The sequence below is a fragment of the Desmodus rotundus genome, chromosome 9 (genome assembly GCF_022682495.2).
Source record: "Desmodus rotundus isolate HL8 chromosome 9, HLdesRot8A.1, whole genome shotgun sequence".
NCBI lineage: Eukaryota > Metazoa > Chordata > Mammalia > Chiroptera > Phyllostomidae > Desmodus > Desmodus rotundus.
In genome coordinates this window covers 31,860,499-32,148,856 of record NC_071395.1, presented here as the reverse complement: position 1 = coordinate 32,148,856, position 288,358 = coordinate 31,860,499, and the positions used below count along the sequence as shown (strand labels likewise).

Sequence of the window (288,358 nt, the reverse complement as noted above, 5' to 3'; positions counted from 1 at the left end):
TTCAGTCACAGGAACGGTTTCTCCAAAGCCCCACATTTTAAGTTGCCCTTTGCTTTCACATCTTCTTCTGAACACCAGACGGGATTGCAGACTTGCAGTCCAGGACTTACTATTTCCACAGAGCATGTATGCGAAATCACAATTACTTCCTCATCTGCATGCGGAATGATTTCCTCCCGGCTTGGAAGAAAATGGGGCTAGTGTGGATGGAATTTGCTCGCAACCAGAATGTGGATGAGGAGTTCACATAAATCCTGTGGGATATATTTTCTTATGCCATTTGTGCTCTAAACTTTATATTTTACTACAAAGTGGCAAAGATCAGATTTACAGTACCTCTTAGGGCCCCTCTAATAACATTCATAACACCTCCCATATATGCGTCGCACTGCCTCCTGTGAGGTCTTTCCCTGCGCATTATCTTTTACTCCCTTCAGTTGGAGTAAGTATTTCAGTTTGACAGACCAGGATACCTAGCAAAGTATTTAATTCTCCCTTATCAATGAAAATCCTTCCAGACCAGCTGAATATCTTCCAGGTAACATGGAGATCTAGTTATTAATTATTTGGAGAAAATGAAAATTCCCAACGCCAGTAATCTTGGATATTAAGATTTTTCTTACATGTTGTATACCTTAAACTTACACAATATTATATGTCAGTTATATGTCAATTTTTTTAAGTTTTTTTTTTCTTAGAGGAATTAGATGAACCAATATCTTACTCTTCTTCATCAGTTTTAGGTTCAGTAACATCAAAAACCTTGTAAATCTAAACATTGCTGGAGGCAAATTACAAGGGAGGGAAAGAGAGAGGGGAGAAGGAGGAGAGGAGGGACAGAGGAGAGGGCACACAGAGGGGGGAGGGAGAGGCAAAAATGGGGAGTGGAGAAGATATGCAGGCACCAAGCAAGTCTCAGTTTTCTCCACTGACTTAAATGTCACTTAATCATAACTAAACTAAAGGAATCATAGGCAATCAGCCCCTCCCCATGCCCACCTCCACAGAACTGCTCTGGCTGGGGAAGAGGTGGAAAGAGGAGGAAAGAGAGCTTACTCATTAGTATCCTGCCCCCAACCCAAAATCCAAACAAGAAAACGCTCAGGAGAAAGAAAACCTCTTAAGAGCCAAGGGAAGCTTTCCTTGCCCTTCATTTCTGAAACAGACACAAAAGCCCAATCGAACTTGATTCTGCTTTGTGGATGTGCACTGTGAGCAGCACCTCATTTCCGGAGCCGCTGCCACTCGCCACATCTGTGGACAACTATTTCCAAGAGGAAATACAAGGAATTGAGGGCCTACAAAACGTCAGTTAGAGAGATCCCTGCCGCCACGCCACTCAGGCAATATGCCGCCTTCTAGATGTCCTAGGGGTTCTGAAACTAAGCGGTGAGCGTGTGAAAATGACTCAGCACCACCCTGGTACAAGCAGGAAAGCAGAACTATCCAGATGTCACAGGAAGCACTGTCCTTGGAGCAGGTGGGGCTGGGGTTACATCTTCAAGAACATATTGCTTCTTCTGCCACCTTCTGGGTTTGATGAGTTTCTGGGGTTTTTATCACACCTGGGGATCACTCACAGATAAATAGGGGAATGCTCAGTTTCCTCTACGTTGGTTGGGAAAATAAGGTAAAACAAGATTTGAAAAACGACAAAGGGAATTGAGCCATAATTCCCGTAAACATAAAATGTGTGTTTATGGCCCTTTGGCCTGGTTCCTTTTGGGTCCAGTTTATTTTGAGTTCTCATGAGCAAAACACAAGATACTAACTGCCCTTGCCTTTGGAATAATAAATAGCTCAATAAGATCTGTATTTCCCCTGAAAACAGACTGAAGTTTAAAAAAAAATAGTTTAAACCAGATTGATTTTTAAAGTAGTATCTCACAAGATGAAAATGTTTGCAAGAGAGTGCTCAGCCTCTCTTATGCTCTTTGAATCTTTTCCAGGGGAAGGGGTGGGAGTGAAGGGAAAGGGACAGAGACATGGGCACAAAAGAAATGTTTGAACCCGGTTCTGTCTGTTTAGTTGGAGGCAGATGGAAGGCTCAGCACAGTGAGTAAGTACACCATCAGCTAGGATCCGGAAGACTGGGACAGAGAATCACAAACACTCTCTCAAACTAAGGTGGCCCCCCTGGGACGTGGTCTCCAGACAGACCAGGGTAAAACAAGTTGCAGCCCCTGGTCTCGGAAAAGGAGAGGGAGGATGTCTTCACCGGGATTCCTCCCATGGGCACCCACACCAGGACTGCCACCAGCCAGCCTCATCTCAGCAGCTGGGCCCTCTGAGTACTTGGAAAATGTGCCCTTTGGGGACAGCATACCAGAAGCCACACTAGTACGCCCTGGGGTGGGGTCACTGGGCTGACATCTAAACCTGGAACTACATCCTGCTTCCATTGCCCTCTCTGCTTTCCCCCTCATCGCCACCACGACCATCGCTTCCTCACTACCGCTTCTCAAGAAGGCACAGGCCACCTAAATTGAAGGAAAATTTGAGGTACCATCTTTGCCTCACAGCTTTCCAAAGCAGAAAGCTAACCCAGTATCCCAATAGACCTGGAGAAAATGTGGCAAGGAGAACATTAAGTGGGGAAAGTGGCCACATTTGGTTGAGAATTCAGAGTGGAGCTCAGCTAGTCTGGCCTCAGAGTCAGTAAATACAGTTGAAGACAGCAGAGTTCACTGATATGTCCCTGCCTCCAAGCCGCCTTTCTAAGGCCATACCCTCTGCATTTGGCTTTTTGAGATAAATGAAGCCCTACACCCTTGGACCACATTAATTAACTGATAATGACACTGTCAGTGAGGACTGATGCTCAGATTAGCATCTTTTACGACTTTTTTCTCTCCCATGTCCATCTCTTTTATCACTGGCCATGCTATCTGGGACCATGAAGGGACTCGCTCATTTTGTTGTTGTTGTTTCAATTAAAAGATCATGAGAAAGGCAAGTTCTAAAGCCTTCGCCGTTGAGGCCACTTGCCTCTCATGGACACAGCATCCTATTCTCCAACTCACCCCTCTCCCGGGCCTCTTCTTCCTCTGTTTAATTCTCAAAACTCCCTGTGGATCTGAAAGCAGACTACCAACTACTCTGAGAATTTTTATCTGTTCCCATCCAGGATGCAACCATCTTACTTTGTCTACCTGCTCCCAGGGCCTAGATGTGTTTTTATAAACAGATCCTTTTTTTTTTAATGTATCAAATGTCAGGGGATTGAACTACCAGTATTTACACATTCAGGGTTTGCCTCTGGGTGAAAATGTAAACAGAACCCCGACCACACTACTTATAGTCTTTCGTAGAAGAACAAGGTCTTAAAAAGACTCTCCTTGTGTTCAAAACTGCAGACCCACCCAAGTTGCAGGTCTGAAACTCTAGATCCCTATTTTGTTCAGAGCCCATATGTAAGCTCCTGGCATTTCCCAACGAATTTGTCTTAAGCTACTCTCCATCCCCTGCTCTCTGCCTTAAGATGTTCTGCTGAGGGCATCCAGTGAAACTGACATCCAGTAGGACAGAATGTGCCTCATATGGACACCCAGCCTATGTTTCTGCGCCCCTGAGTGCCTTCCCCTGTCCTACTGCCCTGAGGCAGCAAACCTAAAAGATATTTCTCAGTACTGTTGTGCAGGGCTCCAGCGGCAGTGGCTGTCGGCTGCGGCCTGGAATCCCTGGCAGCGCTGGTGTTGGATACCCGCTCACCCTGCCCTTCACTCGCTGGACCTTGCCTTCCATCCCCGAATTACGTACCCCACGGGGAAGCACCCAGAAAGCAAGGACAGGGCTGCCTCCCAAAGACCATGACCAAGGTGGCATCATCGGTGGACCCTGGCCAGGCCCAGCAGTGTGTCCCAGGCTGCCCAGGCCTGCAATGACTTCTGCACACTCTTCCCTCCCGTCCCTCTTATTTTCAGCCCAAGGGCTTCTGTGGACACCCTTTCCCACACAGAAATCTATCGAGTGGAATCCTCATCTACCACCCTCATCTATACACAACAGCTTCCCCTCCAGGCTCCGGCCAAGCCCAGGGGGTAACTTCAGCTCCTGCCACTGTCCATTCCCACCACCCCTCACCCGACGAGTCCCCTGCGATCCTTCCCTAGCTGCTCACGCGGCAGGGCCGCTGGGCCGGGCCCGGTGACTTACAAGTGGAGATCCATTTTCCATCATAATGCGTTCAAGATCACCAAGGCCAGCAGTCTAAACATCCACGAGCCGTCCTCCTGGCCTGCCTCTTAAACTGGTGTTTAATGGTTCCCCTCCGATAACTAAACCTGCTTTCCACAGATGCCCGCTTTTATGGGAGAGGCAGGAATGCGGAGATATATTTATATGTTTGTTCATAAAAACTGGAAAATAAGCTCTGAACACGCTGTAAAAAATATTCAGTTACTTACCAAACAGGCTAGTTAAACCAGGGGAACACCAATACCGGCCACATCACAAATTCGAGGAATCGAGGTGCCTGCGCTTTGAAATCGCCCAAGGTCTTCCTGAGGACTGGTGTCCCTGAAAAATATGGAAATAAAAGGATTTTCAATCAGCTCGACCGTTTCTCCGGGAGTCTCAACCGTGATCTCCAAAAACAGCCACAATAACATGAGCCACACCAAATGCCCGGGCCCGGATTATGGTGGTGGGTAAGTGAAGAGGCACAGAGCCGGGAGTTTCCAGCCTGTGCCCAGGTCCAAGCAGCAGCCTTCCCTGCCGCGCCCTGAGCCCCTCTCGGCTCAGCCGCCCCTTTGTGGGGGCCCTACCGCCTCTGCCCTCGGCCCCACACAAAACTGCACCCGTATGCCAGCTGAATTTCTTGCCTCGGTTACCTATCAAACTTCGAAAAACAATATCTACATTCCTTTTATTTAACCAGGAAAAAAAAAAAAACGGAGCGGTACTGTACCTGGTTTGAGATTCTTCCATATTTGAGAGGTGGGAAAAAAATTTTTAATAATGAAGCATCTGTTAAACACTTGCATTAACCTCTGGCTGATAAAAAAGTTTTTTTAACCCTGCCCCCCCTCGTTTTAATTATCTTATGGTTATGAAGAGGCAGCCAATCCTAGAAGAGGACCTCGGCAATTAGCAAAAAGAACATCAAAAAGTTTTATTGCGGAGAGAGCGAGGCGCCGCCCCCGCCGCCCCGGGATTGGCGTGAGGAGCCTCTGACGACATATATTAACCCGAGCGGCCCTAAAGATGTAGCTGTACATGGAGATCTTGCTGGGAAAATTCGCTTGGTCCCCTCGCGGCGTCCAGCCCAGAACCGCCGCCGCCACCGCCACCCGGGAGCTCCCTTGGCCACCGCGCAGACCCCTCTGACAGCCAGAGCCGAAGGCCTTCGCGCTCCAACGCGACCGCAAGGCCCCAAATCCTTCCCCCGAAAGGAGAGGATCTGAGAAAATGGATGCACTGAGACCTCTCTGAAAACCCTCCGAGGGAGCCCTAGAGGAGCGAGGACACGTTACTCGCAGCTAAAATCACATTCAAGGACCAAAACAACCACCACCAAAAATTTCATTAAAACAATAAGCGCCCAAGAACCCAGATCGGGCTGGTGGGGGGAGGGGAAGGGGCGGGAAGGGGAGGGTCGCACGAAGGTAGCTTCACAGTGAGCAGTCGACCCCGCCGCCTCCCTGCAGAGCCGGGCCGGCTCCTCCAACGGCGGCTCGGACTCGTCCCGGGACTCGGTGCCAGGAGCGCGGCCGGGGCGTGGAGCCCTGCGACTCCGCGAAGCAGCCTCGCGGGAGCCGGGCAGTTTTGCATGAGCACCCGAAGATTCGGCGTCCCCTCAGCACCCCGGGAAGCAGCAGCCGGCGCGCGGGCCGTGGAGCAGCAAGGCGGGAGCCGGCGGCGGCGGCCAAGGGCGCACGGTGCCGGGACCAGCTCGCCGCGCCCCATGGGGAGTCGGCGGCCGCAGCGCTGCTGAGGCGGGCCCGGCCGGCCAGGCGGGGGGCCGGGGCCCGGGCTGCAGCAGCCCGCTCTGCGGCTGCCGGGCCGGCCCGGGCGCCCCGGGGCTGGGGGGTGGGGGGTGGGGGAGGCCTCCGAGCGCCGAAGCAGGGGCCCGGGCCGAGGGGGCGGCGGGGCTGCGCGCACGCTGGGGCGCGTGGAGGGGCGCGGAGGGCGAGATGAGTCTGGTCGGGGGCTTCCCCCACCACCCGGTGGTGCACCATGAGGGCTACCCGTTCGCCGCTGCCGCCGCCGCAGCCGCCGCCGCCGCCGCCAGCCGCTGCAGCCACGAGGAGAACCCCTACTTCCATGGCTGGCTCATCGGCCACCCCGAGATGTCGCCCCCCGACTACAGCATGGCCCTGTCCTACAGCCCCGATTATGCCAGCGGCGCCGCCGGCCTGGACCACTCCCATTACGGGGGGGTGCCGCCGGGCGCCGGGCCCCCGGGCCTGGGGGGGCCGCGCCCCGTGAAGCGCCGGGGCACTGCCAACCGCAAGGAGCGGCGCAGGACTCAGAGCATCAACAGCGCCTTCGCCGAACTGCGCGAATGCATCCCCAACGTGCCCGCCGACACCAAACTCTCCAAGATCAAGACACTGCGCCTGGCCACCAGCTACATCGCCTACCTCATGGACCTGCTGGCCAAGGACGACCAGAACGGCGAGGCGGAGGCCTTCAAGGCGGAAATCAAGAAGACAGATGTGAAAGAAGAGAAAAGGAAGAAAGAGCTGGTTAGTACCAGGGGGCAGCGGGCAGTGGGAGTGCGGGGTTCGAGTGGCCGGTGCTCCCCGCCTCTTTCCACATGGGCTGAGCAATGGCATCCTGCTTTCTTTGGCTGCCTCCTGAGCCTACGTTGTTTGCACCAGCTCGCGGTAGGGATGGTTTCCCGAAAAGGCAGAGGAGATGCGGGAGGGTGTCAGAAGGAGAAGGAGGTTAGGAGGGGTGCTCCGCGCTGGTGATCTTCCCTCCGGGTTATCGCTGATCTCCCAGGCACTTAGGGAGGACTTCGCAGTCTCAGGGGCGCGACTGATCTTCCGATAGCACTGGCCCAGACCCCTCATTCTGTGACCTTTGGAACCGCATTGGGCCTCCAATCCAATGCTTTGAGATATTCCAAAACTAAGTCTTCCCATAAACTCTCCATTCCAATTATGTTACTGTTGATTCCATTTCCACCTTTTGAGAACGAGGCCGCCACCGATTCTAAGAGAGTTTTATGTTTGTTCTTACTGTGCCCTGAAGACATAAAGGTAAACATAAAATAAGCACTGTTAACTTCAAAACAGCTCCAGTTTCTCTTTGGCCATGAGGTTAAAATGCAACTTATCAGATGAGTACATTTCATGGGTATTTCTTCTTTTATTTGCATTGACTGGCACATTTTAAGACAAAGAGTAAATATTACTATGATCATTGTTAACAATAAGTCGAAATTACAACTGAAAATTGGTTTTCTCAAGTCCTACCAAGTTCGCTTAGGGCGATGGTGCTCAGAGCAGGGCTGTTGCCAAAAGGGACCTAAAAAATAATCCCATTTGCCGAGTGTTTCTTCTTTGGGGCCTGTGGCGCTTTAGGCGCCGCCTAAACGAGTGACCGACAGAATAACCAGGGATTCCAGAGGCCTTGGAGGAGACGCACTGCTAAGCTGGTGGCGGAGAGCCGCCGGCCCACAGGCCCACAGGCCCAAGCCAGGGCGAGGGAACTTCTCCCTTTCTTCTTGAGAGCGTGGATCTGGGATTGCGATTGAAACCGGGGAAACCACATTTAGCGCCGACCCTGCTAAGGGCCCCCAGCTCCTCCATAAACGACCTGAAAACGGGTGGTTACTTATAAACGTGCCGATCTGATATTTGAGGGTTGCAGGCGCTTGGAGGCCTGGGCTGTAGCTAAGACAGCGCTAGTCTTCGTAGCTTTTCTGCAGGAGCTAGGAATGAAAGCCATCCCACCTCCCACCCCTTCCTCCCTGTCTCACTGTCCTCTTGAACCCGGGGAGCGCGGGGGTGCCGTGGAACCAGGTTTCCTCTCTGAATTTCTCTTTCCACTTTTCTCCCCCTCGCCTCCCTTCTGCCCAGAACGAAATCTTGAAAAGCACAGTGAGCAGCAACGACAAGAAAAGCAAAGGCCGGACGGGCTGGCCGCAGCACGTCTGGGCCCTGGAGCTCAAGCAGTGAGGAGGAGGAGGAGGAGGAGGAGGAGGAGAGCGCTAGTGAGCTGGGGCCCAGGAGCCGGATGTAGACCCAGGACTCCGGGCAAGCTCTACGCGCTCCGATCCGAGGACTACTTGCATTTGGAGTCATCCGGTTTATTTATGTGCAATTGCCTCCCCTCTCTTTCCCCCCCTTTGAGGCATCCGCTCCCCACCTCCCCCTCCAAAAATAGTGGATATTTGAAGAAAAGCATTCCATATTTTAATATGAAAAGGACACTCCCGCGTGCTAAGGGATCCCGTCGTCTCGTAGATTCTCTGTGTTTGAATGTTCCCCCTGGCTGTGTAGACACCAGCGTGGCCCCCTGCCCACCTGCCCTTCCAGATAACAGACAGCGGACATTGGTGTGTATGTGAAGTATATCTTTAATAATTGGCCGTTGGATATAAATATTCCTGGGGATTATAAAGCTTTATTTCAAAAGGGAAAACGGGGCCGCTAACATTTCCGTTGGGGTCGGTATCTAGTGCTGTCGTTTCATCTGTGGTTGTTCTCTCTTTGAAGATGTTTCCAACAGCTACTTGTTTTGTGCACTTCCGTCCTCTAAAACTAAGTGGAATTTAATTAATATTGAAGGTGTAAACGTTGTAAGTATTCAATAAACCACTGTGTGTTTTTTTTTACAAAACCCCAATCTTTTAATAGTTGATACCTCAAAAGAGTTTTGAAAACAAAACTGTTATATTTGTTTTCATAATATTTAAAATATTCAGAAGTAAACTAAATTATCATGATTGCCTCTAACTTTATTTAAAAGAGTCAGTGATTTCGACCAATCAGCTTGAGCAGTCGTCCTCCCAGGGCGTGGGGGTCCCGTAAAGAGAAGGATCCTCGATGAAAATCTTGCCACAGCGCCTGGGCTCCTCCCTCCTGCACCCCCCCCCCAGGGGAACCCTGAATGGTCTGTAGGAAGAGGGTCTGGGCTGGAGAAAGGCCTCAGTTCCCCTAGAAGGTGGAAAGGTGTCCCCGTTTTCCTGAAATCAACCAGAAGCCGTGTGGCGGGGACCTAGGTTTCTGTTGGGGAGCGCGTTTTCAGTTAAGGGGATTTGGAGAGGACCCCAGGTATTGGAGCCTTTAATTCAAAATACAGGGTTTTCATCTAAGAAAGGAGAGGGGGAAAGGCAAGGGAAAAAAAGAAGGTTATGCGTGGTCTCAACGGCGTGGGGCGGGGCGGAGTGAAGTGGATTCTCCTCTGAGCAGGCTGGTGGGGGGGAGAGGGAGGGCCTTCGGAGAAGTCTCAGATTAGGTAACTAGGAACTTAGGTAATATCAAGTAAGAAATCTCGAATGCAACCAAGGATTTAAAGGGAGTGGGTGGTGGGAGCCAGATTTACCAGGAGCTACAGGGAACTGCTTATTAACTGTGCGGTGTCTGAAGTCTTCCCGGCCGCATGCCAGCCAAGCAAGCGACTCCCTCCCCGACTACCAGCCTCCCGGGACTTCACCCCGCCCGCGGTTTGGTCTCTCCGAGGCCCAGCACGACCCGGAAGGAAGTCCCCGAGGCCTCCTGCGCCCGCGGTCTTGGCTGGAGCCTAAATCTCTGCGCTAGGAACCAGGGGAACTGGTGTGCCTTAAAGGACTGGGCAGGCCGGGGAGGAGGGAAAAGGGGGAGGGATTGGGGAGGGGGGAGGGAAGAAAGGTGAAACGTATTAAAAAGCGGTTTGTTTCATGAAACGCCACGTATATAAATCTGGTGTTAGGGAGGCTTGCCAGAGGCTTTCCATCTTGGAACCCATCCTCGGGGTGATGTTCGCACCTCGGCTTCGGGCACAGACCCTCCCCTCAGATCCCAACGGTTCCCACGCCTGGCCCGTGCCCACTCTGAGCGCGCCGCCTGCAACAGGGGAATTCGCAAGTGCCGGGGGAGAGACAGCGAGAGGCTCTGCGGGTGTCTTCTGCGGGCAGCTGACAACGCGAGGGCGAGGGGTTAGAACAACTCGGCCAAAACGATCTGAACTTTCTCCCCTCGGGTCAGCCGGCGCTGGGCCGACGTGGTGGGCGCGGGGCTGTGTTTACAGACACTTGCCTTTGTTTATAGCACTGGGGGGCGGAGGAAGGCGCGCCCTGATTTTTCTGTTACTCTCGGGATCTCTGTCGGTTTGACCGAGTGGCTCCCTCCCTCTCCTTCCTCCTGCCACTTTTGGCGTCTTTGCTTTAATCCGTCGAAGAGAAAGACACCAACCAGATCCTAAGGGTCGACGGAAAGCGTCTACCGAAGTAGTGGAGTGAATGGTGGGGAGGCGGGGAGGTTTTCAGAACAGGAGCCAGAAAGCAGTTATCTTCATCTTGCGTGTGTGCTAGCGCTGGACTTGGGTAGCTGGTTTACTTCGCCATCTGGGCCTTAGTGCATTTCTGCTAGTTTAACACTTTTTCTGGTTTATTAAACACCAACAGAGGGGAACCAGAAAACTCTGGCAGCACCGTCGCGAAAGGGCAGCTCGCTACTACAGAAGCTTGTAAACCCGCTCTCAAGAAATCCGTCGTCTTTGTCTGGCCTGGGCCGGGGCTCCCCTCTCCTCTCCTCTCTTGCCTGCCCCGCTGCTTCCTCCCGCCCAGCAGCGGCAGACCCCACACTTCAAACCACCTCGACATTCCTCTCTGCCAGGAACCGAAAGCCAGACCTGCAGCAGAACCGGCAACCCAGGAGCCCAAACCGCCTAACCAGAGGCACACCCTAAAAGACCCCACACTCCCACCAGCAAAACACCCAGGTTATGAGTCACTCCAGCCTCCCAACATCCCTGCCCCAAGTTGTCATGTCCCAGGAAAGTGAGCAAGTGAGTGGTGTGCTGGGCAGGCGTTTCCTGTGCGCATGGGGCTTCTATGCTTTTCTCCTCTACACATTTATATCTCTTTTAACTCCCTTTCTTTCTCCTTAAAAAAAAGTTTTCAAGTTCCTGCCTTGCGGGACAGCTAAAAGGTCTCTGTTTTAATTGCTCGGGTAATGTGGTTGCTGCCATTTTGTTAAAAGCAATCACTCCTGCAGCGAAATCACAAGCTCTCTAGACAGGCCGGAGCCGACAAAAATGCAGGATTTGACGTTAAAAGCTAAATGGGAAGCTGGGGCGGCGGAAGGTAAATTGATGGTAGATCTGGCTGTCAGGGTTCGGCCCCAGACCGCCGCGCAGGCCGAGCGGCTGATAACCCTGGAGCACAAGCAGGGGTAGGGCTCGCTGCTGCGTGTGTGTGTGTTGGGCCCTACAAACCCATTCTCAATTTTCTTGGGAAGTGATTTGGAAAACTCAACAGAGGGGGGCCTAAGCACATTCCCTGCTCCCAGTCTCGGTTTTCCAGGACATTCGCCTCCCAGCCAAGGACACTGATGGCAGCTTTAAGAGCTTTTTCAGGTCAAGACGCCAAGAAGATCACAGCAAGATCAACTGATATTCTTCTTGCCCTCTAAATTCCGGAGGTCCCCCCTTTGGGGGATCTATGGGAAGTACCAGCTTCCGAGCGGAATAGCCAGTAGGTAGGGCACCTGGGAAGGGTGGGTCTCCAGCCTAGGCTACCCTCCTCAAGCGTGGCAGGGCCATGCAGCCTGTTGGTCTCCACGGTAAGGTGAGTGCAGGAGTGGCGCCAGTGACGGCAGGACCCACTCCCCATCGCCATGATGGCAGAGCTGGTATCTTACCCAGCTGTTAAGGTAACAGGAGGGTGAATATGTTGCGTGTACACGTATTTTGCAGGATAGAGTGTGGAAGGTAAGAAAGAGTGAGCTCAAGTGCAAAGCCACAGGGGTTGGAAGGAGGCCTTCGGGCTGCTTTGCAGAGAGAGCCGTTCCACTTGAGAGGGCTTGAGGTGTGCGTGTGCAGGGGACAGTGAACTGGGCAAAGCATACCACAATAGCCTGGACAGTGTTTGCACTGCGGGTCTGCACAGAGCGGGAACCATCTCAGTCATCCCCGTGCCTGTAAGGAAACGCTGTGTCTAACGCCGCGCGCGCGGCTGGCGATTTTCTCTTCCACAGTTGCCGTGCGTCCTCCCTGCCCGCCAGTCCCGCCCACGTGCCTGGACTTGGAAAAGAGACTGGTGGTAGATGCCAAAAGAGGATCTGGACAGGAGACTTGTGGCGTATGCCCTGTAGAGAGCTGAATCTGAGCGCTGCCCGGCTCTTCTCGATCTTTTGGCCTGAGGGAACCCAACCACCAGACCCAACTCTTGCGGTTCGGATCCCAGTGTGAGGAACGGACGCTACAGGGTCTTAGGGGCCAACAGGACTCCTGGCCTGTCGGAGCCCAGGATCGCCTGGAGAGAACGCCCCTGGAGCCGCCCCCAGGCTGGGGCCCAGGACCGGGGCTTGAGCTCGGCCATGCTGGAGAGTTTACGTCCACCGACAGCAAGGGGGACAAAATGTTTTTTAACTGTTTATAAGGGGAGGAGGAGAGGGGAGCGAACCCCCGGAGACGAAAAGAATCCCACATTTCCGCGGGCCAAACAGCTGTGAGCGCGCCTCCCGACCAAGCACCCGCTGCGCAACGTGCACTGGGCTCCCGGCCACCGCCCGCCGGGGTCTCGCCGGCTGACCACAGGCGAGCGGCCACGGCCAGACGGGCTCGGGCTCGTGGAAGTTAGAGTGCACTGCGGGTCTGACTGGCGTGCGCTCCGCAGTCAGGCTCCGTGCCCGCTGTCGCGTCCCACGCGGCCGAGTCAGTCCCCTTCGAGGAGAGCGCCCCCCCCCAGCACGCCCCCCCCTGCCCTACACACACATTCTCTTCAAATTCTCCCGGCCTTTGGGCCGCTTTGATGATCAGATGGTGGAGCCCTGATTACTAATTTATTCCCGGCCGCTGCGTCCGTCTTTATCTCCGCTATTGGGGACATCTGGGAGTGATTAGCGCCGCGCCCGGCCGCGCTGCCTATCTCGCCGCCGCGGGCCCCGGAGCCGCGCTGACGTCAGGGCAGACGGCTCGGAGCCATCCCGGCCGAGCTGGGTGTAAGCGGCGGCCGCTCGGCCAAGTCTTCCCCGGGCCAGGCCGGCAGCTGGAACTCGCCGCTCGCCTGTGCATTGGGACTTTCTAAATTTATATTTTTAGCCCAGAAGACGTTTTTGTTTTCCTTGTTTAAGGTGAGGCAGAGGCGGTTAACTTTTCTACTGTCCCTCCTCCCCACTTCAAATTCTCCAACTCTCAGGTCTGGTGCATTCCGCCTGGAAAACCTCCCACATCCGGCCTGACCGCCGGCTAGGGTGCTGTTCTCCCACACTAACGGCTGAGGCCGGTGCTGCGGTGCCCTGGCCGGCCAGGGGAGGGGAAGGGGGGGCCCGGGGGTCTGGGCCACCCTTAGGGGTGCCCTCCCTGCACTGGCACCCTCTTGGCCCCTACAGTCTTTGGGGCTAAAATAGTGGGAGTCTTTGCCTGGTGGGGTGGAGGGCTAACTACAGACCAGGACTTCGCTCCAAGCCTTCGTCTTTGCACCTGCTATGAACACCTGATGGATCTAAGGAGCAGATGCTCTAGACCCTCTTCCGCCTTCCTGCCCCTACCACTCCGGAGTTGTCCTTGGCGCAAAACACTGACACCTCGCAGGGGCACGCATGACTGGTAGGAGCCTTGTCCCCTACTATGTCTCAAAGATCAGCGCAGCGACTGGATGTATTTGTGTAATTCCTGGACAGAGGACCACACCGCAGGCCGCCTGCGCTGGCACCTGGGGCACTGTCCTGGGGGCTGGGATGTTCCAGCTCCAGAACCCTTCACACTGGAGCTTCCCACACCTAACTAGTTACCTGAAATCCTCAAAGACCTTGAAAAGATGGTACTTATTTCAACTCCTCCTTCAGCAGAAATTCTGATGTAGCAGGTCAGGGAGGAGATCCAAAGTCTGCCGTTTTCAAAAGCTCCCCCCAGGCATTTGGGAACTGCAGCCTGAGGCCACACACACCACTGCAGCCGGTCTCTCGCCCGTGGCACGCTCTCATCCCCCCAGTGTGAAACACTGGACAGTTGGGGTGGCTTTTTCAAGCATGGGGTAGGGAGAGGGCAAGGCCTGTAATATTTAGAGTCTCTGCAGGGAGAGAATTGGCCACATCATGGATCAGTCCTGTACCTCCATTTAAATGGTCAATGCAAGGACTCAAAGCAAATCCAGAAGATGCTTTTCATTTGCACACAGGCTGCAAAGACTAAGCTGAGTGTTTACTCAGAGGCTACAGTGAGTTTAGTTAGAAAATAAGTTAGAGCCCATGTTTTGAGTGTAGTAACAAGAAGGTCTATTTGGAGGGCCAAGGTTATCAAATATAAACAGGAAATCCAATGGAGAAAATTTCCCAAATGTTCACCCCTCCTCAATTCTTTAGGACACTCAATACACCAAACTCCAAAGTGTCTTCATGTAATCTGGAACAGAAGAGAATCATTTCCTCATAACTCAGTGAAAACGTCACATTTGAGAGAGCTTGGCTCCCCCTTCCACCCAGACTTATCCCCAGCAGAGGGGGGAGGAAATATTGAGCTGGGGGGGGTCTTTGGGGGCTAGGGATAGAGTGAGGCTTTTAGTTTTTAAGTATATTTTATTGATTATGCTATTACAGTTGTCCCATTTATTTTCTCCCCTTTATTCCTCTCCACCCAGCACCACCCCTCCCACCAGCATCTGCTCCCCTTAGTCCATGTCCATAGATTGTACATATAAGTTCTTTGGCTTCTCCATTTCCTATACTATTCTTAAGGCCATACCACCCTGAATGCGCCAGATCTTGTCTGATCTGGGAAGCTAAGCAAGGTCGGGTCTGGTTAGTACTTGGATGGGAGAGTGAGGCTTGTAGACAGCTGAATACTTACTGATGGGAGTAGGAGGAACCTATCTGTGCTTCTAGAGGGGGGAAGGGCACACAATGGCTGCACAAAGGAGTTTCCCACAATGCAGGCAAGTGGCTTCTCCAGGATCCGTGTTAATGATAGTCTGCTCAGGCAAATTGTCAGTCTGAATCATTCAGACCACTCAAAAACACACACACACACAAACACACAAAACTAACAACAACAAAAGCTCCGCATTGCTTGTGCCCCTAATACTTTGTTGCATGTAGCATAAATTAACTTTTACTTGAATTACAATAGGTGGAATGAATCAGCATGGGCTACAGGTCCAGAGAATCCCATTTTATATTTCCAAGTGAAGGAGACAGGCTTGCAGGCAGCTAGACCATTAATATAAAGGATCACAGGGTACTCACCTTCTCCCTCTCCAACTAACAACCCAGTTTTCTCAGGTAGTATATATAATACACTGATTGTGAAGCAACAGACCCAACCCGATGCTTCCCTGTGACCAGATAGTTTCAAAATAGCATTTTTTGTTGTAGAACCATTTTGAAATCCATTGGTGAACAAAAACTACAGAGTTAGGGAGACCTGCAGATTCTTCTGTAAGAGGTAGGGTCGTGGAGCTGAAAGGATTTAGAACAAACAGTGGACTTAGGAGCAGAAGAAATTTTCAACCATCAAGCACAGCGCCAAGAAGATATCAAAACACATCATTCTAAATTGAGATGGCAGCAAATCCTTCCTTGGTGAAAAGATAGAGGCCAGTGGCCACTGAGGCCAGGGCACGGTTGCCTTCTCTTTAAAGTGGATTGCTGTTGTACCTTAAGCTGACATTTTTCTCTTTAGAGTCAGGCATAAACTCTGGGGTGGGGTGGGTGGGGGGGGTGTTTGTTGCTTTTACTTTTAAAGAAGAAAATGTGGAACTTGGCACTGAAGGAAAGCTGGTGCGGTTTTAATGGGAAAGTGGCCGCCTGGCCGCCTGACCATCGCCTTTGCTTTGCAAATCTGGTTTTCATATTCTCGCTCAGTAATCACCCAAAGCCATAACTGTCTCTGAAATTATTCATTAAAGTCATTTTCAGGGATTCTCACAGGATGCCTCTTTTACGTTTATGATCTTCTGAGAGGAATGACATCAGCCTTGGTCTTTTTTCCGCTTTTAATTAATGTGCTGGGAAGACGAGAGGGGCCATGGCTGTGTCCGTGGGGAGGGGGCGGGCCAGGGCTGGAATTCGCCGGCGCGTTCCGCTGAGATCGGGCGCGCAGACATCCTTTGATTAAGGAGGGTATTTCGGGGAGTGCAGGCTGTGCAGAAGATCACGGCTGTGCCCTGTGGTGCTGTCAGCAGTGACAGATCCCAGATGGGGCCGCTACTGTATGGCAGATTGAGTTTCTCAGCAGAAAACTCACCCTCCCTCCTAAACGTCTTCAAAAACCTTCTCCAGATACTCCAGGTCGCTTCGTGTGAAATTGAAAAGGTCCAACCCCAAAGTTGGTTTTGCGTGCGTGTGTGTATGTTAGTTTTTTTCCCCTTCCTCTTCTTTTTTTCTCTGCACTTCCTCCTCCTCTGAGCATCTTCGATCCGCAGCACTACCCCGCTGCTAAAAGCGCAGACCTGGTGAGCCTGGTGGTTCCTGTTCGCCCGCCAGGCAACAGCGCCGCGCCGTCGACGCAGCACCGAGGGGCCCTGAAGGCAATCCGGTGGGTAGGGGCGCGGCGTCCGGGCGTGGGGGAAACTTGGAGACCCCTGGGCAGCTGGGATGAACCGCACGGCCCAAGTCTTGTAGGGAGAGCTGGGGTGCGAGGGAGGAGGATGCGGGGAAAACTGAGTCAAAGACCGAAGCAGAGAGTACCCGGGCCTGGCTCCCGCTTCGCTTCCTCTTTTCGCCAGTGGAGCGCTGTCCCGCCAGCCTGGGCAACTCCAGGGGTTGCGCGGAGCCCAAGGAGGAGGGGAGGGGTTGAAGACTGTCTGGTAGGCTCGCTTCGCCCGCAAGGATCCAGTCTGATCCAGGAGGGCGGCCAGGGGGGCAACGGAGGACCCGGCTGTGGCCCAAGCTGGGAAGCTTGACTGGGGCATCTCCAAGGTGAGAGGGGTGCAGCAAATCCCAATTTTCTATAGGATAAACCTTCTCTAGTTGGGTCCCAAGTTTTGCATTCCTGGACACACATCAGGTTGCAAACCTCTTTGCAGAAACTCTTGGACTTATTTTAAGCCTTTATTTAAAAAAAATAAACAAATGTCTTGGTCCCTGAGTCATCGAGAGGCTACTGAGATTCCTGCCTCCTTCCTTCACTTCCCAGGGTGACTGGGCCAGCTCCCGGGGAGCAGCAGCGGCCAGGAGAGGGGATGAAGGGCAGAAAAGAAGGTGCACTTCACCCTGATTCTGCTGCGATTTCTAGACCCCACCCATCCCTACCCCCCACGGTCCTCTTTACTGTGAAACTTGGCGTGTTTCCACCGGCCTGGGCCGGGGAGGGGGGCGGAGGCAAAAGAGAGCGAGTTTTGTTTTGTTGTAACTTAAAGATAAGCAAATTTTCCTTCAAAATATCGGTGCAGCTGCCTCTACCTACTTCCATACACCCGCTGCGAGAGAAGGCAGCTTGGAGAGCTTCCTTTCGCTTAAAAAAAGAGCCTCTAGGGGACACACACAGGCGCTAAAAATGTTGCAGATGGGAGGCCCAAAGTCCAGCAGGACCAAGCCGCATTCCCAGCCCCGGCCACGACCCCGGCCCTGCGCTGGAGGATGCCGCGGCGTGGTCCACCTCAAGGACCAGGCCAGCTGTCCGGTCCCTTCCTTGGATACAGGGCCTGAGACTAGGTAGGCTTAGCTGGACGCCCACATTGCAGCTCTGGGCGAATTTCGCCTCGTGTTTGCGACCTGTCCCGAGTCTTTTGTACCCATGCCAGTTGCTTTTACAGAAGCCTTCTGGTACAAACTCCGGTAAAGTCAGATACCACGCTTTTGACGCTTTCCCTTCTGCCCTCTCCGCAGACTCCGTTAAAAAAAAAAAAAAAAAAGTGGTGGGACCACTAGATCCTATGTTATGTCAACAATAACCCGGTTACACCAGTATTCTCCCTCTGTCTGTATAATGATCTATACGGACGGAAGCAGTTGCCTGCAGGCCTAGGACACAAGCTGGCTTGGGACAAACCCGAGTACCCCTCTTGACAGCCCTCTTCCGGAAAAAAGAAATCTAGCAGTTATTTCCCCGACAATTTCCCCCTATGTTATCAGGTAAAACCACAAAACTATATAAAAGCAAAACACACAGTGAATTTCAAAACTCCCGTTCGCCCCCTCTAAAAGGCAGCTTTTATTTTCACGGCCCACGCTGGATGAAAGTGGCTTATTTTGATTTTTTTTTCCTTGTACCCATATGCCTTGTAAAAGGTTCCTGTGCACGGGCCCGACCCCCTCTGATGACCGCAGGGCCTTGCTTCCAGACTGCGGTCCCCGCCACTTGGTTTTTAAGTCCTTGCCTGGAGCCGAGGTGTAATTGTGACCCCGCCCGAGTTCGAGCCTCCCGGGGGGACGTTTGGCCAGGCCTGGGTTGGCCGGGACCTCCCAAGTGGCGGACCTGGGAGCCCGGAGCCGCGCGGTCCTCTCCCCCCCTGCCTCCCCCCTCTCTCCCTCCCCTTCGGCCTTTGCGCGTTTTCCTGCACAGTCCTCCAGCTTGTCCGCACAAAGGCGCACAGCATTTCTCTTTCCTTCCACCTTTTTTTGGTTTTACTTTTCTCTTGCTCTTTCCCTCTCTAGCACTATTTCTTTTCTTTTAAACCGCCCTCTCCGCTGGCTTCACGTTGAATAGCAGGCCCTAGAGAAGCAAAGACGGGCTTTGCAGGAATCAGAGGAAATTTAACTGGGAGCCTCCGGCCCCCTCGGCGCCGCGGCGGAGTAGCAGTCGGGCGCGCTTCTGCGTAACGTCAGCGCGCGGGGTAATTTACCTTCCCCCGGCGTCTGTCAATATGACTAATTTCCAGAGAGGTCAAAAAGCCTTTCTCCGGCAGTCCATCTTGGAGCGCTCTTTCACACAGCAGGCCGGGTTAGTTGTTTTGTTTCCAAAAGCCCTGGAAATAAATACTCCTGGGGGCGTCCCTGCCTGGGCAGCCCGAGAGGAGAGGAGGAATATACACGGCGTCAATTAAAGGCAGTTTTCCTTGAACTACGAACTGTGATTGGGTTTAAACGACAGCGACCTGCTTGCCTTTTAGCTCGCATTACCTAACTCGTCCTTGATACCAATGCTTTCTGTAGGAACAGGAAATCTAAAGAGAGGGAAATAATTATTGCTCTAGTTTTGCTCTGTCGCGTGTAATCCCCACTGAGATATTTTCTCCGGATTTCAGGGTGTGATTTAAACATGGAGTATCCGCGCGTGTCTTGTTAATCTGGCCTAGACAGACGATAGATCACGCGGGGGGTGTTTCACAGTAATTTCAAAACTGCTACTGGCTTCTACGTGGGAAATCAGTGCTGTGGATTGGAACAATCTCCGGGACTCGGCTCAGGCGGCTAATTGAGGCTGGTTGCATAACTCCGACTCACTTTGAAAAATGCACTAAAAGAAGCCGATGGGGCTGGAAGTGGCAGGACGAATCTGTCTGCAAAGTTTTCTCCTGCCTGGAAGAGAGCACCGACTCATACTTCTTGGGTGTTGGGGGAGGCAAGCCGCTCCAATCTGGGAACTGAGGCCCAGCCGGAAATGGAAGGCACCAGACAACCCATTTTCCTCCTTCCTAGGCTCAGGCACTGAGGCCCCCACTAATATAAACCTCTCCATTTAAATTTTCAACACACTCTCTTGAGAACAATACATTTCTCCTATCCCACCCTCCTTCTACTTATGGCCTTTAGGCAAGTAAATGCTTGGACTTTGGGCAGTTAGGAGCTTTGATGGATTCACGGAAAACGTATGACGTAAATAAACAAAGTAGAGGCCATAGGAAGCCTAACAGAGGGAGGCCTCATCTCACCAGTCCCTGACGTCTGCCCGCCTGGCCGGGTGGCACAGACCTCGGTGCCTGGACAATCCTCTTACCACTCACCCCCCCCCCCCCCCCCCGCCGTCACAGCCCAACCCGAGTATCTGCGCCCCATGTCCAGGCGCACCAGTGTGCGCACGTGCGCACACACCTCTCTTTCCCTCTCTCCCATGTGTTGGTGCATTTATGACCTAATGAAAGCATATCCTTTAGGGAAAAGACTGTCTATAAAACGTGAAATATGAAGAACCCGTTTGGATATTCCCACTCCAGGCCAGGCCCGATCTTGAAGTTTCTAGCACAAACACCTTGACCCCTTCTGTTCACTTCTATGATCACTCTGTTATTTTTACTAAAAGATGAGAATTGATTCTAAGTGACTACGCTCATTCCCTGTGGAAGGAAAAAAGGTTTCTAGCCTGAAAGTATATCTTTACTAAGGGAGAAGACATGACTTGGGAAAAACAATTTTACTTTCCATCCCTTGTCATTTTTGGAAAGCGCTGGCACCAAATGTTCCAACTTCAGCAAACAGCTGAGGAAACCAAGGGTTTTTCACCTCCCTTCCCTTCCCTTCGTACCCCATGTTTCTTCCAAATCCACTTCTTTGAGTCTCACAAATATTGGCCTGTTCTTTCTCCTGGTTCCTCTTCTGAAATCTCTTCCAATTTCCAGTAGAACCCAGTCCCTCCTTGGAAATCTCACAGTTAACCACCTGTTTTCATGGGGAAAGATGGCCTGATTTTTTGTTCTGGGGAGAATTTGTTTATTAAAACTAGTGGGTAGAGCAGAGATTATTCCCCACGTGGTTTTCTATACACCATACCTTTAAAGGAGAGTTTTTAAAGCTCCCTTTTATTTTGCAACTTGACCTTTGCCATGAGAGTGGTTTAAGTTGTTTACCAGCAGGGACTAGCAACAGGAAAGGCTGCAGGAGACAGAAACTAGCGTGAGCTGAGGAGTGGCGTCCCCTGGTGGGGTGGAGTTGTTTGTTGTGTATTTTTTTTAAAGGGCACTGCAGTTCTAACTGAAGGTCTTTTTTGGCATCCGGGGGCCATTTAATAACCTGGGGTGGAGTGAGTCTATTGTTCAACTCTCTGCTTAGTAGATCTCCTTTGTTTCTGTGTTAACATAATTTTTAATCTCCTTTTTTTAAAAAAATGGCCTTACAGCATTACATTTCCCGACTGGAATTCGCCTAACAAAAACTTTTGCACCTGGTTAAAGCCTGGGGAAAGGGGCAGGCATCGTAGGGCAGAGCGTGCAGCCCACCCTGAGCGGGTGAGATCGCATGGGAGGGGGCGGGCCGAGAGGCAGCTATTTCTGCGGGAGGGTCTTGTCCTCCTTGTACAAGAAATTGTCCATTTTCAAACATCTATTAGAAAATGTCAATCCTTCTTTTTCGCTTGTGGTCCAGCTTAGACTTTCCCCTGAGGACTGAGGGCTTGGCCAGTCTCGCAAGTGTGTTCCCGCTGACCTGGTGTGTCTGCAGAGAAAATGGCTTTAAACTGACAGATAACCCCATGTGGGAACAGGAGAAGAGTATCTGAGGAGTGCATTTTGCCTCACCTATAGTTTTATTCTTCTGCACAAACATATTCTTCTCTAGTCAGATTTCCAATGTATGGCCCACTGAAAAAAACAGAAAGTTTATTATATATTTTCAACCCCATAGTTTCAGTAGATGTCCTCTAGATCCTCCTGGATATGTGATATTATATCCAAACTATTAGCATCTAGCAGATCTAATATAGATCTTGATTAATGTCTAATAAACAAGCAATACATTTTCATGGTTCAAAATATACAAAATCGTCTGCTTTTCAGTGTCTGTCCATTTGCTTCTCCCATTGTTATTAATTTCTTGCACATTTGCCCAGAGCTTCCTAATGCATGCAAAAGCAAATAGGAATATAATCTCTATGGATTTAGAATGATGCACGTTAGTCCATTTGAATCTATTTTGCTGATCAGGAGAGACTGGGTGAGGGGGCGGCTGGGAGCTTTGAAGAACTTAAAGAGGCTCTTAAAGAGAACTTAAACGCCAAATACAATCTAGTCAAGGTGTGAGATGCCTCCTGATTATAATTTAAAATATCTGGAAAGAAGAGGATGAGACACATGTAGAGCAAAGGATCCCTAAGACTCCAAACTGGATGTGTTTCTCTGTGACTGAGTTTAAAGAATAAAGAACAAGGGAAGAAGGGAAGGAAGAAAAGCAAGCAGAAAAAGGGAGGTTATAAAATTCTAGATTTGTAGAAATGTGGCTCCTCATTTTTTGGTGTGTCCCCCCACCAACTCAAATGTAAAAGGATTAAATTATTATGCACCAAATAAGTAACAAATAAATTTCCTCCTATTATAAGAGAGGTGTTGCCATGTTTTAGCCAGTAGCTATTTTGTATGAGTTATGAAAGGAGGCAGCAGAGATTGCAAAATGCACATGCATTTAAAACAACTGAAGTAAATTGTGCAGTGCATTAAGTAAGTGTACGTAAACTTAACAGGCCTCAGGCATTTTGTCCTTTATAATTCAACAAGAAACAAGATAAAGCCAGAGTTGATTGCTCCCTATACAGAGCAGGTGGGATCTTCAATTTATCAGTGCAGCCCCCAGAATGGCTAAGGAGTCTCATTGCCTGACATTGACTGACCCTGACTGTCCTGTATCTAGGGGTCAGATGGGGATGGGGAGGAGAACTTTAGCCTTGTAGGAAAAGTGCCATGTACAGGGCCCCCTGCCAGGGATGGGGCCAAGCCTGCTATCTGGGGTGTTCTGTGACTTCCTGGTACCTGGCCAGAATTGTGGTTGCCAAACTGGCTCAAGCCCACAGTCCTCCCAGCATGCCTTCCCTTGTCCTTGTAAATAGGATTGGAAGCATTTTCAGCTTCTTGATTAACTATATAGCCTTTACAGTGTGTGTGTGAGTGTATATGTGTATTCGTGGAGAGGGTTGCTCAGTATTTATGCCTTTTGTTAATATCAAACATTTCTCTTCTTTTTCTTAGGGCATCCCTATGCCCCTCTCTCATAGTAATACTGGATGCAACAATAACAACAAAAGCTCATTGCTCATTCCCTTTTCCTCCTTTGAACAGATTCTTGCCTGCTCCTCTTAGGGACCTACTGCCAGGTTTTAGCAGTAGTTACTGTGATTAGGCTGCTCTCCAAGGGGTGAGGGGTGGGGGTTAGCTTGCAGATCACCCACTGTGTTCAACTGATGCCTTGGTATAGCCAAAGAGCATTCGTAGGCGAAAAGGACCCCAAACCCTCTGCCTCCTGCTGCCCTGGGGCGGTTCATCAGACTGGAAGCCAAAGGCCCACATAACTCTAATTAATTCATGCATATGTTGGCCAGCCTCTTGGCCGGTTTTATGAGGTTTCACTGGTGGTGCCTGAATCAGCAGGGTCAGATGAGGATTAAGAGTCCTAATGAATCATGTAACCATAAGCGGACTTGGATGGTGGCTGAGTTCAGGAGACCTATCCGGTGCTCTCCACCCTGAGGGGCTCTTTCCATGCCCAGGGAGGACCCAGCCAGAGGTGGCACTATCAGAAGTTTAAAATGTCCTCCTCATCTGCATCTGGACACAGGACATTACTGAACTATATACACATATATCTATAAAATAGATATTCCACCTGTATACATGTCTTCAATTATTCAAATATACAGAAAACTTTTGTCTTAAAGTATTAAATTTAAGAGAGGAGATGGGTCTTCCAAGTGTATGTGTTCTAACCACTTCTTCACCGAGAAGACTCAGACTCAAAGATGCTCCTGGTACTTGGCCAGCACATGACACTAACTAATGAAATTGGCCAGGGCTCCTCTCTCAGGTAGTTCTTTCCAGGGATCCTTTGTTTAAGAAAGATAAGAGCATAAATTAAAAAAAAAAAAAAAAAAAAAGGAAAGTGGGTAGAAAATTTTCCAAGGGAAAAATGACGTAGACGGCCAGCGGGAGAAGTAGCCCCAGAAATGACAGTCTAGGAGCCAGTTAGTGGGGCAGGCCTATCTCCATTTCCTGAAAGTCTTTACTGGACTCGAAAGCTATGAGAGGCTAATGTTCTCACACCACAGAAATTGTGCCGTGTGTGTGTTTAAGCCAATGTGGGAGAAGAGATTCATTTCTCTTGGGGAGGGGAAATGTGTTTCCAAAAGGGAAGCAGCTCTCATCAAAAGCACTAGTGAATCTGGTGACAACACAGACACGCGCTTCGGTTAGAGCCTGGAAATTGTCAGATGTTGGAACTGGAATGGAGGATAACTGGAACTTTGGTTCCCAAGGTGAGCAAGTCAGGTGGGCAAAGTCTCTGGGCCAGACAGATTCACATGAAACCGCAGAGGGAGGAAGACTGGTAATGGGGAGTGACGCAATGGAGAAGAAGAGAGGAGAGAGACTGCCAGGTCACCAAACCCGGCTTCTGGATTTCTACAGGAAAACAGAGTCCGACCGCAGGGCAGCCAGCCGGTCTGCTGCTGAGGCTGAAGATACCGCTTGGGCTGGATGTGCCTTTTTGTTTGGTGGGGACCCACCAAAGTGGCTGTAGGTTTTGCATAAATTTACACTCCAAATTAACAAGAAAAAAAATTGAGGGGGGACGTGGGTCTTGGTGGGGTCTAAGGTCCTAGGTGCCCCGTCCGGGGAGCCGCAGCTGTCTTTCCTTACTCCTTTGAAACAGAGCCCGACAAAATTAAAGATCAGCCGTGGAAATGAAACAACAGCCCCCAGAAACCACCCTTCCATAACTGGGGAGCACTGTTCTGGCCTCAGCGCTCGAAATTCGAATAAACGGAGCCAGTTCTTGGATTACACCCCGGGGACAGCATTTTAATGTAAATGTAAAATATGCTTGTAATAATCACTTGTGGGCCCTGAAGCACCACTACAACCTCTGTTTAATTACGGGGGCATGAGAGGAGCATTACCAGCTAATTAAATCCAATCCGATTTGTAATTCTCCCTCTGCTGCTGCCGACTTTAAAATGCGAGATTGCTTTTTAAACGTGCCCACATATGAATTTTTAAAACACATGTGAAAACTAGAGGAGAAACAAGGGAACAAGGGGCGGGGAGGAAAGAAGAAAGGAAGGAGAGAGACGCGGGCTGCTGGGCCCGAGTGAAGAGGCCGTCGGGATGAAGCGCCGGGCTGGGCCTCCGGCTCCCTGCACTCCAGCCCCGTGCTGAGTTGAGCCACAAGCGAAGTTATTTCCTTTCTTTCCAAAGGTTTCGACTTCCCTCTTCTCCCTGCGGAATCTCAGCTCCCGGACATCGCCCTAAAAAGAGTCCGGGGTTGCGGAAAGGCCCAGAGCCCCGCGTCGCGTGCGCTCCGTGTCCCTCGCTGGCGAAGGGCGGGATCCCGCGGACGCACGGGAGGGCGTGGGGGCGTAGGGCAGTGAGCTTGCTGCGGAGAGCTGGCTGGGAAGGCGATTAGGCCCGGCGGCTCGTGGATCCCAGGGAGGTGCCGGGAGCCCAGGGAGCGCCGCCAGCCGCATTGGAGGAAGCTAGGCCTAGGGGACTGGTGCCGGGCTGCGGCAAGTGCGTACTCCAACCGGTGCAGCGCAGTCCCTCGCGCTCGCAGGGAGGAGGAGCACGGGGCGTGACTATGAGGTTCAGGCCTGGAGGCCAGAAGCTGCAGACTCACGAGGGCTTTATTCCGGCGGGGGCGGCCCCCTCGTCCCCATCCTTCCCCGCCCTTCCGCCTTGGTGGTAGCCTTTGCTTCCTCCCCTCCTGCGCACCTACCACACCACACACACACACACAGGCACACACGTGCACCCCCTTCTCTTTCGTCAGAGCCCGTCGCAAAAGCAGACTCTAAAACTTTGATTTATGATTAGAATGTTGAGTTATTTTGCATGAGAAAACCAGGGTGACCGCACCCACCCATTCTTCAATACCCCTTAGTACTTGTGAATTAGAATACGTAATATGCTGTGTGTGTTGGGGGGGGGGTCTGTTTCCAAAGCTAACACTATCTGCAACCCACTTCACCATCCCCCCGCTGCGCCGACCAAGTCTGGTGTAGGGAAATGTTCTAAAGAGTAGGCCAGCTCTCTGGCCTTGGACGAGGCCCCGAGAGCAGAGAAATGTGAGAGTGTGGGTACAAACGTTTCCAAACTGACAACACGCCGCACAGATGCAGTGGCACCTATCCCAAAGCAAGGCATTCGCACCTCGGCCTCCTGGGCCTCGAGTGCTATTCCAACCAGTCCCGCCCTGCGTGCGGAGCCGGCAGTTGGCGGTCGCAACGCTCATTCGCATCTGAGAGAGCTGGAGACCACCCAAAACTCGGCTCCGGGCTGGGTGGGACGGGGGTTGAAGGGGAGTTCTACGCTACACGGAGGAGACTCCAGCCCAGACCGTTTCTAGTGCCTTTCTGGAGGGCTCCGACCTCCGTGGAGCAGTCCCCTGGGCACCGACCCAGCGCGAAGGCGCCGCCTGTGGTCGGGCTCCCCCTGTTGCCGGCCTGAGGTTTGGCAATTCGGGATTGCGGAGCCGAGGTGGAAAAATACGAATCTCTGTTGTGTCAGGTATGGGGATGGTTGTCGTACCGAGGGGAGGGGCCCTTGTCTGCACAACACAATGTCAGCATTCTTGCCGGGTTTGTGCGCTCTCGATCTAGCATCTTTGGAGACATTTCACCTCCTCTTGTCATCTCACCTCCACTTCCATGTCCTGCAGAAAACCCGTATACCTCCTGTCATCCGGATTGATAAACTGTTCATAAAATTAGCAAAATCTTGTTTTCCGTCTAACCTATGATCGTCATCTATTTTTTAACTCATGTTTCTCTGTGTACATTTGGGAGGGGGGGTTGAAGTTCTGCGAGGCTGTCTGGTGTCAATCTTGGCACTCGGGAGTGGGAGCCAACAGGACCTTACTTGGTGTGTGCTACCACCTGAATTCCCATCTCCCGCTCCTGTCATCTCTGTGCGCATCGCCCCCCACCCCACACTCTGCTCCCTGGTGCCCGCCCCCCACATTCCTTCTGGTTCCAGGCCACTAGCAGCGCCTCCTGGAGCCACTCAGGGGGCAGCAGAGACTCTGGGCCTTCCAGGCCAAGCAGCTGAGGGGCCTCGATGCCTGTTTTGGAAACTCTCCATTTTCCCACAGTATTTCACATTCGTATTACTTTTCACACCCTGTTAAGGCAGTAATAGCATGCTACCTGCTAAATACTTCCATGCGCCAAGCCAGCCCTTTTGTGACCGGCTGACTGCCCCAGATCTTCTGCCTTCTCCGGGTGATAGAGATGAGGACTACTCCTCTTGGTGTGGGGCTGCTGGCCTCCTTCTCTCCTCTCCCGGGATCCACTTCCAGACCCTAGTGAGGAGGGCTGGTCATGGCTGCTGGGAGTGGAAGCTCAGGTATGGAGGAGATCTTAGCCCTGGCCCTCAAGAGGGTGGAGGGGGCAGTTGTAGGGGAAAAAAGGACTTGGGGACTGTTTGACTTTTAGTAATTGTGAGGCTAGATTCACAATTTTTTTTAAAAAAAAAACAAGGTCTTGCTCCAGGCCTTGAGCAAGCAGTCAGGCCTGACCTACACAATAAACACTACCTCTGACCTTCCCTTCAGGAGCAACAGACCCAACAGGTTGCCCTTGGGCACTACAGGGTTCTGAGCAGCAGAGCACAACCCCCCCACTCCATACACACACCTCTTCTCGCCTACATGCAGCAGCTCTGAGAACCTAGGGCTTCTCTGTAAACCTGGGGATGAGTGCGAGTGAGAGCCATGCAACAAGGAAGGCATGATTAATGCTTCAAAGCAGGGACAAAAGTGCCAAGGCTGGCCCAGGGAAGCCCCCTCTCCCTGAACCAAGAGTCCCTTGTTCTTTGGCTGTCAAGTGGAGTCACCTATTGCAGGCAGGACCTAAGAGTGGACTCTCAGAGTCCAGGTACAGTGGACTGGGCTGGATTGGTGCACTAGATACCAGGGTCCTGGCCCTCACTTAGGCCTGTGTTGGGGGTCCCAGAGGGCACTGCGGGGATAGAGAGCCCTGAGCCACATCAACAGGACTAAGGCTGGTGGCCCTGGGGAGTCAGTCTGAGAAGCCAGGGAAAGTTAAAGGTGGTCCTCTGCAGCTTCCTCAGGACCCCACCTCAGTTCTTCATCAAGAAAAGAGGAATAATAAAATCTGCCTGCCCCCTACCTCCAGGACATGGAGGAAGGAACTAACTTTTAATGAGAGCCTATTAAGTGTCAAGCATTTTACAGGCTGCATATTGTTTAATCTTCACACACTGTAAGGAGAGCACTTCTAAACCCTGTGAGCCTGCAATGAAACTGAGGTGCAGGGAGGAAGAACCCGGCCAGACATACAACCTTCAAGCCTCCTCACTGCCATTTTGTGTTTCTAGCAACCATCCTGGGAGTTGGTGGCATGCAAAGGAGCCCTTCAGTCCGGGCCAGGTCTCTTGGTGAACTTGAAGGAGAGATGAGCTGTCTTTCATGAACCTCTAATGTATCCTCCTAGAGGGTGATTTAAGTGATGGGATTTCAGATCCTAAGAACTTGCAGCTTTAGGTACCCTTCTGAGCTGTAAAGCCTTTGTACTCATTCCTCCAAAATATCTACGAGAGAGTCAAAGTTACAGGGACTCTCTTAACCAAAAGAGCCCATAGTATACCACCCATGTCCTTCAGCATCATTTTTCTTTCCCCAGCACACCAGGGTTGAGAACATTTAAACTCAGATTCACTGGACTTGAGTTTCTGTTCGAATCACTAACATATAAATGGAGCCCAAAGCTCCCCCTCTTAAGCCTAAAGCTTAGAAACTTGAAGGCCTACAAGGGGATTAACTTGGTCCCTAATTTCCAAGAGACACTTCAGCCATTTCTCTGCTTGTCAGGGCCAGAGTTTGTCCCATGAACAAAAAAGAACCACCCACCCATAATCTGGGGAGGACAAAGTGTGGGGCTCTTAAAATCCCTGTGTCCCCTTTTGGAATGAAACCCCATGAACTCCACCTCCCACACATTGTTACTTTCACACCCACCTCTCTGTCCTTCAGTAGTTGCTTCTTGGTGTCATGGACTTCCTTCTCATCCATAGAGAGGCTGTGTGGTGACTGCTTGCTTACACTCTCAAGAAAATGCTTTAGATTCTGGATTTGGGGTATTTGCCAAATGTAGGAGGGGTGAGACAGAAGAGGCAAAGCCAGAAATGAAGCCAGGAGAGTGTGCAGCCTGTGGGGAAGGCCACTGTGGTTTGCTAATTGCTTGGGGAAACTTTTTTTTCTGTTTTCTCTCCTACAAAGGTACACTCCCAGCACAGAACCTATCTATTGTCTGTCCCCTCTCCCTTCCCCTTTTCTTCATCCTGCTGCTGAGCCTGAGCAAGAAGAAGAGTTAGGGGGAGGATGTCCTGGCTGGTGTGGCTCAGTGGGTTGAGTGCTGGCCTGCAGACCCAAAGGTTGCTGATTTGATTCCCAGTCAGGACACATGCCTGGGTTGAGGGTCAGGTCCCCAGTTGGGGGTGTGAGAGAGGCAACTGATCACTGTTTCTTTCCCTCTCTTTGTCCCTCCTTTCTCCTCTCTCTAAAAATAAGTAAATAAAATCTTCTTTAAAAAAAAAGTGTTAGGGAGAAGGACCACACATCTTTCTCTTTGGGGATAGTCAGCTGTGTAGGGCACCCACTCCAGGGGGGCATTAAGCACAAATTGTGTTAAATAGGCCCTGAAACCAGTCAGCCCTCCTGAGCCCTGTCTTTCCCTTTGGTGGTGGAGGGGATTTCTGGGAATATAAGGTGCATTTCCTGAAGTCCTGATTAATGTAAGTCCTCTCTACCCTAATTGCCCCTGAAGCATTATTCCAAACCTGGAGGTAGCTAAATGAGTGGTCATTTAATAGGATTTTAAACGTTACCAGGGTATATTAATTTATTTTACAGCCGTTGTAGTGGGAGAGAATAAGGCTATGGTGATTTCATAAAAGCCAACTAGTAAGCCCCTATGCACCCCCCCAATGTTTTTACAGTTATTTGTTATCTCACTGAGTAGTGACAATGCTGACAGACAACTAAGAACCAAGTTAAGGAAGCAGCAATGTGTTCACATATTTCTCCTCTATCATACTCTGCTCTCATTCCCACACCCCTCCCCCCACCTATGGCTGGTGAGAACACACTCGCTTAAGACACCACCAAGTGAAAGAGGCTGACCATGGCAATGGGATTAGGTTGCCAATTTGAATTGTGCTTGGTCTTACTCTGGTCAGGTTGGTGGTAACCTAGAGCGATGAGTCCTCTTTTCTCAGGGACTCTGGTGGTCTGAAAACTCTAAAAGAAATTCAAAAGGGAAATTAAAAGAACAAGAAAGTGTAGGAAGGAAGGGAAATGTGTATGAAATTCAAAAGGCATTAAGATTTCTGCCTGCGTTTTCAAGAACTGAGCTAAAGTGTGTTTGTCTCCACTTTGATGGGTTTTTTCACGTGGTTTCTAGAGCCCAGTTCCCTCCTTCAGTATTTCTAGAGTTCTTTGTTTGGGAAGGGCACATTTGAAAAACAAGTGGGTCTGGTCCCCTGAGAGCTCTCCCCACTAGCAGCTGGTGGGGAAAGCTGGCCACCAGGACAGGTAGTGGGGGTGGGAAAAGCCCTGGGAGTTACAGGCAAGTCTGGCCGAGGCCCTTCCCTACCCGCCGGGTGTGCCTCGCCTGCCATCCCAGGGGAGCCTCTGGGCTTCTCGCCATTTCGGGCGACTTGGGCCACAGTGAACTTATTACAGTTATTAATGACCAGAATAACTCCTTAAGCCACGACCAAAGGAAACGGATCCAAATGAGAAAACCAGTGCAGTTTGGGCTCCGAGATGGCTTCGATCGCTTGACAATATCTGCAACTGCTGCTCTGGCATCCACTCCGCAGGGGAAGTGGTGCTTGCAGGTGGACTCTGAGCCCCGGAATTGGCAGTTACCTGAAACAATTGGAGTCGGCAGCGTAAAATAGAAGACATTCCTGGCTACTTAAGAAGACATACAACCTCCTTCCCCACTTGCCCAGCCGCAGGTTTAAGGCAAGTGTCTCCTTTGCTAAGGATGATTCAAACGCCAGAAGGATGTTGGACAGATCAGCGGCTCTTGTAGAATTAGGTAAGTCATGGAGATTCCGCTTGTTTTGCTTGTCAGAGACAGTGACGAGTGCTTACTGCATTTCGGAGCCAACCTCGGGTCCTGGCTTCTGGACTTACTGTGATCTCGAGCCAGCATCTTTGTTTCATTGAGGTTGTTTTCGCGATTGCACAACGAGAACGTGTGCCCAAGGAGAGATTTGAAAGTGCCTTCCCTAGCGCTGGTGATTCTCATCTCCGTGCGTTTACTCGTCTTCGGGAAATTCACTGCATTTCCTTCCTAGAAATGCGGGAAATGTGACGGGCCTGCCATCGCTCCTTCCCGTGGCGGCGAGGTGTGGCCGCCCTCCTCCCAGCGATCCCGGCTGAGAACTCCAACCGTCGCATCCTCAAACTCGCCCACGTTTACATTCTCCCACCCTGGCGACCGAGCTCTGATCCTGCGTTTCTGCGTTTGCTCCTGAGCGGCTTCTGTTACGCTCCTGCGGCACATTCAACCCTCCGAGAGGAGGGTCCCTCGAATCGAGCAGGAGCCGGTACAAAACCCCGCACAGCCTCGTCCCGCAGAAGTGAGCAGTGCGCCGACCCGCATGTGCGTGACTAGGGGCCTGGGAGTGGGAAGGACGCCAGGACCAGCTGGCCACGGAACCGAGAGGCAGCGCCGGCACTGCCGCGGGACCGGGCCGGGCGCGAACCCAGGGGTTGGAGCGGTTGGAGAGCCCCGTGGGCCTGGGCTCCACCGCCCCTCCCCCAGGAGGAGAAGGGTCCAAGGTCGGCGGGAGCTGGGCCCCGCTTCAACGCAGTCTGCTTCCCTGGGAGCCCCGCAGGGACTCCTTTTAAATTTTTTTCACAAAGAAAAGCAAACATCTTGCATATATTTCCATAGTGGTCAGGCCCTAATTATGGAAGACTGCGTTCCAGAAACGCGGCTGTTGCCGCAGCACGGAGCCGGAGTCGCGGAAGACGCTTGGAGCCTTACACAGAAGGACTGCGGGTGGGGAGTGCGGAGCAGATTCTAGCTGGTAAGGGGGGCTCCTGGATTCCCATTCCGGAAACGCGGCCTCTCTGTCACCTCGCAGGTGAGAGCCGGGGAGACAACGGGTCAGTGAGGTCAGGCCTGCCCTGTCCCGCACCAGCGGTTCCCTGTCGCCGGGGCTCCTCGCAGGGCCCGGGTTTGGTCAGCGCCACCATTCCGTTGGGACCCTTTACAGTCTCTTACACTTGCAGACTCGGAGAGAGCGAGAGCCAGGACCAGAGGGAGAGAGAGAGAGAGCGCGAGGGCCAGAGAGAGGGGGAGAGCGCGCGCGCGCCAGGCCGCGGAATTGCGGAAACATCCCCTCGGTCACGTGACCTTCACTGCCGACCAGGAAGTTACTCTCACAGCTGCCAACAGTCTTCTGAGTCCAGGGCTCCCAATGCCGACTGTTTCTCACACCTCACCACCCGCAGGAGTCTGCTGCCTTGAGGGCTGATAGATTTCCTCCTCCCTTTCAGCTTCGATCTACTCCCACCTGCCTGGTTGCATTTGGAGACGATTTCCTTTTTTCCATTCCTGAGACCATGTGGCTGCCATACTTACCTGGGCTGGCCGTTTCCCCACCCGCCCTCCTCCCCAAGGGGGATTACAAATCTCCCGGGGGCGGGGGAAGCCAGGTTGAGGAAGGGTCAGAAAAAGGAAGCAGAGCCCCAACGTCCAGGCTATAACATGATATTCTTCCCTGGGTGCCTTTGATTCTTGGAAGGAAAAAAAAAAGTAGCGCAAGAAGTCATTTTAATGGGCGCCCTCCCTTTCTTCCACTACCGCACTGATACCTGGTCCTGAAGCAGGTTCAGCAGCAGGAACCTCGTGCTCTGGCCTCGCACCCCCGAAAGGACGTGCTAAGGTTCCGAGCACACAGCAGGTGCTGGCACGGCAGACCCTGGCCGACAGAGCAAGTGCTCCGAGGGAAAGGGGCAATTCCCCGAGGGCGGTTTTAAGTCGAGGCGCGCGAGTGTGTCTACGGTGCCAGCTCAGGCTCACGGACGAGGGTGCTTCAGGGAAACCCGGCCCCACTTTCGACCCAGTGCCCACTCCTCCTGGAAGGCCCGCACCTCGGCGTTCAGGGAGCCCGCCCCAGCTGACCCCGCGTAACACGGTCGCGGTGACACAGTGGGCTCTGCTCCCTGGTGCTCCTTCCCCGACCCTAGAGGGTCAGGGCGAGGGGAGTCCGGGCGAGTGAGTCTAATCTCACGCCAGACGACCAAGAACGGAGACGCCGCAGGAAGCCGGCGGGGAGAAAGGCCGTATCGAGCGTACCCGGGCATTTACTCTGGGTGGAGGGGCAGCGCCCCGGCTCCGCGGACCCCCGGGGCACTCCTGGCTCCTGCAGGAACCCTCCTTCCCTGAGCACTGACTTGCCCTCTAGGAGCCCCGGTGTCGCCCACCCTGACGTGATTGTCCGCCGCGGACGTCACTGCTCTCTTAGCGCAAATCTCCCGCCCAGCTCTTCGTACTTAACCAGGGCGCCCACAGGGGCCGCGCGGCGCGCACCCCGGAAGCGCTTGCCGAGACCCGGAAGCAGCGGGAGCTCGGACGCCGCGGTCTCGGGGTCTGCCCGCGCGGCCCAGTCTTGAGGGCCCCCCACTTTGCAAACCTCGTGTCGCACGAGAGCCGTCCCACGTGCGCGCCACCCCTGCCCGGCCGTGGGGCGTTTCCCGCCTCTGAGGGCTTCACTTCCCGCGGGCCAGGGCCTGGCTGTCCTCCAGCGGGGCCCCCGAGGGGAAGGAGGCCCCTCGTTAAGGTCGCCATTGGGTCGGCCGCGGGTAGAGGGAGACAAAGAGGAGGAGGAATTTACAAGCGGCAGGGGCGAGCATGTCATAAACTCCCCAAGGATTACAGTGTAAATTTACTAGGGGTCGTCAGTTGCGATTCATAAATTCCACACGTAACAGAAGCACACCCCAGCCGCGTTTGCGTCCCGCTTCGCTGGCTTCTCCCCCGCGAGCCCGGGTGGGCGCGAACCCGGGGAGCGCGGGAGGCCCCCGGCGCACCCCGCAGCTCGCCCGGGAGCCGGGCTCGCGGGCGCCGGGCGGGCCTCGTGACCCGCTGTCCTGTGAGTGCTGCAGATGCAACCTGGGCTCGTTTCGGTGAAGCAGGAAACATCTGGGGGGACTTTTCTCGCCGGGCGTTCGGGAAAGTATTTACTTCCGAACTTGGCGCTACAGGCGTTCCACCATCCAGACAAACCCGGGCCTGGCAAGGGGGATGGGGCCCGGAGGGAGGGCCGCCCCGCCAGCCGCCGAGGTGCCTGCCTACCGGGGAGCCAACCAGTGGCCGGCGCTCGGGTGAAGGACGAATTAAACGCCTTAGAGCCGAGTCCGCGCGTTCTGGCCTCATTGTTTGAATGTCTGTAGTACTTAGGCGCAGTTTGAGAAAGAATGTCTTTCGTTTCAGAGAAAACATCAAAGACCAGGGGCTGCTCAATATGGAGCACATATGGTAGTCTCCGCAGGCCTTGCCTGCCAAAATATGTTTCTCAGTATTTTTCTCTCCTCCCCCCCCAATCCCTGCCCACCCCTCCTTTTTTCTCCCAAATGGGAGGGAGCTGCAGGGTCGGGTTACCTAGGGCGTCCTGCGTTCGCGGGAGGGAGTCGGCGGCTGTGCGGAGGCGCTCAGGGAGGGCTTGCGGAGCAACGCGCGGCCGGGGAGGGACTTTGACGACGGGCAGCCTGCGGGCCGGGCCTGGGAGCGCCGGGACGCGCCGGGACCCACGGCAGCTGCGGCACAGTCGAGGCTTTTTCCCTTGCAGAGACTCTGCGCTGCCTTTGGCATTATACCTGCAAAAGCACATTTTCCGGTTTTGAAGTGGTTCATGTGGTCGAGATACCCTGGCTGTATCCCCCGGCCTTAGCTTATTGCTCAGTATACAGGAGGCACTTCGATTTTTACTGAATGAACATTGAACAAACTAAGTGAAGGCAGTAGTAGCCTGCAAAGCATTTGCTTTCTTCCGTCTCGGCAAGATTCAGTTGCAAAGTTCCTCCTCCTCGTTAACTGCTGCTTTCATTATGATTATGATTATTATTTAGGTCACTGTCCCAGTTTTTAATATTACCCAGCAGAGGGATTCAGGGGCAGTTGACTAAACGTTCAGGCAGGTTGCCTTAGGAATTTCTCAAAATTAAATCTTGGATATTTGGAGTCATTAAAGTGATCTAGTTAAATTTCTGAACTTCCCTGAAGGTGAGCTAAGATCCCAAAAGCTGAAGTTACTCTCCCAGGGCACACAGCTCGGGGGGACCTGGGTGAAGCTGGGCAAGTGCCCTCTGTCCTGCGCCCACTGCCCAGTCGGCTCGCTACCCCACACTGCCCTCAGTGGAAGGACGAGCTGGATAATTTCCTCTCTTCTAGCTTCTGCCATTATATGGATTCCTTTCATCACCTCTGAAAAATGATCTCGGGATGGTCTCCTCCTGCAAATTTACATGTAGGATTAGTATTAAAGGCAGTGGTAAATTCTTGGGGCTCCCATTTAAAAGAAGATTCATGCTGTCTCCAGAACCTGCAGCTTTTTCTAATGCAGCATGGATGATGGTTGGGGGAAGGAAGCACACCACAGATGGAGCTGATTAAACACCAATCTTATCAAATCTTCCAGGGTTCTGGTGACTTCTATGATTTATACACAGAGACCGGTGGGCAAATTACCTGACAAGTAGTTAGAAAATCTGGACTTTAGACCTGGCTTTGCCATTAACCAACTGCATCTCTTGATCAGTCAAGATCCATTTCTCTCTCTCTCTCTCAGTCTCTCGCTCTCTCCATACGTATGTATCATCTAGATCACTATCCCATATCTAGATCAATATATACATTAATATATAATAATAATAATAAATGTAAATCCAGATCATCTGTTGGTCCATAAATCCAATTTCTGTTCTCATATTTTCTGATGTTGTCGTATGTATCAACATACAATGAGGCCCTTACTTATACCAGATGGAGAAGCAGCAGAGCCAGCACCAGAACTCTGCTTATTCTTGTATTAAATACTCGAGAATGGTGACCTTGCAAAACGTTTTGGAGCTGCCTCAGCCCCTTCATCCTACATGAGCACACTGGGGCACAAAGGGCTGATTTCCTGGGGTCACACGGCTGGAGAGCCCAGCTGGGCTGCCTGGTCAGTGCCACACTCTTCTAAGAAAGTTCTTGCAAAGATGGGACCCACCAGTCTCTGTGGCAGGTTTAAGTGAACATGGGTCGTGTCTTTAGGGTACCTTCTTCTACCACTCCAACTATTCTATTTTCTCATTTATACCAGGAATATCTGGCCCAGAATATAATTAATGGTCTTGGAGTAGGTATTTAAAGCAAAACACAGTCAGTACCATTTCACTTGGGCCGTGCTTTTGTGAACATACGAGCTCTATTGTACGAGACCCTCAAGGATCACTGGGACATGAAGATGGTTTTTCTAATGAGAAATACAGCAGCAAGTCTCATCTGTTTTTAGAGTCTTGAATTCAATGTAAGAGAGACAAAAATCTCTGATCACGCTTAATAAAGAGGGAAAATAATAATTTAAAAGGTAAAGCCAATGTTTAGAATAGTATTCAACCGATCTTTTCCCCTCATACAACAAACTCCCGAATTATCAATTTTGGGGGCAGGTGGAGGAGCTACCTAAGGAAATGGCCACCATTTCAAATAGGATAGTGAAGCTGCTCTTGCTTTGGGGGAGCACCTTTTTGGTGTGAGGAAATGACTTACGGCACTGGCACCATGTTGAAAATTAAGTCTAGCGCGCTTTCTGCCTCCTGCCTGCCTGGCCCTGGTACATGCCGTGTGGCTGGACTCTAAAGTATTTCAGAAGAACAATCACTATATGTTTTCCCTGGGTGTATAGTGGAACAAGCAGTTCCACTGGCCATAAGCAGTCTGTCTCTATCACCTTCAGGCTGGGGGACCTTGATTACTTGGTGGCTAAAAAAAACCCCACATAGCACCAGCTCTGAGAGAGTGTCCCTCAGCAGGGACCTTAGGCATATAGGAATGGGCTATGCAGCCCAGATAGCCCCTCTAGGATGTTTTCCTAGGCAGGAATGGAGGAAGAATGGAGCTGAGAATTCAAACAACTGGAGGTAGGCATGTTGCCTTTTGTGTGTAAGGCTATATGATTATGTAAACTGCTCTTTGCAACTATAGCCTGCACTATAGTAAAAAGAGCTCTCCTGCTCTTCCTTTTAATTCTAAGGGTCCTATTTTGGACCTTTCTTATATGAACCACTCCGGCCCCCCCCCCCCCGCCCCGGGCAATTCTTAATCACAATACTGTACTTCCTGAGGTTGTCAGAATTAAGTGAGATTATCTACTAAAAGTGACTTGCACAGTGCTGGAGACATAGTAAGTACCTGATGCTTGAAATAGTATTAACCATTCTGTGGTTTCAGTTGATGTTGATGACATATTTCTTTACAATTCAGTGTTTCTTGGAATACTAGACCTGAATAGCCAGCTCCCTACTTGGAGGACATGTCCCTGCCGATGTACTTAGATTTTTAATATTCACCTTGCTCAAAGCAGGATTTATTTCTAGTTTCTGCTTCACAGTCTGTTCTCCTAGTCTCTGTGAATGGTACCACCAACCATCAGCCTCTCAGGCTAGTAACCTTGGAAACTGTCACCAGGTCCTCCTAAATATCTTTCAGATCCACCTTCTCTTTTCTCCTCCCCACCTCTTACCTTAACAATGAAGGAAATGGAGTTTGGCCTGCAACATGCCCTCATCTCTCCCACGGCCAGTGTACTACTCTCTAGTCTGTCCTCACAGCCGATGGAGTGATCTTTGTGCAATTCAATTTGATCATGCCACTTCTCTACTATGAAACTTTCATTCACTCCCCATAGACCAGGAAAACCACAATACTGGGCATGTAATGCTCTCAATAGTCTCCCTTCTTGCCACTCCCTGCATACATGCTAATCCCTGTCTTCTGAGCTAAATTTAGCCTCTTTGGCCTCTTGTCTTTGCATGTGTTGTCTTCTGCCTGGTACACCCTTCTCTCTATCCCATCAGACTTCCTTCTTCTTGTCCTGCAAGATTCAGCCTGTCTTCTTCTTGGAAGCCTCCACGAAGCCCCAGACTGATTGTGGAGTATATATCCTATAGGATTGTAATTTCTGTCTCTTTCCCATTAGGTTGTGAGTTCTTGAGGGCAGTGGAATAAGTCTTTAATATTTGTGACCACAATGTTTTCATGCCTGGGACACAGTAAGTGCCCCTCATATGCTTGCTGAAGATGAAAATGGTCCAGAATTAGAATAAATGGCTTTGGTTCTATAGCTTCTTATCATCAAGATTTGGGGCCAGTTATTTTTTTCTGACCCTCAATTTTTCATCTGTAAAACGGGGAGTAACAATGCCTCCTAATGTTGTGAGGATTAAGGGGAAAGTCAGTGCAAAAGCGTTGTGCAAACTCTGTAGCATTGTACATGAGTCATTACTGTAGTCAGTGCAAACCCACATTGTCCGTGCACGTACACATTTTAATACATGCACTTAATGCGTTCGTATTCTATGCATGCAAGTGTCTGCTTGTGCACCTTCACGGTTACCTGGAAAAGCAGTTTTCAAACATACTTTCTCTAGATCCCAGCCTTTAAAAGGCATGCTGAGATAGGTGGATAAATAATTACTTTTGATAACTCGCCCAGGATCTAGATAAAGCAGTTTGTAGGTGTCCTCCAATTAGCAGTCATTCTTTCAATTCATTACATCCATACACATAAATACACACTCTGTGGAAATTTATAGAGCACTGAGCAGGTAATTACAGGCCATTACCATTTTTACTAGTAAAACGGTAACGTTGAAAGCACTTTCCCACCACCACCAGGCTTTCATTTTATTTTCACATCGGTCACTTGCAGCAGCCAAGAAGGCAATGTTTTCCCCATTTTGCATATGAACAAATCGGGGGGTGGGGGTTCGTTTTACAACTTGCCTTGTTTGTAATGTTGCAAGCAAGTGGAGGTCAGAACCTTAGGATGCCCTTTCTCCTGTTTTCTTTCTTTTCCCCCTGGTTGGTGTAGGAAATTTGCGCAGGTGGGGTGATCGATGCGAAGCAGCCAGAGATGACCGATGCGTACCTTGACCTGAGCTTATTTACTTATGCTACTTTGGGTTGCCACAGTTATTTGTGTACTTTGGACCTGCTTTAAATGGGGAATCAGCTATTCTACCATTAGTAGCTGGGGAGGTTCCTGGTGTTTTCGATTCCCCAGAGGGTAATTGCCTCTCCTCCTCTGGCAGCGCTGTGTTGCCAGCTGCTCCATTGACCGGTTGCCCGGCTGCCCCGGGGGCTTTGAAGTGGAAAGCACATCCCAGTTTCTTCCCCCTCGCTGTTGCCTGTAGTGGAAAAAAAAAAAAAAAATGAGAGAGCACCGGCCCTCTTCAACCTCATCTACCTTCAGCCTTTGGTTCTTCTTTAAGAAGCCAGGTGGCGCCAACTCTCAAGCCCTGCTCGAGCGGGGGGAGCTCCCTGGCGGTGCAAAGCGGAGGTGGAAGACCCAGCACAGCCCCCGACTTGGCGTTCTGCGAAAAGAAGCTTGGCTTTTTTCTTCTTCCGCACCCCTCGCAGGAAGAAGGCCAGCCCTAAAGGGAAATGAGGTGTCCTGTGTGCCACATGGAGCTTGGGAAGCTGAAGTAATTAAAGCCATGAGGTTTCCTGGCTCTTCGCGGTGCTTACGTAGGGTTTTGATTTGGAGAAGGAGAGCGAGAAAAGGTGAAGGCCGTTCCAGTCTGCCAGGATCCTGTATCTGTCTGTGCTGCAGATAACATTCCGGGCCGGGAGGGCAGGCGCGCCTGGGTGTGAGCACCGCTACGGGTACGAATCAGGTCTCTGGGTGTCGTGTGTAGTGACCTACCTGTTCCTAAGTGACAGAGTAGGTTCACAGTTAAAGGAGGCAGAAATCCTCCCAGCTCTGAAAGACGGGCTTTCCTCCTGTGACAGCTGAGGGTCTGAATCTATTAGGGAGGCACACGGTTCAGTTTTCAAGCCTCATTTTTTTAAATCCTTGAAATGTTAACAGTCTTTGAACTACTGTTATTTCACGGGGAGAAGGGAAAGACGCCATTATGCAATTTTATTGATTGTATTGATTTGCTTGATTGAAACCAAACTTCACTGAACAAAAATGTTTGTTGAAACTTAGAAAGTAGCTGCTAATCTGGTAATAAAAATTCAGCCATCCACATGTTCTCTGTTGCAAATCATCACCAAACTTGAAGTTAAGATGAATTCAATAAGTAATTTTTAAAAAGTCCACTGGAATACTAAGAGAATAAAGTGCAATTTGAAGATTTTAATTGAAATGACATTAACAAACAAACACATAGAGCACTTAGCAACATTAGTATTGATGACGGTGCGCTATTAATGCTGCTTTTGTTAGTGGTTCCAGTGCGTGTTTATTGCAGTGTGCATTTCAGAGCAGTGTTTTTCATACTGCAGCTTATCAGCCGTTAGTAACTCATGAAATCAAGAATATGGGATTTCACTAGCACTTTTGAAATGAAGTAGGAAAGAACAAGGTGTCAGAAGAATAATAAGGATATTCTTCCACAAAGCTCTTTTCATGCACACACAGACACATACGTGTGTATTGGGTCACAATGTAAAATGTATTTTTTATCATGGATTACATTTAAGAGAAGTTTGAAAGCCGTGGTGTTAGAAAAATTCATGTTTCTCTAATAAGGTATCCCTTTGGGTTTGGGGTGCAAGGCCGAGGCCCCTGCTGCCCCCAGATGTACTACACTGAGCTACAATGAGTATTGCAGACTTCACACCGAAAACAACCCTCGATGAAAATGAGTTGGGAGATGGGTATTCAGTTGTTAAAATCTCAGGAGAGTGGGTTCTTTCCTGGTTATGACAGTATCATAATACTGGATAAGAGATCACGCCAGGCTTAAGGCCCCAGGGAGATGGCTGGCAATAACGAAATAGAGCCCCAGGCCTCAGAGAAGACTGGCGGCAGGCAGTAGGTGGATTAGAATAAGAACTCTGCAGCAGAGACCAAAGCAGAAGTCTTCTTATTCAAGATGGGAATAGGGGGTGGGAGGAGGTTGGCTGGAGTCACAAATTTTGGGACAGGGGGACTCATTATCTTAACAGGGGAAAGTAGAATAATCTTGAACCCTGGGAAGCAATTTAGGAGCTCAGTGATTGATGTTGGGGGCTAGGAATGCTTGTGTTTGTCCTCTTCCTCTCATCTAAGAAGAGCAGACACTACTTTTACTGTTCAAGTTTCAGGAAACTGGTTAAACCATATTTACTGGAGGGCAGGTCATTTTGCATTAAAAGGTGATAGCTCCCTTTGGCTCTTTCTCCTATTTCCCGGTAAGTGAGCCTGCTAGAGCCCACCCCCAGGAATGTCAACCTTCTCCTCTTTCCACTCCAGACATTAGGACCGGTTGGCTGAGCCAAGACCCAGCTTGGGTGTGACCTTCCTTCTCTTCACCTGGCATGGCTTTGGGTTCCTGTACCATGTGGTCATCTAGAGAGAAGGGAGATAGAGATTTAGACTTTGGGGGAGATGGATCAAGGCGCAGGCTCCGTCTTAACATGAGTAGAGCTCTGCCCTGAGGTTTATTCTGTTTTCGCCCCTAGTAATCAGGTAGGCATTATTGCCCATTTTCTATTGTTCCAGAAATATCTATTTCCTGCAGTTGTTCTGGAACTTTAGAGGGCAGCAAAATCACCTGGAGGGCTTGATTAAGTGCAGACTGTTGGGCTCCGCCTCTCCTTTGGACTCACCAGTTCTGGGGTGTGGCTTGAAAATTTGTATTTCTAACAGGTTCCCCAGTGATGCAGATGCTGCTGGCCCAGGACCAGACTTTGAGACCATCGCTTGTAAAATCTTGAGAAGGTTGTGGAGTGGGAAGGTGACTGGCAGGGCAAGATGAAAATGCTCCTGAGTTGTTGGCCTTAATACCACCTAATTCCACAAACCCCACTCCTGCTAAACTAATCTCCTCACAGTCAACACTTCCCAGGTACCAGATCTGGAGGAAGGTGACTGGGTCATAACACCAGTTCTCAGTGGTTATTTTGTGTCTCTCCATCTTGAGAGAATATGGGTTCTAGGGCATCTTATTCTTGGACAGACCACTCAGGAGAGTGACTCACAGTCAAGTCCCTGTAGGAGAAGTGTGCTAGTTATTGTCTATAGACCTTAGCATGCCTAGGTTTCCCCACCATCTTGTACTGTGGGGCCAAGAAGTATAAAACTACCATTCCGAGAGAACCAAGATGGCGGCGTAGGTAGACACACTGCGCCTCCTTGCACAACCAGAACTGACAGAGAATTGAACAGCAAGGGGGTCCGACACCAAGGAAATAGAAAATAAACATTCATCTAGACCAGTAGGAGGGGCGGATATGGGCACCAGGGTGGAGAGGACTCGTGTAGCTGTGGTGGGACCGAGACTGGCGGAGTGTGGGACGACCGGGGAAGGCAGTCCGAGCACTAGCAGACCCTGCGGCCCTACATTTGCGCAGATAAACCGAGAGGGCTGGACTCGAAGTGGTGGAGAGCGGGGCAGGCAGAGTGCGCGTAGCACACCGCAGCCCCACCTTTGAACTTAGATGAACCGGATGAACGGTGGGGAGCGAAGCAGACCACGCAACCCAGGGCTACAGCTCAGGGAAATAAAGCCTCAAACCTTTGATTGAAAACGCCCATGGGGGTTGGGGCGACAGCAGGAGAGACTCCCAGCCTCACAGGAGAGGTCGTTGGGGAGACCCACAGGGGCCTAGAGTGTGCACAAGCCCACCCACTCGGGAACCAGCACCAGAGGGGCCCAGTTTGATTGTGGGTATCAGAGTGAAAGATTGAAATCTGGAGGAGAGTGAGGCGGGCGCCATTGCTCCCTCTGGGCCCCTCCCCCACGTACAGCATCACAGCACAGCAACCAGCGTTACCCCACCCCGGTGAACACCTAAGGCTCCGCCCCTTAAAGTAACAGACCCACCAAGACAAACAAACCAAAAAAAATGGCCCAAATGACAGAACACTTCAAAGCTCCAGAAAAAATACAACTAAGCGAGGAAGAGATAGCTAACCTATCAGATGCACAGTTCAAAGCACTGGTTATCAATATGCTCACAGAATTGGTTGAATCTGTTGGAAAAGTAGATGAACAAATGAAGCCTATGCTAAGAGAAACAAAGGAAAATGCACAGGGAACCAATAGTGATGCGAAGGAAACTGGGACTCAAATCAATGGTGAGGACCAGAAGGAAGAAACAAACATCCAACCAGAAAAGAATGAAGAAACAAGAATTCGGAAAAATGAGGAGAGGCTTAGGAACCTCCAGGACATCTTGAAACGTTCCAACATCCGAATTATAGGGGTGCCAGGAGAAGAGGAAGAACAAAAAATTGAAAACTTATTTGAACAAATAATGAAGGAGAACTTCCCTAATCTGGCAAAGGAAACAGACTTCCAGGAAGTCCAGGAAGCTCAGAGAGTCCCAAAGAAGCTAGACCCAAGGAGGAACACACCAAGGCACATCATAATTACATTACCCAAGATTAAATGCAAGGACCTACATCCAAGATTACTGTATCCAGCAAAGCTATCAATTAGAATGGAAGGGAAGATAAAGTGCTTCTCAGATAAGGTCAAGTTAAAGAAGTTCATCATCACCAAGCCCTTATTATATGAAATGTTAAAGGGAGTTACCTAAGAAAAAGAAGATAAAAAATAGGAACAGTAAAAATGACAGCAAACTCACAGTCATTAACAACCACACCTGAAACCAAAACAAAAGAAAACTAAGCAAACAACTAGAACAGAAACAGAACCACAGAAATGGAGATCACATGGAGGGTTGTCAATAGGGGAGTGGGAGGGGGAGAGGGGGGAAAGGTACAGAGAATAAGTAGCATAAATGGTAGGTAGAAAATAGACAGGGGGAGGGTGAGAATAGTGTAGGAAATGTAGAAGCCAAAGAACTTATATACATGACCCATGGACATGAACTATAGGGGGGGAATGTGGGAGGGAGGGGGTGGGCGGGATGGAGTGGAGTTGGGGGGGGGGAATGGGACAACTGTAATAGCATAATCAATAAATATATTTTTTTTAAAAAAAAGAAAAAAAAACCCTACCATTCCCAGTCACCTCTACAGCAGGAGTACGGAAGGAAGTTTACATTCTCATAATGAAGTGTAGTCAGTCACATGGCATTTGAAAGGCGGAAAAGAGGACATTCTTTCTTTAGCTGTGTAGGTGCACAATAGGGCTCTGGAAGGCATGAGTATGGGCGATGGCCGCATTCCATGGTCCACTGACTGGTCACCAGTCTTGTGGGTGTAGGGGGCTCTGATGGCTGCCCCTGATTCCACTCCCCCAGCTCTTTCACTTGATAACTTGTACTAAATCGGTCTGAACTTGAAAGATCTAGAGTTCTGTTTTCTGTATGGAACCCTGGCCGGTACAGGGAATGAGGTGTGAGAGCTCTGTGTCTGAAGTCTGGACTAGGGTAGGCACAGAGCTGTGTGGACCCTGCAGGTGGTGAGATGACTGTCCTCAGCTGGGAGAAATTTGGGGTTGGTGAGCCCCCAGGAGAGCTTGCTCGCTATCCACACACCACAGGCTGAAAGGATGAGCGTGCTGGGTCACTCTCCTCTCCTATCTCTCACCACAAAGCCTTACTTCCACTGGCTACACCTTTGGATTTTTGCAGCAAAGCAGGAGAAAAAGCAATTTTTGGAGAGTTCTGGCCAAAATTTTTGCTAGGGCTCCATGTCTTTTTGCCCATTTTGATAGTTGATTGTATATTGTCCTGTATGTGCTCTAACTTCTAGACATTCACTCCCCAGTGAGAATACAAGCTACTTAAGGGAAGACAGTGAGTTTTTGTTTTCTAGCCTGAGGGTGAACAGCAAGTTACTTGGGTATGTTTGCCTTGCTCAGTGCGAGTCCAGAGCTGGATGGGCATTGCAAATCTATGTGGCTGCAGAAAATAGGGCCCCTTCTACTGTCTGCCTCCCTGCCTAAACCCCCTGGCTCTCCCCCTTAATGCCCCAAACTGCAGATATTATTTAGGTGCTGATCCTTTGGCCCAGTAATTCTTCCTGAGCAGAGACAAGACTGAGTATATGTCACTGAACTAATTTTTATCAGAAGGAACTGATGGCTCTAGTAACTATGTCACTGCTTACAAATGCATGGCACCCCTTTCTGCAGGAGGAGTAGACATCCGCACTCTGGTGCTCCTCCTGACCAATGAAGTGTGAGTGGGAATGGCTGCCCTTGGTCTTGAGTCCTAATCACGTATCAGCAATGATGCAGATAGAGGCTGCTCACCAGCTTGGGCCCAAAGTGGAAAATGTGGAGCAGGGTTGCAGGAATCCAGGATGGAAATGTGGCTAAAACGTTTTTAAAAATACTAATTTTGTATTAGCTAAGTTATTTCTGTGAAGTGGTTGAGTTTCTAGAGGCCTAATAAATGACACTCTCATCCTGGATGTCGTTGGTTCTGAAAGGCGGATGGGGCATGCGCAGTTTCTTCCTCCCAACACCGATGGGAGCGCTGCTCTTCCCTGGGTGAGGAGGGAAGGTGTGCAAAGAATTACTCCCAAGGAGGTCCTACCCACTGAAAACTGCGGGCGAGGGAAATAGAGGTTTCCGGGGGGATTTCATTACTGTAGAATTTTATCAGTCTGTGTCAGCTAGTCAACCACTGTGTTGCAAGAATTTTTAAAACTATTTAGCCAAGGGCAGTGACCTCTTTTCCCTTAGATTATCAAATAAAAAAAATGACAACAGCCAATACAACAATAGCCATCTGGTATAAATGAATCTAAATTATACCTATTTTTTGTCAAATTGGCAAAAAATATGCTGTTTTTTTGGTGTGCTGCAGAATTTTAGTAGTTTATATGTGCTCTGAGATGAAAAAGGTTGAAAATTGCTGCTTTATGTATCTTAAATAATTTGCCAGAAATCAACATGTTAGGAGAGGCCATACAAATGTTAATTTTAATTTTTGCCTCATTTTTATTCTTGCAAATTTAAAAGCCTAGGGGAAAGTAACAGATCAAGGCATGGAAATAAAAGTTTAAGCAATGGTAATCCTAACCATTATCATGAAATAAAAGTAATTTATCACAGTGCTGCAATAGGGTGGTAACTCCATAGTAAATGGGAATTGAAGCCTGAATATTAATATGATTGACTTTCTGCCAAGATGAGCCTGGCTTATTGTTAACTGATGGCCTGTAGCTCCCAGCTCCACTCTGGCTGCTCCGCCTGAGGGAAATAGGGTTGCTTTGAAACCCAGGGTTCTTAATGAAGCAGTTCCTGACCTTGAAATGTGTGAGAAAATAATCTAAAAGTGTGACGGAAAACTGGTCTATTGAAAAGTTAGTAATCCTTCCAGGGCTGATTTTAAAATAATAGATTTGTTTTATTTTGGCAAATGATATAATAAAACATAACAACATCAAAGAAATTATCCAATTTGTTCCATGTCCTGCAGCCTTGAATATCTAAACTGTATGCTTGCAAATGAGCATCATTATTAGTGAAATTTTATTGCAAAATTTGGCATGGAGTATTTTGGTGTGTCAGACTTTTAGGCACTATCACAGAATTGGCAAGATTCAAGGAATTGTTACTGATTTAATACCATTCTTCTTTATTGTCCCCATAATCACCTGCTTTATAAGCTGTGGCTAGAGCTGATGTGGCAACTGGTAATTTCTTAGAACCCAAATGCATTTACATGTTTCCATCTTTTGATTTCCATCATTTCTGGGAATTGCTAGTCAGTGGAATAAAAAGAAAATACATTGTAAACAATTCAAAACACCAAAAACAAAATTCCTTGGACCTTTTACAGACACCACACATGCAAATAAATGTGACTTTACATTCCAGAGGCATTCAAGCGCGGATTACATTTTCCTCATTAACCTCTTTTTTACCCAAACAGTATTGGTTTTCGAGCCCATCTTGTCAAAATCAAGTTTGACATTTTAAATTACTTCACACTGACTGTGTTCAAGTGAAGAGGTACAATGTCTTCTTTTGATCCCTAGTCATTATGCAATCCTGGTTGAGTTGGACCAGGGGAAGAATGCCTGCCTACTGGTTTAGGATGAAGGTGGGAGAGTGTATTGTACGTAAAATCAACACATTATTGTACTCTCGGTTTTTCTCCTGCACTACTAAAGGAAGAGGTGGACAAAGCAATCTGTGATGTGCATCTGAGATCTGAACATGCTTGTTTTCCTATGGAAAACCAGTTACAAAATGAATGTACTCACTTCTAATCGAAGAAACACCCAATCTGTTTTTAATCAGTCATAACTACTGATTGCTCTAATGTGTGGACCTTAATTTGAAGCAGTGGGATTCTTCTCCTTTCTCTAGGAGGGTCAGTAAAGTTGTTTAGAAAGACTATGATTTTGGTAAGGAGCAGAAATGTGACTTGATTTTTTTTTGGTTACTGCATGAATCTGTCATTTTTGCCCCGATACAGAACAAAACTATACGTTGTTTTCAGTGTTGATCCTTGGCAGTGGATGATGAAACGTTTCTGTGTATTTAGGTACATCCATCTGAATAAAATGAAAGAGTTGTTCAAATCAGTCTCAGTCTGGACTGGGAGTTAAACTACCAGTTTTAGGAAACCCTGGATCAGTTGTCTTCACTCTGCTGTGGACTGTCTTGTTTTGTCAGCTGTTCTTTTTCATTCCCCGCTCTTCTCATGCACTGCTCGCCAGCTCCTGCAATCCCAGCTCAAGATGGCATGACTTCGAGCTGGAGAGAGAACCAACGCTGGTTTTCATAGTGTCCATAGCTTCAAAACACACCCTTTAATGTTATTTGACACATTTTTCTACATGTGCTTTCTTTAGACAGTGGAAAAATACATTATCGAAAGTTTGTCAGCTAAAACCAAATTGCAAAACATTTGCAAAACTGAATTATTGACAAAAATGCATGTGATTCCAAAAGGGCTTGAGCGATTGAAAGCAGTTGCAATATTTCAACAAGAGAATGTTGCTTATCCTCTCCGTTGCCTGATTTTAGATTCCTACGGAGCATACCTCTGGACTTTCACTGCCCCCAGATAGCAGTTTCTATAAGGCGAACGCGGAACAGATTAGAGCTAGAGCTTTAGAACACTGTATGGCATTTATCCCTCGAGTCAGCATTCAGGAAAATGCATCCTCCAGTTCCCCCACAGTCATCTCTAGTTCATAGGAGGCTGAATTCCCCCCTGCGTGCCTGTAGTGTCTAACAGTGCTACCAAATTCCATACCACATTTGTTTCTTCCCTGCGTATGCTGTGATGGCCAAGGAGAAGCCAGGCCCTTGTAGGTCATTTGAAGAGACCTGTTCAGCCCAAGTCACACAGCTTCAGGGTTGATATTGCCACTTACTTTTAAATGTCCTGGTTTGGCTGACACTTAGTTTACCCCTGAGGATGACACCAAAATCAGCTCTACTGCTAAGTAAAAACAAGGCCATTTCGACTGGGAAAAGGAAACAATACTTCATGGAAAATTGCATTTGCATACTTAATGATAATAATTACCAATTAGAATTGAAAATGTTCAAAAACTCTCATGTGTGGTATGTGCTATGTCTGGTGAGAAAGAGTTCTCAATTGCCTTTTGACTCCCACAGAATTACTATCCTGAAAACTGACCAAAGGAAGTAAAAAAAAAAAAAAGTGTTTTTGGGTTTTTTTCACTTTAAATGCACTTCCTTCGTCAGATTACTCTCTTTACTAATAAGAAAAACCACCAAGAGCAATGTAATTTATCTTTATTTGGAATCACAGAAAAGCAAATGTCCCAAACTGTCTTCTGAACTTCTCAGTGGCCTTTGGCTGTCTAGCTTCATTTTGTTTAAAGATGTTAGAGCTGTGTTGAGGTCAACATCAACAATCAGAAAGGAATATCATGGTTCTGATTATCGTTATACTGTTTAGACGTGCTAGACCTAGATTGCCTGTGTAGAAACTTAATGGACTAGGGAAGAGAAGTATTCAAAAGCTTCATGATGGGGGCTTGGACTATCTAGGCATTGGCCAGTTGTTTTATTTCTAAACTCAGAACATCTGATGAAGCCATGATTTGCCTCAATTAGAGTTCTCAGGGCCAATATCTCAGCCCTGGCTGTATATTAAAATAACCCCAGAATTAAAAAAACAAAAAAAGATAGGCAGCCTCCACTTATTCTAATTAAAGTAGAATCTCTCAGGGTAGAGCCCCAGGCATTTTTAATGGGCACCCAAGTTGGGAATCCTAACCCACATGATAATTTCATCTTTCAGAAGGGAGAGGAAGTGATGAAGAGGATTAACACCCTGCTTCTAATTCTGGCCAAGTCCCAGGCCCCGAATGGAAAATCAGAAGTGACAGGAATCCTGGAAGAGGGCCACCTGGCCATCAGAAAATTCCATAGGGATATGGTCATTGCCAGATGCACACTTGGTTAGTTTGAGCTTTAAAATATCTTGGGAATTTATGAAAGCCTGACTTTGACCTCCCAGTCTAAGAGCTCAAAAAGAAGCAGTGGAGGTTCCTCAAAATAAAATTCCAATGCTACTATTGTACATGGTCCAAAGCAGGGGTTCAGGTGGGAGAAGAAGAAGAAAATAAAATGGAAAAAGGTATCCAAAAAAATTTAGTGTCTTCATGCAGGAAGCTGTCTGCTGATATCAGATATATTTATAAATGGTGTGTATAAAATGTGAAAGATGATCTAGAAAAACTAGTATAGATACAAAAAATTCTGTCAATAATATGTGAGAAAAGAGTCAGAAAGACTAAATCCAGAAGGATTTGGATGGTAAAGAGGATTGTTTGAGACAAAAGCAACTATAACGTCTATGCAGGACTGTGTCAGCCTTTTGTCAGTATCAGGTCGATGGAGGAGAAGTTACAGGTGGCCACACCCTCAGACTCATTTTACTCTTTAGATTAGAAAGCATGGGGCAAAGTTTGGTAAGAAGGAATTGAAGAGTAAAGTTACTTAAGAGCTAATGCTAGCTGTCCTAAAGAAGTTCAAACAACTTATATCAAACCAGAATATTAATAGAATTTCCAGAAGAAATTGCTTTAATCTTCAAAAAATATGGAGAATGAAAGAGGTGCCTGAACACTATCCCCATTTTTGTTCAGAAAGAAAGTGGAAAAAGTCTTTGAACTACAGACTCAAAGGCCTGCTGATTCTTCTGTTTAAAAATTCTAGAATTGACTTTAAAATGCAGTTTGAATGCAAAGTTTGCCAAGTTAAATCACACCTATGACATGCATAGCTTAGGAAAAGAGTAGAGACATACAAACATAAAAATTTAAACAATCTAATTCAAATCCAGTAATGAATTATCTTTGAGAATTAGACAAAAGCTAAATACCCTCTTAAAATATTTAGATATTACAGTAGAACAAACCATCCCAAAACTTAATGGCTTAAAAGAGCTCTCATTAATTTGCCCACAATTCTGCAATTTGTGCTAGGCCCAGATGGCTGATTGGTCAGCTGATTTCATCTGGGATCACGCGGGCTGCATTCATCATCTGATAGCTTAACTGAGGCTAGATGGTGAGAGGCAGCCTCAGTCACTTGTTTGGTGGTGGTTGCTGGCTGTCAGCTGAGCCACTTCTCTCCAGCAAGAAAGCCTGTGCTGATCTACATGGTGGGCACAGCATTTCAAGAGAATGAGAGCAAAAGCTTCAAGGCCAACCCGTGGAAGTCACATAATGTCGCTTTTTCTTCATTCCATCGGTCAGAGCAACTCACAAGGCCAGCCCAGATCAAGGGATGGGGAACCAGTCAATACCTTTAGAAAGAAGTTGCTACAACTTCTGTAACTAATCTACCACACCAGAAAAGTGCTTCCTCGCTAACGCACGTAACTGCAGCCATGCACTACACAACGATGTTTCAGTCACTGATGGACTGCATATGTGATGGTGGTCATACTATAACGCAGATGAAAAATTCCTATCGCCTAGTGACATTGCTGTATCCCTGGGTTTCATGTCCATGGACTCAATCAACCACAGATCAAAACAGTATTTTCCCAAGTTTGGAAATCTGTGGATGCCGAGGGCCGACTTCATGCATTCACTGTTCTATGCCATTTTTTAAAAAGAAACTTAACCATCTGTGGATTTTGGTATCTACGAGGGGCCCTAGAATCAGTCCCCCACAGATACCAAGAGACAACTGAGGAGTCCAAAGTTATACATGGATTTTCAATTGCACAGGGATTGGAGCCTCATATTGTTCAAGGGTCAACTGTATGATGTCTTCAGTCTCTTTTAATCTAGAATAGCACCGGTGCATGCACACACACACTTCCTTTCCCAGGCTATTGACTTTCTGAAGAGGCCAGGTCGGTTCCTTATAGAATGCCCCGTTGTCCACTTTTGGATCCTTTTTTCATGGTGCTCTAACTTACTCTTCCATCTTTTGTCTATTCTTTGGATCTAAAGACTTCATGAGACTCAGATTACACATTTTGAAGAATACTCCATAAGTGAGACTATCACTTCATAGTGAGGGGCCCCAGCAGCACAATAAGCCTGGAGGCCCACTGTTGGTGATGCCGAGTTTGATCCCTGCATGGAGTGATGGCCACCACCACTCTCTTCACCAGTAAGGGGCATTTTCCCTTCGGTCAATTAGCAGGTCATCTGCGGGGTGATAATTTGATGCCATGAAAATATCCAGTTCTCTAAAGTAAGTTTTTTTAAAAGACATAACTGGTTGTGCTTTTGATTTTCATAAAAAATTACTCACTTTTTCTTTTTTAAAAAAAGATCTTATGTATTTATTTTTAGAGGGAGGGAAAGGGAGGGAGAAATAGAGGGAGAGAAACATTGATGCAAGAGATAAACATCAGTTGGTTGCCTCCTGTAAGCACCCCAGCCCGGGACCTAACTAGAAAGCCAGACATACATCCTGTCCGGGAATTGAACCGGCAAGCTTTTGCTTTGCAGAACAACACCCAACCAAGTGACTGACCTACACCGGTTAAGGCTATTCTCACTTTTTCAAAGCTTTCATCAAGCTGTGTATATTCAGCCTAAAATTATGAAAACAAATCAATGTCTGCATTAGGCCGTTAGGTAATTATTCATTCTCTGCCCACATCTTTGTCGTTTGGGGTGCCATTTAGGTTTACGGTAGTCACGCATACCTGGGCTAGTAGTACATTGGGCATTAGGGCATTCCCAGAGCTGTGTGTTGTGGTTCTCTCATTCATCCATCTAATTTTACGACTCTCACATGCCAAGTTCAGAAATGGAGCAATGGAGAATGCTGTGAAAGTGAATGTTATACTGTCATGAGTAATGCAACGAGACCCGGGCAGCACACAGTGTACAAGAAGCCAGGTATCACTGTAGGTGGGGGCTACTAGGCTCGTACCATGAACTAGTTATGCCACATATTGCAACTGAAATGTGGGTGCCTTGAAGTGACTTCTTTGTTTCCTTTTCTAAGAAGGTCAAAAAATGTGAGTGAAAACACACCAGTAACTAAACATGGTAGTATCAAGCCTAATTAGGAATAGAAAATCATTTCTAAAATCGGCATCTGTTCATTTTCTTTATTTCATTTGTTTTTGTTTCACCTTCATCTGTGACTCATTTGCCTTTCGTCATCTTCCACATGGCTTCTGCAAGAATATCAGTCTTGAAATGTACAACATGGCTCGTACCCACTTCAAACATTGTTGGAAATCTCATTTGTTATTTTGGACTGTGGTCTCACTTAAAAGCCAGTGTTACTGAGACTGTGGAGCACATACCTTTAATTCCCAGGGTGAAAGGGGAAAGAGAGAACACAAGAGCCAGCAAGAGGGAGAGCTACAACTGTGAGATGCTCCCCACCAGACATGTGAGGAAAACTACAATATTCAGAAGTTTTACAGGCAGCTGGGGTCTCTAGACACAGGAACACTGGAGACTGCCCAAGCCTGGACTCGGTAGAGTATAGAAATGTGATGAAGACCAGGACTGGTTATTTTTTTTTCCAACAAGAGGCGAGTTACTTAAGGACCACATTCCCAGGATTACAAGGATTTGCCTGCGGAGCCCAGGGAACACTTATCTGCAGTAGAATTAGTGACATGAAGAGATTGGGATTCTATGCGAGCCACCTACTCCACGAGACTACACTGGGAACTTGAAATGAACACTGGGAAAAATCATGTGAAATTGATATTAGCAGATAAAAGCTTCATTAAGTACAAGTTATGTTTTTCTAATTAGCTTAAATTATCACGTGTTTGGGGAAGCCAAAAACAGTCACTAGAGTTTAGAATCATTCCCTTAAAGAAAAACAAAAACAAGGCCATGTGCAGAACATCTCAGGCCGGGAGTGGAATCACATTCATGCCACTCACCTTCCTTTTTTCATGCCCAAACAGAAAATAGCCACCTGCCATCGAACGCTGCTTCTGTGTGGGCTCTGCTGCTTTGGACGGGGAGACCGTCTCAGCTTTCCATGGGCAGACGTTTCACTGATGCGCCTTGTGCAAACATTTTGTGACTGACACGGGAGAAGTGTTTACCTAATAGGGAAGGGAAGCTGGGAAGAAAACATTGCTGTGAATATTTTTTCCCTTTTACTAAGAAGGCTATAAGCCACATCTTTATGAAGAGCTCAACGTTTGGACCACACATGTTTCAGGCAATTATTTACTCGGTGGCTCCTGGCAGCAGGGTGCCCTCTGTCTGGAAGGTCCAAGTTGGGGACATAAGGAGAGAGGAACTGGCAGAGAACTACACTTCTCATTCCCCTTGCTGAAGGGAGCTTGGCTGGAAGGGCCATGGGAGGTGGTGTCCTGAGCTTTCACCTTTTGTCGCTTGTTCATTGGAATAAACTTACACGCAGTGCTGCCATTTGCAACATCAGATTCTTGGAGATTGGACAGCCAGTTTCTTCCCTCTGTTCCAGGTAAAATAAAGAATCAACAGATAAGGCATCACCCAGTGATGCTAATCGAAGTCAGTAATGATGGAAATTCTCGTACGAGTATAAAATTAGCATGGGATTTTTTTATGAAGGCCCCAAGTGACTAGAAGGATTGTACGTATGGCTTTTGATATCAGGCTGGAGATTCAGAGTGCAAGAACTATAACTTTATGATGCAGCTAGAGCTGCTTCAAGCCTTCATTGAGTCAATTCAGGAACTTTGTCCCTGCTGTCACATCACCCAGTGCACTGGGCAGGCTCAGCTGGTTGTCATGTTGTCTGTCCACACAGGGGACACTGAGTTGCCTGCCCATCAACCTGGGTTGTCCTCAGTGTAAGTTCAGTGCTTGAGAAGTCCCTTCAGATCCATCTGTCTGCCCTTCAGTTGCCTCTTTCTGCCACTTCCCCATCACTCCTGGGAACGCAGCAATTACCCTGCAGCTCTCATACCCATGGGGGCCTGGGGATTTTGTGAGACCTGGATGGCCAAGACATAGCAAATAGCCATAGTTTTTCCTCCTCAGAATTCTTGACATTCTCGCCATTCTCTGGCTTTACCCAGGAAGCAAGGTGCAAGTTCCCCCTGTCTGAGACCTGTGAAGGGTTTTTCCCATTCCCCAAGAGGAGGGTTCACGACCCTTTCTCAGGAACCTATCATTGTCTGCCTCTCTCTCATTCTTGCCTCCCTGTTTCTGTTCCTCCCAGCCTGAGGAATCCTTTCTTGGAACTAAAGGCAGAAAAGACATGCTTTCAACGTCAGACTGCCTTCACCACTGAGCAAGTTTTATTTTTTTTAATTGCAGTAAATATATACCACATAAAACTTACCATTTTAACCATCCTTCATTGTCATTTTTCACTGGCCTTAAGCACATTCTTACTGCTGTGTAACTATCGCTACCTAGCCATCTCCAGAATAGTTTTGTCTTCCCGAACCAAAGTTCTGTCCCCATTAAACACTAACTCTCCATTCCTCCCTTCCCCCAGCCCCTGGCAGCCACCATTCCACTTCTGTCACTATGAATGTCACCACTCTAGGCACCTCATACAAGGGAAATGGTACAATATTTGTCCTTTTGTGACTGGTCCTTAGCATGATGTCTTCAAGGTTTATCCACGCTGGAGCATGTGTCAGAGTTTCCTTCATTTTTAAGACTTTCCTTATTTCATCCTAACTTGTACCCTTTGATCTTTGGAGAAAAATGCGTTTAAAGTTTATTGCTCACAGAGGATTTTTAAAAACGTCTTTACTAGGAACCATTGACATTTCATGAGATTTGTTCATTTTAGTCACCTTTTTGTACTAAACTATGAACATATCTAACTTTTAAAAACTATTAAATAAAACATTCCATTGCTATTAGTTAGGATGATTGTGTTTCTAAAAATTCCCACAATGTTAAAAAATAACAAATCAGACACTGAATCCTGATATTTCATTGAACTGTGTTAAAAAGACATAAAGGAAAGGGTCCTATGCCTTCTTTAATGTCACATAAAACAAAAACTTAATGAGCAAACGTTCAGGCGAAGTACACTGAACACAGAATGATCCAATTTGGGTTTTTATTGTTCAGTGCTTTGGTAGAACACTGATTTTTGTTGTTGTTGTTGCTTGTTTCAGTTCACAGTGTTTATGACCACGTGCTCAGCAAAAAAAAAAAAAAAAAAAAAGACAAATCAGTATGACTGAAATGCCCAGCCACCTGGGGGCTGGTCTCAGTCATTTAGACTGAGGGAGGGGAGCAATTAGGCCTCACTCTTCCAGCATCTCCCTCATGACCTGCATGGCACATTGCATAGAAGGAATGCCCACTACGGTTTCTGCACCAGTTAAAAGTCTTACTACCTTCCGTTCTTATAATAACTGATACTGCCTGGCAAATATATATGGAGGTGCCTACCTCCACAAGGTAAAGTGGGAAAAAACAGAAGAGGAAAAAAATGATAAAAGATACTGTTAGGTTTCCAGCTCTGTCTGAGTTCCCTACCTGAGCTGGGTCAGATGCTCAGCCTCCCAGCAGAAGAAAAGACACCCTGGAAATGCTCTCATTTATTTACTGGAGAGACGTGCACACACAGAGAGCCTGTGGAATGCGACAGTATGCGCCCCTAATAGTGGACTCTTCCCCTGTGAGGACAACAAAGCCAGCAGTGAGAAGGCTCTCTGATGGGGCCATAAACCCTGAAGGAGCTGGAGAAGAATCCTTCCCTTCAGGGTCTAACGCCTTTGAAGGGGAGAATCCATGCTTGGGCAGATGATTTCTTTCTCCTCCCTGTGGGCTGTTCTGTTGGTGTCTTATGCTAACAGAAGAATTTAACATATAAAAATTAATTATTTTCTCTTATTTATGCAGCATTTCCCCTCCAGTTATAAGAAAACTGTTGCTCACATACAAAAACATCGAATTCCAATATGGAGTTTATAGAATTTGCTTCTCACTAAAGCAAGGTCCTGAATACATGAAACCTGAGTACTTGCCAATTTAATGGGTCCCTAATAATTTTTAAATAGCATGTATTATTTTAATGCTTTACACAGTTAGAAAGTTATTGAGGAATAAATTGGCAGAGCCTTTATTTTCTTTTGAAAAAACCAAATTCATAAAAATAAAATATTCAACATTTATTTTATGTTATTATTTTGGCAGTTTTATTTTTATGACCAGGTTCTGAGTTGATTATATTATCTGAATTCTAAAAAGATTCAACTGAGTACAGAAAAAATTTATTTAAAAGTTTGCTTCACCATTTTTTTCCTCTGGATAATTCCGGAGGTTTTTTTATACTTACAACTTAAAGGACCTAATTTATTTTTTATGGCCCATTACCAATATCCAAGATAGGATCTAATTTCTTAATTCTGTACTCTGCCTTGAGAGACTTCCAAACTAAATGAAATAAAAATACCCCAGGCAGACCTTGTTTACACACAGTGGCAAAATGAACTTTCAGTTACACGGATCACTGCACTGGGGACACTTCTCAGCCTCTACTGTGTACGTCCCTGTGCAGATGCTTTCTCCTCATTTCATCTTAGGTAAAACAAGATTTTTAAAAAGACTTTATTTATTTACTTCTAGAGAGAGGGGAAAGGAGGGGGAGAGAGAGGGAGAGAAACATCAATGCGCTGTTGTGTCTCGCTCACTCCCCAACTAGGGACCTGGCCCACAACCCAGGCCTGTGCCTGAACGGGCTATCTCTCAGTTGCCAGGCAGGTGCTCCATCCAGTGAGCCACACCAGGCAGGGCAGATAAAACAAGGGTTTTAAAACACCTACCCTGAGCAACACACGATGCTGAAAATACAAAGTTGGACCAGGCTCGGTCTCTGATTTTATGGTCCTTGTTGAAATAAGTTCTTGAACTATGATGTCACTGTGTCTTCAGAGGCAAAAAATTTGTTTTTGGAAGTGGGTTGCAAAACAGAGATGCGTTTACTTACAGGCCATGCATCATGTCATCAGTCTGCATGACTACCCACTGTCGAGATTTCTTTCTGATGCCTGTCAATGCGATCAGGGCAGATCAATGAAACACTTCCCTGGCCATTCAGAACCACAGTCTTCTCCTTTTGGATTGTGGGAAAATGTTAGTGGTAGAGAGACTAGATGGCAACAGGTGGCCGTCCATGTCTGGTTGGGCCATCTCCAAGAATGGCACTCTGAGAAGGGCCCCAGGGTACTTCTTTATTTCCCTGACCTATCAAGTGCTGTTCAATATCCAGCCATGTGCTTGGCACGCAGTAAACATGAAGCAAGGGTTTTCATCAGTAAATGGGTAAATGGGTGGATTTTGTGGGTCTATTTAGGCTACGACATGTAAGGAGTCACTGTTTGACTTAATATTTAGACATCATTCTACCAGTATTTTTAAATAATTCAATTTTTGCAGAGCCTCATTTCCATGTGGGTCCAATTACTTGGGAGAAATCTCCTCACTCTCCACCCTCTTATAATTAAAAAGCATGTTCTTTTTAGATTATTTCAGAATGTTCTCCTCCACCAACTCCCAGAGCTTTCTGGCTTGACTGACTCGATGTGACTCAACATCATTAAAATAGAAGAACACATGTAGCTTTTAGATTCAGGTGAGATGGAATTGGGAGCAGACTCAGCCTAAAGATATGAAACCTCAGAGGGCCAGTTTAACATGAGTGTTTTAATGCTAATAGTTAGCTCCAGCCTGGAGGGTTATAAGAACTATAGGCAAATATCCAAGTTATCATCTTTCCTAAATTGCTGGCAAAGTTCTCCCAAAACAATCCAAGGCAAAAAAATCTGGTCTTTGGTGACTAGCAATTTTTGTCAACAAATTCAGTCTTTTCTAACCTCCTCCCATTCACATGAACCCAAAGGCCACAGTTAGTGGGTCAAGGATCAAGCTCTCTGGGCCTGTGCTTGCTTGTCTCCTGGGTGGATTCATTCGCTTCTCACGTAGTGCACTAAGTAGTCACTTAGGTTAAATTCTAATGATTCTATTTGCATAATGTAAGAGATGGCTAGATTCTAGACCAACGCCAAAAAACTAGATGATGTGATTCTTTAGTACAATAGGAAAATACCTTTTGTCAATAGACTCCTCACATCCAAACAAGGAAGAATAGAGGAAATTAACTTGATAAATTACAGTTACAAAAAATACATTTTCTTTAAAAAATATTGCTTCAATTCATTGTATAGTCCATGAGAATTTTTTTTTGTCTATGGAGATGAATCAGAAAACTTCCAGTTTCCTACTTTTCATATATAGATTCATATGCCCCCTGTTATACTAATATTAGGCCCAAATTTGCAAGACATGAGAGAATAATTCATAGCTGATGTTCAGAAACTAGAGAAACTAGTTTATAGCCAAGTTCATTTTTGTTATTGTTGTGGATATTCATGGGTAAGGTGGTTATGTCAAGTTCGATTAGTCAGATAGAGTATTGGCATGTTTCACTTCAAATGAAGTAAATGAATATAATAACATTTCAGAATTATAAAAGTTTACACTTGAAATCTATTGTAGTCTTCCAACTGATATCCAGTTGTTTTTTTGTTTTTTAAATTTTTTTTTGTTATTCAATTACAGTTTTGTGCCTTTTCTCCCCATCCCTCCACCCCACCCCAGCTGAACCCCCCTCCCTCCCCCACCTCCACCCTCCCCCTCCTCCACCCTTCCCCTTGATTTGGTCCATGTGTCCTTTATAGTAGTTCCTATAATCCCCTCTCCTCACTGTCCCCTCCCCACTCCCCCCTGCCTATTGTTAGATCCAGTTTTACTACACTTTTGCACTTTGGGGTATTAATTCCATTATTTTGTCAAATATTACTTGGCTGAATGCTAAAATTTCATTATTACACCATCCATTTATTTCAGGTACTTGGGACACAGACTGAGTTAAGCATTTGGACCTCTTAAGTTTGTGTCAAATATTTATCAGATCTGACTTATTATTTTTCCATTCTGCCTAAGTGAATACCTTGTACCAAACCCAGCATTGCCTTCTGATTGAAATCTTGGTCTCCCCTAATTCCAACACTGTGTTGGTTCCAAAACTCTGTTTAAGGTTCCAATCCTTATTTTCCCATTTGACTATATCTCCCCAATTGGAAGATCGTGGAAAAATGTTGTAAACAGCAAATAAAAGGACTTAGAGGTTTTCAAACTCTGTAGACGGAACAATTGTTTTTTGGGAATCGTTCACTTGGATTCCCTTACTAGCATGGAATGTAACATATTCCAGCTGACGCTACTCAAGGCAAGGAAATAGATCATGATTAAGTTGACAAATGACTTCAAACCTAGCACGCCTGCTTGGGAATTTTCCCTTTGAGTGCATTGCTTAGGGCAAGTTTATATACCAAATAAAAAAGAAACTTGTTCCATTTAATTTTAAGTATAAGCATTCTAAAGTTTCATAAGATTTTTCTCCTGTTCCCCTCCTCTTTCTTCCTCCTCCTCCTTCCCCCCCTTTTTTAACCTGCCTCTACTCCCCCCGCCTTCCCCCCCATCAGATTGGGCATTTCATCCATTAATGTTCCTTAAATCAGGGGGAAATGGGGCCTGGCTCTCAGCTAATGCCAAGTGTCCCCTATTGCTGATTTTCCTCTCTGTTCAAAGGAAGGTTTGAAGAACAAAAGTGACACTCTTTTCACACCTATGAAGATGGACCCCTTGCCTCATGAACAAAACAAGTAAGGTCAAGGCATGGTGTGTCCTATCTTTGCACACACATACATACATAGAAATTGTGGTAAAATATGTGTTACATAGCATTTACCATTTTCACTGCTTTTGATGTATAGTTCAGTGGCAGTAGGCCCATTCACATTGCTGTATAACGATGACCACTGTTCATTCCAGAACTTTTTCGCCTACTACAACTTAAAGTCTGTTCCCATTAAATAATAACTCCCCACTTGCCTCTCCTTCCAGCCTCTGGTTACTGCTATGAATTTGATTATTCTAGGTACTTTGTATACATGGAGTCATATAATATCGGTCTTTTGTGTCTGGCATATTTCACTTAGCATAATGTTTTCAAGGTTCAAGCATCTTGTAGCATGAACGTGAACTTCATTCCTTTTAAGGGCTGAATAATATTCCATTTTATGTATATAGCACATTTAAAAAAATATTTCATTTATTTTTAGAGAGAGAGGGGAAGGGAGGAAGAAATAGAGGAAAAGAAACATTGATGCAAAAGGGGAACACTGATTGGTTGCCTCTCTCCACACCCCAACAAGGGACTGAACCCACAGCCTAGGCATGTGCCCTGACCAGGAATCAAATCCGTGACATTTTGCTTTGGGGAATGATGCCTAGCGGGTCAGGCCTACAGCACATTCTGTTAAGTCATTTATCTGCTGATGGACACCAGCGGTTTCCACCTTTTGGTTATTGTGATCACTGCTGCTGCAGAATTTGGTGGACAGGTATCTGCTTGGGTCCCTGCTTTCAATTCTTTTATACCTAAGAGTGGAATTGCTGGATCATATGGTAATTCTACGTTTAACTTTTTGAGAAACCCCCAAATTGCTTTTCACAGCAGCTGTACCATTTTATTTTCCTACCAGCAATTCATGAGATTTCCAATTTCTCCATATCTTTGCCAACATTTTATATTTTCTTTTTCTTTGATAAGAGCCATCTTAAAGGATGTGTGGCCATTCATACATTTTTAAGATTTTAAAAGTGATAGTTTGACAAAAGAAAAGTACTATTCTGGTAGTGTTCATTTACAGCCACAAGGTTTGGTTGGTTTGGTGGTCATTTTGTTCATTGAGAGACTGTACTCTGGGAATGCGGGTTTGTAGCACCTCTCACGACCCAGCAAGGGTCCTCCACTCCATCTCTCTACCTCAGAGCTAATACTGTGTCTTCCTCAGTGCAGAGTGTGGAACCTATCAAGGCAAAGGGCGAGTCCAGCCTTGACAAAAATTCCAACCGCTTGAAAAGTATTTATTCAATATTCTGTTTTATTTTTTCATATTGCTTTTTACAAGCAGCAATTAGTATATATTCTTATTTTTCACTAACTTATTATCCCTGTCAGGCACCAGGGTATAAACTCCTAGAGAAGTAGGGACCTCGTTCATAATGGTCAGGGATGCCATATCCAAAGTATCTGAAACAGTGTTGGTTGAATGAAAAAAAAATTAATAGAATATGTACAGACTCCAGGACAACAGTTAGTAAATCATTAAAAATAACTTTGTTGAGGAGATACGGTCACGGAATGGGCAGATTGAGGCACTGATTAAACATTCTGTGTCAAACAGTGGCCACTAGCTTCTATAGTAGTTAAGCACTTGGAATATGGTTGGTAGAAATGGAGATGTTCTCTAAATGTAAGATACACGGCACATTTTGAAGATCTAGCATCAATCTGTAAAATATCTTGTGAATAATTTTATATTGGTTACATATTGAAATGATACTATTTTAGCTACATTAGATTAAAAGGGAAAGCAGGCCTACCTCTAAGCTAGTGCCATTTTAATTAACATTAAAATTAATTTTACTCTTTTCTTTTCACTGTTTTAGATGTGGCTACTGAAACATTTAAAGTTACATGTGGGACTTGCATTATTTTCAATATTTCTATAGGACAACTGTAGGACTGAACACTCAGTTATTATGTGGCTTTTTGTTTTCACCGACTGACTCAAATGCCCCTGAAACAGCATCAGGATGGCTAGATGCCCCCGATATGCCCGATGCCCCAGGCTCCTCATGGCCTCACTAGGTGCATGTTCAGCCCCTGGGTTCAGGTCATCTCAGTCAGTCCTGGCCATCCCAAGGGCAGTTAGGGATCTTGAGATTCCCACTCCCATTCAGGGAACCAGAGGGCATTGCATTCACAGCCCAGCAAAGGTCTGTCCTGAGTGTCCTCGGGCCCTGCTAGAATCCAGGGCCACTCACAGTCCCCCACCCTGGGTTTAGAAACATAGACAGACCTTATACAAACGAAATGCTTTCACTCAGGGAACAAGGGCGACAGGGAGAGGATGTTGCGGGTGAAGCAGGGTTGGGGGAACGGAACAAGAGGGAGAACGGGACACAAACACAGGATGAGCAGAACCTATGAATCGAATTATCCAGGTGTAGTGTACAAATGACTTTCACACACTCCTTATCTACTACAAGACTGTGATTACTTTTTTAGAATGTATGTATCCCCAAAATACTACAAATGGCAAGGTCTCGTGGGTAAAACCTGAATTAAAAGTGGACTAACAAAAGAATACCGAGTTGCGGGTTTCCAGGAGATCTCGCAGTGCTGAGTGCCAGCCTCGTTAGCCTGGATCTGGAAGGACAGATGCCTCACTGTGCGGTGGGTGGGAGGACTGTCTGCAGGCGGGGCCCGTGGATCAATTATGCTTTTAATGACAAGGATGATTACCCGATGTTTTGACTCTCTGTGCAAAACAGAGACAAACTCCAGTCAAAATCGAAAAGTACGTTTTTCTTTTCTCTTAACAACAAAGAAATACAAGGAATTGGCTTCACTTTCTGAGTCTTCCGAAATGTGGGAAAACTCTTTCTCTTTGTTGTCCCATCATCAGCTTTATCAACATCCAAACAAAACACCATTTGTGTGTGCTTCTGCCTTCAGAATCTGCTGCATTTTTCTACAAGGGTTCTCGTTTTCATTGCTCTGTAGTCACAAGAGCCATGGCCTGGGCTTCGTGGTGAACCCTCTCTGAACTGCTAGCCCATCCTTGGCAGGAGGCTTTTCTAAGCAACATGGGGAATGGCTGAGTGCAGGCTGCCCTCGCCTTTGGCACATTCAGGGGCTAGTTTTGGTAAAAAGGACACAAAGGCATTGGCTCCTAATGCTCCTCTACGCTTCTCTGGCCTTGGGTATCGAGAGGGAGAAAAGGGACCCCCTGAGCCCCTTTCACAGCCCCTCTGATATGTGGGATCAAGGGTGGGCTGTAAAGCAAGCAGGGTCCCGACACCAGTGAAGCCCCCCACCTCTGCCCTGATGATGCACAAGGGAAAGAAGTTATTTGTTCGGACACCAAACAAAAACCTCCCACTTCTCTTTATAGCAGTACAACTTTCCTACTCTTGCTGCTTTTTCCTAAACCCTTACAGGTATATTCTCGAAGCCCTACCTAATTTTGTACGTAGTCTTAGCTGTTCCACATACACACCTATTATCTTGTCAATGCTGGAAATGCAGCGTTTCCTCCTGCACCCTGTGTAATTTTCAATAAGAGAAGCTTACAAATGAGTGGATGTTATATAATACACAAGTTTGTTTTTTAATGTAATAAAGCAAGTCAAAATGTTGACGATAGCCCTATCCGTACACGTGCACACATGTATGCACGTTCTAGGTGTCGGCAGACAGCCAAATGAAAAGCTGCTGCTGGAAAAGGGAACTTCCCAGGAAGAAGCTCAGAGCCTGGTATAATCTTTTTGGAGATCCAACCAGAACTTCAGATTCAAGTTCCCTGCGCACAGACTCTCAGAACGCTGGGGTTGAAAATGACTTAAAGTCACTTCCCTCCGTGACCAGAGGCCGGACTGCTGCAATACTCTTCCAGTAGTGTCGCACAGCCATGGCTTCAGTGTCCCAAACGACTGCGGACTCACTTTCCCCCAAGCTGCCCATCCATTTTTGAAAAGTTCTCTCTTCAGAAGGGCTCCCTACTCACCCCCCTTTTCAGCTTAAATCTGGTTTTTGTAGCCTCCCCAACTTTGACACTGGTTTCTGCCTCCCCTGCCCCTGGAGAAACTTCCTCTCAACAACCTTCCGAGGATTTGAGGACAGCGCCCTGTTTCTTGGTCCGTTCCCAGTATGCCATGGCTTTGTGTCCCCTTACCAATCTGGTTGAATCCTATCTCCTTTGAATGCACCCTAGTTTTGGGTTGATATTCCCCCTGAAGTGTGGTATCTATCAGACAGTCTATTGGGTAATTTTCCATCAATAATTTAGCATTTGGATGGTTTCCTTCCCGTACGACAGATTGCTCTTCTCTGCCCTTGGCCTTCGTTCCAGTTCTCCCTGAGAGCTGACACTGGTCACCGGCTGTGAAAACTTTCAGGCTCACTTTCAGTGAACAGTTTCACGATGGGTCTGAGTAAGGCCCAGGGGTATCGTTCTTTTGCCAAGCGCAGTGGTTTCCAATCAGCGGCTTTATTCCCAGAGGTGGCCAATGGTGAGGAGACTTCCCATTAAAAGATTGCCAACCATGGCTCTGCCTCAGTGCTGGAAACGTGGTGCACTTGACATCTGCAAAATAGCATCAGCATCCTCCTTCGGGGAGGGTTATTTATCCCCGCCTGGAACTCCTGCTACAGGTATGTGTTCTGTGACAAGTGTAATGTGTTTATGAGCATGTACATAATAAATTATTGGAAATAGCTGTGTGTTTAATGTGTTTAATTCTCCTTTAATATATAAAGTTTGACTCCTGCCAGCCGTGGGCTCTGTTAAAAATATTTCAAAGTTTCCTCACACGGTGGTCTGCCAAAGCCTTCAGTGATGATCTAGAGGCCTCACTATGGAACTAAGGACCCCGGGGTTGTGGGAGGACCTTGGAGGGTGACGGGAGCTGGGGTCGTGTATGGTGGCACCTCATCCATTTGTGGAGAGGCAGGTGTGAGACTCGTTCGTGTTTCTCACAAGCTCCAGAGGCCAAGACTACTACGTAAGAATAATAGGACACCACCACAGGACATTTCAATCTACAATTTTAGGCTTAAAGACACGGATGGTTAGCACTTACTTTATCAAGGGACTCCCTCTGTAAGCAATTTGCTTGTTAATACCCTGTAGTACCCTGTTAATACCTTGTAATACAAGGGTTTTTTTTTGGGGGGGGGTATGTATTTTGCACTAGTTTTCTCACTTCGAGAGTTGAAATTGCAACTGGCTGCCCATGTACAACAGGTGTCACTTCTATCAGTCTGTCCCCACACCCAACCGCTCCCTTTTCTGGCCAGGAAGGCTCCCCTCTCTGAGGTCCTTTAGACCTGACCCCTTACACCCCCAGGGAATGGCCTGATCCCAAAGTGCATGAGGGAATGCAGCTCTGCACACCCTTGGGTGACACCCTCTTGAACAAGCAAGTCTATGAAAGTGCCACTTGAGGTAATAGATTTATTCATGATGTTATGAATCAATCCTTACACACACAAAGTTATCCAGAGAGCTTGCCGTCGTGCCCTACAGTAAAGAAGACTGCACTGGAAAATGCGGGGATGTTTTCCTGCCGTGTGTGAAATTCGAGTATTCCGTACCTCAGATCATTGCAATAGCCTCCCGGTGGGCCCTTCGCCTTGCCTCTAATCCCTGCCCTGTCCTCCCTCATTACTGTAGGAAAGCTGCTTAGGCATTGCAGGCCCTCCAGAGACCAGTCCGAACCCCCCTACGGCTTTTCTAAATAAACTTTCCCTTCAGCCAAATTTGTCTGTTGTAGGTTTGCAAATGTGTCATCACATTCCCGTCCCCACACCCGCCCACAGAAGTAGACGCTCCCTCCTCTCGGTCCACGTTCTCTTTTCCCTTCAAAGTCCGGCTGTTTTCCAACACTGCTCAGCCTCCAGCGCTCCCTTCTTATCTCTAAGGGGAATGGCTGTGATATTTAGTGTTCTGGTACTGGTGTAGCATTTGTCATGCCCTGCCACATGTCAGCTGGGAGACAATTCTCCACGGGTCTCTCATGTGTCTGCACATCTTGCAGGCAGAGATATTGACCGCCTTTATTCTAAATTTTTATTTAGTGAATAACCCTGAAATACAGGTGGCCCCTGAACAACACAAGGGTTAGTGGCACTGACACCCTGCACAGTCAAAGATCTATGTATGACTTCTGCTTCCCCAAACAGTTAACTACTAATAGCTTACTGTTGACTGGAAAACTTCACCAATAATACAATCAATTAACACATATTTTCTATGTTATATGTATAATATACTACATTCTTACAATGAAGTAAGCTAGAGAAAAATCGGTATTAAGAAAATCATAAGAAAAGAAAATACATTTATAGTACTGTATGCATTTATTGATGCAGTAAGTTTATGTCACCTGTTTATAAGAAAAATTGCCTGTCAGTAGCTACATCAGTATGCTCTTGTATGATACAAAACACCATAGATGTTATATGTTACCAACACTAGACACCAAAAATGAAAAGATAACATGAACAGAGAGTCATTTATTTATAGGTATAACAATTCATGCACTATGATTGCTTTATGGTATTCTAATGTAATTCATACAATTACTTCACAGGAGCAACTAAATCTCAAAAAAAAATTCCAATATGTTTATTTAAAAAATCCATCTGTAAGTGTACTCACAGATTTCAAACCATGTTGTTCGAGGGCCCACTGTTCTGAGACAGAAGTGATATTTAGTGAGCTAATTTGTGGACGTGCTTACCCTGGCAGATGAGTCTCAGTTTAGGTCCCTGCCTTGCTCAGTTTTCTCATCTATAAAACCGGAATAAGAAGATGGGAATACTACTTACTTGCTTATTCTCAATCTCGTTCTTCTTAGTTCCCCTGAAAAATAGGATAACCAGAAGATCAGAGACTATTGCTACCTAAGTGGAGTCTTGAGGAATCAGTGCCTCACTTCTAGCAATTCTGGAGGAACAAGAACAGTTTAAAGCTGATTCAGAGACATTTCTTGGAGAAACAACTTTAAAAATTTTGTTGGATGGGACTATTTTGTTGGATGATTTCAAAATCAAATAGAGGCAAAATTGTGAAGTAGGCAAAGTATGTTTATAGTTTCTTCTGTCTCCTAATTTCAAGCCCCTTGTCTCTCCTGATAAGATGTCCTTTCTCGGACACCGGTATCCTTTTGCTGGCCATGGATGCTCTGGCTGAAGCCTTTCCCTTCTGGGAAAGCCCTGTGATCAGGGCTGAGTCTGAGCTCTCATCGTCTTATCTCTCAACCACCTTCATCGAAACTTCCTTAGCCCTGGCTGGTGTGGCTCAGTTGGTTGGAGCATTGTCCCATAAACCAAAAGGTCATGGCTTCTACTGCTGGTCAGGGCACATGCCTGGATTGCGGATTTGATCCCCAGTCAGGGTACGTCCAAGAAGGCAACCAATCAATGTTTCTGTCTCGCATCAATGTTTTTTCGCTCTCCTCTCTCCCTTCCTTTCTCTCTAAAAGCAATGAAAAAAATATGTCCTTGGGCAAGGATACAAAAAAAAAAACCCTTCCTTATGCATGAAGCTACCCTCAGTTCGGACTCTTCTCAAAGATCCAATAAGAGGATTTACTCAGAGCTTAAATAGCTAGTTATATTCTTGTGTTACCCTATCCAAGACAATTTGTAGTACCTAACATGGGAGACTTTAAGGCTAAGGCACCATCAAGAAGCCCTTTTACTATCCTTTGCCAAGTTTTCACATCTAATTGCTGCCCAAAGTTGGTTGCCTGAGCAGCCAGCATAGAAGGCTTTCTGAGATATTTACAATGACTTTTGAACACCCGTGAGGCTTCAGAGGTGACGCCTTGGTAATTTCTAGTCTTAAAATTGTTTTTTGAGTACAGGCTGGTACGGAATCATTTCTGTATAGTTATACTCACACTCACACACACACACACACACACACACACATACATATCTCCACCTAGTCCACTTGCAGGGCTTGCTTTGTCCTGGGAGACAGTAAGCAGATCAAGTAGGAGATATAATCATCACAAGACCCCATAGCAAAGACATTCAAGCAATGGAGACATATGTGGGATGTTGAAGCCAAGAGGCTGTGAGCAGAGCAGCTGGATCTGCTGTGGGCAGAGACACAATGACTTTTTGGCAAGGAAAGCTATGTGCTGAGAAGCACAAACCAAAAAAAGGTTCTCCATGTACACTCTGCAGAAAGGCCTTATCGTCTGTCACACTCGAGTATTTTCAGCCACACTTGCCTACAGGGATAACCACAGTGTCAACAGTATCCTCCTTGACTACACAGGACAACAGTGACAAATCTCAGGGCCCTTTAAACTTGAAGATAGCATTGGTAATGACTGAATGTCATATTTTCTATTGTCAACAGAGCTTCTCAAGTTATTTATGATACAATGACTTGTATTAGATCACCCCCCTCTTTTAGCTGCTTCCCTGTGGCATGTCGTAAAGAAAGGGAGACTCTTGTCAGCAGAAACTTGTCCTACACTGCCTGAACGACAACTGGAACTGGAGTTCCCAGACGTAAGCTCGAGACCTCTCACTCTGTTAACCTCTCCACTTTAGCCTGTCTCTCTGATTCCTCTGAAACCTTATCAGTGGCACAAAATGATATCTCATTCTACATTCTGGGAACTTTGAAAAACTTCCAAAAGAATAAATTACTCTATGACAGTGATTTTCAACTGCTGTGCCTCAGCACGCTGGGGTGTCACAAGAATTTTTGTTTTTATTTTTTTTTAATTTAATTTATTTTTTAGAGAGAGGGGAAAGGAGGGAGAAAGAGAGGAAGAGAAACACTGATGTGTGAAACAGCAACCAGATGCCTCTCATGCAAGCCCTCAACCGGGGAAGTGGCCTGCAATCCAGGCATGTGTCCTGACTGGGAATCGAACTGTCAGCCTTTCAGTTCACAGGCTGGTGCTCAGCCCACTGAGTCACACCAGCCAGGGTTGCAAGAAGTTTTAAGACATGGTGCCCTCGTTGGTGTGGCTCAGTGGATTCAGCACCAGCCTGAAAACCAAAGGGTTGCCGGTTCAATTCCCAGTCAGGGCACATGCCTGGGTTGTAGGCCAGGTCCCCAGGAGGGGGCATGTGAGAGGCAATGACACATTGATATTTTTTTCCCTCTCTCCCTCCCTTCCCCTCTGTCTAAAAATAAATAAATAAATTCTTTAAAAATAAAAAATAAAACATGCAATACCTGCCCTGGCTGAAAGTTGCCGGTTTGATTCCCAGTTAGGACACGTGCCTGAGTTGTCCGCCAGTCCCCAGTCAGGGGCACACAAGAGGTAACCAATTGATGTTTCTCTCGCACATCAGTGTTTCTCTCTCTCTCTTTCTCCCTCCCTCACCCTCTCTCTAAAAATAAGTAAATGAAACCTTTAAAAAAAGAAAAAGAAAAATAAAGCATGTAATACCTGGCTATTTAGTCAGGGGCACTGACCTCTTTTCCCTTAAACTGTCAAATAAAAAATGACAACAGTCAACACAACAATACCATCCAGTGTGAATGAATGAAAATCATACCTATTTTTTTCAGACTGGCAAAAAATACATACTTTTTGGTGTGCCACAGCATTTTAGTAATTAGTTTATGTGTGGCATGAGATGAAAAAGGTTGAAAATCGCTGCTCTATGAGCCTTCTTAAATACCTTGCCCAAACCAGGCCTGCAAGGAGTTTTGAAGAACCTGCACAAGGAGGGTATTGTATGTGTATACAAATAAATGACACAATTCCATGGCTTGATACTATCTGCCAAGTTAAACTACTGCAGAGCAGCTGCGCACAAGCGGAGATCCATAAATCAGCAGCAGCGTACTTTCATCCAATTAAGAGAGTTAAAGAAGAAAAAATCCGCCAATTAAGATGTGTCCAGGACATGGATGACATCGTCATTCCTCTTGGAATACAAAAATAAATTTAAAAAAAAATAAGTCTTCATTTCGCTGATGTGAAGACTGGGGTTTCTTTTCTAGGGGGACACGTTTTCCAGCAGGCCAAATCCTGGCATAAAACTTCGTTCTTAGGAGGGTCATTTTAGGCTTGTCGGTTTGTCTTTCTATAAATAGTAGGGCAAAACAGAAGAGATGACTCAACCTGAAAAAGTAGTTCTTTAAAAGGAGTGGATGGGTAAGCCAGGATCCCAAGGCTTTCCTGGGAAAATTATAACCGTATTATAATTTTGGGCCCCTGTCTCTGTGCACTTATAGTTCCTTTGTTTTCTATCTTGTTCATCTGCAAGACAAAGACATAGAGCATTGGTCTATCCAGCTTCGGTAGGCCTGGGCTGATAGGCTTGGCTAGAGAAGCCAGGTAAAACTAAAACAAACAGAAGTTGCATTATTATAAAGTTTGGTCACCGCTGGATAGAATGACCAACCATCCCAGTTTGTCTGGGTCTTAGAGGGTTCCCGGAATGCATGAATTTTAGGGCTAAAACCAGAAAAATCCTGGGCAAACTAGAACAAGTGGTGGCCCTAGTTGAAGCCCAAGTTTTAGTCTATTTAGGAAACCTGAATTATCCATTAATCTAAAGAAGCTGATCATTCTCAGCCTCTCTTCAGCTGAATGATAACTCAATATTAACAATCTAGGCCCCAACAGGCACTATGTACAGTGTTGTAGATGCCTGATTAGTATTTATTGAGGCTTTGCTTTGCGTTCAGCATTGTGTAATGTACAGAGTAGGGATAAAAAGGAAAATGCAATGAACTTTTCACTTTCTTATAATTCCACTTTATAGAGAACAGCCAAGCAAACCTCTGTTCGCTACAACAGGATCTTGCAATCCACAAAAAGACTTGCTTTTATTTGGAGTCTGGGGTGCTCTTGTGGGTTCTGCCTCTGCGAGTGGCCCCATGGCCATCCCGAAAAACTCACAAATTCAGTAACAATGACCCCCAAAATGATTAGCTTAAGTTGGCAGAGGACGGAGGGAGAGAGACTGCTGTATCTTCATAAGATACAAGATTAATTTATTTTGTGGCCTACTCTCTCCGTAGACAATTCTTCAAGAAGCATTCAAAAAACATCATTTGAATAAGCATATTCAAAGGAACTACTAAAAAGAAATACACTCCTTTGATTTTGGGTCATTTTCTATTTAAGAACTTTATTTTCTTATAGTCAGACATTGAATTCTTATATGTGACTAATAAAAGAAAAACAATGTTTTTGAAGGCTGCCACTATGCATGATGTGTGGTTAAAACTGAAATGTTATTCTTCCTCATGATAAAAGCAAAACCTTTTATAAACATAAATATTTTAAGGCAAAAAATACTTTTATTGCAGAGAACTCAGAAAATCCATGAAAATAAAATAAAATTTGAATTAGCTAAATTATTGTTATTTTATAAAGTTTCATCCTATTTCTTTACTGAGCATATATATTTCTTACATACTTGGAATCACTGTATATTCATTTTAGTATTCTGCTTTTTACCCTTTGACATTTGTGTTTCCGGTATTTTCATGTGTCGTTAAGAATTCTTCCAAATCAGTGTTTGGTTCTGGACCCTGATGCAGTCTTAAAAATTATCGAGTACCCCAAAGAGCCTTTGTTTCTGTTACACTTGTTGATAGGGACCATATTAGCAATCAAATGGAGAAACTTAAAATATATATTTACTATTCATTTTATGTTAACAATATTCTTTATGAATATTGTTTTTTATATATTTGAAATATATATTTGAATATATTTTCAAAAAATCAGGGAGGAGCATGGCATTGTTTTAACACTTTGCAAATTTTCTTAGTCTGAATTAACAGAAGACAGCTATAGTCTCCTATCTTCTTTTGCAATCAGTCTGTTATGCTGTTTTGGTTTAAATATATGAATAAAATCCTTCCTCAAAGAGATATATAGTTGGAAAAGGGACGAGTATTATAATAGCCTTTTCAGGTGATTGTAGCTATTCTTCTTTGACACTGCACCACAACTGGACAAGTGGCAGTTTCTTTAAGGTTACTTAACAGCGTGATATTTGAAACCGTATCAATGCACTGGGCTGTCCTGTGTCACTAAGATCAATCGGTCTCTCTTGTGCTTTGAACAGATCTCTTACCCATGCATGATTTTATAAAATTAATTAGTAACACCACTGGTCTCATCAGAAATATCTGCGAGCATTGAGAAGCTATCAATCTCACAGCAGCAGAATGAATTTTCCAAAATAAAATCTTTTACTTAAAGGCTCGAATTTTATCGTTGTCAATATTCCTTGAAGTGACTGATGTACTTGACTCATTTTACAGAAACTATTGGCCACAATTCAACCTGAGTAACCACAGTCCATCTGTTGGCCATTCTTTTGAGTAAAACTGGCATTCTATGAAAAAAGAGGCAAGATAAGCTCACCACACAAATAAGGACACGAGGGCCTATCTTCCAGACAACTGTTGGGCTTTGGTGTGCAGCAGAAGTGCTTTATATACGTGTCCAATTTTGTTTCACAGAATATTGAAACATGTACACTCAGGGTTGAGAGTTGATCTAAGTAATCATTTTACTGATTCTTCAAATAACATTTTTCTTTTAAAAAATTTTTATTGGTGTTCAATTACAGTTGTCCCCATTTTTACCCCATTGCTCTCCCCTGTCCTGCCCACCCCCACCTCCCACATTCAGTTCTCCCCTACCCCATCGTCCTTGTCCATGGGTCCTTTATATGCATGTTCCTTGACTTGACCCTTCCCCTTCTTTCCCCCATTACCTGCCTCCCCCACTCCCTTCTGGTCACTGTCAGTTTGTTCTTTATTTCCATGTCTCTGGTTCTAGTTTGCTCACTTGTTTGTTTTGTTAATTAAGTTCTGCTTGTAGGTGAGATCATATGGTCTTTGTCTTTTACCTCCTGGCTTATTCCACTTAGCATAATACTTTCTAGTTCCATCCATTCTGTCACAAAGGGTAGGCGTTCCTTCTTTCTTTCTGCTGCATGGTATTCCATTGTGCAAATGTGCCACAGTTTTTTGATCCACTCATTTGCTGATGGGCACTTAGGTTACTTCCAGCACTTGGCTATTGTAAATAACACTGCTATGAACATTGGGGTGCATAGGTTCTTTTGAATTGGTGTTTCAGGACTCTTAGGGTATAATCCCAGCAGTGGAATTGCTGGTTCAAAGCATTTTCTATTTTCAAAGTATGTGAATTCTCCCCCCAAATGTTTCATGAGACACTTAGACAGAATACTGGTGTGAGTGGACCATTGTTGTATCCTTCCTTGTGGCTTGGTAGTCACTCTTGAAAGGCGGGTGAGCAGCATGTTGAGGGGCTGCTCCAGCATTTTCCACTCATGGACACTAGTATTACAGGCCCTGTAAAGGAGATCCCCTAGGCTTCCTTATGTCTTCCTTAGCCTTAATCATTACATAAAACCACGGCTAATTCTGAAAACAAAGGTAGCATTTTACCATTGTCCAACCTCATTGGTACAAGTCCTATATTGTCTCTCTCCTATTCTGTGGTACTTCTCTCTCTCTCTCTCTCCCTCTTTCTTTATTGTATTTATTGGGGTGGCATTGGTTCACAAAACCATACAGGTTTCAAGTGTACAACTCAACAAAACATCATCTGCACACAGCATCGTGCTCCCATCACCCAAAGTAAAGTCTCTTTCCATCCCCATTTATCTCCCCTTTGCCCAGTTCCACCCCGCCAACTACCCTTTCCCTCTGACTAGCTCCACACGTCTATGTGCTATGTACATATATGGTTTTTAAATCCCTTCACTCTCTTGTTCACACCTATTACTCACCTATCAGAATGTCTTCTAAGGGCTCTGAAAGTATGGATATTAAGAGGTAAAACTAGAAGGCTCATTCCACTCGGAAGGATTTACATTGAAAAAGATTATAAAAATCCTTGTGCTAAACTGGAAAGAAATCTGTGACTACTTCTCATTATCCTCAAAATCAGCACTTTTAGGTACTTTGCTAAGCTTCTACTTCCAATGTGCACTATTATACAACAAGCATTGTGTTAAAAGATAAATATTAAAAGGATACAAGAACATGGAGAAATATTTTTCACATTCCTATCCCATCTGTCCTACAGGACTCCTCAGTTTGAAGTTTCGGTGACGACTTCCAATTTGTCATGAGTTTCACGAGGTGAAAACTAGATGGGAAGCAGTCACGGCAGTTTGAAGAGTTGTCATGGACGGATTTGCCCCAGCAGTGACTCCCAGCCATTAGCGGGGAGCCCTGAGAAACACATCTGAGAAATGGTTGCCTCCAGGAAGTTGCACGAAACAGGGCGAGAGGCACAACGGAAACAAGCCAAGGTGGCAGGGAGCCCAGCAGGGTTAAGTACTGAATTTCAAAGCTGATATGATTCAAAGACCTGAGGAATTAAGTACGTTTTAAAGATTCAGGCAGGCAAGGCCCAGAGTCCAGCTCTCAGGAGTTTAAGACCGGAAATAATATCATTTAAGCCTCCTTATTCAATTTGGCAAGCATTTCTTGAATAATTATTGTGTGCCAGAAATTATACATATCACTTAGGTTTTCTTTCTCCTCCTAGATGATTGACTTTTTGCGGACAGGACATATATTGTATTTATCTTTGTAATCTTCTCCACACCTAGCACAGTGGTTTGCACACAATTCATACACAAAAAAGTTTGTGAAAGGAATGAATGTGTGAATAAATGAAGGAATGAAGTTAGTTCTGTTTCTGATGCAGTCATCTTTCGTATTTCCTTAAGAATGAGGATAGCCTTAGACCCAAAATCAGCAAAAAATGAGAGGCCTACAAGTGTTCCTAGTTCACAGTTAGAATAAGGTCAAAGGGGCTGGGATTACAGAGAGATTCCTGCACCAGGAAGTGTTAACGTGATAAATATTTTACACACAGCCTCTAAACATTTCACAGCTGAGAATAAAGTCAGATTGCCTGGATTAGAGCAGTGAAGGAGGCACTGCTATGGGAAAAGTAAAGCAAATGCTTGAGGCTAAATCTCATCTTAATCAAAATAGTCACACAATGAAATTTGCTGTGTAAGAAGGTAGTTTTAAATCTATTTTATATGGTGTCATGCATGTTTAGGTGATCAACCATCTATTTCTAGTTTAACTTTCATTCACCCTTCAAGATGCAGCTCAACTATCATCTCCTTCAGGAAACATCCTTTGATCATCTTTCTGACTTTCTGTGTCCTTCTCTGGGTTAGAAACCTGTGCTAGGTTGTCCTCTCATAATTCCTGTCCACCTGAAACCTGTGAAGGTGACCTTATTTGGAAATGTCTTTCAGACACAATTGAGTTAAGATGAGATCATACTGGTTTAGGGTGGGTCTTCAATCCAACATGATTGGTGTCCTTCTAAGGAGAAGAAAACTTGAGCCAAGGCCAGGGGAGAAGACGGAGGTAGAGATTGGAGTGATGCATCTGCAAGCCAAAGGATGTTAAGTGTTGTCAGCAAACAGCAAAAGCTAGAAGAAGCAACAAAGGATTCTACCTGAGAATCTCCGGAGGGAATGTGGTTGTGCCCACACCTTGATTTTGGACTTCTAATGTAAATGTCTGTTGTTTTAAGGCGCACAGTTTGTGCTAATTTGTTATAGCAGCCCTGGGAACCTAATACGGAGCTCTTTTCCTTTTATATCTATTTTACATACAACCCTGCCACACCATTTTGGGTGTCTTTTCACCTATATGTCTCCCCTTCCAGATTATTATTTCTTGGAGATAAAAGCAGGTCTTACTCATTTCTGTGTCTTTGTACCTAGCACAATATCTGGAAAAATAAACGTTATTATAGGAAACCGACTGGGACAAGACTGATAATTCTAAATGTCCACCAAAATCTGAATTTCCCAGGCCTGCCAAAATTTGAATCTCCATGTCCATTCCCTTAGAGATGGTCCCACCCTACTCTGCCACTACTCCAGAGTGAGAAGTAGGAGAGAAGTAAGAAAACCTGGAAAAGAAGGTTTATTGCCACTTAATAACAGCCTTTAGTGGACTGAAAAATCTTCCAATCTACACAGAATTCAGTGGTGGGCAAAAGCTAGAAAAGGAATTCTCTACAATAAACATTCTGAAAACCACTGGCCCAAGCCATGGAGTATTAGCAAACAAAAACAAAACCTATAGGCTTTACTAGTCGTCAGTCAGCAAAAATAGGGAGAAAGTAAGAAGTTTGTTTAGGCACACCTTAAAACCTAAATCTCCCGATTGTGACAGAAATATCACAATATGTTCAGAAGCCGCTTTCTGAAATTTCACCTAGAGATGTTCACGGGTTGGTTAGTTGAATCAATAGGCATAAAGGAGGTTACATATCCATATTAGAACCTAAGAGAAAAACCAGTTCTCTGGAGGAAATGTCACATATCCTTCTTCAAAACAAAGAAGCAAGAATAAGCAAGCACGTCATGTCCTGTCAAAGGCTCTGGCAGGAGCATCTCATGGTTGGGTGAGGGCCACATGTCCATGCTCTTCCTGCCAGGGAGAAGGGACAAGAATTATCTATCCATCTTTAGCTACAGTGGCAGGTAAAGGTCTGTCTCCACATATCTGTCCCAAATAAGGCTTTTGTATGCTGTAGTGCTTTCTGTGTTTTATATATACATGTATACCCCAAAATCTTTAACACACACAAAAAGCTTATTCCTTGATTACATGGACATTCCTGACCAAAGGGAAGTGTTCTTTCAAGTTGTAATTTTGGGGGTCCAGTTTCCTTCTGTGACTCTGCCACTTTCGGAATATGGTTTCTAAAGGCCCTGCGTGTCTTTGCATTTTATCTGGCAGAAGAGGAAAAGAAGAGCATGGAGAAGCTATCGTGGGATGCTCTTAGGGGAATAGGCCCAGAAGGGTCCACATCACTCTGCACACATCCATTGACTCAGTACTCAGTCCCACGTCCACATCTAATTGGAATGGGGGCCTTGGGAACCATGCATGTGACAGGGAGAAGAGGAAACTGGTTCAGTGATAATTGTCCACTCCAACATCTCAAACATTTTAAGAAGTCCTAAATCAAAAGAAGCAAGATGTTATGATCAAGCCTTGCAAGAGTTAGATAATTCTACTAATCCCAAAAGCAATAATTGAAAGAAAAAGTGGATCAAAAATAAAAGATTCATTGAAAAAAACAGGGTCTCACACAAACAGGGCCTGTGATATTTAGAGTCTACCAATCAAACGTCTGGATAATGTTTATCTGACTTTTCTTCCAGATGTATTATTAAAAAGCTTGTCATTAATATGTTAGACATTGATTAATCAATACATTTCTCAGATTGCATTATTTTATCAAAAAAGTCTCCTTGTCACAACCTCCAAAGTTTGGAATTTAAAACAATGTAAAGATAACACATGATGGCTATGTTAACATGGAATTTAGTGGTAACCTGCAGACTTCCTTAGAAAAAGCTTAGTTGTCCCCTTCTGGTTAACTGTGTATGCCCTTAGAACAGCTAGGTCTACACAACCACGATTTTGATCAAACCAATTGCACTTTCTGATAACATCCCTTCCAAATCCCACAGAGCCTTGGTGTTACTTGGAAGAATGTGGTGTGGCAGGCCTATGGCTCAACAGAAGGAAAGTTAAGTTCAGCACAATATTTGGAACTGCTCTTTCCTTACATATGTTGGCACAGCCTGTGGGGTTTTTTTCTGGGGGTGGAGGTTGGGGAGTGTTGTTGTCATTTAATCATCTGTGTTTCACATTGTCTTTTTCTGCAATTAAGATTGTGGTAGCCAGGCAGGAACTATGTCTAAGTCATTTATCTTTAATATGTAAAAGGACAGATTGTCATCAACCTACTTTAAAGATATCAGATCCTAATTCAAACAAGATAAGTTTTTGGTAATTCCTAGCTCCTGCCATAGCTTTCTTTCCCCCTCTTTTCTTCCCAGCTAATGTATGACCCAACAAATTACCACTCTAATTGGCTATTATTCAGTCAATTCAAAAATAGAGTTAATAAGGAAGACAAATGAGTTAATAAAGCCCTTTTGTTTTTCTTAACAAGTTTCTCACAATCTAAATTTTAAATTACAGACCATTATTACAAATTTTCCCTTGCTTGATGACATCTGTGTCTAAATGTTTAGGCCTTTTGGAGGGTTTAAGTTATTGCATTAAATACTGCCAGACAAAATAAGTTGGTATTATTAAATGTGCTATTGAGCAAATGAGGTTTAAAATCTGTGGATGTGTGTGTGTGCTGTTTTATTCTGGGTGTCCTACATAGGAAATCATTCTAAGATTACTCAATAACAGGACTGCATGCTCTGGGAAGCTGGGGTAATGTCTGCTTTTCTAAAGTCAGTGGGCAGAGAGCGTACAGTAGAAAGACAATGAGAGCAGGAGCTGATGGTAACAAAGACATAAAGACTGCCTTTTATGTCTTCCTGAACTCCATAGAGAGGAACCCCAACCTCATTACTGGGCAATGACCGCTTCCGGGTAATTTGGGTGTGTGGGCAAAAAAGGGGGAGAAGGGAAAGCCAACAGCAGGCTCGGGCTGCTAATGAATCTATTATAATAGTCTTTGGAGATGCTTAAATGAGTGAAGCAATTAAAATCAACATGCCTGGGAAGCTGGGAAGAAAACTAAAGAAGAGTAATTAATGAAAATCCAAGCATATAAGTAGTGGCAATATCTATATAAAGCCTATGAAGGCAGTGGTCCAGACAGGAATTAAAGTGTCTTTTAAGCCCTAGCATAATGCCAGATGCTCATATAAACTGAAAAACAGACAAACACGCCTGCACATAATTTGTGTACAGCTGCGTATGCAGCATCGAGTTTACCCATCACACATACACAAATAGTTAGTGCATTTTTATGGGCAGTATACATGTTGGCATAAAAAAAGAATGCGGAGAATGATTGTTTTGCTTCAGTGTGGAGGTGAACTTTGATGGAACTTAGAGCATTTATTACCATGATGAATGGCTCTCTGGGGAGTCATTTCCCTGCCCTCCCAGCCGGAGTATAGAGCTGCAGTGGCAGCGCTGGGTAAGAAAGGGGCGGAACAATAGGTTCTGTGAGTTCGGGAAGCTGAGGTTGCCCTCCCTGACTGGGTGGTATGAGCATCAGTCCTGAGCAGCACATAATTCAGAGGAGTGATGGATTCTTGTGGAATGTGGAAATAACAAAGGGGGGAAAATGAGAGCAAATTATGAAAGTGCACTTGAATCACCCAATGTGCTGAGGATTTTTCGTGTCAACAGATTCTACTCTTGAAAAGCCACATGCCTGGTGAATTTCCTGATCAAATCCAGGACCCACTATGCCACATGAAGCAGCCCAATGACAGTACTCAAACTGGACGCCATACAGTGATTGGCCAATTAGATCAACTAGAAAACAAGTAGCTTTATCATCCCTTGAATTTTTTTTTAATTTATATGTTTATTTGTTCGAATATTTAAAATTTTAATACAGTTCAACCAGGGTGCCTGGTTCATTTCAGGCCCTTCCCAGCACACCCAGGGGCAGGGACTGCCTCTGCTTCTCTGCTTTGTCTGTGGAAGCCAAGGGTAGACATCTGCTGCCCTGAAACTTCCACTTCAAATTACCCTTATTTTTCTCGATCTTAACAGATTTGGCATCCTTTCCCTGGGCTGTGAGCAAAAGCTCTTGATTTCCTCAATTTTGCAGATGTGATGTGAGAGGCACACAGGGAGAGAGGACTTGTACAGCCCAAGAGTCGTCCTTTTCACCCGAGTTTTAAAAAAAAAAAAAAATACTGAGGCTCTCCCTGGCTCTGTATTTCATTTCAAAGACACGAAGCAAGCAAACAGATCCTGGCTAAAGCTAAATGAGACTCTTCCTCACTGCTGATCTTGGCTATATTCTTTCATCTATTTCGTTTCCATTTTCTTGATAAGTTCCTGGCAGTAGCTGTGGACATATGTGGCTGTTTCTTTAAGTCAGATGCCTGGTCCCTCTATCTTAGAGTCCCACGAAGGTAGCCACCGGGGAATAGCTCAATACTGCTTGCGAAAGGCCCACTTTATGAATTAAATTCCAGCCTCCTGGCAGCAGGCACCCGGACAGAGACGGTGTCACTGCACGAGGGGAAGCAGCAGGGCTGCTGCGCTCTGAGGGCTGATGATTGGCTTTGACACTGGGTGGAGAGGATCAAAAGCCCTTCGAACACCAGCCTCCTTGGATAACTCTGCTGTCTCTTTTCTCTTCCTGCCCTGTGTTTCCCCACTGCCTCCCGCCAGGAGAGACTGTCAACACCACAGTGCTCCCAGCTCAGAACTCTTGTGGGGAAAAACAAAACACTGAATTCTGAATCTAAGTTCTAAAAAAAAATTGAAAAGTTTTTATTCTATATAATAATGGATCCTAAACCTGTTATTCATCAGAATCCCTTAATCACATGAGGTTTTCTAAAAACACCAGTTCCAGGGTCCCAACCCAGGCAAGTCTGGCTCCCTGGTCCTGGGGTCAAATGCAGCAATTTATCATTTTAATGCTCCCCCAGATGATGCGAATGATCAGCCACATTTTGAGAACCAGAGACTTAGTTTCGTTACTTTTTTAAACCAAATATTTTTAAATGCATCTTTGGAGGTTCCATTTGGAACATATTGTTTGCATTTTACTCCCAACTCCAATACTTTACCAACTCACACTACCTCCTTCCACTGTCTCTGAGTGGCCACAGTGTGGTTTATTCATGTAGCCAATATGGTCCTGCAGGGTCCATCTGCTTCAATTTTAATAAATTGCTGAGTAATGTAAGTCAGTGGGTGGGAAAGAACTTCATAATTCTATTTTTATAACACCCCACAATACCTCCTATTATCTCGAGGGATGCTATAAAATTTTCAAGTTGAAATTCCTTTGAGTTCTCTTTAATTTCTGAAGTTTGAAAAACTTGCTTTAGGCTCAAGGAAAGAATTCAAGGCTTTTCCTCCCCTACCTCTTCTACTCACTCACCCATCCTATCTCCATCTCTAAAGCCTGTGGCGGAGAATCTCTCACTGGCATTCTCTTTCCGTCGAAGCCTAGTAAGGAACACAGACACCAGGCTAGGTATTTTAACAGAGCGAGTCTGATATGGAAAGTTGTTGCAGATGTTGGAGGGCTATGAAAAGAAAATGGAAGACTTTTCCACTCTTAGAGAAGCAGCTTCCACTCTTAGGGAAGAGGTTAGAGGTACCAGAAGTGGGAGTTGGGTCGGGGCCACATAGAGCTGGGACCTAGGTCTCAGGGTGGGACACTGCTTGTATCTCAGGTGCTTGGAGGAGAGGCCTCTTGGATCTGGAGCCCTGACCCGGGAGAGGGGCACCACCGACAGGTGGCAGTGAGGTTCTGGGAGCACGGGGAGAGCTGAAGGCAGCACCTAACCATTGTTGCCCAGGATGGGCCATCCATAGGGTGACACCCAGAGACAGCAGACAAAAAGGAAGAAGGAAAATTGCTCTCCCTTCCTCCTGCTGTCCGGTCCCCCTCAGGGACCCCCCAGTTGGAAGGCAGCTGACCCAATAAAATGGCCAAGAGTCTTGGCCCCTACATCACATAGCAGAGTAGAGAAGGGAATGTTCGGAGCTGGGAGACGGGATCGAAATCGAGCACAGCATCAGACAGTCCTTCGGGTCGAGAGAGCAGTGAAACTTGCATTGGCAGGAACAAAGTTAAAAGCTTTGTTTCCACCACTATGCTTTTTTTTACAACTATGCTTTTTTGATGGTCAAATAAGTTTTGAGAAACTGTAATTATAATGTCATTAGCATATTAAAGTATCTGAAAAGTCCTGCAATAAAGGAACCTGTTTGATTTGGTTTAATTAACTATTTCTAGCATGTATTTAGTGTGAATTCCTTATTTTTAAATATTTAATATTCCTCAGAACGTGCAAACTGTGTTATAAAAGCTGTTCTAAAAAAGGGTACTATTTATATTTTAGTCTAAGCTTAACCTGTTAGCTTCTAAAGCTAGGAAGAAAGAACAAATCAAAGTGAAATAGAAAGAAAAATAGAATTTTATCTACAAATTATTACATGTAACTATTTCTCTTTCATGTTTTCTGGCAACGGCAAAAGGGACACCCTGCTCTGCCCCCAAAGAATTCCTCACTCAGTCCCTAGAAGACACACTAACCACGGCCTATCACAAGCTTCACCAGTGCCACAAAATCTGGGAGAAACAGGGGAAGTGTTGTATGAAACGGGATGACTCATCCTGCGAGCCCAGGGGTGCCCAGCTGTCCTTAAACACAGAGGGGAGCTTGGAAATTATCCCATGGGGCACAGGGTGGCTCTATTTTTATTCAAGGAGGTAAAAAGTAACCCTAGTCTATACTTCTAGAACTTTTAGGACTGTGATTATGTCTTCCCTCTCCAGCCTCAGGCCGGAAAGGCATCCGACTGTAACAACTGATACCTACTCAAACACAGAGCGCAGCACAGTCAGACTTTGGGAGTGGGGCTGAGGCCATCAGGGGCAGCTGCAGGGGAGTGGGCAAAACGCGACGTCTGTAAAGGCAGACACCGAGAGAAAAAGGAACAGCCAGAATGGAGAGAGAGAGAGGAGAGGGAGAGGAAGGGGGTGTGGAAAGGGAGGAAGTAGAGGAGGGGGAGGAAAAGGGGAAGGGAGGGAGGGAGGGAGGAAGGAAAAAAATAACTGCCTAATGATTTTTCAGCTCCTTCGGGGTCGGGCTGTATTTTATTCCTATTTAACATTTCATTTTATAACACCACAATGCCCAACCAATGAAATGTTCCCATCATGTTATGCTAATTTGAATTACCTTTGAATTGGATTTCATTCATAAAAACAGTTGATTCCTATTTGGAAATCAGGAAATTTCTTAAGCAAAAAGAGTTTGAATTGATTTTATTTGTTTCTCTATTCCATTCCTAATCCTAAAAACTAGTACGAAAATGTTCCAAGCAATTGAATGTAGGTGAAAGTAACCATCGCCTGACTTCAGCATGCTTCCTTTCATCATGACGCGCCACCTGCAGGCCTCACAGGGTACTGCGTTGTTATTACAACACAAAGGCCCAGTCGGTTCCGAGGACGTTTTCTGTCCCATTGATTTGGGAGTGGATAAGTATAGACCGAAGACTCTGGTAGTTTAGTATCCAACACCCACACGACAAAGGAGAGAAGTTTCTGGAGCAAAGACAGGTGTAACCAAGTCCAGTTAAATATGTATAGTTCCAGAGATTAAAATCTTCAAATTAATATCCTAGCAGACATAGTCTCTTTCTGAAATTAGATTTCTTTCACGGGATCTGGCTTCATTTCACAGTTAAAACAACACTTCTGAATGTTGCCCAGGCCAGCTGCCAACCGCAGCCTCCTTTGAAGGTGACCTATAAAGGTTGCTTCCATTTGCACTGTTTTACCTTAAGGAACCCACATCCTCCACCTTCTAAATTCACTGGCTTGGTCTCGCTTCTCTCTCATTTGGGTCTCCCTCTTCCCACCCCTTTGAAGTTAATCAGTCTGCTTTCCAAGCTTGTCTTCAGCTGATTCCAACTTCCCTTTGCTGGTGGCCCACAACTGAAGGCCAGCAGTTTTGCTCTCTGAACCCCAGGTCTGTGCAGGAGGGGGTGGTCTGAATATAGCATGGGTGCCCTCTTGCCCATGAGCAGAGCTCTGGCCCTGAGTTACTTCATAGGTAAAATGACACAAAGTAACCCCTTCAGGGACCTGAAAAATTACTCTTAGTAAATATTTCAGCAGTATTTGCTTTTTCTCTTTAACAATTTTGAATATACTTATTTTATAATCTATTTCTGGAGATCTTAGGGTCTAATAATATTGGTTGTCTTTGCTGATGATTCTGGATTGTTTCTTCATGTAGTAATTTGTAATTTAGAATTGTGAGTTCATGTTTGGTGGGACTTTATATATAGAAATCCTATGCAGGGTTGAAAATATGTCTTTCTAGAGAAGGCTTTTAATTACTTTTATTGAGAGCACCAGTATTGTTATGCTCCGGAGACCATTTCCATGCCATTTTGCTGAATAATCTAGGCCCTCCAAAGAGTGTAAATTCAAACCCTAAACTTGAGTGAGGGTAGCTTGAAGGGCTCAGTTTTTTTCAGATTCTAGGAGTTTTTCTTTCCTTCCCCCTTCCCCAGACTAACAAAAAGAGTTTGTTAAGCCTCCCTTTGGGAGGGGATAAACATTTTCAGTCCTCCCCTTTCAAAGATGTATTCAATGGTTCTTTCTTCGAGGGTCTTACATCCAAATTTCTGCCCTTTGTGGGCCCCCAAATTTGTCACCTGTATCTTCACACCATTCAAACCCAAACCCATGGTTCACTAGACTGGCAAAAAATAAATCCAGAACAGTTTATAGATCAATTTCTGCAGTATTTCCTTTACCTTCTTATTAGCACTTAAAAGCACACTTGTTATATTTTTATTCCGTACATCTAAGTAATCTTTAGTAAGAGAGTTTACAGATTATCTAGTCAGCAACATTGCTAGAAATGAAAGTCCTGTGTTGTTATTTTTCATGTCTTTGTACTTCTAACATATTTGCTCCTGTTATCGGCCACGATTCCTTTGTGTATAAAATTACTTCTGAAAATAGATTTGCTCGATGACCACTTTCGATCCATTATAGATGTTCATTGAACATATCTCCTCAGGCAAAGTGACAAGAGGGTCTGCGCACGTGTCTGCTGCCTCCACCAAAGGAAATAATCAGTGTGGAGAGTGCAGTGCCTCCTTTTGTTCACCTTTCACAACCCCAGTTGAAAAGAGTTTTGGTACTCTCCAAAACAAAACAGAGTATGCATGCTTCCTTATGGGAAAGGTTGTTTGGAATGAGAGAGAGAGAGACAGAAAGAGAGAGAGTGGGAGGGAGGGAGGAGGGAAGGAAAGAAGAAAGGAAGGGAGGGGAGAAAGAACCTCATTCTCAAAGAAATCTAGGCTCTTCCTGGGAAAATCAGGGTTTAGTCCTTACATCTAACATTTAAAACTCTCTCCATTTCTTTAGCTTGACTTTAATGGAAATCTTTGAGTGGGAAAATGATAAGGCCATGCATTTATAATATCAAAATTAATTTTCAATTTGATCAATTTAATCAAACTTAACCATCCAGTTTTAAAAATATATTATTTTATTGAATTGATAATAGTAATAAGGATTATTTAGAAATGATAGTGATATTAGAAAATTGGATAGAGTAATACAAATCTCATATGCTGGATAGAATATTCACAAGGCCTTATGATTTTTGAAAGCTATTAACAATGCAATTTTTATCATAATTTTATAGATCTTCTTAAGAATTGCATTACTTAGCCCCTCTTAGGTATCTATTTTACTGATTACCAGTACAGAGAGTATTTGGATCTAGCCTAAATTCTTCCTTCTGCAAATCAAACATATTTCCTCTTGTTGTATTCCTAATGGAGACCAGATTCTTACATAATAACCTTTCATCTTCCTGAAGACCCACCCACTCAGTGATGCATTCCATTGTATTGTCTTAGTTACCCAGCCACCATTGCGGATATCCTGAAGGGAAAAGTTCAAGATCAAACAAGATGTCTCTCTCTTCATGAACTAACAAATATAATTTCTTCCTTTTGAGTTTTATTAACAATGAGAATGTCTCTTCAAGTAACACACTGAAACCAAAGTTCCACAGAAAATGCATCACTTGTAAATCTCAGAGAGGCTTGAAAGTGTTACTCTACTCAACATTTTCCGAGTAACGCTGTTTGTGCAATAATTACAGTCTGAGTTTTTCTGTCATCAGAATCAAGTGGTTGGTTCTCTAATGACCCTTTTTGCTTTAAGCACACAATGGTCCTGACTGTTTCTGGCACAAATGCTCTTGTTTATGGGGAGACTTTGATTCCATCTCTATCACTCCTTGACGCTGCTTTCAAATGAAGTAACATGGAGTGTTAATTAATTCAAAATTGGTCAATCTGGGTAATTAAATTTCATCACCTCCATTCATTTACCCTGTTTCTCTGCTCTTTCCCTCCCCTCTACCCCAAACACATAAAGCTTTTTATTCTCACTAATTGATTCTTATGTCTGACTTCTCTTATGTCAGATATTTACACATTTCCCCCACATAGACCCTCTTTCTATATATGTCCGTTAATCCCAGAGAGTAGCCATGTGTTGATAAGATTACAGAAGACAAAATTAATAATAAATAGAAGTTATTATTTATTGAGCACTTATTTCCCAGGGTTTCTAATGGGTGCTTTACATGCATTATGTATTTAATACGTTAGCAACTTGTTATGAGCTCCTCACGAAACGATATGTTGCGGTCCTAACTCTCAGTACCCCAAAGTGTGACTTTATTGGAGAGAGGGTCTTTACAAGGCTAAGTAGGTTAAAGTAAGGTTGTTAGGGTAGGCTCTAATGCAGTAGGACTGGTGTCCTTATAAAAAGGGGAAATTCAGGTAGAAAGACACGTATACAGGGAGAACCCCATGTGAATGTAAAGGCAGCCATCTACCATCCGAGGAGAGAGACCTCATAGCCCTCAGAAGGAACCGGAAGGAACCAACTCTGTTAACACCTTGATTTCAAACTTAGCCTCCCGAACTGTGAGGTGATAAGTTTTCACTGTTTATGCCTCCCAGTTTGTGGTGCTTTGTTATGCAGTCCTAGAAAATATCAATGTACAACTCTACAATTTAAGTCTTACTCTCTTTTTATGAACAAGGAAACTGAGGCACTGAAAACCTTAACCAGAGACATAGGGGTGGTAAGTGGTAAGACTGTAATTAAACACAGACCTGTTTTGCTCTACAGCCTGTGTTCTTCCCACCGTATCATGCTGCCTCCAAATTTAAGTCGTCATTTTTACCTGTGTGTCTAAGAAAGCACACATTGCACTTGGACTTACAGAGCACACCTAGAATTGTACAAGCAGGGTATTTTTATCTGGTTTCTCTGTCTTGGGAGTGAGTTATCACAGGAAGTTCAAGAGTTGGGTAGATCCATTGGCCTGGTCTGGGAAAGCAAGGTTATTTATTCACTGGTGCCAAGGGCAATAGTTACTTTGTCCTGGACATCAGTACAGAATTGGAAAACTGAAGCCTGACGTGTGGGAGGGGCTTGAGAAGTTGAAAACTTTGTGCTTGTCTGCCTGACTGAGGTTGCACATGGGGAATGGAAGGATATTTTTCTGGGAGAGTATCCCAGCTTAAGTTGGGAGGGAGGCAACAAGGTACCCAGAGGGCAGGCGGTAACAAACAAACAAAAAACAACAACAAATAAAAACAAATACCTAGGAAGAAAGAAAGATTTCCCAGCTTTTAATAAAACTCAAATTCAAGGGCCAGCAAAAGGAGCCATTACCTACTGTTCATTCACTCCCCAAAGGTGCCGACCAGGGTGGGGAACGGGGCCTGAAGTTCAGCCTGCCTTCCCTCTACCAAGCTGTGTGCCATGGAGCTGTGCTGTGCCTGGTCAGCAAGAGGTGCATTTTTTCCTAATTTACACAAAGGTGGCCCATAAGCTACCTGTGGCCCTGGCCAAGAAATCATTATCTCAGAGTTGGGGCGTTTGTATCAGCCCCTCAGATCATTCCCTTGTTCCGTGGACTAAAGAGAGACCGTTTGTTATTGTACGATCAGAAAGCAATACTTCATGGACATGATGGTTTTATGCTTTTGAGATTTTTTATTTCCCTTGAAGTTTTTATTTACTTTCTGTTCCTATTGCTTCGAAGTCCTTTTTGCTGAACTAACAAAGAAGTTCAATTTGTGTTTTTGCTTTTTTCAGATTGGGACCAAAGTTTGAAGAGAAGCAACTCTCGGGGAGGGAGATGTGAGCTGCCAGACAGAAGACGGGCAGAAATCAGCAGTAATGAAGTGCTGAGATCTGCACGAGGCCCAGCTCACAGTGCAGAGCAGGCAAGCAAACTCCCTAAGTCTGGTTTGCCTCACTGTGAAATGGGAGCTTGTTCATTCATCTAACAAGTATTTACTAGGTGGCTACTATGTGCCTGGTATTATTTCTAGGGCAAGGTCCATGTTCTCATGGAGATTAAATTCTGGATTGGAGTAGGGGGAAAGGGAAAAGACAGACGATAAGCTAAAATATATGTAGAATTTAATGGATGAACTCTCTCCCCCCACAAAACAGCAATAGGCATTTCTCTTTTGCATTCCTTGGTACCCTTCTCAGCCAGAGCCATCTATCTGCCAAGGGATGGGGAAGGGGGTGCAGTAATGCAGTAGGAATGCAAAATGATTTAAAGATATAATATTTAGTTGCTGACATCCAAATAGGATTTCCAAGTCAATAGTAAGATAGTAATCCTTGAAATCCAGGTTTTTTGAACAAACCCTATGAAGAGGACTGAAGATTTCAATGATTTTTTTCTTTATAATTAGTTTTATTATGTTTACATTTGATATATGAATGTATGTCAAAATAGTTAATTTATAAAGATTTAATTATAAACATTCCTTGTAACAAGTGCAACTTATAATAAGTGATAATTAACCAATGTAGAATTTTAGTTTCTGTATCTCCACTATGAAACTGAAAAAAGCAGATATTCAATTGTCTTCACATTTGACCAAACGTTTATGTGACTGACTGGTGTATGCTAATTATTCTTTATTACTCATGGTTCCAGTAGTGTGAGAAACTTTAATGATTTTACTTATGCTAGCAATTTAAATGGGTAAAATTACAGATCACAGACTTTTGAGCTTACCTGGAACAGAGAGTAGGAGGATATGAAATGCAAGAAGGTAAAAGTCCAAGAAATAGGGGAAGAAAGGAGAAGAGGAAGTCAGACTCTAGTCTTTTTGTTCTCTGCCCCATTTCCTGGGGCCCGACCTCAAACATCTGGGTGGGTGTGGATTCCCCACATTGGACACTGGGCTTTAGGCTCACTTCCTTGGACAGCACAGGAAGGCTCCCAGCTGGGGTCATCAGACAAACTACAGAAAGCCCAACTAAGTTTGTATTTCAGGTAAACAACAAATACTTTTTAAAATACAGGTACCTCCCATGCAATATTTGGGATACACTTACACTAAATTTTTACTGTTGTTTATTTGGAATTCAAATTTAACTGAGCTTCCTGTATTTTTTATTTGCTAAATCTGGCAACTCTATTCCAGGGGAACTTTTAACTTGGGGCCCCAGCCCCCAGTGGCCTGGGAATGATGACACAGAGGTGTCAGCAGGATTGTCGACAGCTAGAACTAAGGGAGGAAGCTTGTTCTTGGATGTTACCTATATCAATAAATATTACCTATTATAATCATTATAGCTATTGCGGAATACCCTCTTAGGTCCCTGGAGAAGATGCAGGGGTTGGGGAATGCAGCAGGCAAGAAGAGAAGTAAAAGAGATAATATTATTCCAGGGGTGTATTGACACCAGGAAGGCTTATGTAAGATAAAGTTGGTGAGGCATGCTGGCTTAAGGAATGAATGTTCTGAATCCGGCCCTCTTGTGAGTCTCAATGGGCTTTGAGCCAATGGAATAAAAGAATACAGGGCTCTAACAGCACCAACAACTGTATAGACCAGGACATACAGTAGCCCACTGTACTTCTTAGGGGAAGCAAGAAGAGATCCAATAAATGTGTGAGAGACACAGAAAGGGATGTCTTTTAAATTAAGTGGAGGGAAATAGTATTACTGCATTGGAAAACTACTGGGAAACCAGCTACCAGTTAAAACAACCAGAAAATTCCTTGCTGTTGAATGAAACTCAAGAAAAGCAATCTTTGAACAGCTTTGCCTTTGAGTTTATGGCTAAACTTTCCTAACTAGTAATGAGAAATCTTTTGGAAAATGGAAAAAAATGTCCTAAGACCAAACGAAGGAAGTCAAAATGGTGGTCATGAGATTGGCCACTTACTGATAACTCTGCTTTTTTCTCCCCTTTAAAATATACTCTTACTTCTGGGTTTACTCAGCCTTAAAATTTGCAAATGATGTTACAGAACCATGAAAGTATTCCCACAGCAGTAAATTCTTGTCAGTTGAGAAGTTGTAATGTGTATATGTAATTTTCTTTCTCGTTATTGGGATAGGAACTTGGATAATTGGCAGAAACAGATGACGACTGATAATTTCTACATAGCATCTTGTCTGCTTTTGTTTGTAAACTCACTCAGAATGATGAGCTTAAGGTCTTAGGCTCTGTGTACGTAGAAAGTGGCCTTGCGTGTTGAAGATCCAGAAGGTTAGTCCTGTCTCAGTTGCTTTTCAGAGCACTGCTTTGTGCCAATGAGATGCATCCTGACCTGACATGTCTAAAGTTTCCATTATTTGCTTTAGTGAGGCTACTGTAAGTCAGTAGAAGCAGCAGCTAATATTTTTTTAGTGGCATGTTGACACAATATGGAGATATCTCTTTGTAGCAGACTGAATTGTTACTGTAAACTCCTTACATCACTGTTTTAACTTTTAGAGAAAAAAGTGCAATTTTTATTTTGTTAAGAAATAAGACATAAAACCAAATAGCTAACTACGAACAGTATGAACATGATAAAACACAGCTGAGCAAATCATTTATTCTGTGCTCAGATAGCTAAAGTTTTTGTGGTCTGCTCAAGTTCTTCCCTAAGGACCTCCCTCAGTATAAACTGATCGCATGTTAAGTTTTTATCAGAGGGATTATATGCACAGCAAAATACTATAAGGAAAATGTTATTAAAAGAGAAATAAAGAGAATCACACTATGCGAAAATATTTATTCACATTAAAGGAGAATGCAAATACAAGGTTTTCTTGTTAATAATCTGAACAAATTTTCAAATTTAGAATAATTTCCCCAGACTGCCTAAAATTTAACTTTCTTTAGCAAACACTTTTTCATCAACTATAAAAGTTAATGTGCTATGCTGATTAGGGAAGACTGGTCAAAGTACTGAAAGGGTTAATTAACTCTTCTTGGGAACACTTTTATTTCAATGAAAAAAAGTGATGGGTCCAGTTAGGTTACTGACTTCTAGGAGAACAATGATGACTTGGATTTCCAATTCTTGGATCAAGTTTTATCTTTGCCTTAAAAACATCAGCAAAAGACTTTTACTAGACAACAATGAGGTTAGTATAAGAAGCCTCTGAGACAACTTCAAGCATTCCAACATTCGCATCATAGGGGTGCCAGAAGGAGAAGAGAAAAAGCAAAAAATTAGAAATCTATTTGAAAAAAAATAATGAAAGAAAACTTCCCTAATTTGGTGAAGGAAATAGACATGCAAGTCCAGGAAGCACAGGGAGTGCCAGCCAAACAAGATGGACACAAAGAGGCCCACTCTAAGATACATCATAATTAAAAAGGTTAAAGATAAAGAGAGAATCAAAAGCAGCAAGAGAAAAGTAGATAATTACCTAAAAAAGAGTTCCCATAAGACTGTCAGCTAATTTCTCAAAAGAAACTTTGCAGGCTGGAAGGGACTGGCAAGAAATATTCAGAGTCATGAAAAGCAGGAACCTGCAGCCAAGATTGCTCTACCAGCAAAGATATCATTTAGAATCAAAAGGCAGGTAAAGAGCTTCCCAGACAAGCAAATACTAAAGGAGTTCATCATCACCAAACCATTATTATATGAAATATAAACGGGACTTATTCAAGAAAAGATCAAAACTATGAATAATAAAATGGCAATAAATACATACATGTCAACAATTGAATCTAAAAACAAACAAAGCAAACAAGAAGAGCAGAGACAGAATCATGGATATGGAGAACATTTTGATGGTTGCCAGATGGGGTAGGGGAATGGGTGAAGAAAGAGGTGAGGGGATTAAGAAATACAAATAGGTAGTTACGGAATAGCCAGGGGGGTGTGGAGTAGAGTATAGGAAATGGAGTAGTCAAAGAACTTACATGCATGACCGATGGACATGAACAATGGTGTGGGGATTGCCTGAGGAAGTGGGGGATGCTGGGTGGAGGGGGGCAAAGAGGGAAAAATCAGGACAACTGTAATAGCATGATCAATAAAATAGAATAAAAAACACCTGCAAAGGACTTTTACTAGGCAACAATGTTGGTAATTAAATCAAATGTGTTGTTAAAAATATTTGAAATTAATAAAATCACTTTTTAAAAATAAATTCACAATTAGTACTTTAATAATTCAGGTTATTCCCCAACTCGTCTAACATCATGAGGTTCATGGTAGTTTCTCCTCTTTTCGTGTGTGAAGTAAACCAAGATTATTCAGGTCTTCTTGCAGGGGGCTCCAAAGGAGAAACAGGATCCTCTGAATTGGTTCTGTATAAAACAGTAAATTCTGGCTCTATGCAGATAATCTAGACCTTAGATAATCTCTGACAGGCAATTTTTAATTGATTGTACAGAGTTGTAATTATGGTGAGTGGATTTGATTTAAAATATAAAATACAAATCCAAGATATTGATAATGATTGTGTCACATATGGTTTATTTATGACTTATGATAAAACTTCAAGTCACTAGATAAAGCAAAATGTCAATCTTTCACTTTTCAAATGGTTTTTGATATCAGATAGTTGGAAACATATATAGAATCCTACCCTATAGAGGTCAATTACTTAACAATTTAGGATCACCATTTTTCATTGTCCCTATGACAATTCTTCCCCCTTTTGACCTTTTCATTTCTAAAGATGCGTCCTCCAGTGGTGATCAGTGGAAAAAGTATGGATGTGGAGGGGTGTGAGTTTATTGTGCACAATAGTACCAAGTGTATGACTCTGAACTCTTAGTGAAGAGTTCATTAAATTCTTAATGAAGTAGGGGCTTGATCAATTTTTGCCTCCTGATCATTATCCCATCTAATCCAAAGTTGATGATAACCATAACACCATCCAAAACTACCAGTGATCATAAGTTATATTTTAAAAATTAATGGGAGAATTAATGCTGACTCTAAATGCACATGTGCTTTATTATTCAGCCTCACAAAGCATTTGAAAACCACAGCTGTTGATAATGCTTTTGATTTGCCAGATCTTGTAACAGTCCACTTATTTTGCCTTGAACGTGGCATTTGTACCACATTAAGGTTTGGCAAGCTTAATATTTGCTAACCACTGGCAAATGTGAACATGCTATAAAATATAAAAATATATTTCAGCCAAAGCCATTATCAGGTATATATTTATTTGGATTTGACTAAGAACCTCTAATTTGTTCATGCACACTTGGCATCTTTACATTCTGTGTGGTGACTTTGCTCGCAGTGAGTATATGACATGCCTAATGGTTGACTAAAGCTCTAAGTGCAGGAGACGAGAAAGAGAGAGGAAGAAAGAAGTCCTATTTAACTTTCGCTGTAGTGAAAATGAATCTCGATAAACTCATCGAGGGAGCTCTTCCACTGTCTGCTCTACTACTCCCCATCCCCCCACCCAACATGCTCCACACTAAAAATGTTTTTGAGTAGTTTGCATATTCTCTTTCATATCATCACGTAAGAGAATCTACCCTTGCATTTATCTGGCTATAAGCCTCATAATATTGTAGAATGAAACTATGTTATCTAGCTATTCAGGGACACAGAGAGTATATGATACTGAGATTATTGTTCAGTTTTGTTCATCCACACATTTAGACAGAGACAGCTAGAGCAAAATGTGTAACAGGATGGAGTTTGTGGCTCAGTCACACTCCCTCCCCAAAGGGGCATCATAGAAAAAGAATTTATTAACGGCCCCCCATTGTTGCCTAACTTCCCTATTTAATTGCTCCAAAACTTTTCAAATATGGCATCCCATATTTATTTCATGACATGTTGTAAAGATGAAAAGGTAAGAATTATGAAATTATCATTTTCATTGCACAGAATCTGAAGGAAAGGCCAATTTCATAGCAGGACCAGAATTCACATCTGTCCATCTTAGCCCTTCATCCGTGCCTACCTTCCAGTGTCTGGTGACCTAAACCATATATTTTTAAAGACTTTATTATTTATTTTTAGAGAGAAAGGAAAGGAGGGGGGAAGAGAGGAAAAGATACATTGATGAAAGAGAGAAACATCAATCCGTTGCCTCTCATACGTGCCCTGACTGGGGGCCAAACCCGCAACCCAGGCACCTGCACTGACCACAATAGAACCGGCCATCCCTTGCTTTAGGGACAATGCCCAACCAACTGAGCCACACTGGTCAGGGCTGGAACTATCTCTATGCATACTCTTCAGTGCCCAGTGAATGGACACATGAAATATATAATGAACACTGAACATATATATACCCACATTTCAGTTTTAAATTGAATTTAATTCCATCAAGGAAATAAAATTGTTACAGAACAGATGGGGGGGCTGAACGATATAAAAGACCCCCCTCTTTTCTCTGGGGGTTCCTCCCCCATACTGGGTTCACTGTGCCTGCCACCAGAGGAAAGACATCTCTCAATGCCAGCGATTGGTAAAAAGGAAAGGAATTATTATTTATTTAAAAGTTATACAGACTAAAGTTCTTTACAACACCCACAAACGCACACAGTCCTTCCTTCTCCCTCTGGCCAGTCTGGGGTACCGAATCTCAAGAAAGAGGTAGAAGTCCGGGTGATTCAGGCTCCCAGCACCATCCACGTAGCAAAAAGGGAGCACTTCCAAAGCCACGTGGTCCTGACTCCGCCAAAGCTGTGTGGTCCCAAAAAGAGATGCCAAATGGCTGCCGTGCCTGGGTTTAAATCCCAGCGCCAGTCTTCCTCTACAGCCCCATTTCCGGCTCCCCCTACAATTGGCCACAGCTGCCAGCATTCGGGCAGGTGTGGCCCTGTGGTGTGGAGCCAATTATCTCCAAGCTCTTCTTGGACCCCATTACAAATCCCTGTTTGAGCCCCACCTCTTGGTGGAACCCTGTTGTAAATTCAACCCTCTCAAACAAACCAGAACAAAATAACGATACAGATCCTTTTCATGATCATTATTTACTCACTCACTCATTCATTTATTCAGTGATTATTGAGCTTCTACCACATTCTAAATGTTTTCTTTGATATTGTTCACTTCAGGGAAAGAGATAATATGTAAAAGTACTTATCACAGTGCCTGATGTGTGGGAGGCAATCAATAAAATTAAATCTATTTTCTCCTCAAGTGTTTATGCTTGAACTAATTAATCAGTCTAAATGAATATTCAATCAAAAAAATTATTCGCTTCCAATCCAGTGTCAGCATTCCTCTATATCCTCTATGTAGCTGTACACTAAGACACTTGGTCATGAACTGTTGAGCCAGCGCGAATATACCACACTCAGGCAGAATCGCGGCTTGGGATTCTTGGCTTGTCTTTTTTTGTTGTAAAAGACGAGAGCAAAAGGTCAGTAAAGAGTCCTAATGGTAATAGATTGCAGCTGTAAACACACACACACACACACACTTTTGGGAGGTTGTGTTGGTGATCCAGGCAAAGAGCTTTGCAATTAAAAACCAGTACTCACTATCTTTTCTGTTTGTTTGAATTTAACTTTTATTTATAAGCAATTTATACATTTACAGAAGTACATACAACATTAAAGCCAATAATTTCTGGCTCATCTTGCCTCCTCTTTTCTATTTCGATTTGCTTTTTTTCTGGTTTAGCTCCCAAGACTAGTGCATATATGGAGTAGAAGCCAATCTGAGCCATCATCAATTTTTACCTTTCAGCAGTTCTCCTGATCGATGCCAACTGCCACCACCAAACGAATCCCTGAGACATCCACCCAGGGCAAGCAGATCTTTGTATACACACATAGAAGTAGTTACAGTTCCAAGATATTTGAAGAACTCATCTATGACCTCTACTGGTCGTGTTATTAAAATACAATAGCTACCATTTTTTTCAGAAGTGTTTTCATATTTTCATTCATTTCATTTAACAAAAAATTTTAGCACCTACTATGTGCCAGGCATTGTTTAAGGGATGAAAGTAAACAGACAAAAACCTTGCTTTTTAAAATTCAGCTGGGGAGACATTTAAACTATACGTGTGCATTACAAATAAGTTAACTGTATATTGGAAGATAATAAGTGCTTTTGAAAAGAAAAAAAAGTAAATCAAGGTAAAAGCAATCAAAAGTACTGAGGAGGCAAAGCCGGAGAATCTGGCTGCATAACTAAAGTGGATGCTCAAGATAAGTGTTACTGAGAGAGTTGAATTAAGCAAAGACTTGAAGGAAGTGAGGCAGTCAGCAACTTAAGACCTAACACATAGGTTCCCCCATGAGTTACACTAGACATCATCCTGGGAGCAAGGTTCTTTTTCACAGCAAGGTTCCAGGGAGATCTAGGAGTCAGATCTTCTGTTCAAAACCTGTATTGGTCAACTTTTGCTAGAGCAAGACACAACCCAAATTCTCAATGGTTTAAAAAACTACTCATTTTTACTTACATTTCATGAGGGCAGCAGGTGAACTGTGGGTCAGGTGTGACTCTGATGGGCTCAGCTTAGCTGGCTTCAGCTAAAATCCGTGTGTGATCTCATCTCAGGAGCCAGGATTGAAAGACCAACCCCTCTCTAAGGCATGTTGTTCTTGCGGAGGGGGTTAGGGGGACGGGTGCCTAATCAAACCATGAAATTCAAAGCTTTGCCCACATGTGGCACCTATCAGGTCCACCCACAGTTCATTGACCAAAGAAAGCCAATTTGGCCAAGCCCAAACTCCGGGAGTATATTTCTGGCCCATACACAGAAGGACGGCGAAGAAAAGGAGGGAATAAATAACTGTAAACAGATAATACACTATAACTTTAATGAGTTACCCAATCTGTCTGAATCTTACTTGTTGATTTGTGAAACAGAAATAAGAACAAACTACCGTGAGGAATAAGTGAGATGTTTGTAAATGTATTTGGCATAATAGTTGGCTTATAATAAGAGATCATAAATGTATCTTTTGTTTTTTCCCCCCCAATGGTGATATCATCACTCTAGCCCAATTCTTTGGGAGGCTTACTAAAGAGGCTATAGGGATGTGTTGGGAAATGGAGGGGCTTAGGATTCAAGAAATCTAGATACAGTTCTTCCTCTAAACCCTGAGTAAATTACCAATCTGTGAAGTGAGGCAGCTGTCTAAATGTTCTCTAACGTTCCTTTCTAGGGCTAAAGATCCTTAATTTGGGGATAAAACATTTACTGTAGGTTCTTGCTTTTCCTGTAGAGCTGCTGTTTAGTTTTAACACCAGGTGGCGCAAGAAAACAACTTAAAGGAAAAGAAAAAGGTTTTTGTGAGTGTGTGTGTTTTTGTTTGTTTGTTTGTTTTTGGTGTGGAAAACAGGAGGGTTCTAGACTATTATCATTTTCTTTTTATAGACTGTCATAAAACAGAACACTTGCATAGGACAGTGCCTCGGAAAGCACGACTTTGATGAAATGGCATCCAAACACATTAAATAAGCACTGGAGTCCTAGAACCTCATACTTGGAGACAGCCCCTCAGGAACCCCAGACAATTTCTAGGGTTTGACTTTGGAAGCTTCCCTATTTTTGAGCAGAGGTCCGAGATAATTGAAGCTGCGCTTTAGGATGACACATGTAGTAACCATGTGATGGGAGCAAGGAGTGTCCGGCAAGGGGGAGAGTTGTTCAGGAGGATGTTAACAGACCAGAGTCCACATACAAGGGTGAAATCGAGTAGCGGGAGTGAGCGCAGAAACGATAAGATGTTGCAGCAACAGGACCTCTAGAATTTGGCAGCTATTTACATAAAGAGACTTTGAGTAGGATAAGTCATTATGAAAAGTGACTCCTGGATAACTAGGAAAACATGAGGGCCACTGATAGAAAGTGGCAAAATGACTTTGGAATGGCAGGATGGCTATTATTCCTGCATTTCTCATATACACAGAGAAGAAACCATGAGAATTTCTGCCCTCTTAGGTACTGAGACCACCCCCTGGTATACAAATGCTCATCCTAAAAGGGCCAGACTTGCCTGTTGAACTTGCCTGCTCTGCAGAGCATTGAAATGGTCCAATGACATTTGGTCTTTTCTCAAAAAATGTTTTCTTGCACGTGATTTTACTAATGGTAGTTTAAAATCCCTGAGGCATTTTTCTGTTGAAAATGGGGGAGGCTATGCATGTATGGGGGTAGGAGTATATGGAGAATCTTTGTACTGTTCATTTAATTTTGCGATGAACCTGAAACTGCTATAAAATAAAATTTATATAAAAAATCCTGGAGGATGGTTGAGCAGGGAGCACTAAGAATCTGTCTGTCTCCCCTTGTAGACAACAACTACATTGGCAGAATCTGTCTGATATAATTATTTTGGAACCCTGGACAGTTTATTGAAGGTTTGCAACTTCTACGGGAAGACCTGGACACTTAATGTGGGTCAGTTTCAGCTCTTAGCCTGTAGCAGCAACCCACTTCCCACCCCTAGCCATGAGGCAGGCAGCTGTACATATGTTCCCGGAGCAGCTTTTACAGCTTGCAGGAGCTGGGCTGGGCTAAAAGCACCCTGTCCTCCAAATATCAAGGATTTCTGCTCTGATCACTGATGGCTGCTTCTGATCACAGAAGTGAAGACAATGAGGCAGGCAGCCATTATTGTTGCACCTCCCTCCACTAATGCAAGTCCTGCCCTATCTGGCTGAGGTGAAATCCAGATTTAAAGGCGTCTGATCTTTTTATTTTTACCCCTTTCGTTTTTCTTTTCTCATTGTTGATAGTTAGACATTAAAGACTAGAATGTTAAGAAAAAAACTGCTTATATGGGGAATATTAGAAAGTGACTGGGCATGCCTGAGAAAGGCTCAGAAAAGACCCAAGAAGACCTATACACACACACACACACACACAGAGCAAACCCTGGAAAGGAGGAGAATCTGATTTCCAGAGTTACCACATTTTTAAATTCAAATGTTCAGTTTTCAACAACAACAACAACAAAATCACAAAGTATAGAAAGAAACAGGCAAGTTTGGCATATTAAAAAAAATCATTAAAAACTGTCCCTAAAAATGATCTGATAGCAGAAATATTAGACAAAGACCTTAAAGAACGAAAGGAAGATGTGGGGGGGGGGGAAGCAAGAAAAGAATGTACGAACAAAATGGAAATATCAATAAAGACATAGAAAACCTAAAGAGAAATCAAAGAGAAATTCTAGAGGTGAAAAGCACAATAATTGAAGTAAAAAACTCACTAGAGGGATTCAAAGGCAGATGTGCGCAGGCAAAAGAAAAATGTTAGCAAGCCTGAAGAAGGACAATGGAAATTATTGAGTCTGAGAAACAAAAAGAAAAAAGATTGAAGTGCACAGAGCCGTAGAGACTTGTGGGATACCATCAAGTAGACCAACACACACATTATTAGAGTCCCACAAAGAGAAGAAAGAAAGGAGCAGAGAGATTGGAAGAAATAATAGCTGTAAACCTCTCAAACTTAATGAAAGATATTAATACAAACATCCAAGAGACATGACAGACTCTGAATAAGATAAACTCAGATATCCACAGAAAGACACATTATAATCAAACTTTCAAAAGCCCCAAACAGTGAAAATCTTAAAAGCAGCAAGACAGAAGCAAATAATCACATACGAGGATACTCAGTAAGACTATCAGCAGATTTCTCACCGGAAGGCAGTAGACCGATACTGTCAAAGTGCTAAAAGAAAAAGCTTGTCAACCAGGAATCCTATACTGGGCAAAGTCGTCCCTTTAAAAGTGAGGAGGAAATTAAGCCATCCCATAATAAACCAAAGTCTAGGGCGTTTGTTATCCCTGGACTTGCCCTGCAAGACGTGCTCAAGGGCGTCCTGTAGGGTGAAAGGAAAGGGTGCCCAAAGCTGTAACGGCAATCGAATATGTGACAAAATAAAGATTTCAATACAGGTAAATACATGGAAAATCATAAAAACTAATATATTGTAACAATGGCTTATAAATATATTTTTTTGTTTTCTACATGATACAAGGACTAATACATTTTAAAAAATAAGAGTCTAAAAGCTACTATTACTGTGATTTGGGTTTGTAACTGCAAATCCTGCTTTCTACATTGAGACTAATGTGTTTAAGAGAATTCGTAGTTTATGTTTGGGAGCACACTGTGTACAAAGATGTAATTTTATGACATCAGCTGCTGAAAGGGGTGGAGATGGAAATGTAAAGGAGCAGAGTTTTTGTATGTTATTGAAGTTAGACTAATATAAATCAAATTATAGTGTTATAACTTTAGGGAATTAAATGTAATTCCCATTGTAACCATAAAGAAAAGGAAATAGACACAAAAGAAAATGAGAAAGGAATTTAAACATTTCACTATAAAAAATCAACTAAACACAAAAGAAGGCAGTAATGCAGGAAATGAGGGATAAAAAAGCTACAAGGCATTTAGAAAACAAAAAGCAAAATGATAGAAAGAAATCTCACCATATCAGTAATTATTTTAAATATAAATGGATTGAACTCTCCAATCAAAAGACAGTAGGAAAAAAGATAAAAACATATGATGCAACTATAAGTTATCTACAAGAGACTCACTTTAGATCCAAAGATACAAATAGACTGAAAACGAATGGATAGAAAAAGGTATTTCATGCAATAGCAGCCAAAAGGCAGCTTGGGTGGATATACTATTGGACAAAGTAGACTTTAATTTGAAAAAGTTCATGAGTCAAAGAATGACATTATATATTTTTAAAAGCCTTGATACAGCAAGCAGATGTAACAATTATAAACATTTGAGTACCTGTGAGAGGCCATCAAAATATATGAAGTAAGAACTGATGCAATTGAAGGGATAAATGAGACAGTTCTACAGTAATAGATGGAGACTTCAATATCTATAATTATAATAATGTACAGGACAGAAGAAACAGATCCTAATGTAATAGACAACCAGATATAACAGACATACACAGAACACTGTACCCAACAGCAGCACGCACGCTATTCTCAAGTGTACATGAGATATTTCCCAGGATAACCCTATGTGAGGCCACAAACTAAATCTCAATAGATTTTTATAAGACAGAAGTCATATAAAGTATCTTCTCAGACCACAATGGGTAGAAGTTGGAAGTCAATAACTGAAGAAAAACTGAAAATTTTACAAAAAAACTGTTGAAATTAAACAACACACTTTAAAAAAACCAATGGATCAAAGAAAAATCACAAGGGAAATGAGAAAATACTTAGAGACTAATGAAAACCCAAATACAGCATGCCAAAATTTATGGGATGCTGTGGAAGGGCTGCTAGTGGGGAAATTTACAGTAAACACACTAAAAACAAGAGAAACGGAGGGGCATGTGAGATCTTGCTCCCTTGCATATGCCATTGGTTTGACTCAAATACAGACTTATAAAAAGAAATAAAAAAGATCTCAAACCAACAAACTAACTTTATAACTTAAAAGAATGAGAAAAAGTAAAATAAACTAAAGTCGAAGCTAGCAGAAGGAATAATGAAGATTACAGCAGAGATAAGCAAATCAATTAAAAAATAGAGAAAATCGATGAAAACCAAAATTGGCTCTTGAGAAAGATGAACAAAATTGACAAATCTTTAGCTACACAGAGTAAACAAAAGATAAAAGAATCCAGTTACTAAAATCAGAAATAAAAATGAGGACATTACTATTGATTCTACAGAAATAAAAAGGATGTAAGAGGGTATTATGAACAATTGTATGGAAACACTTCTTAATTTATTTGATGAGGCCAGCATTATCCTCATACCAAAGCCAGACAAAGAAACTAAAAGAAAAGAGAACTATAGAGCAATATCCCTTACAAATATTGATGCAAAAATCCACAGCATATTAAAATGGTTATGCACCATGACCAAGTGAGATTGATTCCTTGAATGCAAGGATGGCTCAACATACAAAAATCAATTAAGGTAATATACCAAAGTAAAGGGAAAAAACACAGGATTATCTCAATTGATGCACTAAAAAGCTCTTGACAAAATTAAACACTCTTTCATGGTAAAAACATTATATAAAATAGGAATGGATAGAAACTACCTCAACACAATAAAAACTATATATATTTAAACAAAAAACACAGCAAACATCATACTCAATGGTGAAAGACTGAAAGATTTTCTTCTAATATCAAAAACAAGACAAGAATGCCCACTGCCATCACTTTTACTCTACCCAGTACTGGATTCTAGCCAGAGCAATTAGGCATGAGAAAGAAGGTATCCAAATTGAAAAAGAAGTAAAATTATCTCTACTTGTAGATGACATGATCTTATATGTAGAAAACCCTATAGATTTCACACAGAAAAAACTGTTAGAACTAATAAATGAGTTCAGCAAAGTAGCAGGATACAAAGACAACTTGCAAAGATTAGTTACAATCTGAAAAGAAAAATCACAGAAACAATTCCATTTATAATAGCATGAAAGAAATAAGGTACTTAAGAAAAAACTTAACCAGGAAGGTGAAAGACTTGTATAATTGTATGATCTAACAATTCCACTGTTAAGTGTATACCCAAAAGAATTGAAAGCAGGGTCTCAAAGAGATATTTGTGTACCTGCATTCATAGCAGCATTATTCACAATAGATTAAAATGTGGAAGCAATTGACAAATGAATGGATAAGCAAAACTCGGTACATACATACATGTAATATTATTCAACCTTAAAAATGAAGAAAATTGACAGTATACCACAGCATGCATGGGCCTTGAAGACCTTAGGGTAAAATAAGGTAGTTACAAAAACACAAACACTGTAGACTCCATTTGCATGAGGTACCGAGAGCGGTCAAATTCATAGAGACAGAAAGTAGAATGGCGGATGCCAGGGACTGGGAATGGGGAGGAATGAGCTGTTATTGTTTAATAAGAATAGAGTTTCAGTTTTTCAAGTTGAAAGAAGTTATGGACATGGTCAGTGGTGACAGTTGTACAACATTATAAATGTATTTAAAACCACTGAACCCTTAAAAATGGTTAAGGTACTAAATTGTATGTTATGTGTTTTTTACCACAACTTTAAAAAGTTGAACAAAATACACAGAAACAAATCTAAAAAAGGGAAAAAAAAGAAAGAAAAACTTCCATGAAACTTCTCTAGTCTCTTGTAAGTTAGCGTGGCAATGTTGTCACCTGGTACAGCAGAAGGAGCAGTGGCTTTAGGATGCGATAGGCTGAAGTTTAAATCCTAAAATCCAGCCCTACGGGGTTATCACCTCACTTCTCCTATATAAACCCGGCCAGAAGACAGCAGGTTTGTTTTCGGCTTCTAAAGGACTCTATTGCCTTGAGCAAGTCACTTAATGTCTCTGAGTCTCAATCCCATTCATAACCTTGGGCAAATTGCATCAATCTCACAGATTTGCCATGAGAAATAAAGTTAGTGTAGCTGTAGGGTAATTAATCAGTAAATGTCAATTCTCCTTCCCATCAAAGAAAAGTCTATTAGGATGGCCTTATGTGATTCTGTCAGGCAAACTCAACATCAGCACAGTGACAGATATAATGGCCTTGGTTAACTATGGCCACTTTTTGCAAGAAATGCTGAGCTTTTATGATGTGAGATACTAAAAACTAAATTTATTAAGCTGGCCTATTGCTTGAGACATGACACTCACTGGGCCACAGTAAATAAAGGGGAAGAAGGAGTTACACAATGCATCTCTGTCCTCGTTACTCAATCTCTACCCAACTGAAACCTTGCTTCGTAAGACATCAGCCACAGCCCCTGAGAGCAATAAACATACTGAGTTGCACACCCCACTTCGCCATCTCCCTGAGCTTTTGTAAATCTCAGTTGCAGGGGATGTATCTCTTATTTATGGAATGACTATTTTGAGAGAATTTTTATAATAGTCATCATCAGTAGTCCTTTGGCCAACTTTCCAAATTGAGGGAAGAAGAAATTTATGTGCAATATTAATTTTTCTATTTTTCATTTAAAGGGAAGATAGTTTGCTCTTTTCAAGGGGTATAAAGCAATTTCTGGGATGTAAGACCAGAAGATAATTTCCCCAGTTGGGTCACTGCTGCTTCCATCTCATTCTGGAGGTAGGAAAAACTATGAGTCACCAAAAGACCAATGGACAAATATCCTACAGCGAACAAGTATGCAGTATCCACCAAGGGATGTCAACTATTTACTCCCTAGGAAGGAAACAACTAAGCAAGAGTAACAGATGATGCTCCAGCTTTATAACATTCAGGGATGGGAACACCAGAGCAAGTCACAGAAGCACATATTCACTCTGACGGGGGGAAATGGTCAAAGCTCTATGCCCTCCCATAGCTACTGTGAGCACAGCTGACAGAAAGGAGCACCACTCTAGTTCTGTTCAGGTGGATGAGAACATTCCACCCTTTCTTCACTGAACTCAGATCACTCCCCCTTTCACGCTACTTGATCAAGGGCCACAAACTGTGTTTCATGGTATAACCCTCCCTTTCCCACCACGTGCTGAAGGACCCTTGGTACATCATCATCTGGCTTCTCCATGGCCCACCCTTTCCTGGAAAAGAGGACAGCAAGGACCACAAGAAGCTCTTTGTTACTTGGTGACACTATATGGTCACAGTGTGATTACAGATAATGCAGAATGTTTCCTAAGGGTCAGGGCTATGAGACACTAGAATGCATTATAGAGAAGATATTTTAGAATTACCCTGGGCTGATTTTTCAAAAGCAAGTGGGGAGATGATTTGGGGAGATGGTTAGTGTTGAACTTAAAGAGAGGCACAGATGTCAGGGACGTAGGCTCAGGGCTGCTTGGGTGGAGCCTCACAGAATGGCAATACAAAGAAGCAGTCACCGTGTCCTGGGGTCTGGCACTCAGCTGTGCAGGTATAATGGGGTTTGTCGGTAACTGCTGGGCAATTAGTTTGTAGGCTAACCTACGCTAACCAAATTCTCAACAGACTAACATATCAAACAGAATACAAGTGTATTTATTTGTAACAGGTATATAATAACTTTCCAGTGACCTCAATCCTGCCCATTATCAGGGTAGCTGAGAGACCAGGTTCGTGATCAGGATGCTACTTGTTGAAGAAGGATTTGGAACAAAAGACCTGGATAAACTGAAGGGGTGTTTCATCCAGGTATTGGAAAGCCTTCTGAGTGGAATGTATTTTTTAGGTGACCCAAATGCCAGTGACCCCCAGGAAAAGTGTCTCTATCCTGTGGAAAGTGTTAGGTAATCAGCAACAAATTCTCTGTGCCTTGTCTCCCTTTTTCTAAACAAATTCAGATTACCTATCTACTATACACCTCCAAACATGTTAATCCCAGTTTTCTTTAGATGAGACACAGTACAATTCTCACTGCTTTGTTTTATATTCAGTCATTTTCCTGAACATAAGCTCATCCTAGTATCCCAGTCATCTCAGTCCCTCAGTATGAGCTCTCAGAGAGGGTTACTGATGGTTGATCTCTTTAATTATGTGTTAGTTCTTATTACTTGCTCTGATGAAATGATTTTCAAGTTCTGGGGGCATTTTAATATACATGTGATAACTTCCCACAAGCTGCCTAGAGGCAGAAACATGCCCCCTGTAGCCCTGCTCAACACCAATTATTCTGTTCATCTGTGGAATGCATTTGTAATGTGTTTTATTTATTTTGCCTCCAAACACTCCCACCTTCCTAGAGGAAGAGGTGAATAAACCACCCTACTGCTCCCCCTAAGAAAGCAATTTTTCACCTTAGGTGGGCCATCTGTTTCTCCTAACACAGCTCTGCTTTGACTTGAATTGAATACATCTTGTCCCAGGCATTTTGCCAGCTGTAGGCTCCAGGAAATGGAGCAAAAAAAGTGGTTTCCTTGTGATGTCAGATCTTTTTTTTTTTTTTTAAATGCAACTTACAGAATTAACCTAAAGGAAATTGTGCATCACTGTTCACAGGAATGGTTCAGAATGGAAAGGGTCCCAGAGTAACAACCAAATTGTATACAAATTTCCTAAGAAATCCCATCGAGGCATGTCGGTAGATCCAGCAGTGGGCCCGATTAATGCAGGGGAAAACTGAGTACTTGCTTTGGACCCAAAACAGGCCCCTAAGCTAACGGTTCTCAACCCTGGATGCAGATCCAACGTACTTATGGAGTTTTCACTCTTCATGCCTTGGTCCCACTTACCTGGCTGCTTCTAATGCCCCGCATGTTGAGAACAATTTCCCTTAAACCATTGGGGATCAGAGACCTCTTCTCAAGTTTCAAAGCTATTGGGGGAAAAATTACCCAGGGCAGAAAGAGTGTCAAAATGTATAGGCTGCAAGGCAAAAGAAATGATCAACAAAATGGAAAGACAACCAACAGAAGGGGAAAAATATTTGCAAATCATATATATGATAAGGGGTTAATATCGAAAATCTATAAAGAAATCATACAACTCAGTAGCAAAAAATCCCCAAGTAAGCCCATTAAAAATGGGCAATATGATTAAGCAATTCCACTTCTGAGCATATATCTGAAGGAAACGAAAACACTATGTTGGAGAGCTATCAAGCAGCACTAAGTTACAATAGCCACGACATGAAAACAACCTAAGTGTCCACCAGTGCAGGAAGGGAAGAAGAAGCTGTGGCATATTAACACACTGGAGTATTCATCCATAACAAAGAAGGCAACCCTGCCATTTCTGACAACATGGATGAAGGCCTTATGCTAGGTAAAATAATCAGACAACTACTGTACAATCTCATTTATATGTTGAATCTTAAAAATAAATTAATTCATAGGAAAAGAAATCGTATTTGTGGTTACCAGAGGTGGTGGCGGGTGGAGGTAGGGGTGGGGGAATTGGATAAATGTAGTCAAAAGGTACAAATAAAGAAGATAAATAAGTACTGGGGGTGTAGTGTACAACATGATAACTATAGTTAATACTGCCATGTGGTCTATTTGAAAGTTATTTAAAAGAGTAGATCCTAAGAGCTCTCATCACAAGAGGAAAAACTTTTTTTCCTATGTCTAAATGAGATAATAAATGCATGTTAGCTAAATTTATTGTGCCGGTTATTTCACCATATATGTAAGTCAAGTAATTATGTCGTGTACCTTAAACTTATACAGTGCTGTATGTCAATTATATGTCAAAAACCTGGAAAAATATGTCCAGGCTTCATCCAGAGGATGATGAACTGTGGAAGCAACAGTAAACTGAGGGTGGTACAGTGCCCAGGTTGTTTTCCGATATGAGTATCCAGAGACTCAGGTTTTGTAGTGAGTTAGAAAGAGAATAAAGAGCCTTAGTTTGGCAACTGCAAGCCATTTAGGCCAATAGAGGGGATTTTATCCCACTTTAGAGATAGAGCATCAGCAAGAGCAACACTACTCGAATGACTTTAAGAGACAAAGCAAAATCAGTAGCTGCTTCCAGGAATCAACATCTAAATATGGGAGCCATTTCATGGAGCTGAAAGACAGAAAAAGAAATGGTAGACAGCATGAGATAGAAGAGCGTCCATACTTTATTCTAACATATGTGGGAGGAGACTTGGAGGCTTCCTGGACTACTCAGAAGGGATCGGACCATGGCTGATATTCTGCTAATATACACTGGCACGGAGCTACTACAGGTTAAATATAGAAATACTGCCCTGATGGTTGGCAAATAGCTTGTTAGAGCACGTCATAGAATGACAATGTCCAATAGCCACTGTATAGGTGGTAATGGGACTTGGGGCCGGTGCATCTGGACGTGGGGGCATAAGCTGAGCAGACCGCGGTGCTGCTCAGGAGGGGTCCAGGACTGGCAGGAGTGATGGGGCAGGCCTGGCTGGTGGCAGTGTTGAAGGTGGGTGTGGAAGCAAAGGCCCTCTGGGTACAGGCTGTGTGAGAAGCACTGGCATCCAGAGCATGAGGGACAACCCACCTGGTCATCCTCCTGCGGCAGCTTGTACCTGGCCCCAGATCCAATGGCCACTGATTCGATGGAGAAGTCTTTGGAAGAGTTTCATGCAATTTCCCACACAAAACTGTAGCTTAGAGACAAGTTGCTTTTAGTTTTATGAGACCTTATCATATATAAGATCACACCAGTAACTTTTAAAATTAAATAATGATTTAGAAATTATTAGAGTGATTTGATTACCATTTTACCTTGTATCATATGGTAAACTGTTTCATGGCATATAGTTCAGAGAATAGAAAGTATTTTAAGTTTTTATTGATATACTGATTATTTATCTACTGATTACATTTATTTATAAAACTTAAATTGCCATACACGTTGTTGAACGTCATGCTGAGAGTGGGCAGTGTGGAACTGGGGGGCAGTGATTCAGCTGGTGGGGTTTGAAATGGCTTCACTGTATCCCTGTCCTCCATCCCAGGCTGGTCTGACTTGGGCAAATTTGGGCCTGCATTTGATTAACAAGTGAGATGTCTTTACTGTTCTGATATTTCCTGTATTTTCAGAAGGCTCTGTTCTGCAGCTGCAAGGGACAAACTATGCAAAAGAAATGGCAGTGCTGCCCTGGCCAGGTGCCTCAGTTGGCTGGAGTGTCGTCCTGTACAACAGAAGGTTGTGGGTTTGATTCTTTATGAGGGCACGTGCCTGAGTTTCAGGTTCAGTCCCCAGTTGGGGCGCATATGGAGGCAACCGATTGATGTTTCTCTTTCACCCTTCCTTTCGCTCTAAAATCAATAAACATATACTCAGCTGAGTATTAAAAAAAGAAAGGAAAAATAAATAAAATCAATGTTAGGCTTTTAATAACTTTTCCAAGACAGTAAAGGGCAGAAGTTCATTCATTTAACAAATAGTTGAGAACCTACACTGTACCAGGCACAGTTCTAGGCACTGAGGATACATCACAGAATAAAATAGACAAAAATTCCTACTTATGGAGCCAACAAGTGATGGCAGGTGGTGCTCATTATTCAAAGGCAAAGGAGAAATGGAGCCCAGGAGAGAGCTGTGATCTCATTCCAGCACCTGCCCCTGTGCACTCGGCCCTCCTTGGCTTAGTCCTTAGAACATTGAGATGAACACCACAGAACTAGGAGCTAACCATTCTGAGGCAGCCTGGCAATCACATGGTGGGCACCAGGAAAGGACCCCTCCTCCTTGGTCATGCCTTAGTATCTAAATCTGCCAAGCAAAAAGGATTTTCCAACAAGTGTATTTTGGAATCTAGCTCCTCAAGATGCTTAGTTAAAAAAGGAGGGTTCGGTGCCTGAATCAATATGGCAAACACTTCAGCTCTTAGAAATTCACAATGAGTTGGCATATTAAATATAACCTGTATAACCTCCATACGATTTGGATTCAAATTTTGGGTATCTGTCTTTATTTTCCTAATTATTTATGCCTTCATACAGTACCTCTTAAAGTCTTCCCATTCCCCCAATAGTCCAGGAAAGCTGGGAATTTACTTAATCCAAGAGGAGCAATCTTGTTTCAAAGTATCATGTGGGAAGAATTGATTAGCCCATGAGAAGTTCTGATCTCCATCACTTCTGCATGGTGCCACTGCTGAAAACTAGTTCTGACAGGCTCCAATGAATGAGTCTTTGTCCTGACCCAAGGGTGTCCTTTCTGCTGCAGAGCCCTGTGTAGGCAGCAGGGTGTCACTGAGGACATGGACTCCCAAGTTGACAGCTTATTGGAATTACGCTCACACAATCAGCCCACTGTTCCCCAAACAGGACAGCTTTGCCCAGGTGGCCAGGTCTAATTGGGTTTCTAGCCGCAGCTACACACTGTCTCTAGAATGCGCTGTCTCCCACAAACCTTGAGGCCCTAGTGTTGAGCCTGTCACTGAGCCAGACTCTCTCTTTGTTCTTGGGGGAATTTTAATGTTTTTTCTACCAGGGAACCTCCCTCAGGGATGTCTCAGCCATACGGAAAGCTCTAATTAAGTTGAATCTCAAAAGGGAAGAAAATGGGATCTTGATTCCTTTCCTTTTTGAGGATGCTTGGCCCTATATAAGTTTAATTTGGCACATGTATTAAGTTTCAAATCATTACAAATATTTCTGAGTTGGAATACTTAAAAATCATTGGTTATGAATAATTGGCCTAAGTTGTTTATTGGATTTCTTTCGATTTGAGAGGTAGCTAAAATCTGGAAGGATATAGAGCATAATACTGATAAAGTTTCATGGGAGCAAAGGACAGAAAGAGATTCTAGCTTATTGGAGGCAATTAAGTATCTGAAGGGCCCCCTGTCCCATGGGGAAAGAAGGGCAATGAAAGGGATAGAGGAAGATTTTCCCTACTATAATTTTGTATATTAAAAGGGGCATTATCTATCTATAGAAGCCACCTAATATATCATTAGGAATGTTCTCCTTCAGAGAGAATTGGACTCCCAGGAATTCACTCCTGAATTCATTCCACTAAAGAATCTAAAACCCTCCAGGCTTCTCGGTAAGCCAGTCATCTGTCAGTGAGCCAGGCTCCTAATGGAGAAAACTCAGAACCTTTTCAGTCAGGGAAGAAAACCCTTGCATTTGCCAACGTGGCTTTAAACTCATTAATTCTGGGGCACAAAAAAGGCCATAATTTCTACAGGGAGGAGAAATACACTGAACAAGTAGGATATTCTTAAACCCCTCATTCTCACTAGTACTTGGCCTTCACCATTTTCTCAAATATTTTATATCAAGTGCCTTAAGACATAAAATAAAAGATGGCACACACTCTTAAAGCTTTCTTGATACCGGGATATTTTACACTCAGCCTCACTGGACCGATCAACACAAGTCACTTGGATACTGTGGCAAAATACAGTGAAGATTCAGTAAGGTGGTAATGGTGTGGGGGCAATTTTTATTAATCCATCTCCAAAGAAGGAGCTTCTCAGAATACAAATATTAAGAACAAAGGCTAATTTGCCATTTGATAGAAGATAGTGTTATAGAAATGCTTTCTTTCAATAGAATTTTTATGTTTTAGACTCCTAGAGACATATTTTCCTCCCACTCTAATATATACCCATATCCTATGGAATAACAAGATTTTTTTAATAGAATTATACTGTATGTAAAATACATCATGTGCTCAAAGGTGAAATGTCCAGGGAAAGTATTTCCATTTCTTCCTATTTCGTGGCATTCTATGTGTCCTGTCTGATAGGTAGGCACGTAAGGGAGCTGGTTTTAGTTACCCAATGCCGTGCTGTATTTATTACTTCAACTTGCAAATGCTTTCATTTGGACCTCCAAACGTGTAATTTTTAACGTGTTTTATTAGTGAGGGAGCAATAAAGGAACAATTTTGCAGCTAAGTTAACATCTATAAATTTCTGTTTGTGATGTAAAAGAAATGGCCACAGCAGACCATAGGTCTGCTCATATTTCAAACAATATTAAATGTAAATATTTCTAAAGTGCCCTATATTTAAAGTTCTTTTATTTCATAAAATATTTACGGGTTCATTGTTTATTCTTTAAAAAAATGGTACCTCACTCTGAACAGATGTATTATGCAAAAGTGTTTATTATTTTTAAATAGCAATATTTAAGAAGCCATATAAAAGCCAGATGATTACAAATCAACAATTACAATCAAACTGAAAGCTAAATGTTAAGCAGATGCTGATCAACTTTATTTGAAATTTATGTCTATACAAGACCTGCACACAAATGTTTATAGCACCTTTAGTCATAATTGCAAAAACTGTGAGTAACCAAGATGTCCTTCAACAGGGGAAAGAAGAAAAACACTGCAGTATAGCTCTACCATGGAATATTATTCAGTGATAAAAACAAATTATCAAGCCATAAAAAAATACGCGGATTACTCTTAAATACGTATTGCTGAGTGAAAGAAACCAGTCTACACAAGATGCTTATCATATAGTCCCAATTACACGGCAGTTTGGAAGAGGTAAAACTACAGGAATGGTAAGAAAAGATCGGTGGTTACTAAGAGTTTCAGACAGTGGGAGGGCTGAGTAGGTGAAGCCCGCAGATGTTTTAAGGCAGTGAGACTGTTACGCATCATAATGTAATGGCAGCTACTTGAATGGTGAATGTGTTTGCCAAAACCGACAGACCTTCAAAGCACAAAGACCGAACCTTAACGCATAAAAACTGTAAATATGTGTATTTTTAAGAGGTTGGGCATCACAGGATGGAATGTGGAATGTGACAGGACAATCTGACTGTATTACAAATGAATGAAACCACCTCACTGAAGGGTGTGGTGGAGGAAAGGGTGCTTCCCTAAGTAACTTTGGAAATTGAGCCTATAAAACAAGTCCAAAAACACTGTGCATAAACATTGTACTCTGATAAAATTATTCATTGCAGGATATGAGTTAGCAATTCGGATGCTGTTATACATGCATACAGGAATCGAACAACTAAATAAATGACAGATGGTGGGAGACAGGCTTCTTAGTGCTGGAGTGAGAGGTTGCAGATAAGAGAGGGGAGGAGGGTAGAACATCTCAAGTAGTGATGGATTAGAGCTGGAGACAGTGTAAACTCATAGTTCGCTTGATATAGGTATAAATGTTTACACAGAAATATGTATAGACATGTGTACATCTGTACAGATTATATACACATATATAGATCCTTGCTCTGTCAGCTGAGAGGGCCTAGAGCCTATGGCACAGTGGTGGCAATGAGCCCATGCAGTGCCTGGATCTTCATTTCTAATCCCCTGTCCAACAAAAGGAACCAGGTTTCCTTGGAGAAATGGATGATTCTAGTATTGGAACAGGAAATACACGAGAGATAAGCTTGGAGCATCCTGTAGCATCAGAAAGCAAGAAAGTGTTGGGGAAAAACAAAAATAAAAAACACCTGACGAGGGTATATATCAAAAGAAGACAGGCAACACCTAAAGAGCTCCCAATAGCTAAAGCTGGAACAACTTGAGCAATAAAAACATGTTAAACGCATTATTGGATCATATTCCAAAGTATAAAGTAAATACCTATGAGTTCATACTGATATAAATAAACAAACGAGAAAGAACAGACAAATCGCGCGTGCAGAAGGATTCAAAATTTATGCAGATAGTTGGCCCTCAAGGGGGTGGAGCATAATCTTCCACTTCTTAAGTGAGAGTGCACACAGCACCTTCGTTCCAAAAAGGGCGGTATGGAAAGGGAGAGGAAAAGAGCAAGTTTACAGTGGAGAAACCCGACAAACACTACCTCAGCCAGGTTATCGAGGTCCCTGTTAGCATTGATAGGTCGTGTCCATTGTCTGCGCCCTTGCTATGATGTAATGAAAAAAGCACTGTAACTGTGGGGTCTTTTTATCAAAAACACATAATCCAAGTTTAATCACAAGGTGAATATCAGACACATTTCAACTGATGGATATTCCACAAAACACCTCACCAGTACTCCTCAAAACTTGTCAAGGTCATCAAAAACAAAGCAAGTGTAAGAAACTGTCACAGTGAAGAGACACCTAAGAAGACAGAACAAATAAATGTAATGTGGTATCCTGGAGGAAATCCTTGAACAGAAAAAAGGACACTCATTTCTCAGTAAAAACTAAGAAATGATGGACTCTACTTAATAATGTATCAATATATGTTGATTAATTATAACAAATGTACCACCTGAATGTAAGATGTTAACTAATAAAAGAAGAGGGCATAGGGTATACAAGATGCCTGGGTGGTGGATCTGTCCCTGGTTGGGGGTATGAGAAGCAGCCAATCGATGTTTCTTTCTTACACTGGTATTTTTCTCCCTCCCTCCCCCTGTCTCTAAAAATAAATAAATGAAATCTTTAAAAATTATATTGAGAATCATACAGTCATAGAAAGTGGGAAATGGAGGGAACCATGAAAAATCATCAATTAAACCCTTTATTTACAAGGGAGAAGACTAAGGATTTATAGTAGGATTTAGTAGCCTGCACTTTGGAGATGGCCTTGAGAAAATAGCGGCGTCTGGCTGCTGAACTACAACCTCAGTGACACTACAGCAATCATAGTACATAGCAGACACTCGATAAATACTGAATGGTGAATAATTCCCTCAAACCTATCCCTTATCCAAGTATTCAATCCATTCCCTTATTTATTAATTCATTCATTCATTTAACAAATATTTACTGAGTGGCACTATAACTCTAGAATTATAATCACCTTGAAATTCTACCCAAATGACTGACATTTTGGCAATTTTCCATATCTGACTTTGTAGGAAGCTCTATTTAGCTGTTTCAAGCTTATAAGTGTCCAAGGAAGAATTGTTTCAAGCCAAGTATTAACAGAAAATAGACGGAGGAGACCCACTAAGAGAGTGATGACTCTAAGAGGCACAGAGAATATGTGGGGTTCATTTACATTCAAATTATAGGTTATGACCTTTTTGAACAGTATTATTATTTTAGATTCTCCACTCTCACACTACTACCTTCACCATTTATTGAAGAAATAGTCTAAGACCGTAGTTCTATTTTTCTTTCCAGTTTTGGCTTCAGAATTTTGGCCAAGATGCCTAATGTTGTTGAGCCTCGGTTCCCCCATTTGAAAAATTACCTTATAAAAGAATGTTGCCTGCATTAAATAAGCCAACATTTCTAATGTGTTTGGCATACTTGACAATGACATTATTATTACTAGTATCACTACTGTTATTGTTCCCGTTACCAACCAACCAGATGCTTGTACCTGTGCAAACACTGTGGGAAGCTTAGGGCAATAACTCAGGATCTACAAAAGAACACACGCCGACACACTTAACGATTCTTTCGATCTTTCTAGGTTAGATAAGTGGGTCATCTCCAACAAACCACAAAATTATTGTCAGGATCTAGGCTGTGATTCTATTTGCCATCAGTCCAATGCCCCTTTTAGACTTCTAGGAAACTAAAGGGGTTATTTTCAAGTTCCTTTCCTTCTTAACACACTTTGCTCCTGATGTTCATTTTACTAACTATATTGCCATCATATTTAAAGACCATGTGATTTAAGGTGCTCACCACCTCTCTGTATAAATGCTGTGAAAAAACCCAGCAGTCCCAGTGAACATCATACTCTCTACGCCCACCCAGGTAGAAGAGGTCTTGTGTTTGCTCTTCCGACTAAAAGTTTCTGGGCAAGAAGATTCCCCCTGTAATCGGCATTCTCAAGGCCGGCTGGCTGGGAATCCAGCAGTGTCCAAGTACATTGTGCCTCTGAAACTGTATTCCAGTGTAATGCTTATGGGAGGCAGTCGCCATCCGGTAGATGCAGCAGCATCAGCCCAACCGCTTACACAAGAGCTCCTTGGTGGTTTGGGTGACTGGATTTATCTCTTTCAACCCAGTTCCCAAAACCATTTTCAGGACGAATGTTCCAAGTTCAGAGGAAATCTTAAAAGAAACTTTAGTTTTAATAAAAACAGAATACTCTTACTGAAATCAAAAACAATTAGGTTAATAAAACAGGTTGTTTTTAAAACTAATTTTAAAGGAATCTTAAAAGGAAATTTTGTAGCTCATTATTATTTTAACAAACATACTGTGAATTAGTTTTCCATTAGCGTAATTATTAGAAATTCCTTTTGTCAAGGACACTCACATAAAACAGGTCCTCCCTCTCTCCTGGAAGAACCTGTGAAGGTTGAAACTTGCTGCTGCTCCTCCCCACAGTGCCACTCTCAGTGACTGCAGAAGGATCTAAGCCGGAGGGAAATGAGAGAAAGGGGTCAAGTACAGAACACAGGAGCTGCAGATTCTAAATCAGGTCATATGCATGAGCTCTCAGGTGGAATTAAGGGAAGAATTTCTGCATTCCCATTATTTTTTTCACAAGCTTAAGATGTCTGATGTCTAAAATTATTTATATCTAATAAGACATTTCTTGAAACTTTATCTGATCAGAAGGATTTTAAGGTTTTTGTTGTTTGTGTTTTGGGAAATATAAATCAGCTTGCTTTTCATATTTAATACCAAGACTTTTAACATAATTGCTTAAGTTCTAGATCAAATGTTTCTCTACTCATGAATTAGCTCTGTCACCAATTTGTGGGGAGTTCCTATTTGTGTTCCTATTTGTAATGTACCTGATTAGACATAATGAAAACATATACCTATATAAATAAAACACACACATATGAGGGGGGACTCCCCCAAATGGAATTTATTTATAAAAAATTATGTATTTACATGTTTAAACTTCAGTCACCTTCAAAGTATACTCTCCATTTGATACCATACACTTATTGAGGTGCTTTTTCCACTACTCAAAAACAGTTTTTGAACTTTTCGATTTTGATGTCTTTTGGTGCTTCTGCCATTTTTTGTTTCACCTCTTCCACACTGGCAAAATGTCTCCCTTTGAGGACTTTTTTCATCTGGGGAAACAAAAATAATTTGCTCAGGGTGAGATTGGGTGAATAGGGAGGGTGGAGCCATGACATTTTTTGGTCAGATACTGCTGAATATTCAGCACAGTGTGGGCAGGTGCGCTCATAAGTCACCCATCACAAGATGGGCAAACACGTTGAAAGTGTCTTCAGAAAAATTCATTGAAGCTGAACATGGCCTCTCACAACACCACCAGCTGGTACACTGATACAAATGGGTTCCCAGAACACTCACTTAGTGGGGGAAGCCTGTACAAGGGGCCTGCCAACCAAAACATAATTCCATTTTGGGGGAACCCACCTTGTATATAAAAATATACGAGTATCACATAAAAATATAGCAGGACATGTTTTCTAGAAATCTGGACTGTATGTCTGAATAGCCTTACCTACCTCGTATAAAAAGGTTTACTTTGGGAGGCTACAGAAGCTGTCTCAAAGAGATAGATGATGTCCAGAGCAACATAAACCAGAGGTCAACAAGAGGTCTGGGTAATACGCCATCAGGAGAGAAAAAAAACAAAACAAAATATCTACTTTTTTTTTGTATTCCTCACTCATGGATATGTTTATTGATTTTTTTAGAGAAAGAGGAAGAGAGACAGAGAAACATTGATAAGTTGCCTCCTGTATGCTCCCTGACCAGGGAATGAACCCACAGCCTAGGTATGTGCCCTGACTGGAAATCGAACCCACAACCTTTCAATTTATGGGACGGCACTCCAACCAACCGAACCACGGGGCCAGGGCCAAAATACCTAAGCTTTTATATACAAGAAAACAAACAGTTGTTTCAGATTTGAACCCCAGCTTGAAAGTTACAAGGGCAGCCTCTGCAATTGCAGGACTCGTTTGCAATTCAGCTGCTTCTCAAACAGGCAACTCTGTGTAACAGGATGAAGAGCAGCGGGCATTTTTAAATTTAACAATGTTCAAAAAGTTTCCCTTGAAATAATGGGAAGCCCAGCTAGTAATAAGTAAAGGTTTGACACACAACAAGAGAGTAGGAAGCCAAGATCCAAATGTGCTTTTTAGGGGCAATTTTTCCTAAGCAACTAGGAGCGAGATCCAGAGGCACCAGACAGTTCCCAGAAAGCTGTTGGGTACCACTTGAAGCAGGCATGCAAGAGCCACAATGCTGGGCCTATTACTGTGTGGATTTGAGTACTGCCGAATATAAAAAATGAATCCACCATGTTGAACAGCTATGGATTAAATACAGGAAACAAATTGAGCATTGCAATAAAGGAGACAAAAGAGAATTAGACATGCAGGGAAATAAGAGTAAAACAAAGAAAAGAGAAAATCCATCTACAGGAAAGTCAATCTGTGTTGGCACCTTACTTCTGGCCTACACTGACAGGGAGTAAACAAGATGGATAGCTCTTAAGATGCTCTTAACATGCAGTGAAGGCTGAAGAGTCTCCCTTTTCTTCTTCATACTCACATATGTCTACACACTTAAGTCATACAAATAAACTAACCCTACCTGTAGCATAATCTTTATTTAGTAAGTACCACGGGACAGTTATTTACAAATATGCAAAGGAAAGGTTGAGTCAATGGCATGCCTGTCTCTCATCTCTTTTCTTGAATTCTATGCTACTTTTTCCAGCTCTGGTAAAATAGAGACCAGAGACTCAGTCACTGTCAGGGCTGGTCTTCCCATTTCTCTACATACCTCCAGACTGGGGTGTGCTTGTACGGCTTCCGAAAATGGCTGTCACCAGGGGTCTTCCACTCGCCTCCATCCTTCCTGAAATGCTCTTCCTTTGACTTCCATGACAATATTCTCCTAATTTTCCCAGTACTTCTTGTTCTCTACTTATCCCTTAAATGCCATTGCATCCTAGGATTCTGATCTTAGCACTATTCTCTTCTTACGCTAGAATCCATTCCAAGAGGCACAATGGTGAAAAGCCTAGAAACTAGAACCACTTCCCAGGGGCTTGCCACTTTCTGCCTGTGTGTGTGAGATCTTGGGTAGGTTATCTAGCATCTGTGAGATTTCCTCATTTATAAAGTGGGACTAATAATAGTATCTACTTCACAGGGTCATAAAGAGGAATAAATGAGTTCAGACATGTGAAGTACCTGGCCCACAGTAGGAGCTCAGCAACTTTTAAGGTACAGCCATGGCTTTCACATCATTTAGGTGAATACCTCTCTTATTTAGTTGACATTTAGTTGATTAACTCTAACTCTCTAGTCCATACTTTTTTTCTGAGTTCCAAGCCAATTTAATCAACTGCCTACTGAACATTCCCAATCGCACCTAGGGCTCCTTAAATTCAACATTCACTCACTCCTGCTCCTGCTCCAGGCAAAACTGCTCTTTTTCTATTTTTTTTCTCCAAAATGAAGAACAGCATCATTCATCCAAGGGTCCAAACTTGTGAAATTTAATGAAGTCGCCTACTCTTCTCTCAACTACCTCTACCCTAAACATGAAGACCTAATTGGTCATCAGAACTTTTCAGTTTTGCTTCCCATCTTCTCTCCTGAATTACTGTGAGAACTCCTCTCCCTGCCTCCAGTCTCTTTCCTCCCACACCATCTTCTTTCACGCTGCAGTCTGGGGTCAACCTTTTTAATATTTTTCCCATTAACCTTCAGAATAAAATCTAAAATGCTTACTATAGCATATGAGGTACTTCATTAACTTGTCTCTATCCCTCTAATCTTGTCTTCCACCATCTCTAGTTCCAGGACACAAAACTACCTCTAATCCCCAAACCTTTTACCCTATGCTTCACTTTCATGCCTTTGTCAATACAACCCAGAATGACCCTCCCTCCATTTTACGTCCAGATAATTCCTGTTCTATTATATTTCCACCACCAGCAACACTATTCCAAATTGATTAAAAAAAAAAACAACCCTGAAGCATAGTTAGCAGATGTTACAATTTCAGTACAGTTTGCTCAACACAGAGTGAAATTCCTTTTGCGCCTTAATTTCTGAGACACAGAATATATTTCTTTTTTAACCATGGTATTTTTGATTTCCATCTCTTCTGCCATACTGTTATAACAAGGGACCTAGATGGTAAGGAAAACTGGGTAACAAAACATGAAGAAACTGTGGATGAGGAGGTGTCAGCTATTTTCCTGTATCACATTAGCCATTTCTCCTCCACCTCCTTCTCCCCCTCTTTTTCTCTCCCTGTCTCTGCCCTTAGCTCTCTGTCTCTGTCCCTCTTTCTCTGTCTCAGTCTCCGTCTATCTCTGTCTCACACACGTACATGCACTCATATGCACAAATTTCTCTTAAGGTAAAAATCACTCCCTGTGTTTTTTTCAAATCCCTCAGGTTTTATATTTTATTGCTCCATGTCTGCCTCCCTGAGGTTCTTGTATAGACTCGTTATTTCCCTCAGTAAAGAAGCTGTTTTAGTTTGTCTTTGCCTGGTTTGTAAGGACCCAAGGGAAGCAGTTCTTGCAGCCCAGCCTTCCACTCCCCTCCGCATGAGTCTTGGCTGGGGCAGCAAGTCTGTCAATCCCAGGCGAGAGTCAGGGCAGACAAAGGTTCATTTGTAAAGAACCTCCTTCCAGCACCTCCTCTCTTCTCCTTCTGCCCAAACTCACCCAGTGAGTTGCAGCATTTTAAAAGATTCCTCTGCCAAGAAGACCAAAGGAAAGAAGAAAAGGGTATGTAATTTTTTTCTTAAAAATAATTGTTTGTCATTTATTCTACTCCAAACTATTGCTATAGATTAGTATTTAATGTGTTGAGTCAGAAGAGAAAGACAGAGAGACACCCTCTAAAGGGATGATGTATGTGCTTAAAAAAAATGCTTCTTAGGAAAAGGGAAGATAATCAGATTGAGAGAACAGAGTATGTACATTCCTTAATTGGGAAAGTCACTTAATCGTAGGTTTAAAAGAGGCAGATTCCTCTGTTATTTCTCATTAAGGCACATGTCCACTCTGCATCTGGTCCCACACAACGGACCTTATTATCCCACCTCTCAGAACTGTGTGAGGATGAGGATATGTATAAGGTTTTATTAATGCAGTAGCTATATCTCTATATCACCTACTCAACATGAACTGCAAGGCTTAAGAAAGCAAACGTTTTCTGCTTTTTAAAAATCCTGATTCCTAAAAAGAAACTGGCATAAATGTGTGATACAAAGAGGGAATTCATTTAATTCATCCTTGGTGCCCCCCTCGCATGGAACATAACACAGTGTCTGTACTGCTAAGATAAAGGGAACCTTTTTCCCCGTTTGGGGCTTATAAAAATTTCTCTTTAAAATTCCTTAGCTTAGTTTCACAGTTAATGAGCTCTCCAAATGCCTGTCCCTTTCTCCATGATGATCAATTGTGGCCAGGAAAACAATTAGAATGATGCCAAACTAAACATTAATATCATCTTCTGGTATTCTCTGAGACACCTGAAGGGAGGTCACCTTCAGGGAGGATCTGGACTTCTTTTTTCCCACTGATGAGTATCTTTTGGGCATGTGGGCTGATCACGTCTGCTTTAATGATGTTTGAAAGGTTTATCCACTTTCCGATATCACTTTGATTCCTCTAACGTACATTTTGAGAGGTTTCACTTCAGGACTCAGTCATTCTAACAGGAACCTCTTCTATCACAGCTAATAAGAAGGAGAGAGAACTTAAAAAAATAATAGTGATTTTTATCCTCCAAGAAAAATGATGGAAAACATCACAGACTGGACAGCAATTTTAATCTCCTTCAACTGTAATTTTGATTTTAAATGTCAGGTTCTGGGCTGTAATTTTCATTTGCTTTTGCAGCTTTGTTTCTCCCTTGCTGTGTTTTGAAAGAAACCTGAAAATGGACTGCCCCTTCTGCCTAATTCATCAACTCTGTTTCATTCCACTTTTTAAAAAAATACCAGTTCCCAGAATTGCCATCAGCTGCCTATATGAGCATTGCACCATAAATGTCTCAGACATTTAAACTACACAGCCCTGTTAGTTTTGGCCATTAAATGGGATAATTTTTATTTTTATGTCTCCATTTAATTCCAACCATTCAAAAGCCTGCTAGTGCCAAACACCCTCACACAATTAAAATTTGCAATTCCCTATCTATATGATGATTGCACTGATTTATTGCTTAATTGGAAACATTTTGCCTATAATTCTGTATGCTCTGCATTGCTTTTTTATTTTTTTAAGATTTTTAAATTAAGTTATGCTTTTAAATGTTATGTTATTGATATTATGCCAATCTACTCAATATTGGGATAGGAATTGTATCATTCATTAGGAACAATATTAATTACATAAAATTAAATCCAAAACACCAGTAGATAAATATTTGAGGATCTGTTGCTTATTCCTTCAGATATTCAGCTTCTAGCTTTGTTTTCTTTTGTAATTTGGATGTACTCCAGTAGGAATTTTTAAGTGCATGTTCTTCAACTGAAAGAGAAAAAATAGAGCAATTTGCTTCAAACTTGCCAAAGTCATTTCATCTTGTTGAAACTTGAAAATATATGGTCTGGATGGATTGCCAAGGATTGAAATTGGTGTCTTCTAATGAAAACAAAACAAAACAAAACAACCAGTGCATCACAGAAACATACTGGTTCAGACATTGTTCCACCTGCTAAATAAGAGTTAAAGCTATTTATCTGCACTTAAGTAAAGGAAGAAGAGAAGACTTTAGTTCAAACTATAATTTCTAAAGTGGTAAAAAAAATCTACCAATAAGCACTTGCCAGATGTGGAACTTTCCATCGCAGTATGTGACTGAGACTGTGACAGAAACGCTATTTTACATTTTGGCATGAACACAGTCAGGAGAGGTGTGTGGTATGGCAGCAAACCCACTTACTTTCTGCAATTTACTTTTCACTCCTTCACCGAATGTTTTCGGAATACTTACTGTGAGCCTCACATTGGAAGAGACACTCTGAGAGAGGCACAAAGAACAAAAAAAGAAGCTACAGTCCTTGCCTTTATGATGCTGGCATCTTCGCTTCCAGTCTTCTGAATGCTGGCTTGCCTGAGGCCGCAGCCCTTGCCTCTTCTCTTCTGAATCTATACTCACTACCCTGATAGTCCCATAGCTATAAATACTACCAATTAATAACCTGATGGTTCATATTCACCTGCCTATCAACATCTTCCCTTGGAGGTCTAGTAGGCATCTTAAACTTAAGTTATCCAAAAACTTACTCTTGCATTCCCTCCAAATTGCCTCCATCCAATTCTTTCTCAGCTCGATACATGCCAGTAGCATTCAGGTCAGAAACCTAAGACTCATCCTTGATTCTTTTCCTCTTGCATCATATCTTGCATCAAGTTTCACCAACAGCCTCTTTTCTTCTACTTCCAATCTTTTCCCACCACAACAACATCTTCATAAAGTTTAAAAAAAAAGATTTTTTAAAGATATAAACCAGATCATGTTACTATTCTATCCAAATCTTCCAAAGGTTTCCCAATATACTCAAGTAAAATCTAAAGCCCTTAATCATGTCCTGTAAGGCCCTTTATGATCTTTCCAGATCTTCCTTTGTAGTTCTAGGTAAATTCATAAAATGACCACTCACCGTACGGCTAAATGACTTTCCACTTTCAACTGTAGCCATATTCTCCATAAGGATAATTGGCTTATGAAAAATGCTAACAATAACAAGGCATTATTTAGTCAAATTCACACTTCTTATAGGTACAATTTATACATAAGTACTATGGAAAAGAGAGCAGGGAGCTCTTAGAATGGCATAGGCTGGATCAGGGAAGGCTTCTGAGGAGAGATGAATTTGGGGTTTGTCCTCAATGGGTTGTTTGGTCAGATATTAATATAAAGGGAAGAGATTAGATGGATCAGCAAGGAAAGGCACATGTGTAGGGTTGAAGAGACTACAGGTCTAACTGCCTTGTAGTTCTGCCATAGTGAATGATTTGTGTGAGGAGAAGGGCAAGGAAGACCTGAGGATTAGCCCCAAGAAGGTTACAACCTTTTAGAAAATATGAAACCATTGTACACTCCTGCTCAGGATTAAAAATGTGTTTTCAGAGAAGCATTCATTAATACTGTAACATGAGCCAACCATTGTATTAGTCATCAGGCATGTGGTGGTTTAAAAAAATAGACTGCCCTTGTGAAGCTTCCTGTTGAATGGAAGTGACAGATATAAAATGAGTAAACTCACAAATATGTAATTCAAATGGTGATAAATATCAGCAGGGAAAAGAAGAGGACACTATGAAAGGGTCAGGTTGAAACTACTTCAGATTGGATGGTCAGGAAAGGCCTTTGAAGAAATGACATTTAAACCGAAACCTGAAAGTCAAGCAAAAAGCATTTCTCACCAAGAGGGCAGCTTATGGAAAGATCCTAAAGAGGGAAGAAAGACTTCCTTTTAATTATAAGGAAATAAATATTCTATACATCTTTATTGCTATACTTCTTTCAATGGGGGAGATGGGCTATTTTCTAACTAAATATAATTATCATGATTAACTCAGGGGATAGAAACTATGTAGTATTTGGCATATATTTACTAAAAATTATTCATTGTTTATCTGAAATTCAAATTTAACTAGGTACCCATATTTTAATGGCAACCCCATATTTTAACAACATTAAATATGGTGATCCATGTAGATCAGAGATACAGGACTATAAAAATGGTCATGGAGTGCTAGTGATGATTTTGAATCCATCTGCTTTTATGTAGCAGAGTGTAATGGACACACTGAGGAATAAATCTCAGTAAATACCAGTCTTTAAGATGAGTTTGTGCAAATGTGCCTTGGCCGTGGAATCACTTACCTTTCCCCGTTGTTTATTACCTTATGAGATTGAACTTCCTTATCAGTCTTCTTCACTGTTTATAACCTCTTTATCTGATTTATCTTCCACTCAGTCCATAGCTGTTTCCCAGAGTCCTGTCCTGGGCCATCTCAATTTCTCCTTCTCAACACCTTCATCTATGATACCCAAAAGAAGCATAGCAAAATGTTAACAGTTCTCTCTACATTGAAGGCATAAAGGAAATGCTATAAAAATGTTTGTTAAATTGAACCAAATTAAACCAGCTTACTCCTATTTTCCTCTCTCATAGTTACTTAATCACTTTATCAGTGAATCCCACATCAGTGCTATTCTCTGACTTCCTCACTTTCCCAACCATGGCTGCTTTTCTCCTGACTTTCCTTGCAAGTTTGGTCTTGGTTATGGGCAGAGAGGTTCTAAGTCACCTGAGGAAGTGTATGAAGATTTAGGGCTGAAAACAAGAGAATGATTGCAGGCTATGTTTTAGTAGCCTATTTCATCTAAAACAAAATATATAAGCATCTTTCCAGAAGCAGGAAGGGCAGCCTGAATGGGTCCTCGTTCAAATCATAAGGGTCTTATTGTTATATTTTGGGACCCAATAGCTACTTACCTGATTCAAGACATGAGTGTCAGAGGAACCATAAATCAATTTGGGAAAAGGAGGGAGGAAGAAACACAATTCTGAGAATTTGGCTTAAGTATTGAACCACACAGTTCATTTTTAGAATCTATAAGATTTGTGTATCTGTACTACACAGTCCTCCAAAAATAGCTCCAAATAGTAAAAGTAATATAGAAAGTTTTGCTTTACTCAAAATGGAGTAACAAGAGCCAGGTTTATCTACTCCCTTGAAGGAACAGCAACAACAAACAGACACAACATGTGAAACAACCTTTGCCAAAACACTGGGTTTTAAGCAAGGTTGGTCGCTGGTTCCTGAGAGATGGGAAACAAGTGAGGTGAGCCCTTCAATTCCCCCTTGGTAGATGCATCTAATCATTGAGAACTTTGTACTAAAACTTTCTTTCAACAATACTGTTTTCTTTCAAAGCACAATAAACATATCCATCTTTCCCCTTTTTTAATACTCTACTGTAGGAAAGATACTTTTCGACACCCATCAACAAATGCAACCTGAAAGGCTGTGGATTCTGATTCTGGTCTCTCTACTATCTTGTCAGGCATCCTTTACTAAAATAGCCTCGATTCTTTTCACGTTGAATATGGAAGCTGAGAAGCCTGATTATACAGAATATTCCATAATTGTATGTAAATACTGTACTTAAAGACTTATCTCCTGGAAGAGGAATTAAACTTGTTTGGTATGACCCCAAGAATTCAAACTAGGACTGGTGGATAGTAGCTACAAAAAAAAAAAAAAATTACAGTAAAGGAACCATTAGAACTATACCAGTAAAATATTTTGACTTAGTCAATAATGAATTCCCCATAACTGTAGGTATTTAAGAACATGTTACATGTTTATTAGGGAAAATTCAAGCTACTGTTTCAACTGAAGCTATGATGAGTAATCTATATAAGAATAAAAGTTCACAATATCACCAAAAATTTGCAACAAAATGGGTCCCAAAAATAATTTTGGAAGACTTGAAAAATTTAATTGAACTATAAATATATCTATAGAGTATCATCTGTCAATGTGAGGATAAATGGGCTTTTTGTTTCCATCGGGGGGGGGACCCAAGCTCTTTGTCAATGTTGTTAAGATGCAAGGTCAAGAACCACAGTACTTGATGATGCTTTGTCCTAGAAACTTGATCAGAGTTTTATCACCTGAAAAACATTTTTTACCTACTGAATATATAAAAATAATTACTTTGGGTACTTAAAATGCAAACTCTAGGTCTTACCACCATCTCTTCCCCTCATCCAGCATTTCTCATTCAATATTTCCTTGTGGAGCCAAGGCATTTAATTTTTAACAAATATTCTAAGTGATTCTTATTATAGATTGTCTTTAAACTATACTTTGAGAAACGCAAAGAATAGATGAACTCCTTTCTACCAAAGAGAACACTAAGAACTTTATGTTCAGGTGAATCTTTAAAAATGCTGATACTTTTGATTTTTCTTCTATCTCAGGTCCAAAAGCCAAAATGAAATTTATAGTACTTGTCACCATTGGGCTAACCCTGCTGCTAGGAGTCCAACCCATGCCTGCAAATCGTCTCTCTTGCTACAGAAAGATACTAAAAGATCGCAACTGTCACAGCCTTCCAGAAGGAGTAGCTGACCTACCAAAGATGGATGTAAACATCCAGGATCACTTCTGGGATGGAAAGGGATGTGAGATGATCTGTTACTGCAACTTCAGCGAATTGCTCTGCTGCCCAAAGTAAGGAAATGTAATCATAAAGTATATTGCTATGAAGCATGTATAATGATTCTTTTTTGACACCTTTATAATGATTTGCTAAAAACAATCACTGCTTTTAGTAAAATCCTATTCAAATCTCAGCGATTTTCTAGAATCATCACCATTGTGTATGGAATGGAATGTTTTCATTTAAAAACAGAATTTGGCAGATTTTAATAAAACAAAATGAAATCCAGAAAATCAATAATACTCTAATCTATTAAAATCTAAATTCCCTATCAGATTTTTACCACAAAAAAGTCTACCAGCAGGAACGGTCAACTTCAAGGTTGATATTTTACACCAATTTGAAAACTAATAAAAGGCTTTAGATAAAAGATTTCAGTGAACAGGATCAAGTAATTCACTGGACAGGGAAGTTTGGTAATGGTCAAAGAAAAAGTTTCTAGTTCTATGTACGAGTTAACTAGGAATAAACTAAATAAAAGTTTTCCACTGACTTGGAAAGTTGACATATTTTAATATAGTAGAAAAGTCAATAAATATTTCTAGCTCTTGATTTTAAAATCATCTTCACTTAGTGACTGAGGAATCTTTCAAATACTATGATCTTGGCTATTTCATACCTAAATTAGCTTTTTCAAGTTACTTTTAACATGTTGTCATATTTTCATTTTGAAACCTGTAAGGCAGGAAGGGCAGACATAACCATCTTATCAAGGAAAAAGTACAGAGGTAAAATGACCAGCACGGCCCCCTTGGCTAGTCAATAGCAGCACTAACACTAGAACCTAGGTCTTCCGATTTGGACCAGACTTTTATTTTCTATCAAGCCAGCTGGCTCTTACTGTGTGGTTTGCAGAACAGCTATCACCCGAGTTCCTGTTACAAATGCATATTCACCCTTGGACCCCAGATGACACCTACTAAATCAGGAACACTGGACGTGAGGCACAGCAATTACGACTTAACAAGGTTTCTGGGTGATTCTGATGCATGATAAAGTTTCAGAATCACTGTACTAAATGACGATATAAGAACTTGAATTAACTGATTCCACAAAATGACAATTTTTCCCAAGTCACATAAGTGAAATATCATCTAATATTAAATAAAATACCATGTTTACCTTTTTGTAAGAGTTGAGTCTAACTTACAGAAATGTATTTTTATTTATTTCATGATATAATTTTGTGATTATTTGGGATAATATATGAGAACAGAAGTATAGGTATACAAAAGTAATTTCTATCTGATATTGGATTACCCTTTTCCAAGGAGAAACAAATTTACCTTGCTAAGTATATTTCCTTTTGTCTCTACAAACACAAATTTGAATGTCACCCTATTTTTATTTTATTGAGATATAATTGACATATAGCACTGTATAAGTTTAAGGTATATGGCATAATGACTTGACAGATATATATTGGAAAATGATCACCATAAGTTTAGTGATAGTTAATATCCATCACCTCATATAGTTATCAAAAATATTTTATTTTTCCTTGTAATGAGAACTTTTAGAATTTATTCTCTTAGCAAATTTCCAGTATACTATATACCAGTGCTAACAACAGTTATCATGTTGTACAATATATACTAAGTATATTTCTAATGTACTACCATAATTGTACTACCTTGCACTTATATACAATTTTATTCCATGAATTTTTTCATTACCTTATATGATTTTCCAATAAGAGTAGGGTAGCTTAAAATGCCTCCTTTCCCTATAAAAGCTAAAATTTATTGACTTTGTAAGAAATCTTTAATCTTTTGTGTCTTCGCTGTAAACTTCATCCCACTCACATCAGAGGAATTATTTTTTGATCTAAGGTTTTGAAACCACCTAATCTTTCCTTTTCTTTATAAAGAAATGATAGCATAACATCAATGGCAAATGGAAGGAAAGTAAAAGAATTGATTACCTTCTTGGTTTTTGTTGATCCTGTAGCAAGTACTCCCACTCATTCTCTTTGTACTTTATTCACCTAAAAAAAATAGTTGTATCTGAAATCCTGGAAATCACTGTCCATTTTTAACTCAGAAAATAATAATATATACCTTAGCTTTTAGATAGATTTAACTGATGTTCTATTTTCTTTCAGAGATGTCTTCTTTGGACCAAAGATCTCTTTTGTGATTCCTTGCAACAGTCACTGAGAATCTTCATGTGTTCTGGAGAGCACCATTGCCAATTTCCCAGAAACTGCGCTATAATAGTGTAACTGCATTTCTAGTTTCTATCCAGTACAATAAAGCAGATTCTATAAATTCTTACTTGTCTAAGACAAGTAAACTTGTGTTAAATAAGTAGTAATAAAAATTAATTCAATTTCATTTTTCTCTGTGGACATTGTTGGCATTTGTTAAAAATATTGGCTAGAAAATTTTCATCTATGAGGTGTTAACTACATCAATAAAAGAATTCTGTTTCCCAAATGAATAGCCATAATCCTGGCTCAAAGATTGAGAAATTTCAGTTCTTGGTTGACAGTTATGGATTATCTGATACTTAATGGAAAGAATCATATATAAATTGAGATTCTTAGGAGGGAAACTAGAAGTTTTCTAGTAAGAGGGGAAAAGGAAGCCAACATTTGAGTATATATTATGCACGCGAACTATTTTAAGTACGTTTTCATTTTACTCTTTTAAAAATAGCAACAAAAACCTTCAAGTATCCTTGTACTCATTTTTCAGACGCTGACTCATTTATTTGTTAAAAATCAAGGTAAGAATTTGAACAGAGTCCTAATTGTAAAGCCCATATACTACACACACTCACACACAACAGCTGCATCCAAAACTCTGATGCATATCCCCAGTGTATCAATTTTTCTTGAAAACTGCACATATTAAGAAACACATGTAATGGGTGAGAATTAAAAAGTCAAATGAATTTTAAAAGTAAATAAAAGATGTCTTCAAAAATATTTTCTGTTTGTTAGAGACAGCTTTGGACTATACCTCCATATCTTAGGAGGTATACATTGACTAGTGGCATCAGAGGTGATTCCCGAAACTCCTTCATGCAATAAAAATCTATTAAATGCTTGCTAAATGCCAGCTATTATTAAGATTTGGATGTATAGTCATGAATAATAAGGACTTGCCTCTTAGAAATTGTATTTTAACAAAAGTACATTTACAAATTATTATTTATAAATGTGAAGCCTTCTATGGAAGAGAGGTGTAAGGTGCTATCTAAAGTATTATTGTGTGTAAAAGTTTGAGAAGCGCATCCGTAGTAAACTTAGGAGATAAAACTTTGTGAATAAAAGCGACATTATTTAATGGACATAGATCCTTGGAGGTCCCTAATCGTTTTCTGAAGACCACACACAGATTTGGTGCAGTAAGTGTTACTGTGCTGGACCAAACAATTTAGAGGTACTTGGAATTCAGTTCCTCTTAAAATCTGCACAAACATAAGTCACAACGTTTTCAGGTAGTGTGACCTCCTACAAAAATGCATGAAGTGGAATTGTTTTTAAAAATCAAATTGGTTGTTTTATCACTATTAGGTAATTTGATTTGATTTTTTTTTCAAATGAATTCACTGATATTAAAATTGAACTAACTCAATAAAGTGTCTTCTATCCTTCCTGGAAGGATGCATAGAACAGGTAAATACAGAAAAATCATCCGTAAGCCAGTTTCACTTTCTACTTGGTATAATTTATCCTTTAGGGAGAAAAATATGTGGTAAGGATTCAGTATCTCGGCACGAGGGCAAACACGAGGCAACAACAGCTTTTGACTAAGTGTTCCCTTATTATTGCAATCAAAACCTGATGAGAAAAGTATATTTGAAAAAATCTAAATATTCAATAAATGGAATTTTATAATTATTCTTCATATTCTCTCTTTTTTGGAAATATCTTTGTAATACAAATTTCAATTATTCTTTTAGAAAAGGATGTATTATAGACCCACACATTCTTCTTTACACTACTAAATAAATGTAAAAGCGTGTTTATACAACTTACCTTATTCAACTTTTTCTGACAAGATGAATGTTTTTAAAAGCAAACATTTCATTCAATCATATTAATGAGTTGAGCCTTTATTTTTTCAATAACTTTTAGCTCCAGAAGACCCCTAAGCTTTTATAAAAATTTAGAACATAAAAAAATATGTTCTAAATACTGTCTTACAACTGAATGAGGTAGATACTATAATGATCCCTGTTCTATGGTCAAAGTGCCCAGGTGTAGAGAGATTAAATAGCTTGTTTAAGGTTACATTATCAGGGGAGTAGAGCCGTATTTTTAAAATACGGTCAGTTTTCCTCTAGCATCTAGAATCTTAACCACTACATTATTTATAGCATCATCTAGTCTATTTTCTTTTTAGGAAAGCAAGCCTTTACTTGTATGGGGCACAATTTTACATTTCAGATAGCTCATATATGCTAAATGCTCACTGAATAACAATTTCTGTATTTTTGCTTTGATTTTCTATATCCTTGTTCTTACTGTAAATCCCATGGTATTGAGCAGGAAGTGGTCTATAACACTTACTAATAGCTCATCTCTTCTTGATAACATTTCTTTTCCTCATCATAATCCATAGGGATTTCTTGAATATTTTTGTTAGGATTAGGTACTAATCCTAAAGGATTATTAGATAATTTTAAGCAACATGGAGAACCAAAACAATGAGCAACAACTATTGGAGGAAGGGAAGGGCAGATAAGAATATTCACAGGTTTTTGCAACTTTAAATTCCTTATAATTGCCCATGGGTATACATGAGTTCTTTCTATAAAAAGTCATTTTTGCAAAATATTATGGAATGTGCTTTTAAAATAAAGAATCCTATCAGTAAAGCACTATAGGCTTTAAAATAATTTTCTCAAAAGGAAAAAAAAATCAAATCAAGTATTTATATCATCTTGCACTAACAGCCTAAGCCTAAACTTTTCTCCCAAAGATTTGAAGAGAAATTGATATTAGAAAATGATAGTAAATTCACACTGAATTAGCTTTCTCAATTTACTTTTATAGTTACATATTTATCACCCATATGTGCTCATCTTTGTAGAGTGGTATATCCAGAGATAAATGTGTGGCATATATGTAGCCAACATATTGTAAGAATTTTACAAGTAAATATAGTAAACTTTCAACAACAAAAAAGAGCATATATATTCTACATTTGCTGAGGTTTAGAAGTAAAAAATTAAATCTACTGGGTATTATGAATAAAAAACTGACCTAATACATTAAGTGTATATGAAAGGGAATATACAACATGTATGTATATTCACATATATAATAATATAATTGCAACTAATGTAACTATTATTTGAGGGCTATAGTTGATCATGCAAATTATTAATGCAACTAGGACATGGTACATATTAAACTAAAGTTTATAGCATCAACTTTCAGCTAGAAAGAAATATAAAAAATTTGTCCTGACTGGTGTGGTTCATTTGGTTGGGTGCTGTCTTGCAAGGCAAAAAGTCTTTGGTTTGATTTCCAGTCAGAGCACATGCCTGCCTGGGTTGTGGGTTCGGTACCAGGTCGGGGCACATACAAGAAGCAACCAATCAATGTATCTCTCTCACGCTGATATTTATCTCCCTCTCTCTTTCTCCCTCCCTTCCCCTCTCTCTAAAAAATAAATAATAAAGTTTTAAAAAATATATAAGAAATTTCATAAACTCAAAGGAATAAATTCTATAGTACAAATATTCATTGAACTGAAGAGAGAAATACAGTTCTACAATAGTTGGAAATCTAAATACCTTCCCTTAAATAACAGAAATACATCTAGACAGAAGATTAATAAGGAAATAAAGGACTTCCACACTATAAACCACTTAGACCTAACAGACACACAAAGAACACTCTACCTAATAAATGCAAAATACACAGTCTTCTCATATGCACATGAAACATTCCTTCGAATTAGTCATAAAACAATTCTCTATCAGGTTTTACATCAAACATTTTTTATAAGTAGAAAGAATATACTTTAAAATAAAAAGATGTTCAATGTCACTGATTATAAGAGAAATGCAAATTAAACCACAGTGAGTAATCACCTCCACTAGCCAGAATGGCTATCATCAATAAATCAACAAACAACAAGTGATAGGATGTAGGGAAAGGGGGACACTTTTGCACTGTTGGTGGGAATGCAGATTGGTGCAGCCACTGTGGAAGGCAGTATGGAATTACCTCAAAAATTAAAAATGGAACTGCCTTATGACCCAGCAATTCCATTTCTGGGAATTTATCCAAAGAAACCCGAAACACTAATTTGAAGGACTATAAGCACACTGATATTTGTAGCAGTGCTATTTACAATAGCCAAGATTTGGAAGCAACCCAAGTGTCCATCAGTTTATAAGTGGATAAAACAACTATGGTACACTTACACAATGGAATACCACTCTAAAATAAAAAAAGAAGAAAATTTTACCTTTTGTGGCAGCATGGATAGACCTGAAGAACATTGTGCTAAGTGAAATAAGCCAGTCAGGAAAAGACAAATACCATGTAATTTCACTGATATATGGAATCCGAGGAACTGAACTAACAAGCAAAATAGACAGACACATAGACAGAGAGCAGGTTGACAGCTTGCAGGGTGGGGCTAAGGGGTGGAGGGATTGAGCAAAAAAAATAAAAAGGACTCAGGTCCATGGACGACAGTGTGGTGATTGAGGGGGTAGGGATAGGTAGTACGTGGAAGTGGAAGAGGTTATAAGGGGGACAAATGATAAGGGACAACTCCAATAAAAATGAAAGAAATATAGTAAATATACAAACCAGTAACATACAGGGTGGGGCAAAAGTATGTTTACAATTGCTTATGTAACAAATAATATAATAATTAATAAGGTTAAGGTTTTGCATATTCACACCAGCAAACTTACTTTTGCCTCACTTTGTAGTTGTTTATTATCAAGCATATACACAATACATAATTGTATGTTTTATATTTCTAGTGAGTGACAGTACAGTAGGTTTGTTTACACCAGCATCGCCACAAACACATGAGGAGAGTGAATTGCATTATCACATCACTACAGCTGTGTCACTAGGCAATAGGAATTTTCAGTTCCATTATAATCTTATGGGACCACTGTGGTATGTGGGACCAAAGTGTCATTATATGGGGCATGACTGTAACTGAAATTAAAACTAAAAGCACAGACATTAGTATGCACCTTACAGAAACTAAAAGAATTATAAGAGAATGCTATGAACAATTGACAACAAATTAGATAAGTTAGATTAAAGGAACTAATTCCTGGAAACACACAAATTACCTAAGCTAATTTAAGAAAGAAAATCTTGAAAGTCCTGTAACAAGAAAAGAGATTAAATCGGTAATTAAATATCTTTCATCAAAGAAATATCCTGGACCAGATAGCTTCACTAGTGAATGCAATCAAACACTTGAACATAAATTAACATCAATCCTGCTTAATTTTTTTCTAAAAATAGAAAAGAAGGATACTTCCTAACACATTCTATGAAGTCAGCATTACCCTGATACCAGGGTCTGACATAGTATAAGAAATCTCTAACCTAATATATCTTAAAAATATAGATGCAAAACTCTTCAACAAAATACTAACAAACCAAACTCAACAGCACATTAAAAAGACTATACACCATGATCAAGTGAGATTTATCTCAGGAATGTAAGGGTGGGACAATATAAAATCATTTGATATAATATACCACATTAATAAAACAAAAGGGAAAAAACCACATGGTCATCTCAATAGTTACATAAAAAGTATTTGACAAAATATGATACACTTTCATGATAAAAAACACTCAGCAAACCAGGAGAAGGGAGCTTCTTTAACATGATAAATAGCATTTATGAAAAATCTACAACTAACATTATACTCAATAGTGAAAGACTAAAAGGTCTCCTCCTTAAAAAAAGAGCAAGGAGGGCTGCCGGAGCAATCTGGCCCCAAAAATAAATAAATAAAAGCGTCCAAATTGGAAAGGAAGAGTAATAAAATTGTCTCTAGAGATCATATGATTCCATATATAGAAAATCTCACAGAATATACAAAAATACTACCAGAGCTAATCAACAAAGTCAGCACAGTTGTCTTGGCAACATACAACAATCAGTTGTATTTCTATACACTAGTATGAACAATTCAAAAGAGAAATTAAGAAAACAATTCCATTCACAATAGCATAAAAAAAATCAGCAATAAATTTAACCAATGAAGTGAAAGATTTATACACTGGAAACTATAAAACATTGCACAAAGAAATTAAAGAATTCCTAAGTAAATGGAAAGACATCCCATGTTCATGAATTAGAATACTTAACATTGTTAATATGGCAATCTTAAAGTGATCTACAGATTCAATACAATCCTCACCAAAATTCTAATGGTTTTGGGGGGCAGAAATGGAAAAACTAATATTCAAATTCATATGGAACTGTAAGGGGGCCCAAAACCTAAATAATATTGAAAAAGAAAAAAAATAAGTAGGACAACTCACTTATCTCAAAACTTACTACAAGGCTAATGTAGTCAAAAGAGTATATATAGTACAGGCAGAATAGAAATACAGACCAATGAAACAGAAGAGAATATTGAAATAAACCCAAACATCTATGGCAAACAGGTTTTTGACAAAGGTGCCAGACAGAGTCTCTCAACAAATGGTGCTGGAAGAACTAAGTAACCACATGCAAAAGAATGGTGCTGGGCCTCTAACTCACTTCATATACAAAAATTGACTCAAAATGGGTCAATGACCTTAATTGAAGGGCTGAAATGATGAAATTTCTAGAAAAAAAATACAAGTCAATTTTTATAACCTCAGATTTGGCAATGAATTCTTAGATCTGATACTAAAAGCATGAGCAAAAACAAATGGAACTACATAAAAACTTAGAACTCCCCAGCATCAAAGATCATTATCAAGATTGTGAAAAGATAATCTACAGAATGGAAGAAAATATTTGCAAATTGTATATCGAATATCCAGAATAAAGAACTCCTACAACTCAACGACAAAAAAAAATTAAAAAATTAAGAAAGGACTTGAATAGACATTTCTCCAAAGACGATATACAAGTGGCCAACAAACAAATAAAAAGATATTCAGTAACAATGGTCACTGAGGAAATGCACATCAAAACCACAATGAGATAACACTTCACACCCAGAATGGCTTTAATTTTACAAAAAGGAAATACAAGTATTGGCCATTTGGAGAAATAGGAACTCTTATACATTGCTGGTGAAAATGGAAAATGGTACAGCCACTATGGAAAAGTCTAAAGGTTCCTCAAAACATTAAATATAGTATTACCATGTGATTCCATAACTCTACTCCCAGGTATATATCCAAGAAAAATAAAAACATGCCCATACATAAACTTGTACACTAATATTTATAGCAGCATTATTCATAATAGGCAAAGGTGAAAACCAAATACCCATCAATAAGTGAATAATACATTGTGGAATATGTATCACACTATGCTAAGGAAAAGAAAACCTAGACAACAAAGGACATATATGGTTGACTCCTGAACAACATATACATTGAATTGGGTGGATCCACTGATACACAGACTTTTTAAATAAATACTATAAATGTATTTTCTCTTATGATTTTCTTAACATTTTCCCTCTAGCTTACTTTATTGTAAGAATACAGTACATAATACATATAACATATATGTTAATCAACTATGTTACCAGTATAGATTCTGGTTAACAGTAGGCTATTAGTAGTTAAGTATTTGGAGAATCAAAAGTTATATAAGGACTTCTGACTGTGAAGAGGGTTGGTTCCCCTTACACCTGTGTTGTTTGAGTTAAATGCATTTCAAGATTCACTATATAAACAAACTTATAAACATAGTCCAAATACCATCAAATTCTGTACTTCAAAAACAATTCATTGTATATTATGTAAATTTGATCTCAATTAAAGAGGCCTCATGTAAAAATAATAGAGCTTGTTTTCTTAAAAATATTTTAGGTACTAAGTTTTAGCTATTTCCCAAATTGTTTAGAAGGGTACTTTCTGAACAATGGACTCATTTCTTGAGCCTCTGCTGAGTAACTAAAGATCTTTACAAAGATCTTAATAGCTTTTCTCTCTCCTAACCCAAAGGCGGTCTTTCTTCTGATGCCCTAACATTTAAAAGTAACCTCTACCCTTACAGAGATAAGTTTCCATTGAATTTTGGTTTTGATATAAATAAGTAAACAGATATACAGTAAATTCACAATTTTTTAAACCTAACAGCAAAGATTTAAATTTTATATAAAATTGACTTTTATATTACACCTTCCTGAGTTCCTCAGCTTTGATGAGGTTCTTAAATTCTCAATTTTTGGTGTTTTAAATTGGTCTAACAAGAATTTAATTTCATTTGATAATCAACACCCAGAACTCTTATTCACTCTTTATCCAACTAATTTTATGCAAATTAGTTATGTAAAACTAACATTGCTAGTCCAAGGTTATAAACAGATACTTTAATGCAAGCAAATAATTTCAAGTTTTTCACAAGAATGGAGTACTGTTAATAGGAAAAAGGAAGCCTAACAGTTAAGTCTTATTAAAACAGTAAGTCTTTGTAGGTTTAGGTAAAAATATGAAATTTGGAAGTAATACTTCATTCAAATAAACTACCGCATGTTCATGCAGTGGCTCATTTTCATACAGCTAAGAAAAAAAGTTCTCACAGAAATTTCTGGGATGCTGGGTATGAGAGGATTCTGTTACACCAATTATTACACGGCCTCTGCTCATCAATAAAGGAACAAGTAAATGTTTAAATGGTCACAGCAAAAACAAAGCCCAGTGGCTTTTTCATCATGTTTTCTAGCTGTTGATACTTTAACTTAAAAATACAGACTCACTTTCTAATAAAACGGTACTTTAAATTAAAAAATTCAGCTACATCATCGGTGGTTCTTAACCAGGGATGACTTTGCCCCCCAAGGTATGTTTGGCAATGTTGACAGATATCTTTGATTGTAAATCTTCAGAGGGCTACTGATACCAGTGTGTGGACTCCAATGATGCTGTTAAATGTGTAACACACAGGACAGCCTCTCACAGTAAGGAATTATCAGACCCAAATGTCAATGTTGAGAATCCCTGAGCTACAATACTGGTGTCATCCATTTCCAGTCTCAAATCTGCAGCACAATCTCAGAATACTGCCCTGAAGCTATTTTCATGTACGAGATATAACTCTGATTTGTAATTACAAGAACTTGGAAAAGCAATATAACATCAAAAAAGGGACGTTAAAAATGTTCAGTAGAAACTGACAGAGAATGACTATAAAAGGAAATAAAATGTAAATCAAGCCACAGCTATGTATAACCAAAATTTAAAGATCGTTAAACTTTTAGATATCCAATTTATTAGTTTTAATTTGCAATGTAAACAGTACAGGACATGACGGAAAATTTAGGGGTATTGCAGACATTCTATATTCATGTCATGTAAGTACCTTTTACTTTAAGAAAAAAATTAAAGAAACAGCTGTAACTAATTCTATGTTCTTATCTGAACTTTCAGCACTGTGCTTACCTTTGCTAGCATATTGAATCTTCTTTGGAAAGAGGTAGGCATTAAACTTTTTTTCTTCCTGATATTTCATCAAGAAATAGTAACTTTTAAAAAAGGAAATAAAGTTGCATCCTAATTGAACTCTACTTTTAAAATTTGTTAACACTAAAAAGCACTTTACAAAATAATGTTATTTAGAATATCCTTAATTTCAAATAAGGTCATCACGGAGAAAGCAAATGTGCCACATTTATTAGTTCTCCTTAACCTGTTAATTTCTTCGAATTAAAAAAGGGGGAGGCAGGGGGTAACAAAATGATCTTTATATTAAAACCTCAATTAATACAGGTTCCTGAAAGTCAGTTTAAAATAAAAATCAAGTTTCACAAAATAAATACACTGAAGCAACTATAATAGTAATAACCTTTATTTAAAATAGCTGTTAATCTAGGAAAGCTCATTTTACATGAGTTTCCAACTAATTATTAGAATCAGAAACAAAGAAAATAAAACCAGAGAAAATCCTCTGTAGAAAAAATACACAGGAACATTTATTTCTACACATGAAAAACAGTAAACAGTCTTAACATCTCAACATCCAAGTCTTAGTCTCAATTCCATCTCTCCTAGTGAACACCACTATCAACCTTGAGATCTGATTTGTTCTTGTCATTCTTCACTGAGTAGATGAAATATGTTAAGGTGTCTTTTTCATTCACTGGAATAGACCTAAAGTGGCAACCAACTATCTATAAAGAAAAAAAAATTGAGGAAATTAAATTATAGGTATTAACAGATTTCAAAACTAGGTAAAAAAACACTTTCATCAAAAGAAAAGAGTGCTATGTGATAAGAGCTATTTCCTTTTAAAAATAAATTGTATTCAACAAAATGCCAACAGGGTAAAAAGCATGTAAGAACAAGATGTTATGAACAAGAGACAGTATAATTTCAAAGGCCCCTTCAGCCCACTCAATTAAATATACATTAATTAGAATGTGTATTTCTTTTTTTTATTTTAAATTTTATAACTGGAATCCAGGTTAGGAAGTAATTGTTTACTTTTATTATCTTTTTGCTGCTATATATTTTAATCAACAGCATAAATTCTTATTTTGACATTCACCGAAACAGTCACCTAGGAAACCTGGTTTTTGTGTCAAAGTTCAGAAGGCTTGATCACATTTAAATCACTGATAATTAGAGAGAAATACTACTGCAAACTGTAATAGACATTACATGCATAAAAATTTTCCCAGTGCTTACTGTAACACTGCACAATGCAATTCGCTACATAGCAAACCAGTGTAGCATAGAAGTAAAAGCAAAACCCTAACTAACCAAACAATAAAAGCCACAAGTATAAACTATTAAACATTTAAAAGATCAAACTTAGTAATCAAATCTATTATTGGGTTTGTTAAATCCTCCTCCACCTTGCATTGCATGACTTAACTTTTACTTAATACAAACCAAGTTTAAAATTAATAGTATTTTAAAAATGAAAGGGTTTTGCAACTACAGTAACATACTTAAAGACAAAGAAAACTAAATATCAGGATATTTGATAAAAATAATAAAATAGTATGCAAAATACAACTTGAAATTCATGCAGTGTTTTATTTAAGAAAGCATTAAAACCAAAGAAAACTGGTACAAATCGTTCTAAAGATGTTATAAATCCAGATTCACTCTTAACTGGTTCTAATCATGGTTTTTTTAATGTGTTTAAAAATAAAAAAAATGTTAAAATCCTGTTAAAGCCTAAAGCATATTGGTAACTTTTCACTTTTAAAAACTTTGAATATCAGTGAAATAGAATGTAAGAGTCCACGTTCATCTTGTAATGGTTTAGACCCTACTCATGGAAAGGATAAATATGAAGTCAAAAATTTGGTACTACAGAAACAAACCATGAGATATCTTACAAACATGTTTGCTACACTAGTATTGATCGCCAATATTCTTTTTTCCCCCTAATGTTTACTTTGTGATTTTAGAGAGAGAAAGAGAAACGGAGAGAGAGAGAAACACTGATTTGTGGTTGCACTTATGCATGCATTCACTGCTTGTTTCATGCATGTGCCCTGACCAGGGATCAAACCGAACCTTGGCACCTATGGACCACGTTCCAACCAACTGAGCTACCTGGCCAGGGCTGGCAATATCTCTGTTAAGGTTTCTTGAAAATTTTTTCTTAATGAAAATTGTAAGTGGAAAATGAGAGGGGAAATAGGGATGTTCAGTAGAATGTTTACTTGCTTTCTTGCCTTCTCACTAATCCAACACGTGCACTGCAACTACCAACAGAAGCACAGCTGACTCAACTGAGATGCTCAAAGGCATATCTAGATTCTAGAAGATAAAACTTCTTAAAGAATGGCTGTCTAAATGATAACTAAGAGACTTAAGGAGGATGGTTATCCAACTCTGAAATCATAAATATCCATATTTCTGACTAAACACTCATGGCTATTTCTCATTTTTAAATAAGAAAATAGCCATACAATTAATATAATTTTTTTAGACCAGATTATCAATAACTTCAGGTTTGATTTATGCATTTAAAGATAACGTACATTTAAAATAACCATTTATTTGGTTCTCATTTGTTTCAAAACAGAGTACTTATACTCAATTAGTATTTGTATATTTTGATACAGTTTCATCATGGTAGATGCTATATATATTTATGTTATAGTAATGTGCTATATAGTCCAAAAGACTAGATCTTTTAAATCAGATTTAAAGAAAAATTGAATTTTTGTTGCCTAGGCAAGAAGGAAGAAAAAATTCTGGCTAAGAAGTTAATATACTGGATCTTAACAATGTTAAAAAGCATTGCATTCTGCCAAAGAATTGTACCTTCTATTCACCTTTTATCTTATCCAATATGTACAGTTTAGAAAATGTGGGATTACTAAATTCAAGCTAAAGAACATGAGAAAAGTGATTTATGCACTTATAAATTTCTATTCTACCTAGTAGGTTAGGCCATTTCTATTTTAAATGTGATTAAAGTATAAATACATATTTATATAAGTTAATAAACATCTTAATACCATGCACAGAATTCATGGTTCTATTTTTCCTGAGAACACCCACACACACACTCAACTATTCAAAATTTACTTAAGTCCTATATCAAAGCAAACTATTAAGTAAAAGCTTGGACAGTCTTTGCACCTTCTAGATGCGAAGAAAACATGGATGACTAAAAAAAAACAAACATCGACAAGGACAAGTTCTGAAATGGTTAAATCAGGAAGTTGTGGAAATACTGCTTAGGGGCTTATTTGTAGACTTATTCCATCAGAAACTTAAAAGAATTCTAATAAAGACATCAAAGTGTATTAATTTATTATTTCTTAATTAGATGTTCAATAAGTATTTACTGAGTAAATGGAATTTTAAGATAACTTTCTAGAATGAGAATAAAAATTCTCACACAATATTTTTGAGAGCCAATATTAAAAGATGCTTAGAAAACTATACACAATCCATTGATTAGTCATTACATAAAGAATTTCCTAAGAGGCAGACAAACATTTCGAAGTAACTAGATTCTTCCATAATAGATCTTTAAAATTAACTTTGATTCTACTTAAAATATATTGTTTTATACACTCTGTTAACAATTTCATTTGCATTTAATGACTCTTTTTTTGTATGAACAGAGTTCTTTGAAGTTTTAAAAAGTTTAAAATTCATAAATACCTCAACAAGTTGTGCTTTATTAAGTCCTGGTCTGGTTGGTAGTTTGAAGTGTCTTTTGTATCTCCTAAGTGTATTTACTTGTAATTGGTATAAATCAACCTAGAAAAAAAAACATGAATAAGTTCATGCAATTTGTTAAAAACTTACCTTTCATACATTTCAAAATTTTCATTCTATTATTTAAAAAACCTTTTACAGAATCAAAAAAAATTAATGTAGTAAACATTTTAATCCTTTGAGAATAAGTATTAAAAACTGGGGAAAAAGTTGTAAGACAACAGAACTATAAAAATTGTCAATTGAAAATATAACAAGTCAAACTGTATAACTGCGTGTTAACTTTAATTTTACTTTCATTTTCAGATTTTTCAAATGTTTTAAGTATTTTAAAAATTTGTTCATATCTTTTTTGTAGGAGTTCCAGAATGGACTACTTAGGATTTACATTTAACATGCAAAAACTTTCATCTACCTCAGGAGTATCAATATCTTGAACCGGTGAATCTCCTCCATCATCATCACTCCCTTTTCTCTTTCTTCTGTTCCGAACACTCTGAATTAAGTTTTTATGATAATCACAAATGTAAAGATGCCTTACCTGAAACAGAAAAGTTTCACAGACTATTTAGGATTGCATTAAAATGTGTCTATTGTATTTTTCTTTTTTTTTTTTTTAAAGACAAAACAGTCAAAATAGGGCATTAAGACAAGGGCATGCTTTTTTCTAAAGTCCTGCCAGTTAAAACATACCCTGTCTGACAATACTGTTAAGAGGATTGGGAAGTGGGGTGGGGGAGGGGTGACAGTAAGGGGAGAAAGGGGAGGAGAATGAGAAATTCCAACGCTCTAGATTTTGTCATCAAATTGCAGGAAGGGTGAACTAGATGAGTCAGGTCATCACTGCTTTGCTAACACGGGGAATGATGACGTTGCCCACAATTTTGCTATTTGATAGTATTTTCTCTACTTAAAGAGCATATGTTAATGGCATAATATACACTTCCTAATTTAATACTCAAATTATAATCCAGATACAGAACTATTCATCTTTACAAATGAGCTATTGATTTTCATATCCTAACTATATTTAAATTTGCAAGTATAAAGTTTTCTGGGTATTAAATATATTTGTGTTTTCCAACCAAAGCAATTTGAAATTACTCAAGTCTACCTAAAGAGTTTCTCACGAACATGACTGAAAAAATGTTTAAAAAAGCAGAAAAGATTACTAACTTTCCGAAATGTGAATCATATAGTCTTGAGAATTGTATGGTAACATTTGAAATTAGGGGCTTTATATAGTAAATTACTTCTTTAAAAAAACAAACAATTAAGGCCTGGGCAAACAAGCTTTAAAATTAACTTTTAAGGTAAGTGCAAGTTAAAAATAAGCAGGACATGTACTATGTTCTGACATCTTGTTAGTAATTTACATCTGCAAGAGCTTCGGAAAACGGCTATGGTTGTTTCTGAGAGTCTCATAGATGGTCAAAAAGAGCAGACGTGCAAAAAGGACGGAAAAAGAAATCCTGATGGCTGCCAAACGGCTCCCCACGTTCGGAGCAGCTGCCCTAGATGCTGACATCGCCGCCACCGAACCCAGGATCACAGCAAGGAGCGGTGGGAGCCCGGCTTCCCTCTCACCCCTACACAGGGGAACGACACAGGATCTTTCACGACTGCGGCGTCAGGTCCTCGCAGGATTGCACTTTCCCTAGACCAGGGAAGCTACTTCCTGGGGCCAAACGGCAGCTTGGGCAGCAAAACAAAGGCGCCTCCATTCCAGAAGGAGCTGCCAGGCAACAAGAAAACTACTCCAGGCTCCCTCCGTGCGCTCGTTCCCTTTGTTTCGTTTCCGGATCTAAGTGGAGGAAAAAAGGAAAAGAAAGGGAGCGGGAGGGACGCGGGGGGCGGAGGATTGAAAGGGAGGGGAAGCACAGCGTGCTAGTGTGTGTCCCTTGGGGGTGGCAACCCGAGTTGCTACGACTTGGTTTTTTGCTCTCTACCAGGGAGCTCACGACGGGATTGCACTGCAGCAAGGTCTCGGGGAGTTCTGAACCCCTGGCCCAACAACCCGTTTGCACCACTCCCGGGGCCCCAAGGGGGCGGGCAGGGCAGAGCTGTCCCGCAGTCACTTACGCTCTTATCCAGCTCGATCTTCACCTTCTTCTGGGAGATGCTCTTCTGGATCCTCTTGCTGAAGCTGGCGTTGCCTGCCGCCCGCCCGCACCGCTCACCATCCTCCCGCAGACAGCACAGTTGCCCGGGGCCCGGCCCAGGTGCTCCTGGGGGGCCAGCCGCCGAGACAGCTCCGGCGCCAGGCATCTCAGTTCCAGCTCCTGTCCCAGCCCCGTTCCCGGCCGAAGCGGCTGCGGCGGCGGCGGCAGCGACCACCGCGGCCACTGCAGCAGCCGCATCCCCACCTCGGCTCATCTCCTCAGGCGTGAAGCCGTTCATTATTCCAAGCTTGGGGGCGCCGGCGCCGACAGAAATCTCGCCTCGCCGCTCTGCCTCTCTATGGAGATTCCGAGGTCTCCGCGGGGTCCTTCAAGCACTTGCCCTGGAGTCAGCAGTTCACTCTGCACCCCAAGTTCTACAGCGGTATGGTCAAACATCAAGCGTTCCCCGCCAGCTGGAGTCTGTTGGCTACGGGACAGTGGACAGTGCTTGCGGTGGGTATTCACAGTCCAGTGGCTCCCGGAGCTGGAACCCAGCTCTCTGTCACATGGAGAGTTTTCTGCAGTTGGACCGCTGCGTCTCCGCCTCCCTCCGGCCCCTCGACCTGCGCAAGTGCGACGCGCCTCCTCTGGTCCCGCCCCTTCCACTCTGTCGCAAGGCACAACGGGAGTTGTAGTACTCTTTTGGGGAGTCAGCATGAGCTCGGTCCTGACTCCGCGCCTTCAAGAGTTGAAGGAACTACTTATCCCAGCATGCCACGCGGAAACAGGCCGGCCGTTTTTTTTTTTTTTTTTTTTTTTCCCCTCCTTTAAAGCTCGGGAGAAGCAGGGGCGTGTTGTTGCGTTTGCTCTGTTTTCTCATTTCTACTCTCTCCTGGGTAATTGGTTGGTTGGTGTTTAGCTCCTGGAATTTTGCAGAGCTGGCATTCTAGACCACTAGATCACTAAACTCTCGAAGCGAAGCACTAGACGAGGGCGGCGGGTGCGGGCGGGGAGTGAGGGTGCTGAAAAAAAGTTTGGGGGACGTTATCGTATCTATGATAAGAGTTTTCGTTGTGACCACGCTTTTGTGGGACACCCCAAACAAAGGAGAACTCAGGCTATTTGGCGCTTTTTAGTTACTAGAGGACCCGCAGCTAACACCGCGGCTGAAGGGCATTCATCGACGCAATTTAGGAGCTCCTGCTCGAGGGAAAACTCCGATCCCGACCACTCGACGGCGACAGTCTCACTAATGCCTCGACTGAAGGTGTTTTCGAAATCTTTTGCGTGTTCCTGCAAGGATTTCTTTTATTCTTAGGCTCCCAAATATTGCCGCTTCTTGAGGTGGGGCTACTGACTGGTAGACTGTAACAGGCCTTATTTAAACCGCCACCCCCAACCTTTCATTTTTCCAGAAATGGACCTGGAGAGGGCGGAGTCTAGTATCTTAAAAGGAGACGTGGAACCCTGCCAATACCGTGCTTGAGTGTTCTCAGACACTTTCCAGAGAGGGGAAATAAACCGCGTTTCCTGGGTCGTCCGACTCACATGATGAGCTCTAAGCGCGTGCGTGTTTGTACATGGATATATGTGCATTTGTGCGGATGTGCGTGCGTGCATGTGGGCGCGTGCTTTGTGGAGGGCGGGGTAGAAGGATGGGAGCGGCTAATAAAGCTGCACCTTGGCTAGTTACAGTATGTCCTTAGCAGTAGATATACCTAGTTTAACAATCCATTGTTTAAACTAAAATACAAAGCAATTAATTTTTTTTGAAAGTTCATTTAGACTACCTGAGTAAATATTGTGGACAATGATTTTTTTTAAATGTAAAATGTCATCTGACCTCAACTTCAAAGCCAACCATGCGTGCACTTCCTTTCTAGGATGTGGCAAAAGAAAACAAAAGAATTAAAATATTACATAAATTGAGTAGTCAAAAGAAAGATGGGAAATGGTGCTATAATTTCAATCTGCACTGTCCAATAGGGTGTTGGCTAGACGTATGTGGCCATTGAACACCTGAAATATGGTTATTGGGACTGAAAAATGGAATTATTAATTTTGTTAATTATTTTACATTTTAAAAACTGACTTCAGTTATTGAAAAACTTTTAAGTGTGTTTGGAACGGACCTGAATATATGACTTTTTTCAAGTGCAAATTTATGAAATCTAAATTCAGCATTGAGATGCTGAATTGAGATGTGCTCTAAGTCTAAACTGCTAGTGGGATTTCAAAGACTTAATAACAGAAATTTTAAGAAAACAATATTGCATAGCTCATTAATTATCAATTACATGTTGAAATAATATTTTGGGTATATTGGTTTAAATAAAATATAACATTAAAGTAAATTTTACCTGTTTTATTTTAATGTGGCTACTAGAAGATTTAAAACCACACATGTAGCTGACATATTTACATTAGATAATGAAGGCTTAAAATATTAAAACAATAATGCTACCTTGTTTATGGATGTATTTTCTCAACTGGTAAAATGAGAACATATGAACAGGATGGTTACACTTCAACTTCAGAGTTGTGGTCATCTCTCAGGAGGCCAAAGGTTAGTAGAGAGGTTCAAATAACTTGTACCTGAAAGATTATCTCATTGCAACTTTTTTGGTGATAGAGCCCTATTGAGCTTCTTTAGATGTTCTAAAATATCAAAGTGAATATTGAAGGGGAGAGCACAGGTAGGGAGCTGTGCGGAATACTGTGATCTTTCCTCAGAGGTGAATTCAGAAACATTAAAAGTAGTGGGGCCAAACGTACTGTTTGTCTGGATTTTCTAATGTGTTACTATCTTAAATAACTTACTATAAAAATAAAATGACTTGTCTTGGCAATTGCTATGCAAAAAAGAAAAGATGCTATTTAAAAAGTTATGAATCACTGGCTGCATAGAACAGAATACCTGTTTAACAGTTTTATTAATTTATTTTTCTGACATAATAAAAAAGCTGGCGAGAGATGGCTCCTGGTATTGCTTCCATAGTTCAACAACGTCAAGGTTGGCATCTATGATTTTCTTGCTTTTTCATCATGCTACTCAAAGTAGCATTCTCACAATTGGTTGGAACCAGCAAAAATCTATCAATAACTTATTCCTAATCAAGGTATTTTTTACAGTAATAAGAAAGAGTGATTGTTGGGTGAGCAATTAACAGTTATCTACAATGGTCTAGATTTAAGAAATATGGTAGAATAGAACAAGACTATGCTACTTAAAATTCTTAAAACAGATAAAAATTCAGGAGTTAGCAGAAATGAGTTATTGATTTTAATGAAAGTTTAAAAATAATTCCACCTTTGTAAACCTAGAAAATATGTTCAGGTATTAATCAAATTGACAAATTCACTCAGTAAATACTTGAGCCAATGACATAAGTATAGTACTGTACTTACTAGGTTCTCTGAGAGATATAAAACATGATATACATGCCCTGCCTTCAAGAAACTTCTAAACAATAACTCTTTGTATCATACTTTCTACTTTATAAAACTCTTTCACAGGCATGAAATATTTGGAAATCATAACAAGTCTGTGCAGAAGAAATTTCTATCTGATAAATAAATAGTAGGCCCTGTCTATACCTTTCTGGCTTTTACCACTTTAATATTCTGGGGCAGATTTTCAGCTGCCAGTATCTACATCCCTTTGCCTGAGGATTTTCTCCCAAGGGTGAAAGGAAGTCTTATAACAGTGTAGTTAGGGCAATTTGGAAATGCTTGAGAATTACCAACCTCCCACCTTAGCACGCCTTATTCAATGTTTTCTAGATAATCTGGCTCTTTTGCCCCTCACATGGGATAACTTCAAGGCATGCATTTCATACCATTTCCCTGAGTTTGCCCAGTGGTATTGTGTTTCACTCTTTACTAGTGGTAGCTGGCTTGGTAAGGTACCCTTTATTTACTGCTTTCCCTTCTTTATCTTACTTCCCCACCTCCCAACAGGTGTTTCCTGAATTCTCCAGATAAACTAACTGCACTCAAATCCTTGTCTCAGGATTATACTGGGCATTTCCACTAGGTTATTTCCACATACCCACCCTTTGGCTACAATGCAGTTCAGTGGGTGGGTACATGATTCAAGCCAAGCCAGTTTGAATTCTTCCCAGGCAATTTTGTTCAATGTGAAACAGGGAGAAAAGAGATCTCTTCTATTTGTATATATTATATATATAATTTATATATTATATAACACTATATAAAATGTATATTACACACAATATATTTTATATAATACACATATGCAATATTATATACATAATACATTTTTATACAATATAATTATATATTTATAAATATATACATTTATATATATTCTATAAATATGTATTTTTGTTGTTGTTGTTAAACTGGGACTTGAACCAGTGACCCTTCAGTTCGCAGGCCAGCACTCAATCCACTGAGCCAAACCAGCCAGAGATCTCTTCTATTTTTTAATCTCCCTTGCACTACTGTATTTCCAGTAGAACAGTGCCTGACACAAAGTAGGAACTTGCTAAATATTTGCAGAGTATTCAATGAATACAATTCCTACATTTTTTTCTGCTAACCCACACTTATGATCATTAATTTTTAAATGTATGAAATATTCTTGTTATAGTATATCACAGTGTCATAGCATTGTCCGTGGTAGTTAAGAGCTTGGATCAGGACCCAGGTGCTTGAGAATTAAACTGCACTTGCCAGACGGTGCTGGTTATTTGTTGTCTTTCAGCTCCTTTCTCCTACTCTCTCCTCTGTACTGCAAGGGGACTGGAATCCTTAAAAAAAAAAAAATTCCCAGACTCACTTGTCAGTTGGTCTCACATTCAGTTCTGCTAATGGGAGATCAAAAAGCAAGACAAGAGGAAGACAAGGCATTTTTCTTCTTCAGGCCCCAGTAGCCTCAGCAGCACTGTGCTTCTCTACTCTGCCTCTAGGAGTGGGGAGCGGGCTGAAGCCAACTGGCTTCTTGAGAAGCAGGGAGCAGAGTTTAATCATTCAACAGTTATGTTCCAAAAGCCTCAGAAGCACAGCATTTGTGGGTTTTGGATAACACCACTCTTTTGTCTCCCCAGTGGTAGGATGGTAGTAGCTCTTCTTGCAGTTACCCCTGGTTAACAATACCACCACCCTTTTGCTCCTCCAGCCCTTCTGTAAGGATTTCCTAAATAGCAGAGGTAATAACATTCCTTCTGAAATACCCAAAGTGTTTTTCTTTTCCTGAATGGACACTGAGTGATACTGTGACCATGGGCAATTTATTCTCTTTGCCTAACTGACTTCTTCTATCATATGAAATAGTATATCTATCTCATTGCAATTATTAGGAGGGTTAAATGGGTTTTAATATTTTTAGAGTACTTAGAACAGTGCCTGACACAGACACTATGTTTGTTAAATAAGTGGTATTTTTCATACTCTATTTTTAAATACACATGGCAATTGCAATATAATTTATAAACTCTAATGTCCTGCTCCATATAGCTATCCCTTTGTGCAGCCTGCTCAATAATCTCTCTTGTTATCACTGCTCAACACTATCACTACTCTACCTCTCATGCCTGTCTTATTCCTATCCATCTCTTCTTTCATAAAACAGTATATATGTTTTTCACAGTATCTGTCTCTCACTCGCTTTAGATATAATATAGACACTTTGGAGATCTGTAGGATTAAATATTTTTTATGAAATTATTGTATTTTAGGATGCTGCAGTGGTGAGAGGGATATGCTGGGTAGAAAGCAGCACTGGAAGTAGAAGACAATAGGTTCTATTAGAACCTTAAGATGAATCCAGAATCTTCATAGTGGGATGTCAGGGACCTCATGTAGGAGAAAGGCTTGAGAAATACAGATTCTTTTGGTTAAATTGTGTCTCCATTAAGACTGATTGTGTCTACATTAAGAACATCTTACATTTGCATGGAGTTATTTCATTGACTTCTGTTTTGGGATATTGAAAATATACTTGATTTTGATCTCAAACTCAGCAGGTAGAGCAGACTCAGATTTTAGGGCTACATTTACTCCATTCCCAAAATCTTGAAGACATCTATCTTCTCAACTTCCCTCCCCCCCCACCAAAAGTGGAAATGAGATAGGCCTAGAGATAATTGAATAGATAGAATTTTGCTGTGTCTGTATAAGGATAGAACCATGTCCAGATAATTGGTTTCAGAAATTCCTAGATTTTCTGTTGAAGTTTTTAACAGAGTAAGATCAGTACTTCAATTTTTACTGTCTTTTAATCTTTCAGTTTGTCCTACACGGTGTAAATACTTTTTATTAATTAGTCCAGTCTTCAACTATGCATAGTGTATTTTTAGTCTCATTAGACTAATTACAGATTTTAAATTTAGATATTTTCAAAGTACATCTGAAAATCTCATATCATTTGTGAACATATTTTAAAATACAATGAAACTACTAAGCATAGTACTAAAATTATTTAGGGGATAAAGTTGTAAATATGTCATTTACCTTTATATTTATGTGTATTTACCTTTGTCTTTTAGAAGATTCTGGCACAATTCTCTATGCTCCCACTGAGAATTCAGCCCATCGGTGTGGAAAATAGATCATCATATACACTTAGGTGTCCTCTAGTTTCCAGCTGAATGTGCCAACACCACACAATTGCCAAAAACTTGTAAATTCTCTTTCCCTTTCTAAAAGTTCTTATACTTGGGCCTAGTGAGATTGATTCTCAGTTCCAGGCCTAAAATCTACAAATTGTTCCCCCAAATCATCAGCACACCTATACAGAGCCCTTCCCTGTCTGGAATTTTAGTCTGAATCACATTATGATTGCTTCAACAGATCTCCAATGTATTTAAAAACATGAATTTTGTAATTTGTCCTTTTTTCCCTAATTGTGGCAGTGGAGGCTTTTAGAAAGTACGTAAATAACTTTTTTGGTGGACATTTAGTTTATACTGATTCACAAAAAGTTATCAGCTTTTTTTGAAGAAAAAACAAAAGTAACTTTGCTTACCATTTTTTCATTGAAAATGCTAGTGGTGGATGAGAGGGATTTTTTTGTTTGTTTTTTCTTAACCTGAATTTTCATTTTTTCAGAAAGATATTGTTTAACTGCATCACTAAATTGAATTTCTGGAGTATGCAGGTAGGCCTCAGAACCAGTGATCTCCCCATAAATGAGTGTGCCTGTTTGATAATACTTCAGTGTTTATCCTCCTCTCACTGCCTTTAAAACAACTTAAAAATACTAAATTTCAACATAAGATTTATCTTTGAGAAGCTAATATGTCTGCAGAGTAATGGTTTCAGTAGTTTTCATTAACTATGCAAATTGAGAGAATACTTATTTTATAAGCAACTAATCTTATATAAAACAGACTATATTTTGGCTAACTATATGAGTTAATAAATAATAAACAATTATTGAGAATTTATTTACTACTCTGTGGTGGGAGAGTTTACAAACAATGTATAATGATATTCTCTTTCCTTCAGGATTTTGCAATCCGGTTTGATGATCAGGCTATGGAAAGTCCAAATTCTTAGACTAACTGAGTAAATGATACGAATTTCAGTAGCTAGCAAAATCCAGATCATTTGTACACAATCCTGCCAGGTTGACACTGCTATAGATAAATTCCAGTTTACAGAATAGCTATATTTATACTTATAGGATAGGGGATCTACTTTGGAAACAGCTTCAAACCTAACTCATAATTAGTTTATTGCTAAATATTTATGTTGTTACAATCTGTGACATGCTAAACTCAGGCAAAGTTTGGCAAATAAAGTGACATATCAGTATCATCTTGGGAGGAAAACTCTGATACGATCATTTTACCAGAAGACAAAGACAACTAAGCAATATTGTGTATACAAAGTTTGGTCCATTATATTTGGGTAGGTATAAACTTTTATTTCATTAAATACTGTTTTGAAGTAACAGGGCTTGTAACTGATTGGTATTCGTAACCAAGGAATTTCCTAGAACCCAAGTTATCTTTTTAAATTTTAATTATAATCTCTTGAACACCTAACAATGGCAAAAGTTAAAATATTTATTTCCCCACGTTATGATCACATATTCACAGAATGATAGCTTTTTTCACCTTAAAAGCTGAATGGTACTTCAGAAATTATCCTCCAAATGTCATTTTACAATTTCTCAATCAAAAGCCTAGAAATATTAAGTATACTGTGAAAAATCACAAGCCTTTGTTGGACTTTAATTTATACAGTTTTTAAATGAAGAACACTTTCCTCTTTATCATCTTTAAGAAAATGCATCATTTTAATAAAAATAAATTTGGAAAATTATTTTTAGAGTACATGAAATTGATGTGTTCCTGAAAAGAAATGGTTCTAAAGTTGAGTTTTAGAAATATAATCTTATTTTCCAATTAGAAACATAACAAGAATAGAAACGCTGTAAGAAACACCTTTACTATTACTTCTTTATAGGACATTTCAGTTTTCTGATAGCTATAATAGTATGCTAAGTAATTCATAATAGTGAACTAGGCTTCTTGTGTATTTAATCCATCTTTTCAGAATGACATTTGAGACTAGAGTATTTTGTTTGTGCTATCAGATTCTGTATATAGTTTTTATTCAAAAAAGGGCTTATTGTATAACCAACAACTGTCTTTATCACACTTAAACCTTACTTCATTTATCACTTCACTGTGCACCTCAATGTGACTTCTAGGTCAGGAAGTACAGCATGAGAGTAAAGTCTTGACCTCAATGTTAAAAGTAGATTAAATATAGAAATGTTTTCCTGTCCTCTGCTGTGATGGAGTAAAGAATGTAAATTGGTGTTGTCTGGGTTGGCTTCTGTGGGCTGTAAGGGAAGGATCACTTCCAGGCCTTTCTCTTTAGCTTATAGATGGCCACCTTCTCTTTGTGTTTTCACATCATCTTGCCTCTATGCCTGTATCTGTGCCCAAATTTTCCATTTTTATAAGGATACCAGTCATACTGGATTAGGGGCCTCCCAGTTTCAGTATGACCTCAACTAATTACATCTGCAACGGCCCTATTCTCAAATAAGGTCAGTTCCAATTGTGCTATAAAAGTACATAAAAATGCAAACTGACAAAATAAACCATCCTACATTATTTAAAGAGCAATAAGCAGTTCCCCAATAATTACACCTTTCAAATTTATTTTTAAATTCAGTAGCATTAATTAGGTACATGCATAAGGCTGTGCAACTAGTATCTTTCAAAGGAAAATACATTTAAAAAATCTAGTTTTCCTCGGTAAACTTAGATTATTAGCTGCTGGTTCTGAGGTTCTATTGAGTATAATTACTGATTACAAAACAAGCAGGAGCACACAGTCCAACAAATGCCAGTGAACTTACTGAGAAAATAACAGACTGTTTAAAATCTGCTGAAACCAAATGTCAGTGCAACATATGGGCCAGTAGGAAACAGCCTCCAAAACTAAATACAACACAGAAAAGCGAACTGTCAGTGAAACTACTCCTACCCTGGAAAAATCTGCTTGTGACACTAGAAAGCACCAAGTTAAGGCAGTTTTGGTGCGCTTCCAATTGGCCACTAAGGCGAAGTTAACTTAGGGCTGGAGGAGTCTGTAAAATGCTGCTGCATGCAGCTTGGGGAGTATGTGCAATTGGGGGTGCGGAGCATCCTCCACATTGCTTTTATGGGAGTCTCAAATGGATCTTTGACACTGAAAACTTCTTAAACACTATCCCATTAGAGGGACAAGATAGGGAATAACGAGGTGACAGCTAGGCCACCAGGGACAGGGAGGTCACCAGGGCTCTGACCTCTACGTGCTGCGGTCGAGGGGCGGACCCCAGCCCGGCGGCCGCAGCTGGGATTATCCCGGGAGGGATAGTAGGGGTGGGGCCGGGGGTGGGGGGGATGGCCGCCCGCCCCCGCCCCTTCGGGACCCCGTAGGCGCCCGTGTTTACCTCTCGGTGTTTGACACCGGAGACACAGGGGTCGGGGAGGGAGGGACCTCCCAGGGGAAACTCCGCCGGCGGAAAGCGCCTTACTTTTAGGTCGGTCTGTAAGACCCATGGAGAGGCGAGGTCAGCTGTCCTCCCGCGCCCTTTCCCAGGTCCCCCGCCAGCTCTGTCTTCCTTGGGTTCCACCCCAACCTCAGCGCCGACGGGCGGGGCTGGACAACCGGTTCGCAGAGTGAGCTCCTCAGACTTCTCCCCCTTTATTATTCTTTGGACGGGGCACAGAAGAAACAGGACCTGGACAATGGTCGGGGCAGGGCTGGCTGCGTCTGTTTTCTCGGCGACGGCAAACCGAGTCGCCCCCAACCCCCACCTTGAGAACGACCCCCATGCTCGCGACTTGGTATTTTTAAATCTGGCGGGGCTTCTACTCTCGGGCCAACCACTCCCCCACGTTTACCGCCCTAGCCAGTCAGCGTCAGGCCCGCCATTTTTCAAACCCTCTTCCTGCCGCCAATCAAGATGGAGCAGTACATTCCTCTCCTGACCGGTTCTAACGGGTCTGGGAGTTAACGACCTGGGCGACCCACCGAACCTGCTAGGCTGGGGGTGGAGGGACGGGCCCGGCGCAACGCCTACCAATAGGAAACCTCCATGGGGAGGGGGCGGGGCTTACCGGAGTTTGAATACTCACCAGGCCCAATCAGAGAGGCGCGGGTGTGGCCTGTCGTGCGGCTCGTCAAGTTGCCGTGGCGCGGAGAAGTCTGCAAAACAACAGCCTGAGGATTGGGTAAGCGAGAAACCAGTTCACGCCGGAGCCCAGCGAGGGAAGCGCCTGGGCAGGAGCCTGCTGCTGGGTGGGACGCTGAGGAAAACCTACCAGCAGGCAAGACTCTCCTTCGACCCCGGGGGCTCGCGGGCCTGCTGCTCCCCCTTCCCGCACAGCCTGCTGGCCGCCGCGGACGCTGGGCCCTGGGGGCTCGCCGGGGCGAGCGGAATCTAGGTTGCGGGCCAGTGAGGGCCCCGGGGCTGCGGGGAGCAGGCGGGAAACTCGTCCGGGCCCGGTTCCGGGTTTTTCTTTTTTAACGTGGGTCGCGAGGCGACCACTCTGAGTGGGGCTGGCGACGTGGAAGCCGGGGGGCGATTCTGTCGGGAGAGGGTTTCGAGGGCGCCTGCGGCATTCGCGTCCTCCGCCCGGGCCGGTGAGCGGGCGGCGGCGGCTCCGGCCTCCGAGGGGCACTGACTCGGTCGCGCGGCGTGAGTCTCAGCTGGGTCTGTTCTGGCCGGGCCCCCCGCGGGGGCGCGTGGGCGCGCGGGGCTCCGGCGGCGGCTCGCGCGCGGAGGAGGGGCGACGCGGGCGGGCGGGCGGCCGCGGGTTTGGGCGGGAAGCCGGGCCCCGCAGGCGCCCACCCCCAGCCTTTCGCCCCCTAGGTAGACGCCGTCCGTCACCATGGCTAAAGGCGACCCCAACAAGCCGAGGGGCAAGATGTCCTCGTACGCCTTCTTCGTGCAGACCTGCCGGGAGGAGCACAAGAAGAAACACCCGGACTCGTCCGTGAACTTTTCCGAGTTCTCCAAGAAATGCTCGGAGAGATGGAAGGTGAGAGGGGTGCGGGCGGAGCTGGGGGGTTGCAGGGGTGTCTGGGGCAGGGCGTTGCGCGGGCGGTTGGCTGGTAACTTCGGGCGCTCCCGTCCTGCTGACTCACTCGAATATTTGGAGCTCTAGGCAGACACTTTAGGCTTTTGTTGCACTGAAGAGCTTTCAATTCCGCTGTGTTCTGACTGCTCGCTTAACGCTCACAGACCATGTCTGCAAAGGAGAAGTCAAAGTTCGAAGATATGGCGAAGAGTGACAAAGCTCGCTACGACAGGGAGATGAAAAACTACGTTCCTCCCAAAGGTGATAAGAAGGGAAAGAAGAAAGATCCCAACGCTCCTAAAAGACCTCCGTAAGTTTTTTTGCTTTTTAAATCACTTGAGTTGCCCTTTATTTTCATTCAGTTTATTAACACTGTCACTTCCTTTCAGATCTGCCTTCTTCCTGTTTTGCTCTGAACATCGCCCAAAGATCAAAAGTGAACACCCTGGTTTATCCATTGGGGATACTGCAAAAAAATTGGGTGAAATGTGGTCTGAACAGTCAGCCAAAGATAAGCAACCATATGAACAAAAAGCAGCTAAGCTAAAGGAGAAGTACGAAAAGGTACACTCTTTAAAGACGGTTGAAATTAGGCAGATAACTTCTAAGTAAGTATGTCAGAAGTAGATATAAACTGTAGGAAGTTGGGAAGTTTAGATAGTCTTGTATTAATGGTTATCAGCTGTTTTCGAAAAGGTCTAATGGAAATTTGTACACTTACGCAATACAAGCTAATCGAGAAATCTCCTTTCTTATTTTTTTCTTTGCTATTTTATTGAATCTCTTGAGGTGACATTGGTTAATAATTATAGGTTTCAGGTGTACAATTAGGTAATACATCCTTTGCATATTGTATTTTGTGTTCACCACCCCAAGTTAAGACTCCTCTCACCATTTATCACCCCCATAACCCTCTACTACTGAAACCATTGTGTGTAGCACTGGTAGGTTCCTGTGTATAGACTCAATTCGTGGTTATTTTGGTCTCAGTTTGAAAAGGTAGAAGGCCAGATGTATCTTATGTAGGTGTATCTAAAACGTGAAGTTGGAGGGTGGGGGGATGCTAGTGAGAGGCAAATAGATGTTGATAGAATACTGACATTGATCTAACAGCGCCCCATCATTTTACATCATCAGGTTTCTAAGGCCTAGAAGTACCAAGTCCTCTCAAAACTGTGTTAGACCGGGTAATTTTTAAGACAGTCACCAGGGTTATTGGTCAATAATCTTAGCTTGTTTACAACTTGGTGGTTTTCAGTTGAGAAATTAGACCGGATGCTGATTGTATTTTTTTGACAAAATTTCAGGATATTGCTGCATACCGTGCCAAAGGCAAAAGTGAAGTGGGAAAGAAGGGACCTGGCAGGCCAACAGGCTCAAAGAAGAAGAACGAACCAGAAGATGAGGAGGAGGAAGAAGAGGAAGAGGATGAGGAGGAGGAAGAGGATGAAGACGAAGAATAAAAGGCTATCCTGTAATGATGTGTATGGAGTATGTGTGTGCTCAGGCAATTGTTTTGCTAAGAATGTGAATTCAAGTGCAGCTCAATATTAGCTTCAGTATAAAAACTGTACAGATTTTTGTATAGCTGGTAAGATTCTACGTAGAGAAAATACTTTTTTCAAAATGCAGGTTGTAGCTTTTTGAGGGGCTACTACAGTTAGATTTTAAGGCTTTGGATGTTAAATGTTTCTAAATATTTAATGGTTTCTTTAATTTCTTGACTTGTGTATGGTAGCACAGCAAACTCATAGGAATTAGTATCAATAGTAAATTTTGGGTTTTTTAGAATGTTGCATTTTGTTTTATAAAAAAATTTTGTAATAAAATTATGTATATTATCCATATTGTCTTTGTCTTAATATGCTAACTTTTTTACTTTAAAAAATACTTAGGGCCTGGAACCATGGCAGCTTTTTTGTATTTCTGCCTAATAATAGTTCTTAGACACACTTGAGTTAGTAAAATACTTGGCTAAAAGAAAATCATTATGTCCATGATCACATTTACAAAATGTTCTATAAAAATCAGGTCTGGAGTTTAAAGAACTTAAAATTTATGCAGTTTTACAGAATGAATGTTCTTGACATTTCTTTTATTAGCTAACTGTCCACCACTGAGGGTTTTTTGGTTTTTAAACCTAGTTTATTTTGAGGGCAACTTTAATATGAGGTGCAGAGGAACTAGTACAGTGAATCTATACCTAAAAACACAAACTTAAAAAACATTGTTAGTTACAAGCTTTATATTTTTTGATAATGAACTATTCAAGCTAGAATGCTGGGGGTGAATTTTGAGTTAAATCTAAAAATCAGTGGTCTTAAGCTTTAGTTCTGGGTCACCTAAGAGCAATTGTAATGGCTCTTAACGATGTCATAACTAATTTCACCAGGACTTACACAAGGGAATGATGTTTTTTTGAGAAATGCTTATTTGAGGAAAGAGTTGGCTTGTATTTAGATAACTTACGAATAGTTATCAGAGTCTGTTAGTGAAAGTTGACTATCTTTTGGCTAAGTATTTACAGAAGAAACCTGTTGATAGTTTTATAGTTAAACCTGACAGTCTTGGTTACCTATAAAGTTTTAAAATAGCCAAAATTCTTATCCAACCATGGGAACCTCGGTTGTATACCCTATGCCATATTTGGAATAAATACTTAGGATTATTTCATAAATGAAGTGCATACCAAAGTTTTAATTGGAAGTGGGGTATAATGACCAGAGCAAATGGACTCAAGTAGAATCTTCAAACCTCTTTGATTGCCTGCTATTAATCATATCCTCCTAATGGTTATAGGTATAAATGGAGGTATTTTTGCTCATCATAAAATGGACACTAATTTCATATTTTTAAAAGTATTTTTTGGTGTTATGTGACTTTAAAACATTGGTGGTGATATTTTAGAGATGCCTAGGTCTGGATCCCAGTTCCCAGCTCTACCAAATACTAGTTGCATGAACTTTACCCTTTGAGCTTGTTTCTCCCCATTTGTAATAATGGAGTTAATATTTCACAGTGTTTTAATGAGAATGTTATAAAGGATTGAAAATAATACCTAGAACTTAGAAGGTTAATAGGAGTTTGCAAAATTGAAATACAGTAAAAGTGTTTCCTTAAGGACTTACAAATCTGTAAATTAGATCAATGAGGCAGACCTATCAGGTTCCTTGTCACTTTTTTTTTTTTGAGGAGGGGCATTTTTGTAGTGGCTTTTATTCTGTTTATATAGACTAAGTTTCCAAGCTGAAAATAACTCATTCTTTTAATTGAGTTGTTCCAGAATAAGCTCAGGATTTGAGATGAATCTTCATGTTTGATATTTTGTAAGTATGAATCAAAATTTCAAATCCCTCTGAAAGATTATTAGATGAGTAAGTTTCTAAGACTAGGTAACTTCAAGTAGTACAATAGTTATGTTGGAAAGCACTGAAATAGGGATGAGAATGAGGTTCTAGCCCAGACCAACCTGTCCTTGAGGATATGTTTATGGAAACCATGTTTTTCTTTTTAAAAATAGGTGGTACCTTAATGGAACAAAATGCAAAAAAGGGCTATGTATTGGATAGTTCATACCCTTGATTCCCAGCTACCTGGTTGACTTAGGACAACTATAATGCAGTAAGTGTACGTACATCGATGTTGCTTAAGTGGAAGCTTACTAGATACACTGTTCTGCCCCTTATCATCATCGTAGATCTTACACATTCATTAAAATACCTGATCTGCGTAGTATCCCACTGAACATTTACAGTTTCCTAAAGTTATTTATTTTTTTTGCTTTAAGGGCAATGTGAACGTCCTTGTATGTGATTTCAAAAAACTCATAAAAACACAAGTTTGTACATTTTTAAATTTGCTAATTATGACAGCCAGAATCTGTACTTGGTATATGCGAGAAAACTGCTCTGATGCTTTCGTTAACTTACTGAAGCCTGCCAAAATTTCAGTAGTTGTGCTCACATAAACTCCATAGCAGTGTTTTCAGAGTGCCTATTTCCTCATCTCGGCAACGTAATAGTTCTCAAACTTAATCTTCGCTACTCCGATATGTTAAAAGTGGTTCCTCCTATTAATTTAGCTTATTTTTGTTTAAGACCCATTTGTATTTCCTGTGCTTTTTTGGGTCTCATTGGTCTTTCTATTGGTAATCTGTGGGAATTAAGGAAAATGACCCTTTGTGACATGCATTGGAAATATTTTTGTCTTTGATTTTTTGACTTCATGATGCTTCAGTTGTGCAAAGATTTGTTTTTATGTAGGCACATTCTTTAGTGACCTTGGGAGGCCTTTCTCACTCAAAAGATTATATAGTCTTCACTTTCTTTCAAAAATTATTAAATTATTTGATCTTTCTGGAATTAATTTTGGTGTAAGGGCTGAGGTGGGGGCTCAAATTTATTTCTAGATGGTAGCCACTATTGGTCTTGAAATCCAGGGGTCCCCAACCTCCAGGCCATGAACCCATACTGGTCTGGGCCTGTTAGGAACTGGGTGCACAGGAGGAGGTGAGTTTAATGTGCTTGAATCATCTCAAAACCATCCCTGCCCACCTCCCCTCCCTGGGTCCAAGGGAAAATTGTCTTCCATAAAACTGATCCCTGGTGCCAAAATGGTTGGGGACCTTTGCTGTAATCTATAAAAACAGTGCTGGGTTAGGAGATCCTAAGGGCTTTTACATATCAAAGCAGTCACTTGCAGACTTGCTTAGTGGATGCCAGTATGCCTTTTAAGTATTTTTGCTTTTAACATCATTTATTCTAAGTAGTAAATCATAAGCTTATGATAGTACAAATAAAGCATTATCTTAAACCTGGCTTTCTGTTATGTATGCCACTAAAAATGTTTTACAACGCAGCAATGATTTTATTTCTTGGGAAATATCAAGAAGAAAACTAAAAGGTATGTTGCCACTGCATAAGATTGAGTCCTTTTAAAATAAAACACATCTCTTAGAAGTCAGCCATTTGTGGACTAGTTCTGATGAGATTCCTATTGGAGACTGATTAGATGAGGTAAAGTGAGGAACATACAACCACGTAAGCTCTCTGAGGACAGTTAATTTTTTATTTTTGTATACTGTGGTCTCTTACCTGTAGTTTCACTTTCCACGGTTTCAGTTACCTGTGGTCAAAAGCATTAAATGGAAAATTCCAGAAATAAACAATTTATAAGTTTTAAATTGCACTCCCATTCTGAGTAGCATAATGAAATCTCTTGACCCACCCCCAGCTCCAGCCCATCCCACCTGCATGCTCAAATCATTTCTTTGTCCAGCATATCCACTAGTATGTTACCTGCCCGTTAGTCACTTAGCTGACTGCATCAGAGAGACAGACCACTTTCACATAACACTATGTTATAACTGTTCTATTAATCTCTTACTGTGCCTAATATATGTTATAACTGTTCTATTGTGAATCTCTTACTGTGCCTAATATATAAATTAAACTCTGTCATAGGTGTGCATGTACAGGAAAAAGTATATATAGGATTCAGTACTATCTAGTTTAAGCCATCCACTGGGGGTCTTGGAATATATCCTCCACAGATAAGGGGAGACTATGGTACTATATATGTAATGCCAGAAACAGTAGGTGTTCTACAAATATTTGTAAACATAAATGCTCAGGGTAGAGGGCACAGCCACTATTTAGCACGGTCCTATTTGGGTGGAAATGTGGGTCTAGGATTCCTAAATCTCCAAAATTTCAAGTGGAGCTAGAAATGTAGAATTTAAAAATACAAAATCTGATTGTAAATATTAGCAATGGATTCAAATGTCCAGTTAAAGAAAACATGTCTATTGGTAAGATTCTGAACAAGGGCAAGCAATTTGCCATTTCTATTCTGATATAAATAGCATAGGTTATTAATATTTAATAATAGCATAAGATTATTAATATTTGAGAGGGTTGTTGAGAAAAGCTGTGTATACCTTCCAGCTAAACATTGTTTTTTTGTTGTCTAAGAAACCCTTTACCTGATTGGACACTCCTCTATCTTCTTATCTGGTAGTAAACATAAATATAGACATTGTTTCTGAGGTGGTAATGGAATTTTGTTGTACTCCTAGGCCTTTGTTCTTTAGGATTTACAGTGCAGACTTCTCTCTTATTAGCCCCATCCTGGGAGTTAATATCTATAGAATATTTGCTCGGGAGCACAGTTAGGTTGCCACATTAAAAGGGTTGAAAAATAAGTTCTAAGCAATATGTAGCATCACATTTCAGAACTGGAAATGCTCATTATATCAATTGGACCAGTCTCCCTTCTTCAGGAAGACATGGTGGCCAACTAGGACAATGTCCTAGGGCAGCTGGTAAGAGATGATAAAACAATTCACATTTACGTACTATTTGATTCTCCACATTTTCCCATTAGAGATGGCTTAATGGACAAATTAAAATACAAACATACAAAAGGAAAATTAAGGTTATGATAGAAATTAAGGGTAAGGTGATGAAAGCTTTTACCTGGGAATCAGGTCACAGTTGGGCTGGTCGTTTTTGGTTTAGTAACATCAGACAAGTCATGTAACCTTTTACTTTCCTCACATGTAAAACGAGAATTTTCTTTTTGAGGATTAAATAAGACAATGCATTTAAGACACTTAAGACCAGAAATAGTAAATACCCAATAAATATTAGTTAAAAGTATAAATACCAATATAGTAAAAAGTATACATACCAATATATATGAATTAATAGTTTCTGTGATAAAAATATCAGATTCAATTCTGAAATTCTTGGCAGTCAAGGTAGGGAGGAAAACTACAGTTACATAGAAAATGCATAGAAATTCCTCCCACAGGGTTCTGAGGACATTGAGTATTGGAATTGTATGTGACCTTGACTTCAATACTAAATTTGTGAACTTGGACAAATTATGTAACCCTCTCTAGTACATATAAATGTGTGACTGTGTTTAATTTTAGCTGCTTTTGATTTGAAAGAAAGTGCTGAATAAATTCGTTTGGGAATTGCCTTTGTCCCTCAACAGTATCCTACTGACTTTATAACTAGTTCATTCCTGTTCATTGCAGTGTAATAGTCCATTGTATGATTATACCAGTTTATCCCTTCTCCTGTTGATGGGTATTTAGGTTGTTCCAGGAGCTTTTGATATTGTAAATGGCAGTGCTATAAAAATTCCTGTGCAGGTCTCCTGGTATTCAAGTGCATTTCCCTCCAGTAACCTGCCTTGTAAACTCCAGTTGTGTAAGCAGCCCCAAACTTCCCCTCTGCCTCCTCAGCAGTATCACTGCTGTTTAAGCTCCACTTTCCTGTACCATGTTTGGCAGACAGACATGGTAAACCTGGGGTTCACCTTGTGTGCTTCCTTTTTCTTAAGCATCTCACTCTGCTTTGTCTATTATACAACTCCTGAAAATATGTGCCCCATATATTTTGCCCAGTTTTACAGCTGTTTAGGTCAGGAGGAGAAGTCCAACACTATGTTATATATGGTCAGACATAGAAGTCTATTCATCTCTATTTTCTACTGAAAGTTTTATTTCATTTTGTGCATTTAATCATTAATGCAGCTAGAGTTTATTTACTCAGGTCAGAACCCCAAGACAAGTTTCATAATTTAAAAAACACATTCTTCAAGATGCACTTAGTTCTATCCAAGGGTTAAACTGGTCCAAACTACATTCTACACATGCTATACAAACGGGGTGAAGTAGGTAACAGTTTATTCCCTTATGGATAACCACTTTACCCCTAATTGAAGAAGAGTAAGTGTAACTTCTGAACGTCATTTCTTCACTTGTAAAGTGGGGGTAATAGCTCACATATGAAGCACAGGCACACACACACATAGCCTTTATAGAAGACGTGCAGTGTAGCTGTCTTAAATCTGATCACTGACAGATGACAGCTAACATTTATATTACCCTGACTTTATGCAAGAACCATTCTAAGCATTTTATGTAGGTTATTCAATCCCAGCAACGGTCCTATGAAATAAACACTATTATTACCCTCGTTTTACAAAAGGGAAAACTGAGGCATACAGGTTAAATAACTTATCTAAAGTCAGAAAAGTAGCCCTGGCTGGTGTGTCTCAGTGGATTGAGGGCTGGCCTTCAAACCAAAGGGTTGCTGGTTCGATTCCCAGTCTAGGGCACATGCCTGGGTTGCAGGCCAGTTCGCCAGTAGGAGGTGTGCCAGGGGCAACCACACATTAATGTTTCTCTCCTTCTCTTTCTCCTTCCTTTCTCCCTAAAAATAATAACATCTTTTAAAAAGAAGATACGTAACTTGTTAGTGGAACAGGCTTTCCAATACAGGTAAGTCTACCATATCATACTACTTATTCAGATGACCAGATTATAACATCAGTCTATTTTGAAAATTGCAGAATTCTTCATCCCACCTATGTTCAGACATGGGTGCCAGGCCTGATACACTTAGAAAACTGACATCCAACAACCTCAGTTATGGGCATTTCAAAATTTAAAAAATGAGAATGACAAAGCAATCATTGAATTTAGAGGCAGTCCCTCCTTTAATCTCTAATTCCAGGGACACTGTTTCTACCAGATCATTCTGACTCTTGTCCATTTTCTTGCAACAGATTGATTCTAATAAATAATATGTATTTTCATAATGCTCAATGGTTTTTTAAGTGCTTTCACGTGGATTAATTTTCACATACCCAAACTATTGGCCTACTAGGTATCTGGCTCAGGTCAGGTACTTGTCATATTTTTCATTGAACTATAAGTGGATTTTTTCCCAATTACATTCTGTCTATAAAGAAAATTCATTCCAAGATTCCCATGAGAGACTATCTTAAGAAATATGTGAGCCCTCATTTACTCCAGTCTGGAGATATGTCACTTTTTCGTATTTCTTAGGCAAAGCAGCTGAGAAGTGGAAGACACAGCAGTAGCCTAGTCAGTTTAGAGTAAGTTTCCCAAATCAACGCAATCACTTACTTGGATGTCAGTTGCCATATCTTCTTGAGATGCCTTGTTGTGCCACAGAGTCCTATGGCCTATTTTTAACTTCATTTTGATAGGCTTCCCTTCTTTCTACTCACTTGGTCTTTAAGGAATTTTGACTTAAAAGAAATGTTTGCTTTCAATAGGCATTATATTGTAGAATACACTGTCAAGAAAGATATATTTAGTTGGTGAGGTTTTTAAAACCAGTAAGTGATGTTTAAAAAATTGCTATACATAGGCAACATGATAGGTAAGCTCTGAGTATTCTCAGCACAGTGTAAATAGAATTCTAACCAACACTCAAGCACATATTCAACATTTAACTATGGTTTATGATATTTTAGCTATTTTTTAGTTTATCTTATGAACAATAAAATCAACTTATTTCAAATGTACAGTGTTTAGATTTAGAAATGATCACAAGTACTAAAAAAACCCATGAATTAAAATACAGTATTTTATTTTTTCTTACCTAAAAAACAAGCAACCCAGAATTAAGATATACATAAACCTCTCAAATTTACCCCTAATAAAATTTTGAATTTTATACAATTTCTACAGAAACATACAGTGTATCAAAATCTGCACAAATCAAATTTATAAAATGTGTAGAAATGCATAGTGATATTATCAACTTACAAAGCAAGGATATGGGAATTATTTCCAAAGCAGCCTACAGTAGAAAATAGTCATTATGGCAGCAGTTTCTGATGTTTTTTGTTTGGTAAGGTTTCTGATTTCAATATAGAGAATCATTTTCATAGAGTATCTTAATGAATTGCACAAAATACCCATTTAAAATTTACATGCACATTTTATGTGCTACCTTTTTTAGGCCTATGCATAGTTAACAAGGTTATAATCTATTCAACAAGAAAAATGGAGCCTATTTACCAACACAAGTAATTAAAATACCAATTCTCTTACTTTCTTTTTTTATAGTTGATTTATTTTGCAATTATATAAGCATATAAATGTTTTCCTTTTAAAACATCCCTAGAGGTGAATGAAAAGTTAAAATGATTGATCATAGATCAGTAGCAAAATACAAACTGACAATTCAAAATTATAAATAAAACTCTGTTTAGGGTGTTTAACTGACTCTCCAAATTTAAGGACTAAGCTTGAAGAAACAAATTTGTAGGCTTTTCTTTAACAAATGTAGGTTATTTTTTCCTTTTCTTTTCTTCGCTTTAATTAAAAATATTTCCATCTGGCAGTAGTTTGTGAATTCCTTTCATTGTAACGATATCATGATTACAGGATCAAAAATGCTTAATTTACTTGCCATTTCCCACCTCATGTCATTTCTTCCCCCAACTCAACATAGCATTTCAATATTTTGAGCAATAAAAGACTCTTTATTTAGAAATTAAAACCTAACTAACCATTTCCAGTATTTGGTTTTCATAAACCATCTTAATAAATGTTTAAATCCAAACAAGTCTTCTTTTCACTGGAAAAATACTAATAGGAATATACTTCCTTAAAAAAAATTAAGAAACACTAGGGAAATAACACCTATTCTAACAGAATCGTATTTTTAAATCGTAATGAATCGTATTTTTAAATAGCTTTTTTTTAAATTTTAAAAATGTGCAGGGAATTTCATTTGGATGTAGATATAAATGAAACATCCATTCACTCCTGGCTCGAAAGGTTGCACAGCTTAGGTTATCATAATGCACAGGAACTTTGTAAGGCTTAATCTAACAAGGGCTTGGAAATTACCTCAGTCAGAATGAACCTTTGATGTGTTTGTTTACAGCGGTGTTTTGTTGCTTTTGTTACTCCCATCTCAAGATTTCAAACTGAGACTTATTTATAAGTTTTCTATAATGACAGATATTGGGGAAAAGTAAAGCCCAAATGTCAGTGGACAATTTTCCTCTGGTTGGTACACCCCCTTGCTCTCTCAGGAGCTGGTATCAACAGAGGGCTTTGGGGATGCCAGCAAGTAAGGGGCTTAATGCCATACACTCTCCAATCCCTCTGGACGAGCCTTGGGATGTTTCCTACTGTCATTTTTTCCAAGCCATACGACATGCAATTTCAGGACAAAGGGTAGCACATAAATTCATTTCTGAGTAGTAAAAGTATTTCCTCACACTGGTGACACTTCCATTATTATCATCTTATAAATTTCATCGAAAGCTCTTGAAATATATACTGAGAAATGAAAGAGGCACTAAATGTGTTGAAATTCACCTTTCAAAAAAGCAGCATGACTGTGAAGGAAGGCCACCTCGGCTAATAACCTGTGGCAGTGCTTCAAAACGATGTAAAATTAAATAAAGACAAACAGGTTGATAATCACCAAGTTATATGTGAAAGTCTGGTTACTCCAACCTTTTTTCAAGTGTGTTAAAAAAAAAAAAAATCAAACTGCCTTTCAGACCCCTGAGTGTAATCCCAAAGAAGAAGACAATGCTTTAACCCTGTTCTAAACAGAGCTAAATGCACAAATTACCAACATCATCTTAAAACAAAACAAAAAAAGATGTAAACATCTACAAAGTTTAAGGTAAAAGCAGTTTTGTAAACAGTAACTGCAGATGATAATGTTATTGTAAAATCACAGTTTATCAATGTTCTTCGAACTGATCAGGAGGTTCTGGGTTTGGAGCTGTACAGAGTTAATAAGAGTTGCAGCAGGTTTCAGGCGGTTTCAGTCCTGTGATAATTTACGTGTCAGTAGGTAGGTTATTGGTCTCTCTTATTCTTCTAAATACTATGGATGTTATTCATTTCCCACTTTTGAGCCATTTTACTGGAGTCACAACTGGAGAGGAACACTTGATGTAGGACGTCGGAGCGGTCTAAGCACTTTCCTGAAGGAATGTGAGTAAATCTGTGCAGGTTCTGGAAAACACAGGAAAAAGAAGTTTTAAATGTGTACTTTTTTGATGTCACTGAGATTAGAAGTCATTTTTTGGCTTTCATATGAAGTTACTTCAAATCAGTAGGCTGTCTTTTCGTTTTGTTGATGGTTTCCTTTGCTGTGCAAAAACTTTTTAGTTTGATGTAGTCTCATTTATTTTCTCTTTTGTTTCCCTTGCCCGAGGACACGTGTCCAAAAAAATACTAAGAGCATGTCAGAGGGTTATGGCCTGTTTTCTTGTAGGAGTTTCATGGCTTCAAGCCTTACATTTAAGTTTTTAATCTATTTTAAGTTTATTCTTATATATGGTGTAAGAAAGAGATGAAGTTTCATTTTCTTTGCATGTATCTGTCGTTTTCCCAACACAATTTACTTTAGAGATGGTCTTTACCCCATTGTATATTCTTGTCCCCTCTGTCGTAGATTGATTACCCGAATAGAATGGGTATATTTCTGTTCCATTACAAAATAGTCATGGGGATGTAAAGTGCAGCCTAGGAAATACAGTCAATAATACTGTAATAACTATAATAACTATGTATAGTACAAGGTGGGTACTAGACTTATTGGGGGGAATCACTTTGTAGTTATATAAATGTCTAACCACTATGCTGTACAACTGAAACTAATATAATATTGAATGACAACTGTACTTGAAAAATAAAAGAAATTTTTTAAAAAGATGATGATACCACAAGCAAAATGGACAGGCTTCAACCAACCATACATCTGACTTTGGATTTTTCAATTGCCAGTCTTCTAAGTGCTTTTATTGTGTATACAAGTACATATGACTTATAAGTCACAGTGTACTGTTGGTACCTCAAATTCAATGCATACAAATTGAAATTCATTGTATTTCCCTCCAAATGTATTTCTCTAGTTCCTATTCTGACTAATAACAACATCAGCTTTTCCAGTCCTCAGGATAGAGGCATTCATGGTGCACTCTCCCTCCCTCCCTCGCTACCTCTTTCCCTCCCTTCCGGTTAAGAAGTCACGATATTCGCAACGTCTCTGGCATGCATCCTTCCATCCCCGCTGCACATGCCTTAGGATAGGCCTCATCATCTGTTGTGGGTTTCTTCACATAGTTCAGGGCTTCTCAGACGGGGATACTCAGACTATCTAAGATTCTGTCTGTAAGGTGAAAACTATTTTCACAATACATAGGTCCCATTTGTCTTTTTCATTGTATTGACATTTATACTGACGGTGAAAAAGCGATGGTGGGTAAAAGTGCTGGCACCTCAGCATAAATTAAGCGGTGACACAAAACCGCTAGTAGTCACATTCTTCATGGCCACACGTGCACAGTTAAAAAAAGTCAGTTTCACTTAAGAATGTCCTTGATGAAGCAGAAGTTATTAGTTTTATTAAAACTTGGCCCTTGAGTATACTTAAAATATTCCATAAGATGAACGGGGAATGTGCACACAACATTTCTGCAGAGTGAAATGCCGTGGGTATCCTGCGGGAAAGAACATCTGCAATTATTTGACTCGAGAGTTCAACTAGCTGCTTTTTCCACGGTATGTCATTTTGAACGTGAAGGGTCCACTCACAGACAAACTGTATTTATTCAAACTTGGGACTCTGTAGACATTTTCTTGAAAATGAAGGGAGCCTGTCCCTTCAAGGAAAACCAAACCCACAAAAAACAAATCCACAAATCTGACAGTATTTGTTGCCATTGATACAATTTGAGTTTTCAAGCAAAATTTAAGAATTTTTGAAAACTGTAACCACTACCATGAACTTGATAGCTTCCTCATACTCATATTTTTTGAAATTGCACAATGAAATGTATCAACATTTGGAAAATTGTAACTTAGTGGACCAATTTTCCAAATGAACAACACGATGTTACAAAAGCTGACATGGGTAAAGGATCCATTCAAAGCGTAAGACAGACCAATGGATTTTAGTTTAACATTGGAAAGAATGTTCACTTATATGGTTTCAGATTCTACATTGCAAATAACTTTTAAGAAACTATCACTTATCGACTTGTGTAGCATCGAAGAATAGCCACAATTATCTGAAAAGGCTATTAAATTACTCCTCTCTTTTCCAATTGCATGTGTATGTGAAGCTGGATTTTCCTCATATACACCAACTAAAACAACATATTATATCAATTGAATGCAGAAGCAGTATTCAGCTGCCTTCTATTAAAGTAGACATTAAAGGGATTTGCAAAACTATACAACAATGTCATTCTTCTTACTATTTTTGGAAAAATAGTTATTATTTATGAAGTGTTATTTACTTTCACATGTAATAGGGCTAGTATGTTTTACATAAATTATAAATTAATACATAAACATTTGTAAAATTTCTCAGACTTAATTTACAATTTAGGATATATTGTTAGCTATAATCTACATAAACAAAATCTGTGTGAGGAGAGTCTCCATAATTTTTAAGAGTATACACGGAATCTAGACTGGAGTGTTTGAGAAATCCCGATGAAGCGTAAGAGTTCATACTTCACATTGTTTCCAGAATTATTTTCCTAATAGTATCCACTGTTTCCTATCATTGCATTCCTCGAATAATGTCAACTGTTCTCCACAACTTACAAAATGAAGTTCAATGTTCTTTCACATGGAAGACAATTTAGGGATACTATACTAAATGTGATTCCTAGAATTTTCTACACACTTTCACGCCATGCCTTTGCTCATCCAATTTTCTTGTTTGTCCTCCATGAAAAGCCTTTATATACCTCAATGATACTTCCCATATAGAACTCATCAGAAATGATTCCTCCTAAACAGTCTCTCTTCTGCTGTGCTATGGCCTTGCGCTTATTTTTATTTCTGCAGTTTTTCCTTCTCTGCTATTGTAGTACGATGTGCTTTAGCTGTTTTTTGAAGTCACTACATGATCAGGCACCAGTGTGAAGGGTGGGCAGAAGTAGGTTTAAGTATCCACTTTCATTGCTTGTTGGTTAAATTACCAGCCACCATTACCTAAAAGATATATCATAATTAAGGATAAGAAATAATAATAAGACAAATAATATGAATAAATAATAACATAAGAATAAGCTTCATGTTTCACACTCATAACTGTAAACCTACTTCTGCCCATCCCTGTATATTTAGTAATGTCTGATACACAAATTTGGTGTTGTGCCCTTTAAAATATCTAAAATATATACATTCCATTTTTTCATCTATTACTTCTCAAAGGTAGTTTCTGATCTTTTAGCCTTCTTATAGTACTTTATTCATATTGTTCTTACTGTCCCGTATCACTTACTGCTATTATTTATTTCTTGGTGGAAATAAATGCTCTGTTTTTCAGGATTTATGTTGACTTTATTTTCCCTGACTTGTTATTAAAAAAAATATTAGCACCTGACATAGACTCACCTCTTCACAGTAATTACCTATGAATGATGATGACTGGGAATATTAAGCTGGGTCATAATAACATACCTGCATAGCAAACACTTGCACAACAGACAGGGCATTATAAAAATATTAAATGGGTAAATAAAGTTGAGGGTTGCCAGGTTCTTTCAGTTTGGGGTAGCTTTCCAAACTTTATGTTTTACAATAAATTTATTTTAGTCAAGTCCAGACTTCGAAAATTATAAAATATATAAAGCCTAGACTAATGTTGGAATTCTCAATTTGGCATAGGACTCGAATATTCACAGCTAAAAGAGAAAAACTGTTCCCTCTCACAGTGTCAGCTAAATAAGTAAATATGACCTTTAAAGCACAAAACAGGCAACATTTATCTAACTTCTGTATTTTGCGAATAACAATAAGGAAGTTGTGAAGGCCTAGCTTTCCAAACGTTATTAGTCTGTCTCTAACTCCACCTGCTGGACAACATGAACTAGAAACACAGTATTTTTTATGTTACATTTATTTATCCTCACAGAACACTGATTTTCCCAGGTTACTGAAATTAGTGGGTCTTCATGGACATCTTGTGACCTCATTACATGACAATACCGCTCCAGAGAATGAAAGTGATGCTTCATTATGGACAATGAGTCACTAGGGCTCTGGAAAATACAATGACTAAATGAGAGGGAAATACAAGTCCATTTGAATGCTGGTTTTAAGATTTATACATCTAAATTCCGCAGGACAGGTGTTATTAAAGCAAAATAGCATATACTTATTATTTCCTAAGTTGAAATGCAGAATACCTTGAAGTACTGCCATTCCTTAAATTCATTTAGGTTGCAGTGTGTAATCATGATTTTTGATCCATCAGGCCCCTTTGTCAAACACTGGTCATACTGCATGAGTTGATTAGCTTCGTTGATTCGGAAAAGCTATTAAAAAAAGAAGTAAAAAAAATAACAGGCACCTTCTCTGCTGAAATACAAAAACAAACTCAATGGCTATCTTATTTTTCTATAATTTTTTGTATGTTCAGAACTATAAGTCCAAAGACAGGAAATTACTCATTCTGATGTGAGCAAAAACCCACACTCACACCTGAAGGATTATGTTCTTTAGCCTTTTAGATATAGAATGGGTCATTAACACATATTTGTCATGTACCGATAATGTGAGAAAATAAAGAAGTGAAAACAGACCTGATGTTTCACAATCTAAATTAAAGGCAAGAAAAATACATAAAGTAGGAAATATAACAGTAAAACATACATTACTGGCAGTAACAATCCAGCTTATTGGGAGGAAATGTGGGATACTGAATAATATTTCCAAATAAAATTGTGAGGGAGCTAGGCTTACACAGTTAATAGTCTCACACAAGATTACAGTCTGATTTCTTACATTAGACATAAATTCTAGATTCTGATTGCTTGTGTGAAAAGCAATACTGCCATTATACCCTCGTTTCACAAAAAGATTTAACATTGTCAGTTTCTTCACAGAATGTTTTTACTTTATTACTTTCCCAAACACACACAATCACCAAACTGAAAAGCAAAGGCAACCCTGTGATCAATGAGCCTGGCAGTTCTCACTGAAGAAGCAATTTCAATGTGAGAGGTTATTCACCTGGTTCCCGCCCATCCGGTGGCAGGGTCCCAGCTCCACAAAGCCTCCGTTTGTCCTTCCCATGCTATCAATGCAGTAAACGGTTTCGAAGCCTCTGATCTAAAAAAATGAACCAAGAACCAAAAGGCAGGCAACCGTTTAGTTTTTACTAAGTCCTGACATAAGAGTAAAAGAGTTTCATGTTAAATACTGCAGTTCACAGTGGAAATCTGGGTCTGCGTCATGCCAGGTTATTATTGTATTGTCTGTCCTGGAGTAGTTTAGAGCACAGCAGTCGTCTTTCAAATAATTTGTGGTCTTCCAGTCACTATTGGAAGGAGCTTATTCTGACAAAGGGCACTGGACTATAGATTTTGATAAAATAATACAGAAGAAAAAAATTAAGACACCATTAAGTACAAATTCAGGATAATTCATGTGAGTGAGAAGTAAACAGAGTTACTAACTGTCAGAGTCACTGGCCCTAGGGGTCTAGATCAGAACTGACTTTGTAAGGTAACTCCCAAATGGCTACGTGGCACTTCTGGCAGCTGTCCCCAGGAACCCAGGGGGACAACGTTACGGGAACTGGATAATGTAAGTGAAAAGCCAACACAAGCTTCCACCTTAGGAATGCACATTTTATACAAAAATAACCTTTTTCCTTTTTGGAAATGTTATATGTCTCAATGATAAATTACTATAGTATTTGGATAAAATGTTTTATTCATTCAGTCAGTATGTATTGACTGAGTACCTGGGACAATGTAAGAGCTTTAGAAGATACAAAGAGAAGCAAGTCTTGGTCCTGAGGACCCTCAGGTCCGTAGGGAAGCTGAGGGCTAAGCGTCAGTCAGGACTCAGGGAGGGATGAACATGTGGAGGAAGGAGCCTCTCCTGCCCTCCCTGGAGCAGCTGGTGGGGGGCCTTACCCTGGAATACGCAGGGAGGACAGAGAAGTGAAGTGCAAGGTGCTGGGGACAGAATGGAAAATGGTTAAGCTGAAGATGTAGTCAGTGACTGGAAAGGGAAGACAGAAAATTCCATCTACTTATTTACTTATACATTATTCATCAAATATTAAGGGAGTACTGTGTCAGGTAAGTTGTAGGCTCTGATACACCTATGAACAAAATAAAGATCCTTGCCCCAGTGAGCTTATATTCTAGGGAAGGAAAGACAGAATAGAAGGCAAAACCATAAGGAACATGTTAGTTAGAAAGTGATAGGTGTTCCCTGGCTGCTGTGGCTCAGTGGATTGAGGGCCGGTCTGTGAACCAAAGGGTCGCAGGTTTGATTCCCTAGGGGGTACGCGAGAGACAACCACACACTGATGTTTCTCTCCCTTTCTTTCTCCCTCCCTTCCCCTCTCTCTAGAAAGAAAGAAATAAAATCTTAAAAAATAAGAAATTGATAGGTGCCCATGAAACAGAAAAGAAAGAAAAGCAAGTTAAGAGGGGGTGTGGCTAGGAGTGGTTGGGTGATAGCAGGGTGGATCTCATTGAGAAAGGGACATTTAAGCAGACTTGAAGTATATATCTGAGTTAGCTGCACATGCAGAGGGAAAGCATTCCAGGCAGAGAGGACAGCAAAGGCTTCCTGTATTAAGTAAGGAGGACAGTGGGGCTGGAGTGAGTGAGGAGCGGGGTAGCAGGTGAGGCCAGGGAGGAATGGCGCTGGATATGCTGGCCCGAGAGGGCACTAGAAAGGACTCTGCCTTCCCTCCGAGGGAAAGGGGCTGTCAATGCAGGTTTCTAACAGAGAAGTAACAGGATCAGTTAAAAAAGATCAGTCTGACTGCTGTATTTAGAACAGGATGTAGGTAGGCAGAGTTAGTTAGCCTCAGTGAGATGTGGTGGCTTAGACCAGAGCAAGGTTGGAGCTTGGATCTAAATGTAAAGTGAGAGAGAAGGAAAGGATTCAAAAAAGACTGCAGAGCTTTGGCCTGAGCAATCAGCAAAGATAGGCTGGGGAAGGGAGATGGGGATGGGAGACAGAGAGGTCAGTGTTTGATAAGGTGAGTTTGAAATGTGTATTAGACATTCAAGTAGAGATGCCAAGTAGGCAGTTGGATATACTTGTCTGAGCTCTGGGAGGGTGAATTAGGTTGAAGGTAGAAATTGGAGTCATCTGCTCATAGATGGCTTTAAAGCCGTAAGACTGGACAAGATTACCAAGAGAATTCTCTCCTTTTACATAGAAGGCAACTATACTAATTACGTGTTCTGGGAGGTTAAAAGAGAACCAAAAATGGAGTCTGAACTGCCAGGGGCTATGACCTAGTTGGGACTTAAACGCAACTTGCTGTCATGGCACACAGCGGTAAAATAAGTGTACGGGGAAAAAAGGCAGTAAAACAGAGGTGCAGAGAGAGTAGCATGGTGTCCTTGGTTGGCTTCTATTCCCAAACTCAGAGATGTTGGAGCTCTTTCAGAATGGATCCTGCTTCTTTTTTCTATCTATATTTTTCTCATTCAGTCCCACAAAACAATCTACCTTTGGTGGCTCCAGACACACATCCTTAGATGTATATTTGGCCTGAGCCCTGGTTTCAGCATTACAAATACACAGCTTGACATCTACTCCACCACTCCACCTGGGCCATTCACCAGCCCAGAACACCAAGAGAGAACTTGCTACACCCACCGCAAGCATAAATCAAATCATGCCACCTTTCTGTTTAAAAGCCTCGTATGACTTTCCACCACACTTAGGGTAACAGCCCCCCCCGCCCACCTGCCTGCTCCTTCGCCTGATTTAATCTGCTCTTTTCTGCTTATTGAACATGCAAAGCATTTCCTGACTCAGAGCCTTCCACTCACCATTTTCTTTACCTGGAACACTTTCCCAGCTTGTGACTTCCTGGCTCTTCATTATTCAGATCTCAGATTAAATGTCACTTCCTCAGAGAAGCCTTCTCTGCCCTGTCCCTATGTCCTCTTGAACATCACCTGCTTATTTCCATTATAGCCCTATCATTATCTTCATTGTCCCTGTTTTCTTTTTTTTTTTTTTTGGTCTCTCATCCACTAGCATGTAAGGTCCCCGAGGAAAAGGACCTTGTTCGTCTTGTTTTCCATCTAGAAAAGTGAATGGCACATAGTAGACCCTCAACCAGTATTTGTTGGACACATAATTAAACAAAAGCATGTAGACCTGAGGTTTCATGGCACGTTTAATACAGTTACGAGGTAGCACCTGCAAGGGTGTGTGAACGAGAAATGCGCCCACTTACAAAGGCAAGTTTGAAGAAAGAACACAGATCAGTGCCTTTGATTTTAATTATTTTCAGTTACCATTCATTGATTCATTCACTTGGCAAGTATTGTCTGAGTGCCTACTATATATGGGGGCCTCTGCATTAATGCACTGGAACACAATGGTGAACAAGCACTTATAGACTGGCTGAGAGAGGGGTAGCTTTGTGTTATGAAAACTCATGGAAAAACCACAGGACTGAGACTTTTTGATGGAATGGGAAAGAACAAGAAAGGCTTTTCAGGACGGGTGATCTCTACATTGAGAGCATTAGGGTAAGCTGGAATTAGCCAAGAAAGGGAGTCAGACAGAAGGAAAGAGAAGTGGCAGGAGCTGGAGAGAGTGGACAGTGTTCCTTCCTGAGCAGAAAGCCCCACGTGCAAAGGCTGAGAGGAGAGAACACAAGGCCGGGTATCAGGGTAGTTGTAACTGCCTGGTGGAAGGGAGGGGGAAGTTACCAGACAGTTTTTACCCAAACTTCCCCCCAAGAATTCTCTTTCATTCACTTTCATCTCTCTCTGCCTTCCCCCAAACTCAGTCTCCAAACATACACACTTTGAGATCTGAATATCCCTGATACTTACTTCTCCCCAGTCAACGTTTTTGGGTGGCAAAGGGTAGTGTGAGGTGATATCATAAGCAATTTCTTCCATGAACCATCTGAAACTCCTGCAGTTGTGATCTTCTCGAAATTTTTTCAGCTCAGAGATGTCCCCATATGCTAACGCCTTTGATTCAGGACGACTAGCATAGAAGTAGTCTTTATACTCATCCCACCAAACCTCTACAACTCTAACATAATTCTGTAAAAGAAAGTATCATTGGACAAATAAAAATATTTGTAATGTCATAAACAGTTTATCTTAGACATAGGAAATATGACCAACATAAAACAAACTTATCTCAGTAAGACCTAATATTTAATTAAACAACAAATGCAACTGAGCTAATGGCTCTAATATGTCAACGGCCAAGGATAAAATCATCATGCATGTTCAACTAAAAAGTGAGGGACACAGACTCTTCGCAGCAAGAGCATATCTAGTTGCAGAGAATATATTCTATCCTGCTTCTAGTGGAAGAAACTGATACCTAGAGAGGGTTTATGAGAGGCTGACTGGACATTGGTACTCCTCCCAGAATTATCTCCACACTACTAGCATATGTAGGGGAAAAGCCCATTTCAGAAACCATCATGAAAAATAATAGCTCTGTTTAATAAAGCACATTTTAGAAAGTGACTTTGTTGGTCCTCTTACAACATAATAGGACCATGTCACCATAACCCAGAATCACCTGGGCATTTTCCACAGTTGGTGCAGATCAGTTGACATTGTGGTAACTGACAAAGACTTAACTTCCAGGGTTTTACCGGATGCTGCATGCAGGCACTAACATATGTGACAGATTTAGCACATGTTTGATAGAGTCCCTTGGCCTTCTCTATCATGCATAAGCAAACTTTGTGGATAAAGGGCCAGAGTATAAGTATTTTTGGCTTAGTAGGCATACAGTTTCTGTTGCAACTACTCAACTTGCTGAAAAGGCAGCTATAGACAACATATGGACAAATGGGTGTGGGCTGTGCTCCAAAACACCTTGATTTACTAAAAAGGGCTGTATCTGGCCCATTGGCTATAGTAGCCGACCCCTGTTTTACATCAGGAGTAGGAAAACCTAGCATTCCTATTACACTTTTTTCTGGACTACAAGATAACTTTCAAAGGGTGAATATGCTCTTGCAAAAGCCAGTGGCTTCAACAAAGTTTTAAGCAGCAGTATCCTAAAAGAACATGAAATATTATATAGCTAAGTATTTTGAGTCCTCGTAAACCCATCCAAAATTAGACACAGTCCATGTCTTCTAGATACTCATGAATGTGAAGAATTAAGTATACGTGCATAGGGTTATAGCAACAAAAAGAAGGAACATTTGTTTGGGGTGGAGAGGGCCAGAGAGGCACCATAGAAGGCTGCTGGATGGCTCAATCTAGACAGAGTGGTTAATTAGGCGAGGATCGAATCGAGGGCACGCAGAAACGCACATGAAGTGTGAGAAGTCCAGGTGCACTGGGAGTCCTCCAAGTAGTTTACCATAAACGCAATGCAGGGTTCAAAGAGAAAACTTGCCTCACTTTCCTCATTTTAAGATGAGAATAATCCTAGTCTTTATCTTATGGTGTGTTGTAAAAATTAAAAAAACTTATGGAAAGCATTTAGATTTGTGTCTGGTACCTAGTGGGCAATCAAAAAGGGTTAGCAATTACTAATATTATTTATATTTTATGAGAGGCAGCAAAAGGTTTTAAGCAGGTAACAGACATCAGATTTAATTTTCAAGGGAATAACACTGGTGGTGAGTGGAGGACGGACGGAAGGCCATGGAAGGTGATGGCAGAGAGCCACGTGGCAGGCAGTTTAATATTCACGGGAGAGATCTGCAGACCTGCACTAAGCGTAGTCAGCAACGGATTTCAGAGGTATGATTGAGGTAGATCTATCGGGGCTTGGTAAGGTGAGAGGTGAGTTACACAACCCTAACCCCCTCGGTTTCATTCATGGGAGAATAGAGAATACGGGAAAAGGAGTCGTATCTGAGGAAAAGTTTAAGAGTTTGACTATGTTGACATTGAAATATCTAGGAAGATAATTTTAGAAGACAACTAAGTATGGTCTGAAGCTCAGAGAAGACAAATGGGCTGGGGAAATGGACCTAGGTCATTGGCACCCTGGGGACTGAAGTGCCTGGTGCTAAACTTGGAGAAAAGAAGGTGCCTGGCACATTGGAGGCACTCACAGAGAGCACGCTGAACACGACGTGCACTGGGTAGTTTTTATGAGAGCTACATTTCATTTTTAGACTGGGTGAGTATTTCCTTCTCCTCTTTTCCTTTTCCCATCAGCATAGACCTGCTTGAATCAATCTGCCTTTCATCAGCTCTTCATGACCGTGGATCTGATGCAAAGGTCAGGTTCTTTTCTTGCAAGGGCAGTCAGGCCTGGTGTTGATTTGCGGCATCTTTGTTTCGGCCTGGGTATGTTAATCTCACCCCCTGTTGTAGCTGGGGCTCTATTCACCACTTCTAAGATAACGTGGCCAGTCAGAAAGCTCTAACTGTGTTTGTTCTGAAAGCCTAGCTGTCTCTGCCTCCATCGCCTATTCCCCTTTTGGGAACTGTCCCAAGTTGCACCTGCAGCCAATAATGTCTTCTTCTGCCCTTGACTTGGCTAAGGACTCCAGACAACGAAGGGCACCAGAGTCAGAGGGCCCCAGAAACTAGGACAGCAGCCCCCCAAAGACACTTCAGAGCTGAGCTGTCAAGGACAGGGGCCGGTGGCTTCCTGGCAGTGGAACATCTGGCTTCTGTCGGAAGCTTCCCTGGTCTGTCCCTGGTCTGAGGGACAAAAGACATGAATCTTTTGCAAGCAGTGTTCAAAATTTGCTTTTGTTTACTACAAAAACTCAGTATGATTAATTTTTTTAAACCAAAACAGAAAACCCCACCACCCAGTGCAGTACATTTTGGGAAGATGTCTGTGGTTCATGGTGCTGTGCAATTAGGTCTTGCAGGGTACAGCTGTTTGTCATTCTGATGTATTTAAAATAAATACATATGTTAAAAAATATTATCTGTGACTAATGGGAGCTGATATTTTTCCTTTCCACTGCTTTCCTACAGAGTGTCTGTGCTTTTTGAATTTATCTGCGTTGTCTTCATGGAGAACATTCAAAACAGACACCTTAATCTGAATGGGATACAATGAATAATCTCAAAGAACAGTAAGACATTTCATGACTAAGTCTAGCCTGAGGTAAACATGAGGACCTGTGGGACTGCTTAAGAGATTTTTCCCGCTCAGCGCGCTGACGTTTGCTTAACTACAACGGACTGTGGTACGTGAATGTCAGTTCCCTCGCCTTCTCCCCTTCCAACTGAAAAGACTTACCTTCAGAGTTGGAGAAGACCCAACATAAATGGGTGGAGGATTCCCTTGCCAGCCCTCAAGACGGTAGATATGCCCCACACGGGAACAGGGGACAAACAGTAATTTGCCACCACACTGCCATATCTGTCAAGGAAAACACATATAAAAGTTGTTTCAAATGCCAAAATAAATTATAGCTGAAAATTCATCTTATAACTGTGAATCTGAAATCTTAATTAGATACAGCATCCACAGGGGATTTGTTAACTAAATAAATCTTAAAGTAACCTGTTTGTTTTTCAAACTCATACAGTAACAAAGGAGGCAAGAAGGAAAGCAGTAATACACTGCTGCTGAAGGGCCTCCTCCTGTGTGATGGTAGCTCCAAGCAACCTTCTTCCAACGCAGCCTTGCCAAACTATGCAGAGACTCCATTCCCAAGATCATTTGTCATTTCCATTGCTAATAGATTTCCCACCTGGGTGATTATTATAATAATCTCCCGCCTGGCTTCTTCACCTCTGGCTTCTCTCTCTTCAGTGCTATTCTTATTTATAGCAAGTGATTATTCTAGCCGAAGAGCAGCTTTGGGTCATGTTATTCCCTTGCTTAATATCTTCAATGGGTTTCACTGCTTATCAAATTAAGTAAAAATCTCTTAGCTCAGCGTGAAAGGCTCTCGTCAATATGGTGCTAACGCACCTGTCCACTTTATCTTCTTGATGTCTCTGTCTCATTCATGCTGTCAGATTCTGCCCAAACTGCGTTCCTTACTGTTTCCTGAATACATCATGTTTCACCTTTGTACCTCTCCCTACTCTATTTGCTTGGAAGACTCCCTCCCCTGCCTTTATCTCTGCTTATTGATACCATGTCTTTTTCAGTCTCCCTCAAACTCTACCTCCAGAGGGATGCTGTTTCTTAATTACACCAACCAAATGGCATTCTATCTTCTTATCATACTATGAATTTGAATATAATTCTAATCTCTTATTGACTGTGAGTTCCTTGAGAGCAAAGACTGAGTTATTCTCCTTCCTCACGGTACCAAGCACTAGACATTTAAGACAAGGTAATGTATATTTGTTTAACTCAAACTGTGATGTACGGTAGTTTTTTGTCTTTCTTTTGGGAAATGGGGCATGGAAGGTATTAGTGATCAAGGACTGGCTCAGTGATGGGGGTGCTGCAGAAAGCAGCTCCACTGTCAGTCTGAGGACAGACAGTCATCGTTGGGATCTGCTTCTGCCCTGAATCATGTCCTACAGTAATAAAGGGTAACTGTGTCAGGGGATGGTCAAATGTGGCCCCAACACATGCCGATTCTCCAAAGGGTTTCTCTAACAAAAGGCTCCAGTGTACAGAAAGCCTCAGATGGGGGGAGGAGGAGGTATTTTTTATTTCCGAAGCTTGCTGGCCTCAATTTTCAGGTGAGCCGTGTAAACATGTAGTAAGTCTGGAGCTTTCATTTTGCCTTACTTTCCTTCAAAAGCATACATTTTTGTTAGTCATTCCTTATAATTTAGAGAAATGCTTTAAACAGTTATCCCCTCCCCCAAAGAACCTAGCCCCTATTTGAAAGTCACAAAAGTCAGTCACTACATAGAAAACATCATGTGTTTAAATGAACTGTTACCTTGTATGAGATCTCAAAGTTTTCACCTCCCCAAATCTGGAGACCTGGATCATACAGACCCAGTTCAAAGAAGAACTCTCGTTCAATGGCAAATAATCCACCAGCCATGGCTGGGGACCTAAACAAAGAAACACTTTAATCACTATTAAAGACAAACCCCTTCACCAACAGACAGCAAGCTTGTTTGGAATACAATCTAACTAATGCATAGAAGAGACAGAACTGATGGCAAAACACTAAGAAATTATAAAGCCTTTGCAAAACAATCTTTCCATACTTCCTTAATGAATTTACCAGAATTTCTCATTGAAATAGAATTATATAGCTCATCATAAATTAGAGCATTACATCATTTCACCATTAGAGGGAGCCTTGGTTCCTCTGTTGATTTAAATACTAAGCCTTTAGATTTAGTAAAAGTAGAATTTTCTCTTTCACTCCTAAAAATCCTGAGGCACACTAGTCCTGGTCTGCTAACTGTTCCCGCAATGATTCATGAGTCATTACGGGATGAGCAAAACCATACACCATGGAAGCAGCCTGTCATTTTTTAATTTTATAGCCTCGGGGCTTGCCAAATAAGGGTATAATTCATCTCAGAACAGTCACAGTTCATTCAGAGTTTGCAAATGTGGCACAGAAACGACACAGAAGAAACAGACCGAGCTATTTACTAGGCCAGGAGGTAGGACTGCTAACTGGTGATCTGTATGGCTTCTTGAATGGAATCTTGAATTTGGTACTTTTTAGGGACAACAGAAAAAACACTTGGTAGCTTTTTAGGGACAAGCCACTCGCGTCATTAGAAGTGATAGGAGAATAATTTATATCCTGTTGCCTGCGTCCCCTACCCTGAACAATTAATTATTAATACATCATGATTCTTAAGGAGATGCCTCCATTATAGTACCTTCTACATCATCACATCTACTATTCAACTTATCACTAATTCCTCTTAATTCTATCTTGAAGATATATTTTGAATCTGTCTACCCCTTTCCAACTAACTTCACCACTACCACTGCTTGGACTGTTACAGTAACTTCGTAACTTGTATCCTCAGTTCTATTCTGTCCACATCCAAGTCTACTTGCCTAGCAGGCAGAGGGGGCTCAACATGGGTCCCCTGCTGCCAGTCTCTCCCCACTCTGAGGCTCAGCTGGCTCCCTCATTCTGAGTTCTTCACTGCTGTCCTCATGCCTTGAACTTGCCAAACTACCTTCTGTCTCAAGGCCTTCATCTATGCTGTCCACTCTCCCGAAATGTTCTTCCTCCTCCTCCACAGAGTTGACCCCTCATCCTTCAGGTCTTGGCTCCAATGACACTTTGGTAAATGGGCCATTCTGGATCCTCCAGGTTGGATGAGGCTCTCCTTTCCATAAACTCTATTTTTCTTCACACCATTTATTGCAGTTACTATTCCAGAGTTATTTGTGTAGTTTTCTGTTTAATTTCTGGCTCACCCACTATATTTTAAGTGCCACCAGGGAACTGATCTTTTAAAAGCTTATTCCTAGGAAAGAGTGCCTGGCACATAGTAAATGCTCATTAAGTATTTGTCAAGTGGACTTTAATACTCAATATTAAAGAAAAATCACATTGTGGCCCAGTTATTCTCTTATTCCCTTTCTTCTTAAAGTATACTGCCTAACTCATAAAACATTAGCACTACTACATTTTTGGCTATCTTTCTATGTCACATTTCTTTAACTGCCATTTAAAATTACTCTATTATAACTCTGCCTTTTTGATCTTTAAATACACTCCCACTCACGTCAGTAGATATTTGAAAATGCATCTTAACATGAAAACCAGGGAGTCTTTAAAGAGAACTCTCCCTTAAATTTTTCTAGCCCACTAGAAAAAAAATTTCTTTACTAGCCTATGGAACCGTCAGAAATAAAAAATATAATCATTACCTCTTATTTTTTTCCTCCTAGAATTATGTTAGGTAAGCAAGTAAGCAGCAAATTCCTGGATTATTTTGAAAAGTAACTTCAAAGACAAATTTGGAAAATGTCAAGTCAAACTTAAAGGTCTATAATTTCTTTGTCTGCCATCAGGACATGCCCGAATCCCGCCAGCGTTCGCACGGCATTGGAAACACCTTCCCGAAGCAGAGTTCTAATATTATCGATAGTGTCACAGGGAAGAGAGACCAGAAGCAGAACCATAAGATCAGAAAAATGACATTATGCATATTTAGAAGCCTATACTAACATTTGGCAAGCATTTCATTTGGAGTCACTCTTTTTGGAATATAGTCAAATGTTCCAGATAGAGGACCCCAGAGAACACAACAGCATACGTTGTTCTATTTGAAGAGCCACAACAGGGGACAAAAGCTGATTCTGGAATACGGTTTCCTTTTAATCAAGTACTCTTCTGAGAAGGAAGCAATAAGGGAGTCTAGGTAGCATTTGCCAAAGTCATGTATTTTTACTCATCAGATTTAACTGGTATAAAATTAGTATGTAAGAGTTAGTGTATAAAATAAAAGAAAAAAAACCCCAAAAACCCAAATCTCTTGCTATTGCTTTTACTGCTAACATAACACCCAAGGCATCAAAGTAGATATTAAACTTGAACTGCAAGTAATTTATGCATTGTAAATTTACAGGATGATTGTTCTTTTTTTCTCTTGTATTTGGAATTAATGCCTTGTAGCATTCCCCCTCCCCACTAAAAAGTGGAACCTGAATTTAGGGAGAAAGCAATCACAAGGAAGCTAATTTAAACTGTGAAATAGTGCAAGGAAAGAAGTCCTCAGAATCTAAACAGCATCTACAGTTTTAATAACAAGTGTTTTAGCTTAGCAAGAAGTTAATAGGTTAGCAGCAGCGGGAGAAAAGAAAACATGTAAGTGATTTAGTGATTACCGATATGGTTCAGTTTTTGTCTTTCTCATTCTCTTCTCTTGAGGGGTCAGAGGCACCCGTTTCCAGAGCATACTCCAATCCCATGCTCCTCGAGCATACCCATCTTCGTCACCACCCCCTTGGGGCACAATTTCATATGTGTTGCCATTTATGACATCTATGATCGGCACAGTGCAAATGGTTCTGTATTGTGTTGATGATGGCAGCAAAGATGAAATGGAAGGGTGTGTATGGACCCACATATAAATACAAGTACATGGGGAAGGAAAAAAAAAGTACTTAGATAAACATTCCATGTGAGAAAATAAAGGAGTAATGTTTACCGATAAGGTTCAGTTTTATGTTTCCTTTTGGCCTTTTCCTTGTGGCTTAGAGGAATACGTTTCCATAGTAAACTCCAGTCCCAGGCCCCTCTGGCAAAACCATCTTCATCCCCACCTTGCTGTGGTTCAATGGAATAGTCATTCCCATCTATGTAATCTATTAGAGGCACAGTACATGTAGTTCTGAAACATTTACAGAAAATGAAAAAGCATTTAAGAACCCAACACTGACTAGTTCAGCATGCCTCGCTATATTATCTCTTTGTCATGGACTTAAATTTTTGTTTGTTTGTTTTTGGTTTATTTGTTTTTTGCTTATTTTTTGCACTAGGGGACTTCAGTGTCTAATGGGAAATAGAAGTAAATGAATGTTCTATAAAAGTCAAGGAACCTGCTTTCCTAAGGAAAAGATAGAGGAGACTTATCCCTCAGCTTGTAGACAAATGTCCGGGACAAAAAGCCATGCCTTTTAGCTTAATTGTGTTTTCTTTTTTTCACTTTGGTCCTGCAGGCAACTTTTTCTTGGCAGTTTTTTATTGTTTACAAGATTTTCCTGCTTTCTACTTTTACTCTTTAACCCTCCATTATAAAACGAGTTCGTGTGTGTGTGTGTGGTGGGGTGCGCCTGCATGCATGTGTCTATATAAAAAGATAAGACCTGCTATATTTTTAGCAGTTCTCTCAATTCTTTGTTGCTTTCCATTTCTTTGGGAGCAGTTATTATAAAAATCTGTTTCTGTACTTTTTCTTGATCTTTTTTTCATATCCTTTTTCATTGCAAAAAAAAAAAAAAGCAGCTTTCATTACAAAAAAAAAGAATTCTGTATTGTATTCCTGGTTTTTTAAAAATGAGGGAAAAAATCCCTTAAAACCTAAAGAACTTATGTGTAGCTTGAGAATTTGGAGAAAAAATAACACCCATTGTATCTGACTTCAGGAAAATGCTAGAACCATATGACTAATTGGATGCAGAGTCAACTCTGCAAAGATAACTTGGTCCCCTGCTTGTTCCAGTGCTCATCTTATCAAGAAGGATTTAAAAACGCATTTTCTAAAATGGAGATTACAGTGTTTCATAGTCACGTTGAGGTGCTTTTTAGATATTTGGAAACCAAGGACCAGGGGAAATGTACGGGGCTTAAAATTTCGATATGGTGGAAGTGCATTTGAGAAAGCTGTGTTATTCCCTCTGGAATAATTCCTGTGGCACGGGGGACGGTCACTGCGGGACAGGTAGGATTGCCAGGAAATCCTGTGAAAAACCAATTCCTTATTCCCCCAGAGGACAGCCAGTCTTCACCTGGAAAGGTGAAGGTTTATTCTCTTTCCTCCCTTCTCAGGAGTCTCAGATTTCTTAATGGATGGTGTAGCGTTAAGGTGTCCCAGAGAGATCTCGGTTGGACAGTTTATTAGCTGTCTGATTGGGGCAAATTAATTAACTTCTCCAAACCTCAGTATCCTCTTCAGCACAATGGAGATAATAATGCCTATCTTGCAGGAGTGCTGTGAGGATTAAACCAGACATGTGAAAAATGTTTATTATAGGCCTTCAGAATAAATCCTCTGAGGATTAAACCCTCCGAGGTCTTTCTATGACACATGCCTTTCACCACAGGGTTATGTCTCATTTGCCTAGATTCTGAAAGAGAATTCTGGACTGAACGCAGGGAAGGCTTTTGGAACTAGGAGTGAAATGCTGCCTTCTCTTGTTTCAGGTATTTCTGTAAATTTAACAGGGGTCACCACATTTCTACGGTATAGTTGCCTGTTTCTACACTTTAGAGTTTCCAGGAACCCCAAACCCCAATTGGCACAAGTAACAACTGGTCCTTACTATCTAAAGTGATAATTAAAAAGGGCATAAAAAAACCCCAATAGTTATAATTTCAAAGCTTGCTCCTTCAAATTTTTGAAACTGTTACTATGGCGTAGAAGGAGCAATTAATAATTACTCTTAGCAAAAATAATTACTCTTAGCCTTAGAGTAAGGTTGGAGCTAGAGGAAGTCTCTAAGCCACAGATGATTCTTGAATCAGACACCCTAGGCTTATCCCAAATGTCCAACTGTCTGCATCTGAATTAGCCCAAAATAGCAGTCTAGCTCCACCCCAGGAAACAACTGGCTGAGTGATAATACTTAAAACAGAGCACTTGACATATTGAATGGAACTGGAATCAGAAGAATGAGAATGTTATTTGTCCTTCTAGAACGAGGTTTACTTTTCAACCAGGAAAGCAAAAAAGCAAGGTAATGTTGTTACCTGTCCTTAGAAATGGGAGCTACAAGTGGTGCATACCAGTTAACTGCCACCTCACAGTGGGCATCAAGGTATATCAAAACCTTAAAAAAAAAGAGGCAGGGTGAAAGAACACTTATGTATGGTACATCATATATTACACACAATTTAAAATTAGATGCTCTAAGTTAGCATTAGAGTCAATTTTCACATAAAAGTTTTTTCTGTTTAGGCCAGTATTTTCATTTCAAACTAAAAAAGAAAAAGTACTTAAAATGCATATGATTGTTGAGTTATCAAATCCAAAATGATGACATTATAGATGTCAATAATATGAAATATGTCCTACCTGTCCAAGTTTAGCCTTCTGGGCACCAATACTTCGTGCTTGAATTAAACCTTCCCTTCTCTCATTTCGAAATACCTTCACTAGGCCATTCCACAGCTTAATATAGTCATCTAATTTCTCTTTTAAGTGTTCTGTGAATAAAAAAGTCAATGAGCATTAAAAATTATATTTATGTATATAAACCAATTAAACTATTATTTTTCTCAAGAAACAGGGCAAGGGAAAGGTGCTTTAGACAGTCAGTGATTTGACACAGACCAGAGTAATCTAGAGGCAAAAAAGGTGAAGGTTATTTTTAAGTTAAATCTTGAGCTTAATATGCCTGCAGAGAACTGGTTAGCCTGAGAATAGTCAGACATCTCTCTAAACATTAAATAATTTTGACTATGTCAAATGACATAAAAACAAAAAAAAATTTAAATTAAAAAAATTAAAAACTTTAAAATTCACATGTTAACGTCGTATCTAAAAGCTTTCAGGCGTATTTTGTTTACTTTTGGCAGGAGCAGGAATCCAGGATCTCTGAAGACACAGTAACACTGTGTGACTTCTTTGGAATCCACAAAGGACATAGGTAAACATTTGTTTCTGGGCCATCTTTCGGAAGCATAGCCCGTTTCCAAGTTGTAGTCTTGGTGTAGTAAATATACTTCCCATCAAGCTGGCAAAAAACAACCCAGAGATCCCATTTTCTCTGCATTTTAAGTATCAACAGGAGTATGTGTATATGCGTATTTACAAAGAAGTATTCACACATTTATATAAATACGTGATATTTATATATAATAAATAAATATACATATATATATTTGCAATTCGGTAGAGAAAATGTATGTTATAAAAACAAGATACATTTGCCCAAGTTTCCATCTTGCCTTCCCAGCTGCAAGAAAACAGTTTTTGTTTGTGTCCCTATGAGCCCTTGAAGTTGGCTCATCAAGTAGCTCCTGGGCCATTAAAAATGTTTCTTGCGGACACAAAAATTGTTTTTAAATTGTTTAAAATTTTGGCCCACAAATACAAAAGCATAGCTGTATTTAGTGATGAGTTAGTGGTTAAATGGGCAAATCAGACTGTACTTAACACTTTATTCATTTTTAGGGAACTTATAAATTACCAAGATACCCACATCTGGATATTCAAAGTTGAGAACAAAACAATTTCCTGTTTTCTATTCTGGTGTCCAGTTTTAATGACAATTATAAAGAAATTCCTCATAATAAGTTATATTTCCCCCCAAAAAAATCTAAGTGATTTTCCCTTCACTTCCCTAAAAAGCTCTTACCTTCCTTATTTCAGCCCAATATAGTCCAATTTTTTCTAAGCCCCTTCTGAATTATACAAGGTGCTTTTTTTGATATGCAATTTAAATAAATTGTTAACAAATTTTTATGGCCAGAAATAAGTTGATGGCCTGTTGTTTAAATTTAGATGCTTAGTAAAGATGGCCCCAAAGGGAAGTTGGTGAATCAAATGACTTCTGGCTTCTTTGGGATCTCACACTGCGGCAGACTGTACTGTATTAATGTTCAAAATATTCGCTGCCTTTCCTTGGGGGGTGATTATCCTCCCCAGCCCACTGATGTCAGGCTGAGCCATATGACTTGCCGTGGCCAGTGAGAAGGGGGTGGAGATGACGGGAGGTAGCACTTGTCAGCAGAACTGTTAAACTCCCACTGGCGCTTCACCACGTCTCTTCTTTCTCTCTGCCTCTTAGGCAGGTAATGTCTGAGAGCAGCTGCTGCTCTGCCAGCCCTGGCCCTGCAGTGAAGACGTGGGGTAGGGCTGGGCTGACCAGGAGGGAACACTGTGGTATGAGTGAGAGAACTGTACTATAACCCTTTGTTGTTATACGAGGGTGTGGGTTGCATTTCACCTTGACCCCACGCAGCCTCCGCTGGTGATGCACACATGAACAGGGGTGTGCTCTGTTAAAAGGCCCCAAACCTTGTTTTGAGAGGATGCTCTAATGTCTAGAAACCTAAGTATTATAAGCAGCCAGCTCCTTCGTGAGGATTCATTATACATTAGCAAATGATTTTGTCTTTAAAAGAAAACTTGTAACTCAAAATGTTGAATCCATTGGGGGAAAGAACAAGTCAAATTTTCACTCCAGTCAGATTTACCATAACAATGAAAGCTCTGCTCACAAAAAATTCAAGTAAAATGGACAAAAAAAAAAGTGCAAAATTCTGTTCTTCTTTTCTAGGGCCAAGCAGTTAGTTTTGGATGGCAAACACCTTTTGATGTACCTTCATATTTTTTTAGAATATGCTAAGATTTTACTTGTGTTAATAGGATAGGGCTTCTTAAAATCAGAAAAATCATACACATGAGAGTTTTCAGTAATTTTTATAGATTTAGGTTTTTCTAAATCTAAAGTATTTTTGGTATCAACAATGTCACTGTAAAACATTTTAAAATATAGGGTGGGGCAAAAGTAAGGTTACAGTTGTGAGTACATGAAACACAGAGTTTATGCTTTATTAATTATTGTGTTATTTTCCATATGAACAACTGTAAACATACCTTTGCCCCGCTCTGTATTTATCTTGAGACAGGAAGTATGTTATCTATCTTTTTATTTTTAAAGATTTTATTTATTTATTTTTAAAGAGAGGGGAAGGAAGGGAGAAAGAGAGGGAGAAAAACATCGATGTGTGAGAGAAACATTGATTGACTGAGCCCCAACTGGGGACCCGGCCACACCCCAGGCATGTGCCCTGACCAAGAATCAAACCAGCGACCCTTGGCTTTGAGGGACAATGCTGAACCAACTGGACCATGTTACCTGGGGCAGGAATAGTGTTCTTAATACATACATTTCTGTCATAGAAAATTGCAACCAAGGTAAGATGTCTAAGCTAAAGGAATGTGATATGACTAAAAAAGTTAAAGTTATACATTCTCTAGTGTAATTAAAAATGATTAGTTGAAAAAAGTGATTCGCTGAACAAAGATGAGGGGAAAAGGAAACAGACCGTATTCTATTTCTTTGCCATGTTAACACATGTGTACAAGTTCAAGATCTGGTCATGTCCTTGCATAAACAGTAGTGATTTATCCAGACTGCAAGAGTTCTAAATTAAGTTTTGGAGGAAACTTTTGTAAAGCCATTTCAAATGGTATTTTCATGCTACCCTGTTCTGTCTTCTGACATATAGTCAGTGGTACTACTACTTGTACACAAAAATTGTCTGCAAACTTACTTGCAAAAAGCAAATATCCTGTCTTTGGTCAAGTTTCAAAGGATTCAATTCAGCTTTGTGACAAGCAAAGAAGAATAAATACCCAAATCTGGGTTTCAGCCTCACATTTTTTACTTAGGATGCTGGTTTATGGTCTGAGGTATAGCATTATCTGTCTTTTTATATTCATATCATTAAGAAGATATACACAGCTTACAATAATTTATCTGTTTGAAGAAAAAAATGTTAACTTAAACCCACTTATCTGGAAAATCAACACTCAATTTCTCTCTTGCCAAGTTGAACCAAGACTAACCAGTGCCTCCCTAAATGCTGTAATAGCTACCTCCTTAAAGAAAATAAAAAATAAAATACAATGTCCTTGTATTCAATACATGAAATCAAATAAAGAACAAAATAAACTTCAGTAGGTAGTTTCTATTATAAATAAAAATAGTCCATGGTTTCTGGTCAAATTCAATATTGTGTCATTAAAAGGCAAAATACAGACTATTAAATAGATATATGGATTTCAGCGTGACTAGTATGGATGGAGCACCAGGTGGCATTACAATATACATGCAATTACATATTTTCAGTCTTTCAATAAATTACCCCCATGACTAAATTTTTGCAAAATCCAACACCCAAAGAATTGGCATAGTATAAAAAAGTGGTTAAATACACACTTATGAGCCTGAAGCTTTGATTCAAGCTGTTAATTACTATCTCTGTGACTGTTGGTCAGTTACTTAACATTTCTGAGCCTCGTGTAAAATGGAGATAATAACAAATATTCACTATAAGGGTTACTAAGGTCAGGATTAAACAAAATAATTCATACAAAATGCTTGGTCCAGTACTAACTTGCTGATAAGAGATGCTATCAATAGATGCTAACTATTAATTTTTAAAGAGAAATTATTTTGAAATCATTTTGCAGTTAACCATGATTAGCTTATTTCATGGACAAAATGTCAATTCCATAGCTATTACCTTTATTGCTGAAGTCATCAATTAACACAATTTCTGCTAAATATTTCCTTGGAGTTCTTTTAATTACACTGTGGACCGTTCTCATGAGGGTTGACCAGCCTTCATTATGGAAGACGATGACAACACTCGAGGTGAGCAGGTTTTCATCGTAGTGCCAGTACTTGCATCTGCAAAAGGAGATTTTTACCACATTTACTTAGAAGTCATCTGTAATGCCTTGTTCTGAACTTATTGTGATTATGTTTTCTGATTGCAATAAATATTATTGACTTAACTAAGGTAAGTGAATGAAATACAACATCTTATATTTTAACAGAAACACTAGACAGAAGACAGAAGCTGCTATGAGATGAAGTTGTTCATAGACAAAGCTACTTCCTAACCACTGGCACTTTTTCTGTGACTAGAGAACTGGTTTGTGAATTTATACTTCTCAGCTGGGAAGCTTAAGATATTACCTACAGATATCAGGTTTGTTGTTTGTTTGTTTGTTTGTTTTTCATGATTTCCAGCTCAGTATATTTTCCTTTTTAAGACTTGAGCTTCTGGCGCAAGGTATTTAATTTCACTTGTTGTTAATAACCCACCATATGACAGTGTTTGAAAACTATTCTATCAATAATATAGCTAAAATATTAAGAAAAAAAACTTAGGGCTGAACTGTGGCATGTAGCAGGCATTCAAAAATTAACTTGAATAAATAAAGATCTTATATTGTTTGCAGAGTTACTAGATCCACTAAAAAGGATCTTTAGCTATTCAACACAGAACTATCTGAGACTGTAACAGGATTAAAGTTTCCAGAAGCCTTTTTCTACTTGGAAGGAAACTCAAAACAGGGCCTAAAGACTCAAGGAGCCAGGGAAGGCTCAGAGAGTTTCATAGAAGCGTGATGCATATATGCAATATAGGTACACTTCTATGTCTCTGTGTGTATATCTTATGTGTATGTATACCCACATATTGTATGTTTTTGTTTGGTGATGGGGGGAGAACAAATAGTAAGAACGAGACAGACAAATGAGAAAAATTTGAGACCGATGTTCTTTTACAGGAGTTAATTTTCAGAACTAGCACTTTTTCCTTGATAAGTGGAAGGGAAAGCTTTCTTCCCGCCCCCAAAACTTTCCATGAATTAGTAAATAAGCTTGTTCTAAAGCTTAAATTTAAAACCATAAAAGCAGCCCTGGCTAGTGTGGATCAGTGGATTGAGTGCCAGTCTGCAAACCAAAGGGTTGCTGGTTCAATTCCCATGCTTTGGGCACATGCCTGGCTTGCAGGCTAGGTCCCCTGTAGGGGGCACATGAGAGGCAACCACACATTGATGTTTCTCTCCTTCTCTTTCTCCTTTCCCCTCTCTCTAAAAATAATTAAATAAAATCTTTTTTAAAAAACCATAAAAGCAATAATTCACATTATCAGCCTGATAACCTATACCAGCATTTAGAATAGTAACTGTTATCTAAAATAGGGACTGGCCCAAAATAGATGGAGACAACTTTTTCTCCAGGTCATTATTTTCCTCTCAAAATCGTTCTCAATTGTGTCCTTAGATGCTGTTTTTATAGAAGCACAGGCTGAATCTGGTAATCCATCTGCATTTTCTCATTGAGTGAGTAGGCAGTAGGTACCTACTCAGCCCATGCTTTGAGCTGGGCACCGGGGCCACAACATCGAGGAAGACACTGCCCTTATGAAGCCGATAGTCCCACAGGGGTTGCGCGACATGGAACAAATACTTGTATTTTCCCTGAATGTGTCGGTGGGAAAACCAGGGTGTACATGACTGGTGGATCCCACTTGTCCTCAAGACCCGAGTCAGGAAGGCCTCCTATAGCCAGTGCTGGAGGGTGAAAGCAAAAGGATGATAAAAAAAAGTTTTGAGACCCAAGAAGTGGGGAGGGAGTCGGGAGGAAAAGATAAAAGCACAAGAATGAATTGTGTGCTTATGATTCAGAAATTGTAAGAACTTTAAAAATAAATAGATGGAAGATCTATATCTTCCATTAAACTATGAAAAATAAACATAAGTTAAAGAGAAAACATTACAAGAAAGAGCATTTGCTGTATAATAGCAAATAACAGCAAATACTTATGCGCCAGGCACTATTCTATTTGCTTTACTTTTATTAACTTATTTAATCTGCCAACACCACTATGAGGATAGTGCTCTTAATCTCCCTATTTTACAGATGAGGGAACGGAGGCTCAGAGATAAATGACTTGCCTAAGATCACACTAGTAAATTATGAAGCCAGGAAATAAACCTTGGCCATATGGAGTTTATAAGAATTCTTGTTAAACATGAACAAGAGAAAAAGAAAAAAATACTAGCTATACCTATATATGAATGGCTAAAAATTGACCTAGGACCTAAGCATTGATACTGACACTATCAGTTCCACACTAGGCACCTGTAGAGCTTACTGTTATGTGACGAGAGCACTCTTCCCGGCTCCTTTTGCCAGGAGATACCCCAGGAATGGGGAAGGAATGGTGGGCCATGTCACCCTTCAACAACCAGCTAAACAAAGAGGGCTTTCCAAAGCTGAGAGGGGCCAAATTCTCTTTCAGAATAACAAGTCAAAAATGTAGTAGTGGAGGAATTCAGATCAACGAACCTGGGCAGAGCAAGGTATGCATGATTTTTAGATGGGTAGGGTAATAATCGCCCTCCCTCCCAAACAAGCTGTGACCCATACGGAGCCTCAGGCAGCATTTTTCTAATTTTCTGTTGTGAAATGAGGTAGAGTACACAGTAGAGCTTATCACATACAAAACCTTGATGTTAAGACTTAGTATGGAAAGAAGCAGCCACGGTATTGAGGTAAAATCTCCTATTTTTCATCTTTTCTCTCACTTTACTGGCATAGAATTTGTAATAAGTTCTAAAAAGAAGGAAGACCAACTGAAAATAGAATGCCACATTTAAACAAATGGGTTTTGGTACAGACTTTTGACTAATTCCTGCTCTTTGGCACCTCATTTTCCAAGAGAGCTTCAAAATCCTCTAACATCAAGGACAGCAGTGCCTTCGCTTCATCACAGAACTGCTCTGGTTGCAAACATCCGCGTTCAGGCTGCAGGCTAGCAATGATTAAAGCTATAAAGCTATTCTTACAGTAATTTTACAGAACACTTTCACGGTAGCTGTGTGGGCCAGGTGCTTGTATCAGAAAAAAAAAAGATGAGAATAAAGAATTTTCATCGTGACTTTTCTGTAACTTAAAAAGTAGATTTCAAAACTAAAAATGAAATGCCTGTGAATAATTTACTTGCTTTCTCTCTGTGCCAGCTAAATTTTTTAACATCTGTAGTTTGATTTAAAGTCTTGTTGTATTTAGACTTTATCAACAGATAATTCAGTAGACTATGAAAAGCAACATTTTTAGGCTGCAAGTTCCTGCACTCCATATGTCCTATCACTAATGTACAGTAATGTGTGTGTGTATGTGGGTACACACTGGCATATTTGTGTGTGGGAGCTACTCATTTTGCCCATTTTAAAGGTTGTATCTTACTTCTAGATCATTTCCTGAGAGTCTCAATAAAGAGTCATTTGGGAGTCTTTCCTTTAATTCTGCATTCTATAATAAAGAATATTCTTTAGGCATAGGAAACAATTTCTCAATCTGGGAAACACTGATTTATTTTTAAACTACCTGTCTTTATTTTTAAATGAACTGAAAATCTTTCCTGTCTCCATCTAAAGGCACTTTTACTCATTCTCCTGATAAAAGGAAGTAGAAAAATGCTTGCAACTTATATGAAGCAGTGCTGACACCCAAGGGATTAATAAATTAGTAATATCGAATATAAAATTTAACTTGGCATTCAGAAACCAATATATATCTTGAATGAAAGGAGAATTATCACTGTTAAACCCATTCAGTAAAGCTCAATGGATTGGGGGGAGTGGATCTTACTCAAGTATTCGGTTCCTATGCACTTTGACTGGAATGATTGAAAGTAAGCTCCTGGAGAACAGCTATGGTAGATTTTATTACTTACAGTTCATTACACACAGCAAAATAAAGACTCTGAGCATCAAAAAAGTTTATAAATTAAACTTCCTGATCATCTGGATATGCTCCATCTGTCACTGTACTTTCCAGAAAAGATTGTTATAATAACTCATAACATTGCCAACATAATAGGGAAATATTACAACCATCAATTAGTCTGGCTATATACTCCTTTGAATATATAATTTAAAATTACATTGGCACTGTATTTTTTTGCAACCATATTAGATTGCTAGCTCACAAGTCCCTCGGACCTTTCTCCCCAAAGTATTGTTAAGCCCAGTGTTTTTCATTTTGTTCTTTTCAGTTGAATTCAGTTGAATTGAGCACAATATACCATATTTACATTTATTGTTGGTTTAGCAGCATGTCCAGCACATTTCTGCTCTCTTTGATAATTTTGTCAATTGTGTATATAACCATCCCTCCCAATTTTCTATGTGTTCAAAACTGGATTAGTAAGATTGCTATCTCTGTATCTACTGTTTACATGAACAAATATGAGGTCAAATATGATGCTTTACAGCTACGTATAATCCATGAGAGGTTGCTGCCACACCATCCATCGATTTCATCTCACTCCGCTGTCATTCACATGACATTTCTTTATCTGTCCACAGGGATCTGAAGATTACTCAAATATCCTGCTAAATCAAGATGTAGCAGGTATCACACAGTGTCCTGATCCACTAATATAAGCTCATGTCTTTCTTTAGATGGTTACTTGGTTTGGTTTGACTCCTTTCCATAGACCATGCTGGCACATAGTGACCACTACTTTTTAAGTATGTACAAGTGATCCCTCCTAGAATCGTAACAGTACATCAGTGTCAAGTTTCCAGAACCAAACTTTCTCCCTCCCCTTTGGAAAATACAAGGCAATATTTTCCCATCTCCAGTTTCCTAACAGCTCTCTTCTTCCCCACAGTGCCTCTGGGTTACAGACAGCACCTTCTCGCAAACTCATCTGGTAAGCTCCTGAACATCTAGTCCTATCAGAGGCTTTAAAGGTCTCAACAAATTTAATGACTCGAGTGCTTTCTTATTCTGTGCGCATTATATCTGAATTTAACTCCCTCTTAGTATGTTGGCTATAAAACTTTCAGTATGGAGATCACTCCTGCAGAGAGCTATGAAAGATACAGAAGTATTTTACACACCTGTTTTCTCTCATGTTAAAATATAATATGCCTAATAATCTGCCTACTCTGCTTTGTCTTTATTTTACTCCAAAGAGAATATTTCTAAATTAAAAAAAAATTGTTATCTTCAGCAGACACCACTTGGATGCATGTCTGGAATGCCTTCTGCTTCTCTGAGAGCTGCCCATCACTCACAGTGCGGCCCAGGTCCCCTTCTTTAAGAGTCTGTTTAAACAACAGTTACTGAGTAGAAGAGACCAACTGCATGTTGTCATCTCTAGTCCAGCAGGATGGACTAGCAGTGAATACCTGCCCAAGACGGGCCAATGAGAGGCCCTCTCCCTGGACTCTGGGCTTCTGAGACTCTAGCTGGCTTCTATTGATCTCTCTCTCTCTCTCTCTTTTTTTTTTTAGCTCCATTTCACTTTATTTCTTTCTTTTTTAAAATTTTTTCACATTTTTTATTGTTTTTTTTATTGTTGTTCAAGTACAGTTGTCTGCCTTCCCCCCCCAGTCCCTCCCACCCAAGCCATCCCCCTCCCCGCTGATTCCACCCCCCCTTGGTTTTGTCCAAGTGTCCTTTATAGTTGTTCCTGAAAACTCTTCCCCCTTTCCTCCCCATTATCCCCTCCCACTTCCTCGCTATTTGGCTCTTGAATGATTGATCACATGAGGCAAGGGCTGAGCAGCTATTTTTATGGAGAAGCAGAGAAAGAGAGAAGTAGAGATGAGAGTTAATAAATTCTTGGAGAGGAAGAGCATATGACTTTGGTTGTCAGTTTTTCATTTCCTGGTTCCTGACCTTGGGTTTTATGAGATACTCCTATATCCTTTCAATTAGTTGCTCATAACCCTCACCCCAACCCTTTTTAGCTAGATGAGTAGATTTGATTCTGCCACATAATCCATGTCTAGCATGCTACTTTTGATATTTTTGTAAATTTTAGTTTATTATGTATATGTCCTCATAGAATTAAACTTAGAGCTTTTCACCATTTTAAATCAATAAACCTATCTATTTAATGTAAAAGGAGAATAATAAGTCTTTAACTTCTGCTCTACTGGGGTTGAAAGTCAAAATCAATGAATATAGATTAATGGTTGGGTCTGCAAAAGTTTTGCAGGTATACCACCTTTCAGGATACAACTAGGTAACGGAGAAAGTACAGCTGCTGGCCACACTTATTGTGGAGTGTACTGGATGGTGCTATGATTGGGAGGTAGGAAACCAGAACAGCTATGAATATATGGCCCATTGGTGGCTTTAGCTCATCATGCCCATAATCTTTATCAGCTCCACCCTCTCAATCAACAAAATCTAAATTAAAACCAAATACATGCTTGCCACCTGTGCAATGTTTTAATACAAATGCCCCCGGTTCCAACCAGGTAGCTGCACCTAAACTTTTCCTGGGATGGATTTCATTTCTGAGGCAGAGAGTTGAGGTCTAAAGGTTTATTTCATGTCCAAATAATCAATGTGTTGGAGGGAAGGGGGAAATTTTTAGCAGAGCAGAATGGCCAGGACCAGAAACTCTCCGGCTCACCCTGGCTGACTGCTAAGGCAAGAAACTACAAAAAGAACTACAAAAAACACTGCTTTATGTAACAAAGAACAGCACCATTATCTGCCTAGACCACTTGTGGCTTCCTGTGACCTAAGGCTGTCTGAAAAGCTTGTACCTGTATTTACTTCCATTTTCTCTAGAATTCTTTGAGGTAGCCGTTTCCTGGCAGCTGCTCAGTGAGGAGGAGACACCTGTCCAGTCGTTAGCCGAGACAGCTCAGCTGGCAATGATCCTCAAACACAGACACAGAACGGTTGGAATTCACAGCTCCGAAGAGCCAGAGGTTTCCTAAGGGCTCACCCCATCCCTGGGCCACTCCACTTGCACTCTCTGCAGCAACCTTAAATAATGTGCATAGACTCTGGGGCAGAAAAATTTGCGTGCGGCTTTAGAGAACACCTCCATCTCAGCCGTCCTGCTGATGCTCCTTTCCATTTTCGGTACTGCCAAGCCAACCAGGTTTGGTGGGGGGTAGGAGGGGTGGTCTCTATCTTGAGCTACTAGACAGATGTAGGAGAGAACTTGACAGTTGACAGGTGTCAAGAGTGATTACACAGGGATGACTATATGTCCCTTTGGTGAGGACATTAGTGGCATCAGGGACCTCAGGTCCAGGAGTTAGCGAGCACCTGCGGTGTGGGCACAGTGAAAAGCCCACTGCAGTGAGCACAGAGAAGGAACCCCAATGGCTGCCCTCGAGGACTCTATGAAGACAATGCACTCCCAAGCCTGTGTTCAACAATCCCGGCTGACTCCCAGAACGAGCTGGGAAAAACTTGAGGGAGCTAAAATTCTAGCACAGGGGAGCCAAATAAATGGTGTCTTTGCTATTACTCATTGTGTTATCATTTTATCCAAGTCTGGAGAAACGCAGTTCTAAGAGCTCTGAGAGTGTCTACAGCACTTTCACACACCTCTGAGTTTCACGGTAACCCCATGAGGCAGGTGGAACAGGCATCAGTATTATTTATTTTATACATAAGGAGACGGAGGCTACATTAAGTTATCTGATTTACTCAAAGCCACAGTGACGGAGGCGAGATTTAAAATTAAACCTTTAAGTACCTTCCCCTAAACCACTGTTTACTAAGAATTACTGACAAACAATGTGCTTAAACAAAATAGGAAAATGAATTCCTTATTTTCACTCGGTGCCCAGGGAATACACGGCCACCAACACAACAACTACGCACAGCTCTGTGGATTTCTGCCTGACTTCAAGGGTTGAGAATACTGAATACCTTGGGGCAAAATAAGAGTGTTGAACTATGTTATTGGATTGCTGTCTTCAAATATCTTTTTTTTTTGAAAAGGAAAACATACTCAGACAGGCGTGTCCACTTTATGATTTAAATGCCAAACCGCAATTTAGAAAAAAATTCTGGCAGGGTGTCCTAGGACTGGACATATGTTCTTATACGTTTCTTCAAAACTCTCTGGGAAAGTAAAAGGAACATTTCACAGTATGAGCCATGTGTTTAGAACTATATTGGACTCTCATTTCAAATGAGCTTGCATACCACAGTCTAATTTTACAGAAGTACCGGATTATCAAACACCAATAAATTTCAGCTGAAACAACAACCACTAACAGGATTAAGGATCAAAATGAGGTGCCACAGCGTAGATAAAACAGAATGAATCAGTATAGGTTTGCGTCTGCTACAGTCATTAATTTATGCAGCACCTTATTCCACAAAGGACTTTAGGCAGTTTATAGAGACACACAGAATGCCACAATATTACAAAAAGTAAAATTAGGAGGGGGAAATATGGATAAAGAAAGCTCAAGGAAAAAAGGAGGAAGCAAGAATGAGGCATTAAAAATGCACACCAGCCCTGGCTGGTGTGGCTTAGGGGACTGAGTGCCGAAAGGTCACTGGTTCTATTCCGGGTCAGGGCACATGCCTAGGTTGCAGGCCAGGTCTCTGGTTGGGAGTTTGTGAGAGGCAACTGATTGCTGTTTCTCTCCCTCTCTTTTCCCTCCTTTTCCTTCTAAAACAACCCCAAATCTTTAAAAAAAATTAAAAATGCATACCAAAGAGCCAAGGAGTCTTGTGTGCAAATTCTGGGGCACCACTCACAATGACTACACTATGAACGGCACCATCCTGAACTGGGCGATATGGTGGCCTTGGGTGCCCTCTGCACCCATATTTATTATGGGTAGGTCACAATTTGGCTTCAATTTTCTAACAGGGAAACCTGGTCAGGATTATGTTTAAAATAACAGTTGTTCAGAAGAAGTTCAATACTCTTGGTGTGAAGAGCAGACGGAACTTTTTTCTAGGGGGCTTCCTTATGGTAAATGCAATAATGAGGTTCACGGGGCTGTTTTTCATGGAGGCTGTCAATGGAGACCAATGGCATTATACCAAAGTGTAAGTCAGTAAAAACACTTGTGCAGCGACCAAGTTGGGAATTTAAGTTCAACACAGATTTGAAAATCACACTTTGCAAACATTCCTTAAAATGTTTATTGAGTCATCTCCTATTCCCTGTTTCACCACTCAGTGAGAGATTATATGTCTTCTCAATGCACTCTAATTACAATAAGGAAATCATACTGACCATATGGAGAACTTGTATTTCCAAAAGCGAATTTTGACTTTTGAAGAAAAGTCAAAATAAACTTACAGTGGTAGCATAGTAAATTTAGCTTGGAGTTAGTAAATTTTCCAGCAGAGAATTATTAGATATTGAAGGAGTTACCAATATAAGCTGTATAATACCTACTTATGGAAGTCTTAAACACTGATACTCATGCTTCCACAAAATGAAGAGATGCACTAGATGGTTTTTTGAAGACTCTCAACTGTAAAACTATGAATATAGATGTGGGCAAGACTACAAATCTATAATAGTTAGCATTTATTAATTCACAGAATAGGCAATTTCTGGGGCTAATAGGAATACATTAACCATGTTTGGTAATTTATATTATTAAAAGGATTAGGAAGCCAGGTTGTTCATTTAGCATGTAACATAATTGATAGCTACGAGATGTGTAATAAATATTGCCGAGGAGAAAATGTGGTGATAGAGTTTCAAGAAATCATTAAAGTGGTCTACCTCTTCTCTTGCATTAACTGAATTATCTTTACTTCTCTCTTACATCTTTGCTTCATTGTAATTTTCCAGAAAATCAAATCCTCTTGAGGCTAACAAGTCACCAAAAGTGAGTCGGGGTTACTTATCAAAAGGTTTATGATCCCAAAATGGGATGGGGCTGTAAGGTAAGAATTGAAAGAATATGCTAACCCTCACCCCGAAGAAGGCAAATGGCAGGAAATCTCAAACCAGAATTTTGGAAAACATTTTAGCTCCTGAAATCTGGCAAAGAACAGAAGGACTGAACATATGAACATTATAATTGAGGTACAGTCAATTGTCATCTTGAGACAGTATATTACCAATTTGTTACCTTTTCTCCACAGAGGCCCTGGGTTTCCAATGGCTCTACAAGACAGGCCGTGAGCAAGGGAGACTATCGTTTAAAAAGAGGAAAAAAAGGAAAAGGGCAAAACAAGTCTGGGTGAGGTGAAAGCTGACAGACCAGGTGGACCAGGGATATGGAGGACAGCAGAGGACTGACTCCGGAGTCAAAAAAAAATACCAAGTAAAAGGAAACACTTTTTCATCCTTTGATCTAACAATTGCACTAGAAGCCTGTCCTGCTGAAATAAGCAACGGTGGTTGCAAAGACTGAGCCACGAGCTTGTTTGGCACAGCACTGCTTACAATAGTGAGGAGCTGGAAACAAGTCCAACGTCCCCAAATACAGGACTAGTGAAATCAGCGGTGGGCATCCATGCTGCGGAGTATCTATGTAAAAAAAAAAAAATCCCACTTCGGTGATAGGTGGCTTTTATTTTCTTCTTTAAAATGGTCTGGTAAACACAAAAACTTTCCTTTTGCATTTTAAAATAAAAATGCTACTCAAGTCTGTGGCCTGAGAACAGACCATTACTTGGCAGCTTCGTAATCAGCAAACCCCTAATACTTCTTTTCTTATTCAAACAATCACAGTAGTAAGGCTTTCCCTCGAACCCGGGCTTCACCGTACTAACAGAATTAGACCAAACTCTGGCATTCACTTTGTGGGTGACTTTGCTGGAAAGCATCTATTCTAAGAAGCTAAGGGCACATTTTCCAACATCACTATTTATACACACTCTCATTTTGATTCAATAGCAGGATATTTGACGGATTTGCAAATTATACTGAAGGTGCTTCTGCATTTCACTTCTGCCAGTTTTTTCCCCTCCTGATACTAGCTTGTTATTCCATCTAATTACATGACCCTTCCAGATAGTTGCCATGGTGTCACGCTGACGGAGCCGGCGCCTGCACAGAGCCGAGGGGCCAAGAATGCTGCTATTTCTCGGAGAGCTGCAGCGGCGAGAAGCAACGATAAACATGCTCAAGTGGGAAAGGAAAACACAAACAAAGATACAAGAATTCTGTTGGAAGAAATCTTTTATGAGGGCCAGCTGCCAACTTTTGGAAGTTTATAAATCCAAATAGAAAAGCCAGCTCTTCTGAGCTCCAGTATAATGTTTCCAATACTATTATTGTATTTAATTATCACCAGTTTAGAAATAAATAAAGTATTTCATGGAGTGGAAAATTATACCTCTTGAAAATTTACCAAAAGCTGTGGAAATCCTAGATATTCTGAAGCAGCTTTTCAAACTCTAGACATTCTAAAGCAATCAGGACATGGTCAATTATGTTTCTCAAGAGTAAAAAGGGTTAAATTCCTTGAAATAGCTGTAAGTGGACATCACTACGTGGCAATCTAAAAAACCACACGTGTCATATGTTGAACTGACTTTTGGTCCCTCTGCTCTCCGTGTGCTCCTCCGATACGCCGTCACACCAGGCGCTGACAGCCAGCATGGGGTAGTACCTGACCACCCCAGATTAGAGTCACTGCAAGGCAGGACCTGCATGCTTATCTTTCACACTAAAGGCTTCAGTGAAAGAAGGAAGCTGTTCCTGCAGCTTCCTCATTACTGGAGACATTAGACTGTAGAACACTTAAAATTTTTATTCACAAAACACCGTCAACAACAACAATAAAAGGCTTTACAAAAAATCAAGTTGCTAGCCCTGGCTGGTGTGGCTCAGTGGATTGAGCGAGCGCCTGCAAATCAAAAGGTAGCCAGTTTGATTCCCGGTCGGGACACATGCCTGGGTTGCAGGCCAGGTCCCCAGTACAGGGCATGTGAGAGGCAACCACACACTGATGTTCCTCTCCCTCTCTTTCACCTTCCCTTCCCCTCTGTCTAAAAATAAATATATAAAATAAATTTAAAAAAAATCAAGTTGCTAAACTCAAGACCTCAGGAGCAATTTAATTGATCCCCTGGCTACTTCAAGCCTTGTGTTCTCAAGCTGGTATCACTCTGTTAAATTCTTGATTCTGGGGAGCACAGGCAACTATAAGGGTCACTGTTACAGGGGGAAGAGAGTTTGCTTATAGTTACCTCCAGCTATTCCCACTTTAGTTTTAAAGATTTCTCCATGAAATGACCCACATCCTTACACAGTGCCAATCATAGTAGCTCTGTGCCCCCGCAGAATTGTTAAAATTGTGGCTATACTTTCAAGTACATTTTATTAGCATTTTATATTTCCAGGTTCCAGAAATATGCACACATTTGTATTATCTTGCTCTTTTCTTCACAGGACTTCTGTAAACAACTTCCCCACGATCAGCTGCAGGGTAAATATCTCTGGCTTTACTGATCCCAAGAGCATGTGAAACTCCCTAGCATCCTGCCTGCAACTTTTGACCCTCAAACACCATTCATTTATTTTCCTACAGTATTCCAATTGGACTCTCTGGCCATGGTCTATTAGGCTTTGTTGAATGTTTCCTTGAGACTAAGGCTGAAGTAAGAAACAGGTGTGGTAGTCTTTGTTTATGTGCTACCTGGAAAGAATTTAAATCGCCCCTCTCGAAAAGGATGCCACTGTAACTGAATAACTTTGTGATTTGGCAAGACAAAAACAAATGCTAATGTGAAAATTAAAAATAAAAAACCAAAACCCCCAAAATCACTTCTCTTCAGGATGAGGGAAGATACAATCTAAACTAGGAAGGGTTTAGTAAAGAAACTATTAACATAGTTAATACATTATTTTCAGATAAAAGTCTAGTCGAGTTAGCATGAAATTAAACATTCAATACAGCATCTAACCCTTTAGGTAAGGTGATGAACTTGAGGCCTGAGTATAAGATACTATCACATTTACATGATCATCAGGACCTTTGAAATTCACATTAGGTCTGCTAATCAACAGAGACTATGTCAGCACTAAACCTAATAAATATTCTAACATAGCAGAAAACCTCCCGTGTTGCATTGGTCACGCCACCGACTGCAGCAGCCTCTGCTGAGCACACCTTGGCTTGATTCCAACATCCTTCCCAAACCCATTTTAGCAGTAAGACATTGCAAAGGAGGCAGGAGGTGAGGCCGGGAAGGAGAAAGGAAAGGTGAATTATGGGAGTACACTGAATAATAACTAGGCCAGTTTGTTTCTGTTCTTTGAATGGAAATACTTAATAGCCTATGCTTTTGGGTCTTGATATTTCTAAAAGCCATTATCATATTTTCTTTTGGGCATAAATTAACAGGTAAAAATATCTCGTCTATTAGAATTACCATTTTAAGTGTTACTGAGATCTGCATTTACTATAATGGGGTATTAACTATATACTGAATATTTCTGTGATTAATCTGCACTCCATATTCAAATATACAAAAATGCAGTGGATTATTATTCATGCGTTCGGTACTTGTCTACTCCCTAAAATGCACCTGTCACCCCCGAGTCAATGCTTGGGACAGTTCTGCAGTCATTTGAGAAGGTGCACAGAGCAGTGGGAAATACGAGCCATACTTGAGTTGCCTGTGTGCAGGGACAAGATGATGGCCCTGCCTTCTTGCTCCCCCTCTGATGCTGTAAACAGTGTCCCTTTCATTGTCTACTCAGTGCCATGTTTTTCTTGATTCTGTGCTTCTGGTTGTCGGTTTTGCTGGCTCCAAGCCATAGTGCTGAAGTGCTGCCTAGTGTTCCTAACCATGAGAAGGTTGTGGTACGACTCAGGGAGAAAATAGGTGTGTTACACAGGCTTCCCCTGGGTGTGAGTTCTAGTACTGATGGCCAAGAGTTCAGTTATGACTCAACAATTTACATTAAATAAGGTGTTTAAACAGAAACACCCATAAAACAGGGATGTGTATTGATCATTGACAAAAATGTCGCCAGAGACTCATAGGAACCTAAGCCTGCACTTCCCCTAGGGGTAATGTTTCTGTATTCCTAATCTAGTGTTCATAATGACTTTATAGTAGTTACTGGTATTTCACCAACAAGAAAGGTCAGCTATAAAGTCTGTCACCCCTCTGAATTGCCCACTATAAAGGGTACGCACGCTAGCGGGTTGAATTTCTATTCTATGCGCAAGGGCTTCCTGGTTTCCAACGTGACCTGCAAGATGTAAGCGACAGAGACCACCACATTCTCTCAACTAAAACAATTACTATGCCAGAAAATAGAACTTTAATCAATAAGGTTATAAAAAGTCAGGGCAAGTCAGGAACATTCTGTCAAATATTCAGGGATGGCTTGTATAAAAATGCATCTTGAAGACTACAGGAAGCTGTCAATCCCCACCCCCAACCCCCAAACAAGACAGTACGAGTATGAGAGAGAGATTGAGAGAGAGAGAGAGTGAGCGAGTGCTTCACAACTGAGCAGCAGTAGTAATCAAGGGCTGGCCACAGAGAAATGAGCCGTTTCACTGACAAACCTCCCCTTTAAAGGACACTGTGGTCTCTTGCTTAGGTGTCAGTCTAAGCTACAAAGATTCTTAGAAGAAATATGGGGTAAAACTGGAAAACAGATTTATATTTTTATAAATGACAAAGGTGTTTATTATTATATAGTATTTATTTACATGCTAAACACTATAGCCCTGATGTATCTTAATTTTTCCTTTGCTTCTCTTAGTGATGTGAGCTATAGACTTAGTCCAGTGGGGCCCGCATCCCCTACTGTTTGGTGAATATTCGCTTTTATTCTCTTCATCACACTTAATATTCACAATAACTTTATGAATATTTATATTCACAAATATTACCCACATTTGTCAGAAGATGCAAGCAAAGCTCTCTAAGTGTCTAAATGGAAGCTCTCTACCATTCTTCTCTTTTCAGCTCTGTGTGGGATCCCAAGGTATACCTCCTGTGCACTCAAGAACTTGGTTCCCACAGGTACCACGTAGTGGCCCCCTTTTCCTCTAGCTCAGGCTCACCGAGGTGGTGCCCTGCTGCAAAGGGGCCTGTGACGCTGCTCCCACTGCTGAGCCTATTCTAAGGCAGGGCCACTGCCGTGATGCTTGCCAGTCTGTGCCATGGCCTTGGTTTCCTGTCATTGTAGAGCCCGCTGGATGGTAATCTGCCACAAGTTTGACATATCCTCAAGTGTAGAAAATTGCCCTCCCCGAGTTCTACAGGCATTCTGGTAAAATCTCTCTCACAGCACCTCCTTAGCATCCAAGGAAAAGTTTCTGATGCTGGCCTGGAGCATGATCTAAGTGACAGGCATAAATGGCAACAGGTGCCCACCCCCTGAGCATCTGCCCTGGGGCCACACCTCGGTGTCTTTCTGCTCTCTTCTACGATGGCTCTTTGCAATGTCGATATTAGCAGTGGCCCTTGCTACAAACAGTTGAAATTTTAAGTGATCACATTTAAAGAGAGAGTCACTTTGGGATCGATCAACACACTTCTTGTGCTAAGTAAAATTTTTATTACTATGAAAATGTTTCATGAATGCATACTACAAATATTACATTTAAAGTGACTACTCTGGTAAACAGACTTCCCTGATCTTTTCTCTGGTCTGATGAAAGGCCCTGGAAGACAGGGACTCACTCCTGGAAGTCACAAATCCTGGAGAGTCACTACTTGTTGGACTTGAGGTTCTATACATGCAGAATAAAGCTATAGTACTAAGTGACTGCTTCGGCCTCTTTTAGCTCTAAAAGTCTATGAGTCTAAGAAATATTTACTATATTACAAGTAAGGTTTGAAGTGTGTAAGCCATTCCCATTAAAATGGCCATGCAACTCCAAAAGTGCAATCTTATGCCTCTGGCTCCCATCCGTCTGATCAGCCCTTTATCTGGGCCATTTGAGGAGTGAGAGGAAAGCAAAGAACTGGACTCAGAGGACAGCAGTGGAAGAGGCAAAAACTAGGGATGGGAGTGTAGGGAGAATTCAAGGCAATTCTAGACTGCTGGAGAGAGGAAGTGGGAGAAGAGAACAGAGAGGGAGAGAAGCGCCACCACCACCATCCCTGCTACACACAGCTGCGTGTGCTTGCTGCCAGGTGCCAGCAGAGGCTGTCCATGTCACAAGCCTTACAGCACTCTGAGAAAATAGAACAAATGTTTATGTTCTAAAAGCCACGAATGTATGTATCGAACGTATGGAGAAAGCACATGACACATATTCACCAAATAGTAGCTGCCCCTGGAAAGGGAGAAAGGGATCTGTGAATTTTTGGGTGACATGGCCTGATGGGTCTCCTCTACCCTGTGCAGTTGGCATATATAAGGGATAACAGGAGATATTCTCTTAACAGGATTACATCCTAAAGATGCTAGAACGGTTGAGCTTGGCAATGTAAAATAGCTGATTGTCTTCTAGCTAATCCATCTCGGTCTCCTTCCTGTTTCTGAGAAATCAAAGAAGGCTGAGCCTGGTATCCTGGCAGCCAGTCTGCTGTTCTGTCTGCCAGGTCAGACACAGGCTTCAGGGTTGAGGGTCTGGACTGGATACCAAGCACAAGTTTTGCCAAACTGCATGTTGCTGAAGAGCTGGAATCAAAGCAGGGCTTGCCTCTGCATGGACACTATATAGCTAAGTTAATAGACATCACATCTATTGTTACTTTCCAGGAAGAGCTGTCAGACCTGGCACAGGCCCAGGGGCTGCCAGGCCTCTCAGTCCTTCCAGGAAGCAGGAAGAGGCAAAACCTAAACAGAGAGCAGTCCGCTAAGCCAGAGGGATAACAGCTGCACACCAGCTGCTCACTGGCTGGTTCTATTCAGCTTTTGTATCTAGATAAACATTGTGGAAGACCCACGGGGTAAGGGAGAAACATAGAAAAAATGAATTTTAAAATGGAAAAGACCTTGGAAGGCATCTAGTCTAGTGTTTTCCAAACTGGGTTGAAGAGCCAGTGAAGTGCAAAGAACCAAAGCATAGAGTTTGCCTAGGAAGTCACTTGAAGATTCTGGGGATTCTGTGGCTAAAACAAGTTAAAAACACTGATAACTCCCACTCTGTTATTTATATTGTGTTACAACCCCTCTCCACAATTTTACCTTAATTGACATCTTAGAGCAGCGATTCTTCATTCATCAGGGGTGACTGCCCTACAGGGTGACATGTGACAAAGTCTGGAGACCTTCTGGGTGTCACAACCAGGGACAGGGAGGGTGTGTGTGTTACTGGCATCTAGTGGGTAGATTCCAGAGATGCTGCTAAACACCCTACATGTACAGTCATCATGACAAAGGATGCCAATGCCGAGACTCAGAAATCCTGTTTTAGGGACAGGAAACAATTCTACAACAATGAGATATAAAGCCTTTGCCGGTTACATTTTCCTACTTTTGTTTTTCTCTTAAAAAAAAAATTAAGGCCCTGGAGAGTACTGCAGCGTACCCCTTGGCCATTAGTTGGACCTCACTAAGGAGGCAACGCGGTGCAGGGGCCGCACGTGCATCCCAGTGCCACCAGCTCCCGGTTCCATGAGCTTCGGATTATCCACTGCTCTGAGCCTCGGTTCCATCGTCTAAAAATATGACGAAAAAGATACACGCTGTTTCAGTAGGGATTAACTATTGGAGATAGTGTATTACAGAACCTAGCACACTGCCAGACACATAGTAGGTGCTCAGCAAATGCATAATGATGCTGTAGATCCTTACTGTCATTTACTGGGGACCCCCTGTCTTAAGGGAGCCAAGCACCATTAGTGACAGAGCTAAAAAAGTGGAAGTGGAAGGAAGACATAGCTTATCCCTCATTTACAGCGAGCGAGAACTATTTCCCCCAAACCATATAAACATATGCAAAAATTGCCCCAGGGCTGGACCTGCCTTTCTGTGTCATTTTACATCTATAGGATACGTTCTAGTACACCCTTAATTCCAGCCCTCCTCTCCCCAGCCCTAGTGCCTGGTCTTTGACTGTGAAGACAGACTGGTGCCACAATGACAGCATACAAGGTCAAGAACCAGCCAACCCTAATCTAGGTGTTTTCGTTTTCTGCTGAGCAAATAAACTCTTTGGTTTAAATGAGAATATCTGATGCCACTTTCCTAATAAGTCCTGGTTCATGCAGACTTCAAAAAATAGAAAATAAAAAAAGCTTTTAGGAAAGAGTTTCTCTCCCAGTCTCATTCAGAGAAAAAACCAGGATGGGCCCGGCGCCAGCAGGCCTGCAGCTGAGCATGTTTGGCTCTGGAGGGAGCTCCTGCCTCACAAAGGAAGAGAGACGCAGCAGCTGCTTGTTCACATTCTCTTTCAGGGAAGACTTTACAACTCTTTCCTTTAAAGTGACAGCTGTGAATCTCCAGGGTCTTCAGAACTCGTAGTTTAGATTCTCAAATCTTTCTCCAGAGCCCCTTATCCTGGGTTTTGATTTGCTCACTGGGGTTTGCTATTCTGGAGAAAGCACGGATATTTTTCTTTCGATTAAAATAGCAGAGCTTATTCTAAAATAAGTTACTAAGTTATTAAAAATGTGATTTTCCTCCTACACATTAACTACAAGATTCAGTGAAGAGGAAAGTGAAACTATGAGCCATTTCCCAATGACACACTACAAGATATTACTGAATTAAACTATATTTTTATATAATTTTAACTCATGTAGTTAGCTTGGTCTTTTTTACTTTTTAGTATGTTTACCTTATGTCATAAGAACGATGAGTTCTGTTTATTATATACTAAGTACATTTAAAAAAATTCGGCTTAAAATGAGCAAAAACAATTATAAGTGCATTGAAGAAGTTGTACAACTAGTCACTAATATTACTACTTCCATAATCATTGGGTAAGAAGATCATTTGCACTGATGACCCTGCTTTAGAGCTCCCTCCAAGGGCTTGCCTTTCCCCTGGGGGAGCTGTCAAATTGCCCCAGAGACGGAGGTGTGGACATCAGTTAACACTCAACCCGAGAGGAAGGAAGGCTTTGACCTGCTTCATCCACATGTAAAGACTGTCCTCTCCACCTGCCCCACACCAATCCTCCTTTTTGCTTTTCTCCAGAACTAGTCCTTCCACCAGATGTTCCAGAGAGAAACATCTACACGTATCTCTGTGGAAGGGAGGAGGATGCCGGGTTTTTACAGCCGGCTGTAGTGAGGCCTGGCTCCAAACGGGTCGTTTATCCTAGACACGTGGCCCAATCTGAGTTCTCACTTGCTGAGTGCTGTCTATATTTTAGAGTGGTTGCTGGGCTTCCAGAATAAATGGAGAGGTTGGGGTTCTTCTTTTTCTCTAGTGTTGTTTTATGCTTGGTTTAACAACTAACCAGCAAGCCAGTTTCACATGACTTACTAATCTTCAGTGTGGAGAACACCTTACATTACGGTTTTGCAGTCATACTACGTCCAGTGCCCCACAGTCTGGCTTCAAGTACCCTTTAGGTACAATACAGACACGTCTGCTACCATGCCATAAATATGTTTTGTTCCTGATAAACCTTCTCTTTTGTTAAATCATGCTTTTAAAAGAGGAAAAAAAGAAAACAGTAGGATTTAAAGGAAAAACAGGGAGCAAACCAGACCACTCAAAACGTAGGGAATTGGGGGCCAGAGCCCTGAGGAAAATCAATCAGCGTAGTTAAAATCACCACTGACGTGTGCAGTCTGCACCGCAAACCTTTAAACCCAGGGATCTGTGTTCTCCTTTTTGTAGGTCCGTGGAGACGTTCGCTTCTAATACTGAGTCACTTTACCAAAACTAAGAATATGATCCAGAGAGAGCCTTTTGCATCAATCAATTGCCTCTCTGCTCCTCTGGATGCTCTGGCAGCTCCCCACAGAGCTCAGCATAGTGGCGAATGCTGTACATCTTGAAGCCACTAGACCCCTTCCACTACTTGCACCAGAGAAATACTTCTGCAGGACTGTCAGCGTTTCCCCCTTAGTCTTCATAACTATATTGCTCTGGAGGTCACTTTAACTGAAAGAAACCTGGCCCCTGATCGCCTCCACATACCTGACCACTTTAACACACAGGGCACATCTAGGAGCCCCAAGGACTTCCACACTGACTTGATACCATTTCCCTAGTCACTAAACACATGAGAGCCAGCGTGCACCAAGGAGACACGTGTCAGAGTAACAGGCTGTGTCTAGCAGCCCTGCCTACATCTACTAGTCTAGGCTGAGTTACCAGAGGGGTCATGCCAACTTTCTGAGGGAGGGGCTTGTGTTCTGACACCCACATGGCACTGTGGCACGTCTGGGTCTACTGGCAGAGGCTCTCTTTGGTGAGGAATTAACCACCTTCTAGAGAACAATGACTAAACACCTTGAAATGACTGCTAGCTCCCAAACGGAGATGTTCCAGTAGGAGAGGGCACAAAGCCACACCCTTTAATCTCTGTGTCAGTGCTCCCAGTGGGTGGGAACCTTAGCCTGAAAAAGAAGTCAACGTTTTCCTGAAATTGCCTGTCATTGGTAAGGGACCTTATGGGATAATCTGGCGGTGCCCTCATAGTCTTCTAACTAGCCTCCAAGGACCTTACTCTAAATTCCTGGCTGGGGGAGAGGGGTCGGGGGAGGACTGCAAAAACGAAACACAACAAAACACAACAAAACCCCAAACAAACAACCTGAGTTGAGTTTCTAATTTTTTAATCAGGCATACTTATGTTTTCATAACATCGGTGGTGGGGTTCAGGGGGTAGGGAGGAGGATGGGAGGCATAATGAAGCTAAGTGTCTTTTTAATACTGCAACTTGGAGGATGAGTGGAGAGTGGGAAGGACCTTATCGACCACAGGAGGTCTCGGCATTAGAAGAATGTTTTCACCAAGGGAAGCGAGCCACCCAGAAACTCTATCAAGGAGAGAGGGGGATTCAAGGTTGCCGTTACTTCCTAATGGTGGCTTAAAGTAACAACTTACCTCTATTTCTATTTTTTATAGATGTACTGTATGACTGTGGAACCCCTATAAACTGCTGTGGAAATTGGTGTGACATAGCGTAATCCCAAAGTGTAATGTGTGTGTGTGTGTGTGTGTGTGTGTGTTTGCATCTTATGTGTGTTAAGAAGAAAGAAGAAATTAGGCATCAGAACACAGATTAACTTTAATTTTTCTTTAAAGTTAATCTGGAAAATCTTTGAACTCACAAAAAGTAGCTTATGAGAGTAAAATTTTCAGGCCAGTTAAAAATAATAATTTTTGGACATAAAAGAAGCAACATGTCCATTACGGGTCAACTGAAACCAATTTCAAATGTGCTCCCTACAGATTACACCTCAGGCTACCAAACTGTAGTTTGAAAAATGAGACATATTTTGGGCTATCTATGAGAGAAAAGGATCACATGTCACTAACTGTGACCAGTGTAGTTTGAATGAGGTTATATAGAACCACCATTTAAAAAAAATTATTTATTTATTTATTTTTGGAGAGATGGGGAAGAGAAGGAGAAAGAGAGGGAGAGAAACATCAGTGTGTGGTTGCCTCTTGCGTGCCCCCTACTGGGGACCTGTCCCACAACCCAGGCACGTGCCCTGACTGGGAATTGAACCTGTGAACCTTTGGTTCGTGGGCTGGCACTCAGTCCATTGAGTTGGCCAGGGTTGAACCACCATTTATTCTGATAATAGAAACTGGGACAAAGTACTGAAATATTTATGCGTATATGTGATTCACATATATGTATGTGTGTATATGATGTACATATTATAATGATTTGTTTTAATATTTTTGAGAGGGTCCTTAGAGTTTCAGTTAGCTCTAATTGAAACCCATGGGTCAGGATATGCAGAAACTGAAATTAAAAAAGAATCTATAGCATTTCAGTTAAATCAATGTTTTGAAAATAGCATCTATTCTATAATTACAGTGCTATATTCTAAACAAAGGAATCAAAGACAGCCTTTAACATGGATAAAGAAAGTAAAAAGCTCATTACCATAATTCACCTTAAATAAAATTAGAGTATGAAAATCAGCATTTTGGAATCAGGTAAGAAGAGAATTACCTAGTGTATAAATCGTAAGTATAAATGTAAAATATCTTCTTTGTTTTTTATTTTGAAAGATTTTATTTATTAATTTTTAGAGAGAGGGGAAGGAAGGAAGAGAAACATCAGTGTGTAAGGAGACATCGGCCAGTTGCCTCTCGTGCCCCCAATATGGGGACCTGGCCCGCAACCCAGGCATGTGCCCTGACGAGGAGTCAAACCAGCGACCTTTCAGTTCATAGACTGCTGCTCAGTCCATTGACCCACACCAGCCAGGGCTTAAATGTAAAACATCTTTAAAAAAAAGAGAGAAAACCCTCAACTTCCCATAGGCAACTTTAAGAAAGTTATTAATACTTAATCATGTTAACATTTGCATAGCTGTCAGAATTTTTGAAAAACCTTAATGTCTATTATTTCACTTTGTAAGTGAAACTAAGATAGCTTTCTACAAAATAAAAGTGCAATACATATGTAGGTAGGAGGGAAGGTTAAATATTAAATACTAAAAGCAGGTGAATTTGTTCAACAAGTCAAAATACTTAATTCATTTGTTTGAAACAAGATTGTTGGGATTATATACCTCTGATTGTCTGTCTCCTTGGGCCAAAAAAGGGCAAACGTAATCTCCATGCATTTGCACCAGCAGTTAGTTCACAGTAATGGAAATAAAATCCCAAACTTTATTAGAAGAAAATCTAATATATTTGCCAACAGAACCTGCCACCTCTTCTCACAAACAAGCTTGTGTGAATCCACCTAAAAGCCAGGGAACAAACTGATTTAGGGAACCAAGTTTTGGGCAGAGAAGCTTGTTCAATTCCATCCGCCCTACTTCTGTTAATGGCACCACTCTTTGTGTTACTGTGCCTCAAAGCTTTGGATTGACCTTTAATTCCTCCTTCCTCTTGATCAGCTGCCAAGGCCTACTGATGCTAACCCTTCTGTTCTCTTCTGTTGAGTTTCATTTTTCCGGTCTGTAACCTTCACTGAAGTTCCTACTCTAATGCTACCAGCCCCCGATCCACCCTAGGTACCTATACCACTCGGACAGGCCTCAAGTTCCCTTTATAAACCTCCAGTGGGTCTTCCCTGACCACCAGACTCACTTTAGGCTTTGTAAATGGCATTGCTGTCTCCTAAACATGATCCTACCTATCCGCTTTGTTTCTCTACACACACGTCCTGATCCAAATAATTGATACCACTTGCTTTCCTCCTAGTCAATGCCTATCTTCATGTCTTCAACACTTGTAAGCTCTTCCTGGGGGAACCCTACTCATCCTTCAGGGTCTGTCTCTAGTGCCCCCTCCACGAATCCTTCTCTGACTCCTCTGTAACTCCACCTGGCTTCCCATTCTCCTGAGCCATGCCATTTTGCTCATGCCTCTCCTATAGCTCTTATGTTATTCTTTCCCTTCTCTCCAGGGGCAGCTGATGAGGCCCTCAAAGGCAGGGATGTTATTTTCTCATTGTTGCATCTGCTGATGGGCTAGCACAGTGCCTTGCATATTGGACAATACTCCATATCTGTTGAACTCTGAAGAAAATCATATATGTTTTTTTATAGAAAATAAGTGTGAAGACAAGTGAAATCATTCTTGGATCAAGTCTTTAAAAAAGAAGTAGGCCTCCAGTTCACTCAAAATACTGTTACTCACTCTTAACAAGTAATCAACAGCCAGTAAATTACTCAGCCAGAGAATGTAACTCAAAGCTGTAACATACATAACTATGAGTCACGCTAGCAGCTGGGAAGTTCTGTCCTGCTTGTAAGGAAGAGAACATTCATCTGAAAAGACGATGGAACAGCCACAAAAACGGACAAGTTAACCACAGTGTGAGATGTCACAGCTGGACCAACTGTCCACAGCAGTGGTTTCTAAGCATGGCAGGTGGCTCATTTACATGCCTGACAGAGGCAAGAGAACAAAGCTGGCTCTAAAGCTTCAGAAAGTCAGCAACGCCAGGCCAGTCCCTGCTGGGCTCCTTATAGCATATTCTCCAAGAGGGATGAGCAGGAGGGAGGCTGCATGCGAGTGACATGGATACAGGTTCTGTTGCCAACATGTTGCCAGTAAAAGCAGGAAAGTGCTGATATGCATATTAGATAATGGGCAAGACTTGGGGGTGTTTTCTTTGTTGTTGGCTTTTTCTTTTAGAGAAAATTTTTATGACTGTCCACATTCTAGTTTATGAATAACTCTCCGTAGAAATTATTCATTCATTTACACTGAATTTTAAGTGTTCAAAGAGGAATGAAGCCTATTTCATTTTTTAAAGTGCAAGGAAGGATCAAGTTTAAAAAATAATCTGGATTCAGTTTTTGAAAAGTTTCTGGGGGGTTATGTTTGACCATTTTGAAGTATAAACATTTTTTTCTCACTAGCATAGAACTTTGAAGAGGGGTTTAAGAGCATTTGCTAAGATAGTCTTGAGTCCTTTTATTTGATTGGAGACACATACTTACAGGAATGCTACAGAAAACATGCAATGACTATTTCTAGGCACTGACTGATCAGTTGCACAAGAAAAAAGGGCATGGGGAATACTTGGTAAGGCATGGGAGAAGGAAGGAAGGAATAGAAAAGAAAAGGGGGGAGGAGAGGGGAGGATAGGGGAGGGGAGGGGAGGAAAGGGGAGGGGAAGGGAAGGAAAATGAAAAGGAAAGAAACGAAAAGAAAAAGAAAAGAAAAAAATGTTTAGAAAACTGACATACTACTCCTCTCAGGAGCTTATCATTGAATAAGAAAGGTAGTCAATAAGCAACTGAACAAACCAATACCTAATTATAAAACTTGATACATACTATGGAAGAAATGGCCAGAGGGCTATAACAGAAAATAAAGCAGTACATTAGCAAATTAGCAGCCTGGTTAGGGATGTTCGACTAGGATCTAAAGGATGGGAAGGAGCCAGCCTTAAGAAGGGAAAAGTAGTTCAGAGAGGAGGGCAGAGCACGTGCAAGGAACGGGGAGAAGCCAACACAGCTAGAGCACTGTGGGCAAGGAGCATTGTAGTCGAGGAGGTTGGCAAGGCAGGGAAGGGTCACGGCAAAGGGGCTGCTTGTGGTTAGGAGTTTGGGTTTTATTCAAGTGCACTGGCAAGGCAAAGTGGTTTTGGATAAGTTGCATTTGTGGGTTCAAACACGATACTGCTTCTGTGTGAGTGAGGTAGGAAGCAAGCGTAAAGATGGAGAGACCAGAAAGGAGGCTCTTGCAGGACTCTGAGAGAGACGGCGGCTTGGACTTGGGTGGCGGTGGTGGAGGTGAAAAAAGGGCACTCAGACATGATCTGAGGCCTATTTGGGGGTAGGACCCAGAGGCCTTGCGGAGGGAGGGGATGGGTGTGAGGGGCGAAGGAGAGGGAGGCACAGGGGGTGACTCGGATCCTGTGCCCTGCTCTGCTTTGCATGTCATTTGATTTTCTTGGCATAGTTCTTATATAGAAAAGTAAGCTAGACTTACACTGGTGTTTTAAAAGACCTATCTTTTATAAAAAATTCACATGCTAAATCTCAGTGTCTACACGAAGCCCACCCTGTGGCTGTAACACTGCACTGAGGTGTGTTGACATACCTGGACATGTAGTATGGTGGGAAGAGAAGGGACTTTCACAGCAAAGCCCCTTGGGTTGAATCACAGCTTTATCATTCTGCTAGGCAAATACAAAGAAGACACAGCTCTAAGCCTCAGACTTTACCTACACAGGTAAGAACTCTCTCCCAGTTTGCTTGTGAGAATTAAATAAGATAATTTTATAGTAAGTCCTGGCATGCAGTGGTAAGTCAATAAATGCTAGCATTCCCCTTTCCCTTCTTCCATTACAGCAATGAGAATACCATCAATGGTTTCTCAGAGAGCCTTCCGTAACAGACAAGAGTGCTGTGGCTGAGCTCTGTTTCCGATATCTGGGACACACTCCAGGGGAGGGACTGCAGACCCTGCTATGGGTCCCAAAGGGTACAGGCTTGGCAAGTCTACCTGTATAATAACTACCCTCCCTCCTGCCCCCGACTAGAAGGGTTGCCAAATAAAATACAGGACACCCAGCTAAATTTGGATTTAAGATAAACAATAATTTTTCTTCAGTATAAATAGGTTCCATAGACTATTGGGGACACACTTAAACTAAATGTTTTTCATTGTTATCTGAAATTCAAATTTAACCGAACAAATGCTATTTTTATTTGTGAAACCTGGCAACCGCACGACTGGGCAAATGTCTACTTTGATTAGGAATAAATTGCTCCAAGATTCTTCCTTCACAGTCCCTTGAGATACTCTAGCTCTTCGCTGTATAAGAGGTCACGCCTCCCACAATCAGGGCTCTAGGCTTCTACGCCTGCTATTTTTTTCATGTATTCCCTTCACCCCCTCTCCCTCTTACTAATAAACATATGCATGTCCAAAGGCTACCAAATAGCACTATGTCAGGTACAAAGTCGACGGAATGGCAGAATTTCACTTTGTGGCCGTGAAGGATGCTGCTGCTGTGTGTGCGCATGTACACGTGTTGTGTTAACCTTTTACAGTGAAGATTTCTTAATAATGTGTCATGAGGAATACATTTTGAGAGCTTTCTAGTAGCAGTGAATTCAATATGCATCCACGTTAACGGACACCATTTAGATTCTAGAGGAGTAGAATCGGTTATTGAATAAACTGAAAGAGCAAAGCTTTGCGCTCATTCAATAATCACCATGTAGCCAAAGCTGAGATTTAGATATCCTTCATTTTAAATTAAACTACCAGCACATGAAAAGAATTTGAAAGTTTAGGCCGTAGTTTCATCAGTCTGAGTGCTCTGTTTGCATACTCAGGAGTTGCAGTGCTGAGGCAAAAAATTAAAGGAAACCTAAATATCTAGTTAATTATATGAGACATCTAGAGCAATGTTACTATTTGCTATTCGTCCACAACAACAACAAAAAAGCTAGATCCAGAACGAAAAGCAATACACCAAGAAAATTTTGTTATGAAGAAATTGTCAGTGGAACTAAACAAAGTATTTAATAGTTAGCTGATTTACATCCTGGTGCAGCCCATTTTCTCACTGTGGACTAGTAACAAAACGTTTACAGACTGGTGCCCATCTGGGGGACAGATCTGGCGTAGCGCTCAGGAGGAAGATCCCAGAATTTTATGCCATACGATCAACATCACAGCACAAATGGAGAGATCTCTTCCTTCTGGTCATTTTGCAGACCAAAGATCCTCTTATTTCCTTAAAATAAAGGCATAAATATTTTCTCCATTCTAAGCATCTAACTAAACATCTATCAAAACAATAGCTGCCCCAATTTGAGAAAGAAGAGGATGTGTGCTTACTCTTCTTGTCGTAAGTCATTGACGCTGCGGTCCAGTGAGATCATGTCACTTGCCACCATGTTAAATCCAAACTCTTTAATGCTGGCTTGAACTGCATGTTTGAATTCTGGTCCCAAAACCAATGGCTTGGCTTTCTCTCCAGGGCCACCAACCACTCCAGGAGGCTCAGGTTCTTTGGGTTCAAAGTTACCGAGGATCCCTGGGCGTAGCACAGGATCACGGTAGGTGAATGTCTGAGGCTTAAAAGTGAGATACTGCCTCTGCATTATGTCTTTCTGGTTCTCTCCTCCAGCATGGCGCTCTTGTTCATTTTTGGCCTTGTTTTTTCTTCTAATAGACTCTAAGTCCACTTCTACTCCTTCAACATGAGGCCAGGGTACCACAGGTTTGAATCTGTCATCCCCAGGAACTAATCCATTGCCTCCACGGTTAGGCATGGGGTTATTGACATCTCTGTCTTCCTATACAAAAGGGAGGGGGATATACAATGAGTACATGAAGGCAAACCACAGCAGAGTTTATTATGACACCAATTTTCATGTTTGCAAAAAGGCAGAGGCAATAGTAAAATGGTTTAAAGCAGGACACAGAAGCAGGCCAGTAGTCAGGACTTCCCATTAGAAGATACCTTTCAGGGAGGGAGGAGCATGCCAAGAAGTAGACTATTTCCCTGTCTTACCATTCCAAAAGAAATGAATGGATGCAATTGTTCCTTCTCCCCTTCTAAACCTAACTCTCTACCAAAGACTCTTAATAAAGCACATTGTTATGGGTTAGAGCGATGAAGTTCTAGGACCTTTAACAAAAACAGACATTGAATAGGTCATGTTGTACAATATGCGGTTTTCCCAGCTGCCTGGTGTACGGTAAATATAGCTTTGTGTCACTGATGTAGCCATATGGTGGCAGGGGTATCAGATGTCACCCTTCACTAGGCTGGCATTGTGCCCCGAATGGCAGAGGAACAAGGTGGGGTTATTCATGCAACAGTCCCAATTTATTATATTCTATTCAGTAAGACCTCAGCTGAATGGAGAGCTATTTTTAAAAAAGCTCGAATAACTGTAACCAACTCAGTTTGGGCTTTTCAATCAGACCCAAAACCTAATTTGCCCCGTTCCAGAGACAGTCCAGGTAAAAACAGATTTTGCATGTAAGGAAACTTGGTAAAGTCTGCCCCCTTTTCTGCTTGGACCCTCCCCATCATGTAGCAGATCTTTCCGTCAGAGATCCAGAGTGGTTTTGCTCCTGAGTTATTTATTGTATGTGGAATTTTTGCTAAACCTGTACTATTCTCTGCTTGAAGCAGCGTTCTCACCATAAATATCACCCTGGTGACTTTAAAAAACAATGATGTCCCACCCCTAGACTTTGTGATGTAATTGGTCTGGGCATTCATATTTTTAAAAGCTCCCCTGGTGATTTCACCATGCATCCGAGCTTGAGAACCTCTAGCTTAAAGGGAGAGTTGCCATAAGTAGGGAAGGGGATTACTGAGTATGCGTAGCCCGGCAGGAGGCAAGGTGAACTTAGAACTATTACAAATAGGCTACCTGGTCTGCCACCTCACTCCACACTAAGGAAATGTGATCCTTCAATAGAGTCAAAACAGAATTAATACCATCTGACCCAAATGACTCCATAGCGATAGAGCTAGCTTCAAAGTAAAGTTAAAAACTTTGTTTTAAAAGGTACAGAAGTAAGGCTCTAGGTGTGATGTTGACAGTTTATTTAGGGGTAAAGATTTCTTTTTAGAAAGTCAGTTGATTCAAAGGTGAATTTAGTTGATGTTGACATTTTGGTAAGGACTAGCTAAGAATTGATTTCAGAGAGGTCAGAAATGAAATTTAAATTTTTATCTATTTATTTAGTTAACATATGCATATGATAAAAAATTCAAAGGATTCAAAAGGGCAGAGAGTAAAAAGCAAATTTTCCTGCCTTCTCTTCTATAGAGGTCATCATAGCCAGCAGTTTCTTGTGAATCTTTCTAGATGTTATTAATGTATGCTTGTATAAACACACATGTGTATACATAACAAGAGAATTTTTTGTGGACATGGGACATAAATTTTAATTTATGGGAATCCATAAGATGTTACAACTGGTCAAAAGGTAAATTCAAGGAACAGACAAATATATAAATGTCAAGAATACTGCAAAGGAGGGCTCCTGACCACTTCCAGTATGGTGCTGCCAGATTGGAATAGATGTTTGGTTAAGCAAAATCTTAAAATTAAAAAAAAATACTGCGAAGAATTTAAAAATAGATGCAAAACTGGTAAAGTTATTTGCTATCCAGAGGGCAATAACCAACTTCATTCCCTAGTACACAAGTTCCTTTTCAACGGACAAGAACCTTTGCATTACTGTCAGTTTCTATTAGTTACGGGATCGTAAAACAGTCAGAGATAATAAAAGTGCAAGATGACCTAGAAAGCTGAGTCAGACAGAACACCCAGTGATCTTTTTGGTCCATTTCAAAGTTGTTCCACAATCTTCCTCCACTAACACATAATGAAATATAAAATGCAACCCCCAGCCCGATTCTTTAACTATGATGCCTTTCTGCAGGCATGTGTTGTAAGTAGACAAGGCTTTTGGATCAGGACTTTCTGATCTGCACACCCTTCAGGAGACACTTAGCTGGAGCCTGACCTGTGAGCCCTATTAAAGGTCACAGGTGAAGAGGTAGGAGGTAGCCCTGCCGGAAATCTTGTGTTCCTGAAGTACTGAGGGTGATCCTAAGCACTAACTCATCCTGAGGAGTGGAAGCCCAGTCTGACTGGAACAGAGAGGTAGGCACCAAAGCTGAGAAATGATTGTAATGATGGAAAAAGGATCCATTTCTCCAGTTTATCTCCTGGCTATTTCTAAAATTATACTCACTTACGGCAGTGTTGTAAACAAATTAAAATAGAGAAATCATTATAAAACTAAAGATATTGGACCCAAGGTGTTGACTCTGAATCAAATATAACGCAAAAGGGAGAAACACATTCTCCCCTACTTCCATTTTTTTCCATCAAGGCTGCAGTGAATCAGTAACTGGAGAGGCAAAAAATGAGGGGAAGGAAATGTCAAAAAATATAGAAAAGTAGGTCATCAGATGTCAGCCTCCATAACCGTGGCAATCCACTATGTAGCCCAATATTCCGTAGGGAAAGAAATTTACATGTTGGAAGGATGTGGAATATGATAGTCCATGAAATCAGGATAGCCAAATTGTAAAATACACAGTATGATGTAGGTTGGCCTATGCTAACATAAAAATTGCAAATTTAAATATTTCTCAAATTCAGCCACCTCAATGAGAACATTTAATGGACTCAAACTTCAAGCTTATTGTCCTCCAAAATTGATATGATCTTTTCTTGGCTTAAGGGTTCTTTGTCTAAATTTTAACTGTTGGTTAAAATACATGGTTCTGTTAAAAAGTCTACCTGTTATTTTACCTCTTCCTGGGTTATCTCATTCTCTTCCAAACTAGGTGACCAATTTGTACTTATCATTCCTGCATCCATTTCCTCAGCCCACACCACACTTCCGTTCTTTGGACCTTACAGTCAACTGCTTCCTGAACATTTCTACTTATATCAAGCTGGAACCTCAATTTAAGATACTCCAGACTGGACTTATCATTGACTGCACATCACAAACCTGTTTCAATTACTGTCCTTCCTACATTGGGGACTGGAACCACCAACCACTCAACTGACCAGGTACAAACCTGCATTTCACCCTCACTTCTTGTTTCTCTTTCATCTGCCCTGCTGACATCCAACCACTCACTAATTCCTGTCAATTCTATCACCTGTGTAGCTCCTGAATCTGACCACTTCTCTCCGCTGCCCTGTGACTGCCTTAGTTCAGACCTCCCGCATCTCTTAACAGGATCACCGCAACAGCAATAAGAGTGATGATGGCAAACACTATGGTCTAAGTGCTTTGCATATGTTGACTTATTCAATCCCACAAGTTAGGTTCCGTGATTACCATCCCTATTTCACAGACATAAAATTGGACAGGAAAGTTCCTAGTGTCAGAATCAGTACATGGTACAGTCAAAATTTGAATCCAAGCGGTCTGGCTTAAGAGCCCATGCTCTTAACCACCGTGTTTTAATTTAGGGCTGCTCATTCTAACACATGTACTTACTGCCTCTCTTCATCATTCTTTCTACACAGCCGCCATGGTGACTTCTAAGATTGAAATATGAACATGTCACTTTCCCTGCTTACAATATTCCACCACTGGTCCTCTTCCGTATGGAGAATTTACCCTGCTTAACAAGGTTGATAAGGCTTCTCAGGCTTCAGCCTGCACTTCTATCTCCACCATACCCACTAGAGCAGGAATTGGTTAGCTTTCTGTGAAGGGCCAAGTAGTAAACATTTCAGGCTTTGCAGGCCACAGGTTCTCTGTTGTAATGATTTAAGCCTGCCGTTACGGTGCAAAAGCAGCCACAGACAGTATGTAACTGAATGGATGTGACTATATTCCAGTAACACTTTATTTACAAGGCCAGGCGGTGGGGATGACTTGGCCCCCAACCCCTGCACTAGACTCTAAGTTCTGTAAAAGGGTAGGGATCATGCCTATCGCCATTGCATTCCCAATGCTGACCCTGACATGCAAATTCTCAGTAAAAATTTACAGAATAAACAAATGAATCCTAAACTTGCTTCTTTGCTTATGAGAGAGATTCTGAGAAGAAAAGGGAAAGAGAGAATGAAGCATACGGAATGGGAAAAGAAGGGCTTAGAAAACCTTTCTGGCAAAATTATGAATTCAGCAAGGGAATGGGACATAACTTTATATTCTGTGCACAGTACTGTACCCTTAATAATGCTATGTAATACACACCAGAAAAACTGAATTTGCTCACTCCTCAAAGCCTGTATGTCATTACATTTGAAGGCAAAACCAAATATGAGAATTGTCTGTCTAGTCCCAAGTCAATTAAGAATAATAATGTTAAAATCTTAACGTTATATGACTTGAAGAATGGCTGTAAAGCAGTATAATCGCTCAACTCCCCTGAGAAGGAAAACTCCTCCTTCCTGAGAGTGAATGAAAATGTGCAGATGCCTTTCTGACTCGCTCGTATTGTGTGGTACCTTCCTAAGTACCAACTGATTTACTGTACAGTTAAAAATCAATGAATCATTGGTGACTAGAAATGGAAAAGAGAATCAGTAGATAATCTTCTAAGATCAGTATGCTCATAAAGGTGGAAATGTACTGAAAAATATAATCACCACCAGGTGGAAATATGGGATTATCAGAAATTGGGTCAGACTATTCATTTTACACCTTATAATTCACTAAGTTCCTCCCTCACCTCCATATCTTACTTACGTGTGGTATTTGTCCAAGATGGCCCTGCCTTGGTAGAAGTGATATGAACATGAAGGGATTTAGAAAAATGGTCTTTAGAGCAAATGACTATAGGCTTGTTTGGATTTGAAATCATAGGTAAACCCTGGAAAACTAAACTCTTAATGATAAGCTTCTGCAGTTATATGATCTCTTGAGAAATTACAATTTAGCTTTAGGAAGTGGTCACTGCTAATAATATACACACTATTTGGTTATCATTCTGCATGAGTCATGGAACTTAAAAAAATAAGTCTAATTCAATGACTTAAAAACCCCCTTGATAAAAAAAAAAATCTTTATTTAGAAAAATCATATCGGCATCCTTTCTCCAGCTGCACTTACTCACCCTGAAGGAGCAGAAGAAATAGGCAAAGAGAGCAGGGACGGAGATGGCAAAAACAAAGAGGTGCTGGAGAAGGAACCTCTGTGTTTCAGAAGAAACAGGGTGAGTGCCTAGGCTGGGCCTCCCAGACTCTTACCAAACTGTGGCAGGATGTGGGTGGAAGTGTGGGGTGCTCCAGCCTCAGTACCTTTGTTTCTCTCTGGTTACCTAGAGCTGGATTCTGAGCTGATTTGTCTCCTGCTGATTTTATGCTAAAAACTGTCTGAAGACCATCCAGTCTTGTTCCTTTCAGAGGACTGAGAGTTGACTGCATTGGGATTCAGTGGCCGTATTGGGCATGGGAGGAGGGACAAAGGTCCAGTAATTCATCTCTGCTTAATCAAGGTTTAAAATGGATACACCTAAGATTAAACAGACACCTTACCAGTCCTTGATTAGTTAGGATGTCCTCCCTAATGGAAAAGGACCCTATTCCAAGTACGTTTAAAGACCCGTAAACTAGGAAGAGATTTAAGGCCAGGGGCAATGTCCCTATTGGCAACTAGGGCAGAACTGAAAATAAAGAAAGGTGTGGGTTATCAGTAAGAAAAAATATTACACTCTCACAGAAGAATTATCTCTTGAAAGAGACTCAGGATAAATTCCTATTCTTCTTCTCCTTCTTTTCCCTAGGTACCAGGCCGGTATGTAAGCCAAAGGGTAACAGAATGGAGAAAACAGCATGGCTGACATCACATTAACAGCTCTGCCAAAGGAAATCAGGTCAGCAACTCTAGTGCTATATATTAGACTTTGGCAGCGTAACCACCAGTCCAAGGCGAAGTACTACACAGTAAGCCAGCCTGACCCAGATTTACTCCAGGGACTGAAACACGGAGACTCTAGACTGCGGAGAGCTGCTATTACATAACATAACAGCTAATCACGACTCCTTTTATTTTTTTTTTTCTTTAAAAACTCAGGATATACTATGGCAACCACAGTTACAAATGGATAAGTAAGTGGTGCATTTTTAACCACCTACTGGAAACATTTTGCCAGGTTCATAACAGGGCACTTGGAATCAATTAAATGCCACCCCTCCTTAACCAAATAAGCAAAATGCAAAATACAGGGTATGATACAGATCTATCCTGTACTATTGTGAATAAATGAAAATTAATAGTGTCTTCCTAAAAATTTGCCTGTATCACATTTTGAACATTTAGCCAGTCATATTAATAAGAGGGAGATTAATAGTATAAAAGAGTCTCACAATAAACCTCACAGTTGTGCAACTACTGAGTCAACATTCGTGGACTTGGATTTTCACATAGTATCCTTGAAGCGGTATCCGTCTGCATTGACAATAACTTTCTGAAGATCTTTATGCGTCCTGTGGAATGATCATGGTCAAGTGCAGAATACCTAGATATGGCAAATTTTAAGGCGTGGGCTCTTTTTCCTCACTTTAAAAACAATTTCTTACCCACATTAGGATGAGCCAAAATGAGGCTATAATTTGCCTGAATTAAATAATGGTAAAATAAAAGTACGGAAAGTATTATATTTTCAGTAGAAAAATATTAGCTCTTTGGGGCAATCAACTATTTGAGTTATTAAAAATAACCTCCAGCCCTGGGTGGTGTTGCTCAGTGGGTTGAGCACTGGTCTGTGAACTAAAGGTTGCTGGTTCGATTCCCAGTCAGGGCACATGCCTGGGTTGCCTGCCAGCTCCTCAGTAGTGGGCATGTGAGAGGCAATTGATGGATGTTTCTCTCACACCTTGATGCTTTTCTCCTCTTTCTTTCTCTTGTCCATTCTCTCTAAGAAATAAATACAATAAAAAAAAAAAAAAACACAAAAAACCTCTTGAAGGTTATCTAAGGTTATCTACGTTTTCTGACGCCTGGAAGGAGCTCTTGGTTTATCCTGGTCTAACCACCTCTTTGGGCCCTCTCCCTCTGGAGGGTGTGAATTCCTTCAAGCAGAAGGCAAAGGTCTGTACTGTCATCCCAGCAAAGCCTTTTCTTCCAGGTAAATGATAAAATCTGGAAGCTTAGAGTGAAACACTGATTCCTTCTAAGCATTTAAAATCATCTAAGAAACCCAAAGAGAGTTCAAAGGTTTCTTCCCACCAGGTTAATTTATTTTCAATTTAATATTTATTAAAATACTGAAACATGTTTCAAATGTTCTATATTTTGATAATGTTATGCACTGGTGGTATCCAAAGTTATAAATTAGTGAGTCTAATTTCCATGGTCATTTCTATGTCAAGTGTAGTATGTCATAGATACTACAGTAAGTTTTTGATATGTAATATCACTCATATTATTGACCATTCAATGTATTACTTTTCATCTCTATGGAAAGGCATCTTTTCATTCAGGGATTAGGAAAACTACTCAACTGACAGGAAATATTACCTTTCTTTCACTAGAACCCACACTTAATGAGCAAGTATGAATTTCTTTATAGGATATACATTTATTTAAAATGTTTCAGAGATAAGAGGCTATACTAAAAATAAAAACTTCCAAAGTATATTCTAATTTTTATGTTTGATCTTTTATACTGTAGATTATTCCAGTGATTAGGTATAGTTTAAAGGTGGTTTTAAACTATCGGTAAGCATGGGCAATAAAATCCATTACATTTCCTCAGAAGAAATAGTATAATTTAAAACAAAATTTAGTTCACCCAACCTGAAGTGATCAAATTGCTTAAAATTATGATAAAATTAAAAATGTTTAAAAACCATGTTAATGCACTGCGTTTTTTTAAAGGTATCAGGTTGTAAGCTGCAAACTTCTTGGTAATAAAAACTGTCAATTTTCAACATAGAAATTAAAATTACAAGTGAACTAGGGGAGATTTCACACCAATCCCATCTCTGCATTAACACTATCATCCCTAATGTTCTATTTTCCACAGTCCAGTGAATATTTCTAGCACGGCTCTTCCCACGCGGCCTCAGTATCTGCTTACATACTTCTCCCCAGTTGGACTGAGGACTCTTCGAGGACGGTGACAGTGTATTACTTATCTGTGCGCCCCAAGTACCGAGCGGACGGTAGGTTCTCAGAGTGTATTCTTCACGCGCTGAGGAAGTGGAGAACACCTAGCTGGGAGTCAGCTATTATTACCTTGGGAATATAAACTGACTTCGGATCCACTGTCTTATGTCACTGCTTGGCTTGGTTTAAGCTAGCATTTTGGGAATCCAAATAAGATGACTAAAAAACATTATTCTCCCTACAAATCTAAAATTTGAATAATCCTTTTTTTAGTTTCTTCTCCTCTTCACATTTGGATAAACGATGCGTGTCTGCAAGTGAATTTAGAACATGAGCACTTTATTTAAACATGAGAAAGGAAACCTTCGAGTGTTTGTCTTGGTCTTCTAGGCCAATTTATCTTGCAAATGTTTTCCTGCTAAATTTGGTCCTTGTTATAAAACAGTTACAGGATAGAGATTCTAAGTCAGGTCAGAAAAATACTAGGTAATACTTATGGGAGAGTAAATTAAAAGAAGAAATGGACAATCAAAGGACCAGAATACAGGTTAATGTCTACAGTAGGGAAAAAACACCAACAAATTGATCATTCTTTTACAAAAACTTTTATTTGTAAGATGGTATAATTGTCCAGATTGAAGTTACAGTGTTATTATCATAGACTGCTAACCAAAAAATGTATGGAACACATGAAATTTGAACATATTTATGAAATCCAAATCCAAATGCCTCAGCTCATGAACTGAATCATGTATATACTTTACAGGTTGAAAAAGTCTTTCGTATCGCAAATATTTAATATTAAATATTTAGCTGACTAGAACTGAATTTTAAGAATCAAATGAGTACAAAACAAATGATCAATAAATAATTTTGTAGTATATTTCAAAAGGTGATGAAGCTTATTTGTCAAACTGATGCCATTATTTCAGTGGCGAGAGCACAGATGTTATGACAGGGTTATATGTACGGGGCACATCGGTGTCACTTGTGAGCTCCATCTCACACAGGTAGTAAAAGGCGGATTTCAACAATACGTTTAAAATATATGAAATATATCTAACATATGTATTTTAAAATATATCATAAAAAGATATAGTGGGTAGATTTTAACTCTGTTTGGGAGCTAAGGAATTACTGGATTTTTAAAAAGAAAGCTCTTGAGTGTTATTTTCATTCTAAAAAAAACCATAAGTTACACAAACTATTTTAAGAGAATTGTCAATATTTTATAATTAATACCCTACCTGGTTATTTCTACTAAATGACCTGTCTGAAAATAAGAAAGGTATTGGAGAATAAGTGAGGAGAAAGAAATAGGAAAGCAAAGCAATGAAGTGAAGATTATAAAATAAAATCTGTGAAGATCTTTAAACACATGAATAATTTATGTATGCATATATATTATGTATGCACACGGAGAGAGAAAATATAGATTTTAAAACCAAAAAGCATTGTGGGATAAGAAATAAGAAATTAACCCTGCTGAATAAGAACAATCACAGCATTTCATCAGGTGGAGAAAGGAGGAATTACTTAAAAGCTGAATTCATTGAAAATGAGGTCCCATCTGTCCTCTTCTGCCCACTCACGTAACATTGTGGAACTTTCTTCCAGCTCGTGCCAATCAAGTCTACTTTCTTAAAAGCTAAAAATCTCCTTCTTTTCTAGATCATCTGTAAAATATTTTAAAAGAGCAATCCCAACATCAACCCTTGGGTTCAAAGGGTTAGCATAAAAATGAAAACAAAACCAAAAAGCCCAAGGAAGTGCTTATTTAGTCCTACCCTTTGCGTCTTGTTTCCAGTGACAATGCCTTTCATAATGTAATATCAGCCGAAGCCCAACCGTTTAATTCTAATTCTGCCTCACATCTGGCAATCCCAGAAAAATCACAGAATGATTTCCAAAGCTTCCTGAAAACTTTATCAGAAATTACATCACCAACAGAATCATCAATAATTCTTATGATAGTAAGGAAAAAACATTTTCCTGAGTGTGAGCAGAATGAGGTCAAATGTGGTATTTGTGTTGGGAGTGAATGTTTGTAATACCCTTTTGAAAGCTGAAAAAGCAATGTCCTATTATCCCTCTAGGGGAGAAATTCTAGAATGAATACATCACTCACTCCCACATGAAATGTTACTACTTTTTGCAGCTGGAAATGCATGAAACATTTTCTCTAGTGCTTCTTTGCTTTGCCCTGAAGCTTGGCTTTCATAACAGCTCGTAAAAAAGTATTGCAGTGTGGGGCTTGGAACACATACATTTTGATTGGTATCAGAATCTCTTGCAAATCTAAAAAGGAAAAAACTCACCTCAAAAAAAATTCCTCAAAGTTTTCAGGGCAGATTCATCAATTTTAAGTGTGGAGCAACATTTTACTACTGAGTCATGACTAGAAACCCATTTTAGGAGGGTGTGACAAGGAAACATAACTATGTGAGACAGGAAAAACACATTCAGAGAAGATCAGGGTTATTTATGTAATAAACTTGACATTTTACTGTTCAACTATCAACAGGCCTGGTCTCACTCTCAGGAGGGTATGCTTAGCCAGCGATAGATACTCTAGTTTGTCCAGAGTGTTATTTGGCATTCAGGTTAGTATTTATACGCATCATTAAAAGATAAATGTACCGTCCTTTTAGTTATCCAAATATTTATTACAGGTCTAATATCTGCCAGGCACTCTCTAAAGTACTGTTATGTGACAAGGCCCTGCTTCTGAGGGAGTCACAGCCTGAGGGAAAGGATGCTCAAGGAGGCTGTGACATGATTTACATTTCAAAACCAGCAGACGTTCCCCAGCACATAGAGGCTGGGAATGGTTGGTAGGTAAGGACATGGGGATAGGGGTTTGGCAGCCATTCTAGACTGAGGCAAGACACAAAAGCATAAAAGAACATGTAATATTCAGAGAACTCCAAATGGTTTGGTGTAACAAGTACAGGGGACATATGGGGATGTGGCAGTAGATGAGACTCGAGATTTTGGCAGTGCCTCAGAGTGCCTCTTAAGAAATGCCAGGAGGTTCAGACTTTATCCTCTTAGAAATGGGAGCCGTGAGAGGGGAGCGTGCCAGATCAGGGCTGAATTTTGGAATGAGTATTCTGATGGAGCAAATGAACAGAAAGAAGAGCCGAGATGTTTTCAGACGGATAAGAAAAATATTTGGAAATAAAATACTGGGAAAGCAATGTGGGAGAGAACTTCAAGAAAAGAGTGGTCAACAGGGCTAAAAACTACAGGCAAGTTGTTGAATTAATGAGAATTCCAAGGCCTGAAGGTGTAGGCAAGGCAAGTATTTTAGTCTCAGCTCTGCAGCATGACTCACTCACCAGCTCTGTGATACACGCCGGAGGAGGCCCCAAGAACATGGGCCTAGAGGGGCCTCAGGGCTGCTCACAATTAACTCCTATGCAGCTGCGGCGGGAAATATTCTACCATTTTCTATCATCTAGAATGCGAGAGGCGTTTCTAAGATCCTCTTGTTCTGCCCTAGGCTTTTGAAAGGAACGTCTAACTGATGGATTGAGTACCTTCTCTACCAGGCTACATGGTTAGAGGGATGAGCCGATACATCTCTGCTCTCATGGAGCTCTCTGTCAGTGGAGGTGACAATAATCAAATAATCACACAAATATGGTGCTGTGAGACCTGGTCAGGGGGCAGTTCTCACCTAGGGATTTAGGGAAGGCTTCCTTGAGAATGGATTACCAAGCACAGATCTGAAGCTACTTAGGTAGAGAGGGGAGGGAAGGTCCAGGTAGAGAGCATTTTGTGCAGTCCCTACAGCAAGAAGGCCTATGGTAGGATTTCACTCATGTGGAAAATAAAACAAAAAAGGGATGCATGAACTAACAGGACAAGACAAAACAAAAAGAAACTCACAGATTCAGACAACGGAATGGTGGTTACTAGAGGGGCTGGGGGACGGGAGAGGGCAAATTGGATGGGGGGGTCATGTATATGGTAATGAAAGGAAACTAGACTTTTGGTTGTAAGCACGCAATGCGGAGATCAAATTATAAAGTCATTTGTATAAAATTTATATAATATTATTAACCATTGTCACCACAATACTTTTCATTGAAAAGAAATAAAGCTCTTGCTAAACAGGAACAAAAAAGTCCCATGGTAAGTAAGAAGGACTAAATGTGGCTGGAGAGCAGAGTCAGGGGGACCCAGTGGGGGTAAGGCTGAGGCTAGGTGGCATCCACACCAAGCAGGGGCTGGTAATGCATGAGGTCTTAACAAGAACAATGAAAAGCCAGTTCATAGTTCTAATGCTCCTGGAAGGGACAGGAGCATTTTGAAAAGAGCTTACTGGCTGAGGAGTCAGAGAATAGACTGGAAGGAGGCCAGAGAAGACGAGAGCTAATTAGGAAATGATGAAATTTAATGATGGACAGGATATGTCTGGTGAAGGAGATGGAGGTGTCAAGAATGACTTTAAGGTTTCTAATTTGCACTTCTGGATGCTATTTATGGAAAGAGAAAACACTGAAAAAGGTCGGAATTGAAGATGACAAATTCCTTTTCAGATATGCTGAGTTTGAAGTGCTTCTGAAATGTTCAAGAGAAGATGGAAACATACATTATGCACCTCAGTGAAGCAGTCTGGACTGGAGAACAGAAATCTGGAAGACACCTTTATAGCTAATAACTGACGTAAGGACCTGGATGAGTCTATCTACAGAGAGATTATAAAGTGAGAAGAGGGGAGGGCCGTGGACCCTGCCTTGAGGAGGACAACGAGACTACCAAGGAGAGAGAGAACTGGTCCAACATGTTAGAAGAAAACTGAAAACCAAAACTGTGTGTTCAAGACAGAGGGAACAGCCCACAGTGTTCAGTGCTGCTGAGAAGCAGGTGAGAGGAGGGTTGGATTTGGTTAGCAGAAGCTGACTGCTAACTTCAGTGAGCGCGGTGCCGATGGTGTAATGGGGTCAAGGGCCCTACCGGAGTGGGTGGAGGTGTGGAGTTAGGAGATGTGGAAGTGGTGCAAGCAAAAATAAGCGCATTTGTGACAATTCTGCCTGTTGGGGGAGAAGAGAAATGGAGAGGAACCTGGGGGAAATAAGGTGAAGTGAGGGAATTGTTTGTTTGCTTGTTTGTCTGTCGTTAATGGGAAAGTCTTGATCATTTTTAAAGAAAGGCCAAGGGCTAGGTATTAAAACACATGTGAGAGAAGGAAAGGGCAAAAGTAGAAAGTTCCTGAGAATATGGGATGGGAAGGAGCCAAAGCAGACATGGCAGTGGCCTGGCCAGGAGGAGGGCAGTCCCTCTCCTGAAACGGGAAGGAAGGGACCTGGTGCAGACGCTGGTATTTGTCTCTTCCTTGGAATCCAGACTCTCACCACTGGTGTCTGAACTACCCCAACGGTCTCCCCCACTTAGACTATTCTACACAACACATTACAATCAGGCTTGCCTGTATCAAACGCTGCTTTCACAGTGCATGTTGGGGATTTCTTTTTTAAAAATCGACAGGATCCGCATCTCTTTCTAACACATCAGTCTTAAAATCCTTTGCATGGCCTTTTAATGTCACCCATTTTTATTCACTCAAGCTGTTCCCCAGAGTCTAGTCAGGCTGACCCCTCAGGAGATCATAAAAAAGCATTCTCTGGCTATTACCAACAAGACAAGAAGTAACAAGTGTCGGAGAGGTTGTGGGGAACAGGGAACCCTTATACACTGCTGGTGGGAATGTAGACTGGTACAGCCACTATGGAAACCAGCATGGAGGTTTCTCAAAAAATTAAGAATAGAGTTTCCAAGTGACCCTGGGACCCCCTCTTCTGAGTGTCTAACTCCAAATTTGAAATCATCTGTTTGCAAAGATATAGGCAGCTCTGTGTTCACTGCAGCATTATCCATGGTGGCCAAGACGTGGAAACAACCGAAGTATCCTTCGGTAGATGATTGGATAAAGAAAATGGGGTCCATATATACAATGGAATACTACTCAGCCATAAGATGAAATACTGCCGTTTGTGACAATATGGATGGATCTTGAGAGTATCATGCTCAGTGAAATGAGTCAGAAAAGGTCAAAAACCATATCATTTCACTCATATGTAAGATATAAAACTGGAAGCAACAAACAAACAAAAACTCATAGACACAGACAACAGTGTGGTGGCTACCAGAGGAAAGGAGGGTGGGGAGAGGTCACAGGAAAAAGAAGGTCAAATAGACGATGACAAGGAGACTCGGCTTTGAGTGGTAAACACATACTGCAATGATACACAGATGATGTATTATAGAATTGTACACTTGAAACCTCTGTAATTTTATTAATATTAACCCAATAAATTTAATAAAACTTTAAAAAAAAAAAGCATTCTCAGCCCTGCCTCTAAGTTTGGCTCAGGTTGTCAACCTTAGCCCACAGCAATGCCCTGGCTTCTTTCTAGGTTCAGTTCCAATTCCTTTTATAAAGACTCAGCCCCTGCCATCTGTTCTAGTTCCAGTGATACTTTTCTCTCTTATTAATTTCTCTTCCTTAATACTTTTATAATCCTCTAATTATCCTATGTGTTGCTTTTTTCTTCCTCAACCAGATTAAAAGCTTTAGTTGAGGTGAGTCTTATACAGTCTTTTACTCCTTTAAGAGTTTCTAGTATGTATCTTCTTTTCTACTGAATTCTCTGACATTTCGATTTCCCTTATTCCTACACCCATATACAAAACAGTCATACCTATCCTTTAGGAAACATGATGTCTCCTGGGCTCCGTATTTCTAAGGAGCGTGTACTTTATGTTATTATTATTATTATTTTTATTTCAGTTGTACCACTTTGGCAGCTTTGTGTGACTGAGGTCAGTTGGGATGTGTCAGAGCAGCTAAACTTAGCATGTCTGATTGACTGGCTTCCCTCAGCTAATTGATAGAACTGCTTCCTGTTGTTTACCAGCTGCTATGGTTCCTTCTCCCAATGTGCCAAAAAGGTTCTGGAAATGAAATGATCACTCTGTTCATGAGGTATTCTAGAAGGAAAGAAGTAAAGTTATTATGAAACTAGTTCTTAACTATTTTCCTCTCTCCAGAGTGGGAGGCACCCACAAGTTTTTCATTACTTTTAGATATAAAAGTGGTAACTATCATTATTTTTAAAATGCAAAAACCTAAATATATTCCTTATAATCACTGTTAATTTCAGTAAGTTCATTTCAATAAAATTTTCTTTATTTTCAAATCAATACAATGCTATTAACTAGAATAAGTAATAAAATAGTTCAGAAAGGGCTAGTAATAAAACATTCAGAAATGGCTAAACTTCTGAAACTACTAAATTTCCAATTAGTACTTCAAAAACTAGTAATAACTTACAATGAGGCCCACTAGTCTAGGTAGATACCAGGATATAGGAAAATGTAATACCTTAGAATGGTATACCCATCTCACAACTTTATTTCTACAGAGAAAAATAGAAAGTTATTTTCAGTTAGTCACTTTAGCATATATAAATGTTAAATAGAGCCACTATGCTAGTTTTTCTTATTTCACAGAAACACTAAATGGTTTTCAAAAATCTATTTGTCTGCCATTGACAAATGAAGTGAGTAAAATAAGGTTTTCGAATTGACACTAAGGAAGAGGTACCACCATTTCTACTCCCTGAAGCACCTTGGTATTCCTGAAGGGCATCCTCAGTTGTGATCACAAACAGGCCTCATTACGATCACATTTTCAACACATTTCTCGCTCTTTACTTCAGGCCATGCTTGTTGCTAGGCTTCTAGAAAGCTAGATGGCAGGATGACCTGAAGAAGCATAAAAGCTCTTTTTATAAACACACATCAGTGGTTCTTAACCTTTTTAGAGTGACAATGATCTTGGACCCTCTCCTAGAAAAAAAAAGTACAAACAGTATAATGTTGGTAGAGTCCTTTGTAGAACCATCTGGCTGTATGTATCGAAAGCCTCAAAAACATTCATTTCTTCTGATTACAAAATTTCAAAACTGGGAATATATATACTACGGAGATCATTCTAATTACAGAAAAGACATTATGCATGAATGTTCCCTGTAGCACACACCACCAAACAAACTAGCAACAAACAAAATGTCTATAATAAGAGAACAGTCAAGAAACTTACCCTGTACTTACACAACTGAATAGTACAAAGCTATAAAAATATTTAAGAAAAATAATTCTTGTGGAAAATCCTTATGATATAATGTTAGTTTTTAAAAAGCAGGATGCATACATTGTCTATACATATTGGTTACACTACCTGATCTCAAATATGAAAAAAAGGCATAGATATGACCAGAAGGAAAGAAAGTTAAAAGTAGTTACTTGCCTCTGGCAGTGAGATTTTAGATGATAATTTTTCTTATCTCATGGTTTTCCTTATTTCCTATATTGAGCATCGTTATAGGAAGTTTTTAAAAATTGTTAAGCTTCTTAAACTTTTTCAAAAATGATTTCTTGAACAAAATGACTATTTAGAAAGCAGTTTATATAAGTGGAGTTTTTTTCCCCACAAGGTTCTACATCACAGTAAGCTATCAAGTCTGCTGATTGCCAAAGAGAACACTGTATACCATTAATGATGAAACAAAGAGAGGATACACACCAAGCACAGTTGGGAGAAGGCTCTGAGAAATAATACTTACAATCATGGTGAATTGAGCTGAATGTTCACACACAGGGAAGAAGTAGGAATATTTTTCTTTGGGAACATAACCAAACTTTAGGTAACATTTAAAAAAATGAAACTCCTGATTTTACTAAATCTTTTATAAAAAGCACAAAAAACCCCACCCCCTAGAATGTAGTGAATTCAATTATTAATCACTGAATTGCCAACTATCAATCACTTAAAAGCAGAGTGAATTGCATCTAAAATAGGGCCTCCTGCAGTGAGGCACAAGTCCTACCTTCGAACAGTCCTCTATGTGAAGATGATCATCTTTTCAAAAAGCAACAAATCGATCACCACACTGTGTTCTCTATTGATCTTTCCGACTCACACCTGCTCCTGGTTCATCTTCAAGGTACTTCTTTAAAAGGAGTTAAATTAAAAATTTTTTAAATCAGATTTAAAATATTAAAGAGGTTAAACTACAAGTCCTTCCTTATCTTGATTTCTCTCCAAAGCAGGTAAGTATTCATGGCAAATTAAACAGAATGGTTGGATTTTAGCATTTAATTTTGAGGTCATTTTAAAAATTATATTGTCTTTTAACTACATATTAAAATATATTTGACATGTACCTAGTTTTAAAGCATTTCATTTCTAGTTTAGACAACACTGTAAAGCGAAGAAAGCATGTTGTTGGCTGCCAAAATTCAGTGCACTGAGAAATGATTAAGTTTTAAAAACTAAACAACACACATACTGGAAGTATTTCAAGATCCTCCAGTAAAAACAAAGGCCAGAGATGTATCTTCAAAGTAAGAGGATAACAAAGAGTACATTAACAATATACAATTCAAATGAAAAAGACACAGCCATTTCTTTTGCAGAGAGCACTCATTCCCTCACACAAGGGATGAGGGTCACCAGGCAGAAGGTATGTGGCAGCCACAGATCCAAAGGAATGGGTGGAGGACACCTCTGTGAGCCAGGGGGTGACAGAACAGGCACCCATCCCTCTGTCTCCACCTTCACAGACAGGACAGACTGTTGGGACAAGTGGGGAGGAGGCTAAGAAAGCGAGGACATTTCTTCCTCAGAGAATCATGGGATGAAGAATGGATGCCGAGTGTTAAAAGAGTGTTTTAACAAAGAAGGGTTTGAAGTACAACAGTTCCTAGAACTGATTTACAAGTGCTGAGGCTAGGATAAAATTTTTGTTAAGGGATGATTCTCACTGTGAAAAAAATTGTATTACTGTTGTCAAAAAAAGATCCGGAGCTAGAAACTAGCAGTCTGGTGCTTTGACCTTAGTGGCAATTGTATTTAAAACACTGATGGAGATTGCTCACAGCTCTAAAAGAGGAGTCAGGAATTCCAGTTCCAGCTCATGTCTTCCACTAATTAGCTCTAAAATCTCAGAGAAATCACAGTTCACTCCTTGGTAAAATGGGGGAAATAATAAGTATCCAACCTTACTGCTGTCAAGAGGATCAAGTGAGATAATGCCTGGGAGAGCATTTTACAGGAGAAGACATACTTATGTATAATAGATTTAGAAGGGGTACCAGGTAATTTAAAATTTCTAAAGAAATGTTCAGCAGGTAAAAATTTTGACAGTTCCACATCCATAATTTAAAAAAACAGCTGACTGTAAAACAAATCAATACCAAACATAAGTATGGGATACAGATTACTACAATAACGGTGAGACCTTCCCTGTGAAACTAGGGCTCCATTCACGCAAACGCTCATCGCAGACCTGCTGAACACCTGCCGGTGCTGCCCAACAGAGTGACTGCGGAACCGCGTCACGCGTACTTTCGCAGGTCGGTCCAGAAGGTAAAAGGCAGCATTTAAAACCTTTACAGCAATCTATCTGATAGCTTAATTTTGTCTCTAAACCAAATTAGGGCTTTATTTTGTATATTTGTAAAATTTTCATTTTTCTATTACTTCACTTGTACAGAAGTATTGATTGGTGACTGGATAGAAATAAAAAAACTAAACAAAAAGTCTATGGTTCCTCAGCACAGAGAGTTTGAGAAGTGGTACTTTAAAGCGTACAGTGATGAAAACAAAGTGTCTGGCCCTTTTATGACTCAGGGTAAAGTTTAAGCATATCTCTCACCAGATCAACCTCTTTGAACAGTAGTAATTAAAGAGTGGGTGGAGCCAAAAAGTCTGAATGACCCAACACTGAGGAAACCACGATTAATTAATATCCTTGCCTACATAACAAAGTCCGATGTGACAGCAAAACTTGCCAACATTTGAGGCACAGCTGTATTTTAAAACTGGTATATGCCTGTTACCTTTTTCAAATAAAGTCAGTCAATTTAATAACTATTTGATAGTTAATGCTATTGAATTATTACTGAAATATTAAAGCTCTCAATAAGTCAAATGCTAAGTAAGAAATCTCCCAAGTCTGTCTAGAAACTTCTTTAGAATATAGTTTTGTTATTTCTATTTGTAGTTCCAAACTTCAATTAATCTCTTAAAAATCAATTTTCTTACTAAAAAATCACCTTTCTTACATCTATACAATGGAATATTACCCAGCCCTAAAAAGAATGAAATTTTAGCTTTTGCAACAGCATGGATGGACCTAGAGGGTATTATGCTAAGTGAAATAAGTCAGTCAGAGAAAGACAAATACCATATGATTTCACTTATAAGTGGAATCTAAATAAAAAAATAAACAAACAAAATCAAAACAGGCACATAAATACAGAGAACAGATGATAGATGCCAGAGAGGATGGAAGTTGAGGGGCTGGGTGAACAAGGGGAAGGGACTAAGAAGTGCAAATTGGTAGTTATAAAATATTCATGGGGATGTACAGTACAGCATAGGAAATACAGTCAATACTATTTTAATAACCATGCATGGTGCCAGGTGGGCACTGGAAATACTGGGGGGAGCATTTTGTCTGCCCACTGTGCTATACGCCTGAAACTAATACAAAATAATATTCAATGAAAACTGTAATTTTAGAAAAGTCACCCTTCCCAACAGAAAAAAAAAAATGGGCTAAAGACCTTAATAGGCAACTCACCAAAGAAGGTATATAAATGGGAAAGAAGCACATGAAAAGATGCTCCACATCATGTATCATCAGGAAAATGCAAATTAAAACAACAGGATTCCACAACATACCTATTAGAATGATCGGAATTCAAAACACTGACAACTCGAAATGCTGGTGAGGAAAAGGAACAGCAGCAGCTCTCACTCACTGCGGGCAGGAATGCAAGATGGTACAGGCACTTTAGAAGACAGTTTGGTGTTTCTTCCTCCCTCCTTCCCTTGCTTTCTTTCTAAGGTGGTTTTTTATAAAACTAAACATACTCTTACCACGTGATCCAGCAGTCAGTCTTTGGCATTTACCCAAAGCAGTTGAGAACTTATGTCTACACAAAAACCTGCACACAGATATTTATAGCAGCTATATTCACAATAATTGTCAAACTCGGAAGCAACCAAGATGTCCTTCAGTAGGTGGGTGAATGGATAAATACACCGTGCTACATAAGGACAATGAAACATATTTCATTACTAAAAAGAAATGAGCTTTCAAGTCATGAAAAGACATGGAGAAATCTTAAATGCATATTACTAAGAAGCCAGTTGTAAAAGGCTGTATGATTCCAACTATATGACATTTAGGAAAAGGCAAAACCACAGAGACAGTGAAATTGGTGGCTGATGGACAGGAGTAGAAAGGAATGAACAGGTGGAGCACAAAGGATTTTCAGGGCTGTGAAATATTCTGTATGATACTATAATGGCAGATGGGTGACATTACATATTTGTCCAAACCCACAGAACATACACCACCAAGAATGAACCCTAATATAAACTATGGACTTGGTGTGATAATGATGTCTCGTTACAGATTTCATAGATGGTCACAAATGCAGCACTCTGGTGGCAGACGCTGATGACGGGAGAGGCTGTGCCCTGTACGGGTCCATGGGACATTAATGAGAACTCTCTGTCCCTTTCTTTCAATTTTACTGTGAGCCTAACACTGCTCTAAAAAATTAAAGTCTATTTTCTAAAAACCCTCTAATTTTATTTCATTTCTTAATTAGCCTCTCACTAGCACAGATTATGTCTCTGTACTAGTACGATTGGTAGCTCTACTCTACTTGAAAAGTTCAGCTCAGTATTGGTTGCTTCTTCACTTTATTCATGTTATCTTTTACTACTGGGCTAGAGAATAACTTTATAAAGGAAAACCCTCTTTACGTCTTTTTATTGCTATAACTATAGGACCTAACAGATCTGTAGGAAGACAGATGTTGATAAAAAGAAGTAAAAATATAACAGCCAAAATGACCAAGCATTTGGAAGCTGGTGGCTCTTGGAGAGAAGGGACCATGACTCTTTATCATTGATTAGAGAGTACCTAGCAGGAGGCTACAAACAGCAGGGGTCAGTAAATGCTTGTTGAATAGAACGAGTGAGTGAGTGAGTGAATGAATGAATAGGAACACTGGGCAACTGCCAAAATTTAAAAGTACACATATTTACAATGAATTCTGAGCAGAAAAATTTTATTTTATTATTATTATTTGTACTGGATGCTATCAGTCCTTCTACAGTCAAGACAATGGAATAATACAGCTCACCCTAAAAAGAAACAGGAAATATAAGTGGCTGAGAAACTTGTCCAATTGCTCTTTTTAGAGTAAGTATATAGAATTTCCTCTAAATAGCCCCCCATTGAAACACACTCGCATCCTTCTCAATGGCCGCTGCTGGATGTTGTTTCTATAGCAAAGGAAACAAAATATTCCGGGAGAAGTTTAGTTAAGTATGATACTATCTTGTTCTCCATAATAAAGCTTTTTAGCTCACAGAAAACCTTTCTCACATTTAGTCAATTAAAGAAGTAGTTAGAATAAAACTATTCACTGAATGCCAAATCCCAGAAATCTCGTCTAAGCCTGGAGCAGTTGAATAAGATTCATTCTTTTTTAAAATATCAGAAAACGTCTATGCTAAGACTTGGGGATAGACCAGAATCCATAATCTGTCTTTATTATCATTTAAACTTTTTAGGAAACTCTGCCAAGCCCAATGAATAGCGTAAGTTATTGGAATTTAATTTGTCTTCCTACCATGTCTCTAGAAGCCAGGAGAAAATTTAATGAAGTGACTCAGTTAGAGAAATTAAGGTTATTATGAAATTTAATCAGAGAAGTCTCAGGAGCCTGATGGCTTTATGATGGTATTTTATAAATGACTGTTCCCACCCTTAGCATTTCTTTTCCTTTAAGACAGAGCATCTAATAGTAGGGACAAAGTTTATCAACAAAATCCTTAATGACAGAATGAAGCCCGGCTGAAAAATATCTGTGCCTCACCAAATCTGCATACAAGTTCACTGTATATTAAATTTCATCCTCGGCCCTGGCTGGTGTGACTCAGTGGATTGAGTGCTTGGCCTGGGAGCCAAAAGTCGTAGAAAGGATCCTCAGTGAGGGCACATGCCTGGGTTGCAGGCCAAGTCCCCAGGTGGGGGCGTGTGAGAGGCAACCGATTGATGTTTCTCTTGCACATCGATGTTTCTTTCCCTCTTTTTATCCCTCCCTTCCCCTCTCTAAAAATAAATAAATAAAGTCTTTAAAAAATACACAATTTCACTTAAAAATGTTAATACTGCTGTGGGTCTTGAAGTACAGATGGGCAAGTATGGGTAGAAAGATTTAAGAAAAAAATACAAATGGCAAAACCACTTCCTTCTATCATTTAGGCAAAGAAATGTAGAATACTAAATTTGAAACTTTAGGAAATGCAGATATTAAATCCAACTTAAATAAGAAGGTCATGTAAGGTAATTTTGGTTGTTTTTCTTTTTCTTTTGTAGAAAATTGTTTTAAAATGTATGGCCTAAAACGTATTTTCACTTCAATCTTACATTCTTACAGATGTCAGATATTTACTAGTTAGTAGGGCAAATTAACAGATAATTGCCACAAGAAATGAAAATGATTTTTTTAAATTAAAGTAGGATACACAGGGTCTGGCAAAAGTAACATTACTGAGTGTGGTTGCTAGGGCACGTGAATGTCCTGCTTGAGGTGGACCGCAATTTGAACATTTCACCCAAAATGACATATGGTGTGATACTGAATGTGATATTCCTTTGTTACAGAATTATATGCTTACGATTTTGTAATACAAGATTTTTATGTAATAAAAAAGGGGTGTTGGTTGTGCTGGACCCTGCATGAAACTTCATTTATGTAAAGTCTACTGATTTGGAATTATTACCTACGAGTTTTGAGTTTACCTTTGCACTTTTTATCAAGTGTTTGCTAAAGTAAATCAGTGATTGAAAAAATATCATAGGAGGGAAAAGTTAACATACTGAACCATCCCGCTACATAGAAACGACATATGGACATCATTCTCAGTAATCACTAAAGCCAGTCTCAAAAAACTGAAAGCTTGTAAAAATGCAGTTGATATTGTCTAGCCCAATCCCAATAACTATACCAGTTTCAAAGGAATTGTAGTTTTTATGTGGCTCTGTAATTCTAACATTTCATTAACTAGAAATGAGCTTCGCAGGTTAGGGCAATTCAAAGAGGTAAAGTTTTACTGTGTCCCATACCTGAAGAAGCCTTGAGAGTGGCACCCTATCGATGACAGTACAACCTGAAGCACTATTCAATTTCTGTAATAAAATGACCTTGCTTCATGAATTTCTATTATCAATTTCATTTTCATGTAAGTTTATCTTTCTCGTAAGTAAAGAGTTTAAGGAATGCTTTAGTTCAATGCCTTTTGTAAGGTTGTCCAGAGAAACAGATTCACACAGGCTTTTTTAAAAAAAATTTTGCTTGTTGTTTTAAATACAAAATTACTGCCTTTATAGCTAGAGAAAGATACTAATACTACTGTTGCTAGAACTATAATTCCAGCCCCTGCACCAACTCTAGAAATTCCCTTCAGACCCCAAGAGTCGAGTGCCCGAGGGATTGTCAGAATGCTCCTAGAAAGGATTCTTGGAGCCCAATATGGTAGCATATCCAGGACTTCACAGGTGTTGGGGCAGCAATGGGCCCTCACATCCCTGGCAGACTCACTCTGGAGGTAACAGAGACAAAATCATAGCACCTGCCTTCTAGGAGCTAAGATTCGGGTCTGGGTGGGGAAAGAAAGCAGGCAATCATGATAGGGTTACAGAAAGCAATGGGTCCACGCGTCCAAACCACAAGTTGGCTGCGTGAACTGGCATCTGGCCATCACCAAGTCGGCCAGTGAATCCCTGAAGTACGACTTCAGGCTCGATGCCAGGATGTGCTGGTACTGCCTCTGGTATTAGAGAGGTGTTGAACAATATTTTGGAAAATGCTCTCCAACTATTGAGGCTGGAAGGAATGCAATGAAAAAAAATCCATAAAGCTGTAAGTTTGGAGCAAAGGAAAGGCAAGGGCGACAGGTTATTACTTGATTCCGTTAAGGCATTCTACAAACACCGGGCTGCCAAGTGCCTGTAATCTGACTCTCTACCAGGCTTGAGAATCTGATTTGGATTCCTGGGTGGAACAGCTCTACTCAGAGTGTACAATAATGTGTACATGTACCAAGCATTTCACATTTCTGAGGGCTCATCTGGGTCTGTCTGACCCTTTTTTGTTTGAAGATTTCTAAAAATCTGGTATTTTCTTAGTGCCCTTAGCCTCCTGTAGACTCAGTTTAATCACACTGGAATTGTGCTCTTTCTCCTGGAACAATACTTGTGTCTCGTGGGGAAGGCTATTAGAGATAAGCCTGAAACTACTTTGACCTTACAGGGTGATCTGGGTCAAACCATCAGTTAATGACTTCTCAAAATAAAGCTTCTTAGGGTTATCAAAATCCAAAGGCTGAAATACTTATCATAATATGCACTCTTTTATTAAAGAATTTTTAAAGAGCCTTGCATTCATCCTGTCTTTTGAAGTGAACTTTATTGTTTAAAGGAAACAACACTTGAACTTATACTAAAATATCAAGATTAAAGAATACAGTCTAATGATCACATCTTAGTTACATCTTGCAACAAGCCACCCCCCCACCAAAAAAACCCATTGTGTTGTATGTTATTGTCAGTGGTATCCTGATCTTTTTGCACACCAGGTATTGTTTGAGATTTACCAAATTTGCCTGGAGCAATAGCAGAGCCCCTATATTAACTTTATGAAGTGAAATATACAACATCAGGAAAGCGCAGGGTCAACAATTCAGAATCACATGGTGGAAGAATCCATTTCAACTTATCTAAAAGTCGTCAGACTAAAATCAAAGTTGCTATAAAAAATTATGCAGAATCCTTTTCAGTAGTAACAGGAGATAATGTCTATGTAGTTCATTTAAGGGAAAAAAAAGGCTCTTAAAGCTAAAGTTGGTAAATACAACTAGATCTGATGTGCTATATGCTTACTGGTGTTTTAGAATTTATTGGAACAGTTATATTTTTGTAAGCAATTAGACAACTTTATTACAAATTTTTTGGTTGGCAGCCTTTTAAAAATTACTAAGAAATAATCACTGCATAGTTATCAAACTATAGTTTTCAGGATGTATGCAAAGAGGCCCCTCATTGGACTGCAAAGTACAATACATAAAAACATTAATATGTAACTCTTCTAAGAAAATGTATAGTTATTCGTATTTGTCCATCACAATCCAATTATATTGGAGACGACTGCTCACTGCCTGGCCAGTGCTATAAACATTGCCGTAGAACCATAACTCTTTTTCTTGCCAGCTTTCAGCCTAGTCATCCTCAACACTCTCAAATAGCAAATGCTCAGCATCTCAAAAACTCCCAGGCATACGGGGAACTGTTCCTCATGAGGGAAATCTGAACAGCACACAGAGTTGAGGATCAAGTTTATCAGTTTTAATTCTGCAATGAGAATACTGTCCTGCCCTTGCCAGTGCGGCTCAGCTGGTTGGAGCACCAGCCTATACACCAAATGGTTGAGGGTTTGGTTTCTGGTCAGGGTATGTTCGAGAAGGCAATCATTCAATGTTTTTCCAGAATATGGATGTCTCTCTCTCTCTCTCTCTCTTCCTCGCTCTATAAAAGCAATGAAAAATATGTCCTTGGGTGAGGGGGGGAAAAAAACTGTCCCAGCATGAAAAAAATCCCACTGGATTAGAAGAGAAATGATATTTGTTCTTGTTTAGACAAAATACTAAGGCTACATCAGAGAATTCCCAATAAGGAGTCTTCTCTTCAACATTTGGTCAACTTAAAATTATTAATGAAATATGTACATTTTCTCATATATTTAATACATCAGAAGTCAATTAAGAGCAACCTGCACTACGTATGTGATTATATACACTTACTCAAAGTAGAATTTTCCCTGAAGTGATCAAGTATGTGGTCCCAAGTGTAGTGTTTTCCATAAAAGGTGTTTTAAAAATTCAGCTACTGTATTCAGTCATAAGGAACCAATTTTGAAGAAATAATTATTCTCTATTTAATGCCTACTAGTAGACAAACAGAAGGAAATACAAATAGCACTCCGAAACACTGAGGTCAGGCAGCTACTGTCTTTGTGCTACTGTACTTATAAATCCAGCAGACAGATCTCAAAATATTTTTAATCATTTTTATCTATCACCTCTTAATATGCAATACATTCCAACAGAGAAGTCAATGCAGCCAGTGAAAAAGGAAAGTCAGCGCAGTGAGTCAGAAGACAGCCGCAAACCAGAAAGGATCTCTATGTGACTTGGAGTTAATCCCTTGATCTCTCTGGATCTCTGTCTTAATTTTGCATTTGTAAGAAAAGAATTAGAGGCAAAACTACAGAGACAGTAAAAAGATCAGTGGAAGAGGGGATGAATAGGTGGAACACAGAATTTTTAGGGCAGTGAAAATACAATGTCAGATGATAAAATGAGGAATACATGTCATCATGTATGGGTCCAAATCTGTAGAATGTGTAACACTGAGAATGAACCCCAATGTAAACTGTGACCCTTGTGTGATTATGGTATATCAATGCAGGTTCACCAGTTCTAACTAATGTACCACTCTGGCGGGGGATGTGATAATGGAGGGCCTGGGCATGTTTGGAGGTGGGGTGAGCAGGAAGTATATGGGAAATCTCCGCATTCCTCTCAATTTTGCTGTGAACCTAAAACTACTGTAACAAATTGTCTTTAAAAAGAAAGATAATTTGGATAATCTAAACTCAAGATTTAACTGGAAGATATATAACCATCCTAATTACTGCTGAAAATCTGTTTAAACAGTCTGGAACTTTAAAATGCTTTAAAAAAGTGTAGTAGTTATTTGCAGGGCACTATGGGTGCTGTTATTTTATTTAATAGGCCTTGTTAATTACTTACAATTTGTGTTGACTTAAACTGACTTTTGATAAGCAAGGATATCAATGAATGAACTATGAAAATATTTTATTGTTAAATTCATTCACCTTAAATAAAACTGTTGGATAATCTTTTAAGTTTAGCCACTTCAGGCAATATTAGTGTTAAAAAGCAAACATTTTTTTCTCCCTATCTTCAACTCATCTAAAATAATCCTGGCATTACCTTTGGGTGACCTCTCTGAGATTTATGATCTTTCGGTGCAGCGCTGTGCAATGCCGCCCTTGTCAGCTGTGTGAGAAAGGGAAGCAATCCGTTGTGACTCCCCCTATAAAGAATCCCCATAAAATTACAGAGCAGTCAACCACACTGCCGGCTGATATCTGGCAGGCTTGTCATTAAAGATAGGAAATCTTACCCTGAAAACTCAAGAGTGAATGTGTTTTTCACCCTTTAAAATTGACAGGCTGAAGAACTTTTATATTAGGTCATGGTGTCCAGAGATAAATTCAGATAATTACAATAGGCCTGCTTGTTATTTCAATATAGATTTTTAAAAGCAGTTTCAAAATAGCAGCAGCCCATAATGTTACAGACTAATGCTAACGTCTTCAAAGACATCGAGAGAATGGAAGTCCACATAAAGTCCACACAGTCGTGCCCATCACAAACTTCAGTTACCGAGAGTATTCAGACAACGTGCGTGCACAGCATGCGCTTTTCTACACGCGCTGTGATGGTAGTTTACGGTTGATTCCCTGGCAGTCTAAAAATGCCTTTTGTTGCCAGTCCCTTTCTTGTTATTGAAAACCTGTGCATAATATTGGCATTCTTTCTTACCTAGGATGTTAGAAAGTGATGATGAGTGTGACGTAGCAGAAAGGATGCCAGATTTGTCACTGGAACACTCAGGTTTGTATCGTTGCTGTCCATTACTGGATGCATTTAGTCATACGTGAAAATTAAACAACAAAAAACTGGACTAGCTCTGTGGTTTTTAATTAAAAGTATTTACTGGTCAGAATCACCTATCTACCGTCTTCAGAACACACATGTATGGCCTCACGCAGTGAATTTTTACCTCAGCAGGTCTAGTGGGGATTCAGACAGGAATGTGCATCTTGAAAAAGTTTCCAGGTGCTTCTAGACAAGCACTCCTAGAGGTAAGAACTTCTAGAAATAGTTATTTTCAATACAAGGACAAAGTAAGATAATCCGAAATTTAGAAGGAAGATGATCTCGCATGTGGCTATTGAGCCCTTGAAATGTGGCCAGTCCGAACTGAGATGGTGTAGGTATAAAATACAAACCAGATATCAAAGGAATAATTTTAAAGTATTTCAATATTTTTATATAGCTGGGTTAGATATGTTAAAAAGTTAATTTTACCTGGGGTTTTAAAACTTTTTAATATGGCTACTAGAATTTTTAAATTATAGATGTGACTTGCATTTATTTTTTCTGTTGGATAGCACCAGAATGGAGTTTCAGTAAAGTATCTTCTACAGAAAACATACATTTTTAACATTTTAATTTTTTGTTGGAGAATTTTAAAAAAGCATGTGACTAATACAGCAAATGCAAAAGGAAAAAAGAAATCATATAAGTGCTTTTCTGCTATTCTTGGCCTCTGATAGATTTGTGCAAAAGTGACTATTTTTCACTTCACTCTTAGTATGTTTATGAGGGAGTCGCTGAAGGTGAGTTTCCGACAGCTGAAACCCTATCCACCTTAAACACGGGCTCTGTGCCCACAGAGATTCCAAAGCACAGGTCTCCTGGCACCCTTCCTGCCAGGAAACAAGGACTCATTCTTTTGGCAGGAATGAGTCATGTCCAAGCTGCAGTGTCTGTGTGTAAATCTAGCTAAATAAGTACTTCTTGAATTGAAGATGGCCCGCTCTGCCTGAGCACAGAGGTCAGAAGCTTTCTATGCTCACACTGTGGAAGAGAAGGCCAAGGATGGGTTGGCAGATGGGATGGGAAGGAACCTGTGGTAATGGCCTCAAAGGCATCTACGTATTACTGGGGGAGGCAGTGACGGAGGCTGGGGAGATTGCCAGAGATAAGTAAAGCCAGCAGATTAGGTGACCGGAGGTACTGGCAGGTGCCAGGTGGTGGAAGCACACCTGCAGTGTTGATAGTGAAATCTGGCTAAGTGACCACTTTCCTTTTGGCTCCAAGTCACTACACAAACATGTCAGTGCAGGTGTATGTTCACAAAATCAGAAAGGGTTAGAGTTATTGGCAATGTGCTGTGTTTTTTAATCCTAGTCTTCGGCATGAGCAAGATCAAAACCTAGACAGGACAGGGAACCAGTGTAACATGGAAGTTCTACTCCTGCCCAGTGGAAAAGAATTCTGAAAAAGAGCTAAGATATGGGCTGACCTACTGCAACCTCATTCAAAATGTATCACAGTACAAAAAGAAATGTTTCTTGCAGAAGAGAAGCAAGAACACAGTATCAGCTAAGAATATTTGGAAAAAGAAGAGCAGTGATAGGTGATGGGGGAGAGACTCGTTCTCCAGATATTAAAATAAATTCTGAAATCACAACAACTAAGGTTGCCACCAGTGTAGAATAATGACAGGTTAATGAAACAAAGTTCAGAAACAGATGTGAATATTTGTATTGATAAGAATTTAGTATTTAGTAAAAGGCAAAAAGTTTGGATTACTTAATAAATGATATTAGAGCAATTGGCTAAACATTGGACAAAAGACAGATCTCTAAACTATTCTACCTACCAAAATACACACTGGAAGTTAACTAAGATTTAAATGTAAGAAAGAATTCATACAAGTACTGAAAGAAAACAATCTTAAATTGAAGGACTTTCTAAACATGGCACCAAAGGTCGAAAGCAAAAAATCATTTGTAGGTTTGATTGCAGAAAAAATTTTAAATTCTGTACATCTAAACCACCATAAAATTCAATTCCAAATGGTAGGCTAGGTACAGCTGCCTTTTGTCTTCCTGAGTACCCACTTTAAAGACAGGTAAGAGGAGGAAGAACTGAAATAGAGAAGAGAAAGCCAGAGAGCGGAAAGGAGTCTTTCTGGAAGACAGGAAGCGGATGTGAGCTGGCTGGAAGATGAGCCAGGCTGAAAGAGATGCCGTGGAGATGGGTGCTAGTCCTGTGCAGACTACAGAGGAAAGGGAAGCTTCTGGAAAAGCTCTGAACTCAAGAGTGTCCATGTGCAGACTGGCAAGAGAGAGAAGGGGAGCAAAAGGGAAGAGGTGCTAATATTCTCATTTCATAAAGTGGGGAGTTGAGAGATGCTGTTGAGTGGTAATGAAATAAAGGATCAGGGGCATTATCTCAAGTCCTAAACCTAAAATAAGAGAAGAACTTTTGAACAATTTCAACTATTAGTTGAATGATAGGTGAACAGAAAAGGGTAGGCCAAATTTTCACCTTTCATATCAAGGGGTAAATAGGAATTTTCTATTGTTAAATCAATAGGAAGAACTGCACATTTTCTAGCTACAGCACAGACTGTAGTTTTTAGTTTTTTAAATCTCCTATAATCATGAATCATATTAATTTTAAAATACCACAAATAAAAGACAAAAAACTGGGGGAAATATCTGTAATGTATACAGCAACCCAAGTGTTAATATTTTAAAATACTAGCCCCAACCCACCCCCTCAAAATTTCTTACAATTCAGTAGGAAAAAAATAGGCACATAGATGAAAAATAAGGAAAAACAAATAGTAAATTTACAAAAAAAATTCAACTGGTTAATAAGTAAATTAAAAAAAGTTTGACTTTACTAGTAATTAAAAAATGAAAAATAGGTTTCTTTCTTTACCTATAAAATTAATAAAATCTGAAATTATAATATCCAATATTGATGGCATTTTCAGTTACTGGTAGAAGAGTAAATTTATATAACCTTTCTAAAAAGCAAATTATTTATTAGAATTTTACATACCCTTTGACCCAACAATAAACATTCTACAAGCCTATCCTAAGGAAATCATGAGGCCTTATATGATGGGATAGAAGCATCTTAGTTATTCTTCTTAGGTTACTTTAAAAGTAAGAAAGAGTCCAGGAAGGGGCAAATGCAGTATGTAAGAATGTGCACAAGGAATTAGCTACATCTCATCACAGATGTGTTTACAACAGCGGAGGTGGGAAACAATCTAAATAGAGGTTTGGCTTAATAATTTTACTACTAAATGATGTGGAAAGTATTTAATGAGATGGAAAATAGTTTTCAGAGAAAAACTCAGACTGCTAAACTATAGGGGTAAAATGAGCCTTCCCTTTAAAAAGTTATATACGAAAAATACATGCACAGATGTGGAAAAATGTTGGGAGTAATATATACCAAACTTTAGCAAGTTATCTTGAGGTGGTAATTCTTATTTTATTCATTTTTATTTTTTTAATAAAATTTATTATTTTTGAGTTAGGAAAATTATGACGGGCACTCTCATGGCAGGGTCACTGACATTTTGGGGTAGCACACACATGAATAGCCCCAGTGACCAGGATAACAGGTCCCCTTTCGAGAAAGTTCTAGAGTCCAGTACACAGTCCTAGGTACTGAAAATAGTTATAACTAGTGCAGCCATGATAAAGAAGTGAGGAAAAGGCAAATGATCCCATCCCAGACTCGAGTCAACATATGAGGTAATACAGATAAAGACATGCCCACACAGAGACCAGGGACCGCTCACCGGAGGGTAAGCCCCAGCAGATGTGAACAGGAGAGGCAAGTGGAGAAGCTGATGCTGGTCACAGTGACAGAAGGCAAAGCACCCTCCTTCCAGAGAAGGCCAGGGTGCAACAAAGGCAGTCTCCAAGGACAGTAGCAACCAGACACTGACACGTCTTGCCTGCAAGCTGAGTTCCGTAACTCCAAAATCACTCTGGTGGGAAGAAGTCTTTGGACTGGCTGCTAAGGACAATCCTTCCTAACCCCATCCCCCTACCCACAGCCAGAGACCTCCAGGGAACACTGTCCGTTGTGCAGATGGGAGGACAATTCCCCCTCGTCCTCTGGTGTCCCTTTCTGTTTCCCATTTCTTAGAACGTAAGAGGAGGGAGAACGCACTTGAAGACCCACACAGTGACCTAGGTTTGAAACCTGGCTGTATGACTTCACAGTTTTGTGACTGGAAAGAGAGTGAACCTTTCTGAACCTCAGCTTCTTCATTTGTACATTTAGGATAATAATGGTACCTCCCACAAGGGGCTGCTGTGAAATAAAAACAGGCTCCTGGTCTATATTCAACAAACTGATAGCTTTTATTAGGAATTATCAGACAGTATCCAATCAAGGGCCAGATTATGAGATGAAACAAATGCTGTAAAAGGCCAGGAAAAGGAAAAAGATCATTGTGAGCTACAATAGAATGATTAGGCAAAGTTTCCTGGAACAAGCAGAGGATGTGAACTAGACTTTGACAGCCAAATAAGGATTGAAGAGGCAGGGAGAAAAGTGAAGAGAATCATCCAAGAAAAAGCAACTGCATGCAAGATCAAAGACAGGAAGACAGACCCGGTAGCCACTGCAGACCACATCAGGAATCAGCTCACAGGCTCTCCTCCCTCCTCTGTCCACTGAACTTGGGGAGAAATCTGGTGGTTCCCGGCTTCTGTAATGTCTGGTGCGGGGCTAGACCCACAAGGATCTGTGCTTCCCTTCAGAGAACTCTCAGTAGCCCTGAAGGTCTGAGTAGCTTTCTTTAATGCCATGCCACATTCCCAACACTGGGAACCAACAAGAAAAAGCACTTTAAATAACATCTGCTTCCCAAGTTTTCAGAAATATAAAAGAGAAGTGTTATCCTTTGACAAAAAGAAAAAGGTATACAGTAACAAGGTTGCTATGAAATAGCAATTATCATGATCAGATAGAAGAAAAAGCAACGAATATTATGAACAAAAAATTAGACTTCCTAATAAACAATTCATAAAGATAGAATTTTCTTTGTGTGTGTTTTTTAAAGAAAGACTTTCCTCTCTTCCTCTCTTTGTAAGATCAGGCATCCATTTACAATAAAACTATCACTTTTCTCAAAACTTCAAAAGCCACTCAGAGACAAAGAAGTAAAAGTTCTCTACCTTCCTATTAAGGAAAGGCTGCCAAATGGCATCCTAGCGGCAGTCCATAAAAAGGTGTTTGCTGGGTTCTGGACCACCTGGCTGGAGCACTGTGAGCGCTCCAAGACAATTAGCATGGAAGGTTGTAACACACAATCAGTAATTACTAGAAAAAGGGTACTTTTTCTAAGATGCCCTCTTTGATATCACTTGTTGGTCGTCAGCCTAAATGTGAGTTGGCAATTTCATTAAGTTAATACAATGTTAAACAAAATCCTATAGACTAAAACTTACTTTCTAGTTCGGCTCAATATAGAAATAGAATATAACCCAATTCTCTCTTCTCAAAATAGACTATATTCTAGTCATACAAATAGCTGTGAACTCATTCAAAGTACTTAAGAGTTTTCTCTTTATTTTTATCTGGATTCCATAAGGCAGCAAGGTGCATTGGGAACAGCAAGTACTCTGCAATTAATCATATTTGGGTTTATATTAGCATTTTTCTCTCCCATTCCTACCTGTGTGACTCTGACCAGATCTGTAATGAGTTAATTCATTAATGTAATGATCCTAGCTAGTTGTAAAAGGGATATGAGGTGGTCTACCTAAAAACATATGGGAAAAATAAATTTTTAAAAATTTTTATTGTTATTCAATTACAGTTGTATGCCTTTTCTCCCCATCCCTCCACCCCACCCCAGCTGAACCCACCTCCCTCCCCCACCTCCACCCTCCCCCTTGATTTTTTCCATGTGTCCTTTATTATTATATATTAAAATATCAGACAGAAAAGCAAAATAAGGCAGGAAACTGGGGAAAAGAAGATAAACACAAAATTCATTCTAAAAGGTATTGTACAGTTACCAAAAGTAAAAAATTGGGCTCTGAACTTTAAACAAACTAAAACAAAATCAAAACTAATTTACAAAACCATTAGGCAAGATACTTAATCTGAACAAATTTATTTGAGGTGGATAATATCATAGATCTTGAAGGTTTATTGTAAGAATTAAGTCTTCTGTGAAATCCCTAGCACACAGCTGTCCCATAAATGTTCATTTTGTTCCTTTCCCTTAAGCTCTTCTGTGATACATCTCTCTATTTTAAGCTGTGGCTCAAAAGTGATATTTGAGAAATGCTACTCTAATCCTTTTCTCATTCAGAATATTAATTTTATCTCACTGAAATTAAAACCCAGACTCAATACACTCTACAATATAGAATCTCAGGACCATGGAATATTTGTACAAAAAGTGGAAATAACTATACCCTGCAAAATAATTTGCTTCAATATCCTTTATGAGAACACACTCACCTCCCACTCCTTACCATACTCTGAAGCCCAGATAGCCATAAATAAAAAAAGAATAATAAAACTGCTATCAGCAAGCTGTGGAGAATATTTGCCACTCAAGTAACTAGAGTAACAGCCTTGCGCACAGAATCCTCAAATGATATGTAGGAGGTTGTCAGCTCTCTGACATGAGTGTGTTAATTAGGATCTCCCAGGATAAAATAATATGTCAAGTGAGATAATAATTTTTTTCTTTTTTTAAAAGATTTTATTGATTTATTTTTAGAGAGGGGAAGGGAGGGAGAAAGAGGGGGAGAGAAACATCAATGCGTTGTTGCCTTTTGCACGACCCTTACTGGGGATCTGGCCTGCAACCCAGGCATGTGCCCTGACTGGGAAGTGAACCAGCAACCCTTTGGTTCACAGGCTGGCGCACTCAATCTACTGAGCCACACAAGCCAGGGCTCTTTTTCTTTTCTTTTTTTTTTTTAAGTAGAAACCAACAGATTTTGGAAAGCAGTCTCCAAGAACAAATTAGTCTTACTACATGGCAGCACATATGATATATAAGGATAACTGAAAATAACTTTAAAACAAATTAACCTGAGTGGCTTTCTTTCCACCTTAAATAATCAAGGGGAAATCTGGATTGCTGTAATGGAACGACCTGACATTTCGTTCTCTTGGCGTAAAGCTGTCATGTTACAAAAGGTGAGTGATTTTCAACAGAATGCAATTAGATTAATTCCAAAGGGCTGCTACATAAGTTACATATATAAATGGTTAGCTAAATGGCTTCTTCATGTACAAATAGAATTTTAATATTTTCTTCAGCTTTATAAAAATCTCTTATTGTATTCATCTAAATGGTTAGGAAAAGAGTTCTTTGGGTTTTCAATGTTTGCAGCAACTGAGACTTTCCTATTCTATATGTGGATTGTCAATTTCCTAAGAATTAGAAATCAAAAAAATGCTATAACTGTTCCAGATTAGTTTTAACTTTTGTCGATTCTGAAGGAACTAAATGGTATATCATTTAGTGCCTTAAGATCACTTGGAATAATCCATTATTATTACAGAACTATGATTCTCAGATAACCTAATCCTGCCAGCAAATGGCTGATTGCAGACCCTGATTCGGTCCATACTATCCTCAACCCTATTAGCACCTCTGTCTCCTTGCTCAAAACAGAAGATAATCCAACTTAAGGCTTATAAATTCTCAAGGACTTTTTTTCAGTTAAAAAAGTTAATTTGGGTAGAAACAGATAAAGCAAGTTTTCATCTCCTTTGCTGGGTAAGGATAGTGTGTATATGGTGGGTGATGATGTATGAGACTATAGTGGGCAAACCTGGGCCCCCTTAAGAGAGAATGAAGGATAGCCAGGCACCTGGGCTGTGCCATGGCACGAGGCAGTCTTCCATGATGAAGGGGAGGATGGTATCACCTTCTGACAAAGGTGACAGTGACCACAATAACGACTGTACCAGGAGTATCACACCACCATCATCTATTGTAGCGAGCAGCGCCGTGCTCCGGGCACTGTTCTAAGGCTTTTGTACTATCAGGGTCCCTACTACTTAGTCACAGAGGTTCAGTAACTTTGCCCACAGTTATAAAGCAAGCACGCAGCAGAGCCGAACTCAGGCAGTCTGGCTCTAGTCTCAATCACTGCAACAGGCCCCCTCCATCACATAGCTTCTCACCTGTCCCTGAAATGCCGGCTCCTTCTTCTCGGAATGACTCTATCCTATAAAACAGAACTGTGCTCTCGGCGTCTCTAGCACATAATGCTGAATAAAGATGAACTATATATAACATATACAAAATCCTGACAAGGAACTACTTCCTATACATGTGCTTTTTCTATATTTTCTTCAGTGTCCCCCAAAGAAGACAAATTCCTTTTTTGTTTTTCTCTCTTCCTAGAAGGTTCTACCCTCGGAGATTTGGGGAAGCCCAGTTCACTTGTACCAACTCGTACAGTTCGTTATTCAGATTCCAGCTCAGATATTACCCATCCAAGAGGCCTTTTGTGACCATCTAATTAAAACAGGTCTTACTTCTCACCTATACCGTTCACACTGATTTATGATAAAGTATTCATCACTATCTGAAATCACCATTTCGATCTTTTTACCTGTCTCTCACCACCTCCCCCAGTTCTCCCTGAGGCAGCCTATGACATATAGCAAATTTGCATTGTTTACTAAAAATAACAGGGTTAAAGTTAAACAAATTTCTTCAAGACTTTTCAGACTCATGAATCCTTAAGATAGGGATATAATAAGCAGTTTTTGCCAAACTTATCTGGCCATGGGAATTTCTTATACTTTTAATGGAGCCCCTCACACTAGAACGGGAAGGGCCACATAGAGATGTATCTCCTCTGTGAGTGATTCTGTGGGCGCTCCTTTCAGAAGCAGTCTTCTCCCAACCCTTTCTTCTCTAAAGAAACAGATTCCGTAAGATCACTGAAGCAAGTCAGCAAACAACAGTGTTAGGAAGAGAATTCAGGGCCACAAGGCTGAGAACTCAGTTAACTTACTTGCATGCCTCCCACTTGATAAACTCCCCACCTTCCCTTGATAAACTAAGTAAGAGTCCTCTCCTTTTTCACATTTTTATGAATCTAAAAACTCAAAGTCAACCTCCACTGCTGCGGCAAAAAAAGAGGAGAGCTTTTCCTTTAGATGTTTTTCCGAACAGGAGAACAAATAATACTAGCCAAATGCAAGAAAGTGTTTTACTCTCAACTAAAAGTATTGGCTTGTTTTTGCCACTTCTCTTCATTGTATCATTTTCCACAGTTGTGATGTTATGGAAATTAGGGTTTATATTCCTGGAGACAACTTTTCACTTTCCTCCCTTCTTTCCTCACATGCAGAGTCTTCCCCTTCTGCTACACCAACTATATCTGCTTCCTTCTTCCCCCAGCCACTCCCCAGAATGCAACAGGGGTGAGAGAGGCCAGGAATCTAACACGTCAATGACTCATTAAACTCCTTTTAATCCTCTTGGCAGCCCTGTGAAGGTGGCAAAATCTCCATTTTACAAAGGAGGGGCGGGTGAGGCTCTGAGAGATTAAGTCATTCACTAGGATCTAAGAGGGTAGATCAGGGCTCATATGCAGAACTTTCTGGCTCCAAAACCTATCCACCTCCCACTACCGTACACTCCCACCTTCTCTCCAACCAGAGCCAGGGTGTCCCTGGGCTTTGGGAGGACGCCCGAGTGAGGAGTGAGGTGTGTCTAGCCAAGACGGAGCAGGAACAGGGGAGAGCACACCTCTCCCTTGCCTACTTGTGCTCACACTGCTGCTGGTACAATTCCCAGACAAGAAGAAGCTATGGTGAGAGTTCTTGTTCTCTTTTTTAATAGTTAAGAACTTGGATTTGGAATCTAAGTTCAAAACAAAATAAGAACATCTCTGATGACTAGTTGTATAATCATTTTTCATCTCCTTACCGGGAAGATTTGAGAAACAAGAGAAAAGGCTTTTTCACGTTTCTGAATTAGGAAATGAATTATTTTCACCATAAATGTCTGGTCTAGGGTTTATCAAAGCCATCCCTATCCTTTCTTTTTTGCTCATATACATGAAATCTCTCTACTGTTCTATGAGAACATGTTATAATGGCCTCCAGATGCAATATAAATTTATTAAAGCGTAGGTTACAGAAATCCTGCATAGCAGTACTATTTTGTTTCAGACAGGAATACAATTTCAGTGCTAAGAGTCTAAAATTCTGGGATTATTTTCCAGAGTTTGCAAAAAAAAAGTCATTCATGATATTAGATCCCTACTACCTATATCTTGGACAATTCTAAATGGCAAAGTTCCTTCTGTTTCCCTGCAAAAACAAAACCAGAAAAAGGCGATCTAAAAAAATTCACCTTCTCTGAAACACAAATACCTCTCAAATGTGCCTCTAGATACCTGGACAAAGAACCCAGCTTTAAGATGCACTGATCTGGTGTTTAAACCACAGGAATGAATGAAGAGAACAATAAAAAGCAAAGGCCCTTATTGTACTACTGCACCATAATCGCCAAACTAATTTGTTTTCGTGACAACCAAACCACAATCTTCATATTACCAGCAAACAGTGCCTATCTCTGCTCCAAATTCCAAGTTCTTTTTAGAAGGTCTTGGGGAACACATACAATGCTTTCATTTTAAACAATTTAAGTACATTCCAACTTTAGACTCTCTTTATTATTAAAATGTGAACTAGGAAACTGTAATTTTGTTTTATGTAACTTAATGTAATGAATTGTCATTTTTTCCTATTAGGGAATTATCAAATAACTATAAATATCTCATTCATGTCTAAAAGCAACTACAGGAAGCAGTTGGGGTTATTAGTAATTTCCACATTAACTTGAAGGCAGCTATTCTTGGCACATTTTAGTTTTAGGGTTTAAATTAAAATGTCAATATAAGCCACATGGTGATGTGTATTCTTTTTCCTCATTATTAAATCCCACATGACATTTTTGAAAGCTTCACTGGATTCCATGCCAGATCTAGTGTTATTGTCTAAGAGATTACACATCTGAGTAAACCAAGCATAAGTTCCTTTCCTATCATACAAGTCATCAACTTACTTGAATAGCTGTTTAAGAGGGACAACAATCATAGTAAGCACAGAATAAAACAAATTCTTAACAGTAATTACAGATCGTGCAAAGAGATTAATCAGGGTGAGGGCAACTCTGCTTCTACAATGAGAAATTACCTTCAGGATCTGGTGTTCCTGGAGGAGAAAACAGGTTTCTGAATTACACTTAGATATTGACGGCACGGGGAAGCGGAGGGGTGTTTTTATGCCACTTTTGTTTCTTTGCAGCGCGATCCCAAGATCCTGGAGAAGCACCTCAAGCATTTTCAGGTCTTCTGGAATGGAAAACGCTAGACACGGAGGGAGAACTGCTCCAAATAGGAAACTCATGTCCAAGTTAGCCTTGGACTAGAGCCAGTCACTCAGATCCCCTCCGGTCTTTGGAAGATTGTTCTGTCTACCCATTTTATAGAATCTTTCAGTACACTTTAAGAAGTAACTAAGTTTACTTCTAAGTTTACTTAGAGAAGAGGCAAATCTGAAAGGTAGATTTCGTATTTTGGCCTTAACCTTAAGGGAAGGAAATGGCTTTATAAATACTTCATGTGTATGTGAAATAAAACCTTATGGATAAATTGAGTTTTTATTATTAAACCAGCACTAAAAATTAACATCTGCCACTGATTTGCTGGTTCTAGGTTGAAATTTAGCTCAGAAAATCTAAGCCAGAAGTTCTCAGGTTTCAAGGCTCAGTCTGGGTGCTCCTACAGCTGAAAGCCAGACCACATTTATCTCCTGTAAGATAAAATCCTAATCAAAGACTCACATGAAACCACCTCAAAAAAGTGCTCAGATTGAATGCTGATATTAGTTTCATTTTATTATCAGCAGACATCATCTCTCCCTTGTTTCTGAACATAATACATTTTTTAATTTACATTTGAAGCCACAGAATATCACTGTGATTGTGAAAATGTTGGCAAAAAACATTCCCAACAGCTTTCCAAACTTTGTTTGTAAGTTGTAATATGGTATATACTAAGCCTGGAGCAGTAAGACAGACTTTCCAAGTTGATAAGTCAAATGACTTCTTTAAATTTAAATTGTCCCTTTAAATAACCCAAGGCAGGTATAAAACATGACTCTATAAATACTGTGTATTAACATGTTACATTAAATATGACAATAAGAACTCCAATTAGTTTACAGCATTAGTCTCCTTAATGCTTTGAACACTCTATGCCCTAAGTGAATACCACAAAATAAATAATAAAGTTATGAAGTAACCAGTTGAACCATTAAAGAAATATTTAGATGGCTCCTAGACTATCAAAAAGAAATCCATTTACAAAAAAGAAAGTTGAACACTAAGTCCAATTGTTTTCATTCTATAACTTCCTAAGCATATGAAGAAAATTTATATTAACCAAAAACTCAGAGTAAATGAGGCAATAAATTGTAAGTATTGTTAACAACTGTGTATGTTTAGCCTTTTTAAAAACTAAAGAGTCTACAGTTTTTTGGTACAATCACCTATTTTATAAGCTACTCAGATATCTCCTTAGTAAATGACAGAACTACATCCAACTCATTAAATTCATGTTCTTTAGAAATCAAGTTAAAATAACTTTTCTATAACCAATTTTTTTTTAAGTTTTGGGTTTTTGGTTAAAACAAATGTACTACACATGAACAAAAATGCCTACCATTTGAGGTTAGTAATTCCTTTTTTCTATTTTTCTGCCTTTTGTGTTATTCATTTACACATTTGTGTAGAAATTTCTACAAGCATCACATTATACATGCTATATAAAGTCATACTGCATATCACAGTTAATGATTCTATTTTTTAAATTTTTAAAAAATTATTTTAATGATTCTTTATTGTCAAAAAATCAGAAAGCCAGGCATCTTTAAAAATTATAGAAAAACAAAATTTGCTTATATAAAAACACGCTTCATCTTCTTTGATTACCACACCTCCAAAACAAAGATGAGGTGGGCAGACAAGACAGAGGGAGCAACAAGGAGACATAAGGGACCGCGCAGCAAATACCTGTATGTGATGTGAGGGACCCACTCAAAAATCGTCCTCTCTGGCTCACTTATGACATTTCCATGACAGCAATTCCTTTAAGCCAAAGGAGGAGATTATTTCTCTGCAGGGTGTATGTTACTCTAAAACAATCTGAGTATTAAGTTACAGAAACCCATTTAAGATAACTTAAGTAAGCTGGCATTTATTATAAGAATTTTGCCAAGTGTCACAAAACCTAATTTACAGGAAGAACAGGTAGGTCTTATGAAAATTAAAAGGTCCCCAGGCTGAAGTAGAGTCTTTTGGTCTGTCTGTCCCTCTCCATAAACATCTTTCATTTCTGCTTTTGGAAAGAAAGTCTACCTCATTCCTTTCTCTGATGACTGGTTTCCTTGGCAGGACTTTGAGATCCTCCTCCCCCATGACTAGCTTGGTATGTAACTTTGATGCTTAGGGAGTTACCTGACCCTGGTGCTCTGTCTACAGACCAACTGTACACCTGCTCTAGTGGCCGATGCCACCCAAACCAAAAATCCCAGGACCACAAATATGATTGACCTAGCTTAAACACCCCGTCCCGATTAGGTGCATCCATGGAACAGGGTTATTCCTCCCAAACAACAGACAGGGAAAGAGAACTGAGACCAGGATGTGGCTTAAGATGTTACAAGGTCCCTTGAATTATAATGTTATACATAGGATAACATTGATCACTGGTACCAACAGGAAAACTCAGAAAGAAAAACAAAGACGGTTGCATTTTTATTCCTTCCCTACCATTAACTATGCTGCCTTTCAAGGCAATGATGACAATTTAAGAATTCAACTATACATATAAAAGTGATATTTCATGTCCCCTTCTGGTGGTGTGGCAGCCAGGACATCTTTCATCATGTGGCGATTCTCATACCTCTCAAGACAGCCTTTCATACAAGTAGCGGGGTAGGGGGGGGCACATAGAAACCAGAAATTGTTCTGTGAGAGACAACTAATATAAAAACAGGAATGAGGCAGCTTCAAATTGAAAATAAAGTAAAAAATAATAGTACTTATTTGCTTGTAAAGGTGACTTATCTCAGCAAGCATATGGCTAAAGCACAGAAAATCATACTGGACCAGAGTGGGAAGGAGGATGCTTATCAAATTCAAAATTCTGAAACAAGGAGACTCCCATGAAGCCAAAAAAGAGGACTTTGGGGGGCAACTAAATAATGCTTCTCCCTACAGCAAATGGCAAATACATAGCATGTCACCTTAATAATTATTTCCTTCTTTCCTCTTAAATTTGTAGTTTCTACTTGCTGCCCTCCCCCACAATTCACACCTACACACATTCCTCCCTCAGACTGGCCAAGTCCTGCTTTAGAAGATGTGCCCAAAGTTAAGTCTCCTCCCTGGGCCTGCTCTTTTCCACTTTCCAGGCACAGTTCGTTCTGTTTTAGCACTTAATATATAATACCAGTTTCCTCATGTGCATCTTCTGTCACAAACTAGGTAGGTGGTTACTTCTCTGGGGACAGAGACTGCATCTTAGTCATCTTTGTACCCTCAAGGCCCAACACAACTCAAAACACCGGAAAAATCTAAGTAGCTTTTTTTTTTTTGAAATGAATCACAGACACTAGAAATAAATAAATTCAAGAAAGGCTTGAAGAAATTCAGGAATGATAGTTTCAGAATGGGTTTTGAGAAGAAAGGAAGGAAAATCCAGGCTGTATCCCTAACCTCTGAGGATGAAAGAATGGAAGTCATGCTCTCGTGCATAGAAATAGCTGTGGCGCAGGTACAAGACTGGGCGGACCACTTTCTCTCATTGAAGTGTTTGACTCTAAACCTTCCAACACAAACTTTGCAGAGGAAAACCTTACTCCCAGTAATATGTAGGGTATTAAACTATTCTCTCTCAGCTCCAAACTCACCCTTCGATTGCATATTCTCCCCTATGGCCTGGAACTCTGCAGACATTTCTCCTTTACCACTGCCTGCCCATTGGGCTTTACCAATAGGGGTTTCTAGAGGGAGACGGGCTGGCAGAAGAGATCGTTGTTTTTGCTTGCTGTCAAAGTCACGGCACTTGACCATGGCAGTTGAAGTGGTTCTAGATTCCAGCATTTACCTAACCCAGCTCCATCCCCCAAACAGCCTCATTACATTCTAGGGATGCAACTGGCAACTGGCTAGGGTCTTCCCAGGCCACCCCCAGAGATCTGATCCCCAACTTGCAGGGCCCTTCCTGTGAACATCTAAACTCTAATAATCTCAACCTTTTCATTTTCCTACCTCCGTCACCCTAAGGGTGGTAGCTCTTCTTGCAATCACTATCTCTGTTTCCTCAATATTCCCATTCTTGTTTGTTCCGTTCTCCAATACATTTTGCCCACTGTGAGACCTACCTCTTAATGCAGCTATGGGAATCCAGACTTTCGCTACCTCCTCCAGTGACCCAGGGCCTTTTCCATGGTCCCTTGACTGTCAACAGTAAAGGAGCCTGAGGATGAGCTTGTGATATCACATTTTCACCAGCCACGCAAATTCCACATCTCCTCTACGATTCTGAGAGTGGATAAGCATCTGATGCAGGGAGTAGAAACTGTTCCAGTTGGCAGAAAAAAAGACAGGAAACCACTGCTTCGATCAACAATCAAACAAAAGAGGCAGAGTTTTAATAATCCATCATAATTCCACGTGATGTAAATTAACTGAATACCTATGTTAGAAAGCACTGCTTGGTGATAATGGGTACATAAAAGAAACTTAAAACCTGGACCTGATGATGTGAATTCAGCAAACAAGTCTGAAAAGAGTTTTGGAATCAATAGGTAATAAAGTAATACAAAAATAAAGAAATTTTATGTTTGGGTGAGATTACAAAATCTATACCAGATATAACGATTATGCTGATCTTTTTAGAGGAGAAGTTAAGTGGAACCAAATTTGAGCTAATGTGACTTTTGACTCTTGCTTTTACAACTTCATCATTAAAAAACTTATATGCTATTACATTGTGGCCAAAACTACTAGTCCTCCAAATATCCTTTCGCTCATTAATTAACCAGCCCCTAACCACTGATTTTCAGTTTTGCACATGGCCACTCAGAATAAAGATACATTCCCACCCTCCCTCAGAGTGACTGCTTTTTGGCCAATGGAATGTGACTGAAAGTGGTACGTACAGATGGAGGAAGCAAACGCCCCTGTTTCCTTCCTGCTGCTGGAGTGTGGACAAGGCGGTGAAATCTCAGACCACACAGTTGAGAGCAACTGTCTAGGAATGACAAAATATCAGTGAAGAAGGGGCATGGATCCCTGATGATGTCATAGTTGTAAGAGGAAAAAAAACCTCTAACTTTTTGGATGTCTGTTATAGAAGTGAAATTTATATTTTAATGATATAACCCCCAAACATCAAGTTACCACCCCTTAACATTCACATAGAGCCACAGAGCACACTGATAATGGAACTGTTGGTCTGTCCTTCCTGTGTTTCCCCAGGGAGAGCTGGGGTGGTGGTGGAAATCACCTGTGTCCCAGCAGGTTCCACGCAAAGATTTCCAGAGGCATTGTGCACACTGAATGCGGAGTGGAACCAGTCAAGACAGATGATGTTAATTCTGTACACAGAAGTTCCTTAGAGCAAAGGAAGAATATCCATGATTACTGCAGGGAGTTTCCAGAAGAAAAGGTGGCACTTTTTGTGTAAACTTTATTAGAATCATACTTTAAGAAGCTTCACTTAATCTTGCCTATGCAGATAAATGTATCCATATACCATACAAGATTAGGCTTTGGTGTTTTATGTGCCTTCAAAATGTTTATTTGGCTTGGTGGACCTGTTTGGAAATGAGTTTCCAGTACCTGAAATGCAATTTAAACTCTGAATATCTGTCTATTTCTATATGTCTATCAATCTAACAGCTATTAAAGCCATTTGTGTCACAACCAAAATCAAGGAACCACTTTGTGGCAATTCTCTGCGACGAGAGAAAAATTCTGAGGTGTCCTAAATTAAATTACAGCAGACCAGAGAGTGAGAGAAAGAGACAAGAGCTATGGACCAATTAACAACAGACCTCTCACGTTCCTGGAAGCTTGTTGGCCTTTGAATCCACCTTAGGCAGCTACCTTCAACGAAGCAGTAGACCAACCACGGGGCACCACCATCCTGCCTGTGCACGAACTTTCTGGACTGTTGCCGGCAACCAATCCGAAGCTGTAAATATGTCTTCCTTATGGACTGTGCTCCTATCCTAGAACTGCCCCCGCTTCACCTTTTCCCACCCTCCCTTATCTGTAGTCAGTGTAAATTCTTTCAAAACTACTTACATCTGCCTTCCCAGCACATAATGTGTAAAAGAGCCCACTGACTCCAAGCAGTCACACATGTCTTCATCTGGCCCTGCTGCCCCTGGTGGGCTGGGCTGCGTGGCCCCTTTCGGGCCAGCATCTGGCTCAATAAAACCCTCCTTTCAGAAAAGCTTTTGACCTGTGAAAGATTTTTGTTTAACACCTGTATAAAAGAAATTCCTAAATATAAAAGCAGATTCGAGGGAGCAAGATGTAGGGGGCTGCCTAGCAGGGGCTGTTCTAAGAAACCTGTTTTAACAGACCAGTAGGCATTTTCTATAATTGTGAGATACTGTGTATGACAATTCGCAACAGAACAAAAATCATTTTTGATGAATAATACAACCAGATCAGAGAGCTGTGCCCCACTGGAAGGCAATAAAGGGAACATGACTACTAATGTCAGTGTTTTGTAAATTGATTACATGGGTTTCTCAACTCTAAGGATTAAGAATGAACTGCAGGTCTCACTCTGGGAGGTCAAGACCAAGAGACAATGAGTATTTGTCAACTGAACAAAAGCCTCTAGAACTTGAACCTCTCTTCTCTAGGATAAGAAGACCGGAGGCTCATCAGCAGGGCTCCAAGGGAATAGTTAATATAGGGCCTGCCTTCGAGGAGCTTAGGGACCAACTGGGAAAGCAGCCTCTGCTAAAGAGTATTATGGCCATTTACAATCATGCACCATAATGAGGAACCTTTCTGAGTTTGGAGATCACAGTGTGGTCTAAAGTTGCTGAAGAAAGCTTCAGAGAAGAGGGAACTTGGAAGGACATGGAAACATGAGAAGATTTAGACAGGTCGGTGATGTGCCAAAGAGGAACATAGAGTAACGGCCCACAGGCAGCATTTGGCAAGCCCAGGCAGCTAGATGCCTGCCCTATCATCTACCCACATCTATCCACAAGGCTCCGCTAGTAACATCACCCAGGGCACTCCCTCGCTTCGATCCAGCTATTAGCAAACTCTTTTCTCAGGGCAACTGAATTCTTTTAAGTCTGAATCAGCAACCAGGTCAGTTTGTAAAAGATGAGCTAAAACCTTAAAGTTTATTTTCTGTAGGACTATTCAGAGCCTTAACATGCCAATGTGCACTGTGAATCCTTGACGGGTTGATATAGCACACACACTTCTCAACCTTATTGGTCCAAGAACCTTCTTTAAAGTAAGTCCTGCTAATACATCTTGGTTCACAGAACACAGCTCAGGAAGTGCTGTTGGGGGTGACGAACCCTGGCTGAGAGAGGGGGCTCTGCAGTCAGCCTAGGTTGGAACTCTGATTCCATCACCTACAAGGCCACATGACCTCAGACAAGGCGTTTAACTTTTCTAAGCTGCAAATTTCCTTATCTGTAAAGTGGCAGAAGATTAAATTGAGAATATAAATATGCCTAGTAGAAAGCACAGTAAGAATTCAATAGAAGCTCCTTCCTAGTATTTGATGCTTACCCATCAAATTTCAGACTAGAATTTGGCTCCCTTCATGGGTAGAAAGAAACAGTGCTGATCTGTTATATTACCATACATATGTGTAAAATAATATGCGAACAAAATGTATATGTGAACTTAAAGTAAGACTCACGGACATAGAAAAGAAGTCACCTCACTGTGCAGTCAAATAGGTATAGTCCAACCATGCAGTGACTAAAAGAAAGGGCGTGATTTGCATTTTTATTTTTTTGAATGTTTATAATATGGAGAAAAATATTTGAGAAAATATAGAAGTGGTTGAGTTCAACAAGCAGAAAGAAAAATCCTTCACAACAGTAGGAATAACGAATTAATGAATAAAATTAACAATGTATTTACTGTGCAAGATAATTAACCCCGGGGCAGTGACTTAGATATGTTGGCACTTAGTCTCTAAGCAGCAGTTTAAAAACTTTGGAGTGTTCAGTAACCTTTGCTAGGGCAAAGAATAAGGAAGAGATAGTGAAATAAGTAACAGCCAAGAAAAACTGCTCTTCTAGTGTTGCTCTCCCTCAAATCACTTCTGTTTTTCTCCACTAGGTGTTGGTTTAGCCAGGAAGCACCGAAAATTAGTTCCAACAGCAACTTTTATAACCATCTTATAAAAGTCAGAATCATACTATGTGGTTTTTAAGAAACAGGTGAAAAACAATTTTGCAAATGTGTTATACACAGCAATTTAGGATTTCTTTTTTCCTTAAACCATCCCAATGCTAAAATTACTAGATATTAAAAGTTTACAAAACAGTATGTATTCTAGAAACAATATATAAATTAAAGTGTTTCTACAGTAAAATAAAAAAGGCAATCCACAAAGTTTATGGATTACTACATATACTTAATGACACATATACTTAAATCTGGGCAAGTCATATACCAAACAGATCACGATTATTAGCTTTAAGTAAGATGGATTATAGGGGATTTTTAGTTTCTTATTTGCTTTCACTTTTTAATATTTTCTACAATGAACATGCATTTGCATTTAGGAAAACAGAATATATTTTTAAAGCAAATAAATGATAGCATTATCCTCTTTCCCCCTTTAAAATATTGGTGCAAGAAAGGACATAACTTTTAAAGCAAATGCCTAAAAGTCCAGGAAAAAATACTCAACTCCTTTTTACTTATAATTCAAAATAATGAATGCATAACAAGTTTTCATAACTTAATTATTTTCATTTTTTTAACCATTCTTGAAACGCTGTACAAATTATTATGCTCATCCAAGAAGGGAAAACGACATGTGCAAAACTGCACATGAAGCACTGTCCTAGGAGCCCTGACAAGCTGAACCTGATGGAAGCACAGGAGCATCGCTATGAAGTGCATCTTATGGCTACTTTACAGACAGGATAAGGAGGCCTGGAGAAGTTAAGTCACTAGGTGAAGCTCGCTAAAGCTATTAACAGTGCTTACACCAGGATTTTAACCCGTGTCAGAGTCCATGTGTACTTTTACTATGCAGTGATGTCAGCTTTTATTTTTAACCCACCAGGTTGTCCTTGGGGAGCTATATATCACACAGCAAGGTAAAGTAAACATCACTATAATTTCCCCAGGTTATTTAGTATTCATGGAGATTCATATTCAGAGTTACCAACCCAATTATTTTTAAAAAGAAAAAACATGTGTGTGGTTCAGATACTCTCATCCTTCCTACTTCCCTCTATCCCCAACACAAATGTTGGCCTAAACTATACCTTGTAATATAGCAAAGCTCCTCCTTTTAGAGAGCACACCCTCTTCTTCTTCCTACACTCAAGCTCTAGTAAAGAATGCTATAATCAACTTCAATGCACCCTCCCTAGGAATCTTTTTTATTAATTATGGACTTATTTAGGTTTTTCAATTTCTCAATAAGACAGTGACCAAAACAAAAAACAAAAAAAAAAACCCACCACTAAAACATCAGATTATTCCAAAACCATGAGATCACTGACCTCTTGAACTTAAACAGAGTTTATGTCTCTTACTTGACTAGTATACAATTTACATAACCACAGACATTATTAGTGTTGACACAACAGCAGCAGAAGCAGAAGAAGGGTAGGCTCGAGCTTACACAAGGAAATAACAACTTCCCCAGCAGTCTAGATTTGCCCTCTACTACTTCCTGGTGACTAGCCTACTGTGAAATTCTGAGTTTAGTATTCCTGAGCTGTAGCTTATGCTAAATATACAAAATATTTTAATTCATTATGCTGACTGGGACAGGAAGCATTTCAAGCAGTATCGCCAAGTCATACAAATGTAGTACTTGTATTCATAGATGATCGTGGAATTCACTCAGTAATTATAGTAACCCAAGTCTTAAATTATACTAGCTTTACCTCCTCAAAATGAATTTTTCCACTTTTCTTTTTGCAACTTACTGATCTTCACTCCTAGCAGTAAGTTAGGCATTTAATGACATTGTCCTTTCAAGATTCCAGGTGCCACTGGTGCACCAATCACTCCTTAAACATATTTAAATGAGGTCATGCCCACAGCCACACGCTGCCACAGAGCAATGGACAGAATTCAATCAACCTGAGGCTTCTCTGGGCAAGAAGCTGAGCTCCAAATGATAACAAGGAGATTGAAATGCAGCACATTTCCCATGCTTTTTGCTTCAACACGTACCAGTTAAAGCACGGCAGGTTTTGTTTGCTGTTTTACTTTTTTGATGTCAGTCATCTGTTACAAATATATTTTTTTAATTTTAATTGCATTTATTGGGGTGACATTGGTTTATAAAATTATATAGGTTTCAGGTGTACAATTCTATAACACATCATCTGTTTTCTGCATTGTGTGTTCACCCTCCCAAATCAATTTTCCTTCCATCACCATTTATGTTTTTAAATGTACATTTGTGATATCCTAAATGATAACAGCTAGGGAGCTCAGTACTGGCCCATGGATTTAGGACCTAAAATAAGTAAATCAAATATATATCTAGATGGAAGGCACTAGAAATAAATCAGGAACCTGACTTAATGAGGTACTGTGTATTTTCTCATCATTGTTACTTCTTTACTCTTGAGAAGTGAACCAATGCTGATTGATAGTCACCTGATAAGAGGTGGTGGAAATAGAAGATTAAAAGTTCAACTTTTAGAATTTTAACACTTCAAAGTAACACTTTTAAATCTGTTGTTCATTTTTTCAAAAAAAGTTATCAGAAAAACTTTTCACTTAGTAATTTAAATCTGATTTGATTTTCATCACTGATATATGAGGCAAAATTAATTTTAAGCTGTCTGTGCCAACCAAGGAACATCTGCAATCCTTTGACAGAAGGAATCTCAGGCAAGGAAACCAAATCTCTGTCTTCCATTCCTAGTCACTGTTTTACCGGAAGTAATAGCTCTTGTAAAGCATTTTGTTTACAAAGTGAAGCATGTGGGAGGAGTTGTGGGGGAGGGGGTACACAGAGGTTACGCAGAGAGCATAAAGTTTAAAAAAAGTTCATTATACCTAATCTTACAAATAAAATACTTTATTTCATCACAGAGTTATGGGTATGACAGAGGACTGTGAAGCTTCAATTATCTTTATAAAAATGAATTGAGTATATTCAGAAAACGCAACCTGTGTGTGTTAGAAAATTTTGAGTAAGCTGCTAGCCTCATCCTTCAAAGGCTACAACCTGTGTGTCCAAATGGCAGGCTTGGCTACATCGGTTCACCTAGTACATGACTGGCGCTTTTAACCTTGAAGGAATCATTCTCACATTTAGCACCCACTAGGACCCAAAGAAACTGACCAACCACTCCACAAATATCTCAGAATGGAATCCTCTGTCCAGAGGGAGAAAAAAATAATTAAATAGATTGCAGTTATTTTCATGAAGTACTGAAGGCATAGTAGGAAAGGTATCGCAATTCATTAGAAAACAAAAATACTGAAGAAATTAACTATATATTATCTTTGAAACTTACCTTAAGTTTCTCATTTTCTATAATATTAAAAACCTATTCCTTAATTGCCACAACAATTTCCTTTTAGCTACTCTTTCTGCATTTTATTAGCCCAAGTCATAAATCATCACACAAGACATGTTTACTTTTAAACACAAGTATCTGATAGTATTTAAAATTAAAATTAAAGAAGTATGCGCAAATCAGAATACATGTTTCAAGCCATTCACTTGATCGTTAAAGAAGTGATTTTTGTCAACATATAACAAAGATTTTAACATTTACTTTTCTCTTGGTGTTACCAGTTAATTGAGCAGGGGTCAAGGATGATAACTGCCTCTTAAGAAACATGATTGCACCACTGTGAAGCTATTAGACTGTCTGGCTGCGATTTTCTTCAATTTAGTCACCCGTATAGGATGCTCAAACAAGAGTGGCTGGCACTCTTCCTGCGGTAGTAATTTATTGAAAGTAAAATGAAGCCACATTCATTCAAACATTCCTCGGATGTTAAAGAGGATGCTGGGAAAAATAATCGGAGCAGACTGAGGTAGCACATGCATATTTTGACCCGTACTTCAGATGCTACCAGTTCTTTCCTCGAGATCAGGACCTGGGAAAAAGTGTAGTATTTTGGGCCCTATTATCTTTGAAGTTTTGATAATCACTCTTCAAAATTTCTTAAGTTAACAACTGTGCTATATTTATTTTGAAATGTGTGTCTGGTTTTAGAGTCTACAAGGTAACTATGAAAGGAAGAGTAAGAGTTATAAGAGTATCTTCATTTCATACAGAAGATGTATTTCCATAAAATACCAAGGGATTTGGAAATCACCCTCTTTTAGCACAATTTTAGAAAGCAGGATTTTAGAAAACTATTTGCTGAAAGTATTTTTCTCTTTACCACCCACTAGAACTTCCATGGACTGTAAGCAAATTTATTTTAATTGACCACCACAGTAAAAACATTCTTCTCCAACCTGCTTTAACAAATACTGAGCTTAGAATTTCCTCTAAGGCCATCATGCAGAGAGCAACAGTTAATGAAACTGCATGCCTTTATTTCCAAATTCTACCAATCTTTGCTTAAATGTTAAAATGTAATTATATATTTTAAGTGAACAAAATTTTCAATCTTGACAGTGATATTTTAGTTTAAAAATGAAACACCCCACCATAGGAGAAAAACCTGCATGTGTAAAGTAATAAGATTTCAGTCATTTCCAGACCATTACATTAAAAAGCACTTTGTAGTCATTTATTCTGTACCATAATTGACAGTGTATTTGCCAAAAATCTAATGGATTTTTTAAATTCATTTTAAATCACCCTGGCAAGAGCTAGCAGACTTTCAAACAGGAGGTTTTAAACACTTTCTTTCAAAAGAAAAACCTGTAGTTGGTTAGAGCACCATTCCGATACTCCAAGGCTGTAGGTTCAATCCCTGGTCAGGGCAGACATAAGAATTAACCAACGGCCCTGACAGGTGTGGCTCAGTTGTTTGGACGAGGTTCCACAAAGTGAAAGGTCACTGGCTGGATTAACAGGACTCATGCTTGGGTTGCAGGTTCCGTCCCCAGGAGAGGCGACCAAGTGACGGATGTTTTTCTTCCACATCAATGTTTTGCTCCCTTTCTCCCTCCCTTCCCCTCTCTCTAAAAATAAATAAATAAAATCTTAAAAAAACAAAAAGGAATCAACCAATGAATGCATATATAAGTACAACAACAAATCAATTTTTCTCTTCCTTCCTCTCTCTCTCCCCAAAAATCAATGAAAAACAAATTGTAGAACCCTGCAAACATTGTAAAGACAACAAATACTAATAAGATTTGCATAGGACACCTTGCTGTATTAGAGATTAAAAGACTAATTTTATGGGATTAGTAAGGAAATAATGATTGGGTTGTCTGATATGAATTTTCAGAAGAAATATTAAGGGAAGGAGTCAGGTTTAAGTCACCTCCAAGTAAGCATAATTAAAAACTATACCTGATAAGCCAAGTACTTTAGAAAATGTCTAGGTTAGGTACACAGGGTGATATTGACAAAAGACTTCAGTATAATATATTGCATTCTAAGTTTTTCTTGGCAAATATTTTCCATCACAAATACCTATTTTTCATAGCAGCATTAAACAGTCAAGCAAATAAAAATCTTTTTAAATTCTATTTTATTGATTATGCTATTACAGTTGTCCTGACTTTCCCCACTTTGCCCCACAATCCTCATACCACTGTTCATGTCCATGGCTCATGCATATGAGTTCTTTGCCTACTCCATTGCCTATACTGTACTTGTCATCCCCATGGCGATTCTGTAACTACCTATTTGTACTTCTTAATCCCCTCACCTCTTTATCCATTCCTCCACACACCCCTCACATCTGGCAACCATCAAAATGCTCTCTGTATCCATGATTCTGTCTCTGTTTTTCTTTGCACTTTATTTGTTTTTTTACATTCAATTGCTGATGGACTTGTATATTTTGCCATTTTATTGCTCATAGTTTTGATCTTTTTCTTAAATAAGTCCATTTAACATTTCATATAATAGTAGTTTTGTTGGGAACCGCCCTGCCTGGTTTCAGAGGCTGTAACCCCCCATGGTTAAGGCTGAGTCAGAGTTGGGACCATAAGCCACTAAGGAGACAAAGCTTATCTCCCTGGCAGGTGTGCCACCTCTGCCCACTTCACCCTGCTTGGCCCTGAGCTTGGCCAGTTAGCCAATGACGGGTAAGAATCCTCAAGGGAGGATCAACCTAAGACAGGCATGGTCACTGAAGAGGCCCGCAGGGAAGGACTCGGGGGGCTGTGGAAAAAGGGGGTGATGGACCCTCGCCCCTCGGCTTTGAAATAGCCTGAGTCCTCATTCTGTCTGCAAGAAGTCTCCTAATCTCTTGGCTGCCTTACTTCCCTTGCCTGACTTAAGCCTGAAGCAATAACAGAGGGCAGTGCAGTCCTGTGCTGGGAGGGGCGGATTCCCTGGGGAATCAGGCCTAAGAAAAATACATACATTCCTGTGAAACCTACTTAATTTGTACCCTCAGTTTAAAGATAAGGGTCCAGACCTGAGATGAGTCTGGCGCCTAAAGTTTTATGGCCCTCTAACTAATTGGCCGTAACTCAGAATAAGCCCTCAAAGTTCTCTGTAAATCATGTATTGTTTAACCCTTACTGCCTAACAATGATTGATGAGCTTTATCCGTATTCCTGTGTGAATGAACCCAATAAAAGCCTCTAGAGAGAAAGGCTCTGGGCCCTTCTCCTTTGAGAGAAGCGGCCACCTTTCCTCCCCAAGCAGATCATGTCTTGGTAGTCTTTTTCTTCATCCGTGGCGGACCGGGGGGCTGCGTTAAAGCCCCCCGACATAGTTTGGTGATGACAAACTCCTTTAGTTTTTTCTTGCTGGGGAAGCTCTTTATCTGCCCTTCCATTCTAAATGATATCTTTGCTGGGTAGAGCAGTCTTGGCTGTAGGTCTCTGCTTTTCATGACTTTGAATATTTCTTGCCAATCCTTCTAGCCTGCAAAGTTTCTTTTGAGAAATCAACTGACAGTTTTATGGGAACCCCTCTGTAGGTAACTAACTTCTTTTGCGGCTCTTAAGAGTCTCATTTTATCTTTAACCTTTGCATTTTAACTATGATGTGTCTTAGAGTGGGCCTCCTTGCATCCATCTTGTTTGGGACTCGCTGCGCTTCCTGGACTTGCATATCTATTTCCTTCACCAAATTAGGGAAGAAGTTTTCTTTCATTATTTTTTCAAATAGATTTCCAATTTCTTGCTCTTTCTTCTCTTCTCATGGCACCTCTATCGTGTGAATGTTGGACCTCTTGAAGTTGTCCCAGAGGCTGCTTATACTACCCTCATTTTTTTGAATTCTTTTTTCTTCTTGTTGTTCTGATTGGTTGTTCTTTGCTTCTTTATGTTCCATATCATTGATTTGATTCTTGGCTTCATCCACTCTACTGTTGTTTCCCAGTAAATTGTTCTTTATTTCAATTAGTGTGTCCTTAGTTTGTCACTGGATCTTTTTTAGGCTGCTGAGGCCCTCACTAAGTTCCTTGAGCATCCTTATAACCATTGTTTTGAACTCTGCATCTGATAGATTGCATATCTCTATTTTGTTTAGCTCTTTTCCCGGGGTTTTGATCTGTTCTTTCATTTGGGCCATGTTTCTTGTCTCCTCATTTTGGCAGCTTCCCTATGTTTGTTTCTATGTATTAGGTAGAGCTGCTTTGACTCAATGTCATGGGAGTGTGGCCTAATGTAGTAGGTGCCCTGTAGGGTACAGCCTCCCCTATCACCCAAGCTGGATGCTCGAGGTATACCTGTTGTGTGGGATGAGTACACCCTCCTCTTATAGTTGAGTCTTGGTTGCTGTTGGCAGATCAATCGGAGGGATTTACCCAGGCCAGTCAGATGCAAGGGTTGGCTGTGATGATTTACCACCAACCTCCACCCTCCTTGGAGGATCAGCTGTGCAGGAGCAGGATGGTGGTGCTCCAATATGGTCTGTAGCTGTGCACTGGCCTGGTCACTGGTGTTAGAGGCCAAGGTCAGCCCCCACCTGTGTTTTGCCCAGGGCCACCTGGCCTGAGCTATAAAGCAATCTGAGACAGCAGCTACTTGTGCTGGGCTTGGACCTTTCCAGGTGAAGCCAAGCTGTAAATCTAGGCTGGCTGCTGTGAGTGTTGGGCCTGGGACTCACTGAGGCCAACTGTTGCGTGTTTGATAGGATTTAGGGAGTTGTAAAGCAGAGCTGAGACCAGCCATTCATACTGAAAAGCAGTTTGGGTGGGCCCATAAGTTGGGTTGGGTAGAGTCTCTGAGGATCTCCAAGATGGGTCAAACAGTGTTAGCCAGGAGTCTCAGATATGGCACCTGCTTGCCAGCTCTGTGAGTGGAGGGTTTAGAAAAGGGACAATGGCCTCTGCTTGCCCTAATGCCAGACACTTCAGTTTCTCTCTGAATACCACTGGTGCCTTTCTAGCTGCTACCCTGGTGCTGGAGCTCAGAGGGAGTGAGTCTGAGTAGGTAAGTCCACGTGTGGGTTCTTCAAGAGGAACTGCTTGGGGTTCCAGCAGTTTCTTTCAGGACTCAATCCCCACTGGTTTTTGCAGCAGAAGTTGTGGGGATTTACCGTCCTGGCACTAGAACCCTGGGCTGTGGGCCTGGTGTGTTGATGGGCCTCCTAGCTCCCAAGCTATCCCTCCACCACACATGGGTGAGGGACCAGCCCGTTCTGCATCTGCACCCCTCCTACCAGTCTGCATGGATGTGGTTTCTTTAATTCTGTAGTTGTCAGACTTCCATTCAACTCGATTTCTGACAGTTCTGAGTGATGGTTGTTCTATGTTTTAGTTGTAATTTTGAAGCAGCTGTGTGAAGAGGTGAGCCATGTCTGCCTACGCCACTGTCTTGACCAGACGTTCCAAATAAAAATATCTTAATTGATTTAACCCCAATAGACTGTTCCTGAGTCACTTTTGAAATGTTTATACAACTGACTATTAATCTATAAATCTAAATAGAAATATAATCTACATATCATGCTCATCCCTTCCAGCTTTCTATATCTGAATATCTTTGTCCAGATATCTTTGATATATTCTGGCAAAATGTATACCGACCCTTTTCTTTTGTGCTAGAACCCTAGCACAAAAATAGGGAATGATTTTTCCATAATAGATGTTAATAAACTACAAATGAAATATTCACTTCAAATTCCAACAGACTAAAATTATTTCAAGTGCAACAGTAAATGATGACAAGTAATGAATCTTTAGAGCACTTCAAACATCACAGCTCAGGATCTTCAGTTTTTATAACAGTACAATTGTACCTTATTGTTCTATTGTTTGCTACTTAGCCTTTCTAAAGAATTTTTCAAAAAAAAAAAACCTCTCACAGAAACATATAGTGCACTGATGTTACAATATTACTTCTTAACAAGTGTTCATCCTCAAAATCCTGTAAAACTGTTCAAAAGTGTCTCATACTGCATTGAGAATCGAAGTCTATTGTTTCACTTCAACAGCAAAACTCAGTGAGTCAGATTCAAACAAGGCTTCCAGCTGGAAAAGGGCTAGGCATTCACACAGTTGTGAAAGCCACTTGCAAACCTTCCTCACATCAAAGAGAGTATCTTACCATGGGTTGTTTTTTATTTTTTATATTTGGTGTTTTTATTAAAAAGGCAAACCAAGAGTCTAAGGATAATTACAGACCATTTAATAAACAGAAATGCCAGCATAGCCACCTTCTCCAAAGAGTGACAAAAGTTTAGGTAGTTTCTCAGTTAATGTCTATTTAAGACGTACTTACCCTTTAATTAATACCAAGTATTTTATAAAGTGTACACATACTCGTGAATATATATTTTCACAGTAAGTACCTCCATACTTAAGCACTAACCCATATGATGAAATATTTTATAAAGACCTACAAATGCTAACATTATGTTTAAGCCAAGTAATCACTAAGCATGTTAAGTTTATTCTCGAAGAGGGCAGCATACCTACTGAGGCCCCAGTGTATTCTCAAACCCAGGGTCTCAACAAAAGATTAAAGATGAAAAAACTGATTAGGTCATCCATCTATTCTAGTCTCAAACAGAATGGCTCCCAATAGTATGTGATTTAATTTTAATTCATCCAGTTTAAAATAACCTTAGTAATAACAAATTCCAACTGCTTTGCTCGGAAGCCTATTAGCAAACCAGTTTGTATTGATGTAATACTGCAGTTAATTGTACCTTCTAGGTTTGGGAAACCAGGGTGTTCTGCAGCAGGTCTATAAACCTAATTAGATAATGCAAAGTTAATTTTTTTCCTCAAGTTTCAGCGTACCAGTTCTTATACTCAGTGAACTCAATCAGGTCTCCCTGTTGACGTGTTTTAAATATTTCTCAGAAGCAATGTTTAAAACTGCAATGAAGACAGGGAACCCCAGAGAGGATTTATAATGGAGCAGACATGAGGACATTTCTCATTTTGAAACATTCAGGATTCTTAGCAACGGAAAGTTAGTTCTTCCCTCTCCAGAAAAGATTAAGCCCTGGGTAATCTCCTGGGTAATTACAGCTCCACTTGTCTCCGAGTTGCTTTCGGGATCACTGTCTGAACTAGACCTCAACGGCACACCTCATTTGCTAGCTCACGTTACTGAAGTAATGCTGAGCACACTGCTCTTCTGCTTGTTCTCTCCCAACGTCAAATATTAAAGTGTTGTTCTAATCACAGCTTTACAAGTTACTGGATTTCAGACTGGAAGAATACAAAAAAATGCCTAATGTGTATTATAAGCATATTTTAATAGAATGTCTACATTACATATACTATATATGATCTATTACCACAACTACATGATTATGCTTCAACTTAAAATACATAGAGTGGGGCAAAAGTAGGTTTACAGTTGTGAGTATGAAAAACAAAGAGTTTATTCTTGTATTATTATTTACTGTGCTATGTTCCATACAATCAACTGTAAACCCACTTCCGCCCCACCCCGTGTAACATATGTATTTGCACACGTACACAGAGTGCTGGGTGTGGGGAGGTGAAGGCAGTGAGGATATAACCCCCTATGCGTTATGTTCCTCTGTGATAGTTCCAGTTCCCTAATAAAACCCTTCCTTCACCATTTGAACTTCTTTTTCATGTGACCCAGTTTTCCTAGGTCATTTTATTTCCCAAGATGCCAATAAAGATACTCCTGAGGTCCTACTCAGGTACCATTGCTTAGTTTGGCAGGCAGGTAAACTCGATTCCACAGCCACTTGCTGCATCTAATCAGATCTTGCTGCATCTAATCAGATCTTGCTCAAATACTGCAGTATTTGAAAGTGCTGATGGCCCCACCCTTAAACACCTTTTGCCCCTGTTTCCTAGAGGGCAATACTCTAAAGCATTTCATTTCTGCCTGTGCCTTCTTTCATCTCTCCCATTTCAGCACCTAAAATAAGGCACTTCCCATGTTTCTTTTTTCCTGCCCGTCTCCCTCCTCCATCTACATGCACTCCCTTAACCTACCAATCCACTCCCCAAGTTGCAGACATCACGTTCCTGCCAATGTGCTGGACCCTTTACATCCAGTACCGATTTCTATTCTGAGTTCCACCTGCTAAACACCTATACTTGACTAACCTATGGTCTGTGAAATACCATATGTCCAAACCAAGCAAATTTTTTGTTTTGCAGCCTCCAAATCCACACATTCTTTACACCAGTGCTTCTCAAAGGGTGATCCCAGGACCACTAGCATCAGCATCACCTGGGATGTTAGATTTGCAAACTATCTGCCCTGCCCCAGGCCAAATGAATTGGCTGAGTAACCTGTGTTTTAACACATTCTCTAGGTGATTCTGATGACTGCTGAAGTTGAGAATCACTGCTTCAGACAGTTCTGGTCCTTAGGATGGCATCCTTCCCTTCTTATTCCATCCAGTAGGATTCCTCCTCCCATCAGCTATGCTGGGTAATTCTACTTTTACACTCTCTCTCTTCCCATTCATTTTCTTGGTCCCTCTCCTAGGTCGGTTAGGTCTCATCATCTCCTACAGAGACACTGCTCTCCTCACTAAAATCTATCCCACACTTGATTCCAGATTATTCCTTGCACCCTGGCTCTGTCCATTCACAGTGTTCAGATTTTATTATCCTTTCTAGGGTCCTCTCATCCATTCTTCCACTCCCCTTTCCAATCTTCCAGCCTTGCAGTCCCCAGGATTTGCCTCAGTCTTTCATGCTTTTGCACACAGCACCTTCTCCCCTGCCACCCGCCCTAAGATGAGCTCTCTGAGAGCACCTAGCCCTGCAGACTAGATTCTGCTTGCTCTGTGATCCTACAGGACCCAGGGGACTTCATTAATACACTGTTTGTCTCTTTATGTGTGCACCTGCTATGTGTGCATCTGGCCCACAAACCTGCGGCCAAAAAACCTTACTATCCAATTTGTTTATCTAAGACCATCTCACAGAGTGAGGTGATCACATCATTTGTCATCCAACCCAGAGCCCTGCCTACATCTGCGAGCTAATCAAGTACCGTATTCCCTCCAAACTCACCACGCTCGTCACTTTGGCCTTCTTTCTGTTCCTCAAATATTACAGCCCCTGTTCCAAACTCAGAGGCTTCACACTTCCTGTTTCCTCTGCCTGAGATGCTCCTTTTCAGTATTACATTACAGGCTTATATTCTGTAGGCCTCATTTCAGCCATCACTTTCCTTGACCTTCCCTGAGTGGTCCCTGCTGCCCCTTTCTCTTTCATATTATCCTGCATTGTCTTCAAGTGATTATTGCTACTTGAAATGACCTCTCTATTGTTTCTACGTCTCCCTTTCACTGTAGTCCATAGGGTCTCATCTGTGTTGTTAAAAACCGTAGGGTAGGGTCAGAGAGCAAAGCTCTGGAGTCAAAACACCTGAGACTGAATCCTGGCTCTACCACTTCCTAAATAAATGACTTGGGGCAAAGAGTTTAACTCTGTAACTCAATGGCCTCATCTAAAAAGTGAGCATTATATCAGATTTGCGTTAGGGGCTTATTGTTACAATTAAACAACATAATACATGTAGAATGGTTACTTCTTTCATAGCCTCAAGCTATGTTCATTTTATTCTAGAAATTTTAAATTCTATACGGTATGGCAAAAGTAGGTTTACAGTAGTATGTGAAAGAGTTTATTCTTCTATCATTACTAATTATTGTATTATTTTCCATACAAATGACTGTAAACCTACTTTTGCCACACCCTGTATTTAACTTTTTTCCTTCTTTCAGATTATACATACATTCTTCAAGAATGAAAATCAGCAAAATATGAACAAAGACAATGATCTTGATTAAAGTTGAGATAACAATCTTTTTCCTACATTCAATAGCCATTCAAAACTTGCTGACCAACTCTTTTTATAACTCTGAAGTTAGAATTTACAAATACTCTGTTTACAAATGGCCTAAGTTAGAATTCTGGTTTTCATTCATGATGCATTATTTTCTCTCTCCCTGTTTCCAATTTACTATTAAATGATCTCATGCAGCTTATACTGAACCCAAATTGTTGCCCACACCTTATCTCCCATTCCACGCAGCTAGCCTGATTCACAAAATAGTTACCCAAATTCAACTGTTAACAGTTTCCATTCTTTCTTTACTAGTTATGTTCTCCCTGAGTGGATTTTCTAAATCACCAACTGGTTTGCCTATTAACGCACCATATCCTCATGATAGCTCTCACATTATTTCCTTATATTGCCGGGATTAAGGAACGGGAAAAGGAACCCAGGCCATGTCACTATTGCATCTTTTTCTTCAACTAGGATGTAATCCCTTGAGAGCAGGGACTTTTACTCCAATGGAGTCTTACTGGAGGGAAAGGAAGAGCAGTATGGGGGTTAACAGGTCTGTGCCTCATTTTTCTACGGCCAGTTGGAAAAGAACTTCCACAGAATTGACAGACACTGCAATTCTCAGGAATGTTTGCATTTCCAGGTGTCCTGACCAATGAGGGAGTCATGACTGAATGGTTCAGCACCTTGGAGATGAGAGAGATACTCCAGGGGCAGGAAACATGAATCTGCCTCCAAACGGCTCAGCTAGTGGTTGACAGGCACCTTTAAGAAGCACAAAAGCTTCTGAGTCTTGACCCAGAATATACGTGTATATAAAGTCTGCATTAACTTCAAGAGGGCTACAAATCTTGAATTTATTAGACTTAGGAAGGGGGAGTTTTTTTGTTTGTTTGGTGGGTTTTTTGTTTTGGGTTTTTTGTTTGTTTGTTTGTTTGTTTTATTGTGGGGTTAAGGGAGGACAGCAAAATAAAACAAAAACCAATCCCAGGCATTTTGCCTGGGGAACTGAAGCAAAAGTGACCACTTCAGACTTCAGACGTTATAGTCTTTTGCTAAGTGATAGCTCCATCCGTAACAGTATAAATGGCACTTCCATTTGAAATAAAATCTCATGGTCAAGGGCAGAGATTTTCAGGTTGCAACCGATCATTACTGAATTACAACGGCTTTCGTAAGGTGGAACTTGACTGTCACAAGGTAATCAATACACACGTCCCTGTTTAAGTAAGCGATACTGCTTTCAACCAGTCTTGGCTTGCCCAGGAATGATTCCTGAATCAGCCCTACTATGTATGCTCTGAACCTAAGTGGCAGTAATGGTTTGACTACAGTAGCAACCACGCAGAATCATCAGCTTATATGCAGCTTCACACCAGTACTGAATTTGCTGTAACAACCATTAAAGATCTTTCAACATTTCCATTACAAACCTTTATTTTCAGAGGCCTATGATGTAACTTTGAACACTCACTCACGGATAAATCTGGGATACATGGTCTGGGAGATACTATAATCTAGTTAATGAAAGAAACTTTTTGTACTTTGCAAGTGCTAAACAGATGGTCTTAATAAATGCTGACCTTAAAATATCCAGAGCACAGAGCCTAAAAAAATAAGCTTTCCCATAACCATAAAATATGACATAAGAATGTGTGAAATTTGTCTTCAGAACTTTCAGTAACATAACAAGCAATCCATCATCCTAAGCCTCCAGAGGCCTTGTTCTCCTTCACTCCCACATCCAATCACCTAGTCCTGATGATGCCTTTGCATCTTTAAACTCTTGAATCAACCTACTTTTCTCCACTTCCACTGGCACCCTGCCAATCCAAGCAACATCATGTCCCACCTGAACTATTATAACGTCCAACAGGACTCCTACTATCTGCTCTTGCTCCAAGCCAATTCATACTTTCTATAGGCAGCCAGAGCGATCTTTTCAAGACACAAAGCTGATCATGTCTCTCTGCTCCTTAAAAATCCTTTAATGGCTTTCCCGCTGCTCAAAGACCTAATCCTGAGCATGCTGTACAAGACCCACACTTAGCTTTGCATCCTCACTTGACCTCTCCTTTTGCTCTCCACATTCTAAGTATATTGATCTTCTTCCAGTGCCCTAGTTCACCATACTGCCTCCCGCCTCAGGACCTTCTCCCAACCCAAAACTGGTATCTTTAGGTAAGCCTTTAATGACCAAGCTCCTCCATTTTCTTAGCACCCTCCCCCTGCCATGGTTTTTCTTCACAGCACGCAGCACAATTTTTATTGATGTGTAAGGTCTTGATTAATGTCTCTCCACCCCCCCACCCCTTACCCCCGCTAGACTGCATCCTTAAGGTTAGGGGCAAAGAGGTTTCCTCAACAACTAGCACTGATACACAGTAGGCACTCAAAAATGTTTGGTGACTATAAAAATTGTACACAGCAGAGTACAATTTGAACAGTAAAATCATTTTGCATACCATTCACCTCAGTGAAACTGAAAGAGGCCCAGAGATAGAAGGAAGAAAAGAAACATGTTGCTCTTGTCTTGACCATGGATATTGCGTTTTACAATAGTGACTGGATTGATCCACAGCAAGGAAGTAATCCAGGTAAAAAAAGGACCAGGTCGCAACAGACTTCAGTGCCAAGAACACTGAAAGTACAATAAAAGTGGCACAGGGTGGAACCATGAGTACAAGTTTGTCGGAGGAGAGGCAGAACCTCTATTGGACAAACTGGATTTTTCTATCCCATCTCAGGCCATTTATAGGGATCCAAAAAAAGTCTGTCTGTGGATCAGCATTAAAGGAGAGGCAGGTGTCTCACAGTGGGTGGAGGATCTGCAACCATAATCAAAGTAAAAGAACCGGAGCGGTAAGGGAAACTGGGGAGTCAAAATCTCAGTACTGGTCAGAATGTTCCAGAAAGAAGATACTTTTCTAGTCTTTTATCTCAGAAACTCTTAGTTTAGTTTTCATTAATGGGAGACAATAGGCCTTTTACACTCTTATGACTTATAATCTATATTCTATACCTTAGTTACTGTTGCCTGCAAAGTTAATGAAAGGGTTTGGCTCTTCTGATCCATAAGCATTCTTTTCAGTATTAATTATGTTTGAAAGTCCCACAGCTAGCTTCTGTCTTAGGCAAATGAAATTACATTGCATCCACTGACAAATTTTATGAAGTAGAGCCTTGCATTGCTTAATGATGAAAGAGGATACCTTCTGAGAAACGTGTCCTTAGGAGATTTCATCACCGTGCAAATACCACAGAGTGCACTTACACAAACTAGGTGGTACAGCCTACTACACACCTAGGCTGTATGGGGCTGTATGGTACAACCTGTCGCTCCCAGCCTACAGGCCCGCACGGCATGTTACAGTACAAAACAACAGGACATAGAATCAAGCCCAAGAGAAAATGATGCGATCAAGAGACACGGTAAACGGGAGACGTATAAAGCTGCTGCCAGCATAACACCACCGAATGTTTTAAAGCAAACTTTTTTTAATAAGTCAACATTGAGAAACAGTGCAGCACAGTAATGCACAAACCAGTAGTATGGTTGTTTATTATCATTATCAAGTATTATGTACTGTACATAATTTTATGGGCTATACTTTCATATGACCGGCAGTGCAGGTTTGTTTACTCTGGCATCAGAAACACAGGAGTAATGTGTTGTGCTGTGATATCACCATGGCTACCATGTCACTAGGTGACAGGAATTTTTCAGCTCCATCACAATTTTACAGGACCACTGTCATACATGTGGCCCCTGGTTGGCTGCAATGTCATTATGCGGAGCATGATGGTAATCTGGATCAAAAATCAAGCTACCACCACCTCCTACAGCTATTAAACAGGCGTGATGGCTCAGTACTTACATATCAGCACCAATAAAACACGTTCAAGAGTTGGGTATTGGTGTTGACGCTCCACCACCGCTTTAGAAGACTTGACATCTGAACATAGTTTTGACAGTTCTCCTCAATTTCTCTCTCAGAAAATGGGGTTTGAACATTTTTACCTCTTTGTAAAAGGCCATTTATTCCCATAAAACAAACCCTCAACCAATTGTAATATTCAATAATTTTTGTCAATAAATCATTTTTAAAGTAAAGTCATTAAAAAAGTCACCACCACTCCATGAGAGCTGAGAGGCTTAAAACCACAAATCGAAAAAGCAAAAGTTGGTACTTTTTAATTAACTTTAACTCAGATGACTTCAATGGGAATCCACCCCCCCAATATTATAAAAAGATTCCAGTGCAGTAAAGACTTCAGATACTAAAACTTAAGACTAAATCCAATTATCATACTGGCTGGAACTGCTAAGGAAATTTCTTCCTAGGATTCCCATTCAAGAAAGGAAGTCGTCTCACTCAACTCCCTGAAGCTAACTTTCCAGAAGGAAAGTTACTCAAGATCACTCAGATGCAGTGCAGCAAATATTTGACAAAGGCACTTCACAACTGAGCACAACTCTTCCAATGGCCCCTGGCCGCTCGGCGGCCCTGCACTTCTCACGCCCTCCTTCACCCCCAAGGGCAGCTGGCCCAGGGGACGACCCCACGGTCCCGAATTAGGAAGGAGGGGTGTGCAGTTCATGTAGGGGAGTGCGGGCCAGGCTGCGGGGAGAGGCGGCACGCCGCCAACCTGCCGCGACCCAGCACTGTCACAGCCGAGCTGCAGTGCCCGCAACCCCTGGTCGGGGCGGCTCCCGGTAACCAATGTTCCGAGGCGCCTGGCTAAGCCCTTCAAAGCGAGGGAGTGTCCAGGCTAACACTCGCTCCCCGAGCGGCAGCAAACGCATCCCTGCGGAGCCGCGGGGAGCTCAGCGCCCCACAGCGTCCGGCGGAGAGCGGCGGGGCGCCGGCACAAGTTAGTTTCCCGGCCGAGCTGCCCCGCCGCGGCCGGGGAAGAAGAGCCGGCTCCACATCCCCCGGACAGGACACCGCTCTGGGAGCAAGAGCATCCCCAGGAGGGGTGGGGACTCGACCCGAGAGCCAGCCGGGGACGCCCCTCTGCCCCCCCCCGCCCCAACGGCCCTCCCGCCGCCGGGAAGCGAGAGGAAGGGCTAGTCCAGGGCGAGGCCTCGGCCGCACGTCGCACCCCGGCTCCCGGCCACCGGAGTGGAGGGGGAGGCGGCGCCGTCCGCAGGAGTTGGGGGCGGGGCACCATCTCCCTCCCACTACCCGGCGGGCCGCAGGCTGGGGGGAACCCCCGGCTGCCGGCACCCCCGGACGGGCGGTGGCGGAAGGGAAGGCTAGACCGAGGGGCCTGGTCCGGACCGGTGGTGATGGCAGCGGCGACACCTCTCGTCTCCTTTAGGCCTGCCCGTGCCACAGGCCGCAGCCTGGACCAACCCCGCGTCCCCCGGTCGTGACCGCAGCGGTCCCGGCCGGGCGGAGACCCGGGCTGGGCGGCCGCGCCCCCCCCACCCCGCCCCCAGGGACCCCGCTCTCCTCCCGCTCCGCCCAGCAGTGCCGGCGTGCAGCCAGCCGCCGGAGCCGCATCCGCAGCGCGGGGAGCGGCGGCGGAGCCCGGGGCGGGGAAGCGCGGGAGGAAGGGGCGGCGAGGGGGCGGGCCCGCGGCGGGCAGCCGGGACCGGGTGCGTGGGGCTCGGCGCCCCCGACCCGCCCGCGCTGCGCCAGCACCACCTGCGGAGCTGCGGCGCCGACGCCGCGCCCGACCCCGCCGCCGCTCCCGGCTCCCGCCACTCGCGCGCGCAAACAAAACAAGTTGCAGGTCGCCGCCGCCGGAGGGGGCGGGCGGGTCACTCACCCTCATCCTGCTCTGCGGGCTCGGGTCGTCCAGCCGCGGGGACAGGGAAGACCAGAGGACCACTAGCCCCAGGAAGCTCCCCACCACCAGCAAACTGCGTAAGATGAATCCAATCTTCAGCCTCATCTTCCTCCGGCGGTTAGAGACACACAGCCGGGCGCAGCCGCCGCCACAGCTCTCCCCTCCCTCCTTCCCCCTCCTCCGGCTCTCCTCCTCCTTCCCCCACCCCTGCCGCTCAGGCTGCCGCCCTCTCCGCTGCCTGCCCTTTCCAGCTCCAGATCCGGAACTCCCCTCAGCTCTACCTTCCCCCGGGCCCTTCCGTCCGCCCCTTCCCCGCGGCCCCGCGCCTCCGACCGCGCTCCGCAGCCGCTGTACTCGCCGTCCTCCGGCGGCCTCCGCAGAGGTCCCACCGACCCGTGCGTCTCGCTCTCGTAGTCTCCCTTCTGTCTACCTGCCCCCGTCCAGATCCGCAGTCCCCTTCTTCTCTCGCCCACTGTGCACACGAATCTCCTTCGCAAGCCCCCGTTACCTTGTAACTAACTTATACTTTCTCCAGGTCTGGTCCTTAGCTTTAGCCTTTGCCCCACAGCTCAGCTCTTAAAGCTTCCAGATTGCCAAACTTTTATTGTAATTCTGGGCCGTAACTCTGTCCTTAACGCCCGTGCCCTGCAGGATCCCCTTGCCTGCCGCCCCCTCCCGCGGCCCAAGAGCTGCTTGGACTGCCCCTTTCTGTCTTACACCCTCTCCCCGAGCCCCCCGCCGCTCGGCTTGCAGGAAGCAAACCAGGAAGTCGGGGCTACCGCTGCTGCCGCAGCAGCTCCACGTGGCTGATTTATAGCTGGAAGGATTTTTTTTTCCTTATTGATCTTGCTTTTTCACACGGCTCTTTAAGGAGGTGAATTTGTAACCTAAAGGCCCAAGTTGGATGTGCAAATATCACTGGACGGGGGAGATCACTCGGAATGCTCTTTCTCTTGAGCTGATGACAAGAAAGCCAGTATTATGGCAATAAGCAATATCAACCCTGTTAATAGGCTGATAAGTTTCTGTTCTGAGGACCTGATTTTTTCCACTTGATGGAGGTTCCTTCATTTTTGTTTTTCATACGCTTTTTCTGCCTGAGACATCAGTTACACAGGAAAGGGTATTGACAAATGCTTAGCCAAATGCCGCACCCCAAAGAAATAATTTTTGCTCCCCTATCTCCCAATACAGATGTCAATCACTTTACTGTATGGCCAAGTGTATGTAATCACGTTATTAGTGTAATATACCCTAAACTGCCTAATTTAAGTTGAACAGAGTGTCTAATATCTTAAGCTTGAGGATGGTGAAAGGTGATCCTTTTTCCTAATATTATCTCATATTTGCAAGTACTTTAAGTAAATAATTTAACTTTTTTCAATGAAATAGAGAATTATTTCCTTTTTGTTGAATTTGTTGGGGTGACACTGGCTAACAAAATTATACAGGTTTTAGGTGCAAAATTCCACAATGCATCATCTGTACACTGTATTGTGCGTTCACCACTCGACTCAAGTCAAGTCTCCTTCCATCACCGTTTATTCTCCCTAGACCCTCCTCCACCCCCCATCACTAGTGTTGTTCATGACCCCGAGTTCCTTCTCTCTTTTTTTTTCTTTGCTCTTGAATCATCAAGATGAATAAACAGTAGTACCAAACTAACTTCACCAGTTTCTTTGTTTGGAATATACTACCTTGCATATTGGAGAATTCTGCAAATGCCATAACTTAAAATTTTCCGCAAGATACTTAAGGTGATATCCTCATGAACAACATGGGGAAATGTAGAATGGATGACGAAGTTAAATATAATCTTGGTTGGCTGAATAACTGTACATAGTATTTCATAAAAGCCCAACATATAGAGCACCTCTAGGAGGGGGGATCAGTATCCAACACAAATCATTGTCGGAGCCAGCATTTATATCAACCACTTGTTATAAACAGTTACTTTTAGAATACGATAAGGGAGATTTTGATGAAGACTTTTTTTTGCTGAAAAATATCTGGAATGTTTTACTGATAAAGTGTTGAACTGCTGGATAATATAAGAAGCTAATGCCCCACTCCTGGGTGATGACTCAGGTCAATGTCAGAACCCAGGAATCACCTGTTACTAAGTACTCTGGTGATTCAGATCCAGGTAATCTGGGCACCTTTGGAGAAACACTGAGTGGAAGGAGTACTTAGGGAAAGACTATATAGATAATGTTGGAAGGCAGGAATAGGGAGGACTCTTTGAAAAGTGGACAGTTCCTTAGACAGACTGGGTTTGAAACAGGAGACCTTCAAGAGATCTTATTCTGATCATATGAGGGAATAATTGCATTTGAAATCAGTAGCCCAAGTCCACTGGAAGTAATTAACATTTCGTTTGTGCCCTCCTTTTCACAGTCAGAGGAGACAAATTTTCACTATAGAAAATCGGAAGCTTTATTTTTCCGATGGTGAGTATGGTTGGGCAGGTATGAAAAGTGAAAGTGGTGCTTATCACGAAAGTAATTGGAATTGTTCTTGGGCAGAAAATAAATAATTTTGGGAAGATTCTGCCACCCTATTTAGTTTTACACAGGAAAATTCTTAAATGTGTGATAGGACACAAAGACGTTGAGGAATGGTTATATAATTGTAAAAGCCTACATTTCTCTGAGTCCTAACAATGTTTAAAAGAAACTAAAAGTATAACAAAATTATGCCTGTTGCAACATTTGCTGGGAGGCAGCCTCTGTAGAGTTGACACAACTTTGTTTGGAAAATGAACTACATTCAAAACCTAGGTCAGGGTCAGTCACAACCTCTATGAACCTATGACACTTACCTGCCGCATAGTGATTACAATACCTACCTCAATACCGTCAAAAGGAATAATGGAGGTCGAGTACAATACACATGCAAATATAAAGTACAGATAATGTAATGAGCAACTCTCATTTGTGTATGGTGTAATTTCTTTTTTCTTTATGAATGCTACAGTTATCCTATGACAGGGATTATGAT

General features: G+C 41.1%; 5 protein-coding genes and 1 long non-coding RNA gene across 13 annotated transcripts in view; 3 read left to right on the top strand and 3 right to left on the bottom strand.

The window, feature by feature from the left end:
• The window catches only part of LOC123480596 (uncharacterized), an 8,363-nt gene extending 3,290 nt beyond the window's left edge, over window positions 1–5,073 (bottom strand). For both annotated transcript variants that reach the window (XR_006656669.2, XR_006656670.2), the window contains exons 1-2: window positions 4,910–5,073; window positions 4,407–4,518 (exon numbers count right to left, since the gene is read on the bottom strand). This is a non-coding gene — a long non-coding RNA (uncharacterized lncRNA). The remainder of the gene's footprint in view (window positions 1–4,406; window positions 4,519–4,909) is intronic.
• A 136-nt stretch (window positions 5,074–5,209) lies between these two features.
• On the top strand, window positions 5,210–8,793 carry HAND2 (heart and neural crest derivatives expressed 2). The gene is made up of 2 exons (XM_024568572.4): window positions 5,210–6,689; window positions 8,031–8,793. Exons 1-2 carry the CDS (start codon window positions 6,135–6,137, stop codon window positions 8,127–8,129), a joined length of 654 nt encoding a protein of 217 aa, XP_024424340.3. The 5' UTR covers window positions 5,210–6,134; the 3' UTR covers window positions 8,130–8,793.
• Window positions 8,794–119,811: 111,018 nt separating this feature from the next.
• SCRG1 (stimulator of chondrogenesis 1) lies at window positions 119,812–128,713 on the top strand. The gene is made up of 3 exons (XM_024569100.3): window positions 119,812–119,912; window positions 126,140–126,392; window positions 128,486–128,713. Exons 2-3 carry the CDS (start codon window positions 126,154–126,156, stop codon window positions 128,538–128,540), a joined length of 294 nt encoding a protein of 97 aa, XP_024424868.1. The 5' UTR covers window positions 119,812–119,912; window positions 126,140–126,153; the 3' UTR covers window positions 128,541–128,713.
• On the bottom strand, window positions 119,908–144,414 carry SAP30 (Sin3A associated protein 30). 3 transcript variants are annotated; one of them, XR_011650350.1, is made up of 6 exons: window positions 143,786–144,414; window positions 142,119–142,244; window positions 141,647–141,745; window positions 128,306–128,368; window positions 124,050–124,187; window positions 119,908–121,664 (listed from the first exon to the last, which is right to left on the bottom strand). XR_011650350.1 is itself a non-coding variant. In XM_053910931.1 (5 exons), the coding sequence occupies exons 1-4, from the start codon at window positions 144,101–144,103 to the stop codon at window positions 128,345–128,347; spliced, it is 567 nt and encodes a 188-aa protein (XP_053766906.1). In that variant the 5' UTR covers window positions 144,104–144,414; the 3' UTR covers window positions 119,908–124,187; window positions 128,306–128,344. The 3 variants fall into 3 exon arrangements, 2 of the variants coding, with proteins under 2 accessions (XP_053766906.1, XP_024424867.2); XM_053910931.1 differs by having other exon boundaries at window positions 119,908–124,187; XM_024569099.3 differs by lacking the exons at window positions 119,908–121,664; window positions 124,050–124,187; window positions 128,306–128,368 and adding an exon at window positions 138,341–138,678.
• A 9,976-nt stretch (window positions 144,415–154,390) lies between these two features.
• HMGB2 (high mobility group box 2) lies at window positions 154,391–157,204 on the top strand. 3 transcript variants are annotated; one of them, XM_045202784.3, is made up of 5 exons: window positions 154,391–154,514; window positions 155,156–155,324; window positions 155,528–155,673; window positions 155,753–155,927; window positions 156,671–157,204. In XM_045202784.3, the coding sequence occupies exons 2-5, from the start codon at window positions 155,175–155,177 to the stop codon at window positions 156,824–156,826; spliced, it is 627 nt and encodes a 208-aa protein (XP_045058719.2). In that variant the 5' UTR covers window positions 154,391–154,514; window positions 155,156–155,174; the 3' UTR covers window positions 156,827–157,204. The 3 variants fall into 3 exon arrangements, with proteins under 3 accessions (XP_045058719.2, XP_024424666.2, XP_045058720.2); XM_024568898.3 differs by having other exon boundaries at window positions 154,459–154,610; XM_045202785.2 differs by having other exon boundaries at window positions 154,485–154,610; window positions 155,160–155,324.
• A 7,554-nt stretch (window positions 157,205–164,758) lies between these two features.
• On the bottom strand, window positions 164,759–285,537 carry GALNT7 (polypeptide N-acetylgalactosaminyltransferase 7). Of its 3 annotated transcripts, none has more exons than XM_045202321.2 (12): window positions 285,338–285,537; window positions 218,342–218,802; window positions 190,976–191,142; window positions 186,792–186,922; window positions 186,467–186,546; window positions 184,206–184,388; window positions 181,004–181,121; window positions 179,389–179,511; window positions 176,025–176,243; window positions 172,204–172,302; window positions 171,378–171,506; window positions 164,759–167,181 (listed from the first exon to the last, which is right to left on the bottom strand). In XM_045202321.2, the coding sequence occupies exons 1-12, from the start codon at window positions 285,461–285,463 to the stop codon at window positions 167,044–167,046; spliced, it is 1,974 nt and encodes a 657-aa protein (XP_045058256.2). In that variant the 5' UTR covers window positions 285,464–285,537; the 3' UTR covers window positions 164,759–167,043. The 3 variants fall into 3 exon arrangements, with proteins under 3 accessions (XP_045058256.2, XP_024424379.2, XP_053766400.1); XM_024568611.3 differs by lacking the exon at window positions 184,206–184,388 and adding an exon at window positions 183,883–184,065; XM_053910425.1 differs by lacking the exons at window positions 184,206–184,388; window positions 285,338–285,537 and adding exons at window positions 183,883–184,065; window positions 235,966–236,076.
• Between the last annotated feature and the right edge of the window lie 2,821 nt (window positions 285,538–288,358).

Bases quoted from the DNA above. Each gene is read 5' to 3' on its own strand.
- HAND2 (XM_024568572.4), top strand. From the start codon at position 6,135: ATGAGTCTGGTCGGGGGCTTCCCCCACCACCCGGTGGTGCACCATGAG. The intron at 6,690-8,030 runs GTTAGTACCAGG...CCTTCTGCCCAG, and splicing joins AGAAAAGGAAGAAAGAGCTG to AACGAAATCTTGAAAAGCAC.
- SCRG1 (XM_024569100.3), top strand. From the start codon at position 126,154: ATGAAATTTATAGTACTTGTCACCATTGGGCTAACCCTGCTGCTAGGA. The intron at 126,393-128,485 runs GTAAGGAAATGT...ATTTTCTTTCAG, and splicing joins GAATTGCTCTGCTGCCCAAA to AGATGTCTTCTTTGGACCAA.
- SAP30 (XM_024569099.3), bottom strand. From the start codon at position 144,103: ATGAACGGCTTCACGCCTGAGGAGATGAGCCGAGGTGGGGATGCGGCT. The intron at 141,746-142,118 runs GTAGATGAAAGT...TTTTTTTTCTAG, and splicing joins AAGATATTGATACTCCTGAG to GTTGATTTATACCAATTACA. The intron at 138,679-141,646 runs GTATTTATGAAT...TTTTCTTTATAG, and splicing joins ATAAAGCACAACTTGTTGAG to ATAGTTGGTTGCCACTTTAG.
- HMGB2 (XM_045202784.3), top strand. From the start codon at position 155,175: ATGGCTAAAGGCGACCCCAACAAGCCGAGGGGCAAGATGTCCTCGTAC. The intron at 155,325-155,527 runs GTGAGAGGGGTG...TAACGCTCACAG, and splicing joins AATGCTCGGAGAGATGGAAG to ACCATGTCTGCAAAGGAGAA. The intron at 155,928-156,670 runs GTACACTCTTTA...ACAAAATTTCAG, and splicing joins TAAAGGAGAAGTACGAAAAG to GATATTGCTGCATACCGTGC.
- GALNT7 (XM_045202321.2), bottom strand. From the start codon at position 285,463: ATGAGGCTGAAGATTGGATTCATCTTACGCAGTTTGCTGGTGGTGGGG. The intron at 218,803-285,337 runs GTGAGTGACCCG...CCTTTTGTATAG, and splicing joins GCCCGCAGAGCAGGATGAGG to GAAGACAGAGATGTCAATAA. The intron at 172,303-176,024 runs GTAAGTATCAGG...TCATTTTTTTAG, and splicing joins AAAACGTTGACTGGGGAGAA to ATCAGAGGCTTCGAAACCGT.